At 37.1% G+C, this 267,546-nt stretch overlaps 14 protein-coding genes across 20 annotated transcripts; 6 read left to right on the top strand and 8 right to left on the bottom strand.

Moving 5' to 3' along the window:
• Nucleotides 1-31,112: 31,112 nt before the first annotated feature.
• On the bottom strand, nt 31,113-39,066 carry socs1b (suppressor of cytokine signaling 1b). Of its 4 annotated transcripts, none has more exons than XM_052126577.1 (6): nt 39,003-39,066; nt 38,825-38,902; nt 38,460-38,552; nt 36,324-38,195; nt 36,089-36,151; nt 31,113-32,614 (listed from the first exon to the last, which is right to left on the bottom strand). In XM_052126577.1, exons 4-6 carry the CDS (start codon nt 36,379-36,381, stop codon nt 31,977-31,979), a joined length of 759 nt encoding a protein of 252 aa, XP_051982537.1. In that variant the 5' UTR covers nt 36,382-38,195; nt 38,460-38,552; nt 38,825-38,902; nt 39,003-39,066; the 3' UTR covers nt 31,113-31,976. The 4 variants fall into 4 exon arrangements, with proteins under 4 accessions (XP_051982537.1, XP_051982536.1, XP_051982535.1 ...); XM_052126576.1 differs by having other exon boundaries at nt 36,324-36,390; nt 36,754-38,195; nt 38,825-39,062; XM_052126575.1 differs by having other exon boundaries at nt 38,825-39,062.
• A 7,122-nt stretch (nt 39,067-46,188) lies between these two features.
• tlr2 (toll-like receptor 2) lies at nt 46,189-47,200 on the top strand. Its single transcript, XM_052126343.1, is given in 8 exon segments — nt 46,189-46,337; nt 46,339-46,379; nt 46,382-46,497; nt 46,499-46,601; nt 46,604-46,922; nt 46,924-46,983; nt 46,985-47,130; nt 47,133-47,200. Coding segments are annotated over 8 exon segments (1,002 nt in total).
• A 7,194-nt stretch (nt 47,201-54,394) lies between these two features.
• prkcba (protein kinase C, beta a) lies at nt 54,395-97,894 on the top strand. Its single transcript, XM_052126574.1, has 17 exons — nt 54,395-54,759; nt 55,298-55,329; nt 69,065-69,147; nt 72,822-72,933; nt 78,004-78,132; nt 80,489-80,645; nt 80,770-80,904; nt 81,010-81,106; nt 81,196-81,342; nt 86,862-87,035; nt 87,134-87,225; nt 87,610-87,672; nt 89,523-89,661; nt 89,760-89,840; nt 90,154-90,261; nt 93,149-93,289; nt 96,266-97,894. Exons 1-17 carry the CDS (start codon nt 54,584-54,586, stop codon nt 96,419-96,421), a joined length of 2,022 nt encoding a protein of 673 aa, XP_051982534.1. The 5' UTR covers nt 54,395-54,583; the 3' UTR covers nt 96,422-97,894.
• Nucleotides 97,895-112,904: 15,010 nt separating this feature from the next.
• cacng3a (calcium channel, voltage-dependent, gamma subunit 3a) lies at nt 112,905-122,725 on the top strand. 2 transcript variants are annotated; one of them, XM_052127314.1, is made up of 4 exons: nt 112,905-113,534; nt 117,615-117,698; nt 119,370-119,510; nt 121,562-122,725. In XM_052127314.1, exons 1-4 carry the CDS (start codon nt 113,255-113,257, stop codon nt 122,299-122,301), a joined length of 1,245 nt encoding a protein of 414 aa, XP_051983274.1. In that variant the 5' UTR covers nt 112,905-113,254; the 3' UTR covers nt 122,302-122,725. The 2 variants fall into 2 exon arrangements, with proteins under 2 accessions (XP_051983274.1, XP_051983275.1); XM_052127315.1 differs by lacking the exon at nt 119,370-119,510.
• A 589-nt stretch (nt 122,726-123,314) lies between these two features.
• si:ch211-14k19.8 (uncharacterized) lies at nt 123,315-136,304 on the bottom strand. Its single transcript, XM_052126219.1, has 11 exons — nt 136,063-136,304; nt 135,168-135,542; nt 130,186-132,630; nt 127,784-127,854; nt 127,609-127,667; nt 126,658-126,815; nt 125,849-126,008; nt 125,571-125,762; nt 125,143-125,364; nt 124,369-124,525; nt 123,315-124,284 (listed from the first exon to the last, which is right to left on the bottom strand). The coding sequence occupies exons 1-11, from the start codon at nt 136,118-136,120 to the stop codon at nt 124,210-124,212; spliced, it is 3,972 nt and encodes a 1,323-aa protein (XP_051982179.1). The 5' UTR covers nt 136,121-136,304; the 3' UTR covers nt 123,315-124,209.
• A 1,925-nt stretch (nt 136,305-138,229) lies between these two features.
• On the bottom strand, nt 138,230-145,139 carry ndufab1a (NADH:ubiquinone oxidoreductase subunit AB1a). Its single transcript, XM_052127027.1, has 4 exons — nt 144,959-145,139; nt 144,393-144,521; nt 143,644-143,731; nt 138,230-142,729 (listed from the first exon to the last, which is right to left on the bottom strand). The coding sequence occupies exons 1-4, from the start codon at nt 145,115-145,117 to the stop codon at nt 142,638-142,640; spliced, it is 468 nt and encodes a 155-aa protein (XP_051982987.1). The 5' UTR covers nt 145,118-145,139; the 3' UTR covers nt 138,230-142,637.
• A 1,323-nt stretch (nt 145,140-146,462) lies between these two features.
• On the bottom strand, nt 146,463-158,377 carry palb2 (partner and localizer of BRCA2). The gene is made up of 12 exons (XM_052127279.1): nt 158,070-158,377; nt 156,915-156,974; nt 156,085-156,214; nt 154,273-155,874; nt 151,829-153,369; nt 151,556-151,711; nt 151,359-151,441; nt 148,093-148,254; nt 147,677-147,793; nt 147,218-147,305; nt 146,997-147,145; nt 146,463-146,888 (listed from the first exon to the last, which is right to left on the bottom strand). The coding sequence occupies exons 1-12, from the start codon at nt 158,106-158,108 to the stop codon at nt 146,678-146,680; spliced, it is 4,338 nt and encodes a 1,445-aa protein (XP_051983239.1). The 5' UTR covers nt 158,109-158,377; the 3' UTR covers nt 146,463-146,677.
• A 6,126-nt stretch (nt 158,378-164,503) lies between these two features.
• Nucleotides 164,504-165,454, top strand: rasd3 (RASD family member 3). Its single transcript, XM_052127531.1, has one exon. It carries the CDS (start codon nt 164,661-164,663, stop codon nt 165,294-165,296), a length of 636 nt encoding a protein of 211 aa, XP_051983491.1. The 5' UTR covers nt 164,504-164,660; the 3' UTR covers nt 165,297-165,454.
• A 4,627-nt stretch (nt 165,455-170,081) lies between these two features.
• On the top strand, nt 170,082-177,995 carry plk1 (polo-like kinase 1 (Drosophila)). Its single transcript, XM_052127244.1, has 11 exons — nt 170,082-170,741; nt 171,515-171,683; nt 171,787-171,931; nt 173,441-173,534; nt 173,643-173,865; nt 173,950-174,016; nt 174,280-174,380; nt 174,603-174,680; nt 175,640-175,794; nt 175,894-176,076; nt 177,454-177,995. Exons 1-11 carry the CDS (start codon nt 170,379-170,381, stop codon nt 177,658-177,660), a joined length of 1,785 nt encoding a protein of 594 aa, XP_051983204.1. The 5' UTR covers nt 170,082-170,378; the 3' UTR covers nt 177,661-177,995.
• Nucleotides 177,996-180,545: 2,550 nt separating this feature from the next.
• On the bottom strand, nt 180,546-202,591 carry ern2 (endoplasmic reticulum to nucleus signaling 2). Its single transcript, XM_052126962.1, has 22 exons — nt 202,249-202,591; nt 198,780-198,897; nt 198,214-198,247; nt 198,050-198,122; nt 197,728-197,800; nt 196,358-196,480; nt 195,806-195,910; nt 193,439-193,706; nt 192,852-192,930; nt 192,612-192,765; nt 191,928-192,055; nt 190,002-190,133; nt 188,167-188,386; nt 187,830-187,920; nt 187,143-187,332; nt 185,854-185,953; nt 185,422-185,621; nt 185,129-185,276; nt 183,825-183,952; nt 183,595-183,718; nt 182,312-182,379; nt 180,546-182,040 (listed from the first exon to the last, which is right to left on the bottom strand). Exons 1-22 carry the CDS (start codon nt 202,303-202,305, stop codon nt 181,870-181,872), a joined length of 2,784 nt encoding a protein of 927 aa, XP_051982922.1. The 5' UTR covers nt 202,306-202,591; the 3' UTR covers nt 180,546-181,869.
• A 3,602-nt stretch (nt 202,592-206,193) lies between these two features.
• chtf18 (CTF18, chromosome transmission fidelity factor 18 homolog (S. cerevisiae)) lies at nt 206,194-224,361 on the top strand. 2 transcript variants are annotated; one of them, XM_052127159.1, is made up of 22 exons: nt 206,194-206,368; nt 207,021-207,200; nt 208,777-208,897; nt 209,255-209,480; nt 209,562-209,654; nt 209,740-209,792; nt 211,183-211,321; nt 211,443-211,655; nt 212,172-212,269; nt 212,350-212,473; nt 212,565-212,704; nt 213,797-213,890; nt 213,978-214,076; nt 214,158-214,288; nt 214,720-214,843; nt 216,025-216,249; nt 216,766-216,915; nt 217,388-217,518; nt 221,185-221,329; nt 222,946-223,062; nt 223,647-223,710; nt 224,222-224,361. In XM_052127159.1, exons 1-22 carry the CDS (start codon nt 206,281-206,283, stop codon nt 224,350-224,352), a joined length of 2,886 nt encoding a protein of 961 aa, XP_051983119.1. In that variant the 5' UTR covers nt 206,194-206,280; the 3' UTR covers nt 224,353-224,361. The 2 variants fall into 2 exon arrangements, with proteins under 2 accessions (XP_051983119.1, XP_051983118.1); XM_052127158.1 differs by having other exon boundaries at nt 206,194-206,383.
• Nucleotides 224,362-224,372: 11 nt separating this feature from the next.
• On the bottom strand, nt 224,373-225,993 carry gng13a (guanine nucleotide binding protein (G protein), gamma 13a). Its single transcript, XM_052127160.1, has 3 exons — nt 225,844-225,993; nt 225,418-225,515; nt 224,373-224,860 (listed from the first exon to the last, which is right to left on the bottom strand). The coding sequence occupies exons 2-3, from the start codon at nt 225,513-225,515 to the stop codon at nt 224,755-224,757; spliced, it is 204 nt and encodes a 67-aa protein (XP_051983120.1). The 5' UTR covers nt 225,844-225,993; the 3' UTR covers nt 224,373-224,754.
• Nucleotides 225,994-232,178: 6,185 nt separating this feature from the next.
• zgc:136472 (uncharacterized protein LOC678514 homolog) lies at nt 232,179-241,349 on the bottom strand. Its single transcript, XM_052127626.1, has 11 exons — nt 241,184-241,349; nt 240,548-240,754; nt 240,290-240,423; nt 236,446-236,583; nt 236,127-236,234; nt 235,884-236,009; nt 235,592-235,789; nt 233,414-233,534; nt 232,980-233,161; nt 232,335-232,424; nt 232,179-232,241 (listed from the first exon to the last, which is right to left on the bottom strand). Exons 1-11 carry the CDS (start codon nt 241,347-241,349, stop codon nt 232,179-232,181), a joined length of 1,533 nt encoding a protein of 510 aa, XP_051983586.1.
• Nucleotides 241,350-241,933: 584 nt separating this feature from the next.
• On the bottom strand, nt 241,934-257,833 carry ubn1 (ubinuclein 1). Of its 2 annotated transcripts, XM_052127317.1 has the most exons (18): nt 257,402-257,833; nt 257,001-257,307; nt 256,803-256,904; nt 252,431-252,529; nt 252,196-252,339; nt 251,845-251,942; nt 250,769-251,201; nt 250,609-250,679; nt 250,374-250,503; nt 248,094-248,212; nt 247,765-247,887; nt 247,542-247,685; nt 247,207-247,257; nt 246,978-247,017; nt 244,970-245,407; nt 244,579-244,816; nt 243,789-243,887; nt 241,934-242,620 (listed from the first exon to the last, which is right to left on the bottom strand). In XM_052127317.1, the coding sequence occupies exons 2-18, from the start codon at nt 257,232-257,234 to the stop codon at nt 242,568-242,570; spliced, it is 2,616 nt and encodes an 871-aa protein (XP_051983277.1). In that variant the 5' UTR covers nt 257,235-257,307; nt 257,402-257,833; the 3' UTR covers nt 241,934-242,567. The 2 variants fall into 2 exon arrangements, with proteins under 2 accessions (XP_051983277.1, XP_051983278.1); XM_052127318.1 differs by lacking the exon at nt 243,789-243,887 and having other exon boundaries at nt 257,001-257,833.
• Nucleotides 257,834-267,546: the final 9,713 nt, after the last annotated feature.

Raw genomic sequence — 267,546 nt, 5'->3', positions numbered from 1 at the left:
CTCTGCACCAGAAAAGCAGAGAAACTTCTGGGTTGATTTATTTCAATCAGGATGGCAAGGACACTTCATTAGTATCACTATGGTAACTGCCTAGCAACCAGATGGGGTTACCCTAGCAACCGAGTAACAAATCACATATCTCTGCATCAGAAAGCGTAGAGACTTCGGGTTGACTTATTTCAATCAGGATGGCAAGGACACTTGATTACTATCACTATGATTACTGCCTAGCAACCAGATGGGGTTACCCTAGCAACCGGTAACAAATCACATATCTCTGCACCAGAAAATAGTACTGACTTCGGGTTGATTTATTTCACTCAGGATGGCAAGGACACTTCATTACTATCACTATGGTAACTGCCTAGCAACCAGATGGGGTTACCCTAGCAACCGAGTAACAAATCACATATCTCTGCATCAGAAAAGCGTAGAGACTTCGGGTTGACTTATTTCAATCAGGATGGCAAGGACACTTGATTACTATCACTATGATTACTGCCTAGCAACCAGATGGGGTTACCCTAGCAACCGAGTAACAAATCACATATCTCTGCACCAGAAAATAGTACTGACTTCGGGTTGATTTATTTCACTCAGGATGGCAAGGACACTTGATTACTATCACTATGGTAACTGCCTAGCAACCAGATGGGGTTACCCTAGCAACCGAGTAACACATCACATATCTCGGCACCAGAAAGAGTACAGACTTCCAGGTTGATTTATTTCAACCAGGATGGCAAGGACACTTCATTAGTATCAATATGGTAACTGCCTAGCAACCACATGGGGTTACCCTAGCAACCGAGTAACAAATCACATATCTCTGCATCAGAAAAGCGTAGATACTTCTGGGTTGACTTATTTCAATCAGGATGGCAAGGACACTTGATTACTATCACTATGGTAACTGCCTAGCAACCAGATGGGGTTACCCTAGCAACCAGATAACAAATCACATATCTCTGCATCAGAAAAGCGTAGAGACTTCGGGTTGACTTATTTCAATCAGGATGGCAAGGACACTTGATTACTATCACTATGATTACTGCCTAGCAACCAGATGGGGTTACCCTAGCAACCGAGTAACAAATCACATATCTCTGCACCACAAAATAGTACTGACTTCGGGTTGATTTATTTCACTCAGGATGGCAAGGACACTTGATTACTATCACTATGGTAACTGCCTAGCAACCAGATGGGGTTACCCTAGCAACCGAGAAACACATCACATATCTCGGCACCAGAAAGAGTACAGACTTCCAGGTTGATTTATTTCAACCAGGATGGCAAGAACACTTCATTAGTATCAATATGGTAACTGCCTAGCAACCACATGGGGTTACCCTAGCAACCGAGTAACAAATCACATATCTCTGCATCAGAAAAGCGTAGATACTTCTGGGTTGACTTATTTCAATCAGGATGGCAAGGACACTTGATTACTATCACTATGGTAACTGCCTAGCAACCAGATGGGGTTACCCTAGCAACCGAGTAACAAATCACATATCTCTGCACCAGAAAATAGTACTGACTTCGGGTTGATTTATTTCACTCAGGATCGCAAGGACACTTGATTACTATCACTATGGTAACTGCCTAGCAACCAGATGGGGTTACCCTAGCAACGAGAAACAAATCACATATCTCGGCACCAGAAAGAGTACAGACTTCGGGTTGATTTATTTCAACCAGGATGGCAAGGACACTTCATTAGTATCAATATGGTAACTGCCTAGCAACCAGATGGGGTTACCCTAGCAACCGAGTAACAAATCACATATCTCTGCATCAGAAAAGCGTAGAGACTTCTGGGTTGATTTATTTCACTCAGGATGGCAAGGACACTTCATAAGTATCACTATGGTAACTTCCTAGCAACAAGGAGGGGTTACCCTAGCAGCCAAATAACAAATCACATATCTCTGGATCAGAACATCGTAGAGACTTCCTGGTTGACTGATTTTACTCTGGATGGCAAGGAGACTTGATAAGTATCACTATGGTAACTGCCTAGCAACCAGATGGGGTTACCCTAGCAACCGAGTAACAAATCACATATCTCTGCACCAGAAAACAGTACAGACTTCGGGTTGACTTATTTCACTCAGGATGGCAAGGAGCCATGTCATTACTATCACCTATGGTAACTGCACTAGCAACCACATGGGCTTACCCTAGCAACCGAGTAACAAATCACATATTTCTGCACCAGAAAATCGTACAGACTTCTGGGTTGATTTATTTATGACCATAATTTTGTTCTTTTCAAGTTACAACATGCTGTTTCGCGAGTTTTGCCACGGCAAGCACCACTCACATTTTCTTCAGGAAATGTACCTATCTAGTTATACTTTTATTTTTATTTTTATTATTTTATATCTCTTAACAAAACTTGACACCTAACTTGCGTCCGCTACCGTTTGGCGTAGACCCACGAATGAGGTGTCAAATCGAGCGACCTATTGAGGACACATGTGCTATGACTTTTATAAGCGATCGAGTGCGGTATTTGCCCCAGGGGCAAAAAGCGGCGAAAAAATCCCATAGACTTAACATTGAGACAAACTTTGGCGTCCACAGCTCCAAGCGAGGATTTAGTAGAAGCGTGTGATTTGCCACATTTGAAGAGGCTGGCAGGCTCTGTAGAGCATACCTCAATATGGGGTAAAAGTTGCACCCCTGGGGGCAGGAGCTGCCTAAAAATGCCCCAATTGACTTATAATGGTGTAGGGCGGCCCATGAAATGAAAAGGCATAGGGATTTGTATTGAACATAGCTCTGGATCACAGTGTCATAGAGGCGAGGGGTGGGCTCATTTTACTCAGACAACCAATCAGTCTCTCTGGATCATTGTGAAGCTATCAAGCCACGCCCTAGCAACCATTAAGAGCACCTTAGCAACAAGTCCCATAGACTTCTATTGAAAAAGATCAAAGGGATATCTCGGATAGAAGTGTCATAGAAACACAAGGGTGGTCTCGTTTGACTCGGGACAGCAAACAGCCAATCATGCATCACTTCAACACTTCCTAGCCCCTCCCTAGCAACCATTGTCGAGCACCTTAACAACCAAAATCCATAGAGGGATATCTTCCATTCTGAATGTCACAGAGGCATGGGAGTTGGTTTATATCATTCATACTGACAAGCAGCCTTTGGAGATTCATGATTGGCAGCTGCCAAGCCACTCCTAGCAACTACACAGAGTACCCTAGCAACCGTTTAGCAGTAACTATATCTCTGCACCAGAAAATCAGAGAGACTTCTGGGTTGATTTATTTCAATCAGGATGGCAAGGAGACTTGATAAGTATCACTATGTTAACTGCCTAGCAACCAGATGGGGTTACCCTAGCAACGGTAACAAATCACATATCTCTGCATCAGAAAAGCGTAGAGACTTCGGGTTGACTTATTTCAATCAGGATGGCAAGGACACTTCATTAGTATCACTATGGTAACTGCCTAGCAACCAGATGGGCTTACCCTAGCAACCGAGTAACAAATCACATATCTCTGCATCACAAAAACATAGAGACTTCGGGTTGACTTATTTCAATCAGGATGGCAAGGAGACTTGATAAGTATCACTATGTTAACTGCCTAGCAACCAGATGGGGTTACCCTAGCAGCGAGTAACAAATCACATATCTCTGCATCAGAAAAGCGTAGAGACTTCGGGTTGACTTATTTCAATCAGGATGGCAAGGACACTTCATTAGTATCACTATGGTAACTGCCTAGCAACCACATGAGCTTACCCTAGCAACCGGTAACAAATCACATATCTCTGCATCAGAAAAGCGTAGAGACTTCGGGTTGACTTATTTCAATCAGGATGGCAAGGACACTTGATTAGTATCACTATGATTACTGCCTAGCAACCAGATGGGGTTACCCTAGCAACCGAGTAACAAATCACATATCTCTGCACCAGAAAATAGTACTGACTTCGGGTTGATTTATTTCACTCAGGATGGCAAGGACACTTCATTACTATCACTATGGTAACTGCCTAGCAACCAGATGGGGTTACCCTAGCAGCGAGAAACAAATCACATATCTCGGCACCAGAAAGAGTACAGACTTCCAGGTTGATTTATTTCAACCAGGATGGCAAGGACACTTCATTAGTATCAATATGGTAACTGCCTAGCAACCACATGGGGTTACCCTAGCAACCGAGTAACAAATCACATATCTCTGCATCAGAAAAGCGTAGATACTTCTGGGTTGACTTATTTCAATCAGGATGGCAAGGACACTTGATTACTATCACTATGGTAACTGCCTAGCAACCAGATGGGGTTACCCTAGCAACCGAGTAACAAATCACATATCTCTGCACCAGAAAATAGTACTGACTTCGGGTTGATTTATTTCACTCAGGATCGCAAGGACACTTGATTACTATCACTATGGTAACTGCCTAGCAACCAGATGGGGTTACCCTAGCAACCGAGAAACAAATCACATATCTCGGCACCAGAAAGAGTACAGACTTCGGGTTGATTTATTTCACTCAGGATCGCAAGGACACTTGATTACTATCACTATGGTAACTGCCTAGCAACCAGATGGGGTTACCCTAGCAACGAGAAACAAATCACATATCTCGGCACCAGAAAGAGTACAGACTTCGGGTTGATTTATTTCAACCAGGATGGCAAGAACACTTCATTAGTATCAATATGGTAACTGCCTAGCAACCAGATGGGGTTACCCTAGCAACCGAGTAACAAATCACATATCTCTGCACCAGAAAACACTACAGACTTCGGGTTGACTTATTTCACTCAGGATGGAAAGGAGCCATGTATTGTATTACCTTGGTAACTGCATAGCAACCACATGGGCTTACCCTAGCAACCAGTAAAAAATCACATATTTCTGCACCAGAAAATCGTACAGACTTCTGGGCTGATTTATTTATGACCATAATTTTTTTCTTTTCAAGTTACAACATGCTGTTTGGCGAGTTTTGCCACGGCAAGCACCACTCACATTTTCTTCAGGAAATGTACCTATCTAGTTATGTGCTTGCAAAGCATCCTATTGTAATCTCACATACTTATTATACTTTTATTTTTATTTTATATCTCTTAACAAAACTTGACACCTAACTTCGTCCGCACCGTTTGGCGTAGACCCACGAATGAGGTGTCAAATCGAGCGACCTATTGAGGACACGTGTGCTATGACTTTTATAAGCGATCGAGTGCGGTATTTGCCCCAGGGGCAAAAAGCGACGAAAAATCCCATAGACTTAACATTGAGACAAACTTTGTGGCGTCACAGCTCCAGCGAGGATTTACGTAAAGCGTGTGATTTGCCACATTTGAAGAGGCTGGCAGGCTCTGTAGAGCATACCTCAATATGGGGTAAAAGTTGCACCCCTGGGGGGCAGGAGCTGCTCAAAAATGCCCCAATTGACTTATAATGGTGTAGGGCTGGCCCATGAAATGAAAAGGCATAGGGATTTGTATTGAACATAGCTCTGGATCACAGTGTCATAGAGGCGAGGGGGTGGGCTCATTTTACTCAGACAACCAATCAGTCTCTCTGGATCATTGTGAAGCTATCAAGCCACGCCCTAGCAACCATTAAGAGCACCTTAGCAACAAGTCCCATAGACTTCTATTGAAAACAGATCAAAGGGATATCTCGGATAGAAGTGTCATAGAAACACAAGGGTGGTCTCGTTTGACTTCGGGACAGCAAACAGCCAATCATGCATCACTTCAACACTTCCTAGCCCCTCCTAGCAACCATTGTCGAGCACCTTAACAACCAAAATCCATAGAGGGATATCTTCCATTCTGAATGTCACAGAGGCATGGGAGTTGGTTTATATCATTCATACTGACAAGCAGCCTTTGGAGATTCATGATTGGCAGCTGCCAAGCCACTCCTAGCAACTACACAGAGTACCCTAGCAACCGTTTAGCAGTAACTATATCTCTGCACCAGAAAATCAGAGAGACTTCTGGGTTGATTTATTTCAATCAGGATGGCAAGGAGACTTGATAAGTATCACTATGTTAACTGCCTAGCAACCAGATGGGGTTACCCTAGCAACGAGTAACAAATCACATATCTCTGCATCAGAAAAGCGTAGAGACTTCGGGTTGACTTATTTCAATCAGGATGGCAAGGACACTTCATTAGTATCACTATGGTAACTGCCTAGCAACCAGATGGGCTTACCCTAGCAACCGGTAACAAATCACATATCTCTGCATCACAAAAACATAGAGACTTCGGGTTGACTTATTTCAATCAGGATGGCAAGGACACTTGATTAGTATCACTATGGTAACTGCCTAGCAACCAGATGGGGTTACCCTAGCAACCGAGTAACAAATCACATATCTCTGCATCAGAAAAGCGTAGAGACTTCGGGTTGACTTATTTCAATCAGGATGGCAAGGACACTTGATTAGTATCACTATGGTAACTGCCTAGCAACCAGATGGGGTTACCCTAGCAACCGAGTAACAAATCACATATCTCTGCATCAGAAAAGCATAGAGACTTCTGGGTTGACTTATTTCAATCAGGATGGCAAAGGACACTTGATTACGTATCACTATGGTAACTGCCTAGCAACCAGATGGGGTTACCCTAGCAACCGAGTAACAAATCACATATCTCTGCACCAGAAAATAGTACAGACTTCGGGTTGATTTATTTCACTCAGGATGGCAAGGACACTTGATTACTATCACTATGGTAACTGCCTAGCAACCAGATGGGGTTACCCTAGCAACGAGAAACAAATCACATATCTCGGCACCAGAAAGAGTACAGACTTCGGGTTGATTTATTTCACTCAGGATGGCAAGGACACTTGATTACTATCACTATGGTAACTGCCTAGCAACCAGATGGGGTTACCCTAGCAACCGAGTAACAAATCACATATCTCTGCATCAGAAAAGCATAGAGACTTCGGGTTGATTTATTTCAATCAGGATGGCAAGGACACTTGATTAGTATCACTATGGTAACTGCCTAGCAACCAGATGGGGTTACCCTAGCAACCGAGTAACAAATCACATATCTCTGCACCAGAAAACACTACAGACTTCGGGTTGACTTATTTCACTCAGGATGGAAAGGAGCCATGTATTGTATTACCTTGGTAACTGCATAGCAACCACATGGGCTTACCCTAGCAACCGAGTAACAAATCACATATTTCTGCACCAGAAAATCGTACAGACTTCTGGGTTGATTTATTTATGACCATAATTTTGTTCTTTTCAAGTTACAACATGCTGTTTGGCGAGTTTTGCCACGGCAAGCACCACTCACATTTTCTTCAGGAAATGTACCTATCTAGTTATACTTTTATATTTTTATTTTTATTTTATATCTCTTAACAAAACTTGACACCTAACTTCGTCCGCACCGTTTGGCGTAGACCCACGAATGAGGTATCAAATCGAGCGACCTATTGAGGACACGTGTGCTATGACTTTTATAAGCGTCGAGTGCGGTATTTGCCCCAGGGGCAAAAAGCGGCGAAAAATCCCATAGACTTAACATTGAGACAAACTTTGGCCGTCACAGCTCCAAGCGAGGATTTAGTAGAAGCGTGTGATTTGCCACATTTGAAGAGGCTGGCAGGCTCTGTAGAGCATACCTCAATATGGGGTAAAAGTTGCACCCCTGAGGGGCAGGAGCTGCCTAAAAATGCCCCAATTGACTTATAATGGTGTAGGGCGGCCCATGAAATGAAAAGGCATAGGGATTTGTATTGAACATAGCTCTGGATCACAGTGTCATAGAGGCGAGGGGGTGGGCTCATTTTACTCAGACAACCAATCAGTCTCTCTGGATCATTGTGAAGCTATCAAGCCACGCCCTAGCAACCATTAAGAGCACCTTAGCAACAAGTCCCATAGACTTCTATTGAAAAAGATCAAAGGGATATCTCGGATAGAAGTGTCATAGAAACACAAAGGGTGGTCTCGTTTGACTCGGGACAGCAAACAGCCAATCATGCATCACTTCAACACTTCCTAGCCCCTCCTAGCAACCATTGTCGAGCACCTTAACAACCAAAATCCATAGAGGGATATCTTCCATTCTGAATGTCACAGAGGCATGGGAGTTGGTTTATATCATTCATACTGACAAGCAGCCTTTGGAGATTCATGATTGGCAGCTGCCAAGCCACTCCTAGCAACTACACAGAGTACCCTAGCAACCGTTTAGCAGTAACTATATCTCTGCACCAGAAAATCAGAGAGACTTCTGGGTTGATTTATTTCAATCAGGATGGCAAGGAGACTTGATAAGTATCACTATGTTAACTGCCTAGCAACCAGATGGGGTTACCCTAGCAGCGAGTAACAAATCACATATCTCTGCATCAGAAAAGCGTAGAGACTTCGGGTTGACTTATTTCAATCAGGATGGCAAGGACACTTCATTAGTATCACTATGGTAACTGCCTAGCAACCAGATGGGCTTACCCTAGCAACCGAGTAACAAATCACATATCTCTGCATCACAAAAACATAGAGACTTCGGGTTGACTTATTTCAATCAGGATGGCAAGGACACTTGATTAGTATCACTATGGTAACTGCCTAGCAACCAGATGGGGTTACCCTAGCAACCGAGTAACAAATCACATATCTCTGCATCAGAAAAGCGTAGAGACTTCGGGTTGACTTATTTCAATCAGGATGGCAAGGACACTTCATTAGTATCACTATGGTAACTGCCTAGCAACCAGATGGGCTTACCCTAGCAACCGGTAACAAATCACATATCTCTGCATCAGAAAAGCGTAGAGACTTCGGGTTGACTTATTTCAATCAGGATGGCAAGGACACTTGATTAGTATCACTATGGTAACTGCCTAGCAACCAGATGGGGTTACCCTAGCAGCAGTAACAAATCACATATCTCTGCACCAGAAAATAGTACTGACTTCGGGTTGATTTATTTCACTCAGGATGGCAAGGACACTTCATTACTATCACTATGGTAACTGCCTAGCAACCAGATGGGGTTACCCTAGCAGCGAGAAACAAATCACATATCTCGGCACCAGAAAAGAGTACAGACTTCGGGTTGATTTATTTCAACCAGGATGGCAAGGACACTTGATTAGTATCACTATGGTAACTGCCTAGCAACCAGATGGGGTTACCCTAGCAGCAGTAACAAATCACATATCTCTGCATCAGAAAGCGTAGAGACTTCGGGTTGACTTATTTCAATCAGGATGGCAAGGACACTTGATTAGTATCACTATGGTAACTGCCTAGCAACCAGATGGGGTTACCCTAGCAGCCAGTAACAAATCACATATCTCTGCATCAGAAAAACGTAGAGACTTCGGGTTGATTTATTTCAATCAGGATGGCAAGGACACTTGATTAGTATCACTATGGTAACTGCCTAGCAACCAGATGGGGTTACCCTAGCAACCGAGTAACAAATCACATATCTCTGCACCAGAAAACACTACAGACTTCGGGTTGACTTATTTCACTCAGGATGGAAAGGAGCCATGTATTGTATTACCTTGGTAACTGCATAGCAACCACATGGGCTTACCCTAGCAACCGAGTAACAAATCACATATTTCTGCACCAGAAAATCGTACAGACTTCTGGGTTGATTTATTTATGACCATAATTTTTGTTCTTTTCAAGTTACAACATGCTGTTTGGCGAGTTTTGCCACGGCAAGCACCACTCACATTTTCTTCAGGAAATGTACCTATCTAGTTATGGTGCTTCAGCATCACTATGTATCTCATACTTATTTTTTATTTTATTTTATTATATCTCTTAACAAAACTTGACACCTAACTTCGTCCGCACCGTTTGGCGTAGACCCACGAATGAGGTATCAAATCGAGCGGCCTATTGAGGACCGTGTGCTATGACTTTTATAAGCGATCGAGTGCGGTATTTGCCCCAGGGGCAAAAAGCGACGAAAAATCCCATAGACTTAACATTGAGACAAACTTTTGGCGTCACAGCTCCAAGCGAGGATTTAGTAGAAGCGTGTGATTTGCCACATTTGAAGAGGCTGGCAGGCTCTGTAGAGCATACCTCAATATGGGGTAAAAGTTGCACCCCTGGGGGCAGGAGCTGCCAAAAATGCCCCAATTGACTTATAATGGTGTAGGGCGGCCCATGAAATGAAAAGGCATAGGGATTTGTATTGAACATAGCTCTGGATCACAGTGTCATAGAGGCGAGGGGTGGGCTCATTTTACTCAGACAACCAATCAGTCTCTCTGGATCATTGTGAAGCTATCAAGCCACGCCCTAGCAACCATTAAGAGCACCTTAGCAACAAGTCCCATAGACTTCTATTGAAAAAGATCAAAGGGATATCTCGGATAGAAGTGTCATAGAAACACAAGGGTGGTCTCGTTTGACTCGGGACAGCAAACAGCCAATCATGCATCACTTCAACACTTCCTAGCCCCTCCTAGCAACCATTGTCGAGCACCTTAACAACCAAAATCCATAGAGGGATATCTTCCATTCTGAATGTCACAGAGGCATGGGAGTTGGTTTATATCATTCATACTGACAAGCAGCCTTTGGAGATTCATGATTGGCAGCTGCCAAGCTACTCCTAGCAACTACACAGAGTACCCTAGCAACCGTTTAGCAGTAACTATATCTCTGCACCAGAAAATCAGAGAGACTTCTGGGTTGATTTATTTCAATCAGGATGGCAAGGAGACTTGATAAGTATCACTATGTTAACTGCCTAGCAACCAGATGGGGTTACCCTAGCAACCGAGTAACAAATCACATATCTCTGCATCAGAAAAGCGTAGAGACTTCGGGTTGACTTATTTCAATCAGGATGGCAAGGACACTTCATTAGTATCACTATGGTAACTGCCTAGCAACCAGATGGGCTTACCCTAGCAACCGAGTAACAAATCACATATCTCTGCATCACAAAAACATAGAGACTTCGGGTTGACTTACTTCAATCAGGATGGCAAGGAGACTTCATTAGTATCACTATGGTAACTGCCTAGCAACCAGATGGGCTTACCCTAGCAACGAGTAACAAATCACATATCTCTGCATCAGAAAAGCGTAGAGACTTCGGGTTGACTTATTTCAATAAGGATGGCAAGGACACTTGATTAGTATCACTATGGTATCTGCCTAGCAACCAGATGGGGTTACCCTAGCAGCCGAGTAAAAAATCACATATCTCTGCATCACAAAAACATAGAGACTTCGGGTTGACTTATTTCAATCAGGATGGCAAGGAGACTTCATTAGTATCACTATGGTAACTGCCTAGCAACCAGATGGGCTTACCCTAGCAACCGAGTAACAAATCACATATCTCTGCATCAGAAAAGCGTAGAGACTTCGGGTTGACTTATTTCAATAAGGATGGCAAGGACACTTGATTAGTATCACTATGGTATCTGCCTAGCAACCAGATGGGGTTACCCTAGCAACCGAGTAAAAAATCACATATCTCTGCATCACAAAAACATAGAGACTTCGGGTTGATTTATTTTAATCAGGATGGCCAGGAGACTTGATTAGTATCACTATGGTAACTGCCTAGCAACCAGATGGAGTTACCCTAGCAACCGAGCAACATATCACATATCTCTGCACCAGAACACACTACAGACTTCGGGTTGACTTATTTCACTCAGGATGGAAAGGAGCCATGTATTGTATTACCTTGGTAACTGCATAGCAACCACAGGGCTTACCCTAGCAACCGAGTAACAAATCACATATTTCTGCACCAGAAAATCGTACAGACTTCTGGGTTGATTTATTTATGACCATAATTTTTGTTCTTTTCAAGTTACAACATGCTGTTTGGCCGAGTTTTGCCACGGCAAGCACCACTCACATTTTCTTCAGGAAATGTACCTATCCCATTTCAACAGAATAGACAGTAACACACATTATTAAAAAAGGGATTTTTATTGTTGAGTATGATAGTTTGGCGCCCCAACCAGCTGTTATGTTACACTCCAAGTTCTTTAATAACAGTTATCAAGGTCATTGGAAGCCAATACCACATATTTTAGATGATTACATGCAACACAAAAGAGAGTTCGTTAAAGATTTAACCCACTCCCTCTCTGCGTTTGAATCATTGAGGTGTGTGACACTAACTTGAATGATTTACAATCCCACAAGCCCAGTGTCAGTGCTCTTTAGCCATTAGATGAGAGGAAGTGCAGTGGGAAATTCATAAAAGTCAGTGAGTCATTAAGATGGAGGAGACACATTGTTCTGTCTGATAATGATTTATTACTAAACATTTAGATGTAAGTGGGTGTTTGTGCAATGGTTTATGTAAGCACATTTAGCTGTAGTTTGGGGACCGATTTGTCCACAGTAGTTAGTTCAATATTACAAAACCTCTCTTTGGGAATGTCCTTATCTTGAAAAATTATTCATTAATAAAATATTGAATTTTAATAAATTTAAAATACAAAAACTTTTATTTTAGGGGTAAAGTTAGGGTTTAGGTTGGGGTTAGCCTATAGTTATTATAGTTAACTTTATATAAACACAAAAGAAGACTATGGTATGTCCACATTTAGGTAGTCTAGTCAGCATGTGTGTTTGCATATGTTTTCAAGTGTAATTCACTAGTTTGAGGTTGCATGGATAGCTTCATTAAGCTGAGTGGCTCACTGTAGCGAGCATGTGCTCTGCTCAACAGTTTCTGTACTGACAGTTTTACCCTGACACATTATCTGGAGCACGCGTGGGCCTAACACATACTCTGATGCAACACACACATGGTGTCCTGGATACGTCACAGCTCCGACAACAGCCAGAAACGACACAAACATACACAAATTCTGTTACACAGGCTATTATTCCACTATTTAACTTCATGTTTGTTAATACATGAACTCCACTTTGTATGTGTTTCAGTGAACAATACAAGGACTCTTCTTTTATTCTTTAATGATACATGTATCTTTGTGAGTGTGTACTGTATGTAGGAACTTTTCAGCCTTTGTGTGTGTGTGCATATATGTACATATAACAGTTTTTTTTGTGGTGGATCACAGCAGAGATTTGCTTTGGGCATCTTGGTTGTACTTTGTAACCTACTTTGGTTATCTGAGTAGGACAGATTTTTCCCCAAAGTGCTGGGTTCTGGACTTTTCTTGATCATACTTCTCCAAAAGAGTTTTTACAATATGCATAAATGCCATTCTAAAGTAACAGAATAGGGAGATCCAAGCCAGTCCCTTGAAGAGTCATAATAATAGTACGAGATGGCAAAATAGTATGAAATCATATGAGTTGGCTTGTACAAAAATATACAACTTTAACTTTCATAAAGAAAAATAAACGAAACAAAGAGCATTCTAAATCCCCAATTTGGAATGCTCAGTTGCCTCCGTGTCTGAGACTGTCACACATCTTATCACGTGGATTGTTGAGCGTGTTATCGCGGAGACATACTGCGTGTGTAGGCTCACGCTATTCTCCGCTGCCTCCACGCACAACTCTCCACGCACCCACCAAGAGGGAGAACCACATTATAGTGACCACAAGCAGATTAACCCATGTGACTCTACCCTCCCTAGCAAACGGGACAATTTGGTTTCTTAGGAGACCTGCCTGGAGGCACGCCCTGGATTCGAACTTGCGACTCCAGGGGTGGTAGTCAGCATCTTTACTTGCTGAGCTACCTAGCAGAGTCTGGGGCAAAATGAAAATTGTGTGTCCAACACATCACATATAAATGCTTGAATTTTAAACCAGAATTCCTGTATTTTAACACATCCCCAAAAAACATGGGTTGTGTACACTTTAAGACCAAGTCTATACAATCTAGAAGGGGTCCAAAACAATCGATTCAAAATCTTAAATTGCATCAGACGCACCCTTGAATCTCTAGATGTGGACTTGACATTTTTTTTTTTATCTTAGCCCACACCCCCTCCTCCGATACCAAGTCTAAATCTCTCTCCCATATCCTCTTGAGAGAAGTTGAATCCTGAAGAATCCTGAAATGTTGGACCAAATTTTCAAACGATCTCAACCCACCACTCTCATATAGGTCACAGAGTATATTAACAACCCTCACAATCCACTCCGACCAGCAGAAAGTGGCTCACCAATACGCAACTTTGGGTATAGCCATATGCTCGAGGCAACATTTAAATAAATGTCTGAATTAAACACTCTGGACACTTTTGTCCATAGTGCGTGCAGATGCGAGATAATGGGGTGCGACTTAAATTTAAAGTTAGTTTAATAGAAAGGCTTTGTAATAGTAAAATAGGGGCAAGAACATTCTGTTCCATTCCAAATCAGGGAGGGGCTCTATCAGGTGGAAGTGACCAATGAGCTAAATGTCTGAAAACAAATTCTTGGGTAGGCCTAGCCCACCTTTGTCAACCGGCCTATGTAACTTATTGAAATGTATCCTGAGACCGCTTTCATTACAATGAAGGACTTCGCTATGCTATCAAATTGCTTGAAATAAGAGAGGGGGACATCTACAGGGAGAGACTGTAGTAGATAGATTATTTTTGGAATACAATTCATTTTATTACCATTAACCTTTCCAATCATTGATAAATGTAATGAAGCCCACCTACCCACATCACTCAAAAAACATTTTATTAAAGGGTCAAAATAAAGTCTGACTAAATCACATAAATTTGCTGGGAATAAAATTCCCAAATTCTTAATGCCCTGTTTGGGCCATTGAAAGGTGCCCGGCTGAAAAGCCGTGACTGGACAGTACGTCAGAGCCAACACTTTGGATTTAGACCAATTAACTCTGTATCCCAAAAATGTTGAAAAGGAATTGATAATTCTGTGGAGACAAGGCATAGATTTAGTGGGGTCGGAGACGAATAACAAAATATCATACGCATAAAGTAAAAGCTTATGTGCCACATCATTCTTCTGCCTCTGCTTCTATCACCTGTGGCGTACCTCAAGGCTCGATTTTGGGAACACTTTAATTCTCGTTATATATATTACCATTACAGTCTATCTTTTAGAACTACAAAATAGATTGTCATTGTTATGCAGATGATTTTCAGTACTATCTGCCTTTGAAATCCACTGATAATTCTGCAATAGAATCTTTGTCTTAAAGATTAAAGAAAAAAATGGATGGTAGCTAATTTTCTCCAAGTAAATGATTCTAAGACAGATGTTTAAATTTTTTGGCAAAACTGATCCTTTTAAGAATTTGAGTAGACATTTAGGGCCTTTGGCCTCTAATCTTTATACAGAGGTGCGCAACTTGGTGTCATTTTTTACTCTCATTTAAAATTGTGGTTGGAGGTGTTTTTTTTTCCAAATCCGGCAAATATCAAAATTACTAAAAAAAAAATTATTTAAAGGATCTGGAGATTGTAATCCATGCTTTTATCTCAAGAGTCACTATCTCGTCTTCAGACTTTGCAAAATGCATCTGCAAGGCTCCTGACTGGAACATTAAATATGACAGTGTTTCTCCAGTCCTGGCTTCTCTGCACTGGTTACCTGTCTCATACACGATTCAGTTTAAGATTTTATTGTCGATATATAAGGGCCTCCATGGGCTGGCACCACTTTATATTTCTGGACTTCTCCATCAATATCAGACTCCAAGGACTTTAAGATCGTCTCAGAGTCTACTGTTGTGTGTTCCAAGGTCTCATCTTAAAACTATGGGTGATCTTTCTTTTTCTCTCATGGGCCCTCGCTTGTGGAATGCTTTGCCAATATTGATTAGGTCTTGTCCAACCTTAGATCTAAGAAGTCTAATCTAAAGACCCATTGGTTCTCCCTTGCACATGAGTCATTGTAACATATTTTGCAGTATCATCTTATGGTGTTATTTTATTTTATTTATACTATTTATTACATGTTGGTCAGTTTTGTACAGCACTTTGGTCAACATTTGTTGTTTTTAAGTGTGCTATATAAATAAACTTTGATTGATTGATTGAACACTAAATCATATTTCTTACGTTTAAGAAAATAAATAACCTTCATTCTTTTTTATGGGGTGCCCCAACCCATTCACATTCCATGTGGAGAGAGGAGAGATAACCCACTCATATTAACATCTGACATTTTGATATAATAGAAAAAAGAGATTGTGTGTCAAAAATACAATTATAAAGGCCACATGAGTGCAACAATCAAACCCCAAACAAAATAAACAGTAAAAAAAATGTGTGCATTAACCCCACACACGACAGTGGCAATCGCCGTCAATCCCTCTAAACTCATATGGTTCATGTACGCCTACGAGAGCCCCCATGACAACTTTGCCTCAGATTGCCTCACAAATTTGTAAGTCAAAATTACATTTTACAGAATTACAGAAATTACAGAAAATACAGAAATGTCTCGAAGGTGTGTTCCTCCACAAAACAAATTCCAGCCGATATAAAGCCATTCAGTTTCCCCGGACAGACAAACGAATGTTCAGTAAGCCGGCTGTTTATGAGTGCAGCAGATGACATAATCATTCCAATGTCCCACAAAAATACTCCACAAAACAAACTCCAGCCAACAGGAGGCATAAGCACAAGGAACAAACAGATTCATCCACAACTGTCCCAAAGCAGTGTTATTCCACAAAACAAATTCCAGCCACTAGGCGGAACCAGCACAAAAAGAAACAAAACATGCATCCTGGTTCCTTGGATGGTCAAGAGTCAAATAGGCCGCATAAAAATATACCATGACTTACTAAGTCCATAAACTTTTTAAAAGACATCCTTTGTGTAGGCATGCAGATATTTTGCAGTCACCCATAGTGTCCATTCTCAATCTAGCTGAAAATATCAGTGTAAAATTGACCTTCCTTCAATGCAAAAGTCCCTTGCAGTGTCATTCCACAAAACAAACTCCAGCCGCTAGGCAGAACCAACATAAAAATAAATAAAAACGACACCAAGCTTCCTCAAACAGTCGAGTCAATGTACAGCGAGTCTATTCACTCACATGGGAAACACCCAATGGTTACTCACCCATTGTGTTTATGAAATATAATGTTTGTTTTGGGCACAAAAATATCTTGCGGCCGTCCTTGGTGTCTATTCTCAGTTTGGCCGGAATCATCAGAGCAAAAGCGATCTTCCATTGATATAAGAGTTTCTTACATTCCTTGAATCGATCACGTTTCTCTCTTGTCGAATTAGCAAAGTCTGGGAACAAGAAAATATTGGGATTCTTCCAAGAAAGATTTCCTTTGCTCCTTGCCTGGCACAACACGAGATCTTTATCAGATGATCTCAGAAATTTGGCCAGAATTGATCGGGGCCTGTCTCCCTTAACGCATCTGCGAGCCGGGACTCTGTTAGCTCGCTCGATTTCCAGCTTATGGCCTGTTATGTCGAGCAGACTCAGGAAGAGATTGTCTAGGCATTTCACCATATCTCTGCCTTCCTCATGCTCAGGAATTCCAACAATTCTCCTATTCTCTAGATTGTCAAGCTTTTCAAGAACATGTTCCAAACTTAATGAAAAAGTGAAATGAAAACATTTAAGTTTAAGTGCAGTCTGTAAAGCAATGACTCCTCTCAAGTCTGAGTCAAGTAACAGTGCAGAAATTCTAAGTCAAATTTCAGGTATTCTAATATGTCAAGGTACTGCAGATATTTGCAGGTCTTCAAAAATGTTATTTGAGTTGAAGTCACGGATCTTGGGCCCACATCTCAATAACGAACTGTAAAGTACAGTGGATATTAAATTATTCTAGTCAGAATGTTATTAAATATGACTGAATAAACCTGACTACATTTGGTTACACCAATAACATTTTCACAAATGTATTACTCCAAAATCAAAAGAATTTAATAAGAAATTAATTTTTGCAAATATATAAAATAAAGCCCACTTTTATTGGCTTTAAGATTTTTTTACATTGTCCAATTATTTTCAGAACAGTTTCTTACATTTTACCTCCCAGGTTTCATTACCGCTACACAGAAAAAGATGTTCATTGGGATATTCTCATTACCACAATTTGAAAATCAAAATTTGAAAGCATACAGTGGCAAGAAAAATGTGTGAACCCTTTGGAATTAGCTGGTTTTCTGCATTAATTTTTTCATAAAATGTGATCTCATCTTTATTACAGTCACAAGTATAGACAAACACAATGTGCTTAAGCTATCAACACACAATCAATTATAATATTTCATTTATTTATTGAACACAACCCATTAAACATTCACAGTGCTGTGGAAATAGTAATTGAACCCCTAGGCTAAAGATGATAAAAGAAAGCTAATTAGAGACAGGAGTTGGCAAACATGGCATACAAATAATGAAACAAGATTGGAGGTGTGTGTTAGTGATACACTGACTTATAAAAAGCACTCAAACATATTGAGTTTGCTATTGATATGGTTCGCAATCTAGTCTAGGGGTTGGCGGAAAGCGAGTAACAAAGTAGTGGAGAGAACACAGGTGTTCTCCTGTCTAAGGTCCTAGAAATGCAATAAGCACAGGTCCACAAAATTTTAGCAAATGAAAAGTATTTTTATTATGTAACAAGGGGATTAACTTTCTCTGTCAACCAGAGGGGAACTGGCCCCCACAGTGAGTCTGGTTTCTCCCAATGAGATACGCTTATTTAGCCACTAAGTAATCAGCACAGCGACAATAAAACATTCACCACACTCATCCACGGGCAACTCTTAGTGTGGCAGCCAACACTCTGAGACCAGGGGACAGGACAGCCCTGTGTGGAGGAAATATCCTCAGTCTCTCCCCGTGTGAAGGAACTGTGAACTGCCTGTACGCCAGCACTCCTTAAAAGGGCCAATCATAGCAGTCACAGCTGATGAGCAGCAATTAACACCAGGTGACACACATGATCCTGTTAATGTGATAGGAGGAGTGGCCACATGGAATGGAGCACAGAGATAGAACATACAACAACAAAAGAAGACCTACACAAATGTAGCACCAACAATCATATTAAATATACATCCTCGGGACGTAACATTATTAACAAGAAGCATCTGCTGACATGGACCATGCTTAAAAAAAAAAGATTTCAGAAAACCTATGATCAATTGTTGCTTTGCATAAAGCTGGTAAGGGTTACAAAGTTATTTTGAAGAGCTTAAATATTAATTTGTCCACAGTTATACAAATTTTCTATAAATGGAGAAGATTTGAAGAAGTACTACTGTGGATACTGTCCCTAGAAGTGGCTGTCCAGCCAAGGTGACTCAAAGGGCACACTGCAGAATGCTCAAAGAGGTCAAAAAGAACCCTAGAGTTACAGCTGAAGACTTCATTGGAACTGGTTAACATCTTTGTTCATGAGTCTACTAAAAGGAAAACATTAAACAAGCATGGTGTCCATGGCAGGACACAACGAAGGAAGTAACTGCTTTCCAACAAAAGTATTGCTACGTGCCTAAAGCTTGTCGAAGACCACCTTGACACTTCACAGAGATACTGGGAAAATGTTTTGTGGACTGAATGTTATTAAACTAAGGTTGAATTGTTTGGGAAGAACACACTGCACTACGTATGGCATAAAAAGTGCACTACATAAGACAACTTGTGCGTTTTAATGGAAGCAAGGAAATATGACCTTTTGTACAAAGGAGTTAACATGATTGTCAATGCCACAAATTTGATTAGCTTTTTTGATTAGTGACCTAGACCTAGAATCTTGAATATCTCATATTTATTTTGTCATAATGTACCAAAGAGCCAAAACATTATGACTACCTTCATTATGAAAATACAGCACTAAGTATGGCGTAAAAAGGGCACTGCATACCAACATGAACATATCACCCCAATGGTGAATTATGGTGGAGGGAGCATCATGAATATCATGATATCCTACAGAATAATGTCAGGGTGGCTGTGCACCAGCTGAAGCTTTGTAGAAGTTGGGTAATGCAGCAGGACAATGACCCTAAATATTGAAGTAAATCCACTACAGAATGGCTTTTAAAAAAGGAATTACACAGGAAGTAGCCCAATCAGAGCACAGATCTTAATCCAATAGAGATGCTGTGGAATACCTCAATAGAGCCGTTCATTCTAAACATCCTGAGAATATGGCTAAACTGAAGCAGTTCTTTAAGAAAAAAATGGTCCAAAATTCCTTCTGAACATTGTGCAGGTCTAATCCGCAGTTACTGGAGGTGCTTGGTTGAGGTTATTGCTGCCAAAGGAGTAACGACCAGTTATTTAATCCATGAGTTCACATACTTTTTCCACAGCACTGTGAATGTTTAATGTTATGTAAGACATGAAAGATTATAACTGTGTGCTTAAGCACATTGTGTTTTACTTGTGATTTTGATCACATTTTATGACCAATTAATACAGAAAACCAGCTAATTTCAAAGGGTTCAAATACTTTTTCTTGCCACTATACATCAGAGTAATAAGCTTACTCCCTTAGTGCTGCCTTTCATTTAGCTGATTTTAATGTAAAAATTGTACATCATTGTACAACAGCATAATTTTTACTGGAATACAGTAATATATTGCAGTTATGAGGATTATCGCTAAAAATAACAGGAATAATCAAAGTACCGGTAAAATGTCCAGACGCGTTACGTAAATTACATTTGGGGGGGTACAATGGTATTAAGTGTGATGAAAATAATGTTTGTTTGTTTTTTGGTATTGATTGGGGGTTCAATACCTACCAAAATAGGTCCTTATGTTAACAACTGTATATAATTTTTTTTTACCAAGTACAGTTTAACAGATACAGTCATTTAAGTGTGACCAATAATTTCATTAAAAAAAAGGTGTCTAGAATATAATGACCACCTTCAACAACAATACCCCTACACGCACACCTTAGCAGGGTGTCATTTGTTGTTTGATAGATGTGGCTAATGAGTGTGCAGTGATTGACAGTGTCAAACCAGCATTTCCTACACTGCTGTCTTTAAGTTTACAGCATTTCTACTCGGTCTCTCTCTTTCTCTACATAAGAATGACTAAGATTATCATCCGCATAGGCTATACTCCTTGGTGACACCATTCCTTGGAGGGAAAACTGACATGGTAAAAAGAGATAAAGAGCTAAACATATAGATGGATAGAGAATACATTGGCTAAAATTTAAGAAGCAAATGTTCTGAATGTTAGAAGATGTACAGAGAATAAATAATACCTTGCAACCAAATAGACAGACATGTGGATGTACAAACAAAATTGCAGGAAAAAGCAGATAGAGCAAAATGAACAAAACAAAATATAACAGATGGACTGATCAGAGTAACACAAAGATAGAAGAGGAGGGAATATGTGCAATGATAAACGTAAGCCAACTGTTAGCCAGGGACCAAATAGGAAGATAAAATACAGTAGGGTCCAAAAGTCTGGGTCCACTTGTGAAAATGCTTGTTTTCCATTTGACTAATTAAATACAGTTTTTATTTTTAATTATAAATGACATTAACAGCAAAACAATTACAGTTTTTGGTATGTTCTCAAGTCATCATGGACTACACATGTTTGTGCAAAACCTGATGATCGATGTTACCCAGCATGCTTTGAGAATGTTCCAAAAAGCATCTTGTGCATTTTAATGGAAGCAAGGAAATCTGACCTTTTGTACAAAGGAGTTAACATTATTGTTAATGCCATAAATTTGATTAGCTTATTTGATTAGTGATGTTGAAATGGTGACCTAGTCTTAGAATCTTGAATATTTCATATTTATTTTGTCATAATGTACACCAATGAGCTAAAATATTATTACCACCTGTCTAATATGCTGTTGGTCCTCTGTGTACCACCAAAGCAGCACCGACCTGCCAAGGCATGGTCTCTACAAGACCCTTGAAGGTGTCCTGTGGTATCTGGCACAAAGACGTCTGCAGTAGATCCTTCAAGTTCTGTAAGTTGTGAGGTGGAGCCGCCATGGATCGGAGTTGTTGGTTCATCGCATCCCACAGATACTCAATCCGATGTAGATCTGGGGAATTTGGAGGCCAGGGCAACACCATGAACTCTTCAGCATGTCCCTCAAACCATTCCCGAACAATGTGTACAGTGTGGCAGAGTGCATGATTCTGCCGAAAGAGGCCACTGCCATCAGGGAATATCATTGCCATGAAGGGGTGTACTTGGTCTGGAACAATGTTTAGGTTGGTGGCACATGTCAAATTGACATGGTGGTGGTGTAGTGGTATAAGCACATAACTGGTAATCTGATAATCAGAAGGATGCTGGTTTGAGCCCCACAGCCACCACCATTGTGTCCTTGAGCAAGGCACTTAAATCCAGGTTGCTCCGGGGGGATTGTCTCTGTAATAAGGCTCTGTAAGTTGCTTTGGATAAAAGTGTCTGCCAAATGCTTCAATGTAAATGTGAATGACATCCACATGAATGGCCGGACCTTGGGTTTCCCAGCAGAACATTGCCCAGAGCATCACACTCCCTCCACCGGCTTGTCATCTTCCCAAAGTGCATCCTGGAGCCATCACTTCCCTGGGTAAATGGTGCACACATACATGGCTGTCTACGTAATGTAAAAGAAAACAGGACTCATTGGACCAAGTGTCCTTATTCCACTGCTTCAAGGACCAGTTCCGACGCTCGCATGCCCATTGTAGGTGCATTCGATGGTGGACAGGGGTCATCATGGGCACTCTGCGGCTAAGCAGGCCCATATGCAGCAGGGTGTGATGCACTGTGTGTTGTGACACATTCCTCCTGTAACCTTCGTTAAAATTTTCTATGACACAGTAGACCTTATGTCATTTCGGACCAGATGGCATAGCCTTTGTTGCCTTGTGCATCGATGATCCTTATGTGCTCAACACCCTGTCGCTGGCTTGTGATATGTCTCTCCTCAGACCACTGTCAAAAGGTACTCACCACTGCTGACTGGGAGCACCCCACAAGCCTTGTTGTTTCAGAGATGCTGTGACCCAGTCATCTGGCCATTACAATTTGGCCCTGGTCAAAGTCACTCAAGTCTTTACTCCTGCATTCGACACGTTGACTACGAGAACTGATTGTTCGCTTACCATGTGGTCTTGTTAAGAGATGATCATTGTATTCACTTCATCTGAGTGGTCATAATATTTTGGTTCATGTGTTATCTTTGTTCAAAATCCTAAACATTTTTAAGTTTTAAATTAGATTTTTAATCCCCAAATTTCAATGTGGAGTCAGACTTTTGAACCCCCCTGATATAATTACTACTGTATGTCTCACTCTCACAGCAATAATAATGACATTGTGTCCAGAGCCTTGAGCTGTCTGGAACTGGAGTTGTTTATGTTATTGATCAAGGAGGCTTTATACTTCATAATACACATGTTTGTTTTCCTTGACACTCACAGAAACATGTCAAGACACACACAATAATGCCATACCCATTCTTTAAAGTAAATACTGAGGAACAGTTAGAAAACCTTTTTGAAAATTCTTCACACAATGCACCCAGGTTTAGCCACATGGTGTTAATTTCAAGAATTACGAATGAGTCCATTATGGATTTAAGATTATCTTGTGAAGGAAAAAATATATATTTGCCTTGTCCAAAATCCAAATATATTTTCAACCTGTTCCCTTCTCACAAATACAGCACAATTACAGCCAAAAACTAGTATACACCAGAGGGCATCACTATTAAAGCTAACCTTACATGCCATCCCAGATGTGAATTACTTTTTCTTTCTTCTGCTGAACACAAACAAAGATTTTTAGAGGAAGATCTCAGCTTTGTAGGTCCTCAAAAAGTGAATGGTGGCCAGAACTTTGAAGCTTCAAAAAGCATATAAAGGCAGCATAAAAGTAATCCATACAAATCCAGTGGTTTAATAATTGTCTTCTGAAGCACTATGATAGGTGTGGGTGAGAAAAAGATCAGTATTTAAGTATTTTCTTTCCTATAAATTCTCCTCTCTGCCCAGTAGGTGCCAGTATATGCCCAAAGAATGTGAATTGCCAAAAAACAAAAGAAGATGAATGTGAAAGCGTTCACCCACACCTATCATATCACTTCTGAAGATAGGAATTATAGGAATGAAACCACTGGAGTTGGATGGAGAATTCCATACAAGGAATGCAAATAAGAGTATTTATGCTTGCAAATAACATGTTTAGCCCCTTTGTTTTGTTATATAAAGGTGAAAGACTTTGATCAGACATGTTTTGAATATTTGAGGTAATCACACTGTCTGTAAACACTTAGCTCAAAGTATTATTTATATAGACAAATTTAATGCGATATGTATGCAAATGACATGATGTGACAGTCTGCTCTGGGAAAGCCCTTAGGTGTCTTTTCAACCATTGACAAGATGTAATCACTGTAACAAAACCAGAAAGACAAACACACAATCACACTGCATACAGACAACCTAAAGAAATCCATCAGGATAAATGGGAATGTTAATAATGTAGCACTGAATATTTTCATATCAAATTACATCTGAGAGATTCAGACTTCACAAAGACCACAAAAAGAACCCAGCTCTTGTTTTTGTTGCTGTTGGCTTGCCTGCTAAAATGCCTTTACAATCAGGTAGCTCACAGAAATTAAAATAGCTGTCAATCAACAAGCAAGCCCCTTGTGGAAAACAGGATGGTGTGCTGATAGAAATGTTGCATGTAGGCCTAGTTGTTTTATGGTTTCAAGTAAATCACAATTCTTGTGGAGCCAGTCCTTCAAAGTAAATCTGACAAAGTGCCACATTTGGGTTTTTGCGAGGCATTGCCTAAAGCTCAAGGGAAAGATAGACTGGCTGCCAGTTATTTTGTTTGAAGAGCCTTCACAGGACACTTGTTTGAAGAAATTAATGTACACAACCTGTACAGACAAACACACAGTTGGTCAACAGCAGTTAATGTTACAGTGGTTTTGGAGGATTTATGCCATTATTTCTGACAATTCTTGGAAAATAATCTATATTTTATTTCCTGGTCACACAACTAAGACTTTAAATTGATTTTAGGGAATGGTGTTGCTTGTGTTCATGCCCTAAATGAAGTGTCTTAATCATCAGGCATGTGATTTCACATACACTCAAACTTCTATTAAAAACTCACTACACTTGTTTCTTTGTAAGACACTTGCAAACTCTTCCTGATAACAACTCTTTGTAATTTGAGGAATAGGAGGGAGGTGTGTGACGAGGAGAAATACAACTTTACAATATACATACAATTTAAACAGTGTTGAAGCATCTACGAGTTGTGGATGCACTGTTGTGATATTACATATGACACTGAAGCTTCAAATAGTGTATTGAGTATTGTTTTCAGAGAATCACGTGATCAACAAAAAAACCAAGCAAGTCACCAGTGCGCGCTTCACATAATTGGGAGAATTCCAAACGGAAGTGAACAGAGTATGCCCTACTCCCTCCAAAGGGCTGAGCCCTTGAAGTGGGAACTCTGAAGGGAGTAGGGCACTCGAGTCTCATGTATGCCATTTGGAACACCCTTGATGAAGGATGTAATAAAAGACAAACATCACTTCCACTTTATCTTTGCCAGAAACGTTACCATAACTACACAGCACAGCCGTTCTGAAAACAGCTCAAACATTGCCTTTTGTGTCTTATTTAAAATTGCTTACTGTTGCTGTTTTAATAATAATTATAATAGTATGTATGTCTGTATATAAATGTATATATAAAATACATGAATGAACATTCATTATTTGGTGCTCAAGAGGTCTTAATAATAAATAAATAAATAATATAAAACCTCAGGGTTTATACTCCCCTACAGGATAAAATGGCCACTGTTTTTGGAGTATCTCTGCTTATGGCTGTCTACTATCTTAAGTATGAGAACAAATATAAATAGCGTAGGAGAAGTATCTGTTATAAAAGGGCTATGGTGCTTGCCCGAGCATTTGAACATGTAATATGTTCTGATCAACAACCTTGCTTTAAAATATATCCTGTGGACACGTCACCCAAGGTCAAGTGATCATAAAAGGTGAATTTACTTCCTCGAAGTGACCATCGCATGTACCCTTCGCTAATGGCCTTGTGGTAGGGCCCTTCGCAGAGGGCTTGAGTTGCTCGCATTCGTTTGGAACACCCCTGAGTGTGGTATCCCCTTCCGCAGTGCCCTTCAAGGGCACAAAAACGCAGTTTGGAATTCGCCCTTTGTGTGTCGGAATTTTCGAATCCAGGCATCTACTCTATGGGTTTATGGAAGTTAAATTCCATTTAAACTTATTTAAAATGACATTACACTCTTAAAAATCTCTTAAGAAAAAGGTTATTTTTCATGCTGAATGACTCCAGCCAGGTCTCCTAAGCAACCAAAAATTGGCCTGGTTGCTAGGGAGGGTAGAGTCACATGGGGTAACCACCTCGTGGTCACTATAATGTGGTTAGCACTCGGTGGGGCGTGTGGTGAGTTGTGAGTGATGCGGTGGATAATAATGTGAATAGCTTCTCTGCTGTAATGCACTCAACAAGGCATGTGATAAAATGCACGGATTGACTGTCTCAGACACGGAGGCAACTGAGATTCGTCCTCCGCCACCCGGATTGAGGTAATTCACTATGCCATCACGAGGACTTAGAGCACATTAGGAATTGGGTATTCCAAACTGGGGAGAAAAGGGGATAAAAATAAAAAAGTTATTTATTGGCATCGAGGGTTCCAAGTAGAACCTTTAACATTCATGGAACCTCCCCACTGCACAAAAGGTTCTTTGTAGTGGAAAGGGTTTCTTTAGACTTCCTCAAAAGGTTCCTCAAAATGGTTCATTGTGGAACCAAAAAAGGTTCTTCTATGGTATCGATGCGAAACACCCTTTTTGGTTCTTCCTGACATCTTTATTTTTAAGAGTGATATATCCTGTAATACAAGTATTATTAAAAATAATTAGAGCACCAGATACTTGCCTAATACAACTCTGTTAGTCATTTATGTTCATTAATATTACACTGAATCATATCAGGCATATATTGCCACAAATTAATTAACGAATAACATTATCAGAATGTGAAAATTAACACACTTATCATTGTTAGGCTTTTATTTGTGCACACTAGATCAAAACTACATCAGGCGCTTCATATAACGGAGCTGCATACCCAGGATTATGGCTGACCACAATAAGTCACCATTTGACTAACCACCAGATGGCACTGTTTCCGACATTCCTGAGGCTTCTAATCTTTTCACGGAGCAATCGGGGAAAAGATTCAGAGCTTCATGAGGCTTCATTTGCCCATTCCTAATGTACTGTAAACTGTGTTGTTTACCTGTTTACCTTTCTCAGTCACTGCCTCGCAACGGACTGGAAAAAATCAACGTTATTAATTCTGGGTAAATTGAACATGACAGGTTAACAGTATAGGAGAAGCCTACCCTCTTGTGGCAAATTTGCAATCATGATTTTGCTGGCATAATATAAAATAAGAGCACTGATTAAGAGTCCTTCCCAAAAACAAACAATAATGGATATGAATATTTATTGGACCTGTCCTCACCTGTAGTTCCTGTCAATCAGACACGTAGTGTCAACCAATGAACCAAAGATCCGTGGGGTAGTGCGAAACCCATTCACTCACAGACACAGTCACACACTTAGCTGTCGAGGAGAGAGAGCAGCCGAGGAGAGAGCATAAGGACAGCTGTGAAAACAATAGCTGGAAAGTGGAAAACTAGTTTTTAAAGAGCCGTTTGGGAGTCAAAAGAGCCAGCTCTTTTTGATGAGCTGAGCCGGATCACTTCTCACCGGAGCTTACCCTACGCCTACATCATATGCCGGAACTCGACTCTGTTGTGATAGCGCGGACGGCCGTTACCGGAAGCCAGTAATTATAGTTTATAAAGTAATACATATGGATATTTTTCTTACAAGAATGCATCACTTCACTTCAGAAGGCCTTTATTAACTCCTTGGAGCCGTATGGATTACTTATTTGATGGATGGATTTGTTTTTTTGGGCTTCAAAATCTAAGATACCATTCACTCCCATTATAAAGCTTGGAATAGCCAGGATATTTCTTTAATATAACTACGATTGTGTTTGGCTGAAAGAACAAAGTCATATACACCTAGGATGGCTTGAATGTGAGTAAATTATGGGATTGTTTTCATTTTTGGGTGAACTAACCCATAAATTGTCCTCCCTGCCCAGTAGATGGTGATATCCAAAAAGAATGCATATCACTAAAAACAAAAGAAGAAAAATGCAAAAGTGAAAGTGAAATTGGAGATTGATCTGTTTCTCACCCACACTTCTGAAGACATTCACTTGGATTTTATGGACCTACAGAGCTCAGATATTCTTCTAAAAATCTTTGTTTGTGTCCAGCAGGAGAAAGAAAGAAAGTCAAACACATCTGGGATGACATGAGGGTGAGTAAATGATGAGATAATTATAATTAAATTCATGAACTTTACCTTTGAAGAGTTATTTATCTACTGAATTCTTTGGGAAAGATGTTTATTTAAATGTTTTGACAACAAAATGAACGTACAACAGTACAGCCTTTTGAAGAGACTGTAAGATTATCCCTCAAAGTCTTATTTACTTTCACATAAAAAAAATCAAGATGCTGCTACAGTGAATAAGGTAGCCATACTTGGTTGACAGGTACTGTACTTGGAGAAGATCAAGAATGTTCATTGAGCTTTAATGTACCATTAAAAACATTATACCAATTCCTTTGTAGAGCTTTTTGGGGTATAAAAAAGCATGGGTTTAGCAAGAGGGAAATTCTGCATCTTTACCCATTCAATAGCTGTTTATTTTGTTATCTTTTTGTCTTTAAAGTTTTTTCTTTTATAAGTTTAGCAACACAAAGCCTGTCTTGTTAAAGGACTTACTGGTTGAATGGAGGTGAACTAGAAAGGTGATGCAGAGGGATTCAGAAAGAATGTCATGCCATTGATAATTTACAGTAAGTCATAATAGTGAAAAAGCTATTGAATTGCCTGATTGGGCCCTGTATAACCTTACTGCTGTGGTTCATGCTGAATGAATCTGAACAGGCTTTGTTTGAGGAGGAGAGAGAATTTTGGTAAACCTGCCTGCAAACTTGTCTTGTCCAAATGTTCCTGATCCTTTTTGTGATGACAATATAATCAACTCTGCCAGTTAGCATGGATCCTGTAATGGGCTTAGGCGTCAATGGATATAAACCTGAGCTCAGTGAGGGAAGGTGTACCTAAAATGTGTGTGTGAGTGCTAGATAAGAAGAAAATGCAGTGATGGAGATGTTGTGGTGTGGAATACATGATAATCATAATAGATTCCTTCAAAACGGGAAACATTGTGCTGAGATTGTTTTTCTTTTCTTCTTTCTTTCATATCGAAGTTTTCATGTCTAAAGTTTTGTCGACGTGTGGTATTTTAGTTTGTTTAAAGGGGCTTTACCCGCAAGAATAATATACATTTTCATGTTTATTCTGTTATGAATGTCGTCTCATAGAGAAGTGTAAGACTTTCTTCGAGGAGTTAAAGTCCAAGCACCATTATGTACTGTAGATGTACACATTGTGCAATAGATAAGGAAACACATAAAAGTGTTTTTCCAGGATGAGGTTCAATTGTATGTGCATGTCTGAACTGGTTTGTTCATTCAATCTGTGCTTCCACATATGTTCCATGCTTAATGCTCACAGCTATTTTAAATGTTTACACTTGGCCTGACATGCACATATACAGTACATGACACATGATACAGAGTAGCTAATTGACAAGTGTACTGTGAACACAACAGCAAGAATGCTGTTCAAAATGTTCTCGTTCATACTTCAAACCATAAATTGCATTTAGGTTTATTTACGCTGAAACAACATTTTTAATTGCAAATTCATTCAACTAACTCAAATACTGGACACTGTTGGTCCACTGTGTTTTATCAAGGGCAGGGTCAATGCAGCTAGCTATCAGGAGATTTTGGAGCACTTCATGCTTCCATCTGCTGAAAAGCTTTATGGAGATGAAGATTTCATTTTTCAGCACGACCTGGCACCTGCTCACAGTGCCAAAACCACTGGTAAATGGTTTACTGACCATGATATTACTGTGCTCAATTGGCCTGCCAACTCTCCTGACCTGAACCCCATAGAGAATCTGTGGGATATTGTGAAGAGAAAGTTGAGAGACGCAAGACCCAACACTCTGGATGAGCTTAAGGCCGCTATCGAAGCATCCTGGGCCTCCATAACACCTCAGCAGTACCACAGGCTGATTGCCTCCAGGCCACACGGCATTGAAGCAGTCATTTCTGCAAAAGGATTCCCGACCAAGTATTGAGTGCATAACTGAACATAATTATTTGAAGGTTGACTTTTTTTGTATTAAAAACACTTCTTTTATTGGTCGGATGAAATATGCTAATGTTTTGAGATAGGAATTTTGGGTTTTCATGAGCTGTATGCCAAAATCATCAGCATTAAAACAATAAAAGACCTGAAATATTTCAGTTGGTGTGCAATGAATCTAAAATATATGAAAGTTTAATTTTTATCATTACATTATGGAAAATAATTAACTTTATCACAATATGCTAATTTTTTGAGAAGGACCTGTAGTAAGTTAATTTGACTTAACTTTTTGAAGCTGTTGTTTCCAGTATGCACCAGGCTTGAATAATTAATGAGCATGCGTGGTTTCACTGCTTGCAATTTTATTTAAACCATTTGTATTTTTGATCTTGATGTTACAGTCGGTAACTTCTTGTTTTGTGAACGATTAAGCTAATTTTCTGCTTAAAATGGTCCGTTCATGATCCCCAAAAAATTATCTGGTAATTGTTAACATCATCGTGTTTTGAGCACCAAGTGTTGAGGTTTGAGTGCGCAGCACCATGATGTGATCCCGTTGTCAGTAATGCAAGGTGATGTTGTCTAATAGATTACATAGCATGCATGAAGCTTTCCTATGGAACACTTTCATATGTCATGTGGTATATTGATGTGTTAATAATTAATGTTCAAAATGTAAAATGTTTTAGTAAAGTGTTCATTTTACTAAGCTAATTTAAATACCATGCACATTAGATTTGTAAGAAAATGTTATTGGAAAAGTTAAGTTAAATCCACTCTCTCACACAATATTATGTCATGAATTTAAGTAGAGTTTGCTTTATTTTATATAATAATAAAAAAATTACTTGAACTGTGTACAAAAACTTTAAAATAAGATAACAATTAAGTAAATCTTACTCGTCATTTTTTATTCAGTGCATAACTCTCATAGTTGCTGGAACATGAAGGGTTACAGCTGGTGGATACATAACTCGTATGTTCCCCTAGATGTGGCCCAAGACTTTCACACAATGTTGTTCTTGTGTATATGGTTGAGTGACAATAAAGGGATTTGATTTGAAGTGTGAACTTAGTATGTTTCTGGCAATTCCTGGTCGGGTCAGATTACAAGTAAACCATTAGTGCATAGAAAAAGCAAAAGAGAAACAGAGAGAGATAGATAACAGTAAATTAAATCAACTGATAGGCTAAATAGTTAAACAGATTACTTAAATTATGTTTATTGTAATAATAAAAATGCAATCCTAAACAAAACTCTTTTAACATCAAACTAGGTGAAATGCTTTGAATATCTGCATGGCAGAATGGCATAATGCATAAGTCTAAATATTGTACTGAATCACAAAATGTAAATTATTATACTGATATTGGTCAGTACCAGTTCTATGTGTCTTCACGGGTTTACATTCATATATAAAGACAATAATATTTAAAAGTAACAAAGTTGTCCTATTCAATAATACAGACTGTAACACTTTACCAGTACCAGTAATTGCTTAAAACAATCATTGTCATCAATCATGATGGAAAAGTAGGCTACCGATTATGCAGTATCTTTCATATAAAACTGTGTCGTAGTGCTTTTTTCTGTAAATAACCCAAACAATCACACACTTAAATACACTACAGTATGATCTAGTTAGCAACCCATGCTTCTGAATCCTCTGAAATGATAAAAAATTACACTTTCTTAAAGGAAAAATGTGAAAGTAAACAGGTCAAATCTGATCATATACTAAATGGGTACAACCACAGAAATTCTTTAAGCTTCTTGCTCACAGGGAGTTGTTGAATGCTATCCTTCCCAAAACTTTGCACCACTGCTCTCCTTGCCATTTCTTGTAGGCTTTGTGCTGCTTCTCCACGATAGGGCTTACTCAGACTCTTTTTGGGGGAGGATATATAGTACTCCAGCAGGGCAAATAGACAAGGAAAACTGTGTTTACTCCCAGCCAAATTAAAACCCCCATCTTTCAGGAGCACCCGTACACTTGTAGGTCCCTCGGGAGCCCGATAGCTTAGAGTGAAGAAAACATTCACCTGCATGCTATCCCGGATTAAGAATGTCCCAAGGGGGAGCTTGGCAAGTTGTGCGTGAGCTTCATCCACATCCAAGGGACCCCAATAAAATCCACTGTGGCTCAAGTGATGCACAGCCTGGGTGATGAGATTACAGTCCTGCTGGTGGCGAAAGGGGCGAAAGTGTGTTGGTGGGACAGAACAGGGCGTAGAGGGCTCTGCTGGCTTGGATGGGCCTTGTGGCACAACTGGAAGGTCAGTGTCATTGTGTTGGACCATTCTCGATTGGGGCCCAATCATGACATTCCTCCATGGTCCCAACACATAAACAAGTAATTCTGTACAGCCTGAGAGAGAAAGAGAAAGAGAAAGAGTTGTAGCAAGAAGAGGTAGGAAGAGCGCTTGCCTGAACACATTCAGGAAAGTCTGTGTGTTTGTGTATGTATGTGTGGGAAAGCCATTTTGATGTCAGTTGTGCCTTGTTTTACCATAGAAAACATTTAAATTTGACCATTTACAGGCAGATTATTCTCAAGACACAAAATGCATACAAACACACCAATAAAAAATATTTCTTCCTTTTAGTAGGGTAGAATGGGGATAAAGGACCTTAAGGAATTTGTGCTTTTTTCTGTTCAAAGTCTACGTGTATCAAAATTGGAAGAAAAAAAAATACATTTCTTTTTATTGAATGGTAATGGAGCAACACAATTTGTGTAAATTGGAAGGTTGTTTTGATTCAAATTAGTTTTTGAAAAAAGGTGGTAAGGGAGCCTTTTGCCCCACACTTGGGGAAAAAGGCCTTAGGGGGATTATAGGGCAAAACTGGTCAATTTAAGCAAATACTTTTAAGAGAGCAAGACACTTTTCTGAGTAACAAATTAAGATAAAACTTATTCAAAATAACTACATTTGGCATTTCATAACTTCTCAAGTATTCTATAAACAAATGAATCTCCATTGTGACAGGATCTGTCAATGTGAGCCCACTTCAAAAAAACATCATAGAAAAACTATTCGCCCCACTTAAACAGTGCTTTTTATGGTGGCCTTTTGCCCCTGCAACAGGAGAGCTTTTAAGCCCAAATACTATAATTTCACTTATTGGTCACTTATTACAAAACTTTTATTTAATTACCTTTCTGAAAATTACGAATATGTATTTTGCCCTCATATAAATAGGATTCTCATTATTAACATAAATTTGCAACATTTAAACATTATTAAATATAGATCAAATTAGCTCAAATTCATAGATCTTATGAATCTCTGAAATCTTATGGATCAGAATTTTAAAGTTCTTAGTGACAAACAGTTGTTTAGGAAAGTACTGTGGTGTTTTTTGTTGCCTATTTGTCTTTTGGAGAGAAAATATCTGGTTTTATTTAAAGTGCCTTTAAATCCTGTGGGGCTTTTAGTACCCTACTTGAAAATTTGCATTATTTGCTTGAGGCAGTCTGTTGTGTCACCATGAGAACAGTGTCTGTCTGAAGTGACAGTAAAGATTTAGATCAACCAAAATCTTGGTTAGAACTATTCAAATGTGATTCTCACTGTAATTGAAAATGAATACATTTCTGATTCTGTTCTCTGCAAAACTTTTTTTATTAGCTATTGTACGAACACGTTACTTGAATTATTGTACGTGCCAGGGAGTTTCCACAGCCTATAATAAATAATGCATGACTCTTTTGCGACGTTGTCAAAGAATGATTGGCCTAATATTCTTTAATTATTTTAGATTTTCAAAATAGTGCCAATGCATTTAAACAAATGCTGGAAAAAGTTGTACAACATGGGCGGATGTTAAAATTATTAGTAACATATGGTTCTATAATTTTGTAAAACGCACAGACACGGAAAGGCAACGAATCAAAACTCGCATAAAAAGTTTTTTTTTTTTTTTGTAATCGTTAACGACCCCACTAGTAAAAGTGGAAAAGGTTCTTAGAAGCACCATTAACGGTTTCAGCAACTTAAATTGTTCTCCTAGCATTATAGGAACGTGAAAATGTTCTCCTTTATGGCAACAGACTGCTAAACCACAGTTTATGAACGTGACAACGATTAACAATTTCATATTTCGGAATATCAATTGTGCGGTTTGCATGTTGACGAGGTTTTCATGCATTGATAACAGTTTTTCACACTGCAATGAATTGTGTGCGAAGCCTCTCAGTCCAGTTCTCAGATCAAAAAACACTTACCGCAATTGTAGTTTTGATGTTGACTAGTCTAAATTTTCCAGAATTGTGTCAAGATTTCCTGCGACACTGCTTTTTTGATGTAGGCTATCATGATTCTCTCAACTGGCTGAACCTTACAAAATAGCGAAACCGAAAGTTTTTTTGCACCAATATATACAGACACGCGGCAGTCTGCCAATCAATGAAAGATCTCCTCCAAGAACTCCAGATATTTGGATGTCGGATACGTTGCGATATATAGGCTACGCGTTTTATTTTACTTATGATACGAAAGATACATATACCGTATGTCAATGAAACGCATCCTAACGTACACTCCTGTATTTATAGGCTAATGGAATTAGATTTGGCAACTAGCGTACAGACTGACCCCCATTTATTCTCTTCAAATTGGCCAAGATCTCGGGTATAAAGGAGACACCAGATGTGTATGTACAGAAGCCTGTGTTAAGCAAACAATAGAGTTCATGTTCACAATATGCGCATACAAATGTATTTTTTATGTTAAGCCTCATAAAATACCAGTTTAATTTCACTTTCGCTTTGCGCCCCGGTTTACTTTAAATCACGTGATCTGTAGGTTACATAGCGATCTCCGTCTATAATAGATTAATGATTAGAAGTGTTAGGTTTTTAGCCCTTTTTATTTTGATTGTGTAGGACTGTAACCTAAACACTCTATATGGATTAAAAACTGAAAACAGATATGCATAACTACAGCTCATATATATATATATATATATATATTTAGGAAACCCAATCTTCTATACAGGCTATAGTCAGCTACTGTATATGTGAACAAAATAAGTATTTTACAGCAATTTATATATAGGCCCCTATATATATATATATATATATATATATATATATATATATATATATATATATATATATATATATATTACTTATTTACTCAAACTGCATATATAGCCTACTAATACACACACAAATGTGTCACATAAGTGTGCAATTTAAATTGTTTTATATGGACATGAATTCAATGCAACTTGTAAATGCAGTTTTGAAAATAAACTGTTAACAGATGCTGTATGGTTTTCAGTTCTTTCTGTAGAAGTCTTAAATTGATTTTCATCTTTGGTCTATGTAAACATCTGTATCTCTGACAGTCAAGACAGTCATGCAAGCCTGGAAATCATCAAAGACATAATTACAAATACATGATGTCCAGGTTAATATATGTGTTTTAAAATTAATAATACATAAATAAAAAATCCCAAATTAGTTTTCATTTTAAAATGTTTTTTTTTTCTAATGTGTGTTTGCTTATTATTTAAATGCATAAATCATTTAATTTAAGCAGTTTTTGATATGTTTTGCATAATCAAATGACAGTTTTGTCTGCAGATTTTTAAGAATTACCATGCAATGTACTTCGGATGAATCCAAACATTAATTTCCACCTTAAGTTAGTTTCCCTTTTGAGATGAGTCCCAAAAAATACGCAGTGGAAAAGATAAAACTCCCAAGAAGACCAACTATTATTACCAGTGTCATCAACTGCCGAACACATTAATAACACATTCACTCCAATGATTTTCTTAAGCAAGGTGTAGTCCCATATCAAAAAAAAAAAAAAAGCTCACCACAACCCACCATACAGCAGACCTGAATGCAGGTGCTTTTTCATTTCAGTTTCACTTTGGCTGACCCAGGTACCTACAATATATTATAGAGATATATCATATTCATAAAAAAGTAACTCAGTAAGAGTACTGTAAAAGTACAGTAAGACTGTTTTAAAGTCAGAAAGACTTGGACTAATCTATCTATCTATCTATATATATATATATATATATATCATATCTAAAAGAGGAAAATGATCTGATACCACAAGAAACTGGTCTCTTAAAAGAAAGAGGTAGTTTGCCAGCTGATTGTCTTAACATTAGAATCTACTGTGGAATGCAATAGGAAAACATCATCACTTTCAGAATGATGCCACATCATAATCAACAGAATTGATGATCCTGAAACAAAAAGCACAGAATCATTTTAAAACAGCACTGATATTTCTCTAGTCTAAAAATCTGACTGCAAACCCTCTGAGCATTGCATTCGACAGGATTTCAAGTGTGTGTTACAGTCTACATTGCTAGCATTGCTAGCAGGGCAATTTCTGAGCATATGGGGGCCCTTAAGCAAATTCCTACTTGGAGGCCCACCCTTTTATAAAATAATAATAACAATAAATAACTTTACAAAGATTGTAAATAAAACAAAATAAATATTTAAAAAATACAGCTGCAAATCAGACTCACTTTTAAAGCTCCAGGTGTACTTGGCTTGCCAGTTCCATACCGGCTCGTGCCTGGTCACGGCTGAAGCCCAAAAATGCAGGCATAGAAAAATTGGATATCATTCAACTTATGCACCAGGGACTCTAAAGAGACAAGTCTCATGATTTTAGGCCAAACTATTCAGACGTTATAAGCAACATTGGAGGTTTTTCATATTTCCTGACAACTAGGTGGCACTGTGCCAAAACTGTGCAGGTACACTCAGGTCATGCTTGTAATGACATATTGTAAATTTCATGTCAATACATAAATCGTTGCAAAGATATAGCTTTACGTGCATTTTGGTGTACTCGCTGTCATATTTGTTGAGTTATATAAGAACAGTTTGGTTTATCATCATGAATTCCATAACTTTTTGTCATGAGTGTCTCTAGATGATATGTACCAAATTTTGTGCAAATCAGACACACAGCCTAGGAGGAGTTTGAAAAAGTAGGTTTTAACCAAAAATTTGAAATGCCGAAAAGCCGAGTTGGCGGAGCCGAAACACAATGCAGCATCTGGGGCATGACCCAAGGAATCAGTAGGAAAATTATTTTGTTACTAGGACTTACGGTTCAAAAGTTAGGCAAAAAAGGTATGTGGCAATTTGAACTGTTGGTGGCGCTAGAGGGTTTGAGTGAGAGACCCCAAATTTGAGTCAGTTACATTTGAGAGGGAGATTTGTCAACATAGGCAAATACTTTTAAGACAGCAAGATGCTTTTTGGAGTAACAAATTAAAATAATACTTATTCAAAATAACCACTTCAGAAAAGGGTTAACCATTTCCAAAACGTAAGAGACATTTTGAAATGTTGGTCACACTAGAGGGTTGGAGTGAGAGACACCACATTTGGGTCAGTTACATTTGACAGTGTACTCTATCAGTGTGACAAATTCTTTCCTTGGTACGGTTCTATGGGCTGCCATAGACTTTCCACGGAAAAATAATAAGAACACTAACAGATCCCATAGGAGCTTCTCACCTTCGGTGCTTGGCCCCTAAATATAAAAAAACGACCTTGCTTTGTGGGGCACCCTGGTGGCTCAAGGGCCCAAAGCGGCTGCTTATACCTCTTATAGCTAGAAATGGCGCTAATTGCTAGTTTCTACAACCAACCATTGTAAAACAAAGCAACTGCCCCATTTGCTTCCAAAAGAAGCACGGACACTCAATATTTCTGCACTCTGTTGGCAAATCACGAAAAAGAGTCAAATGGACAACAATCTGTTAGCCACAGTCCATTCATGTGGTGATTATAAATAATTTATTATACATTTTAACCCTCAAAAACCCCAAACTGAAACATTTTTTTTTGTTTACGAGGACACAGATGCGGTTTCAAGTTCCTTCTTCCTGCTGCGCCTCAGCATGTAGGCAGCAGCTGTGAGTGCAAGAGCACCATATGTGGCAAGAACAAACTAGAAAAGGGAAGAGAATAAGAGGCAGAACAAAATGCAATTAAGACACAAACTAATGTGACAGTTTCTAGAACATTTTCACAAGCACGATAAATGCACGTGTTTGTTTGTTTTCTTTTTGGTATGTTGTCTGACCTTTTTTTAATCCATTAGTTGTATTCAGAAAGGTAAATTGGTAAATTATGTCTTTAACAAGGAGACATGCCCTTTATTAACAGCATATAATTGTTAAAAAAACGAGTAACTGTAAAACATTGATCTTACATTTCTGCGTCCTTGTAATGTGTAGCTGTTAAAATATTTCCTCCATCCTGTCAGTTGAGTTGGGTTTGGTGCATTAATCCCAAAGAGTTGTTTCTGTATTTCACGCGCGCACACACACACAATATCAAAATCAACATTAACACGGATGTAACTTTGGCATCAAGTGAAAACAATGTCCAAAATAATCGTATTGCCATGGTGTCATAGTATGTTTTTTTAGTTTTTTTGTAAGCATATCAGTCATACGAGTTCAAACATAATTCGTTTTCTGTCTTAGAAGGGAATAGATTTCATATAAATTGTACTTTATATTCATGACAGCATGTATGACAGCTATCCATTGTCAATAAGGCTTATTTGTGTACCTTGACCTCGGTTATGAGATGACCAAAGCTTGTCAGCGGAATGCGTGTCTTTACGGGAGAAGTCGGCATGTCTATAGCCTAAAAAGATGTTTAAAAATGTATGGAAAAACTTTTGCCTAAAAAATGTGTGTAAGCTTGAAAAATATTGTTCATATGGCTCAACGCTTACTCTATTTACCTACTAATCAAGTAGCTAGCTAGAAGCTACAAGGGCACGCTGCGGGTGTCTGCCGCTGTATGTGTTCCGTATTGTAATTTTTTTCATGGCAACACACCATCCAATTAAATAGCCCCAACAAAGATGTTGAGCCAATGCTTGCAGGTCTGGGGGCGGGGCTTGTTAAAGTTACACAAGCGAGTTAAAGCGCCCGCGTTTGAAATGGATTATGGTCCATTTTTGTAAAAAGTGGTAACCGAGGTAAGAGGAAGCTATAAAGAATATCAGGTAATAATATATGGATACATTTCAACCGCTTTTATTTAGCTTCCTCCAAAGAGAATTGAGTATGGTAATATAGTAAAATATTTGCTAAAGCCATAAACTCTGAAGTGCTGCTTACTCAGAGGTGAAATGTATATTTCTCAGATGGTGCTGTCTTATTGCTCAGGCGAGTTTTCAATTATGATTGGAAACTTTGGCTCAGATATTTACACTATAACTTCTTAGATTAAAGGGATAGTTCACCTAAAAATTACAATTATCTAATAATTTTGTCAACCTCATGCCATCCCTAATGTGTATGACTTTCTTTCATCTGTTTAACACAAACAAAGATTTTTTTTGAAGAATATCTCTCTAGTGGCCAGAACTTTGAAGGTCCAAAAAGCATTTAAATGCAGCATAAAAGTAATACATATGATTGCAGTGGTTAAATCCATGTCTTCAAACAGCTCAAGATTTACTGTATATATTTTGTACTGCCCAGTAGGTGGTTATATGCACAAAGAATGTGAATCGCCAGAAACAACAGAAGAAGAATGTGAAAGTGGAGATTAACCATTTTATGAGTTTCTTGTGTTCCCAGGGAATAAAACCCATGACCACCATGCTCTGCCTGTTAATCATTTTATGTGCTCTTTTTTTTAATTCATGTGGGTAAAATATTTAAAAAATATATATATATTTCTGCTTTTTTCTGAGTAAACTAAAGAAAGATTAATGAAGCTTAGCATCAGGGGTGAAACCTAAATGCTCCTAAAAATAGATGGAAGTCACATTGGCCTTCGTGCCAAGACAGACCATTTTATTGCTTAAAATTTACAGTGATTTCCACAAGCCAGATAGCACATGTACATTTCTAAAAGCTGGCTGGTTAAGAGCGTTTCATTTGGAAAGCATCACATTCTAATTTACATCTGCTAAACATCTTTAAAAGATCAGATTTACAAACATTCTAAATAATAAACTTTTCAAAAGACATCTTCTGAATATCGGAAAACGTCTTATAGACACATTGCAGATTAGCAAACAGCCTAAAAAAATACTTCTTCCAGATGTAAACACGCACACCAAATAGACATCTGGGTGATGTATGTGTGCTATCAGGGAAGCTTAGAAATAATGTGGCTTTAAATCTAAAATGAAACAATAGAGAAATGCTTTTCTGCTTTTTACAGTTACAATCAGCCAAAGTAAAAATAACAGCCTGTGTCACATGAGGATTTAGGAAGTTATGTCTGATTGCCTGATGACATTGCCTCTTTTCACCTGTCACTTACAGGTATATCACTTGGGGGAAGTCTTGCAATTGTTTTATCCTTCACCAGAAAAGTGGCTGAAAGAAGGTAGCTAACAATAAGCCAGTATATTCTACCTACTTATTAATTAACCTATAAACCCATTTCTGAAGTATGTATACTACACAATTATATCTAGAGGGAGGGTCCAAACAGTATATATATTGCAAATATATATCTAAAGTACATTAATAACTAAAGTGTTTGTTTTATAATATTATAAATATGAGCATTTGAATAAAACAGGTTTAATTGTACCAGATTGAAGATCCCTGCACTTCACCACAAGACTGTTTATAACATTCTTGTTATCAATATTGTATTTTTTTACATCATTATTTGTTTTGCTAATTTTGCTGTACTTGTAGAATATTTGCAACTGCCTGTCATGAATGAAACCTGCAGGACACAAGGTCTTACAACCACCACAGGAGAAGTAAAGTTATGTATTGTTGTGCAGGAGTTATTTCAAGGCCAATTTGGCAAGATGACTTCCTCTTTTCAAATCCTTAATTCTAAAGTGGTGCTCAGTGAAGCGTAAATAAAAACAGTTTTAAATAGTTTTACAAAAATTGATTTGCATAAAAGTGTGTTTAGCAATACCTCCAAACTACTAATATACAGCATGAGAAAAATATACTCTATGTACACAATTGCACTGAGATTGTCTTAAATAATTGTTCCCTAAAATCTATGCTAAAAAAAGGATATGATTTTGTTTCAATCAGGCTACTCAGTTTCACAGATTTTTGTGACTCACAATATGTTTGCGTTCTGTGTTTGAAATCTGTTTTCTACTATTGTTATGACTGCCAATCTGCAGGCAAACTTTGGGAGCAGAAATTCCAGCTAGGTAATCTTTCAACTTTTCTGTCTTGGAATATGCTGGTGTGGTAGAACTGTAACATTCATCATGTTTGAAGTCTAGCTATTAAGTTGCACATACTCATATTTAAACAGATTGTACACTGCCAAGATTTTGGCATTCAAATTGGGGAACTTCTGGTTTATGTTTTTGTTCAGCCCCTTGTGTTTGCAGAGTAGCTGCATTATGTAACTAAAACTGTAGGGCGGATTTAGTTAAAGGAATATTCTGTGTTCAATACAAGTTATGCTCAATCGACAGCATTTGTGGCATAATGTTGACTACCACAAAAAATCATTTTGACTTGCTCCTTTTCTTTAAAAAAAGCAAAAATCTAGGTTACAGTGAGACACCTACAATGGATGTGAATGGGGCCTGTACATGTTAAAATACTCATTGTTTTAAAAGTATAGCCTGTGTTAATAGTATATGTGTAACGCTTGAGCAGAGAGGCAGACGAGGAGATGCGGATACAAATGCAGTTAAGAATTTATTAAATAAACAAGTAAACACAAAGGAACAACCCTCAATGGGGAAATAAAACATAAAACTAAACTAAACTAAACACGATGAACACAAACAGATAACTCAGGCAGGGAACACATACCAGGCTAACAACATACCTCCATTAACAAACAACGACTGACAGAGACTGATCAAACAGACAGGGTTTAAATACATAAATGTGGGACAAAGGGGCCAATGAACAAACAGGACTCAAACAAGATAACAAGGAGATTAACAGAAACCAAAGGCAAATTAACAAGGGCAGGTGAAAACAATGAACAGTGAACACGAGGGAAAACAAGACTGTGGAGCTACAAAAGTGAAAACTAAGGAGTACAAAAGTGACAAAAATGGTAAACAAAAGGGCAACAGTGGAACAAGACAGGGTATACATAACAATATGTGTGTTAATATGATTTATATGTGATAAAATCACTTACATTTTCTGGGTAAAGTTACAGCCAATTTTAAAACCTCATTGGCATGACTATGTAACGTCAACAAAACCTAAAACCAAAGTCTTTCTCGCAAATCAGTCCACTGTCGGCCATCTTTGGAACGCTCTCAGGAGTCTATTTCCATTCATGACAGTACAGCTTCTATCTACTTGAATGGGGAAAGAATGAAATCTCAAAAATGTTTGGGCAAGATTATGATCAAAACACATTTTAAATCAACAATAAAATCTGACAATACTGGAATCATAAATTGTGCTTCTTTACCTCAGATAACACAAAAAAAATTCCCAGCTTGAATAGCTAATGTGCATGTGCATTTTAAAGTTGGGCATTCCAATTTCACCCATTCATTTTAATAGAAGTGGGCCATCTCTGCTAAATAATCTCTGTTAAAACCCTAAAACGACTTTACAAATTATGATTTTAACAACTTTACAGCTCAATTAAAACATGATTTTTAACAGAAGAATTAATTAAATGCTTTTATAAATTTAGAAATGTCACATTTCTTCATTTAAATCCTCCAAAAATTGCCCCAGTTAATTTCCATTGTAAATGCCTCACTGCAACTTCGATTTTTGCTTCTACTTTTTTTTTTAAAAAAGGAGGGACGAATTGAAATAATTTTTTGTGGTAATCAACATCATGCCAAAAATGCTCTCGATTGAGCTTAACATGTATAATTTTCCTTTAAATTGGGACATTTTTGACAAATCATCTATATTAGAATTAAAATGTTTATGGATATAATGCTCAATTTCCAAAAGTGCTATTTTTGTGTTTAGTTGGCTGTATGTATAAAACTTCTCAGAAAGAATAGTCTTAAGCTTTGAATTAGGTGTCAAAATTCTTAGCAATGAGGAGGACTTGTGTAAGAGTTTTTATAAAGGTGCTAAAACCAACTTTCAGCAAAGTCTAAGACTGATTCTTGTTTGCTGACTGAGGTGACACTTATGTGTTGTGAAATAAGAACTACAATGATGTTGACCCAAAATGGCTGCCTTAAAACACTGAATAAGCCAATAGTGAGCCTGCAAGTGTGTCCCAGCTGGTATGACATTCATTCATTCATGATTCAACACAAAACATTATATAAAAAAAGAATGTTTGATTATAGGTTATTATCTGTTGATTAATTATTTGATTAATTAAATGAGAAAGTCAAATTTAATTTCCTGTATTTTAAACATCATTCCACATATTGCCGAATGCTCAATCAACAGCATTCCAGTGTGGCTCTTACAATGGAAGTGAACAGAGCCTGTAAACATTAAAATACTCACTGTTTCAAAAGTATAGTCACAAGACATAAACAATATGTGTGTTAATATGATTTTAGTGTGATAAAATCACTAACTATTCTTTTCTGTGTAAAGAGATAGCCAATTTTAAAACCTACAGTAGTTGCCATGATGATGTCAACAAACCCTAAAATGACTGTAAAAATTATGATTTAAACAACTTTACAGCTCAAATAATACACAAGTTTTAAGAATTAATGCAAGTGCTTTTATAAACATATAAGCTTCACATTTTAAACCTTCCATTGTAAGTGCGTCAATGTAACCTTGATTTTTTTTATTTTTTAAAAGAAAAGGACAGATGAGTCTAAATTATTTCTGGTGGTTATTAACATTGCCACATATGCCACAAATGTTGTTGATTGAGCTTAACTTGTAAAGCTGAACATTCCTTTAAAGAACCATGACACTCCAGCCTTATCTGGCCCCTGACCTGATGGCCCAATTTACCTGAATTCACCCAATATACAGTAAATAGGCCTTCTGATTTATTGTAATCAGTTACTATTTGTAAAACAGTTAAAGGATGGGCAAGGAGGAGGCAAGAACCGGCTTGACAATATAAATCATAGTTTAATGGTAAACTTAAAAGACAACAAAAACACACATGACGGACATGTCCGCTAACGCTCTCTCTCTCCCGCACGATCCTCTGCAGTCAGCCTTTAAACCTCACGGAGGCATAATTAGCCTAATACGGGACCGGGTGTGTAGGATCACGACCCGGCCCCGCCCTCCGCCCTGCCACATTCCTCCCTCATTCTCTCAGGCTGGGGAGCCCCCGGCCTGACGTACACCCCTTTCCCTGGGGAGGGCGCCTTCAGCTGACTGCCGGCAGGTCATCCCCATCTACCTGGACGAGGGAGGGACGAGGGAGGGACGAGGGGAGGGAAACAGAAATGATTAAAATGGGAGGGTACTCCTGTAACAGTGTAGTACCCCCCCAAAAAACTGTAAAATGTAAAAGAGGATAAAGGCCAACGCAGAGCGACAGTGAGAGAGAGAGAGAGAGAGGAGAGAGAGATGAGAAAAAAAAAAAAAAAACTTACTCGCCAGTTCTCCGATACGCCGCAGCTTGTTCGTCGGCCACTCCTCCACCCTTTATCGGACGACAGCCGCTCCTCTCCGGGCGGATCCGAGGCTTAAACCCCGCCGCGTTTCAGCGGCCGGTAGGTGACTCCTCCGCCCCTGGCAGCGGCCCTGACCACTCCAGGCAGTCGGCTTGGAGCCCCTCCTCCCCTCGCGGTCGGCGGCCATCGTCCTCGTTCAGGTGGCTGGGCTCTGATAGGCGATCACGACCCGGCCCCGCCCTCCGCCCTGCCACACTATTCTATTACTGTTCCTCAAAACATCTGCAACAGGTTCCAAAAGTTCCAGTGAATGCTGTTTGCCTTGATCTGTCTTTCAATCAAATTGAGTTCATTGACAAGAATGATCTCAGCCTATATAGTGAGCTGAAAAACCTAAACAACCTCAAGTTCATTCATGAGGAAGCAATCAACTCTCAAGAAAAGCTGGAATTTCTTGATTTGTCTTTAAACAACCTGAAAAATCTATCTTAATTTTGGTTCCACAATCAAAAATCTTTAAAGCAGTTGAACCTTTTAGGAAATCCATATACCACCCTCGGGCCTGCACCTCTGTTTCAGTCTTTTGTAAATTTGAGTACACAGCAATTTTGCAGTCCTTCACTAAAGAAGGTATACAGGAATGGCTTAGATGGGCTTACTCATATGGACGAGATGACATTTGTTGGCAGTAACCTGAGGTCATATGAGAATAGGAGATTTAGAGCAGCCCAACCCATCGGTTTAGTTTCGTGAGCCTTCAAAATCTCATTCAGGATGATCCAAAACTTGTCTTTAAGATTCTTCAAGATGTTTCCCACCCTGACACTGTGCTGATTATCAAAGATGGTTTACTCAGAACAAACACTTCAGTAGAACCTTTCAAAGAGCTAAAAGAAGGGGGCACAACAAGTCTGACTTTACTGAAAAGCACCACAACATATGAAGCTGTCACCTCAGTCTTGTTGAGCATGAATGGTTCTGCATGGTCTTACATTGGTCTTGAAGATGTACATTTAGTTGTAAAGGGTGGTGGCAGAAAGCTAAACCCATTGAATATAAAAGCTTGCATACTGCCTTCATACGTAATCTTGACATACAAGGCTTCTTTATGTTTAGCAGCATGGCTCAATTGGGAATTATCCTATTGAATTTTCTCAAGGTGTCTGTGATAAACTGCACACTTTTTGTGATTCCTCGTTTAACTGCTATCTTTCTGAATAACACTAAAGACTTGGATCTTAGCCTAAATCTACTGTCAGACCTAACAATTCAGGAGACCTTGTATACTGATCAACGGGCATTTCAAAACCTCAACACACTCAACGTGAGCCAGAACTCCTTAAAATCTTTTGGGCTGTTGTCGAGTCTGGTAGCCAATCTTAAGAGACTTATATATTTGGACATAAGTCACAATAGCTTTGGTTCTATGCCAGAAAAGTGTATCTGGCCAGCAACTCTCAGGTTTCTGAACCTTTCAAGCATAAAGATACGTAAGTTGACCCCTTGCTTGCCTTCTAGCTTGACAGTCCTGGAACTCAGTGAAAATGATTTAACAGTGTTCCACCAAAGATTTCCTTAAGCTTAAGCTTATACTGACAGGCAACAGATTTATGAAACTGGCACGGGGGAATTATTTCCAAGCCTAAAGACACTTCTCATCCAAAGAAATGCCTTGCATATGTTCAACAGGAAAACTCTGATGCGGTACAGAAACCTGCAATACTTGGAGGCGGACTCAAAACAATTTTGTGTGCTCCAGCGAGTTTGTGGCTTTCTTCAAACAGGATGTTGAAAATGTCGTTATCCTACGGGATGGTCATCGTAATTATCTCTGTGACACTCTGTCTCAGTGTTGTGTTCAGTTATAGTCTTAGTGATTGGACTTGTTGTTACCTGTCACAAGCTCCACGTTTTATGGTACCTGCAGATGACTATAGCATGAATACAAGCCAAACAAAAACCAGCAGTTGGTCAATCAGCTAAAGAACTCTGTTTTGACACTTTTCTGTCATACAGTCAACAAGATGCTGAGTGGGTCGAGGAGGTCCTAGTTCCAGAGCTAGAAATTGCTCATCCTCCCTTTGCACTCTGTTTGAACAAACAAGACTGCAGGCCAGGTCGCTGGATCGTAGACAAAATTATTGACTCGATTGAGAAGAGCCACACTATTTGTTCTGTCTGAGCACTTTGTCACCAGCGAATGGTGCTGCTATGAACTGGAATTTCCGCATAGTCGATGAGCACAACGATTCTGCTGTCTTGATACTTCTTGAGCCAATCAAGGAGGAGACAATTCCCAAGCATTTCAGCAAACTGAGGAAGATTATGAACTCCAGAACATATCTGGAGTGGCCGGAGGATGAGGAAAAAGATCAGAGTTCTAGAGCAATCTTAGAGTCGCCCTAAGGAGAGACGAACGTTTAAGAGTAAAAACATGATCATGCATTTCCTAAATTTTAATGGGGAAAATGTTTTGATCAACTGTTTTGATTTTATTGTATTGATCTTATTTTAATAGTTTCCTTCTAATTGTTTGGATTAACCTTCTATCTGGAGTTTGACAATTATTTTTTCCCCTATCTGTTTTGGGTAATAAAACATATCAGAGTACCAGCACCACTGTGAGCATATAGTGGTTTGTAGTTAAATATTAATTGGAAGCACAACAATACCCTGAACAAATATAGTGGCCAGAGTGTTCCTGTAATGTGACCTGTTTCAATAGGTTATCTAATTGTAATTTAATGTACTGTTTCTTTCAAAGAAAGTTCTATGAATGTTTAACAAATGTAGCATTACTTCAAAATCAGTTCAGCCGTAATCTGTTAGTTAAGTAAATAACCAGTCACAAAAAAATTAATAAAAAATGTACAATTCTTGTTGCACTTAAATCTTTAATATTCTGATGATAGTGAAACTTTGTAATGTGGCACTTTTCATACCACTGTCTCCTTAAGATGGTTCGCTTATGTTTTCCTCTTTTGTAAGTCGCTTTGGATAAAAGTGTCTGCCAAATGAATAAATGTAAATAACATAATATTTTCTGTTGAAAGTTAATGTTTGTGACAATGTACCTTACAGTGCACCACTCCACATAATGAACTGTCATAAAACCAATCCAAAAATGTTAACTGTATGTCCTTGTGACTTTTTATTTTATTTATTTTTACAAAAAAACATCTTATTGTTTTTGATGTATCTAGAAGGTTTATAATTTTGAGCACATTGTCTTTATATATTGGCCTGCTCTGGCTTAACAGCTTGGGCACTTGCCATAAATATAATAATTTCAAATAAATGATTGAGTCAAATATATATATATATATACACACTCACCTAAAGGATTATTAGGAACACCTGTTCAATTTCTCATGCAATTATCTAATCAACCAATCACATGGCAGTTGTTTCAATGCATTTAGGGGTGTGGTCCTGGTGAAGACAATCTCCTGAACTCCAAACTGAATGTCAGAATGGGAAAGAAAGGTGATTTAAGCAATTTTGAGCATGGCATGGTTGTTGGTGCCAGACGGGCCGGTCTGAGTATTTCACAATCTGCTCAGTTACTGGGATTTTCACGCACAACCATTTCTAGGGTTTACAAAGAATGGTGTGAAAAGGGAAAAACATCCAGTATGCGGCAGTCCTGTGGGCGAAAATGCCTTGTTGATGCTAGAGGTCAGAGGAGAATGGGCCGACTGATTCAAGCTGATAGAAGAGCAACTTTGCCTGAAATAACCACTCGTTACAACCGAGGTATGCAGCAAAGCATTTGTGAAGCCACAACACGCACAACCTTGAGGCGGATGGGCTACAACAGCAGAAGACCCCACCGGGTACCACTCATCTCCGCTACAAATAGGAAAAAGAGGCTACAATTTGCAAGAGCTCACCAAAATTGGACAGTTGAAGACTGGAAAAATGTTGACTGGTCTGATGAGTCTCGATTTCTGTTGAGATATTCAGATGGTAGAGTCAGAATTTGGCGTAAACAGAATGAGAACATGGATCCATCATGCCTTGTTACCACTGTGCAGGCTGGTGGTGGTGGTGTAATGGTGTGGGGGATGTTTTCTTGGCACACTTTAGGCCCCTTAGTGCCAATTGGGCATAGTTTAAATGCCACAGCCTACCTGAGCATTGTTTCTGACCATGTCCATACCTTTATGGCCACCATGTACCCATCCTCTGATGGCTACTTCCAGCAGGATAATGCACCATGTCACAAAGCTCGAATCATTTCAAATTGGTTTCTTGAACATGACAATGAGTTCACTGTACTAAAATGGCCCCCACAGTCACCAGATCTCAACCCAATAGAGCATCTTTGGGATGTGGTGGAACGGGAGCTTCGTGCCCTGGATGTGCGTCCCACAAATCTCCATCAACTGCAAGATGCTATCCTATCAATATTGGCCAACATTTCTAAAGAATGCTTTCAGCACCTTGTTGAATCAATGCCACGTAGAATTAAGGCAGTTCTGAAGGCGAAAGGGGGTCAAACACAGTATTAGTATGGTGTTCCTAATAATCCTTTAGGTGAGTGTATATACATAGTTTAGTTTAAACTAGGAGTAGGAGTAGCTCTCTCCTGGTATTCTAGAACTCCTTTGGTTTTAATGTCTGAGAACTAGAATCATTTATAGTATAGTTATAGCAGGTTTTATAATGATATGGCACATTGGATTCACCTCAGTACTTCTTTATAGTGCACATAAGTCTGCACTTTTGTAAATTACAATTAAAGAAGAATGGCTTAAATTTAACAGGCTCCAAGTTCACTAGAGGTAACACTAATCCCCCTAATGGTGACTTCACACAAATCACAACTATTAACCAGCTACAACAAAACAACTAAGATAGTCATAAGAATTAAAACTATATACAAATGATTTACATGTTCCCGTGTTTTGACCAAACATGCATCATTTATTAAAGCGCAAGTGCATATTAGTATTTTACTAATAGTATTTTTGAGTTTGTTGTTCTTGAAGCTAAATTAAAACAAAACGTATATATTTGACTTATGATTCCAAAATGTGACATTTCAACTGTAATTTCTAATGTTTAATTTGGACCACTTAAATGCCTTTATTAATAACAACTTTAGGGTTTAGAGAGTAATGATAACTTAATTAAAACTATCAAGGATAGTAAAAATTTAGCTGAAGTATGAGTAAACTATTTCATTTATTTATCTTATTTATTTATTTATTTTTGCAATTTTAGATAGTATTTCCAGTGTTTTTAAGGATATATTTACTGTAATTAATGCATGTATATTGCAATAATACATTTGTTCAAATACTTTAGGAAAATAGCTTTTGTGGACCATGGAAGAAATAAAATATTTGAACGAGACTATGGGAAGCATATTCCAAGATACTGACATCAGTCAATGAATAAGTAACCTGATATTATTGAAATATTTTTTTTCTACAGTCATTGCTATTCAGGCTAAATTTGTACATTTATTTTGATATATTTACCATTTAAACGGTGTGATCTATTTTAAGGTTTTCAGAAATCACTATAACGACTTTTTAGTCACCTTGGCAACAGTGATGGAGAGCGGCTGAGATGAACAGTATCTCGTGGTTTTGGCGCCACCTGTTGGACATTCTATCATTTTACTCTTAGCTCTTGCAGAGGAACGTGGATAAAATCATAAAAGATGATTGATACAAGTGTACATTGGAGCGCAACAGTGCCTTGCCACTTAGTTTCAGCCGTCTTGGTTCTGGAAGTATGTTTCCCATTCATTTTTTTTTTCCATTGCATTTCATAAAATCCTTCATAAAAGAGTTCTAAGCCATGAACCAATCCAACCAGCGTAAATCACAATGTTAAAAACAATTTTAAACACAAAGACAAAGGTACAAGACTGTAGTTATCATCTTCAATGAGGAAATGAGCTACAATCAACATGATCACATGGAAAGTCGACATGTTGTTTCCAAATGTTCCAGTACTTTTTCAACGGCCCCATTATGCAGAGGTACTGGTAAGCACCAGCGCCCATCAGACATTTTTGCAACAGTTCAATTGTGTGTACCTTCTGGCTGTGATGAGTCTGATAGTACATTGCATCTGCTGCATGGGAGAGCTGGGTTCTTTTCCAACATTGAAACCAGGAAGTAGTCACGTTTGCATAATCAGAGGTTCCATATTCCCTCTAACATTACATTTTTACTCCACTGACAGTTACATTTAAGGTTTTGGTTTTGGAGTTACAGATAAAAAATTACATTCCTCTTCACTGGCGTCCCTCTGTGGGAATTTTTACCTGGAAACTGGAGCTCACACTTGCCCATATGTTTAACAACAATTCTTCGCTTCAGCCACTGTGGGCAGTGCTTTGAAATTCGGTAAGCACAGACCAACTTAAAGGGTTAGGATCACCCAAATTTGAAAATTCTCTCATCATTTACTCACCCTCATGCCATCCCAGATGTGTATGACTTTCTTTCTTCTGCTGAACACAAAGGAAGATTTTTAGAAGAATATCTTAGCTCTGTAGGTGAATGGTGATCAGTCCTTTTTGATAGATAAAGTCAGCATAAACACAATCTATCATACTCCAGTGGTATAATCAATATCTGCTGAAGCAAACCAAACAGTTTTGGGTGAGAACAGACCAAAATGTAACTCCCTTGTTACAAAATGTAACTGTCACCTTGCTATATTACACCTCCTACAGCGACATCTACAGTGCATGCATCAAGCACTAGGAACTGTAATCAAGCTTGAAATAGTGATCATGGCTAAAGACTGTGCTGGCAAGATATACAGTGAAAAAGGAGTTATATATTCTCACCCAAAACCAACTGGATCGCTTTAGATGACATTGATTAAACCAATGGAGTCATGTGAATTACTATTATGCAGCCTTCATTTCCTTTTTGGAGCTTCAAAGGCCTGATCACCATTCACTTGCATTGTATGGACCTACAGAGCTGAGATTTTCTTCTAGAAATCTTTGTTTGCATTCTGCTGAAGAGAGAAAGTTATACACATCTGGGATGGCATGAGGGACCACTTTGTTCACAGCGATTCTCTGATTAGTGGATTGTTTCCCTTCACGATCATGGTTAGTGTAATTCATCACCAGAAATTCCACTATTGAACATGATTTTTTTTTTAAATGAAGAAGAAATTACACAGACTGATAGCTTCAACAGAAGCGTATACCTTGATTAACAATCTTAGAGCTCACAGTAGGTCTGTCTTGAAAGGTTTGTAAATTATCATTAAAATTATATTCCTCTATAGAGAAAACGAATGTGATTTTTACTTCAGGAACCAGACTGTTGCACTCTATGGTGCATTTTGATTTCAGTAGTATTCTACTTCCTGGGTCACCACTACTTGGGTTTGAAATGGGTAGCATCTTTTCCCATTGAAGGCCATTATCCTAAAGTAGCTGTGTATTCTAAAGAAATAAAATGCACCAGCTGAGCAACCGCCATTGAAATGTTTGGTTTTCATGTCTGAGAACTAGAATAAAAATGTATAGAAAAACGTATATTATGATATAAAAATGTCCTTTTTCAAAGATCTACTTGAGTGAAAGTAAAAGTACTTATTCGGTTGAATAAATCTTCTTACATAGGTTGTAGATTAATCATCCATGGATATAATCTTCCATAGAAAGGAGCTTAACAATAAACACTCCTGCACACATTGAGCTGAAAACGTGCAGTGTCATTTGCATAAAAGCACACACACCTTTAGGCTATTCTGATATTTCAAACAGATATTACTGATTTCCGTGACAAAATTATAAAGATGTTCATCAACATAAAATGTCAAGATAATTGAGGCAATTTTTGGAGTTCCCCAGATTGCCACAATGTACAAGGTGTCTTGATGAGCTCTTTCATGATGACTCCAGAACATTAGCATTGATGCTGAGTGCAACCCATAAGTTCCTATGAAGTTTAAAGACAGCCAGTTCCTCCTGTAAAACATCACAAGGACGAATATTTTGAGGCACTTAAAATATGTAGCGAAGTTCCACAATTAAATTCCACAGTATTTTGTATCTAAACAATTGGAGACAAGGATATTAAAGAATATATTATATGAAATGCATTGATATACATTAATGTGAAAACAACATTTGAAATAAGCATTAGCAACACCAAAATATAGTACTATTAATTATGTAAATAATGAAGCAAGCAGGTTACCACAGTTAAATTGTAACAGCAATACTTTCAGCAATACTACTTGATGCAAAACATGTCCATTTTTTTCAACATCAAGATTTTAGGTTAAAATGTAGATGCATTTATAATGGGAAAGTGTATGTGTTGGTCCTGTGAATGGTCACCATTTTTATTTTCAACATATTGCCTTTACTATCTCATTTTAAAATGCTCCTGTTAAAAAATTGGGCTTTTGGCCTTATTTCAGAGAAAAGTGCAAAAAGAAAAGTGGGTGAGAGGAATCAGGATTAGATTTACACTCACCAACCATTACGAACACCTGTATACCTACTTATTAATCTAAACAGCCAATCACATGGTAGCAGTACAATGCATAAAAGCATGCAAATACGGGTCAGGAGCTTCAGTTAATGTTCATATAAACCATCAGAATGGAGAATTAAATGTGATCTCAGTATTTTGACCGTGGCATGGTTGTTGGTGCCAGACAAGCTAGTTTGAGTATTTCTGAAACTGCTGATCTCCTGGAATTTTCATGCACAACAGTCTCTAAAGTTTACTCAGAATGGTGCCCAAAACAAAAAACATCCAGTTAGCGGCAGTTCTGCGGACAGAAATACCTTGTTGATGAGAGAGGTCAACAGAGAATGGCCAGACTGGTTTGTGCTGACAGAAAGGCTATGGTCACTCAGATAACCACTCTGTACAATTGTAGTGAGCAGAATAACATCTTAAAATGCACAACACTTCGAACCTTGAGACGGATGGGCTACAACTGCAGAAAACCACATCAGGGACATTATTAGACCACAGTGTTCCTAATAAAGTGCTCAACCAGTGTAGGTCAGGCTCCAACCTTGGTCTCCAAGATGAGCATTTAGTTCTTAAAGGAATATTCCAGGTTCAATAAAAGTTATGCTCAATCAACAGCATTTATGGCATAATGTTGATTACCACAAAAAAAAAAGAAAGAAAAAAAGTGTGATTTTAGTGTGATAAAATAGCTTACTAACATTTTCTGTGTAAAGTTATATCAAATTTTACAATGTTGGTGCCATGATGACGTAACTGGTAAACCTCGTTATCCTGGTAATTTGGCAGTACAACTTTACAGTTCAAACAACACACGAGTATTAACAGATGAATTCATGTAGCCTAAGTACTTTTATAGAATTCTAAGCGTTCATGTATGTCTTTAAACCCTCCAAGAATTGGCCCCATTCACTTCCAATGTAAGTAAAAGTACTCAAAAGTAGGCTACTCTATGTCAACAAATGTCAAACCAATTTTGTCACTTTAATCACTCGCACCAATTGACGACACCGTTATTAATTTAAATATGGACTGGTCTCATCCAAGATATACAGCCAAAATATTTCTCTCATTTCGCAATACAGTTCAAAACGACTGTGCAAAAGGGGGCGTGGTTAGAGTGTCACTAGACGCACCGCTGTCCGCGCGCTCCGGCACAACAGTCAGCTGGGGAGAGGCAGGCGTGTGCGCGTTCGCGTGCCGACCAACCGGGAAGCGAAGCTCAAACCGAGCAAGACCCCGTGCATCGGCGCAGTCTACAAGTCGGAGTCGAATCGCAGAGATTTGTACCCACTGTATCTATTCGACGTGCGGATTTTTAACGCTACCGTCACCATCATGGCCGACCCAGCGGTGCCATCGAACAGCGCTGATGAGGGTGAGGTGGGCGCGCGAGGTTTCGCCAGACAGGGCGCTTTGAGGCAGAAGAACGTGCACGAAGTGAAGGACCACAAGTTCATCGCGCGCTTCTTCAAGCAGCCGACCTTCTGCAGCCACTGCACCGACTTCATCTGGTAAGTCGGTGATACTATATTGGGGGGATGCGAGAGGTGATTTAGGGGGCAGCTTTGACGGTTGCGAAGGGCACAGGTGACTCACTTGATGCTCGTGACAGGAAAACCCCTCCTGACACAAACACACCAAAAGCGTCTGAACGCACTCAAACATCCGCAGTAGTGTCAACACTGAACAAAGACCCCGAGCGCAGACGGGAAAAGACATTTGCGCAACCAGCGACTCGGTACAACGAGTCCAACGCAATGCTGCAGTTCTGCACATCCCTAGAAGATGTTTATATTTCTGTGCAGTTACCAACAAAACACATTGTATGCATTTGGGTAATCTGTTGCACATCAATCTAGGCTCTGCAGTAAAAATAAATGTCAGTAGTATCATAAGAAACAACTCGCGCTACTATTAAACCATCATCTTTCTAGCTATGCATGTGCTGGTTTGCGGAATATGGCGCGTGTCTTGGTGCTGAGCGCATAGGAATGCATCCAGATTTGTTGTCTATGCTGTTTTATAGCTGTAGTCTCTCCTCTTTTGCAGGGGTTTCGGCAAGCAAGGCTTCCAGTGTCAAGGTAAGAGATTTGAGCGCTGAATGTCTGCGCATTTTCACTGGGTGAAACTGTTTTTGTTCTGTTACATGGTATCTGTGTCTGTTTCCCTGATTTTTGATTGTAGACAGTGTTGCAACAATAAGTGCAAGGCTTTTATTCTCTAAGCCTTTGCTTTTGGTGGGTTGAAGAAATTGGCTTTGACATTTGGTTTTGTGCTTCAATGCACATGCACCTAAGGCCCCTTTCCCTTTATGCATGTACAGAGTGAACATTCAGGTATGAAATACAAATATTCAAGCATTGATGAGTGGAGTGAAATGTCAGAGTCTGAACTGTTATTATACTAGAGATATGACAACAGTTTCCTGAACACATCACCTCCTACTCGCATCATTAATGGGCAGTTAAAAAAGCATTATCATCATCCACAGATATTACATCACATTGATGATTGCTACACTACATACATTGGAGGGGATACTAGGGCTAGTTGGCATCCTTTTTAATTATGTATAGACCTTGACTGCAAAAAAAAAAGCTAGAGAATATTTATTGGCCAGTAAAATATAAAACAAAAATATATTCTATGGTGGGGCATGTTATCACTTTATATTTGGTTGTAAGTTGTCACGAGCCTGCTGTTTGACTCTGATTTGAGTCAACATATCATTGAGTTTTTCACAACATATCATTTTACAATGTATTAGAGGCTATTGAAATGATTTCCAGCTACATTAAAACAATTATGAAATGCAAAACTATTAATTAAAACATAAATAATGGAAAAGATGACATGCAAAAATATCAAAACATTGCCCTGGCCAACAAATATGGAAATCGCTGTCAATTGTAAAAAAATAAATAAATATCAGCATATAAAACAGATGTAACAACATGCTCTGACCCAACATTTACAGTAAGTAATCTTGTTCTAAGAACACAGTTCAAGTTTTCAGTTAAAAGCAACATTGAGGATGAAATATGCAGAATTGCAGCTGGATTTTACTAAAGAGATAGTTCAACCAAAACAGAAAATTCTCCTATCATTTACTCACCCCCATGCCAGCCCAGATGCGTATGACTTTCTTTCTTCTGCTGAACACAAACAAAGATTTTTAGGAGAATATCTCAGCTCTGTAGGTCCATACAATGCAATGAGATCCAAATGGGATATCGTTGAATGGGATCCAAAATGTTGAAGCTCCAAAAACCACATAAAGGCTACATAAAAGTAACCCAATAAGACTCCAGTGGTTTAATCAATGACTTCTGAAGCGAGCCAATCAGTTTTGGGTGAGAAAAGGCCAAAATCGAACTCCTATTTGACTATAAATTTTGACATCAGCAGTATCCTTGGCGAACATGATTTCAAGCTCAAGACATTAGCGGCATCTAGTGCCCTGCACATGCGTAAAGCTCTAGGAAGAGTAATTGAGCTTGAAATCATGATAGCGCCTAGAGACTGCAATGGCAAGGTGTACAGCGAAAACTGAGCTACATTTTGGTCTGTTCTCACCCAAAATCGATTGGATCACTTTAGAAGATGTATATTAAACCACTGGAGTCATATAGATTACTTTCATCCTGCTTTTATGTGGTTTTGGAGCTTCAAAGATCTGGTCACCATTAACTTGCATTGTATGGACCTATAGAGCTGAGATATTCTTCTAAAAATCTTTGTTAGAGTTCTGCAGAAGAAAGAAAGTCATACATATCTAGGATGGCATTATGGTGAGTAAATGATGAGAGCACTTTCGTTTTTGGGTGAACTATCCATTTAAGTAAGCCTGCTTGTAGTATATCATGCCCAGTCAAGCAGGTTTTCAGGCTGTGCTGTACACACTATTTCTGGACTTTTACAGAAAATTGTCCCACATATCCGGGTACAACTGACAGCTGCATATGCTTTAAACATTCAGCACAGTGATTGTGTCTGCATTTTTATTTGGTATATGGTATGGCTTTGGCATTCAAACTTCAAAAAAATGAAGATTTTAATCTTATTGGTGACATGCTATGCATAACACCACTACTGTGAGACTGAAACTGTCATCTGTGCGTTTTAACACAAATGGCCTGCTCAGAAATAACGCCTCGCTCCTGTATTTTCTTCCTCCACATGGTCTCCAACAAATTTATGGAATTAATTAGTATATTTTATCACGCATCGCAGAGCAACTCTCTTCAACTTTCTTCTCTTTTCACTCTCTAATGTGCATAACTTTTGCAAAATAATGCAAACCGGCTTTGATTGGCTTCCTAAATATTTCCCTACACTAGCCGTTCATTTTCTGATAACATTTTCCTCTGGCAACAATTTTATGAAAGCCTGTCATCATGAGTTCTTTGATTTGTCTAATTTGAATATATGTCTCTCTCTTCCTGATACAGTGCATATTTGGCATAGTACCAATTTTAACTCACTGACATATTGCATAATCAACAGTTTGAGGGCATTTATTTTTTCTTCTTGTGTATTAAAGTAATGGAGCAGAAGAACATATCCACTGTGTTTATACTGTATATTCACAGTACTCTGGGAGAGCCAGTTTAAGCAGCTGCTGATGCAGCAGCGATATGGTAGCATTCATTTATGATGTTGATCATTTACTATGTGGGCACACACACAAACATACTTACAAGAAATAAAGATCAACGAAACAGTGCATACAGACCTCTGTCTAGTTCATATTTTCATACACGCATACACACACAGTCTGCACTTTACATTATGCACTAATTACATTTCTTATTTGACAATAATAATTGTCATAATTTGTTTGTTTGTTCATGTGGGCATTTAAGGAGATTAGCTGAATTTGTAAGACTCCATGAATTCAAACTGGAGTTGTGTGGCTTTTAATCCATGTCTGTTATATTGGAGGTCATCTCTATTCGTTAGTGTACTCCTAGAAGTTGAAATAAATGAACTTTTAGATCATTTAAACATGATTTTTAAAAAAACTTTTTTTAAAATCCAAAAAAGCTCATTTTAATAGATTATATTTACACATCCATGAGTCCCATCTCTTATATATAATGATGTTTACATGCTCATGTTTCAACTCTTGTTTGTGTACGAGTTTGTAAGGGGAAGTGAGGGTAGAAGTGAAAAAGAAAAAGTTACATCAAGCATTAAGAGAGTAGGCCAGAGCTTTTTTCCCTGACCTATTTCAGGTAACAAAGGGATGTGTTCGATTACAAGCACAACAGCTATATTTACCATTTAATTTTACTGGCAAATACTTTTAGACTTAGACTGAGGTGAAGAGAGTGTGGTGGTGAAAAGGAAGAGGGAGATAATGCAAACAAGAGGCTTAACTGAAAGCTACCTTTGATGTTGAACCTAGCTAACAGAGAAAGACAATAGAAAATGCACAAAAAATACTTTTAATAATGGCATTTTTACCTATACACCCAGTCATAATGCTTTCTTTTTTTTCATTATGCCAGCATTTTAAAGTCATTGTAATGCTGCAAGTCATGTTCATGTAAATGTAAAAACCAAGCAGGTAGGTTTGTATTAAATGACTGCGGATTAAAACGTAATGGAACTGTACCAAAATGTGATGTTTGAATATACTGGTTTTTAGGACTGAAACGATTAGTCGACGTTATCTACAACGTCAACAATAAAAAAATTGTCTACAAAGATTTTTGTTGTCAGATAGTCGTTTGATCTCATTTAACATAGCATGAGATCACATTAAACTTTAACGATAATGCGCGAGAGCAGCACCGCAGTTCGCGTCTGACTGAGGAGAGGAAGAGAACAGCTCACTGTCCAGATGCACTCCAAACCTTCCAAACAGCTTCAGGTGATGTAGATCGCAACGTATGAGGGAATTATAATGCAAAAATATAAAATAAGTAAATACAGAAACACTCTCGTTGTGGAGTATTGGAGCTGGAACAAAACTTGCATTTTGAGCGTCTTTAAAGGAAACAGCCCAGCGTTACATCTTATATACAGTTATATTTAATGTGTTATAGCTTTATTAAAGTTCAAATAATATGGAAGCAGATCATGTAAATGACATCAAGCTCCAAAATGGGCATTTCTCTGTGCGGTCAGTGCCTCTTCTATGAGTTGCGCTTAATGCAGCTAGATTATAACGTGATGGCTCACGACTTACTGAATCATAATATATATGTCACTGTGTGTTTCTTATCATGAAGAACGATACGCAGCTTTATTAATGAGAGAGAATTAGTTTTTTTGTGAGTTAAAGTTGGATTGAACTAAACAGAGAGGTGAGAGAGGGTAGTCTTTGCCCCATTATACAAAATATATTTATTATTTGTTTTAGCTTGTTTTCCAATAAAAATATCTAAAACTCCTTTAAAACAATGTACATTTTCTTTAGCTGCTATACTGTAGAAGACATTTTCTCATCAACAAAATGTTTTTTGTTGAATATAATATAAAAAATACAAATATTTTAAAATATCTAAAAATCCTATAAAAAAGATGCATTCACCAGAGAAGCTGCATATAAGATATGTAGTCTTGCTTTTTAGAGAATAAATCTTGAATATAAGTATATTTTGTCTTTACTGCACTCGCAGAAGTGAAAAAATACACGTATACAAAATCCACTTATATTTAAGATACATTCTCTTAAAGCAAGTCTGGTTTTTGATACACCGTCTGGTGCACCTGGACATATCATCAGTGATGTAACCTAGGATCACGGGGGGTTTCGGGTCTTTCAACAATCAGACCCCCTCCCCTAGGCGACCCAGCCGGGGTGATCAAGTCCCAGCTTATGTCCAGGTGGCGCTACTACCCTACACGCCATGCCTCTCCTCTCCTGATCCACAGCCACCTTGATGCTACTTCTGCAGCATCAGTGGCCAACTTGATGGCCCTTCGCTGACTCGCCCCTGTGATGCCAAGCATTTTGTAGGCCCTGCAAAGGGAATGGCCCACAAAACCTCGACATCCCACTTCGACAGGTTGGCATATTGCCCGCCACCCATTGCTCCGGCAACCCTCCACAAGCTGGGAGTACTTTGCCCTCTTTCTTTCGTTGGCCTCCTCCATACGGTCCTCCCAAGGCACTGTTAACTCTAAGAGAATCACCTGCTTGGAGGCCTCTGAGGTGAGCACAATGTCAGGCCTTAATGTTGTTATGGCAACTGCTTCAGGGAACTTCAGCTGCTTGCCCAGATCAACTGCCAGCTCCCAGTCGCGCGCCGTTGCCAACAGGCCAGAAGAGGTCCCCGGGCAGCTGGTATTGACTTCTCCCCAGCTCTGACAAAGGCTGTGGTCTTCACTGGGCGAAGGCTCTTGCTGTGGCTAATTCCACTGCAGATAGAATCCGCTACGGCTTTTAGGACCTGGTCATGCCGCCAGCGGTAACGCCCTTCGCCCAGGGCTTTTGGACAGCAGCTCAGGATGTGTTCCAACGTTCCTCTCCTCTGGCATAGGAGGCATGCTGGTGTCTCCACCTTTCCCCAGGAGAAGAGGTTGGATGGACTTGGCAACACGTCATAGACCGCCTGGATCAGGAATTTTATCCTGTAGGGTTCAGCCTTCCAAAGCTCAGTCCATGTGACTTTGCGCTCCACTGTTCACTCCCATCTTGTCCAGGCGCCCTGTTGCCGCATCCCAGCCATCTGGCAAGCTCGTTTCTCCTCAACTCCTGCACGCACCTCCTCCAGGATCAGGGACCTCCTCTCTTTCCCTTCTACCTTGTCATAGCAAGGAGTTCTTCTGCTGCCCAGGCCAGCTCTCCCATGTGCCACTGAGCCCACCAACACCCTTTGCCGTAGCCTTGACTCTGCGTCGTCCACTGCCACGGCAGCCCTCCACTTCCGCCCTGTCCTGACCTCAATCCCAGCCTGGGCAACCTTTGGATCACTGGAATCCCGATACTGTAAGACCTCCCTGGACCGCGTCACCATGAACTCCTCGCTCAGGCTGCTCATGGGAAGCTTCAGCTTGTTGTTCTGCCCATATAGTGCAATGCTACTCAGGCTTCGAGGCAGTCCCAGCCACCTGCGCAAAAACCTGCTAATCCTCATCTCAAAGCCTTCCACCGTTGAAATGGGGACTTCATACACCAGGAGGGGCCAGAGGATCCGAGGGAGGATGCCATGCTGGTAAATCCAGGCCTTGAACTTGCCAGGAAGGCCAGACTTGTCCACCGCGGACAGCCAGGTCTCCAGGTCTTGGTTGGTCGCTTTTGTGGAAGCTACATCTCTCAGGCTACAATTGAACACCTTCCCCAGGCTCTTCACAGGTTCCTCTGTCAGTGATGGTATCTTGGTGGTGCCAAGTGAGAAGAGGAACTTGTCAGTGACCTTCCCTTTCTTCAGCACGAGGGACCTTGACTTAGCCGGCTTGAAGTTCATGCGAGCCCAGGACATCAGCTCCTAGAGGCCGTTCAGGATCCACCTGCAGCCTGGGACAGATGTTGTGGTCACTGTCAGGTCATCCATGAAGGCTCGGATGGGTGGCTGTGTAACTCCAGACTTCGAGAGGGGCCCCCTGCACTGCATCTCCGCAGATTTCACCAGCATGTTCATGGCGAGTGCAAAAAGGATGACTGAGATTGTACAGCCAGTGATGATTCCCTTCTCAAGCTTGTGCCAGTCTGAGGTTGTTGTTCCCGGAGGAGACTCTCATATGGAAGTTGGTATAGTAGTCCAGGATGAGGTCTCTGAACTTCTTCGGGGTATAATGCCGGTTCAGCGCCTCTTCGACCAGTTTATGGGGTATGGATCCATAGGCATTTGCGAGGTCCAGCCACAGCACAGCCAGGTCCCCCTTGTTCTCCCTGGCTTCCCTGATAAGCTGAGTGACCACACCTGTATGCTCCAGACATCCAGATACCTCTGGGATTCCTCCCTTCTGGACTGCTGTATCGATGTAGGAGTTCTTCAGGAGGTAGTCTGTCAGTCGCCTGGAAATTAGGCTGAAGAAAATCTTTCCTTCAACATTCAGCAGTGAGATGGTCCTGAACTGCTCGATCTTCTGAGACTTCTCCTCCTTCGGGATCCACACACCCTCTGCCTGTCTCCACTGGTCTACTACCTTTCCCCTCCTCCAAATCACCTTCAGGATCTTCCAGAGTCTGTGGAGTAGTCTTGGACAGTTCTTATAAACCTTATACGGTACTCCACTGGGCCCTGGAGCGGAGTTTGCCCTTGCCCTTCTAACCACCTCCTGGATCTCCTTCCAGCCTGGCTCTTTCCCGTCAAAGTCCATAGCCTAAATATATTATATGTTGCTTCAAGTAAATGTATCTTGTTTTAAGGATTTTTAGACTATTTTAAATGGAAAACAAGACAGAAAAACACTTTTCTTTATTTTTTTGCAGTGAATTGTTTTACTGAATTAAACTTAATAAAAATATTTATTTCCCTTTAATTCAGTGAATTTATTTTTAAAAGATGATTTGGTCCTCTTTATTGTTAGTAAACACGTTTAATACAACCTTTTAAGTTGAGGCACAAGCTGTATAATCGGTTAAGAGCTAATGATTAATCATTGCAATAATCACCGAATAGTCAAATAATAGTTCTTATAATTGTTCGATTAATCGATTATCAAAATAATTGTAAGTTGTAGCCCTACTGGTTCTACAATATGTAACACAATATCATTTTTATCATTTCAAAATTGCTACCCATTTTTGTTATCAATGCTGTTTTCATTTATTGCATGTACACTTATAGTTTAAAAATGTGCATATACTTTCAGTGGTGTCAAGAGAGTGCTGCATATCTGATTCTGCTTGGCTGATACTTAAAGGCACAGTTCATCCACAAATGAAAGTCTAATCATTTACTCACTCTTGTGTTGTTCCAAACCCATATTATTCTCTTTTTCTTCTTCTGCGGAACAGAAAAGTAGTATTTTTTTTAATTAGCTGTGATTTGGTCACATTGCATGATCGCATTTTTATGTTATTGATTGTAACATAAAAAATGTGTATGCATAAGATGCGCTTTGAAGTTGTGGGAATTGAAGCGGGATTGCTTCTCTGAAATTCCACCAAGGGGAGCTATGGCACGCAACAGTCTAGTTCCGAAATATAAAATCGCAATCATTTTCTTCATAGCTGAATTTAATTTTAACGATAACTTTTAAAGACAAACCTACCGTGAGCTCTGAGGTTGTTGATGGTATATGCTTCTGTTAAAGCCATCAGTTTGGATTAAATAACAACATTTAAAAATGTGTTTTAAAATGGAATTCCTGGTTAAGAACTACAGTATCCATTATCTTGCTGAGAAAGATCCACCAATCAGAGAATCAAAGCCAACAAAGAGCACTAAAAGACCTCTGCAGCGACTTCCATTAAGCACTGCGTATAATGTATTGTTTCTATAATTATAATGAATAGTTTTAATTGTTGTATTGTTTTAAATTCAGTTACGTCTTTTGTAATGCTTCAGGGGATTGTACTTGTAGTCATGTCATTTGTAATGTTGTGATTGCCCTCGGAGCTGGTTGGATTTGTTCATGGCTTAGAACTCTTTTAAGAAGAATTTTATTAAAAAACTTATGGTACAAATAAATGAGAAAAATACTTCTGGAGCTAAGGCAACTGAAAAAGAAGAGTTGCACTGTTGTGCTCTATAGACGGCATTATGTATAATATTGTCATTTTAGTCAACTACGGTTATTGCAGAGCATCACTTTAAAGAGAATCTTGCTGAGCATGTTTGTTAATGTTATTTAAACTGTTCTGTTTATAGCTACCTGAGTAATTGCGCACACATGAGTAATGAGGTTTGTCACAGTAACACAAGAATGCTTGTTAAGAATTTACAAAAGGAATGCACATTTGTAACGTGTTGGCCAAGCAAGACTTTCACTGTATGCTTTGCACTCAGGCACACAACTTAAGTTTTTCCTTCTAAAATTGGGCTATGTCAGAGCTGTGGCATAGTCGGTAGTCCTCCTGACATGCCATTGACTCACAGGGACAACCCCTCCCTAATTTTCCTGTCTTCTTTGCTGTCTAGTAAAAATAAAGGCTAAAAAGCAATGAACATTGCTTAGAAGGTTTTAAAGGGACAGAGACAAACTGATTGCAGCTACAGAGCCCCTTCATCACTAACTGCATGAACCCTCTGTAATCACACCTCTCTAATGACTGGAGGGCAATAATTGAACAGAATGATCTTATTTATAATGAACTTGACTCTAATTAAGATGCATGTAGCTGTGGGATTTCCATTTTGAGATTCCATAATGAATGAGTGTAAAGGCCTAATTTTGCCATTTGTGCACAGTTTGAATATGCTGCGATTATGAGTAGTGCTTGCTAGGACAAGCATCAAAATCACTATTACATAAAGGCACGGTCACATTTACCTTTGTATGCAAAATTCCGCGAATGTTGAGCGCATAGGAAACCAGCAAAAAAAGGAAATGCCAAGCAGCCTCGTTGTAATGCTACACTTAAAACTCTGTGAGAGTGATGTTAAAAATAAACTCGCAGCCAAAACGGTATCCTTGTCCACTGTGAATATTTAGAGTAGCTCTGTACGAAGCACCGCCCATGCAGAGGTCACTGCCAAACCAAGCAACATCCTATTGGTCAACATGGGTACTCCACACAAAATCTGTGAGGGCAAATTGTTCGCCACCGGAATTCCATAGAGCGACATTCATAATCGTGCGGATTCCCATTAAGATGGGAATTTCGCCCGTGGAATTTTGCAGAGTAAAGGTAAATGTGTCTGCGCCAGAAGTATAACATTTTTGTGGACTGACTTGTAAAAATGGAGTTCCCTTTTGTTTTGTTGTTTGTTGACGAGGGATAGGAATCTAAAGGAATTGAATGATTCCGATTCCTCTTAACGATTACAGTGCCTTAATGATTCCATTAACGATTCTTGTATTTATTTTGTGAAGAAAATGTTTGAAAATACGAAGTCTAATTTTGAATATTATTAATTAATTGAATTTATAAATAAGTTATTGGAACAAAACTCATGTTTATCTTACAGTCATCCAGTAATTACTCTGATTTAAGTCTCTCAAGCCTCAAAAACACATACAGTTAACAATTCTTGGTTCATTTTAAGTTGGAAATGAATCAATTGCAGTTGAGTACTTTTGTAATTTTTTTTATTATTCACTAAACGAACTGGCGGAAAAGAAACTATTCGTTTTGGGAGGTAGTACTGTATATATATATATTTTTTTTTTGTGTAGATTCAATAAAATCGACTTGAACTATATTGGCCACACTGTAGGTTTCACACTCTATATTCAAAAGAACTGGCTAATAAGAGTCATTAGTTTGGGAGTCGTACTACATTGGGTTGCTTTTCCCAAAAGTATTGCAAGCTTAAGTAGATCGTAGAAACTATTGGCGCCAATGTTCTCTACGATCAACTTAAGCTTGCAATGCTTTTGGGAAAGCAGCCCAGCTCACGCTGTAGGTTTCGCACTGTAGATTCAAAATAACCAGCTCAAACGAGTCATTTGTTTGGGAATCATACTACACTAGTCACACTATATGTTTTGCACTGTAGATTCAAAAGAGACGGATCGCAATTCGGGAATCATACTACACTGGTCACAATGTAGGTTTCGCACTATAGATTCAAAAGAATCCACTCATTCGGTCAGGAATTGGATTACACTGGTCACGTTGCATGTTTTGCGCTGTATTTTCAAAAGAACTAGCTCATACGAGTCATTTGTTCAGGAATCAGACTACACTGGTCAGGCTGTATGTTTCCATTGCAGATTCAAAAACACTGGCTCATAAGTGCAATTTTTTTGGTAATCAGTCTACACTGGTCGTGCTGTATGTTTCATGCTGTAGTACAAGAATGCACGTTTGAGAACTGTTAATGTAACCGAAAGCCATAAAAAACATCCAATTCCAGTATTTAAAAAAATGAAACCGGTTCTGAATAAGAAACCTATTGTTGACATTATCAGAATCATCAACATTATTCTAGGAAATCTAGGAACAATTAATCCATGGTTAAGTGGCAAGTTCCTGGGTAAAATAGGGTTTAGAAGTTTTTGATGCCCTAAGGAATCACACACATATCTGGGTAAGTGTTTGCCAAAGCAGCTTTTCCTTTGCTGCTGTACCATATTTAAGTGTTTGAGAAGAACAAAAGGTCAAACATTTAAGTACTGAACAGGTCTGAACTTGCTTAGCTACCAAAGAAAACATGTCTGTGACATCATGGATGAGAAGTGTGTCCTATCATAACAATACACAAATGTGTGCATGTTTATAATGGTTAGATTGTCAAGAGTTAATCCAAGACAGGCTATAAACTTGACATTTAACGGAGAGAACCGTTCCACCCTCTTTAACCCTTAAGTCTTGTTGCTAGGCAACAGCTGACAGATTATGGAGGGAATGTCCTGGAATGCTTCTCTGTAAAAGGGGCAGGGTTAGACAGAATAGAATAGACTGTTAGCACATTAAGGGGAGATCCTTTGGCCACAGTGTGGGCGGCTGTAACTCGACCATCCTACCTCCTCCTTCGTATAACCAACATTGAATTCCTGTGGTTGGAAAATCAATGTGGGCTAGATTAGAAAGATTTACCATGTGTGTGTGTGCATTTGGTTCTCTCCCTTTTACATCTGTCTTTGTATATATGTCTACCTGGTCTGTCAGGTCCGACAAGGTATTAAAAGAAAATGCACGTAAATACGTGTGTATCAGATGGATAGGTAGAGAGAGTTTGCAGAAAAATCACAGATCGCATCAGTTGCCATTTGAGTTGTCAACCTCATAAATAATTTCTGAAACAATGCATATTTAATAGTCTGGTTAATAATAAATGCAAGAGATCCCCTGTGGTTAATGATCATTAATTTCTAGTTTTGTGTTGTGTGTATGTACTGTATCTGATTGATGTTGATTCTTTATTGCTGTCAAGTCAGTTTTATTTACATTGCACTTTTCACAATATAGAAAATACTTCCTCTTAATAGGGTTCTTTGAAAAGACATCTTTACTACAAGTCTGAGGTCAGAAGGGTGAGGACACATTCAATAAAGGATTAGATTTCAGCCGAAGTCAGTTATAGACAGGATGTGTCACACTTGAGGGCTTCTGGTTTTTATGAATAATAAATAAAAAATAATATAATTATTACCATAGTAGTTGGTATGTTATTAAAATATACCAATCACTTTCCTGAAACAATAGGATACAGCTCTGAAAATTGCATTCTTTTTAGTTAACCAAGTGTGTGACATTTCGATCTTCTGTTGGTAACATACGAATTTGCTGGGTTCACCAAACTTTTAAGCGCAGTGGAATGCAAAATTTCTTCATATGAGCTAGCGTTTCCGTTCACCAGAGTTCAGATGCGCATGAGTGGAATTGACTGGAGCGCGAAGTGTAGTGTGACTGCGAGAGTAGAGATAGAGTTTGTGTTTGTTCTATTCTTTTAAGCAGACCCAGACAAACCCAGTACTTTTATTTATTCACATTTTTTCATCTAATTTTACTTTGGAGACAAAGTTGTGGCTTTTATATCTAGATATTAGTGTAATCTTAAAAGTTGATCAAATCAGCTTCTAACAGATATATGTATTTAAAGTAATTCTCTTCCTGAAAACAAAATGTGAAACACAACTTGAGTTGTCAGAGTGAAACACTCCATGCAGTGAATGGTGACTAGGGCTGCCTTTCTGATTTTGTGAATGATATCTCATTTTGTGTTCCGACCAAGAAAGAAATTAATACAAGTTTGGACCAACATGAGGGTCACCTTTAGTTTAGAAAAAGAGTTTTGAAGGCACATTGTGATTGTACATAACCTCAGAAGGTGTGGTCTATTGTTTAACTATTATACAGTAGTAAGTAATTGGGCAATTAGAGACATAAGGCAATTCAAATGGTTAGAACATGATGCTTGGCTCAGGTCCACATTGTTACAGATATACTTAGACTACATTAAAACATGTCATTTTTGTAATGATGTAAAGGTTATTTACACATCAATTCTTTTCATTTGTTGATTAACTGATAGTTTTGTCTTTGTATGCAAATTCATTATGAAATGTAGTCTAGAGGGTTAAAGGTCGTTGTGAAACAACATATCTAAACCAGACCGATACTATTGATGTCATGTTCTCTTTGAACTGAATAATTTTGGTTGCAACTTTATATATATATATATATATATTAGGGGCAAAATTGTGTAACAGTCGTAAATGTAAAAAAAAAAATGTATAGACATTATTTTGACACAATAAATATTTTAATTGTTTATGTTTCATGCACTTAATAATTTGTATTTTTATAGTCAAAATGTATTGTGTCATATTGAATGTATGGGTCCGGTACAAGGCTAAAACAATAAAATCTGTAGATAAAATGTATTTGAAAAATACAAAAAATAAATGATGATGACCTGGTAAATAGTTTCCAATTTAGTTTCAGTTGAGATGTTCATATAACAAAAAGAAAAACGTTTAAATCTGTTTGTTTTAGAAAATTCAATCCCTGTGACATGAACGTGCCAAGAGATGAAGAAACACCCATAAATTCAGTGATACCAAAAATATTTGAATGCTTAAGCCAAACTTAAATTAGGATATCTTTTGTTTTGTTATTAGGCTAAAACCTAAAACTTCAATATGCTTGTAAAATTTGCTTATGACATCTTTTCTTAAAAAAATAGTATCTAATGCAATTATACATATTTAAGTTGGTCTTTAAGTGTACAAATACTTTTGGGGGCCACATTGTCTTGTATTGCATGTGTCTTGTACCTCATAATTCTCTTTCTCTTTCCCCAGTGTGCTGTTTTGTGGTCCACAAACGCTGCCATGAGTTTGTTACTTTCTCCTGCCCGGGGGCCGACAAGGGCCCAGCATCAGAGGCAAGTATCGTGAAATTACCAGAAAAGAAACAACTATTTCAATGCACCCTCTAGTGTTGTGCGGTATACTGGTACTAACGAAATATCACGATACCTAAAAATGTAAAATGGTATGATATCATCTTGTTGTTCATTTCAGTAACCTATTAAAGTATGCTGCCATTAGCAAAATGTAGTGTAATGTGAAAGTTTTGAGATGAAATCAAAGACCATTTGAAAATAATAATAAGTGTGATCATTAAACCGCAGAAGGATGTCATTTAATTAAATAATATACAGTCACATGCACTGCGTGCCACAGTATGAATCAGAATCAGCTTTATTGCTAAGTATGCTTACACATTCAAGGAATTTGTCTTGGTGACAGGAGCTTCCAGTGTACAACAATACAAAACAGCAGCAAGACATAGATAATAATAATAAAAAATGATTATACACATACGTACATATTCACACAGACACACATACATAAATACATACATACACACATACATACGTAGTGCAAAAAAGAAGAGGTGCCTCTCTGTCCTGTCATCTCCTTCACACACATACACAAACGCAACACACAGGCACACACAAACGCAAAACACACTGCTGATGCTTGATTTTCATGCAGTGTGTCCAATAGTATCCATCTGCAGAGCCACAGATCAGTGTGTTGAGTGTATAAATGGCTGTGAACTCTCAAATAAACACTTTCTCCAATGCAGCTCGGAGATTTCAGTTCGCGAGTTGCGGAAAGCTTGATATAACGAACCCTTCACAAACAGGAAGAACTTCAAAGATCTTTCAAAATAAAAGTCACACTGAAATGAGAGCTTTATTTAACTGGATGCGTGAAATTGAAGACATTGCGACAGAAAAATATTACTACTGTTTAAAAGTGTAATATTCAAAGCTGTTGCAATAATACTCATAGTAACAATAATGTAGTATTAAATGGCTATTTTATTAGTATTATTATCTGTTAGCAGTATCACATAAGCAAGTGTACTGAATATCAACATGTTGTGTGATACAGCCATGGCAGCTTTTTGCCACAGGTAATCAGATTTATTTATTTTAATCTATTTCATTAATACTGTAAAGCTCTATTGTGCATCTTTTTTTTACAATTTCTTTTATATATATATATATAAAATTTTGTTTTTAAGGATTACATTTTCATTTGATTTATATTTTCAAATTAATTTGATCATAACATTTAAAACATTTAATATGGAGTCCAGAAAAATTAAAACAGAAAAGGCATAATTTGTATGTATAAGAATTTATGCCATTCTTTTAGACAAGTAATCTTCTGTGTACATTTTTGTTACACAAAAAAAAAATAAGTATCGAGTTAGTATCGATACCGAGGTACCAAAGCTGGTTTCATACCAAAGCCAAAATTTTGTATCAGAGTAACCCTTGCACCCACCCCCCTCTCAGTCAGCCAGCGTCTTGTTGCGCCACAATTTCTGAAAGTGAAATACACTTCCTTTTTGAAACATCTTCCTATGACTAAGCAGTACACACAGACACGCGCATACTCATGTATAAAGTCTGCTTGGTGAGCAGTTTAAATATTTATTCTGTGGTAACTGATTAAGTACTGTTTAATGAAGCCTAACACTAATCATATTCCTCATGTGGACGCTCTCAAAATGTATTCACATGGCAAGAGACATCAGTTTTCTCTTCTCTAATCTCTATTTATAACCACGCTTCCTCCTAATGTGTAAAAGCCGGCACACACACAGTCAAATGCACACAAGCTTCCTGTGTTGTGCATTATCTCTGCTTTGCAGCCAATTATATTTCTTTTTAGTGAATTTTACTTCACCAGGGCGTGAAGTGCCATTCTCATCATCTTTCTAGTAATCGTAATTGCATTCCTCTGAAGTGCTGCTGATGGGTAGGTTAGCTTTGCATGTTGACCCTTGTCAATTGACCCTTGACCCCGTTTTTGTTGGGTCACAAGAAAAATACCAGATAAGATGATTAAAGGTGTTGATTCATTTGTATTTGTTTATTATTTCATTTATTTATTGTACAAAATACAATATTCAAAACTGTGTAGTGTTTTGTGGTAATCTTTGCAGCTCAATATACATTTACTTTGGTTTGATTTCTACACTGGCGCCCTCTAGCTGTCAAAAATGTAAGACACTGTTAATGCCACATAGCAGCAGAGTGTACCTGCAGCATACTACTAAACTGAACATGCCATCTTTATCATGGGGGTTTTCAGTGGTTGATATATCTGGGTCCGAATGTATGGGGGCTTTGGGCAAAAATTTCACTATAAGTGACAAAAATGCCTCCTAATTCAAAATGTTGGGGCTAAAAATGCCCCGTAATGAATTCCGTCTTTTTATATTTTCTTTTTGATTTCCTAATATTTTATTATTATTTCCATTGAAGACTGAGGTACACTTACTCAAAATTCACTACATTACCTTTTTGTTTTTGTTATTGGCACTTGGCATTTTAGTCTCTACATTTATCTTGGATCTTGCAATGCAATTCTATTAAAAATGATTTTGCCACTGCATTAGTGTTCTGATTGCAACCTGTGTATTCAATTTCTGTGCTAAGAACAGCGTCAAACACACACACACATGCATATATATATACATATATATATATATATATATATACATTTCCCAAAAAAAAAATCAAACACTCCATGGACCCGTTTCACATAATTTCTGAGTGTGGACTGTGGAATTAAACTATAACAGAGTACATTTCTATAGCACTGAATGGAAAACCACAGCAAATAATTTTCTGCATTCCAATCTGCTTAAAAAAATAACCTAAAATGACCTAAAAAATAATCTATTACATTTCTATGACTTTCCAAAAATGGAAACAAATAGATAGAGATGGATAATTGCAGTTAGAAGAGAGAAAAACATAGATGCCAAATTTACTGTCACTCCCTCAGCAGCTGTATTTGAAATCCCACTGATGTGTTGACTTTTTATTATATATATATATGCCAGAGTAATTTAAGACAAAGTATAGTGATATAAATGTACATTAAAGGGATATTTCACCCAAAAATGACAATTATCTTATAATTTACTCACCCTTATGCCATCCCAGATGTGTAAGACTTTCATTCTTCTGCAGAACACAAATTAAGATTTTTAGAAGAATACCTCATCTCATGTGGTTTTTGGAGCTTCAAACTTCTGGCCACCATTCACTTCCATTGTATGGACCTACAGAGCTGAAATATTCTTCTAAAATACTTCCTTTATGTTCAGCAGAAGAATGAAATTCATACACATCTGGAATGCATGATGGTGAGAAAATTATGAGATTGAGATTTTTGGATGAACTATCACTTTAATTGAAATTATAATTCAAGATCTTCCCTGCCAAATTGAGCTGGAAACAAATAATCATAGTTTGTGAGAAGGTTTCATTGTTCAAACAAACAGGTAGCACCGCCCCAAACACACATCATTTGCAGAGAGCCGCTTCCAGGTTTTCTGATTGGCTGCGGTTAGATTCTTTATTTGCTAACAGCTGCGTTAAGTTACTTTGGTAAGATATTTTCTGCAAATATGCATTATATTATTATTAGTTTTCTTTTTGTTTTTATTATTTCATCTTATCTAGTGAGCTGTGGAATGTGGTGGTATAGATGAATACACTGACTCTTGTGTTTTGTGTCTCAGGACCCCCGCAGTAAACATAAGTTTAAGGTACACACATACTCCAGCCCTACATTCTGTGACCACTGTGGATCTCTACTGTATGGGCTCATACACCAAGGGATGAAATGCGACAGTGAGTACACACACACACACACATTCTGAGCCATAACTGTTTGATCTGCTCAGTTGGCAGAGATTAACTATGATCCCACATTGTTTCAGGTGAAGCATGAAACACACATCTTGTTTGATGGATTTATGAAATTGTAAAGCTTCTTTTTCTTTCTTCTATTAAAAAAGAATAGTTATGATGTAGATGTAACAAAAGTCATGATTTTAAAAAAGAAATGTCTTTGCATATTGTTTGATCGAACTTCCAAGAGTGCAGTAAGACATCTTTGCACAAAATTGTATTTAAAATGCAAAATAGATGTATTTATTTCCAATGTGATACTAGACATCATGTGCTGAATTAAACATGCAATATACAGAGGACATGTGTACTACTGTTTGAAACCTTTACCATTTCATAATACCAATTGTTTAAAATACTGTTTTAAAAACATGAGGCAGCAAACAGTGTAGCCCTTTTGACATTTAATCACGTGCTGGATGTGAATTATAGATTTTCACTAAATGGCAATGTTCATTTCAGATTTCATGAAACTTAAGAGTAATTAAAGATACAGCTTTCTTACTTGTTACAATCACATTACAAATATCTGAACACTGTGACATTGCCACTAGTGAAAACCACATTATCCATGATTAATTATCTTACTAGTTGAAATTCCATTTTCACATATCCGCAATGTACTGCATGCAAATGTGGCGGAACGACCCCACCACACAATTAAAAATTATCATTTTTAATAACAAAAATTTGATTGTTACTAGGGAAAATGTCCATTCCTGATATCACCAATTGAGTACAATGCTAATTTTTGATATCTGTAAATACATTTTAATATGTTAAATTCAGAATTTCAGATATCATTAAATGTAAGAGTAATCTAAAAGGATTCTAACTAGTTACAATCACATTATAGATATTTAAATTAATATTGCCACTTGTGAAAGATAAAAAAAAAAAATCTAGTTTTTAGGGCTGGGTATGGCCAACCACCTCATGATACGATATGTATTGCGATATGTCATGATTTAATGTATAATGATACATTGAACAAACAGCGGCAAATGCGTGAGAGAGATGCAGTGTGTCTGTGAGAGAAAGAGTGAATCATTACAACTAGTACGAAGTTCATTATAAAAATCTGTAATTGTGTTTTGAACAAGAGTAAATGACAGATCATTGTGAAATTGTACTAGTGAAAATGCAGATTTAAGATTTAAAAAAATATTTACTCGTTGAAATTTTATTTTTGATATTAAGGATGGTTAGTTCCGCAAGTTATGACGCCATAATTTATGTCAAGAATGAATGTTTTTACTAGTGCAAATTCCATTGCTGATCTCAAGAATTGGGATTTTAAACCTTAAGGCTCTGCGAGGGAAAACATTATTGTCAAAATACACACTGATCAAATAGCCATGTGTCATATGTTGATGGAAGGCTACCTATTTGTTTTACTTACAGATAAAAATATAGCGAGTAATAGCTAATGTCTTTGATATTTATGTTTCCTGTGAACCGGTGTTGATTATATGCCGCGTTTTCGCTTATAACTTGACGAAAAATAAAAATTTAAATTAAATATTTTCAAGTACCATTACTTAGAGGAGGCAAATATTTTTCAAATGAGTCCACAAACAAGGTAATCAGATGCATAGATCATTAGATAATCCACACGAAGCACAATGTTAAATGTGGCCACCAGCAGATGGTACAAAGTACATGACACAGACTCAATGATGACTCAGATGGCACAGAATGAAACTCATTCTGTGAAATCTTATTACAAAAAATCATGTCTGCATTAGACTTGCCACGGTATCATAATTTTCACACCGGTTCAGTGTTCACGTTCAAACCGACTAACACTGGTATTACTGCTGGTTGGACGCAGTGGCAGGGCGGAGGGTGGGGTCGGGTCGTGATTATACACACCCGGACCCTTATCAGGCTAATCAAGCCTCCGACAGGGATAAAGGCCGACTGCGGAGGATTGTGCGGGAGACAGAGATAGTTTACGGACATGTCCGTCATGTTTGTGTTTGTCTTCTGTTTAAGTTTTATATTAAAATATTATTTATATTGACAAGCCGGTTCTCGCCTCCTCCTTTCCATTGACGTCTTTATAGACGCTAAGTGGTACTATGGGGTAATTTTTGTTAAGTCTACACAATAATGCAAGGCAGCTTGATTTCAAACTTTGAACTTTTAGTTTTTATTTATTTTAACTAAAACTTCAAATGAAACTGGAACAAAAGTGCAATTAAAATGTGTTGTTCGACTTTTTGAAAGATGGCTTTTCAACAGTTGTGAAGGGCAACATCTCTTTGACAACGAATCCGTGCATTCTCTACCAGTTGGGTATTAAGTTGTCCGGGGTAATATATTATTTATTGTGGGTTGTTGCGAGTGTAATGTTGCTGTTTTATTACCTTTCCTCACAGCACACAGTTTGCTGATTTGGAAGGGTAATGAATTTGTTTTGTTCCCTTCTAGGGCTGTGTGATACGCAAGACATATGTTCACAATATTTGCATAAAAAATATATATATATATATATATATATATATATATATATATATATATATATTTTAATCTTATTAATTACATGGTGTCCTGATTAATTTATCGCAATTAATCACATTTAATCGCATATACAAATATATGCTGAAAAAGCCCCTCATATAACAATAATTTAATATATAATGGTGAAATAATTATACATAGTTATCTTTAAATATAATTATTTTTTTTTAAATAGATAATTAAAATGCATTACATTCTTGTGGCAGAAGAGTTAATACTTTATAAGACAATACAAAAGTGGCTTTAGAATACAATGTATTGTTTACTACCATATTATTGAACATTAGCCAATCATTGGCACACAGTTCACAGCAATCCATTACACAAGTGAATTTGTCAATCAGTTGGAGATTTATTATGAGGGCTTGTTTAAGGACCGTCAATGTACACCTGCATCAGACATGCTTGTGTAGCGTCTCGGGTGCGTTGTGTCATAAACATAAATGTTTTAGGTCACTGTGTCAAGTTAAATATAGTTTAATACTTAGAACACAGCTTGAGATCTCTTAGTTCGGATTTGAGCTCCATCAAGTGTTTTGAACGCGAGAACATAATGCATGTATGTGCTGCTGCTGGATGGTTGTTTTCGTCACTGTATAAACTGCGTGTTGCCCACACAGCTGAAGTGTCACTTACTGCCCTCTGGAGTATACAGGTGGTACTACAAGCTGCATTTCTCATGAATCTGTGGGGCATTGCGATTTAATTGCGTTCATTTTTTAACGCATTATTTTTTATAAAATTAATCACACTGAAGTAATGCATTAAATCGACAGCCCTAATATATATATATATATCTCACAATATCAAACATCGTCAACCCCCCGGCTGAGGGATCGTTTAATATTCTTGCTTTAATGATTTTGCATTGAAAATTTTATTCATTTATTTAAAAAACGGAAAAATTAAACCAAAGACATTTCTAAATTCAAATTGCATTTCATACGAAACGAAAAGGCAGTGGTAAAAAATACAAAAACATATATAACAACCTTTCCATTTACCATCATGCAACTACATTTACATTTATGCATTTGGCAGATGCTTTTATCCAAAGCGACTTACAGTGCAATTATTACAGGGACAATCCCCCCGGAGCAACCTGAAGTTAAGTGCCTTGCTCAAGGGCACAATGGTAGTGGCCGTGGGGTTAGAACCTGTGAACCTTCTGATTAACAGCCCTGTGCTTTAGCCACTACGCCACCACCACTCACACTATCTGTCTATGACAACTCACCACTCAGAACTATCTGTCTATGACAACAGGTGGAAAATTACTAATACAAATTAAGATCTAAAACCAATTATAAATGTAAACATAATAATTATAATGATGATAATAATCACTGAAATATAAATCATGGTTCAAGGTGAACATGTCTTTGTATTATTTTATGATTTAATCCAGACCTATAGGCTATATATAAAGTGACCCTGCAGAGTTGTGCTCACAGCGAACTGCTCTGTGGGGAAAAAAGCTAACTGAAACTCGAAGCAACACCTGAGCCAAGATGATCTGAGGTCATTTGCACCATTCTCAAAGATCTCACTTTTGCGGCCTGTGTAATTTGATACACTGGTAAAGAACATCTGGCTTTCAGTGTGTTATTTATGTTCATTTATCATGGGTTGCAAACTCTTCATTAAGCAACTATTGCTTATTTATGGCTAGTTTATTCGTTTGGTTATTGTACTGATATTGGAAGTTCCATTCATAATGTTTCCCCCTTTTACCTGGTATAAACATTCACACCAGTGTTGTCCGGTGGCCACCAGTGGTTTTACTGAGTAAAACTGGTAACACCGTACACCATGGCAACCCTAGTCTGCATGCTATGCAAACCTTTAGCCATTATTCTGTTTGCATGTGTAATTAATTCTTATTAATAATTCTTATGTTTTATTTGTTTGGAGATGATTTTGGATACTATAATAAATTAATTTTGTAATCCATCATATAGAGATATATAATGTCAACTCAAAAAAATTATTGCTATGGTATGCCTATATTCCATTCTGATCACAGCCGAATAAGGGATCATCTAATATCACGGTTAAGTGTGAAAGACTTGCTCCTATAGATATATTTCAATAAATACCACCTTGTTGTTTGTGAATGTGTAACAATATATATATATATATATATATATATATATATATATATATATATATATATATGTTTGAAATGTTTTTTTGTGTGTTATATTTATAAATGCATCTATTCATTGTTTCAAGTTTACTGTACATGTTGTGATAGTGTGGGTGTGATCTTTGTGTGTCTATATGTGAGTGTGGGTGTTTTGCATGGGTGTGTGAGTGTGTGTGTATATATATATATATATATATATATATATATATATATATATATATATATATATATCTGGTGTTTGTGGCATTTATGTGTGTCTTAGTAAGCTGCAGAGAGTGAGAAAGCAACGCTGCATGTGTGATGCTGTGAATCTAATTATGTGTGTTTCTATGCAGCTTGTATGATGAATATCCATAAACGATGTGTGGAAAATGTTCCCAGTCTGTGTGGAACAGACCACACCGAAAGGAGAGGACGACTATTCATCACAGCTGATATCTTAAATTATGTTCTCACAGTAACCAGTGAGTTAACACACCCATTTATTTTTATTAACCATGCAGACTTCCCATTGTCTTCTGTTGTTTTAAAATTAAACTAATTAGTAGTAAGAATAGAATATCATAGAGACTTGACAGTGTTAGACAACCACCTAGCAACTACACAAAACACCCTAGCAAGTGTATTGGCAAATAAAAAAAAAGGAAAATATGAATTATTATTTTTACTATAGACAATATTTAGATCAATTAATGAAGCAATTTTCCTTGAGAGGACCACACTGTACAAAAAATTACAATTGCTACCATAAAGAGACATTTTTACCTGATATGAACCTAAAAATGACTTTCATTAGTGTAACATATTCAGGTTGATTCAGACATAATTCTTTTTTGTATAGATTTCCAATGCATGTTTGGAGCATTCATGGTGTTTTAAATGGTCACTATCATTTAAAAAAAAAAAAATCATAATATTTGACCATTTTTTATGAACCAGAGCACCAGGCACAGATGAATGGCTGTTCTCAGACTGAAGAAACAGAAACTAGTGATCTGCTGTGCTGGTTTTGAATATATAATGTTATAAGCAAATGTGGTTAAATATGTTCACTGTGTGTCTGCAACGGTTTAGATTCTTCAGATCTATTGTGAGATATTTGATATCAGCAGGGCAGAAAGCAAACTGCTTTTACAGCTTAAACTGTTAGCCAAGCATGCAAATCAGTAGAATCATAGATTGAATATGACTGTTTTAATAAAGGTAAGGTTTGTTAAAAAAAATATTGGCTTAATCAAGGACGATTTCCAAGTCGATGAATGACCAATGTGTCAAACACTAAAGGTTGACAAACAAAGAGAATTATCTTTATTAGAGTGATTTTTGGCAACAACAAAAAATCCGGCTCTGCAACAAAATGTTCTAAATGATCCTATGTTTTTCTCTGCTCTTTTTGCCTCTGGCAGAAACATCCTCTGGAAACATGAGATCAATCCGCCAATGATCGCCCCACATCCCATTCACGCACCCCCACACTCACCCATTAATCAGCGCTCTAGAACTGCTGTTAAAACTGCTGATAGAGATAGAGAAAATGTTCAGAAATGTTAGAGAAATGTTCAGAAACGATGCAGTTAATTTATAACAACATTACAATTATTAAGTGGGAAATAGTTTGCTGCTGATAACATATATTTTTTTTAGTGGTGCTTGCTTTAGGAAACCTGGTGGAATTTTTTTTTTAAAAATCCTAACGGAGCAAACCAAGCCACATCTAGGGATCAGAAAGTCATACAAATGAGGGGGTGGGCTTATATTTACTTTGGGTATGCAACTATTACAGAAATGCACCCTTAGCAACTACATAGCAACCACCCATATCAACCTACGAACCACCCTGAACCCCCTACCATTCACCTGGCAACCTCCAAGAAACCCTAGCAATAACAAAGAATAACCTATGAACTCCCTAGAATCCACCCAGATCACCCTCTCTGGCAACCACCTATCAATGCCCAAGAAACCATCAGGAACCCCTTAGGAACAGCACATAGCAATGCCATAGAAACTACCCACTTTACCAACCACATAGTAGCACCTAGCATCCACCCAGATTACCCTGGCAAACACCTGCCAGTGCCTGACCAAACACACACAAGCAAATTTAGCAACTGCCTAGCAGCACCCTAGCAACCACCCAGAACACTCTAGTACCTATCTAGCAGTGCCCTATAAACAGAGAAGACACTCTAGAAACTGCCTAGCAAGGACCTATCATCTACCTATTACTTAATAATGACCTAGCAACCACTCAAAACACACTAACAACCACCCAGATCACTCCGGCTAATGCCAAGCAATGCCCAAACAAACACCAAATAAAAAAAAGAAAGTGTCACAACTGCCTAACAGCACCCTAGCAACCACCCAGAACACTCCGGCAAATGCCTAGCAATGCCTGACCAAACACCAAAAAAGAAAGAAAATGTAGCAACCGCCTAGCAGTACCTTAAAACCCTAGCAACTACCTAGCAGTACCCTAGAAACCAAGAAGAACAACCTAGCAACCACCCACATCACCCTAGCAACCACCTTGCAACACTTTTGTAAATATCAGGAACACCCAAGGAACTGCCTAGCAGTGCCCTACTTTACCAACCACTCAGAACACCCTAGCATTGTAGCCACAGATTTTGCGTGAGCAAGCACCACATCACGTGAACGGTGCAGATTTTCTTCAGAAAAAGTAAAAATCAAGTTTAAATGTTTTGTAATACAGATTCTTCAACAATTGAATGTTTAGAACAATACACAATTTCACAGAACCTTGAAGTTCTACATTCATGTTGCATTGATGGCTGTTTATATTTCAATTTCTAGTCAAGGATGCTCGGAACTTGGTGCCAATGGATCCTAATGGCCTGTCAGATCCATACGTGAAGCTAAAATTAATTCCAGACCCAAAGAGCGAGAGCAAGCAGAAGACCAAAACCATCAAGTGCTCCCTTAATCCTACCTGGAACGAAACCTTCACCTTGTAAGTTTGAAAATATACCTTCTCACAATCAAAAGTATTGGTGGATTTGTGTGGTGGATGCGTGTTGTACAAATGTGATGATTCCACACTTGTGATGTCTGTTTCCATATTTGTGTTGTTATAGTAACCTCAAAGCTACAGATAAGGACAGGCGTTTGTCAGTGGAGATTTGGGATTGGGATTTGACCAGCAGAAATGACTTCATGGGATCAATGTCTTTTGGTATCTCTGAGCTGCAGAAACAAAGCGTCAATGGATGGTAAGAGCTACCATGAAACTATACAAACCTTTCTAGACAAAATAAGGTTTATTATTGTCAAGGCCATCGTTTTTTGATGGTTTTGTGCTCATGGTTGAATTGTAGGTTTAAGTTGCTGGGTCAAGAGGAAGGGGAATATTTCAATGTTCCAGTCCCACCAGATGGAGAAGAGGGCAATGAAGAACTGAGGCAGAAATTTGAGGTGAAATCTATCACTCATTCGCCTCCCCTTCCCATTGTGTCCACTTTTTCTTTTGTATCCATTTCTGTTAATATAATTTCTGAATTTAGAGAGCCAAGATTGGCCCTGGAACTAAGAATACAGATGGCTCTTCAAAGAATGACATCACCAAATACGATGCCAATGGCAATCAAGACCGCATGAAGCTCACAGACTTCAACTTCATTATGGTGCTGGGCAAAGGCAGCTTTGGCAAGGTAGCACAAACCGTTTGTACACTTCCTCATTCACGCACACATTATTTTTTACACAGCACAAGCAATATTTTACACATCATCTCCAACTTTGAGATTAGAGATAAGTATGTTACGTCCATACAGTCTAGGGTCTCTCTTGGATGGAACAGAAAAATAATCTTGACTTGAAAATTTAACTTTCATTAAAATGTTTATTGTCTAAGAATGGAAGCACAAATCTCTTCGGGAGGAAGCTAGGCCAAAATAACAAACAAAAAGCTAATCTAACTAAACCCAACCCCAAAAGTTACATTAACTTATCTGTAAAGAAAGAATAACAGAAAACTATTTCTAATCTTACACCCTCTCTAACCAAAAACCGAGTAAAACTTGGTAAACAAAAAATGGCACTCCCTCCCTACAGCTAAAGATGTGAAAATTATTTACAAAAAGTACAAATAAAAGTTACAAAAGACTGAATGACAAAAAACACCAAGTATATCTGCAGACTTTCGTATCTTTTTAACAACTGATTTGCAACAGGTTTTTAGCAACTTTTAACACCGAAACATCTGAAAATGCTTAAATCTCCTTACTGCGCATGCGGAAAAAAGCATAAAGAATAGGCCCTGCATAATTTCCATGTACGGTCTGAAACACTGGCGGACAGCAATTCTGTGTAAACTTCCTGTTGCCTTTTGAAGGAGTGCAATGTGAAGGTTGTACAAAGTAACATGACTGCATCACATGACAACAAATATGTCACTGTTTTGAAATATCCAAATTTTTTCCCTGTCTACACTACAATACGAAGATGGCATTTTTAAATGTATCCAACTTGGGAGAGCGTTTTCGTAAAGCTCAGATTTCGTTGGAAAAAACACCCATCTCAGAAGGATAAAACGTAGCAAAATTAATGCGTTTTCAAACGAAAATGTATAAGTGTGTATGCGGCCTGATTTTACAACAACTCTGATTTAACTTAAACTCTAGGACAACTCTAGGACAAAAACAACTCACACTCCACCCCAAACAAAAATGTTCTTCCTTTTATCTCCCTCTGAATCAGGTTTCTGCATTGTTTAGCCAATCACAGGAGTCAAGTAATTATTAGGGGGAGGAGCTCCTGAACTGGGGGGAAGGAGAGTCAAAATAAAGACCATTTATCAAAAAGAACTCCCCTTTCATGGGACTCACATTTCTACATATGTAGGTTTGTTTGGTGGTTTTCAATATGGATCTGAATTTCTGCCAATAAGCCTCCATAGAACAGTGGTTTTAATGACTTCATAATCAAGACTTTGTTCAACAGGCAGTGAAGTACATACTGTACCTCCTGCACTTTCCCAACTAGCTTTCCCAAGCCCCTTTTCCATATGCAGTCCCGGTACTTCCCCCTTGAACTTTCAAGATGAAAACTATTAAGAGGAATGGCACATTCAAAGAGACTTTTCCCCCTTCTTGTGTTCGCACACACAAAAGAGCCCTCGTAGAGACGTCATCTAGTGTTGACCGTTTTTCTTCTGACTTTGTTTGCATGCGCGATTCACTAGCAACAACAACAATACCAATGGAGGATGCTAGGATCGGAGTTACACTTTTGTTAGGGCTGTTTTACACAAATTGTGTCTTCAGGTGACAATCTTTACACTGGGCACTTGAGCTACACTGAAAAAATGAAGATTTAAATTTGACGAGCCCCCAAATTATGTTACTTCCCTACTGTCTTGGAGGCAACATAAATAAAAATGTACCTTCAATCCAGGCTGAAAACTTAGGAAGAATGGAATCATAAACTTCTTCGAGAGGAAGCAAGGCCAAAATAACAAGCAAAAAGGTAAACTAACTAAACCCAACCCCAAAAGTTACTGTAAAGAACTAACCTGTATAGAAAGCATAATACAGGGCTCCAGACTGCGACTAAAATGGTCACAAATGTGACCAAAAATAATTGATTGCGACAGTAATTTAAAATCTATTCGCCATTGGGGGCCTAGGTAGCTTAGCAAGTATTGACGCTGACTACCACCCTTGGAGTTGCCAGGTTTTCTAAGCAACCAAACTGGCCCGGTTGCTAGGGAGGGTAGAGTCACATGGGGGTAACCTCCTTGTGGTCGCAATTAGTGGTTCTCCCTCTCAGTGGGGTTCAAGGTAAGTTGTGCGTGGATCGCGGAGTGTAGCATGAGCCTCCCCTGCTGTGAGTCTCCGCATTGTCATGAACAGCAAGCAGCAAACATGATAAGATGCGTGGATTGACTGTCTCAGAATCTGAGGCAACTGAGACTTGTCCACCGCCACCTGGATTAAGGTGAGTAACAGCGCCACCATGAGGACCTACCAAGTAGTGGGATTTGGGCATTCCAAATTGGGAGAAAAGGGGATAAAATGTAAAAACAAATCTACTTTCCTTTGGCGACATTCAGGTTGTGTGCGTTCATGTGCGGTTTTGTCAGATATCATTCATCTTGTGAGTTATTGAATACATCCTTAGAGTGCGCACCACCAGGGTGTCTCGTGCAACTTTTCACCAATTCTGTTGTGATGACGAGCTCACTGCTGCACTGCATGCAACAACAAACCAAGTGTGAGAGTGTTGTGAACAAATGTCTCTTTTGAAAAGGGTCTTTTTCATGAATCACTCAAAAAGAACTGAGGGTTTGAACTCAGAAGCTCGGGTTAGTTTGAATCAAATTCCTCACTTTCTCAGTGCATCACTGGTCAGTGAGCTCACAACGGGGAGGGCAGACATTTAAAAAAAAGAGTCCCAAGTGTCCCGTATTGTGTACCACTTTTATTTTCTTCTTCGAGTAATGATTGATTGGGATTGGAGTAGCACAATAAACTGCATCTGGTATTTCATTCAATTTGCAATCTTGTAGTCTCTGTGTCTGGGCCATCCAGCAAAAGTAAAGAAAGATTAAGGCAATATTTTAACTAAATATATATATATATATGAGATCGAGCTTTTAACACTTAGGACAATTGAGGGACTTGTACACAAATATTACACAAGGTGCAAACATTCATTGATGCTTAAGAAGACACCAAACTACTGTATGCATACTATACTTTATGTTAATATCTGTCTTGTAGATTCTGAAGAGCAGTACAGCCGTGGCCAGCAGTATTGGCAGTGGCATACATTTTGTGTTTTGCAAAGTTTGCTGCTTCAGTATTTGTATATAATTTTTTCACACATTTCTATGGTATACTGGAAAACAATAATAAGCATGAGTTTTAAAGGCTTTTATTGGCAAAAACATAAAATATATGCAAACAGTCTATATTTACAGTGTTGACCCTTGTTCTTTATAACCTCTGCAATTCACTCTGGCATGCTGGATATCAGCTTCTGGGCCAAATCTTGACTGATGGCGATCCATTCTTGCCTTATTAGTTGCTCTGAGTTGATCACAATTTGTGGGCTTCTGCTTGTCCACTTGCCTTTTGAGGATTGACCACAGGTTCTCTATGGGATTAAAATCCGGGGAGTTGCCTGGCCGCGGATCCAACATTTCACTGTAATGATCTCCGAGCCACTTCTTTATTACTCTTGTCTTGTGACATGGTGCTCCAACATGCTGGAAAATGCACGGATGATCACCAAATTGCTCCTGGATCACCTTGGATGAAAAGCAACTCCACACATGGATGGTCTCAGGATGCTTCACTGTTGGCATGACACAGGACTCATGGTAGTGTTCACCTTTTCTTCTCCAGACTATTGATTTTCCAGATGTCCCAAACAGTCGGAAGGGGGCTTCATCAGAAAAATAACTTTGCACCAGTCTTCTGCTGTCCAATCCTTGTACTTCCTGCAGAATTTCAGTCTGTCCTTGATGTTTTTCTTGGAGAGAAGTGGCTTCGTTGCTGCCCTTCTTGACACCATGCCATTGTCCAAATGTCTTCGCCTCACTGTGCATGCAGATGCACTCACACCAACCTGCAGCCAATATAGAGTAAGCTCAGCACTGGTGGTGACACGATTCCGTAGCTGACTCCACAGGAGGAGACGGTCCTGGCGCTTGCTGGACACTCTCGGACGTCCTGAAGCCTTCTTCACTGCAGTTGATTCTCTCTCCTTGAAGTTCTTGATGATCCGTTAAACGGTTCTTTCAGGTGCAATATTCTTTGCAGCAATTTCCTTGCATCTGAGGCCATTTTGATGCAAAGCGATGATGGCTACATGTCTTTCTTTAGAGGTAACCATTGCGAACAAGAACACAATGATTGGAAGCACTTCTTCCCTGCTTTTATAGCAATCAGTCTGCTCTTATAATCCAATCAGAATGATAGAGTGATTTCACCTGACTAGTACTCGTTCACCTTTTCCCAGGTGCTGCTGATATGAATAGTGAAATTATGTTAGCTGGTCATTTTGTGACAGGGCCAAAAAACTGTGAAATTTGGGTTTTTGTGCTAAAGTTCATCTTTTTGCAATTATTTAAAATGCATCTGATCACTCTGCACAATAATCTAGAAACGATGTGAATCAACATCACAATAACTGAAGCAGAAAACTTTGCGAAACACAAAATTTATGTCACTGCCAATACTTTTGGTACAATACTGTACTAAATAAAAAAAAAAATGTATCTCATATATTTGTATAAATTATGAAACGTGTGTGAACATTTGAGACTTCAAACTTATGTATCTTCTCAACTATATATTCTATTTATTAAACCTCAATGTAATGGGTTATCAACTGTCTTCCTTTTCTTCTGCTTTCTACCTTGTTTCTGAACAACAATCTAAATCGAGCAGTTATATGATTTAGTGACTAAAAACAGCCATTTTGCTCCTTAATGTTATCCTTAATGTTTCAGTTTAGGAGCCAATGGTTCCCAAGTCATTGATTTAGTCTGGAGCCTTGAATAGAAATTTATTTCTTACCTTACTCTCTAACTAAAAACAGAGTAATAGGTGGTAAACACAAAAATGGCACCCCTTCCCTACAGCTTTCCAAAGTAGTTTGCAAAGCATAACAATGTATAATGTTGTTAAATGTAACACAGTTAAGGCATTTACCTAATTTGATATTCCAACTATTTCAATCAGTTCTTTCTGATTTTTAAAAACTGGTCTAAATAGACTTAGCCTTTAAGAACCGGCACATATGTCTGTGTTCAAAACACACACACACACACACACACACACACACACACACACACACACAATAAACCCATTGCTTGACACTCCTTTATTAGTTAATGAAGGACAAATACCTTTTTAATGGCAAATTTATAAAAAAAAAAGGTTTTATTGAATTAAAGCAATGACATTGTAGTCTTTGTACGGTTGAATAATCATCACTGGAGGAATGCTGTGACAAAGAGCAGCCGAATGCATTGAAACTGAATGCACTACATTTATTAGAGTGTGATTAATAATTAATGACATTGTTATTACAAGGAAATTATAAAAGGCCTCTATTTCAAGGCAGATTTCAGCTAATTGTAAATTGAAGTTAAATCATGTAATCCACATAAAGAAATTATTCCCAGCTAGTATACAGTTTCCTCTTTCTCTTAACTCAGGTAATGCTTGCAGAGCGTAAAGGCTCAGATGAGCTCTACGCGGTGAAGATCTTGAAGAAGGATGTGGTCATTCAGGATGATGATGTTGAATGCACTATGGTGGAGAAAAGAGTTCTTGCTCTTTCTGGGAAACCGCCTTTCCTCACCCAACTCCACTCCTGCTTTCAGACCATGGTAAAGATTGCATATACACACTTTGCAGTGATGTACATGCACGCATAAAATGATAATCTCTTATACTCTGAATCAATTATGGTTGTTGTGTTTTGTAGGACCGTCTTTATTTTGTGATGGAGTTTATCAACGGTGGAGATCTGATGTACCAGATACAGCAAGTGGGAAAATTCAAGGAACCTCATGCTGTGTATGTATTCACTCACTTTCCCACACACACAAAACATACACAATTGATGAGGTGACAATATTGATACAAAGTCTTTGCAATCTACTAATTATATTTTACTGTACTAAACATAGTCATGTCATTTAGAGCTCTGCACAACATTAAGTTAAGCCCAAACCTATCCCGTATACAAGACCCTTAATTGTTTGTTTTGAAATAAAAACACAACATTTTTATAATTCTAATTTAGATTTTGAGGAATTACAAACATGAACTTGATGCAAAGTAGTGATCTGTCTCATATTGAATATTAATGTGAATTTAGCACATTTATCCATTAGTCAGCAAGTAAACCAATAGTACCATTTTTAATTCTAACATTTGTTCTACATTTTCCACCGTCAGGTTCTATGCTGCAGAAATTGCCATCGGCCTCTTCTTTCTCCATTCAAAGGGCATTATTTACAGGTGAAATTTTGGTTTGGATATGTGTGTAGTCTGTGTACCTTCTTTGGAATTCAGAATACATAACTAGATGTTTAAAAATACTGTACACCAATACATCACAAAGAAATCAAATTTCAATGCTCTTATTGTAAAGTTATTAATAATCTGTTATAATTACTAATCTAATAATAATTATATACTGTGCTCATTTCTTATCCAAAGCCTGGTGTATTGTTTTTGTCATTATTCCACATTGGTGTAAATTGTCCCTCCCAACACACTCATCGCGAAATCGTCAAGATTAGTACAGCTTTTAAAAATGTGTCTAATTCATATGATCGTGCGACAGCACTCCTTTGAATTCCTACGACATTCACTACAGCCAATGACGTCACATCTCATCGTTTCCATCTAATACATGACAAATACTTGCTTCTGTCACACACAACAGCTTCCTATCATGTTTACATACTCTACTGATCGGTTAAGTTTAGATAAGGGGTTTGGGTAAGGGCAAAATATCAGTAAGTATGTTCTTAACGCCTCATGCTCGGAACTCGCGCTTGCTTCCACATTAGACATCCGGGAATTTGCACGAGATGAAGTCGTATGAGTTTATGCGACCAACATCATGCGAGACCATACAAACTAGCCAACTCGTAAATTATGTACGGCTTTTCATGAGATCGGGTTGGTTCCCTCCAGTTACATTTTTGTCTTCGACATGTTTATTAAAATATTTATGAATCATACCATATAATTAAGTCGAATTTAATTGAATTGTGGGCATGTTTCAGGTTTCATGATGCATCTCATCATTTAGGGAGAATCAACATCAAATAGTTTATCAGAGCAAAACTTAACTCTGCTATACAAAAAATATTAAATATTGAAAGTTTATGAGTTTTCGTGCCACTTTCTATGTTTTGCTGCAGTTTCCTGGTGAAATGAACACTAGAAACACTACAACATCTGTGCGTTTTATTCACTTTCACACAAATCACTGGTTCTACAGCTGTTTATGACTTTATAAACATGTATTTTTCACACTGTAATTCGAACCCTGCTATGTTATGATATCGAAACACTTTTAGGGTATGTTTACACAACAACGATGTACTAAAAAGTGAAAGGTTTTTCCTTTGCGTTTTTTAAAAGTTTCACATACAGCTGACAACGTTGTGATGGCGAAATTGCTCCATGCTTTCGCCATCTTCATTGTTTGTATTCACCACTCTGTGGAAGAATGTTTGTGTGCATAGTGTTTCTTTACAAAATGACATCGCCAACTACTGGCCTGGCATGCATAATACAGCATTTTTTATCATTTTCGCGGATCCGTGTGAACGGGGGTCATTTTGACAACATTATCGACTGCACGTGAAACTTTTCAAAAGTGCAAAGGAAAAACGTTTCTGTTTTTAGTACATCGTTGTCGCGTAAACATGCCCTTAGTCTAACGCATCATTTGAAAAACAATACATTTTAACGCTTGTATTACAGATCCACCTACATTTACACACTAAATCCAGCGCGATGAACTTGTGTTCACCTGTGCTCACCTGAAAGGTGTTGGACTTTTGACTTGGATACCGAGCCTCAAGCCCAGCAACTTATTTGTCTTTTAGCACATTTTGGTTAGGTTTAGGCTTAAGTTTAAGGTTAAGGTTAGGGAGGTAACATTTACTCATTAAAACCTCAATATAATATTCACCTTAACACCTTGTCTGATTACAATATCATTTCACTCACTTTTGGACATTTCACTTATGAAATTGCAGCCAAACGTTAAATGAAGCATGTTATTTTGGTTTGCAAAAATGTTGCCATTGTCACGTAAATTATTGTGAACTTTTTCCCTGTTTGTACAGAGATCTGAAGCTGGATAATGTGATGTTGGATGCTGAAGGCCATATTAAGATTGCAGATTTTGGCATGTGCAAAGAGAACATGATTGATGGATCCACAACCAAAACCTTCTGTGGCACTCCAGACTACATTGCCCCAGAGGTGGGTTTGTGTGTGTGCGTGAAATGTGTAGGTGTGTTTTATGTGGATGTTAGGCTTTGTGAATGTGCACAAGGCATAATAACTGTCCTCTGTTGCAGATTATTGCTTATCAACCATATGGAAGGTCTGTTGACTGGTGGGCCTATGGAGTTCTCCTGTATGAAATGCTGGCAGGACAGGTAAGCTAATGATACGTGATGGAAGCGATATCACAAAAGGAATAGTTATGGTTCTAAAACCTAATTGGATGAGCCATTGTAAAATAGTGGATATACACACACTTAAACGTAACTGCGCATCAAATTAATTGAAGTGCCATGTTGCTACTGTATGTTGCTTGGCAGCCCACAGTTAAGCTGGGGAACTATATTACTTAGCCGAATGGTTGTTTATTGTGATGATGATTATTATTAATATGAAAATTATTTATGAATAATTAAACAGCTGTTACCACCATTTTATAAAAGCAATGTTTTTATCCACTTCCTTTAGCCCCCTTTTGATGGTGAGGATGAAGATGAGCTTTTCCAGTCCATCATGGAGCATCATGTGTCTTACCCCAAATCCATGTCCAAAGAAGCAGTGGCCATATGCAAGGGGGTAGGCAACACTCCAAAACACACACAGTTCACCAGAGTTGGGGAGTAACTATCCTAATGGATCTCATGACAAGTTGTATTAATTAGTACAAGATGTCAAAATCATACAAGTTGGTACTAAACTTTTACTCCCATAGAGAAAAATAAACGAACCAGCGAACAATGTTATTACGATTTTTCCAAAGTCTAACCCCTTACTCAACTTAACCATGATTTTAATTGGAAAATAACTGCTGTGGACCATGGAAGAAAGAAAACATTTGGGTTTGGACGAGGGATGCATATTACATTTTATTGAAATACATCAGTCATTTGTATTGCATTAATAAATATCAGGGTTTCCATGGGTTCAAGTTTACTTTTTAAAATGTAAGGCCATAAGAAGTCTTAAATTTCATTTGCTGAGGTCTTACATTTTGGGGCGTGAAATAGAGGAGTAGCTTAAAACAGCAGAATCTGCGTGAGTCAAAATGATCTCTCTCTCTCTCTCTCTGTCTCTCTCTCTCGTGCATCCGTCATTTAGCAGCTGATGCTTGAGTTTAGTATGAGCGTGCGCAGGGAAGCACATTTTTACCTAACTTAAGATGTTACACATGTATAAACCTTCATAAACCCATTAATCCAAAATGCAAATGTCATTATTTTGTGTCTCTGTAAGCGAGCGATGCGCTAAAACTATCGCTGCTGTTTATAATCAACAAAGCTGTCAATGTGACAATTTGCAAGCGCGCAAGGTTGGAGCGGTCTTTTGACGCCTTCCTTATTTTACATCAGCTTTGACATGAATTGTAAAGCTAACAGAACTACTCGGCTGCAGAGTTACACCTTTTTGTAATAATATAAAAAGCAATAATAATATAATTATATATAATAATAATATTAATAATATACAGAATATTAAAATATATTATCTATATTTAAGATTTAGTGTACAATCTGTTTTCAGTATGCATCACATGCATAAACTAATTATGCAGTGCAGTTCCCATTCATAATTTAATCTGGTAACATTTTCAATACATGTACGGCTGTGTCTCGTTTGGAAGGCTGCATGCTAGGTAGGACGCATCCTTTGAAGGCTGCAGTATACAGAGTGTCCTCCTTTAAACAGTCATTTTTAAGGTAACTGACGAGTTTTGAATTTACTTGAGATATTTCAAACAAAAATTAAAGTTGTCATCACTTATTTATCTTCATGCTGTTGCAAATATGTATGACTTTCTTTTTTCAGTGGATATCAAAAGGAGATATTAGGGAGTTTCAGTCACCATTCACTTACATTGAATGAAAAACAATGTGACAGTGAATGGTGACTGAGACTAAACGTTTTTCTTAACATCTTTTTTATTCCATGGCAGAGAAAAATTCATACAGACTCAAGGGTGAGCAGTGATGAACTGCCCTTTAACTACCTGTTAAAGTATTTGGTAAAGGTATCTGCCAAGAAAATATATATAAATGTCATTCAGCACATACTAGACCTTATTCACAGCAGAACCATATTAATGTTTTGGCGAGAATGACAACGAGGCTGTGAGGGATAGACGTACAGTCTCTTCAATGGGCTGTACTGCAGGTCTATTGCGTCACATCTTGCTGGAAAGCAAGTGACTAAAGAGAAGGATCACAATATAGGCTACATACTTTAGGCTATGTGCATTCTTAATTAATTCATATAGAGTTTTAATACTGCATTAACATATTTAAAAAATAAAACACAAATGCACAGTAAATTATAAAAAACATGTCCAGAGACATCCAACTTGTCTTATTTAATGTGTTTTATTATTATTATTGCGAAAATGGTCTTAAATTTTCTTTTATTCTTAAATTTCATTCCTTCGAACATACAGACACCCTGAATTTGGAATGCATAATCAAAGTTGTTCGGATGTTTCCTTTCTTAAATAAAGTGTTGTATGAGAGGCTAGTGAAAATGTGATGCCTGCATTGTATCGATTTGAAATTCTGTTTGTTAAATAGTTTGTCTATGGGGAAAAAAAAGTTGTACCTTTTCGTACGAGCCAAGTTTTACGATATATTACGATTTCTTCATCTTGTGCAAATGATTACGAGTTGTGATTAAACTATGCTGAACTAACTAAAAGTGCAATGCAACTAACCTAATAGAAGTTTTCAGATGCTTTTCTAATAACAAACTATTTCTTCTAACAAGTTGCAGAAAAGGAAAACTCTACATTGCTGTTGTTAATATAACATTGTTTGTGCACGCACTTGGAAATAATGAAAAAAGTTCTTCTAAATGTCCTCTCTATCATACAGCATTTAACATTGGTAAGTCCGATTCATTCAAATAATTCACTTTAGTTTGGACGGTTCATCTAAATGGACAGATCTGACAGCAGACAGCACAAGATAAGAATGTATTCTTGTGCTCAAACACAGCTTGACGGTATGCAAATCCAAACACAGGGATCTCAAGACATGTTTTTCTTAGTTTCAAACTACGTTTAACTTGACACAGTGAACTAAAAACCGTATGTGACACAACGCAACCAAAGTGAGACGCTCCATAAGCCCTTATAATAAGTCTACCTCGGACAGATTGACAAATTCAATTGGAAAATAGATCGCTGTGGACTGTAGGCCAATAATATGCTTATGTTCAATAATGGTTTCTGAAGACAGATTTTGTTTGGTCTTAACAATACTTTACTCATCTGCCACAATAATCTATTGCATTATAATTATCTGAATTATAGTTTTTATAGATATTTGTATATTTTGTACCCAGTAGCTTGGATTGTAGCCAACTAGTATTTAAAAAGAGTAGCTTGACTGCAGTTTAACTACTTTATGAGTAGCTTGGATAACTCTGATTCTCACCTATCTCACAAGCACTAACCGGCACTCTTTCGTGTTTGTAGCTGATGACCAAGCACCCAGGCAAGCGTCTGGGCTGTGGACCAGAGGGAGAACGAGACATTAAGGAACACGCTTTCTTCCGCTTCATGGACTGGGAGAAACTGCAGAACAAGGAAGTCCAACCACCCTTCAAACCCAAAGCGGTAAGTAATAGCCCAACAATGGGTGTGTGTTATATATCAGGTGGGTGGACTGCAGCACATATAGCAATGAAAGTGAACTGGAAATCTTTTTACACTCCGTACGCTGTGTTCTTATTTTGTAATGCAGAGAGCTGCAGTGATTGAGTACTGAATCAGCTGCTGTGGAATATATAGAGACTAAATCTCAATTTGTTTAAGGGCTCACCATTTATTTAAGTGAAAGTACAGTTTTCTGAGAGCGTAATTGATTTTGTGCATGTGGTCAAGATACTCTGGTCCTAACCTAGGAAGTAATGCATCATTGTGTTTCAATGTCAGCAGCACAGAACAGCTGTAGAAAATACTAATGTTGCATTTTATGGATTTAAAGGAATATTCGATTGACAGCATTTGTGGCATAATGTTGATTCCCACAAAATGTATTTTGTCTCGTCCCTCCTTTTCTTAAAAAAAATAAATAAATCACAAAACACAGTTTTTATAGTAATCATTTTTATGCCACAAATACTGTCGATTGAGCTTAACCTGGAATAATTCCTTTAAAGTAATTTTCACCCAACTGTTAAATGTTGTAAATATTTACTCACACTAACATCGTTCCAAACCCGTATGCTTTTTAAGTGGAACACAAAAGAAGGCATTTACGTACTCCTTTTTTCTGTACAGTCTCTAAGCTCTTGAATGTCAAATAACACCATAAAAGCATCTTGAAAGTATCATAAAAATGTCCATATGTGTTTTTTTTTTAAGATGTAATTCACTGATAATCTTGACCTTTTTACTTACTGTGAAGAATTTATGGCAGATTGGCCTTGTCCTTTGTTGTGGCCAGACTGGGATTGTAAAGTTTACAATATTGCTCTCATATCTCATGTAATTTGGTTTGCATTATTTGTGAAAAATTAACTGAATCCAATGGGGATTGCGTTATGAAGGACATTTTTTGTACAGGTTTAACTGTATTGAAAGTGTTGTTTTATTAGAGACAGAGATGATATGTGCAAAGTCTGCCTTGCACTGTGACAGGTTGACCATGCAAATCTGTTTGTAACATTTGTGACATTTGAATCCTTTGGAGGGATATGCAGAGCGGCAGGTGCTACACAGCCAGGAAAAGCCCAACGTTTGGACTTTTTTCACAGTTTGCTCTTATCATTAGTTGTTCTGGTGTTTTAGGAATAATGTCTCTTATTACCTTGACTGACTGGGGAGGCCAAGTTGCTGAACATCAAATAGGTGTTGTGTGAATGTGAGCTGTTTTCCAGTTTAGTTTAAATAGATAAGCTTTTTTTGGGCTGTGAGGTTTTGAGTTCTGAAAGGTCAGTTTTCATAGTACACCAATTTTTCATGATACCTTTAAAAGGAGATTAAACAAAATATAGTTATGGGATTGGTTCGTTTTAATTCTGTGTGATGTGGCTTTATATGTATATAGTGTCAGTGTTAAGGTTGTATTGTGTTACTTTGTAATTGGTGAAAAGTCTTAGTGTATTATATGACTAATAATGCAGTGAACTGTATCCTGATTGGCTGGTGTTATTAAGCTCCACCCTCCATAATGCTGCATTTGTGTGACATACAGCAGTAATACAGTAATAATTTTAGTGCAATGAATAAACTTTAAAAAAATATTTAATGATTATAATTTCACCTATTCACAGGTAAGTTGGTTGGAAGTATACAGAGCCCTCTTTTTTTCTCACAATCCCTTGTTCCACCACCACACTTCTTTTTTTAATACTTGGAATTGTGCATGATCCATGGATTACATTTTTCTGAATACTGCATATTTATTATCCAAAAAGCCAAAGGCTTTTGTTGATTAACATTTTAAGGTGCACTCAGGCAGTTTTTGTTCATGCAGTTTTTAGACCTACACTGATACCTAGGAGCCTGGATTCATCATCTGTTAAATGCAATAGTTTTCAGTTAAAGATGCCATTGTAGAAAACTACTATTCATAGTCAGCCATGATTAAATACATTCATGAGTGAAAGTGATTAAGAGAGTAGTATTTGGTTATGTCCCCCCATGAGGGGACTCTACTCATGTAAATTAAAACTTTATATAACGCTTTTATAAGGTTGCTTATATGACTCCTAAGTCTTCATCTCATGTGAATGGTCATGATTTTATAAGATCGTTTAAATATAAAATCAAATTCTTTAGAAGTTAAACTTTTTTAAAGAGATAAATGTTACTAAGTGCACCTTTTAATGTAATCTTAAATGAAGTGACATTTTATTTTTACTTAAATGTAAAATAATAACTATCGCAGAATCAGAAAAAACACGCAAAATGATGTGCATGAAATACATTGCTAAAACGTGAACAGAAAAGTGTTTGCTTATATAATATACCATCCATGTACACTCACTGGCCACTTTATTAGGAACACCTGTACATCTACTTATTCATGCGATTTATCTAATCAGCCAATCATGTGGCAGCAGTGCAGTGCATAAAATCAAGCAGATATGGGTCAGGAGCTTCAGTTAATTGCTCACATCAACCATCAGAATGGGGTAAAAATGTGATCTCAGTAAATATATCCACTGCATGATTGATTAGATAAGTGCATGAATAAATAGATGTACAGGTATTCCTAATAAAGTGCTCCGTGAGTGTATACAGTACTGTGCATCCATATATTTTTCTAGTTTATGCAATTTTCAGTCATTAATTTCTCCATAATAAAAATAACATATATGTAAAAAATAAAAAAATGTTTCAATTGAAGTTAAATATATATATATATATATATATATATATATATATATATATATATATATATATATATATATATATATATATATATATTAGTAATTAATTATAATGTTATCACTCTTTTGGATGCGTTTTAAATTTTTTCCACATTTTAGGAAAAAATATGACTGTCATGTATTTTCTCATTTGTTTGCTCATCTCGTACCACCATTTTCCCATCCCACATCTCTTCTCTCGTCTTCTTCACAGTGCGGTCGAGACGCAGAGAACTTTGATCGTTTTTTCACCCGCCATCCTCCCGTCCTGACCCCTCCCGACCAGGAAGTGATTCAAAACCTGGACCAAGAAGAATTCAGGGGCTTCTCGTTCATTAATCCTAACTTTCCATCTGTGACTTCCAAGTAGCTAGTTTAAGACCAATAAAACTAGCAAATTATAGGGACCAATCAGATTACAGATCTTAAAATGACATAGTTTGAATGGACCAATGAGAGCTGTCTACCAGATTGATGGAATGGAGGTAATTTCTATATACAATGTTCCTTCCTGCTTATTCTTTCAATACATGTTGCTTAACCCCCTTATTTAGGGAAGGATCAAGGTATATTGACAAACTTTGTTAATGATCTTACAACAGAGTGAGTGTGTAGAGGCTTTGATCGATTTTTACTATTCTGTAATGCTCGTGTATCATGTACTGTAATATTACGGGTCTTGAAATTCGAACTTATCAGGGTGAATCTCACAGAACCTTCTAAGAACATGTTCATGTCATATTTTACCCCAAAATCAAGAGAGCAAAAAATAAATGACTTATTGTCATTACTGTAATGTGAACAATACAATGATACATTATTAAATTTGAGTATTTATACGCCATGGTAGCATTTGTTGTACTGCCTTTACATTGTGCAAATTTAAATAAAAATGTATCTCAATCGGAATTTAAAAAAGTCAACTACTACTGTATTATAGTAGTATAGTATAATAGTAAGAATCACATTTGAGAATAATAGGACTCAAAACTTCAAAAGTGAGAATGTGGGGGGGAAGTGTGCTTAAATAATATTAAATGTACATTTAAAAAATAATAAAATAAATTTTTATATTGATACTAAAACAAAATATTATAATTAATTTGTAATTCTTTTTAAATGACAATAATTAAAAGATTTTTTTTTTTTGCAGTACAGTAAAAGGTATTGGTTGGGCCCTAACAATTAGGGAAATGTCCTGAATTGTCATCAAATATATATCTAATTTATTATTCTTTTATAATTATATTTGGGGGGGGGGGGGCATGAACTGGACATGTTCCTGACAGATTCACCCATTTGCCTATAATGAAACATATCTTTGGAATATCAAATATAACTGCCAAATCTACTGTCACCCCCTAACACACACATACACGAGCCATGCGGCTCAGATCAGCCATTTACCGCTTATTGATCAGGATGTTTACCTTGTTGTCACCCCATTTTTAGTGCTTTTTTTTTTTGGTTGGGTGTTGTGCTTGTGTGATTGTGCCAAGTCAGAGATTATATTTAGGAACTGGTCATGCCAACATGTAGTTTTTCAACCAGTGCTGCTTGGAAACTCATCACCACTTCCTTAAACAAACTTAAAGATCAATCAACTGGAAATGATAGTGATGTGACTAAAACTTTGCAACAGATTTTCAGACATTATATTGTTGTAACCTCTTACTTCTGAGAACATATCTTTTTGTAATTATTCTGCCAAATCTGTGATGTATGACTTTTTTGACTTGTTACCTGTGCCTGGCAGTGTTTGGATCAAATTACTGTGAAACTGTGGACAGACTGTTTCCATAGAGGTATATATATATAAAATATATGTATTTGGAATATAGTGATGATCTCTGTTTGTCTGTATATTTCCCTCCTTTGTTTATTCTTACTCAATGCAAATAGTGGCGAAAAGTAGTCTCTCCTCTTCTAAACAGTGCCGAAAAGTAGTCTATCCTCTTCTGAACATACGCTAGACGGATGTCTTAAACCATTGTGTGGCATCTCTGATTATTCTGCCTCTCACACAGGAGTGTCAAGTTTTTTAAATGCTGTGTCAAGTTAAAAAGATATTTACATTATATAATACGGTAAAGAGTATTTTGCATAATTTTAGATCAAAAATATCACATATTTGTTGTCCTACCACATTAGCTTCATATAAATAAGTGCATTTCTGAAAGAAATATTTCTATTCAAATTTAAGGTCATTTAAAAATGTCATTCTTGTGGTTTCATCTAAATTAACTTTTTAATCAAGTCAAAATATTACTTGATATGACTGAATCAACCTGACTAAATTAGGCTACACCAATAAAAGTAAAGTAAGGGTCAGGTAGGAAAATGTCAAGGTGCAAATATTCACTTTTACAGTGTATAATGTATTCAGTTGTGAATGCAAATTACACTGAACAAAGTGAGGTTTACTTTAAGTAAAATTTACTTATTTAATTTACCTTTGAAATGTACTCAAATTAGCAAATAAATATGACAAGACTTCTGATACATAAACAATCAAATCATATTTACTTGGAAGCTAGAGCATTCATTTTTTACATGTTTTAAATTAGTACAAATGTAGGATTACTATTTTCAAGTTCACACTTTAACTTATTCATTGTAGAAAGTGCTTTATCTTTTCAATCAGTTCAGTGTAGCTTTTGTTTAGAATATTATCCATTTGAACGTTTGAAAAACGTTGAAAACCTTGGGTAGCTCAGTGGGAAAGACGCTGGCTACCACCCCTGGAGTTCACGAGTTCGAATCCAAGGCGTGCTGAGTGAATCTCAATCTCCTAAGCAACCAAATTGGGCCGGTTGCTAGGGAGGGTAGAGTCACATGGGGTAACCTCCTCGTAGTCAGTATAATGTGGTCCATTCTCGGTGGGGCGCATGGTGAGTTCGGTGTAGATGCCGCGGTGGATGGCGTGAAGCCTCCACACGCGCTATGTCTCCGTGGCAATGCGCTCAACAAGCCACTTGGTAAGATGCTTGAGTTGACGGTCTCAGACACGGAGGCAGCTGGGATTTGTCCTCTGCCACCCGCGACTCCATCTGGCGAATCACTGTGTGACCACAGGACTTAAAAAAAAAAAAAGCGAATTGGGCATGCCAAATTGGGGGAAAACAACACTGCATAATGCAAAAACTTTATAATGTACAACTCTTAACAATCAACACATATGCTTAATTACCGTAGCATAGCCATTAGCATTGCAAAACTGTGACATTTAACATCTTCAAAGAGCAGACCCACCTGAAAAAAGGAGTGTTTTTACGTATGTATAAAATTGTGTATTTTGACTTCTGGGTCACGTGGGGACATGATGACACAGATGTAAAGTAGGTACAGGGACCACACACTCAAGAGGTACTGCTCTCCAATGGCCCTTATTCTTGAGCTGAGTTGGGCCTAAAGAAGAAGGTAGGAACTTGTCTTGATTGTCCTCTGTTGTGAATGAAAGAGCATCTGGTAGCCATTTGTCTCTATGTTCCTGGTTTTTGTTTATCAGAACTTTCCTGGGCTGTTTGTCTCTTCAATTGGAGGCTGGACGTTCATTTCATTCCCATGGATGTTTTCCAGATTTATATGGTCCAGTCTGCTCTTCTCTGTACTGTCCATTCATGTTATTTGTGGTTCTCTTCTGCCTATTCCAGAATGACTCTCTATACTTCAATAGCTGTAGCTGTGTTAGTCTCCTCTGTCTTGAGTTTTTGATTTTGGTGTAACTGGGTCTTCGTCCGTTTCCTCTTGATTCTTTGCTCTGTTTCTTACTTCCAGTATCTGTATTTGTTTGGAAGCTCTCTGATTATCTGCTGTGATGTACTTTTATGTTGTCTTACTGTTGATATGTGCTCACAATGACATAATAGGTTTACAGATTAAATCAAAACAGGCCCCTTTGTTTCTTTTTTTTAATTTTTTTATTAAACATATTCCTGGTCTTATTGTACATGATTTATATATGTTTGTCTTCATAATCTTTCATCAAAATGTAATAACGACTTTACTTTTGAGGTGAAATCACCTAGGCTGTTGAATAACTTTGCCATAACTATTTAGGCATAGTTTTTGCAAACTCACATTCAGATCTGGCTTAACATAGTTTCATGAAAACTCACAAGATTTGTTCAAGATGGTAAAATTGTAAGATATCGTACGACTTGGCTGGTATGAAAGGTACGACTTTTATTCCCATAGAGACAACGAAAAGAATTTCAAATTAATACAATAAAATTTTAGCTATAGATTCCTTTTTTACTTCTTTTTTTTAACCTCGTGCGACCTTGTGTCCACATAGGTGGACCTTGTATTTTGGCTTTGCTATACGCAACGCATAATTTTTATAATTTTAAACAGATTGAATACTGTTCACAAGATTCTAGACTGTCATTTAAGGGTAAAATTTCTGGTGCAAAAAATAACTTTGATTTCTGTGAAATCCTTTTGTAGGCGCAGAACCAACGTTTTTTTTTATTGAAACCTGTTTGTGTTTAAAGAGAAGCATCTATAGTTTCGTTTGATAGCCACTTAAAAAATTGCATCAGTTTTTCACGCCTCAGCTAGCAGATAAACATGATGTCCACATATGTGGATTTTTTGACATTATTACATCAAAAGTTAATACCTCACACAGATGAAAAATGTTAACACATCTGTGGGTCATTTAGCTTAATTTGAATATACACTGGTGGCCAACAGTTTGGAATAATGAGTAGATTTTGCTGTTTTGGAAGGAAATTGGTACTTTAATTCACCAAAGTGGCATTCAACTGATCACAAAGTTTTGTCAGGGCATTACTGATGTAAAAAACAGCTCCACTATTGAAAAAAGAAATTTTTGATCAAATCTAGACAGGCCCCATTTCCAGCAGCCATCACTCCAACACCTTATTCTTGAGTAATCATGCTAAATTGCTAATTTGGTACTAGAAAATCACTTACCATTATATCAAACACAGCTGAAAGCTATTTGGTTTGTTAAATGAAGCTTAACATTGTCTTTGTGTTTGTTTTTGAGTTGCCACAGTATGCAATAGACTAGCATGTCTTAAGGTCAATATTAGGTCAAAAATGGCAAAAAAGAAACAGCTTTTTCTAGAAACTCATCAATCAATCATTTTTTTTTTTGAGGTGTGAAGGCTATACAATGCTTGAAATTGCCAAAAACCTGAAGATTTCATACAAAGGTGTACACAACAGCCTTCAAAGACAAAGGACAACTGGCTCTAACAAGGACAGAAAGAGATGTGGAAGGCCAGATGTACAACTAAACAAGAGGATAAGTACATCAGAGTCTCCAGTTTGAGAAATAGACACCTCACATGTCCTCAGCTGACAACTTCATTGAATTCTACCCACTCGACACCAGTTTGATGTACAGCAGTAAAGAAAATAGGAAAACAGTGTTATGGATCTTAACCTCATTGGGCATTTGTGGGATCAGCTAGACTGTAAGGTGCATGAGAAGTGCCCGACAATACAGCCATGTCTATGGCAAGTCTGACAGGAAGTGTGGGGTGAAATGTCACCCGAGTATATGGACAAACTGACAGCTAGAATGCCAAGGATCTGCAAAGCTGTCATTGCTGTATGTGGAGGATTTTTTTATGAGAACTCGTAAGTAGTTTAAGTAGTTTTAAAAAAAACAATTTTATTGTGATAGTAATTTTTCATGTTATTAATGTCCTGACTATACCACTTTGAATGCCACTTTGGTGAATAAAAGTACCAATTTCTTTCCATAAGAGCAAAATCTGTACATTATTCCAAACTTTTTGCCGCCAGTATTTTACGTATATTTTATTTTGTTATTACTGTACAATACAGTTCTATCCATTAACATTAGTAACTGAAAATAAGGTGCACTTTGAATTTTTTCGAGACCAGTGCAAGATGGGGAGCATCCTACAGCTCTCTATCGGCTAAATGCGTTTACTACTAAAATATGACTAAAAGTTCAGTTTCAGGCTGCAGATAATGTTTGGACCACTCAATATATTTGGCAGACATTGTACAATGGTAATCAGTGCATAGATTCAGAATTTATAATGTATAATTATATTTTAACATGGTTAGCAGTGATTGGATGATACTGGCCATTACGTTAAATCAGAATTAATTATGCAAATGTTTTATGTAATGCCTGTAATGTCTCAAAAACATGAATAACCAACACTTCTGGAAACATAAACAATTTGATGAAAGAAATCTGACTTTCTATAGCATGGTATTATGTAAAATTTCCCAACTTAGTACTGCTAGAAACTTGTTAAATGAGCTTAAAGTCTTTTTTAAGTAAACTTTACTTTCTTAGTTCAATCTACTTCATTAAAATTCAATTAAAACTGAATATAGAAATTAAATTACTTATATTATCATTTAATATTACTGATAAGCAGAAGTACTTAAGGATATCCCATTATAAGGGGTAATATAAACTACTAGTAGAAGATAAATGCCCAGTTGACAATTAGAGATCAGTGTCTGATCTTTCTATCATATTCAGATTTAGGCTAGTCAAGGAGACATGCATGGGCATCAACACTATACACACAAATCACAATGATGGTGAAAATCATCTAACACATCAAGTAAAAAGATAAGCTTTGAATAATTGCTACATGACAAATAATTGAAAGTGAAAACAAACAACAGCATAAATACGTGAACATGATGAGTGTAATTCTCATAACTTATTTTAGCTGAGTAGTTATTCTAAGTTCAATATCTTAAAACAAGTTCAGCCAACAAAAACTTGGATAGTTAAGTTATCTCAACAAGATCAATCCAGGGCAGTTATGAGAGCTAAAAGGCTAAATTGTTTTTACAGTGTGCATAATAGTTATTTTCCAACAATAGTTATATTGTTGGTTCATTTGTATGAATGTCATTTGTGTGAACGAGCCAACTCACACAATTTTGCCATCTTGTACTATAACTATTTACCAGTGTACAACTTGTCATGAGACTAGGTTGTCTGGCTCCATTCTGGAATGGAACCATCCAATCAAATCTTGATGCATAAAATCTAGTCCCACCCTACATTTTATTCCTGGTTGAATATCCTGTTTCAATTAGAAATATAACACATATTGGAAGTAAAATTGGTTGTGAACGCCATTTCATGTTGACTTTAATAAAACTAAACTTAAATTGCATTTATGCTTGTTCATCGAACAATAGGAGAAATTGTTTCCATGTTTCCATTTACAACCTAAACAACATCAAGTATGTTAAAGTGTACACCCATGATATGTTTAACAGCCATAACTATTTTTCTCTTCATTTTTAGAAAAATCGACATGACACTGGGAATTTCGACAAGGAGTTCACCAAGATGGCAGTTGAGCTGACTCCGACAGATAAACTCTTCATTATGAATTTGGACCAAAATGAATTCCAAGGCTTCTCTTACACCAATCCTGAGTTCATCATTCAGGTTTAACCGCAAAAACGCATCAATTGCTCCTATGCCATACCATGCTGGTGTGAGAGGAGAAGGTCTTTTTCCCTAGAGCACAGTTTTATCCTTGTGCATCTTGATTGTCCTCTCTCTTCACTTCAAAAAGGCACAAACCCAGCCGACTTATTCCGAACTAAACCAGGACTACTATACAGTCTCAACCAAGTCTCAGAAACCATGAATCGAAGTCGAGAGAGAACAGTTATAAAAGTGTATTCATAGTCTCCATGAGAATGTCTTGTCTTTTCATATCCATAAGAATGATCCTACCTCTTTTTTATACATTTTCTCCATATACCCAGGCAGTCTTTTCCTGCAGCTAAAATGAGTTTAGCTGAAAAATGCAGCACCGCTAACCAATGAGTATTTTTAAAGCGAATGACATTAAGCCCCACACTAGCTTCAAACTTTTAAAGGAAGATTACAGGTTCAACACAAGTTAAGCTCAATCAACAGCATTTGTAGCAAAATGTTGATTACTACAAAAAAGAAAAAAGGTTTGACTCATCCATCTTTTTCTTTAAAAGAAGCAAAAATCAAGGTTAAAGTGAGGCACTTACAATGGAAGTGAATGAAGCCAATATTTGGAAGGATTCAACTTTAAAGGCAGAAATGTGAAGCTTATAATTTAATAAACATATCATTAATTCTTCTGTTAATTTTTATGGTTGTTTTATGGCATTACGTTATTATGGCAATGAAGTAATATAATTGGATATAACTTTACATAGAAAAGGTAAGCAAGTGATTTAATTACACTTAAAATCATGTAAACATGCACATTGTTTACATCTTGTGACTTTTTTTAATTTGAATGTTTACAGATTGGACCCATTCACATCCATTGTAAATGCCTCACTGTAACCTCAATTTTTGCTTTTTTTAAAGAAAAGGTGCGACAAGTCGAAATTCATTTTTGGGGTAATCAACATTATGCCACAAATGCTGTCGAATGACTTTAATTTGTATTGAATCCAGAATATTCCTTTAAGTTAAAGTTCAGTTTAAATTAGTAAAACATTTAATTATGAATTCAAAGCCAAGGTCCTGTGCTTTAGAAAATGATAGAAAAGAAAATATCTATTAACTTGAATCACCTGCATATATATTTAAGCTTTGTGGCTAGTTGTCAGTTTCTCAGTTTTAATGTTAACATTTTCAGATGCATGTTATGTTGAGAAAAGCAATACAGTCAAATAATGACATCCATATGGCATGTAGTTTGCCACAGCCCACAGGTGTAATGTTTTCTGTTCATGAGATACTCTTAAAGTTCAAATGTTTGTGTCATGATGTCTTGAGGAAATACTTTACAACTTTACATAACATTCAAAAGCACATGGAAAAAGCTTTGAAAATCAATATTATACTTAACTAAAAATGTATTAGTGGCAAAAGTCGATTGACATTTTCTAATCATTAAAGACCAGTGTTGGGTGTAATGAAAGTACACAGTAATTAGTTACTGTAATCAAATTACTTTTAAAACAAAAGTAGTGTAATGTGTTACATTTAAAAATGTTGTAATCAGATTACAGTTACTGACTTTACATTAATTTAATACATTTTAAGTACATTATAGGGTGCTTCTTTCTAATATATTATTTACAGTATGTAGAATACATGAATTATGGCCCTGTAATGAGTCAGAAAGGAGAAATGTGAGGTGCTGAGTGTGACTTGTGTTACAATGAACAAGGAAGAAATATTGACATTATTTTTAATTTGTTGAGCAGAAAAGTGTTTCAGAAAGTAACTTAAAAGTAAAATAATTAGTAATGTGATTACTTTTTCAATTTAATTAGTAAAGTAATCTGGAAAATAATTAGTTATTTGTAGTGGACTACAATTTTTTTGTAACTTACCCAACACTGTTTAAGACATCATCAATGGTAACATTTTACAATAAGGTTGTAATTGTTGACAGTTAATGCATTGGGTATCATGAACTAATAATGAACAATAGGTTTTTATAGCATCTCTTCATTTTGGTTAATGTTAATTTAAGTTAAATACAATTGTTCATTGTTAGTACATAGTGTATTAACTAATGCTAATGTATCCTCCTGAGCCCCCTGCATGGCTGCTGTATGCTTTTTCCATTCCCCTTTTTGATTTGTAACTACTAGCACCTAAGAAACGTGTGGAAAAAAAATATTATAATTTTTTTTAGACCAAGTAGATTTCCTAAAAATTAATGTCCTCAAAATAATTATTTTAAATGTCCCAACTTATTCCCACTGTCCACATGTGAACAGAGGGACTAAGTTGGGAAATTGTACATAATACAAAGCTATAGAACGTTACAGACATTAGATCAGAAATTAGCATAATTTATTCTGATACAAAGTAATGGCCAGCATCATCCAATCACTGCTAACCATGTTAAAATAAAATTATACGTTATAAATTCTGAATCTATGCACTGATTACCATTGTCTCATGTCTGCCAAACATGTTGAGTGGCCCAAACATAATCTGCAGCCTGAAACTAAATAGGAAGTTTGTATTGAATGCACTTATCTGCATAGAGAGATATAGAATGCTACCTTGCTCCCTATTTAGTGAATGATTTAACCTCCAGTGAGCTGTCTGTCTGCACTGGTCTCAGAATAGTTTGAAAATGCACCTTATTTTCATCATAACTCCATATAAAGCCTCTTTCAGCTTTTGAATGTACCCGTTGATTCTCAATGTGATTATGCACAGTGAATATAGGATATTTGAACTGAAACGGGGCACACAGTCCACGAATGGGGTCATTGTGTTTTTACAGCGTGCCATTTAGTGAAAACTCAATTTAAAAAGTGACATATTGGATTAAACTAAAGACTCTAATCGTTTGACTTAAATAGGTTTCAATGTAAAAACTTAATTAGGTTTCTTACCAGATGTAGTTCGTTTGGTGTTCCTTCCAAATATAAGCTCATGTGAACGACACCATATTGTTTGATCACATGACTCTGTGTGTCGAAAGTTGAGCCCTTTACTGTCAGCCAAGTGTCTCGTGAACTGAGATCAGTAAGTTTAATTAAGTTAATATATGAACTGCGTATAGCCAAGCCAAAACGCAATGGACGTGGGGTCTCAGGAGGGTGTCCAACTTTTTATTTATTAGTTTATGTTGAAATTAACATTATTAAGAAATGCTGTAAAATATATTCATTGTTAGTTCATGTTAACAAACATAGTTAAATAATGTTAAGGAATACAATCTTATTGTAAAGTGTTACCAAAACAACTTGTGCCAAGCTCTGGATTTTGTTGATCAAATCCAGATCTTTGAGTCTTAAATTTATTTAAACCCTAATTTGTGCCATCACTTTGAACTTTTGTCTTTTTGACTTTTTTTTTTTGCTTTGCTTTTTCCTACAGGAATTTTTTGTGTGTGTGTGTGTGTGTGTTTGTTTGTTTGTTTTCTTTTTAAATATATATATATATATATATATATATATATATATATATATATATATATATATTAGTATTTAGCAAAAACTTGACATTATATTTTAAATTACTGGACACACAAAACAAGATCAATGATACAAATACTGACAATATAAATTTCAGATTTTAAAGAGAATTTCTGCAAGCACATGGTACAGTATATTGCACACAAAAGCAAATAAAATTAAATAAATCCAAAACATGCCTACTATAAAATGCATTAGATAAGATATATTTTCAAACAATGATTGAGCCCCTTAATACTACACTTTCTACCTTTGGTGTGTTTTTAATTATTGTTTAAGAGTCTACATTTCTTTAAAATGAATTCATGTAACTTTAGTACACATAAAATATGCTAATATATCATGTGTTTGCAATCCTTGATTAAGTGCATTAGTGCTGATTATTGAAGTAGTAAAGATCCATGCATATGACTGGGTGCATAGAATGTGATTCATATGAGCTGAACAAAACCTACACCAACAGTCTTTACTCTAGCCCTAATGTGCCATATATTTTTGTGGGGTATATGCAGTGTTTTGGGGGCTCGTTATGTGCCATGTGTCTTTGTTAAGCAGATTCCATAAGGAGTTTTGGTGTACCCTATGCATGCCCGGTAGAGCCCTTGCTCTTTATCTCGGTGTTAACCTATTAACCAAGTGTGTCAGTAATGGTTGGATCTGTTGTAGCATAGATCCTTTATAAGGGTAATGGTGTGTGAACATTTCCATTCATTTGTGTTTCATTTTGTATTAAGAACAATAAGTATTCTAGTCTTCCAAATGAACACACATTGTGTGCTCATGTAAATAGTGATTATATAAGTATAGCCCACTTTTGGTGATAACCAGAAAAGTGGGGAACATTTATAAAGATATTGTATTATATTTATTGTATAGTGTATATGGAAGGATACATGTTTAGCCTGAACTAGAAAGATCTGATAGCTGAGGAGCAGGAGGGAAAAGCTGTTACTGGACTTTTCATAAGAAGAGCATTAAAAAGTATAAAGTAACAAGTGAATATACAATTAAGCTGATAGTCTTACTACCCTTTTTGTCCTAAACTCTTCAGCATGTGCATAACTGTATATTTGTGATGTAGCCTTTACTTGAGCAAGGTATTTGTCACAACTTAAACAGCATTTGGACATTTTAATAATTCCTGTTCCTGGTCCAGTGTTAGAAAGCAGTGGATATTTTAGTTTTCCTATCATGTTTTAATGATCGAGGCTTCAAAGGGCTTTCTAAATCAAGAATCAACCCCCCAAAACAAGATTTTATACTATGCAAGACAGAGGCATGTCAACAATAACACATTAACATCCAGACAACAGCAGTGTTTGGCTATGGGGCATGGCTATCGCTGGTGATTGCAGAGATATTTTGCATGTTATTTACTTATGCTATGTGGACCATTAAAGCTGATGTTTTCAAAAACGCTGATGTGGGTGTTCATAATTTTATAAATGTGTGGAGATGTCATTCCAATCATTATATGGGAGATATTTGGTGTTTGGGTTCTTAAACATTACTAACCATACCCTGAAGCAATGCTAAACGTAACCGTGGGGTCCCATTCATTTTCTCCATAGGAAAATACAATTTGAACAATAACTTCTAAACCTTTAAAGACAGACATACCATAAGCTCAGAGGTTGTTAATCAATGATATATGCTTCTGTTGAAGCCATCAGTCCATGTTATTTCAACGTCATTGTTTCAAAATGCTGTTTAATAATGTAATTCCTGGTAAAGAACTACACTACCCATGATTCCACAGAGAAAGATCCACCAGTCAGAGAATTGCGGGGAACAAAGCTTGCCAAACAAGCTCTGAAGTGACTGCCAACTCCCATGTTTATTTTGCACTAACATTTTAATGTATTGTTTCTATACTTATTATAAATAACGTTTAATCAATTGTTTTATATATTTACATAGTTTTTAGTTTAATTCGCAATGCTTCATGGGATTGTAGTTTGTGCCCTCATGAAAGACGGTAAGTACACAGCCTTTGTCTTTTTGTCTGATTTTCACAAACTTTTTTGCTTCAAATCAAAGTTTGTAATGTTGCGATTCACCTCAGGGCATAGATCAGAAGTTTATATATTTTTATTGTTAAAAGTTGATTTAGTTTTTTAATGTTTATTATATCAGTAGCAGTAAAGTTACTCAAAATAAATAATCAGCAACAAATTGCTAATTACTTATCTAAAAATGTAATCAGATTACATTGCTGATTATTTCATCTAAAAGTAATCACATTAATAATTATTTTACATTTAAGTTACTTTCTAAATCACTTTTCCTAGAAATATTGTTGGTTTTCTGCTCAAATTCAAGATATCTATATTTCCTCATTCACTGCGCCCTTCAACTGTCACAGAAATACTGACAGATATACATATGAATACATATTTTAACTGTATTATGCATTTTACTTTAGCTAAAGTAATGTAATATAAAGTAATAACTTTAATTATAAGTCAGTTAAACTAATCTGATTACAACAATTTACAATGTAATATATTACACTACTTTTTACATTACATTGATCAGCAGTGACTAGTGAGTCATGGGGTTGCAACAATAGATTGTGAAACATACGGTCAATACATTAGTGTCCATGTTACACTATAGTACATGAACTACAGTACTATTACAAAAGTAGCAAAAACAATCTGCTTGTAAATACACTAATAATATTGTATTAGTCTGTATAATAATATAATATATAGTATAGAGTAAGTTCACCCAAAAATTCTAATTTTCTCATCACCCTAATGCCATCCCAGATGCGTATGACTTTCTTTCTTCTGCAGAACACAAACGAAGATTTTTAGAATAATATCTCATCTCTGTAGGTCCATACAATGCACGTGAATGGTTATCAGCACTTCAAATTAATACATAATACTCCAGTGGTTTAATCCATGTCTTCTGAAGCAATCCAGTTGGATTTGGGTGAAAACAGACCAAAATATAACGTGGCATGAGGGTGATTTTTCTAGCAGTTTTGGGTGAACTATTCCTATAATGCCTTAGACTACACGAGCGCATTTGCACATATAGGCCTACTTTTACATGCATTAATGCAAGAGTGCTGATAAAGTGTTAACTCCTTTGTAAGACTTATTATGAGGAAATGAAAATGACAAATGTTCATTCAAAGTTCTTTTTGCTGTCTTGTGTGTGTGTTCTAGCCTATTTAAAGATTTTATGTAGATACTATGTTACACTGCGTAACCAATTAATTGTTTTTAGTCATGTGACTGGCGCGGAGACCTGGAGGGCCAGGATTAAAGCGTACAAAAGTACAGACAGTTGTATGTGTTTTTCGATCTGGATGGGTCAATAATGCTGCCATTTGGGACGTGAAGGAATTGTCAGAGCAACGTTGAGTGCTAATTAGCTAATGTTAGCTAGCTACCTAATGTTGACTTAACATTAGTTTCAGGTCACTGCAGCGTTCTAGGGCAATAGTGACAAGGCAGTAATATTTTGGTTAGGTTAACACAATACCTTATGACATAAATCCAATAAAAAAAGTTTTTTTTAATGTCCGGTAAATCATTCATACAGTTTAAATGGCCCACAATTGATTGGATTGGTGCGATTTGGCCACTGCACTTGTATGGCAGTGTTAGGAGAAGTGTGTTCGCATGTAGGTGCCATATTCTACGCTTTGCTATTAGCTGTGAACAAACTGAGTGCCACTGCATGCACTGATGAGGCCTGTATCTGGAACGAGCCTAGTATGGGAGCCATAAGGACTGCAGAAGGGAGCCAGATAGTTTTCACAAAGGCCCAGAGAAAGAGATCTGCTGATGGGTGTGGTGAACTCCCCCCTGCCAAGATTCCATCTCCAACACAAGATGAATGCACAGCATTCTACATTATGCTACATATATCAGAAAGCACTAAAAAGGAACCTGTCAAAAGATCAATTTTGTATTTTGTCCCTGGCCATGCAAAGAGGTACATACCTTTTCAGTTGTAGTGCCACATAGAAAGGAAGACAAGACTACAATCAAAATGTGCCATGTGGTTTGACCAGAAGGCAGGAAGGGTGACGGCATCAAACATTCAATCAGCCTGCCACACTGACCCAGACAAACCATCTGTCTCCCTGCTGAAGAAACTGTGCTATCCTGTGACCTACAAGGATCCAAACAACACACCACACTCTCTCAGGTATTCGCATCCACTTTACACTAGATGAAAGCAGCACACAAAAAAAGTGGAAATCAGGATTCCCAAATAGGCCAAAAGCGATGCCAAAAGTGACGAGGAGGGAAACCATGGCAATGTGCATATCATTTTTTTAATACATCATTAAAATACTCCTTTCACAGCACTGTATGTTTAAATCTACATGCAGACCACTTGCACGGAAACACGTCTTGAGTTGCACTCTTTTTCAGGCAGCAATGTATGCTACCTGAAAAAGAGTGCAATTTGAAACACATTGCTTACAAGTGGTCTGCTTGTCGATTCTCCTCCTCTCTGGGATTTCTTTATCAGATGGGATTCTGTAGAAGCACAACCCAGGCTAGTCTCCTCGTCGGTTAGTGTGTCCGATTGAATAACAACTATCCCGCATTTTGGCTTAAACAAACCTGGTAAAAAAAATAACTGGGGGCAGTGGAAGAAAGCCTTGTTTTGCCCTCCAGGTGGGCGATCCTATAAGGATGTAACATAATGTGAAAACTATGTCCAACTTTGTCCTGTCCACGGTACTATTGAGTGCAAAATGAGATGCGGCGCTTTGCAACCATTTTTATGGGGAGACCGGGGATGGTTGTAACATTTGTGACATTTCTGTCTGTATCTTGGAGTTCTTTTAAGCCAGTGCATTAAAAATTTGATAAAAACTAGTTACAAGTGTCTGCTACTAAATGAGGTAGTTGTTATCTTTGCAGCAAAAACAGAAAATGCATGGTTTAGTTTCAAACATGAGGAGTAAAATGTTACAATTCACCCCATAGTCCAGGTTAGTTGTAACATATCCTGGGGTGAGATGTAACATTATGATATATTTATTTTATATTTTATTCAATACTGACTTTTCAAAATAATTGGTGTGTGTGTGTGTGTGTGTGTGTGTGTGTGTGTGTGTGCTTGCATATATTTATCAATTTGTGGGGACCACATGTCCCCATAAGGATAGTAAAACCTGAAATGTTTGACGTTGTGGGGACAATTTGTCGGTCCCCATGAGGAAAACAGCTTATAAATCATACTAAATTATGTTTTTTGAAAATGTAAAAATGCAGAAACTTTTTTGTGAGGGTTAGGTTTAGGGGTAGCGTTAGGTTTAGGGGATTGAATATAAAGTTTGTACAGTATAAAAAACATTATGTCTATGGAAAATCCCCATAAAACATGGAAACCCATTGTGTCTGCAAGGTGTTAGTCAACATCAGAGTCATAGTGGTGACAGATTTATGGTACTCATGGGGTGCAGGATTCATTCAAGAAAACATATAAATAAAAAATAAAAAAATTGCTTGGGGTAGGTTGTAACACATTTATTTTATGTTACAACTAACCCAGGGCCTTGTAGCCATGAACTAGCTCACCTTACATCTAACAGCTAAAACATTAGCACTAACAACTTGCATGAAAAATATCTACACAGACACACGATAAACATAATTTTACTGTGATGAGTTTAACTACAAAGCAGGCATTGCCATCACAAAAATAAATGAAAAGTAAAGTAGTTTCTTTCTTACCTCAAAATTAGTTTTCCCCCTCTAAAATCTGCTGTCACTGCCACAGGGCTCTACTTCATCACATTTGAGCTAAACTGAGCACGTGTGAAGTGAATCAGGTGATTTGTAACTTGTTCCTGATTGGAGAAATTGGAAGTGTTACAACTGACCCATGTTACAACCATCCATCTCCCTCTAGAGTTTCAACAGACATTCAAGCAGGAACCACCTCATCATGTACAATGTGAATGCACGCTTATCAGTCGTGGGCATGACGGTTTTTTTCTAAAGGAATACCCAGAAGAGCTAACATCACCATGACATGAATGGAAAGTTATTCTTGCCAACTTTTAATTTGTAAGTGATTGCAGCGTGGAGACATTAAAAATGGGAATTTCTCTTAATGATGTTCTTATAAATGGACGTGAACCCCAGTTATCCTTTGGAAATCGTTGCATCTTTGCATAAAAGCGCGCAGCATGAGGGACCCGTGCCTAAACTTCACCCCAAAACTTCACTTTACGATCTTGTGATCGCTGTCCAGAGAGAGGTAACCTAATCGATGAATCTCCATGTGGATAAGGTGCTTCTGGCCGTTATATGTGTACTCTAATGACAGAGTGCCTGCTCGCGGGTGCAGGATGAAGGTGTGTAACCGCGGACCGCAGATGCTCGTCACCACGGCGGGGGCTTTCACGGCCTTCAGCCTGATGACCATCGCTGTGGGCACGGACTACTGGTTATACTCGCGTGGGGTCTGCCGGACCAAAAGTGTCAATGACAATGACACAAACAGAAAGAACGAAGAGGTGCTCACACATTCAGGTCTCTGGCGACAATGCTGCATGGAAGGTACATTTTTCCATTAAGTGGACATAATAATTATTATTATTATTTTTAATGGCTTTAGTGGTAACATTTTACAATAAGGTTGCATGTTCATGAACTATCAATGGGATATTTTTACAGCATTTATTAATATTTAGTCATGTTAGTTAATAAAAAATATAATTGTTCATTGTTAGTTCATAGTGCATTAACTAATGTTAACAAACACATTTCGATTTAAAAAATAATTATTAGTATTTGTTGAAATTAATATTACCCAAGGTTAATAAATGCTGTAAAAGTATTATTCATTGTTAGTTAATAATAACTAATGTTAACATTATAGACTGGATAACACTTTTCAGAGTTCATGTTACACATTACACGTTACCATAAAGTATTGCTATAGTAAAATAATAATAGGTTACTTTATCTTCTCAAATTTGTTACACAATAAGTAGGCTACATGAACTGTAGTTCACCAGTAAGTACTTTTTTGTAAGAGAACTATTACTTTCTACATGTTAAATTGAACAATGTAAACTGGGTTACTTTACTTGTCCTTGTTACAGTGTAATTATACAAGTAATGCAATTAAAAAAGTACAGAGTAATATTAATTAACAACTTGTACTTACTATAGGCTCAGGGTTAGGTTTAGGGTAAGTTGTTTGTAATAATGCATAATTTACTGTTATTACTACAGTCAATACATGTCATTTGTATAACAAGGACACTGTAATATACAATACCGATAAAAACATTTGAAACACTTGACTAAAAAAAACAAAAAAACGATTTTGAAATGGATGACTTGGACCAAATAATAAAGAAAAGCAGCCAATAAGTCCCCAACATAGATGGGATCTCCTTCAATACTGTTTAAAAAGCATCCCAGGGTGAAACCTCAAGAAGCTGGTTGAGAAAATGTCAAGAGTTCATGTCTGTAAATTCTAAGCAAGGGGTGACTACATTGAAGATGCTAAAATATAACACCGTTTTGATTTATTTTGGATTTTATTAGTCACAACATAATTCCCATAGTTCCATTTTTGTTATTCCATAGTTTTGATGACTTTACTATTATTCTAAATGTGAAGAATTTTTTTTTATTAAAGAATGAGTGTTTCAAAACTTTTGACCGGTAGTGTAAGTCTTACTGTAAAGTGCGATTGAAGATGCACTGACAAAAACAACCGCAAAACAGTACAATATTTAAAAATGTTATCATGCTAGTACCATGGTTTTTGGACATGTACCATGGTAATACCTTGGTGTTCGATCCCTAATAAAAAAGTACTGTAGCTGTACCATTATACTATGATTGTGTCAGATGGTAATATAATAGTATTGTCCAAAAAACATGGTAGTACCATGGTACTTTTTAGTAAATACTGTTATAAATTAATATTTTAACCATTCAGTACCATGGTATATATCTTAAAGTAACATGGTATTACAATCTAATGACATCACTCTACCATTGTACCAACACATTTCTTTTAGTAAGGGACTATACATGTACAGTATTATAAGTAATATTACTAATGCAATAAAAATAATAATGTAGTTCCACAAAATAATTAGTACACATGATAGACAAGTAGTTCACTGTATTAGTAGGCCTACTTAATATAAGATTCACAATAACACTGTACAGTAATGTTCTATTTGATAACATTGATAAAGGTGTCATTAACTAACAAAGAACAATACATTTTTACAGCATTTATTAATCTTTTAATGTAAACGTAAGATACAATTGTTCATTGTTTGTTAATAATCCATTAACTTTATACTGTATATATATATATATATATATATATATAGATATATATATATATATATATATGCATCACGTTTTCCAAATTTTGTTGTATTACAGCCTTATTCCAAAATGGATTAAATTCATTATTTTCCTCAAAATTCTACAAACAATACCCCATAATAACAACATGAATGAAGTTTGTTTGAAATCTTTCAAATTTATTAAAAATAAAAAACAACAAAGTATTTTCGAGTATGTTGCTACAAGCTTGGCACACCTATTCTTGGGCAGTTTCTCCTATTCTTCTTTGCAGGACCTCTCAAGCTCCATCAGGTCTCTCTAGAGATGTTCAAACGGGTTCAAGTCTGGGCTCTGGCTGGGCCACTCAAGGACATTCACAGAGTTGTCCCGTAGCCACTCCTTTGTTATCTTGGCTGTGTGCTTAGGGTCATTGTCCTGTTAGAATATGAACCTTCACCCCAGTCTGAGGTCCAGCGCGCTCTGGAGCAGGTTTTCATCAAGGATGTCTCTGTACATTACTGCATTCATCTTTTCCTCGATCCTGACAATTCTCCCAGTTCCTGCCGCTGAAAAACATCCCCACAGCAAAATGCTGCCACCACCATGCTTCACTGTATAGGGATGGTATTGGCCAGGTGATGAGGTTTCCTCCAGACATGATGCTTACCATTTAGGCCAAAGAGATCAATCTTTGTTTCATCAGACCAGAGAATTTTTTTCTCATGGTCTGAGAGTCCTTCAGGTGCCTTTTGGCAAACTCCATGAGGGCTGTCATGTGCCTTTTACTGAGGAGTGGCTTCCGTCTGGCCACTCTACCATATAGGCCTGATTGGTGGAGTGTTGCAGAGATGGTTGTTCTTCTGGAAGTTTCTCCTCTCTCCACAGAGAAATGCTGGAGCTCTGTCAGAGTGATCACCCTGACTAAGGCCCTTTTCCCACGATCGCTCAGTTTGGCCGGGCGGCCAGCCCTAGGAAGAGTCCTGGTCGTTCCAAACTTCTTCCATTTATGGATGATGGAGGCTCTTGGGGGACCTTCAATGCTGCAGAAATTGTTCTGTACCATTCCCCAGATCTGTGCCTCGATACAATCCTGTCTCGGATGTCTACAGACAATTCCTTGGACTTCATGTCTTGTTTTGTGCTCTGACATGCACTGTTAACTATGGGATTTTTTTTGTTTTTTCTTTTTAATAAATTTGCAAAGATTTAAAACAAACTTCTTTCACGTTGTCATTATGGGGTATTGTTTGTAGAATTTTGAGGAAAATAATTAATATAATCCATTTTGGAATAAGGCTGTAACATAACAAAATGTGGAAAAAGTGAAGCACTGTGAATACTTTCCAGATGCACTGTATATATAGTACTATCTGATTCCATCACTGATACCAACACAGTACTATTATGTAAGGAATGTGTGTGTCAGATGACCATAAATGTAGTACAAAAAAAAGAGAGAATTTGTATTTCAAGTTAGAGCCATGTGAAACCCATTCTGATCTGTTTTATATATTGATTTACTTATTTTTACTTTCTCTAACAATCTGTGCTCCTCTTGTTTCGACCCATGTATCTCACACCCTCTCCTACTCACTGACCTATATCAGTTCAATGTCAATTCTTTTAATGGAAAGTGTAATGAAGTGTTCAGACTGTTAAAAGGACACCAAAGTGGCAGCGTTCATGTAACATATGTGTGAATGTGAACGAGTGCAAGTATAAAAATAGATTTAAGGTATGATTAGACAAACTGCATCATTTAACACATTTTGTAGGTTTGTATTTCATGCAAATAATGTAAGCAACAACGTGTGCAGAAATTTGCAATGGAAGTCTATGGGGAAAATACTTGTCCCATAGACTTTCATTGTAGTTGTATAGCTGTTAACACGTTTTCTTATCTGGAAAAGTCCTCTAAAAGGAGTCTTTTCTTTTGCTATGTTCTACGGTTTGCTCATTCTTAGACTCATACCTGATTTATTATTTGTCTAATACTGTAATTATTTATTCCAACATTGTAAAAGACAAATAAATCAGCATGAACATGTAACTTGATATTGGTCTGACACTGAGAAAGAGAAAATGTGTGTATTGTTGTAGTTTACAACTTAATTACTCTTCCCATGTTGCCCAGTTCCAGTTAAAAAAGAAAGATTGTGAGTGCTTGTCTGTCTATGTGTGTTGAAATGTCTAATTAGATGGGGAGGATATTGATATTGTTAATGATTTGATAGCATTAGTTCAACCATGTGGAAAATGGTATTGGCCATTAATGGACAGAGTGTGTGCAATGTGCTATGTGTGTCTTTCTTACAGGCACATTTATAGGGGTTTGTAAGAACATTGATCATTTCCTAGAGGATGCAGATTATGAACAAGATGCTGCAGAATATCTACTGCGTGAGTATTTAAGACTTTCACACAATCAACCGCAGCTCAAAAATATGCAGTGCCCCCTAAATATTATTGGACACTTAAAATGTATGAATTTCATTGCACTCTTTAAAATAAATGCTATTTGCTTTAATATCTTGCGTATTACAGTTACATTCATACATGCAATAAGTGTGGCATTTTTCGTCAAAATATGTTTGGCACCACTGTACAATAAAATATATAGCACACACTATACAAATCTACACACATTATTGTGTAAAATGAAATGCCAAAATAAACTCAGCAAAAAAAGAAACGTCCTCTCACTTTCAACTGCTTTTATTTTCAGCAAATTTAACATGTGTAAATATTTGTATGAACATAAAAAGATTCAACATCTAAGACATAAACTGAACAAGTTTCACAGACATGTGACTAACAGAAATGGAATAATGTGTCCCTGAACAAAGGGGGGGTCAAAATCAAATGTTACAGTCAGTATATGGTGTGGCCACCAGATGCATTAAGTACTGCAGTGCATCTCCTCCTCATGGACTGCACCAGATTTGCCAGTTCTTGCTGTTAGATGATTCAAGTTCCTGGACATTTCTGGGGGAATGTCCTCCAATCCAACAGGTCCAAGACGTGCTCAATGGGATTGAGATCCAGGCTCTTCGCTGGCCTTGGCAGAACACTGACATTCCTGTCTTGCAGGAAATCACACACAGAACGAGCAGTATGGCTGGTTGCATTCCCTGCAGGAAGGGTACCACATGAAGGAGGAATGCAAAGCACTGATGATGCTGTGACACACCGCCCCAGACCATGACGGACACTCCACCTCCAAATCGATCCCGCTCCAGAGTACAGGCCTCGGTGTAATGGTCATTCCTTCGAAGATAAAGTCAAGTCTGACCATCACCCCTGGTGAGACAAAACTGCGACTTATCAGTGAAGAGCACTTTTTGCCAGTCCTGCCTGGTCCAGCGAAGGTGGGTTTGTGCCCATAGGCGACGTTGTTGGACCTGCCTTACAACAGGCCTACAAGCCCTCAGTCCAGCCTCTCTCAACCTATTGCAGACAGTCTGAGCACTGATGGAGGGATTGTTTGTTCCTGGTGTAACTTGGGCAGTTGTTTTTGCCATCCTGTACCTGTCCCACAGGTGTGATATTCAGATGTACCGATCCTGTGCAGGTGTTGTTACACATGGTCTGCCACTGCAAGGACGAGTCCTTCCTGTCTCCCTGTAGCGCTGTCTTGGGCAGCAGTACGGACATTGCAGTTTATTGCCCTGGTCACATCTGCAGTCCTCATGCTTCAATGCAGCATGCCTAAGGCACATTTACGCAGATGAACAGGGACCCTGGGCATCTTTATTTTGGTGTTTTTCAGAGTCAGTAGAAAGGTCTCTTTAGTGTTCTAAGATTTTATAACTGTGACCGTAATTGCCTACTGTCTGTGAGATGTTAGTGTCTTAATGACCGTTCCAGGTGCATGTTCATTAATTGTTTATGGTTCATTGAACAAGCAGTGAAAACATTGTTTAAAAACTTTAAAATTAAGATCTTTAAAGTTATTTGGATTTTTACAAAATTATCTTTAAAATGCAGTGCCTGAAAAATGGACGTTTCTTTTTTGGCTGAGTTTCTATCAACCGGTATCAGACGACACTCAGGTGTAAGTATGTGTTACAGGTGCGGTGCGTGCATCTAGTCTTTTCCCTATATTGAGTGTGGGACTACTGTTCATTGGTGGAGTTTGTGTAGCTGCCAGTGAGTTCTACAAGAGCCGACATAACATCATCCTGAGTGCAGGCATCTTTTTTGTCTCAGCTGGTATATCCACACACACCACACACACACATTTACAAAGTTATCATAATGTTGTAGCTGGTTACCAGAGCATTGCTATGAGGTTGCGAAGGTGTTTTGAGTGTTTTTTCAGACCTTGTTTTAAATTCGGCAAAAGTCGGTCAAAAGCTGGAAGTGTTTTTGAACGTTTTTGAACATGTGAGCTCCAGTTTCCAGGTGAAATGTACACAGAGTGGCGACAAACGCGAGTTCTAAATTAAGTTGTTTTTGTTGTAAATGAATGCATATTTTATTAAGCATACACCCTAACGGTGTTGGGTTTAATCCAATTACAAAGTAATTAGTTGAGTCCGGTGTAGAGGGTGTACATCCCAAAGTATACTTCGTTTTGACTTGAATGCTTTCAAAACTATTTTCAAAGTATTAGGTTTGGGATCATTGCCGTTTTCACGTATCAATAATCAGAAGATTTTCCAGATGATTATCGATATATATCGGGATTCCTTCATATATAAATAGGGCTGCTCATTGCACAATAGCTCATCTTGCATAGCTTTCGATTAAATTGGACCCAAATCATTTTGACATAGATTATTTACTCTAGTCATTACTGAATGATATATTGAGTATAAGCTTACGTAGAGCCTAATTCTCAATGTGCTCTAAGTCCTCTTGATGGCGTAGTGACCCGCCTCAATCCGGATGGTGGAGGACGAATTTCAGTTGCTTCCATGTCTGAGACCATCAATCCACGCATCTTATCATGTGGCTTGTTGACGGCATTACCACATTATAGTGACCACGAGGAGGTTACCCCATGTGACTCTACCATCCCTAGGAAGTGGGCCAATTTGGTTGCTAAGCAGACCTGGCTAGAGTCACTCAGCACACCTGTGGATATATTTTGATCATGCTCAGAGGCTCTCATGGCACAACACTGCTGACAAAACATGAGCGCAAAAAATACACTTTTCAGTTCTTATTCATGTTTGACATTTTACCCTTTAGACAGTAATCCATCCATACGATGGTCATAAAATGAACTTTGGTGTTGTTCTCCAACATATCAACTATACCATGAAAATTTTTTTTATTAATAGTGCAAACCAATCCAAAGATATTGCATTTGGAACCATGTTCCAAAAACACCAGCAAGCATGTTTTATTGAACACTAAAACATAATAAATGAAAATTATGAATTCAGATCACTTTGGCTTCCTATTTCATCACTTCATAAATTGTGCATTGAGCGCCCTCTTGTGCGCAGTCTATGTATGTGCGATCTGGGAATGTTTACATCACGTGGGACACGGGGTTGTCTAAATATGGAATCTAAAATTTTAGACATCCAATGAGGACGATCTGACACAAATTTGACGTGAAGGATGTTACAGTGAATCGATCGGAGAGAAACCGTCGCCATAGAGACCTCATTAGCAATTAGCCACAATAGCTTGTTATGACACTCTTTGAGGGATATTACAGGATCTAGTGGTGTAGTAATCTCTGAAAAGGTGGGCATATGGTGAATTTTTGAAATATGCACCCGGTCTATAAAATTTATAAATATATATTTACATTTATATATAGTACATATGTAAAATGTGTAAGAAATATATTTTTTCCATAAAAACAAATGTGGTTGTAATAATCATAGTCCCACAGGAATTTCCAAAATGTATATCAGGGTAAGTTTCTTGCTGGCATGGTGTACAGAACAACTAAGAACCATGGTATGGTAACTTGATGTTAAATATGTGTTTAAATGATTAATGTTGGTTTAATTTGGCTACTATGAAATTTGTTAATTAAATGAGATATATATAGGCTATATATATATATAGAGCATACATATATATATATATATATATATATATATATATATATATATATATATAATTCATCGTATCGTGGCACTCTGGCATAGGCCTATTGCGATTAAAATTCCTGGTTCTCCCGATGACCAATCCGCCTCTGGACACAAGCATATTGTGCATATTACAAAAGCAATACCTACTTATTACACTTGTTTACTTCACAGAACATGGTTAATATGTGTACATTTTTGTTTCAGGTCTCAGTAACATCATTGGCATTATCGTGTACATCTCGTCCAACGCTGGCGACCCCAACCAGAGCGAATCCAAGCGCAGTCACTGGTACGGCTGGAGCTTCTACTGCGGCGCTCTGTCCTTCATCATAGCAGAGACGGTTGGCGTCTTGACCGTTCACCTTTTCATCGACACGCACCGTGTGTTGAGAGCGCAATCCAATCGCTCGCTCCGGCCCAGCACACATTCATCCCTGCAGCATCGCCGTTCTACCAGCTACCGCTCCCGTTACCGCTGGAAACAGGGTCAAAATCGTTCGTCTGACACCCGATCGCGCGAGCCCTCCCCCACACGTTATGGGAACGACCTTGGGCTGTATACACTTGGCCGTGGACTTCCACCTAAAGCAACTCACACACTAGCGCACAACTCAGTCAACTCGGCCGGTGGCTTTGCGCATTTTCATAACTCTGTCATCGCTAATAACAGCTTTGCGAATCCTCGTGTTTGCTCAGTGAAATCCGAAAGAGGGCTTCCACACGTACAGAACTCTTTGTGCTCAGAGAAAGGGATTGCATTTGCAAATGCACACAGGGAAAATTCAGTCAAGCCAGAAAATGGAGTTGTGCTGTCACAGAACTTTAAGCAAAACTCAGTAAATCCTAGTAAATTTCCAGTGCATGCACAGAATTCTGTGAGTGACATTGCGCACACGCAAAGCGTCCTAAGCAGCACTGCAACAAGGAGAACTACTCCAGTGTGAAAATCTACAAGCTGTTATATGAATATGAAATGAAATATACTTAATGGAAGGTGTCACAAGCAACTATGTGAAGATCAGCTAGTTCGTTCACTTAATATGTGCATATGCACTAAATGAATGGAATGGCTGTAAAAAATTGTGCTGCTTTCTGCGCGGTCTCTAAGTATAATTAAAGGGCTTGCTCACACCAAGTGACAATGATTTTCCTGTGAACTATCCCTTTAAAAGAAGATATGCAGTCTTGTCCTTGGAACTATTAAGATGCAATATAAAGGCCACATAAGGACAAGCAAATTGCTATTTTGTGCTATTTGATCATCACGTCCTCCCCAAATTATTCAAAATACAATGTATGATATTCATGTCAGGTTTCCTTTTAGTCACACATCTGCAATCAAGCACAAAAGTTCTTAAAACTGTAATGTGATTTTAAAATGGAACAATACATCCTAGATTAATTGTGACACATTTCTTTGTAATAACAAAGTTATGGAGAAAGTTACAATAACACTAGTATTTTAGTTAATAATGTAATAATTGTTTAGAAACATCAGATTTTCAGCAGCCTGAAATTGGAAGTTTTTGGTGCTAATTTGTATCGTCTGGTTAAAATGTTCAGTTATATGAAGATATGTGCACTACACTGAAATTTCAGTCTGTTACTCACACCAAATTATTGTATGGATTTAGAACACTTGGATTATAACACATGAGTTGACTGGACTACTTTTATGATACTTTTTAACCATTTTGGTGATTGGCAACCCCAGTTACGACCTACTTTCATGGAAAAGAGCGGTTTGGTTATTAAATATTCGCTTTTGATTTCCACGGAAAAAGAAAAATTATATTGGTTTTGAGCTAAATTAATGTATGTAGATGATGACAGAATTTTCATCTTTGGGTGAACTATTACATTTAGTATTGATCTCTTTGCTACAGGGACAATATTTATTTTTGTTTGGCTAATAAGATATATTCCGTGTTCAATACAAGTTAAGCTCATTTGACAGTATTTGTAGCATAATGTTGACTACCACAAAATAATTTTGACTCGTCTGTCCTTTTCATTAAAAAAGTAAAAATCAAGGTTAAAATGGAAGGCCAATTTTTGGAGGGTTTAAAGGCAGAAATGTGAAGCTTATCATTTTATAAAAGCACTGCATTTAATTATTGTGTTAAAGCTCAAGTATTATTTGAGATATACAGTTGTTTAAATTGACATTTTTATGGCTGTTTTAGTGTTTACGGAATCACTTCATCATGACAACAAAGTTGTAAAATTGGATATAACTTATATATAAACTTATATATATAAAACAGTTAGTAAGCATTTTTGAAATACTGTCAATTGAGTTTAACTTGGAATATTCCTTTAAGATGTAATAGTCTGTGTTTACATCTTTGTTACAATGTATTTGTAATGCATTGTGGCTGACCATTTTGTCCACTTTTGAAAATTTGTTTTACAAACTGAGGGTATGAAGAAATGTAGTATTTCATACGCTGTTTTTGAAGCAAAATATTTTGTACAAAAGTTTTTAATCTCAATATTTATTTAAATTGCTTTAGAATGAGCTGTTGGCACATGTAATGAAAAAAAATTGAATCAATCACCAAACCAACAACAACAACAAAAAATTACATAATATTGACATAACACTGACAATTGGCCCAAAAGGTAATATTCTGATTTTACACAGAATATTACTGCATGAACAATATTGTCCATGTCAATTTTTTCAGTACACTGAAAGCATGTCCCAAACAAGTCTTTTTTTTCCCCCCAATTAAATGAGATTTTATCAAGGTTGTTCTGTATAAAACATCAGTTCTTCACAACAATAGTATTCCTATAACACCTTATTGGTGTTGCCAATAAATATTTTCTTTTTTTAAGTGTCTCCATTAAGCTGTCCAGCTCTTCTCTAAATCTACCAGCTCCATGCCTTCACAGTAAGAGCGAGGACGAGAGGCTTTCACCTGAACAGGAAATACATTTCTGTCTTTATTTTAGCCATTACAACAATATATATGAGATTGTGTGTAAGTATGACTAACACTTACCGTGTTAGTATTTCTGTTGAGCTGCTGCAATAAAGGGAAGGGTGTCCACTGAATTGGCTCAATCGGCCAGCTACTGACAGACAGATCACTGGCCTTCCCAGAGTCCACCACACAATCCGCTAAACTGCAGTTGCTGAGATCCAAACCATACTGAGAACTACGCCCAAACATACACAGAAAAGCATATCTAAACAAAAGAATTTTTGTGCATTTCTTTATCCCTTTGTTGATGATACACAAAATATACAGATACAACCAATCAAACCAATACCAATAATGGGATCAGACGGTTATGCCATAGCTGATCAAAATATTCATACCATGAAGTTTTGTACATTCAACCAAAAAGAAAATAAATAAATTATTTTTTTCTCTCTCTCTTTTAATTTTAAAACTGACTAAAATTATACAGATAACTGATACACATAACTACTAATTAATTTTATGTTCTGGCCAATAACAGGTATGATGGTCAATAATATAAATCAAAATTTTGCATATAAAAATTAATATAAATTTTATTTGTGTTAAAATAAATTATGTTCACTATAAAGCTCCAGGCCACAATTTTACTAGCTTCAAATGAAATTTGATGAAAATGTCATCAAAACACTATAATGTTTGTCTGAAAAACAGTTTCATCCTTTTGAAACCTGGGATCTAAAAAAGTTGACATTTTAAATCTGAAAAATAAGCCCAAATATTTTCTGGTTCCAATATCTGCAAATTCAGACTAAATTATACAATTAGTAATATGGAAATAATTGATGGTACCTGTGAGGATATATGGTGTTGATTTGTGTTCCACTACCATGGTATGTGGAGACAACAGAAAGGGTGTCGTCATGGTAACAGCAGGTATGATCAAGTGCTCTTAGGTGTAGTAATTCATCTGAGCGGGTGAAGGCAGGGTTATCCAAAGAATCCTCCGAGCCCGGCCACGACTTTCCCCAAAAACGAGCTGAAAGCTCATCGAAGTGATTGAATCGGCGGTAACTATACACACACACACACAAACATAGAAGACAACGGAATATTAATATAATTTACATATAAGTGTGTATTTGTGTTTCTCAGTTCAGTCCCTCCATATCTATTATAAAAAAATCTATGATTTCCAATAACAAAATCAGGCTACTACATCATAAATGACTGTATGGTGTGTGTTTAGACAGATTATTTTGATTGCTTGTGTGTAATACCTGCTGCGTGTTTGCTCCACCTTGGCTTGCAAAAGCATGCTTTTAAAACGACGCACTGCGAGATAAGACAGGAGGGCCATAACTGCGGCTACAGTGATTAGTACCCCAAAGCACACGCCCACCAAACGTGGCCGGGTCATGCGCAGGTCACAGCGCTGACCCATAAACCAGTAATCCTCCCCAACAGGACACCTTCAAAAAAGAACGAACGTACTGTGTAGCAAGAGCTTGGTAAAAGTTCAAAGCTACACTGCATGTAACTGTTTAAAGTAACTCACTGGCAGATAGGTTGTTGCCCGGGGCGATGGACACAGATACCCTGATGTTTACAATAGTCAGAGTGGCACACAGACCTACAGGTGGCATTACCCTTTGAAGAAACACACTGAAAGCCAGATGGGCATTCAAACAGCCATTCACAAACATCTGAATGCAAAACTGTGCGAGAGAGAGAAAGAAAGAAAGATGAGAGGTTGAGATGACAACTAAAGGAATATTTCAGGTTTAACACAAGTTAAGCTCAATTGACAGCATTTGAGACATAATGTTGATTACAACAAAAAATTATTTCGTCTCGTCCCTCCTTTTCTTAAAAAAAGCAAAAATAAAAAATACAGTGAGGTACTTACAATGGAAGTGATTTGGTCCCATTTTTGGGGTGTTTAAATGCAGAAATGTGAAGTTTATCAATTAAAATTGTTAAAACTTGTGTATTACTTATGTAGCCTATCATAAACAAAATGTCAGAAAATTATTATATGGTCATTTTAGTGTTTACGCTGTTATGTCATCATGGCAATGAAGTTGTAAAATTTGCTATAACTTTCCACAGAAAAGGTTAGTAAGTAATTATATCACACTAAAATCATGTTAACACACATACTGTTTACATCTTGTGGCTATACTTTTGAAATAGTGAATATTTTAACGTTTACAGATTGGCCCCATTCACAAGTGCCACGCTTTAACCTGGTTTTTGTTTTTTGGGCGAGTCAAACTTAATTTTTGTGCTAATGCCACAAATGATGTTGAATGATGATAACTGGGACAGATGTAACTGCTTAGAATATCCTTGTTTGTCACTTACCTCCTACTGTAATATTTTTTACTCTAACTCCGCCAACAAATATTCCTTTTTTCGGCAGTGGATTTAATCCTGCCTCCTGTAACAGAGACTTAACCCTCCCCAGCCAGGAAAGTGCCTCCACTGTCTCAAATGTAACTACTGTTTGCAGAGCTGGACCACTGATGACAAAAAAAACAAAAAGCACCACCAATAAATTTGACATGGGTCATCAACACTCTGATATACAGTGTATAAAAAACTATTTGGACACTTCAGCCCATTTCAAAATATAAAACCAAGTTACTGTAAAGGAACTTTCCTAAAAACTTTTCTTAAAATGTTCACTCAGTAACTTTTGTCTTTGTTTCAGCTTGGACTTACTGGACACTGACATATAGCGGCTTGGATGCAGCATAATTTTAATCAATAGTTTTCAGTTTCAGATGCCATTGTAGAAATGTTCACAGTTCACAGTCAGCCATGATTACTTTAATCAATGAGTGAAAGTGTCAAATAACAGGACGGTTACTGAGATTAAGAGAGAGTATTCGGCTGGTCATGTGATTCTAACATAGGAGCCTCCATGTGCGGACCCTCTCCATGTAGAAAAACAGCTTTAATAAGGTTTCTGTTATGACTAGATTCTTCCTTTTAATGTGAGTGAAAAATTACAATTTATGTATAACTTTTTTTAATGAGGAAAGAAATACTGAGTACACCTTTAAGATGAAAAATATTTGTAGACTTAATGTGAGAAACTACGCCAGGTTGGATTGTAAAGAATGTGACTGCAAAAATCCATAAAAATGACTTTAAAAGTAATTCCAAAATGGCTCAGAAACGTTAGATGTGAGAAAAGGTCTAGAGCTATTTGTTTGCATATGTAATTTGGGTTAATTATTTTGTTTTCTAATTCAATATCATTCATTTGTTTTGAACAACTTATTACACATATACAGGTTGGCATTTTACCTGTGCCAGGTCACATGTTGACTCTGGTACCCAGAAACGCTCTGAAAAAATGGCTCCATCTACAGGAGAGGATGATTTCCAGGACATCATTGCAATACCAATCAGATGACAACATAAATTATCAAAACAATGCAGTAGCTACAGTGCATAAGCAATAACATTCAAATGGTTTTACCTCAAGGAGCCTCGTACTAGGAGCAAAGTTTCCTTCCAGGATGACTTGTAAGAGAACTTGAAATGTTTTCTCTAAGAAACAGAAAAAAAAAAAAAATTTCAGGAAAACAAATAAATGGACCAACAATCTAAATGTACAAGAAAGATAGGTGCTCAATGTTTGGAAGAGTGCAAATCAGGATAAAATAGGAGTCTGACATCAATCAATCTTGTTAAAATGTTGCTAAATTGTGATATAATTATTTGTTTTTCCAGATTGTTTGTACTTATCCCAGCTGAAAAGACCAGTTTAGACCAGCATGCAATGAAATTGTTTTATCCAGTATTTTATAGTTTTGTTACTCTTATTGTCCAGTAAAAATAGCGAAACATCCTTAAAACAAGATGAATTTAGTCGTTTTAAGGGACATTTTTAGTTCTTACTCCGGGGTAGGTACTTATGGGGCATAGAGTGACTGTTGGAGATGTTGCAGCCTGTGAATGTTCAAAAACCTATGATGCACAAAAAGCTTTACAGGAGGCATTTGCAAACATATTTTTAGCTGCTAGCCTGCTACTCAGAGGACTGCACTAATTTTACATTTCTCTTAACAGATATAACATATACCAAAACAGTATCCAAAGAGGATAACCCATTTCTCATATGTGTGTGTGTGTGCGTGTGTGTGTGTGTGTGACTTCATCGAGAGAGGAGTGCTTTGAGTTTTCATCGCATCTGTACTGTTTGTACAATGTGATACAGAATCTAAAGTGATTTTTGGATAATTACATAATATTTTTCCTGGGATGACTGATATAAATAATCAGATATAAATCGAGATTGGGTAATTGAACTCTTTTATTCACTAAACCATCATAAAATCTAGTTTACATGAGGGTAGTGCGTGCCTGATACTGTGTGGTTAACTTGCATCAAGACGTCTTTTTTAAGTCGTTTTTCCACTATCGGGCCAGTGCGAGCCAGGGCTATCAACTGACCAGCCGGTTCATGGGGGTTCAGGGAGCAAAGCAGGGTCAAGAGGGTCAGACCTCAATCCATGAGACCAAAATCTGGTGGTGCGTTCCCACCATCGGGCAAACAGCACCACAGCATTGCCCTAAAATCCACCTTCATTGCCACCCTGGTGCCAACATCAAACCCCCGACCATTTCACAAGCAAGAGGGAAGCTCAAGCTGAGTTATCGTGTTATCTAGAATATCGAGTTTATATTGTTTTAAACTTTAGCTAGCTAGCAAGATAAGTTAGCGTTGACAACTTACCGACTGTATAAGCCCAAATGGTGTCCTGAGTGGCCCCTCCACTAACAGCAGGACAATGTCCCAGCACACCGTCCATGACCTCGAACCATGGAAAGTTGTTTCTTTGGGCACCGCTTTGTCCATTGTGCATTTTAACAGATTTATACTGAACCCGCAATTTTTCATTTTTCCATAATCTTTACCGTTGTGGACTGGATATACGACCTGGTAAGTTCGGTGAAACTCTGCCTTTGACATTGACCCCGCCTCACTCACCAGTTGGCCTTGTTTGGTCCAAGGGTAATCAGTGGGCCAAAGGCCATTGGCCTAAAGAAAGCCTAGAGGTGACACGATGAAGCCCCGGAAGTGACTGCGGGAATGCAACTGGCCCTGGCACACACTAGCATGCCTCATTTGGCCCGATAGTGGAAACGCGGCTATTGTGTGAGTATTTCAGTACAGTAATATATGTTGAGTCATAAAATCCTTTATTGTAAAAGATTGTGCTGATAAAAAGGTTTATAGTACATTTTCAACATGTTGTCTGCTGAGTTGCATGGAAGCCTGACTGCCACCCATCTCCTCTCAATGCGGCTTTGTGACGCAGCATCACTCACGCCGCTCACGCGGCCAGTCTAAAACCATAACCTGAAGACACAGGCTGCGTCTGAAAATGGGAAAATTCTGCCTTCGGAGGCTGTATAAGGAGATAGGGTGAAATAAGGGACTTTTTAAACTGTTCAAAAATACGTTTGATTAATAGTTCCATTCATCCAAAAGCACTGTTGCTTAAACCATTAACTGGTTAGGCAGCAAGGCAGCTGCCTACCTTTTCGGATGCAGACAAAGTTAATATAAAACAGCTCTAACAAAGGTGTAGCTCTGATCTTGCCATCCTCCGGTCCTCCGTTGATTTAGTTGTTGTTGTTGTTGTTGTTGTTGTTATTGAATCGCGCGTGTCAATGACGTCAGAAGAAAAATAGTTGAAAAAACATTAGATGACGTCACTACACTACTATTGTGAATGCGAATGCAAAAAGACAAAAAGTCTCTTCGGGTGTTCCGTAAAAGTTCTCATCTAGAAACGTACTAAGGGAAAAGTAATGGAACTGTAAATGGGAAAGGGCCTTTTGTTGAGAACAGTTGACAGAAAAGGTACTCACCCTTTATTATTGCTGGTTCATCCTCCACTATGAAAAAATGCCTCCTGTGTGGCCACTTCCTGTCAGAGCTGGATGTAGTAGAATGGATCCAAGACTGAGTCTGACTGATTGCTTTTGTAGATCCAAGAGTCTGAGTGGTTGTGTGTGTAAATCCTGTGTGTGATTTTGTTTGAGTAAGATAAGAGTTTGTGGTCGTATGTTTTGAAGGTCTGACGGTGCTGGGTTGTGGCACTGGAGTGTGTGTACGGAGGTGCACTAAAGGATGTTCTGTGGATGTAGATTGAGGAGTCATTTTGGGTTGTGGATTAGTTATAGAAGTCAGGCTGGTGTCCCAATGTGGAGTGGTCATGCTAACTGTTGAGGTGGTTGGAATAGCATGATCAGACATACTGACTGGAGAGCTGTGAGAGATGTAGGTAGATTTGATGTCAGCAGATGAAGGACTCAATGTCCCAACAGTCCCTGTATTGTGGTCAGTGATGCTATCAGTGTTCTCCATTGATCCCCTATGAATGTCATTAAATGGAGAAAAACCAAGAGTTGTCTTCAAACTACTGGAAGTAGTCACACTACTAGAAGTAGTACTGGAGATACTTACATCCACAGTTTGACTACTGCTTGCTTGGTAATTAATCACAGTAGAAAATCCATCATTGCTCTGTGGGTTTTCAGAAGGTGGAGGTGAAAACTGAGGGATAAGTGTGTGTATTGGTGGTTTGGCATGTGCACTTGATTTTATTAGTGGTGGAGAATTTGTTGTTCTATAGGCATGGAACTCTGAAGGGGACATATCAAGTTCCTTGGAATCTGTGTGTTTGTCAAATCTTACATTAGTTGTACCTTCAACCATGGGATTAGAGGTCACATTGAGATTAATCTGAGGATTGGTAGAACTGGATGAAGGGATTGATGAAGGCATTGTAATGGGGCTTTCCTGTCTTTCTTCATCTTGTCTCACTGTAGTCGGTAAATATGAGGTGCACGTAATTTTGAGGCAATCATTTTCATATGGAGATGGTTCTTTACCCCCTTCTGGTGTACTAGAACTCTTACTAGGGGTATTACTTGAGAAGGAGGTGAAGGCACTGATTTCATTATTGATGTGTGAGGTCAGGTCAGAGATTTCAGTAGAGATGGACGCAGATGCTGAGCTTGTTTGTTGGTTGATTGGACTATGCTGGGTTTGGATGCTGTGTGAGATGTGAGTGGTTGGTGCTACTGAAGAAGATTCCTGTGTGTGTTGAGCCTTTGTGATTTGTGATGTGTGAGCAAACTGGTTTGTTGAAAGCATGCGTTTTGTTTCACCTGAGGTTGTTGGTTCATTCTCAGTAGTAAAGAGGATGGAAACATTAACTGGGAGTTCAGTTATTCCACTTGTAAAATCCAGAGACTTGGAGTAACCTGAGTATTCAGTCGTATCGTTATCAGAAAACATTAATGGGTTGGTTTGATTAAAGTCTGGTAGCTCTGAAACCGCAGCAGGTGTGCTACTAACCATTACTGAATCACCATAGATCGTTGAGTGTGTTTGATTAATAATGTTTAGATTTGGATGAGTTGACCTTGGAGAGCGATTTGTTCTGTCCATTTGCGATCCTATAGGTCGGTTGTCATGAGTGATTCCTAGAGTATTCAGATGGAACTGACTCTTTTCAATACTCTTTGATATTGTAAACATGTCCCTGTTAGGAACCGTCACTGTGGTAACCTTGTGGTGATCCTTGTTAGGACTGTCACTGAGGAAGTCTGTCTGTTTAAAGGTTTCATTCAGTGGCTCTTGATTGGTGTCTCTATTACGTGGCCTGATAGGAAGGAAGCTGGCTGTCGAAAACATTGAAATTTGCGGATCACCTCTTTTACCCCTAAGTGTGCTAGAGTGAATTTTAGCAAATGTGTGAGTATTTGTGAGCTGTGAACTTCCTGTATGAAATTCATTGTGTGTTACATCGCTTGTGTCTAAAACTGTGTTTGTTTTTGCAGACACATCAGTTGCCTGACTGGGTGTAGTGCCTAAAGACAGCAATGGTGTCTGGAATTCAGTGGAAAACTGAGCCAATGAAGGTTCATGGGACAATGCTGCGAGTGTGTTTATGTGTGTTTTAGGGGCAGGATTTGTATCTGTCCCAGAGTGTATATTAGGATAAGAATGTGTGCCAGCATGTGTGAGGTTGGAGATCCAGGATCCAGCCTTTTCCTGTCTATTGTTTGTGTTTTCCTGCGGAAAGAGGGGTCTGCTCTTATCGGCCAGGTCAGATACACCTCCGCCCTGATATACACTTTCACCCCTGAGAGTATATGTTTTGGGGGCCACATTGCCTGGGCTGGGAATGTCTGGGGTGTATGTCACACTGTTTGAGCCACTCGGAGAGGGAGACACTGGGTCAGTGTCAGAGAGTGTGTAAGGACTCAAATCAAGAATATGACTGTCCTCTGACGTGTTCCATCCTGAGAAACACAGAGAGGAATGGAAACAGTAATATTATTCAAGACACAGAATTACAACACCAGAGGAAATACCCAACCACAAGCTGACCTTCAAATTAGATCATATTTTTAATACTTGAATATTATCTGAAATAGAAATGTCAGAAATGTGAGATTTCATTCAAACTAGTTTCTTCATGCATATATTATTATACAACCACAATTCCAAAAAATATTTAAAAGAAAAATTTTAATAAAAAAAAAAAAAAAAGGAGTGATTTGTAAATTATATTCACCCTTTTCTATATTGAAAGATCTACAACTACAAATCATATGTTTTCATAGTTTTTTTGAAAATGTTCAGTAATTTAAAATCAGTTGATTTCAACACGCTCCAAAAAATGTGAGATAGGGGCAATTTAAGAGTAACAGTTTGACAAGTTGAAATAACAAGGCAATGTGAAACAGGAGAGGCAATTGTGTCAAAGTACTGTATAATGTATAAGGAGCCTCCAAAAACATACAAGTCCTTCAAGAGCAAGGATCATTCAAGACTTGTCAATTTGCCAAGAGATGCTTCAGCAAATAATCCAGCACTTTGAGAACAATGTTCCCCAAAGACAAATTGGAAGGATTTTGTACAATTCACCCTCTACAGTGCACAATATAGTTAAAAGATTCAAGGAATCTGGTCAATTCTCGGTGTGTAAAAGGCAAGACGAAAACCATTTCTGAATGTGCATGATCTCTGATCCCTCAGATATCACTGTCTTAAAATCTGTAATGGATATCATGAACATTGGTTTGGGATTACTTTTGTAAACCTTTGTTAGTCAAAACCATTCACCGCTGCATCCACAGATGCAAGTTAAGACTTTACTATACAAAGCAGAAGCCATACATCAACACTGGCCAGAACTGCTGCCGACTTCTCTGGGCTCGGCCTCACCTTAGATGGAAAGTACAACAGTGGAACTGTGTTTTTTGGTCCCTTAAAGTTTTTGAAAAACACAGCCGTCGTATTATCCGGGCCAAAGAGGAAAAGGACCATCCAAGCTGTTATTAGCGTCAGGTCCAAAAGCCAGTGTATGTATGGACCAGGGGTGTGTCAGTGCCCATGGCATGGGTAACTCGCACATCTGTGAGGGCACCATTAAAGGGGACCTATTATGCAAAATTCTAATTTACATGGTGTTTGTACATAAATGTGAGTCAGCAGTGTGTGTACACAACCACCCTACAATGTTAAATGTCCACCCACTCCTCTTTCTTATATTTCTATTCATCAAAAACTGTGTCAAAATGAACAGTTTTTGTTTCTGCTCTAACATGACTTCACGTTAGATCAGGCCTTGCCCCACGACTAGTGACAGACTCCACCCTATTTTCATAGATCCCCCCCTGAGTGATCTACACACAGTCCACCATTTTTTCCCATGCTGGAGCAGATACAGTGAGAAGAATAATGTCTCAGCTTCATAACCATCATAAGTGTTCTGTTGTTGGCTGTAAAAGTGAACATAAGTGTCTTCATGTACTCCCGGCCTCAGAGCCACTGAAGATGCATTGGAAAGTTTTGTTTTTTGAATAAATGTGCCCCAAAACATACAAAAATGTGTGTATGTTTGTGCAAATCATTTTACACCAGAATGCTTTGTGAATGAGTGTCAATATAAAGCAGGATTTTCCAAAAAATTGATTCTCAAGCATGGATCAGTAACAACTGTTCGTGTTCCAGCTTTATATCCTGAAGATTTAAGTATCGCACTTTATATTTTGTGAATGTTTGCAAATCGCCTTTACAAATGTGCAGCAGCTTATTTGCATGTAAAGAGACACACGAAAACAGCGTGATTTTGATTACACCCAAAAAGAGCCATTTACAACACGGTATAATAAATGATCTGTGAGCTGAAACTTCACAGACACATTCTGGGGACACCTGAGACTTATATTACATCTTGTAAAAAAGGGGCATAATAGGTCTCCTTTAATGCAGACAGATATGTACAAATTTTGGAGCAACATATACTTCCATCCAGCACCGTCTTTTCCAGGGAAGTCCCAGAATTTTCAGCAAGACAACTTCAAACCACATACTTCCCAGATTTCAAGTGCATGACTGTGTAAGCAGAGATTGTGGGTGCTAGATTGGCCTGCCTGCAGTCCTGACCTGTCTCCAATTTACAATCTGTGGCACATTATGAAGCACACCATACGGCAATGAAGACCCTGTGCAATTGTGCAGCTAAAGACCTTCATAATAGATTAATGGGGGAAAATTCCACTTTCTAAACTTAAACTTGTGTCTTCAGTGCCCAAATGCTTAATAAGTGTTATTAGAACAAATGGTGTTTCACAGTGGAAAACAGTCAACTGTCCCAATTTTTTTGCAACGTGTTGCAATCATCTGATTTGAAATTACTGTACTTTAAAACAAATTATAAAAAATTCACAGGTTAAAACATCATATAATGTGTAGTTGTAGAGCTTTCAATAAAGCAAAGGGTGAATATAATTTACAATTTTGGATAACACTTTGCGGTCATTGAACTTACTCAGATGTAATGCACCTGAAGTTTTCACAGTCCTTCTCAAATTCCATTCAATGATTGTTCTCCCCTTTCCAGAAAATAGCATATGCTCCTCTTTTTCGTAGGTCAGTTTATCCTCATTCCCAAATGTAATCCCAAGACAAGCACCATTACCAACCGAAATAACATCTATCCAAACTGTCTGATTTTTATGCGCATAAATAATCCAAGTGCAAGTTACATTCAGTAGTTTATTTGTGCTCTTTTCTGTAATCTTGTTAAATGTAGGGCTGGTGGAGTGTAATACACCGGGCAAAGAGTACCGGATAGAGCCGCTCCTCTCTCGAAGAATGTTAATTTTACCTCCACATTCTGGACTCAAACTCAGCAGCGCATTACCTGTGCAAAGAAACACAATCATTATCATCAGATGCACTATATAGAGATTATTATTTATTCTGCTGTTTTGTCAAAAGTCCCATACGCAAGCGTATCATTAAAACATTTCTGCCAAAACACCATATTTACTACAGCAAAACTATGTTAACTTTGTATTAGCCACCACAATCATTAAAAAAAAAAGAACTGATATAAAGTAGTAGGCCTACAACACAGATGTAGGCTATACGGTGTTCTTTCAAGTACATAACCATGTAAATACCATGAAACTAAATCTGATACTATCACTGCACCATGGTACCGCCACAGAACTTTTCCCATATTACTGTTTTATGTTATTACATTAGTAACAATTACTGTAGAAACTTTTGTATCTTAACAGAATCTACCAATGTATTTTTTATTATTATTATAAATAATATAGTCTATAAAAATACAACATTATGTTTAGTTTTCATCTCTATATGTCTAGCACAAATATAATTTGTTCCCTTATGTGTAAATGAAATGATCGTCTTACCTGGAGCGAAGATAAAAAGTAAAATATACAAAACGACGCATTTTGTGAATTGAAACATTCCAGGCAGGGGTCCGTCCTCACAGTTAATTCCATAAAGAACATCTAACACACATATGGTGTAGATGTGGCTTACACATATGAAAATATGTGAAAATGTGTGTCACGGGGATTAATAGCCGTTTTCTTTCTCTTTTTATAGAAGAGTCAAGTTCATCCCTCAGTCCGCGCGCCGATACACTGTTGACGAGCAGACCGCAGCACGGTGAAATGAAACGCACATGCGTGTGCGCAGGCGCCTGCGGTGTGTAGAAAACAGGGTAAACATATGATTGCGATTAGGTATCTTTTTAAGAGAAAAAAATTGGACGGAAGCGGTTAAAAAGTTAACGAGACAGAGGGGTTTAAAGGCTGGGTTAATTACCTAGGTTGTTTGTTTGTGTGTGCGTGCTCTGAGTCATATTGTTTAGAACATTTATAAAGTAGCTAAACATTGCAAAACTTTTCTTCATAAAACACGTTTTTTTTTTTCAAGGGTTTGGACCAAAGTTACTTTATGGTAAGCCTAATTACAATTAGCTTTATATAACCCCAAAATTCTGTGGAATGTCCTCATTGGATAATTAAGTAATGTGGGTGGTTAAGAGGAAACAGAGAAAGTGTTTGTGCTTGCCTGGCAAACTTGTGCAATCAATTTAAACTACAAATTTGTTTAAAGGGGATAGTTCACCCAAAAATGAAAGTTCTCTCATCATTTACTCACCAAATGCCATCCTAGATCACTTGGTAGTCATTGTCAATATTAACTCATTTGCTGTGTCGATCAAGCCAGTGATGTCTACAAACACAAGAAAGTACCCAAGAATGTCATGGTGCTGCTATAAGAATATGGTACTACTTTCTAGGACTGGGCGATAAGACGATATTTATCGTGGCAATGATATAAAGTGTCAACCGATAGAGATTTTGCTATATCGTGTATATTTTGATATGTGTATGCCCATGCGCCCAGCGTGGGCTTCTCTACAGTGGGCAGGACTTCACATGAGACTGAGCTGAAGAAACATGGACAGGGTTTTTCCGGCATTGAACATTTTGTTGGAACAATGTTTCTTGTGGCCGCCCAAGCAAATTGAATGACCTTCTTCGTGCGTCTGGCGCTTTAAAAGAGTTAAATATCCTTCTCATCTGACATGCGCACTGATTCTGAATATTATGAAAGCCAAAAGATGAACACCGCATTAATTCGGTCACTTATTTATTTTGAAAGAAGTGATATTTATTTTCTTCGAGAAGTGTTTATTTTTATTGGATATTTTTTACTTATGTTTTATTTTCTTTGTCGCATTGCTTTGAGAAGATATTAAGTTTCTTGATTAAAGTTTATAATAATAATAATAATAATGGTAAACAACATTTTCAACTGAAATGTGGCATAATGTTATATTTAGCATTTTTGTTAAGGTTGATTTTTGAAAACAGTAGATTTTTATTTATTTACTTAAGTGTGTCCAAATAAAGAGCAAGTCGTTTTGATATATATATATATATATATATATATATATATATATATATATATATATATATATATATAGATAGATAGATAGATAGATAGATAGATAGATAGATAGATAGATATTTGTATTAAATTCACTGACTGGAGTTCCAAAAATAGGCATTACAATATGGTTATTTTACAAATAAACCAATTTATTATTTTTTTCCAGACGACTTTTACTATATCGTGAAATCGTTATCGTGATATAAAATCATTCATATCGTGATTTTGGTGATATCGCCCACCCCTACCTTCAATGTGTATTACCAACAGATCAGTGCGCAGGGTACACCCACTACAGTAGGCCTACTTTTTTTGCAAGTGCATAAGCAGCTCACTAGTTTTTGAGACTCTCCGCAAACATACATTTCTTACAGTCAAAGACTGAAACTGTGAATCTTTGTCTGAATCTGAGAAAAATTTTATGAGAGTATATTTAAATTATCCTATGCACAAAAATGTCTTCACACTCACACACACACACACACACACACACATAAGAGGAAATGCCTGGGGCTTCCATCGCTCGCCTCTCATCATCACAGTGAGAGGTATATGTTCACATATGCCCAGTGACATACTAAAACACACATTGACACAGAGGGAGGGAGAAGGATTTATTACACCTGAAAAGGAAACATAGGCTCACTAAAGACCAGAGGAGCAAGCTAAGAGGTTCTGTTAAATCTAACCTCTGTTGAACCCAACATCTACCACAGTTCTTTTAATTGATAGCTACATTTTATCAATCTAAAGTTATATGTAAACCTCAAAGCTAAATAAAAAAAAGTCTGATTTTACTGCAATGTCACATCATCACTCAATTAAAAAGTCTAGAATAAAGATAATCACATAAACACAGTTTAGCTGTGTATTTCTGAAACTGACTTGTTTATCCATGAACCACGAGATAGTATTATATGCAGGATATCTTATTGAAAGTTAATCCAAGCTAACGGTGAGGTTTAGTGTAGGCCTTAGGTGGGAAATGACGACTGTACAGTCTTTCTAGTCTTGAAAACACGTCTAAAAAGGCGTCTTTACACAGCCGAGTAAAAAGGGATAGTTCACCCAAAAATGACAATTCTCTCATCATTTACTCACTCTCATTGCTTTTATGTTGCCTTTATATGATTTTTGGAACTTGAAAGGTCTGGTCACCATTCACTTGCATTGTATGGACCAACAGAGCTGAGATATTCTTCTGAAAATCTTTGTTTGTGTTCTGCAGAAGAAAGAAAGTCATACACATCTAGGATGACATAAGGGTGAGTAAATTTAAGAGAACATTTTGAGAATATTTATTTTGGGGTGAACTTTCCCTTTATTGTGCAGAATCAACTAGAAGCCTTCATGGGTTAATTTTCTTGAAAACAGTAAACACTGTCTCTGTGGCGCTATAAAATTGTTTTGAGTGGCCCGCAGCATAGACCCACCCCAACAACATTCCACAACCAATGGAGTGAATTGGAGGAGGGACGGTCTCTTTGTTTGACCAACTGCTGGTGGAGGGTGTATTCAGAAAGCTATATCTAAATAATTCCATTCGGTGGCGCATGTGTTGCAGAATTTACATGTAGCCTACGTTTTATTTAAGGTGCACGCGGTAATTTTATTCCTCGTTAAAAAAAAAAAATAAATACTCCTGAAGACATGAATTGTAATTAAGCAATGTATGTAAGAAATCATGACCATTCACATTTAAACTCCAGTCATAACAGTAACCTTATAAAGCTGTTTTGTTCTACACGGAGAGTGGAAAGAATAATAAAAAAACGTCGAAATGTCGAAAACACAGAGCGCGGTCCATTAACGTTAGCCGTTATATGACTGGCCAGAGAAGACTAACAAAGAGTAAAAGCGCAGAGGTTGACATATCTGTACAGAATATCTCTGGCTGAAGTATGTTTTTGCGCTACTAGCGCCACCAATCTGAATTGCAGAAATAAACGTTGTTTTTCAAGACAGCTTTTTGAAAACGCCCCTCGTCTGCCGTTGGTCAAACAAAGACACAGTCCCGCCCCCAACTCACGCCATTGGTTTAGCCATGTTGTTGGGGCGGGTCTCTCAAAACAAACAGCCATTTTCATAGCAACAGAAACAGTGTTAACAGTTTTCGATAAAAATGTACCCATGAATGACTTACTAATAGTTGTCTCTGCAAATTAAGCTAGTATAGGATAAATATTTTTAACACAGAAAATGTTAGACATTTACGCCTTTAATTCTGTCATCAAAAATAACAGTTCAAATGGAAATTCTATGTTTGAGACTATGCTTTAATCCTATGAACTGTCACTACAGGAATCCATGAACAAATGTGGAATTGTATAATCCATTAGACAACAATGTGAAAGTAGCATTTTCTCCAGCATTGTTAACCGTTGTTAATATTATTTGTGGTGTGTTAATGATTGTAGTGGAACAATTTGACTAATTTGATTAGTGTTTAAAGTGCTGGAAAATGTCCTAATATAACTTTGTAGCACTCTCTAAAGCTCTGTTCGTGTGTGAATGTGACATCCAACGGTTATTTGGAGGGGACGGGGCGTGCATGTAAGTCTTGCAGTGCGTTGAAAGACTCTTCTTCTGGACTTGGCAAACATTTCCAATAGGTGGTGCTATAACACACCAAATAGTCTTTTGTAGTTACAGTTGAAGTCAGAAGTTTACGTACACCTTAGCCAAATACATTTAAACTCCTGACATTTAATCGTAGAAAACATTCCATGTCAAAGTCAGTTAGGATCACTACTTTATTTTAAGAATGTGAAATGTCAGAATAATAGTAGAGACAATGATATATTTTAGCTTTTATTTCTTTCTTCACATTTCCAGTGGGTCAGAAATGTATATACACTTTGTTAGTATTTGGTAGCATTGACTTTATATTGTTTAATTTGGGTCAAACATTTTGGGTATCTTTCCACAAGCTTCTCACAAGGCCTCCTTGCTTGCACATGCTTTTTCATTCTGCCCACAAATTTTCTATCAGATTGAGGTAAGGGCTTTGTGATGGCCACTCCAATACATTGACTTTGTTGTCCTTAAGCCATTTTGCCACAAATTTGGAGGTATGCTTGGAGTCATTGTCCATTTGGAAGACCCATTTGTGACCAAAATTTAACATCCTGGCTGATGTCTTGAAATGTTCTTTCAATATATCCACATAATTTCCTTCCTCATGCTGCCATCTATTTTGTGAAGTGCACCAGTGCCTCATGCAGCAAAGCACCCCCACAACATGATGCTGCCACCCCCATGCTTCACGGTTGGGATAGTGTTCTTCGGCTTGCAAGCCTCACCCATTTTCCTTCAAACATAACGATGGCCATTATGGCCAAACAGTTACATTTTGTTAAATCAGACCAGAGGACATTTCTCCAAAAAGTAAGATTTTTGTACTCATGTGCACTTGCAAACTGTAGTCTTTCTTTTTTATGGTGGATTTGAAGCAGTGGCTTCTTCCTTGCTGAGCAGCCTTTCAGGTTATGATGATATTGGACTCGTTTTACTGTGGATGTAGATACTTGTCTACCTGTTTCCTCCAGCATCTTCACAAGGTCCTTTCCTGTTGCTCTGGGATTGATTTTCACTTTTCACACCAAACTACACTCATCTCTAGGACACAGAATGGATTTCCTTCATGAGCGGTATGATGGCTGTGTGGTCCCATGTTGTTTATACTTGCGTACTCTTATTTGTACAGATGAACGTGGTACCTTCAGGCATTTGAAAATTGCTTCCAAGGATGAACCAGACTTGTGGAGGGCCACAATTTTTTTTTTCTGAGGTCTTGGCTGATTTCTTTGGATTTTCCCATGATGTCAAGCAAAGAGGCACTGAGTTTGAAGGTAGGCCTTAAAATACATCTATAGGTACACCTCTAATTCAGTACACCTCCAATCAGAAGCTAAGTGGCTAATTGTCTAAAGGCTTGACATAATTTTCAGGAATTTTCCATGCTGCTTAAAGGCACAGTTAACTTAGTGAATGTAAACTTCTGACCCACTGGAACTGTGATATAGTCAATTTACAAAATGAAAAATTACTTGTGTCACGCACAAAGTAGATGTCCTAAATTACTTGCCAAAACTATAGTTTGCTAATATGAAATCTGCGGAGTGGTTAAAAAATTTGTTTTTTTAACAGATTCTGTTAAAATAAGTGGATGCCTAAATGATGGTTATGGGATCCACTTATTTTAACAGAACCTATGAATTTGCAAGTGCCTATGTGCTTTATCATGGCCTACTGATCATAGCTAAAGCCACTACAACATTTAAATGTAAACTCTAGCAACTTCTGGTACTCTACCACACTCTTATTGATGCTGCATTCTTATTAACATTTTTAGGTTTTGACTTCTTTTTCGTGTGTGTGTGTGATTTACAAAGATTTATATGTCAAAAAGTAAAGAATTGTGTATATACATATGCATGAACACATTAACATCTATGCACTTACAATAGAAGCCTAGAATTCTATTGCAAGTGACTTTCCAATTTTTTTTACAAACTGAGGGATGTTGAATTTATATTCTGTGGTATTTTACAGCATGCCACAGATGCTGTAGATAGAGCTTAATTTGTATTTGACCCACAATATTTTTTTTAATAAAAGGACCAGTCCCACTGACAAAGATGGTATAGTTTAAATGGTCTTCATACATCTGAAGAGACACATACATGAGGTCCTTTTAAAGTGATTTACTGTCTTTAATACTGTGGTATTCATATGAATTATTCACATTATTTTCACACTCTTAAAGTTTAAATAAGAAGCTTGTGCATGCACCTAGCAGAGAATAATGTAGACCTGAAAATCACAAGCCACCAAAAATGTTATCAAAAAATTATGAACACAGATTTGTTCATGTGACAGAATTCTCTTTACCTGAATAAAAAGGAAAAACAAACACACCTGAAGTGGCACCAACAGGAACAGAATTACAGAATTTTCTGTTTACATTTGTCTTTAACATTTGAATAGTAATTAAACTCACAATAATTTGTCATTCTCATTCATAGACATCTTTCTTGTCTGCGATGTACTGAACAATCTCTTGTGGTGTCATCAACTTTTCTGCCTCAGCATCAGGAATTTCAAAACCTGCATACAAGAGCAAACATGGTTAGGTAAACACACGCACACACAGAGTCCCTTTTCAGTATATAACTATGCTGATACTGCCAAGTTAAAGGGATAGTTCACCCAAAAATGAAAATTCTCTCATTATTTACTCACCCTTATGCCATCCCAGATGTATATTACTTTCTTTCTTCTGAATAACACTAACAAAGATTATTATAAGAATATCTCAGCTCTGTAGGTCCTCACAATGTAAAACAATTGTTACCAAAATTTGGAAGCTCCAAAGGCACATAAAAGCAGCATAAAATTAATCAATAAGACTCCAGTGGTTAAATATTTGTCTCCTGTAGCAATTCAATCAGTTTTGGGTGAGAACAGACCAAAATGTAACTCATTTTCACTGCCATTGCAGTCTTTAGGCACGATCATGATTTCAAGCTCAATTACACTTCATTACATCGAGATTTAAATAATGACCCCCAAGGAGACTGCTGATGTCAAGATTTATAGTGAAACATTTTTTTATTTTGGTCTGTTCTCACCCCAAATCGACTGGATTGCCTTCAGTAGACATGGATTAAACCATCGGAGTCTTATGGATTACCTTTATGTGCTTTTTGGAGCTTGAAAGTTTGGTCACCATTCACTTGAATTGTATGGACAAAACACCTCATATCTTCATCAAAATATCTTTGTTTGTGTTACACGGAAGAAAGAATGTCATTCTAGTTTGAAACACCATAAGGTTGAACTATTTTTCTAATAACACTAGAACTACTATACTAGATGAGAATACTCTGAGGACTTCAATAAGTATGTTTGTGATCACTGCACAGATTTAACATCAGTAATGACATAACACTTCATACCGTAAGTTTCGGCTTCAATAATGTAAAAAAAAAAAATAATAAAAAAAGTACAAATGTACAAACCAAATTCATCTTCCATGGCCATGATGATCTCCACCTGGTCTAAACTGTCCAATCCCAAGTCCTTCATGAAGTGAGATGTAGCCTGAAGCTATAAAGAATGATCAATTTAATGATCATCACTGTCAAATCTGACACTAGAGAGTGGAATACAGTATATTTAAAGGGGTCATGACATGAGGAATCAAATTTTCATTGATCTTTTTCCATTTAAGAGGTTGGTCAAAACATACTACAAGTTTCAGAACTCAAAACTTCCTCCTCACAGCAAACAAAAGCATTTGTTGAAACCAAGCTGTCAAAACGACATGTTCTCTACTTCCTCCACATTGTGGAAGACATTTGGATCTGACTGCCTCCAAAAAACATCAAGGCCTATTTTACCTTATCACTTCTGTAGCCCACTCAGTAGTGGTGCAGAGCCAATCATAACAGTGAACATTTAGGGTCTTAAAGGAGAAGCAGCACCAAAACAGAGCATTTCTGACAGAGGGTCAGAATGAGGGTGAAAAATTATCATGTTTGTGCATGATAATTCTTGTTTTCTTGTCAAAGTTTGTTACACTTCACTAATATTATAAGTGCATCTTGAGGAACAATATATATATATATATATATATATATATATATATATATATATATATATATATATATATATACATACATATATATATATATATAAAAGGTGTGTCATGACTACTTTAAGCCAAATTTAAAATACATGATTTCCATCTGACCATCTGAGTATCTACCTTCTCAGGGTTGATCTTGTCATACAGCTTCAGCACATAGAGAACACGATCACGGATAGTCTCTAGCGACAATGGGGGCAAATCACCATAATGCCTCCACTGAGAGACGTGAAGCGAACTGGCAGAGATCTGCAATAGGAAGACAATACAGAAAAGAACATTTTAATACAACATTTAGCAACTGCCACAAGAGACAGCCAGGGTAAAACTACATATACATGATATAAAAATTATCTAAATGTATTTAAAAAAATAATTATTGTATACATGTAATCTTGCAACATTTTAGGCCTACTTACAAATTATAATTGTATACAGCAAAAAGTAAATGCCTGGACTTCAATAAGAGACAAATATACTGATTTGACACAATAACATAAGTTAAATTAGGGAAATATCATTATTACTAACTGTATGTGCAACTCATTTGGTTCCAACTTTGGATATATATATACTGTTGCAACTTAAATATGTTTAATATTGTTGTTAGTCTATCATGTATGTCATTGTGACTAAAGACACGGGTAGGTCATTGGACGTCATCAGTCATTCACACAAATACATACCTGCGTCAGCAAAGACTTGTGTCCATAAGTCAGCTGTGAGAATGTTCGGCAGTGAGTGAGCGGAGTTGCTGTTAATATAGCAGCATTATTGAAACGGTTAATAAATACTGAACGTTGGTTAAGTGACCGGACACACCGTGCAATGACGCGCGCCGCCATGTTTGACACTGCTCGCGTGATGCAAGAGACTGACACTGCGCATGCGCGTAATAATCCTCACGTTAAACCAAAATAAAGATCTCAGATTGTCACGTTTTGTATTTATAAATGTAGCATTTTATGTAAAACTCAACTTTTCACAATTTTTTGTCTGATTACTTTTACAATTTATATCTGTTTGTCACACACAAAAATGTAAATATTTTCAATGTACAAACGGTTTGTAACCCGGTTTCTCTCTGGCTTTTTTTTAAATTTATTTTTATTATTATTCTCTTTATTTTAGTACAGATACACATTTTTTTTTAAACAATTGTATTATAATAACGTGTATTACATTGAGGAAGCTGTTATTGCCATTAAAGGAATATTCTGGGTTCAAAACAACTTACGATCAATCAACAGAATCGGTGGAATAATACTGATTACCACAAAAAAAAAATATTTTCCTCCTTTTCTTACAAAAAAAATATGAAAATCTGTATTACAGTGAGGCATTTACAATGGAAGTGAATAGGGCCAATCTGTAAATATTAAAATACTAAATATTTTATAAGTATAGCCACAAGTAGGGTTGCCAACCGTCATGTAAAATATAAGATCAATGTGATCGCCCCGTATTTAAATATAAAATTATGCGTCCCTTATCGAATCAATACAGGACGCGATTTGTCCCATTTAAGATTTTCAGATGGCCTCACGTTGAAATCGTTCCAGATCGCTTTTTCAACATTGAAGTACATTCGAAAATTTGCCTGTGGTGGTTAAGGGACCGTCTGAAAAGTCCACACATTGTGCTGAAACTGCAGATTTAATATATATATATATATATATATATGTTCAATAAATTCAAACAATGTATGAATACAATCACTGAGTCATAAAGTGCAATTAAAGCAAAAAAAAATTAAATATGTATAAACCAATCAAAATGTATACATAAATATGTAACAAATATTGAAAAGATAAAAATAAATACATATTTTAACATAAAAGGACTACTTTTTTTAAGAAGTCATGGGTCAGGAACGTTATACATTTTTTATTAATAACGCATATTAACTAAAACTTTTTTGCTGAAACTGTGGAAACTTTAAAGAAGGAGAATTTAAAGGAGAGACGAGTAAAATTACTTTTTGTGGTAATCAACCTTATGCCACAAATGCTGTTGAATGAGCTTAACTTGTTTTAAATCTGGAATATTCCTTTAATATAATACTGTATAGTGCAATGTTAACAAGTGTTTTACTTTATGAAACACCACACGCCTCAGAGAATTACATTTCTTTTATAAAACATTTTTTTTTTTTAAATCACATCCAACATGTAATGTTACAATTGCATGAACAACATATAGTGCATTTTGCAAATCTTGTGTAATCTCGTTTAATTTCTTTGAATTTTACAAACAATTTTAACAACATTATAATTTTAAATAGTTTTTATTATTTAACAATATTATTATTGAACAAATAACACAATCTTGTTTAAAAAAACAAAAAACAAAAACATATTGACTGCCTTTAACTGGTGTAAAGTTTGATATTATGGCATATCAGTTTACAATATAGATTTGTAGTGATACACACTAACATCCCCATTCAGATATCCAGTGAGCAGTGTGTTTGACCCTGCCCATCGGGCTAGTCGACACAACTCATCCAGCACACCAACAACTTTAGCCACACTTCCTCTGAGATCCCAAACAACAAGATGACCAGACTGGAAAACACCAACAAGCCCAAGGCCAAAGACATCGGCATCTATTAACCTAGAGAGAAAACATTTATTGATAGACTGTAATGCTCTTAACATTGTGTATGGATATCAGAACATGAACCACATTTTTACAGATTTCTGTGAAATCTCTTTATCTTACTGTTCTATGTGTTGATCAGGGTTGCTGATGGATGCAAGTGTGATGTGTTTGCCTGTGAGTGGATTCATGGCCACCAGAGTAAAGAGAGATGTGTTACTCTCTTCATTACACACATTGCCTGTATTCTGAAGTAATATACACAGCACACCCTGGGGAAAGAAAATACAAGGTTATACACTACCATGCACACTCAATCACATAAGGGCAATAGACTCACTTACTCTGTAAGAATATCCTCTCATGCAGTTTGTCATGGTTAAAGTCTTTTCCAGGCATACAGTCTGAAGCAGGTGGCCTGATTTCATGCTCCTGAAATTTATAAGTGTAGCAAAATCGTAAAAAAAAGGAAACGATAGAAATTAGAAATACGTTTTTATAGCAATAAGAAGTATGCAAAAAAAATAAATAAAAAGCTTCAGATTCAGCAGAAATGGATTTGCCCTTTAGGATCACAATGTCATCAGAAAAAAAAGTATTAATCATGTACATAAAATAACACTTACATAACATTAACTATTGCATATTCTTAAAAGTACAGCATTAATTTACAGTCTCTATCAAAATAACTTCACTTCTTTGCAAAATAATAGCATAACAAAATGAAAACCCTCTATTTTTTGACTATTTTTGAAAATGCTTAACTAAAATACATTAAGAGCCAGTAATGCTAAATTCGTCACCATATAACGAATGTTTTACATTCCGTCCAACCAATCAGAGCATCTTTTTCTCCTTCCACAGCTGCTAGGGTTCGAATGTTCTGTTTAGCAGAAACCAGGGGAAGAGTGTCCACCACCCTGCAAATACAAGGTGAAAATGTGACTCCAACATTAATCAGTTTATTTAATTCCTACATCTAATTGCATGTACTGTAGATCAGTTGTGGTTTACATACAATGCTCATTTGTTTAGTCAGCTACAGTGCATACATTTGATAAGCTTTCATAAACTGGATTCCATTAGCAGACTTCAAGGAAAATAAGTCTGCGAATAATGTGTGAAAATGCATTAATATTACAAATGAATTATTATTTTAGATGGTTTATTTAGATTCTATCTCTTGAATACAATGTGTTTGTGTGTGATGGATTGTTACCTGCCCTCCTGATTGAATTTTAACACACTGACTTTCTGCTGATCTCCAGGAGTGGAGCAACACGCAAGTCGACAATCAGACACACACACCACCGCTTGCAACGCGTCCCTGCAAACCATAGTCTGAGAGAACGGCCCGTCCATACTTGGACAGCAGAGAACCCTATACAAATAGACAAAGAGGGAATTTGTTTTAACTGTATTTATGTGTCCAATAATAGTCAAACAGAGACCATGGTCTCTATTTTAAAACCACTATGTCTTAAGCACAGCGCAGGGTCATCACTCTTTTCAAGGCACAATTTTCCAAGACATTTTCTCTGCTCAATGGATGTAATATTGAAGCAAAATGATGTATAGAGTGGTTATTGGATGCTTATTTGTTTGGAATTCTTTATTCAACATCAAAATTTTGCCTAAAAATGTATATATTAATATACAGTGGTTATATATTATCTTTTTTCCACCATTTGACTCGTCCATTTAAATCACACATTTATTTTTCCCTTTGTGTTTTTGATAGTAGTTTCTCATCTCTGGATTAGCCGTTTGTTATATGGCCCAGTTTTGATTATTAAACCCCAAAAAGCTGAGTCATAGTCTGTATGTGCTGCGCACTTCAGAGTGCTCTGCTCTCTGTCATCTATTACACACAGAAAGCACACGATGACTCAGTGTGGCCAGCTTCCCAAATTAATTTTGAAGCGCACAGCACATGCACATTATATATATACATTTAATTAAATTGCAGCCTTTTGCAGTTTAAAAATCACAATAGGACATATCACAATTTTAATTTGATTAATTGTACATTCAAACATTCATTTTTGTACCAAATATGTCAAATTCTGTAACATTCTACATTATATAGCTGATTACGTTTTTATAACTGGATTCAGTGATTCCATCCACATTGCTGAAAACATAGCGCCCTAAATGTGGTGACTATAAGTGGACGCCAATCACTGAATTGTTGAAAATGTATTTACATCCCAAAGTGTAAAGGCCGCATCACCATGCTACCACCTCAGGGTGTGAATTTATTTTCAAAAACATCAGCGGCCCGACTGCCTCATCATTGTCTACGTGCAAGTTAGTGTGCATGACCATGGAGGTTTGGTATTTTTGTGCAGGTATGCGCTAAGTCTAGGAGTAAGTGGATTAGTGAAATCGAACACGCAAAGCGCAAATGATTAATGAAGACAACCCATTCATAAAACACTGGTAACTATTGTAAATGGGCTGTATGCATAGGCGCAGATTTATGTTCTTGCAGCTGAGTGCACTAAACAATCGAGAGGAACCAGGATGCGATACCTATTGACTAGAGAAGGATAATAATTAAATATAGCAAAGGTTTGAGTTTTTTGCGACTGGATTCAGACTGAAATAAAAAGATAACTTGCATCAGATTTGTTAAAAAGTAAGATTTAAACCCTACACAACTGCAGTTTTCTACAAACACGAAGAAAGGAGAGCATAAAGATGCAATTAATCAAGATACAGCATTTCAAGGCAACCGGAAATGAACAGCGACAGATCAATCACAAAGCACAGACATATACTGCATATATACTAAACTATGAAAAACAGGCTGACTGTCCCGCTGAAATAAAAAACTTAGTAACTATGTCCTTCTTGAATGACAGGTATACATCTATGAAACGCTCTTTATAAGTATGGAAAAGGTGGTGCCTGCCGGTGGAATCCTTAAACTGCAAATGCACGGACTGAGTTTCAAAACTTTGCACTGAGAATAGACATGGTTCTCAGACATCTTAAGCGTAATTACTTATTTTTAAAAAATTCAACATTTGCAAATTAGGCTTTGCGCCACTTCAATTACATGGACCTCCCCTATATATTTTTTTAGAACACGCCCATAGATAGCACAAACACTCCCAATCACGCCCAGATGCATGTTGTCCAGGCATAAAAATAAGACTTAGCGCATGCCTAACAAGTGTAAATATAGAGCCCCATATCTTTGATACATTAATTAGATGCTCCAAGAATCCCTTTAGTAGACACTCAATCAAGTAGGATATTCTCCAAGAACACAATTATGCCTGAAAACACGTTGTACCATGCAATGTAGCATAGGCATACATTTAGGTAGGGATGATAGAGAAATTACCCTATCAACTTTAAGAAAATTAAAAATGTCCTGACCAACATTTAGGCAATATTACCACTTAGAAACTACTTTAACTTTATAATATGTTTTTATTTTCATTTGAATGATTATTCAAAATTCTCAGCAACATTATTCAAGTGTAAATTATTTCCGACATCTTCTGAGGCAACGCTTAAAAGGCAGAATGCACCAAATCACAGTCATTTGTGAGTACTGTACTGTAACTTTTTTAATCATTCTCTGAAGATTACATGGGCAGATTTTCATTTGTATATTAGGTCCAATCCTTTAAACAAGCATACATGTCATGTACAAATGTTTCCTATCTAAGACCAAGTCAAAAAACTTCCTGAGTTTCATATGCTAACAAATGGAAGATTCTGCTTTTATGTGCAGTAAACACCCTCGAGGAAGACACTTTTGAATTTGGATTAGAGGTGCATGATTTTAAAATGCTAGTATAACTGCACAGACAACTGAGTGCATCCCAAATTAAGAAATTAGTAGTGGCAAGTGGGGTTATATATATATATAATAATTTTTAGGTATCAAATTAACTAGTGGTATGATTTTAATCCATTCATGCATAAACTGCATAAAGATACAGGGAACAGAAAATATTAGGCATGCGTCCAGTATGTGTGTTTCCATGACAGCATGGGCATGAGAGAGCCGAGCAAGCTGCTCGTCAAAATGAGTTGGTCTGGAGTTTGCGCTGACACGCGCAAAGGCGTTTGCATTTTTAACTAATATTTCACATTTTCTGCACAAAATGTATAAAATGTACATTTAGCAAATACAGTTTTTTTTTTGGCACATTGGAGAAGAACATCAGGGTAGATGGTAAAAGCATGTTTTCTCTATATAATATAGGAAATAAAATTAGATCTTCATTATCAAAATAGTGCTAGTAAAAAGCCGGCTATTAAAATGTTGGGGCATAGAAAATTACACTTGTTATATGAGGAAATATTGTCCCTATAGGCACCATACATTCTTGCATTCTTAATATCAACATTATGTCCTCCTCGCAATTATTCCCTACCCGCTTTCAAACCAAAACTATGCAATGTAGAGAGCCAGGCTTCATAAAATGAATTTTGAGTAGTAGTTGATGTATATTTTAATACCTCGCCTCTGTGATTTCCAAGTGACCCAAAGTCACACAGAGCAAGCCTAAAGAATCTGGAATCGCCTGCAAAGACATGACAGACTACAAATACAAACACACAGTGGTCAAATCAGAGGGCACGCAGATGATTTTTTCATTATATTATTTTTTTGCATACATGCTGTTAAGTGTGAGTGGTTTAGTAAATTAGTTTACCTGTGCAAATGTCCAGGTGTGTAAAAGACTCCACGGCTGAACTCCCTTCCTCTGAGCCCAAAGGCAAACACTCCATTCTCCTGCCACACATATGGAGCAATTCTCTGATGGCCACTGCACTGAACACAAGTCCAACACACATCCGCCCTCCAGAGCCTGAATGTTTGTAATTATGCATTAATTATGAGGGTATTATTAAGCACAGATAATGTATGTCAATAACCTCTTAAAAACAAATACTGTAAAATGGCATTTTTTTGCACAGGTACACACCTTAAAAGTGTGTATCTCCTGAAGGACTGCTGAACAATGGCTTGCATCTGACAAAGGTGTTGCAGGAAAGGTTTCCTCATTTAATTGTGCCAATTTGTTCAGAGACGAATTGGTAAGGCCCTTTGATTTATCCCCAATAGTGGTGCAATCAGTCTGTTTTTCTGTTCTCTGATTGGTGGAGGTGTCCAAAGAGGTTGTCTCAAGGAGAGTTTGACTTACATCATCAGATTCATCCCCACAATGAGGCAGTTTCACATTCACAATAGGATAACTTTGGTTTTTAGCCCTGAGCTCAGAGTCTTCAAAGGTTTGAGATTCTGTTTCAGGATGGTTCTGGGTTTGGAAATCAGGTTTAATTTGAGCAGCAGATTCAGAAACAATATTAAAACTCTCTGATTCAGAAATACTGTGGAGTTGGGCATCAATGTCCAGTGTGCAAATGGTTTGAATTTTACATTCAATATTGCTTTTAGTATTAAAGCTGCATGAATTTTCCCATTCATTCTCAGAGATGCATGTGGCCTGAGTCTCTGATTCTGGCTTGATTAAGAATTCAAAACCTGGTACAATGTTGTTTTGGGGTGTGGTTCCTGGTTTTACCATATTTTGAGCTCTTGTCATAATTTCTTGACTAATTTGAGTTGGACTTTGTGTGCCAAAATCTTCTTGGTCTTCAGCTGCATCTGCACTTTTCGTTGAGGTATTAGTTTTGACATTCCCAAATGTTTTAACTGGAGACACACACTTTAAGGAAAGAATCCTTTGGGGACCAGAAGGAGAAAGGAGATGTGGGTGGAAGTCTATGGGTGAACCTGGAGTCAAAAAGTGAGGGGTCATTCCCAAAGATGGCAGGGCAAGATCTTGCCCTCTCTGAGTGTGTGTGGTCAAAGAGGGGCTGAGATTTAATACTGTTGGGCAAAGAGAGCTGGTCTTGGATTCGTTTTGCATGTGTATTTGTGATTCTGCATGCGGACTAATGTTAAGCATGACCTTTTCCATTTCTGAGGTTTTAAAGTCTTTGTTGAAGACTGTTTGTGTGTGCATCTGGTCGATGCTTGTGGTCGGCACTTGGTCTTTATCTGTGGTCTCATCTATTGTCTCACTATTTGTGTTCTCAGTTTGTAGGTTGTTTACAATGTCAAAGTGCTTTTCCAGTTGGTCAGTGTTTTGTGTCTTAGTCTGGGATTGGTCAATGGGGTCTGACTGACAAAGAGATAAACTATCCTCAAGAGAAGAGGAGGCATCTAGGGGTTCTGGAGTAAACAGTTCATCATCTTTGCGGTGTACTTCACAATTACTCTTTCTCCCACCCTTTCTCTGGCACCTGCTGCTTTGCTGTGTCTTGTGTACTAGAGGACCTTGAGCGAAGGGTTCTACAACTGAAGGGGACAAGCGTAGTCTCTCTAGCTTCAGCTGGCCAAAATCCTCATCAGGCAAGTGGAAATCTTGGAGGTCAATAGATGCCAGAAGTCCACTTTTTGTATCCTTTTCCTGAAGAGCTTGAATGAGTGACGCTAATGATGGCAGAAGAGGTGATTGATCTAAAAACGCAAAACATTCACACACACATACTGTATTACCATGACTGTTACTAACACTCACTAGGAGTGTAAAAAAAATCCTGACAAAATTATTTACAAAAGGATGTGATGCATCATGAAATCTGAAAATATTTCAGAATTTGGCAGAGCTCAATTTGATTATTTCGGTACAATTCATAATTATTTTCAAAATTAATCCCAAAGTATATTACAGTCAGACACGGGCGCTCGTAGAGAACACGTGATGCAAATTTAGTCATCAACAGAGTGCTCGAGCACTGAACGTGCGCAGCTCTGCACATGTGCCTGGAATTATTTGCAACAATTAGTGGGTCCACAAGCTGGCAACACTCACATTTGAGCCGTTACGGTCACGAAGAAGCGCTAAAAGATATAATCACCGCTAAACAAAAGGAGTCTGAAGAAATATAAAGACATCTTTATGGGACTAAACTCTTGAAGGGAAAGTCCAGTGTCTCATAGCAGTCATAGTGTGCATGTGCCAACCACCCGTGTATGCGTGCACAGTCAAATTAAGTATAATTTGACAGGCTCGCATTCAAATGTACGCAAACGCTAAGCATACGCGTCAAAACCGAAGTATACTTTGGGTTTAGTACTGAAGACACAAATGTAACCGGTGGGACAATTTACAAAAAAGTGTGTTTTTACGACTGAAAATATGTAGAAAATCTTAAAGAAATTAATGTCAAATACATTAGGTATTCTTGTAGTTATTATAATTGAATATTCAATTCCACTTTGATCAAAGCATCTTGACACCCCATAATAATTACTATATACTGTAATATAGTTAATTAGATTTCTAAATTTTTAAATGAAAAACTTTGTACATGAATGGAAAAATTATCCCTAAAAGAAAAATTAAACTGTAAATCTCACCATCTTTATTTATGTGAGATGTTTGATTCTGAGATAATGGTCTTCCAGTTTGGCAACGCCTTCTGAAAATAGGGTATAAAATAGAATCAGAGAGGAGTTTTGAATCGAAGTAAAGCTGAGAATCAGGAAGGTGCTTAAAATCTTGGGTAACTCCTTCCTCTGGACTGGGCTTCAAATGTACTGCAGGTCCAGGTGATGGAATTGGCTGAGGCAATGCCTGTGGAAGTGATTTTCTTTTTAGGTCCAATTTTGATTGGCCGGTAGATTCAGCTGAAGAGTTGGACTTTGATTCTGTAAGGTGCGCCAAAAGTGGCAAACAATCCATTTGCGAATCACTAGATATTGTACCATCTGTAGGTGCTTTGAAACATGAGGTCTTATCTACAGTAGTTCTTCTATGACCTCTCCTTCCCCTTTTGCCTTCCTTGGGAGGGGGTTTCAGTTTCACTGAAGACGCAGGGGATGGGATTGGCTGAGATTCTGCTTGAGTGCTGGACTTTGATTCTGGTGAACAGCCTGCTTGAGAATCATTTGCAGGACAACCTAGAGCAGCTTTGGCACCTGATGCCCTACTTAAAGTGCTTCTTCTTGGACGCCCCCTCTTCCCTCTCCGACTACTTCCTGTATGTTCTGCCAGGTCAGTGGATCTGCAGACTGGTACAGAAAGCTCTGGGCTCATGTGACCTCTACCACGCATTTGTGATTGGCTGAACCTGCGTTTGCCCCGCCCTCCAGAGAGCTGGCTGTGAATGACAGCATCTATATCAAAAGAGCTGTGAGATGCAGCCATGCGCCGTGTCGTTCGGACGTAATACTCAACCGGAAATGGAAGACCCTCAACCAATGTGCAAGATTCCAGACCAGCAGACATACTTGATTGTTTAATGTCTTTGCTTTCACCATAACCTTTGTTTGAATCCTGGTTAATTTGTGCAAGCATCTCATTTGATTTGTTGAGAGGATGTACTGCCTCAGACATCTCCTTAGACACAGCTGAATTTGATTGTAAATTGTTCTCAACAGACCGATTCATAGGAGAGACGTTTACCTCTTCTTGGTTATTGTGAATGATTTGAACTGCTAAATGATTCTCTGGACCTGAAACCAATTCTTTGATTTCTGATTGATCCCAGTTCAAATAATATTTCCTAGCCTTCTCCAGTTTTTGTGATGCCTTAGTAATTTTATCATCTAAATTTTCTTCTGTTGTCATTCTCTGGTTCTTCTCCACCACTGCTGGCACCACCTCAATGTTTCTTTCTTTTGTCATTTCATCATTCCCATCTTTCTCCTTACCTACAAATCTCCCTTGTTTGAGGCTATTCTCCTTTTCAATAAAGTTACTGTCCTCTTTTATCAGAATGATCTCCCTTTCATAAATGTTGTCTCTTTCTTTTTCTTGAGTGTTGTCAGTTTCTGATTCTCGTTCTTGGTTTTGCAGCCGCAGTCGACTGCGCTTAGAACGCAGCCGGTGGGCAGGGCTGCGTCTGCATGCAGAAGAGGCCAATGGGGAAGTGGATGCTATCTCGGCAAGTTGGAATTGGATTGAATGGATTTTCTTTACTGCGGAAAAACCAGGGTTGTTTCTGTTTGCATCAATACCTGAAACAACAAAATATAGATATTTATTAGTATTCTTTGGATACACTTTATTACTAACTTCTATATAATTTTCTGGTTTAAATTCTCAGGGAACACATACATGTAGGCCTATGTAAATTTGTTTCTATTCATAATTATTTTATTCCTCAATAGATAAAATCTATATAGAAGAAAAATAATAATGGTCACAGATATGTAAATGTCACTCACTGGTTTGTAACTGCAGAGACTTTTGGTTATCATAAGATGTGTGTGATGATGATTCAATCTGCATGAGTCTGTTCTGGTCAGAGACTCTGCTCTGCACATGCCTGCGAATTGCATCACAGCGCTCTGCTCTCTAAAACACACACACACAAACATGCTGAAATCATTCACAGTTTTACAGTTTCAATATCAAGGCTATTAAAGGAATTTACCAGGTTCAGTACAAGTTAAGCTCAATGGACTGCATATGCGGCATAATATTGACTACCACAAAAATGTATTTTGACTTGCCTCACTTTTTCATAAAAAATTTATAAATAAAATCTGGGTAAGAGTGAGGTCCTTACAATGGAAGTGAATATGACCAATCCGTAAATGTTAAAATACTCACTATTTCAAAATATATCCACAAGACGTAAACAATATGTGTGTTAACATGATTTTAGTGTGATACATATTTATTAACTTATAAATCTTTATAAATCTTATTAACATTTCTGTGTAAAGTTATAGACAATTTACAACTTCGTTGTCATGACAATGTAATGTCAACAAACCCTAAAATGAGTGTAAAAAAAAAAATAGGATTTAAAGATCAAATAATACATGAGTTAAGCAAAAAAAATTTGTAAGTGCTTTTATAAAATTCTAAGACTTTAAACCCTCCATAATTGGCCCCATGCACTTCCATTGCAAGTGCCTCACTGTGACCTTGATGTTTGCTTTTTTTCTTTTTTTTTTTAGAAAAGGAGAGACAAAATAATTTTTCCTGTAATCAACATTGTGCCACACATGCTGTCGATAGAGCCTACACAAACACAACACATCTTTACCTGCAGTCTCTGTGCCGTTCTATCATATTCTCGCTTTAGAAGCTGCAGTCTTCTCCTCAACTGTAAAAACATTAAATGAATTGTTATAATATGAATTATTCAGACATTTTTGTATGAGTTCAGGGCTGGATTGGTAATCAGGCAACCGGGCATTTTCCCTGGTGGGCCGATGCACTTTGGGGCCGATCAGGGGCGGACTGGCCATCGGTAGAACCGGGACGAAGCTGAAATGAGCCAGCACTTTATGCAGAACAGGCCACAAAACGGTGCCGCGATATGCCGAAGGGGGCAGCGATATGCAGAAAAGGACAGCAACAGTTGGTCTCAGAATAACTTTCTGAGAAGATATACTTCTCACCACAATTGTACAGAGCGGTTATCTGAGTTACCGTAGACTTTGTCAGTTCAAACCATTCTGGCCATTCTCTGTTGATATCTCTCATCAACAAGGTGTTTCCATCCTCAGAACTGCCAGAAATACTTTACAAAAAAGTTACTCAAACCAGCCCATCTTGCACCAGCTGTAACTGCTGATCTCCTGAGATTTTCACACACAACAGTCTCTAGAATTTACTCAAAATGGTGCCAAAAAACATCCAGTGAGTGGCAGTTCTGAAGATGGAAACGCATTGTAGATGAGAGAGGTCAACAGAGAATGGACAGACTAGTTCGAACTGAAAAAGTCTAAGGTAACTCAGGTAACCACTCTGTACATTTGTGGTGAGAAGAATATAATCTCAGAAAGCTATTCTGGAATGCGGGTTGGTGCTGTATTGGGGTCACGAGGAGGACCTACACAATATTAAGCAGGTGGTTTAAATGTTGCGGCTGATCGTTGTGTGTGTGTGTGTGTGTGGTGTGTACACATTCAGGCAAAAGTACCTTCACAGAACAAATGTACAACAGTAATGACATCAGCTGCAAATATTATGGTACTTTGATTAAACCAGTCTACTGTGATTGACTTACATGTTTTTAAAGGCTAATTCAAAGAAAATAGAGCTATAGCTCTAATAAAACAAAATAAGCTATTAACATTGCACTTTTATGTTATTATATCTCATACTGGATAATTAAATCAAGCTTTTCTCTGAGGGGTCAAATAAATAATACACACAGTTTAGGAACTCACAGAAATGAAGAAAACGAACTTACTCTCTCTTTGTCTTCGTTAGGGAGAATCTCCTCCGTCATGTCGTACACTAAACTATAGATGCTGTGAATAATATTTAGCGATAGATTCAGGTATAATTTGCACGTCAATAAAAATATTTAAGCACGAGCAGCTGTAAACAACACAAGCATCTGACTGTGACCACAAATTATATAAAAAGTTAATACAGGCGTGTGTGTGGTTATCCAGACACAAGAAAACATTCAGCCAGTAAAGTTAACAAAAAAATGTCGAGGCTCAAACGTTGGTTTTGAGTTTTGTTCTGGAACAAGAACCAATACTCAATTATCCCGCGAGCTCTGTCTGCAGACAAAACCTGTCGATAACAGATCAAATTCTCTAAACTTTACAATCGCTAAATTCTGGTAATGGTGCTATTACAATGATAAGTTTGAGTGGAATATATGAACCATACATATCATATACAGTATGAATTCAATTTAAATATAAAAATTAAAGTTGTCTCTATTGCAACATGTTGTTTTAGACAAACGCCAATGAACTGTCTCTTAAGTAATGTCTGAAAGCAGCACTGATGCGCAGACATGCTCTTTTTTATTATTCTTGACTAGTTTTATTAAATAAAATTTAAGACACGTAGAACATATCCACGTTTGTGCACAGCGTCTGTATTTGGGTGCTTTAGATGCAAACCTTTAATGTAGGAAACTTAAAAAATATCAGTCGTATTCAGGATCACAGAAGTATAAACGCCATATGAATAAAATATAATAATCAGCTATGTGCGTTCACATATGGCTTTATTTAAATGTTTGAACGTGAAAACCATGACTCCTTTTTTTAATTGTATTATTAAATCCACTTTTTAAACAAACATATTAATTATTTTGACCTTTCTCTTCCCTTTTTCCAAAGCCCGTGATGACGCATTTCCGCCTTATTTATAAGCGTAAATCTAGCAACTTTTTTATCGCGATAATTTTTTAAAATATTGAGTGTAAGTTTATAACATTGTGCTTTGTTTATTTTAACCTGGAATTATTTTTAAAAAGTAATTTCCACAGCTGCTATATAATAGTGGATTTATTTTTCTTCTTATTTTGTATTTTTTTTTTTTTTTTTTGCTCTTGGAGCTAATGGGTAAGAGAAAATAAGATTTACTGAGATCTCCCATTTAGCGCTGTCGAAGTTTACCCTGCAATGATAAGTCATTTGTGGAATTCTGATTAAAGATGTAATTAATTATTTAGGAGTTAAAATAACCTTACATTCAAATTTGGCCCTTACAGATATCAACTTAAACCCCATGATGTGGTCTCTTAGTGGTCGAGTTTTGTTGTCCAAGGCTTAAGGTCTATCAAGAGCTTCATATATCTTCTCCGTTGTGGATTGTCCTAAACCATCATGTTCTCTACTAGATAAACTATTATACAATTTTATATGGAGAAAAATCAAACCACGTAAAAATTAAAAAATGTAAACAATTGAACATCTTTTTATTAATGTGTTTATAAATATTTTGGAGTACGTTATGTAGCTACTCGTCTCTCCGAGAAATAAATAAAAAAATATGAACATATATTAACGCATTCAATATGATCTTTTTCTATCATAACACAAACCCTCAGATTCAGTACATTATGAACTTATTTATTATACTTATTTATTATTTATACATAAATGCAAATCTTTCTGCAAGACACCCCTGCTTTCTTTTCTTTTTTTTGGGGGGTTATGATCCTTATATTACTTCTATGTTGGGCACAAATAACAAAACAATCCTTAAAATGACAACAACTACTAACATTATACAACCTCATGCAATTGTTTCTCTCTGGCTTATGTTTTGTTGGTGGTGTTGTTGTTTTTTCTGTTATGTGATTCTTGCCATCAGCTGTCATGTTAAATATTTTGAAATCAATAAAAACCCGGAGTGTGAATGAAGGGTCTATTGTAAGATTTTTTTTTTCCTCCCCTTTTCTCCCCAATTTGGAATGCCCAATTCCCAATGTGCTAAGTCTTCATGGTGGCATAGTAAATCACCTCAATCTGGGTGGCGAAGGACGAATCTCAGTTGCCTCCACGTCTGAGACCATCAATCCATGCATCTTATCACATGGCTTGTTGAGCGCGTTACCGCGGAGACCTAGTGCGTGTGGAGGCATCACGCTATTCTCCATGGCATCCACACACAACTCACCACGCACCCCACGAGAGCGAGAACCACATTATAGCGACTACGAGGAGGTTACCCCATGTGACTCTACCCTCCCTCGCAACCGGCCCAATTTGGTTGCTTAAGAGACCTGGCTGGAGTCACACAGCAGGCCCTGGATTCGAAGTTCCGAAATCCAGGGGTGGTAGTCAACGTCAATACTCGCTGAGCTACCCAGGCCCCCTGGTCTATTGAAAGATTAATTTGCAGTGTGTTACGGTAAATACTTATATTTATTTGCATCTTACATTTTTGGGGGAGGGGGCAGGAATGAAGAATCATATTTTTCGAACTTAAAAATGTACTCAAGTAGGCTACATGAAGACTATATGTATTAATACCACATGGATTTCAAGTTTCTGTACATTGACAGTTGTCATTCATTTAAAATGAAACAATTTAATATTGTTTATTTAAATTGTACACAAATTTGTGTAAATCAAGGCCAACCAAACTAACAGTGTTTCTCAATGCTAAGAACACATTCTCGTTCTTGTGAAAATCAGTCTTGTATAACTACTCTGAAAGAGCGAACTTGGAAGAAATGAGGACATAAAAAACATCTATGCGAGTTTTGAGATGTGCTCCAATATGTAGATTCAACAAGCTATTAACTATTTTCTTTTTTGGAGGTGGGTGATGACTTCAAACAAGTCCACAAGAACATAAGAACACAAAAAGAATGGACATCGAGAAACCATGTAAGAGTTTGAAAGGGTCATTGCTATGATGGAAAATGCTGCTATATTGACTCTTCATTTTTCTTACATTTTCTGAAGATGAGATGCTTGTTCTGGGTGATTGTGAGGTGGTTATTACAGGGTGAAGCCAAATGAGCCCTCTCCCTAGTGTCTATGATATTCTGGTCTCTTGTTCCCTTATTCAATTAGCTGACTTTAAAAAACAGACCGGTTTTTTGTTTGTAGTACAAAGGGTTACAGTAATGAACTGCAACTATTTAGTTTTAAGTTTACAATTTTCAACTTATGTTACTTGCTTTCACATAGACGGACAGACAGACAGTGCTGGGTAGTAATGGATTACATGTAATCTGGATAAAGTAATCAGATTACAAAAATCAAGTCATTATTATCAGATTAAAATACATTTGAAAATACTCATAATCTGACTAATTACTTTTTTATAGATTACATGATTACATATTAACAAGGCAATGGGATCAATTATTAATAATTTATTGATAATTTTCATATTAGTATCATCATATTCTTACCCTGAAACGCAATAGACTCATAGATTAACCTTTTGAGCATGTGCTTCTTTTACGTTACACCAGTAAGATATATCAGCTTTGGAGGTGATGGACAATCAGTAAGCATTAAGTGTTAATAGTGTTTCAGTGTTTTTAGATGAAAGCTTTGACCTAGGCAGCGTTGTTGCTGTTGATTTTATGGTCATTATTTTTAGTACATTTTATTATAATTTTATGTTGATTTTATGGTCATTAATGTTCATAATGCTGCTATTGTTTTATTCACTTAAAATGAACTTGATGTCTCGGTGTTTGAATTATAAACTTTGACCATGCACTGTCATTGCTCTTAGATTTAATGTTTATTTTATTCATTTGATGTTTAATGCGCTTTTTAAAAATGTCATAAGAAGGTCTTTATGTGAGACTATTTTTGTTAGTAATAAAGAATGGAATACATTTTCTTCATCTTTGAACTTTTATGTTACAACTATTATCCTACTCAAATGCATGTGACACATAATAAAATAAAATTAGGTTGAAAGTAATCCAAAAGTAATTGGAGTAGATTACCCAAAAAATGTAATGAGATTATGTTATTGATTGCATTTTTTCCCTGTCATTTGAAATCAGTGCCTGATTACAATTCACAAGTAATCCACCCAGCCCTGTAGACAGACAGACAGACAGACAGACAAAGATAGACAGACAGACAGACAGACAGATAGACAGATAGACAGATAGATAGATAGATAGATAGATAGATAGATAGATAGATAGATAGATAGATAGATAGATAGATAGATAGATAGATAGATAGATAGAAGCTTCTGTCATCATGACAAATGCCTTGTACCATACTTGGTAGTAAAGCTCATTCTGATTCTGAGATGATGGATGGATGGATGAATGGATAACAGATTAAAATGGAAATAGACAAATCGAGTCACATGTGATTGACTGCATTTAACATTCAGACTTACCTAAGCACAGTATGTTGTTTGTGTGGAAAATCTCTATCCTCTGAGGTTACTGTGTGTATTGCCATGACTACTGTCTGATACCATAATTTAATATTCATAACATGGAACTCCCTCATTCACCACTGACGTGATAAGATTATGAGACATATGTAGTGTGTATAATTGACCTCAGGATGAGGTTTCTTACCTGAAATGTCACCAAAAAAGAATATGGTCCTGCATTTCTGCTAATACAAAAGAGAGCTATACAACTGAACATCCTTGAGAATTTTTTTGGTATTTTGCTGGCCATATAAAGGGCTTATTTTGAATAATTTCTTCACATGTAAGAAGGCAATCAGCCTTTTAATGATTTTGCTTATTAATGTTACACATACATTGGTGCACTCTTTCTTTTTGGACTTACACTTACACCTAGGGGCACAGATGCATTATCATTCAAATGCAATAGTTTTCAATTACAAATGCCATTGTAGAAATGTACTATTCAATTTCAACCATGATTGATTTAATTTGTCAGTTTTATTAGAGACATATATTAAAACCACTGGAGTCGTATGGATTGCTTTTATGCTGCCTTTATGTGATTTTTGGAGCTTCAAACGTTTTGGAATTCATGCAATGAAGACTTATCATCGCTTGTTTTGTACTTTGTGCATGTAAATGTACTTTGGTGAGAGGTTAAATGTTTTGTCCTTTTGTTCCAGGTCAGTGCAGAAAGGTGCATTTAAAAATTATAAAGAAGTCTGAAAGGTCAGGCAATTATTATTGGTAACACTTTACAATAAGGTTTCGTTTGTCAACATTAGTTAACAACATTAGTTAACATGAACTAGTTCAACTAGTAATTAATAATTAACCCTGGTGTTACTTTAAAGAGACCTAACATGATCCGGGGCAAAGTGGAAAAATAAGCACTTTGCCATGTTTTGCAAAAGTGCAACTTGCTGTACAGTCGGGCTTTCCCATGTCAATATTGGCTAACATGAAAATATTGAAATACCATACTGCCATACTACTGTTACTATTTCTAAAGTGTATAGCATGTGTAATGTAGGGTTGCCAACTTTTTGGCACGCAAATACAGAAAGCTTGAGTTTTCAACGTATAAATGGGGGTTGGGGTGTCCCCCTGTATCGTCCACCTAAGGGACGTGTACGTACGAGACATCATCATTTTGGCCAAAATACGGTATGTCCAGCTAATACAGGACAGTTGGCAACTGTAGTCTACTGTGCAAACATATTAGATCATCTGGGAATTTTATGCATATGGAAAATGTACATACTATGCAAAATATAGCCTACAAATTATTTACTGTAGATAGATTAGTGTAATATGCTATTCCAAACATCAGGGATGGATTATGACTTGCAAAGGCCCTGGAGCCAATTATCTCCAAGAGCCCCCCTCCACCCAAATGTTGTTCATGCCCAAAAGTGTTTTTAATTGGGCAGTCAAGGGCCTAGTAGTCAAGGGCCCCTGGGCACTGGCCCCATTGGCCCTGTCGATAATCCGTCCCCTTCCAAACATAGCCACAATTAAACAAAAATATTAGCCAGTATACATTATTTACAGTGTTTAGGACATGGTCGTCATGGCTACAAAATTGTAAAATAGGATACACAGAAAAGGTTAGTAAGTGATTTTATCACACTAAAATCATGTTAACACACACATATTGTTTACACCTTGTAGTTATACTTTAAAAATAGTATTTTACAGATTGACCCCCATTCACTTCCATTGTATGCAAAGTGTCTCACCTTAACACAGATTTTTGTTTTTAAAGAAATATTGTGGTAATTAACACTATGCTTCAAATGGTGTCGATTGAGATTAACTTGTATTGAACCCAGAATATTCCGTTAAAAATGGTAAGCATTATACATTGTTTACAAGGCGGCACTGGCACTGAAACCCAACCTCACTCGCGTTTCCATTGGCTACAGCAGAGTAGTAGCCTACGTAGGGCGCACATTCAGGTAATATAAGGGCAGCATCCCTACACTCCTAGTGCCTGATCTCGTTGCTATAGGCACACTCGAAGACCAGAGTGTTGCTCTTCCTATTGAATCTTTGCTCATCTAAAAGTCTAAAGTTTTCATTTTAGATGCGTTGAATTGGAACACTCGTAACTAACTCACATCTTTAAACGAACAATAAACGAGTGTTTCAGAGTCATTTAACAAATCAAAGGATGTCTCTGAAGGTTCCGGAGGATCGGACAGTGCGCATTGTGTTTCTGGGAGCCGCAGGGGTCGGGAAAACCTCCCTGATCACCCGCTTCTTGCAGGATCGCTTCGATTCCAAATACACGCGCACCGTGGAGGAGCTTCACGCGCTCGAGTACGACACGGAAGGTGCGAGAGTGCGCATAGAGATCTTGGACACGAGCGGCAGTTACGCCTTTCCAGCGATGCGGGCTCTGTGCATCCGCACTGGGGACGCGTTTGCGCTGGTGTACGCGGCCGACGAACCGCACTCCCTGGAAGAGCTCCAGCGACTCCGTGAGGAGATTTTGGAGTTAAAAGGGGTTACATTTACAGGCATCACGGTGATAGAGAATAAATCAGACCTGGACAGCCGATGTCGCCAGGCCACTGCCGAAGTGATGCGCACGGTGGAGGAGGACTGGGGCGCGGGGTTCGTGGAGACGTCCGCGTGCACTGGCGAAAATGTAACTGGGGTGTTTCGGGACTTGCTTCAGCAGCTGAAGTTACCGAGCCGTGTCAGCCCGGCACTTAGCAGACGGAGGCAAACAATGACAAAAGAAAGTGCAGGGGCGGGGAAAAGGTCTCCTATGAAGAAAAACAATAGCTGCATATTGTCTTAATGGACATTGTCACATGAATTTATGTGCATCACAGTGATGCTTGACGAACTTGAATCAATATGGACATTAATTAAATGTTGGACCTTGACAAAGTATTGTCTCATTGGCTTTATTGATGCTTTATTATAATAATTGATTTGGCTCATTTGAATGTTTAATCTCTCTAAATTATATTTAGATGAATAATGCTGCAGAAATGGTGATTGTTTTTATGAGTGAATAAATGCAATTAATGTTTACCAATCAGTATGTGTTCGACTCTGTACACTGATTAGCTTTTTACATAAAAGAGAATATGAAAATCCACACAATGCAAATGAATGGGTACCAACATTTTGAATCTCCAAAAACACATAAATGCAGGATAAAAGTAACACATACGACTTAAATCCATATATTCAGACATGATATGATAGGTGCGTGTGAGAAACAGATCAATATTTAAGTCCTTTTTTACTATAAATTCTCTTCCCTGCCCAGTAGGTGGCAACATGCACAAAGAATACAAATTGTCAAAAACAAGAGGAAAGTGATAATGGAGATTTATTGCAAAACATTATTTACAAATATATCTGTTTGTCAATTCTCACCCAGACATATCATATAGTTTATGAAGACATTAATTTAGCCACTTGAGTCATGTGCATTACTTTTATGCTGCCTTTATGTGCTTTTGGGCCTTCAAAGTTCTGGTCACCATTCACTTACATTGTATGGACCTACAGAGCTTAAATAGTCTTCTAAAAATCTGTGTTTGAGTTCTGCAGAAGAAAGAAAGTCATACACATCTGGGATGAGATAATTTTATTTTTTGGTGAACTATCCCAGCGCTGTATTACTAATTGAAACTTATTTTTACACTTTTTTTAAACATTAGTAAAATGATTAGTAAAAGTATTTGTTTCTTTGTGATTCTTTGAAAGTCAAGACTCCATATGTATCACGCAATCCATAAAAATAACTGTAATCTGAATATGCAAATTTTAAAATGTAATGTTATCAGTTATATGTAGCCAATTTCTAACCAACACTGTTCATATACATATGAAACATTATCAAATCATGCAGGGATAGTGGTTTTGCACAAACTTGTGGAGTCCAGACCAGCTTGAGTGCATACAATTGCTGAAGCAAAAGGGGTACACAAAAATAAGAAACTCTGAAAGCACATTTTAATCCCCCGCTCTGGTACCAGAATCCTAACATATAGAAAATAACACTCTGTGCAGCAGACTGATAGCACATATTAAACGTGTTACCACACGTGCTGAATGATCTGACCTTCCTGATAATGTAAAGTTAACTCTGGGCCTTCCTATAGATAGCCTTGTGTTTTTTTTTAGTCCATAAATTTATGTGAATGGTCAGGTTTTTGTATGACCCCACTATCTGCATGTTACACCTTTCTTGGTATTAGGAGCAGGCTTGATGTTTTTAAGATCATGTGGACTCTCTCAAATACTAGAAAATACTCCATTAGTTCTTTGGATAAAAGTAAGTAATGAGTAATGGCAAACTTATTTTTTATGTGGGTTATCAACTTTCTGTTGTGGCCTATTTGGAACCGTCCCCAGTTTCCAAACATTTTAATTCAGATAACCATTCTTTTTGTCGGAAGTGCATTTTACCGACATTTTTAAAGCATTGCAACTGTTCTTAAATGTTGCTTTCATGTCAAAGTTATTATACAGTTTCATACGATATTCATCTTTAAACCTGCCGTATAGGACCATTTTGAAAAAAAAAGGATTGGCTCTGCATTATGATTTAAAATAATGTCCAAAATAATGTTGGTCATGTCCACAATAATAAAATAATATAATGATATAATAAAAACAAATAACTGTGATAGGGGTTATAATGGATTCCCTCATATATTTAGCAAGATAAGATGATTTCCTCACTAATTTGACAAAACTAAAAAATAACGTTATATTTATGTTGGCACTTTCATTTGCCTTACAAAAGGGATAGTTCACCCCAAAATTTAAATTCTTTCATTATTTACCCTCATACCATCCCAGATGTGTGACTTTCTTTCTTATGCAGAACACAAACAAAGATTTTTAGCAGAATATCTCAGCTCTGTAGGTCCATACAATGCAAGTGAATGGTGGCCAGAACTTTGAAGGTCCATAAAGCAAAACAGCATAAAAGTAATCCATAGAATTCCAGTGGTTTAAACCATGTCTTCTGAAGAGATATGATAGGTCTGGGTGAGAAACTGATCAACATTTTAGTCCTTTTTTTTAACCATAAATCTCTATTTTTACTTTCACATTTACTTTACACACCTCTTTTGTTTTTGCCTATTCATATTCTTCATGTATATTGACACCTACTGGGCAGGGAGGAGAATTTGTTATAAAAATAACTTAAATATTGACCCACATATCATATCACTTCAGAAGACATGAAATACACCACTGGAGTCATATGGATCACTTTTATGCTGCCTTTATGTTCTTTTTAGAGCTTCAAAGTTCTGGCCACCATTCACTTGCATTGTCTGGACCTACAGAGCAGATATATTCTTCTAATAGTGTGAAATGTGTCTGCAGAAGTCATGCACATCTGGGATGACATGAGGGTGAATAAAATAGCTGCATGATTTATTCAGCTTTTAAAGAGGCCTTTTACATGTTTTATGCAAAATGTAAGTACTTTCCTTCTCATTGAGGCCATGCAGTCCACCTTTTTATACATGCTAAAATTACCCAACTGCCATGACAACCTATTACAGAGACACTTGTAATGTTTTATTCAGGAAACGGTGGGTGCGTACATGCATTTGTGAATGGAAAGGAGAAAGTCATGAGCACACGAGTGAGAAATCTATCATGTAAAACAGTAAACAATTTTCTAAGGAAACACTTCACAAAAGCAAACAGACATACATTCTCAAAATTGCATGTTCATGCACAGCTGGGCAACAAAGTTATGTCTTCTCTGTAAATGGTTTGAGTATCTGATATATATATATATATCGACGCCACTATATATATTTGTGGCAGCGGCGGTGTGGTCAAGTGCCCGTCCGGAGAGCGGGAAGCGGTAAGGGCACTTAAACCTGAGCTAAATTATGTCTAACACCTGTCTCTGATTTCAGTGAGCACGGGGAGAGCGGATAAAAGACCCACGCCACCAGCAGTGAGGCAGAGAGAGTTACACGTCAGCCTAGTGTTCACGTATGCTGCATGAGAGAACTATATGTTATTAAGAAGTTTATGTTTGCTGAGCGATTCCTGTTGACTGTGAGCACTGCTGTGTGGCCTTTAAAGCCCTTACCTGAGAAGAGCAACTCGTCTTCGTGTCCTCCCTACATTCAAAACCGTTCACAATATTATAACTTAATTTCAAGGTAATTTATTCAGAAGAAAGTTATACGCATTCAGTGTTTTTTCCTTATTAAAAATGTTGTGTATGTAAAGAATTGAATAATACTTTTAATCTTTAATTAAGATAATGATATTGAATGAGAAGAATATACTAGAATAATTACATGCAAGAATATGTTTTGTTTGTTGCTGGCCTTGCACTGTTTTGATTTTGTATCACATGGGCAACCTTCTTGTTTATCTCTCTCTCACTCTTTTAAACTTACAGCCACACTTGTACAAACACAAAACGTGTTTAAAGATAGGCGACATGGAGCACACACACAAGCTCTTAAAAACACAAGGGATAACCGGTTAGAAAAAAGGATCAGCTGGAGCAAGATACTGAAATCCAAATTTACTTTCCAATATTAGACACTAAAGCACACATGCATGAATAAATGTGTATGCACTCAAAACTGCACATGTGGCCAACAAAATTAAACAAACACTGTAGACAATGTTCAGAAACAAAGGTGTAGCTGTGTATTATGAGGGCAAATAACAATTCAGAACCAGGTAGCATGTTCACAATGAATAAAGAAACACATTTACTGTGGTATCTAAGCTGTAATTCCCTAATAATTTTCTTGAAAACACTTTATCTCACTCATTTGACTAAAAATGTATATGCATGCATGCATTTGCTTATTTATTTCTCCTATTATTATACAGTAAATGATAGAGCTGATCTGAAATATAGGAATATAAACAACCTGATCCACATGTGTTAGCTGCTTTAAGTGTCAAATATGGTTAGTATTCAGGTAATGTGTAAAATGGTAAGTAATATTGTTAGTCATCTGCCTCTCGGACCATTTATTTTGGCCACTCACAAAAATTAAAAAATAAGACCTTATACAGGTCCTGTTTCGCTATACAGAATGTTATGCTCTCAAATGCTTGCTAATGTAAAAATATAATAATAATACAAACGAATAAATAATATGCGTTTTTAACATGACACCATCAGAAATGTTCCATTCAGTGTTTACAAGTGAACAGCAGGTTAACAACAACAATAAAATACAAAAGCAAAAAATATGAAAAATAGGTTCCAGAGCACAATACCATTTAGAACAAAGTAAAATGTGCTACATATCTATCAAACTCATACTTAGTAATAATATTAATGACTGGTAGTAGCTTTGTTTTGCATTTAAATTTCAACAAAACACTAAAATGTTACTTAACTCGTTAACAAAACAAAAGGAAAACCCATCTAGAGTCGAAAGATTTCATGAGTGTACTGTATAAATAAAGTTTTTCAGAGAGTGCACGTCCGAGTCCCATGATGCTTCATTCTGTTTGGTCAGAATTTAAATCGCGGCAGCCAATCAGCGGAGGCGACAACGAATCGAGCAGAATTCAAAAAGTAGCAGCGATTCATTACAATCACATCCGAGGAGCGGGCCGACACACTTCACATATGCCCGTTTAGCTTACGTTTTATCAACATAATCCGACAGATGCATGGTTCAGGCCGGTGAATATAACGCTTTTAGATCAGATATACACTATATTGTTTTTCATAGTTTGTTGGAGTTATCATTTGAATGTAGTTAGCAACGGATGTGGATGGTTGGCGAGTTGCATGCAGTTTCGGGATAAAGGAAAAACGGTGTCTTAATTTTGCGTGACCTATTTATTTTTCAACACTATTGTGTGCCTTTTTGTATTTTGATCGGCTGTAAATTTGGCAAGGATGAGCGCAGGAGTTGCAAAGGTGGCGAAGCCATCGACTCACGTCGATCCCAAATCGGCGCCGCTGAAGGAGATTCCTGATATTTTAGTTGATCCCAGAACCATGAAACGATACATACGAGGTCGCTTTCTCGGGAAAGGGGGATTTGCGAAATGCTACGAAATTACAGATATGGACACAAAGGAGGTTTTCGCAGGTAAAGTGGTGCCGAAATCGATGCTACTGAAGCCACACCAGAAAGAGAAAATGAGCACGGAAATTGCCATTCACAAAAGTCTCGATAACCAGCATGTTGTTGGGTTTCACGGGTTTTTCGAAGACGACGACTTCGTGTATGTGGTGTTGGAGATATGTCGGAGAAGGGTAAGAACAATGCTGATGTAAATGCCAACAAGGTTGAAAACTGACCTTCAACGGTCGGTATTCCTGTCACGGGATAATACTACACTGCAATATTTACTTATTCACTGGGTTTACTTAAGCTATTTAAAGTAAAATGTGTATATTTTTATACTCTGCTTTAAGAGATCTGTTAATTTGTTTAATATTATGAGATAAATTTAAACCGATAGGCTTTACTTTCTCCTCGACGCCACTAGTGGTTTTTAAACTGGAGGATGTGACGTCAGATGACTTTGTGTTTCTCGGAGATTTTGCGGATAAAAAAAAAGCCCCGTCATAAAAAGCTGAAGTGTTTTTTTTTTTTTTAAATTGGTTTATTCTGTCCAATGTTCTCATGTATTGGATGTGCATGACCTTTTCGGTTGCATTCCTTATTAAAAATTGCGTTTTGAATCAAGTGTTTTACACACAGGTCGTGTTTGAATTAGATTTTGATTTAGAATCAATCCTAATTTGATCAATTTAGAATCCTCCTATTTCCTAATAAATGTGGTACAATTGTGAAAAAATGAATGATAATAAAGTTTATCCCCTCAAGTTGATTTTTTTGTTTGTTTGTTTATAGAATTGGTTAATAATTCTGTCAGAAATTCCAAAAAGGGAGCTTGTGTATATATTCATTTTAGTAAATTTATGGTGGAATAAGACCCCCTTTTTTACGGTGCATTTTAAGTTGTTTCTAGTTTCCGTCTGCTTTAGAATTGATGTGTCAATGCATTTTTATTTCCTTTCAGTCTCTTCTTGAGTTGCACAAGCGAAGAAAGGCAGTGACCGAGCCTGAGGCCAGATACTTCATGCGCCACACTATCCAGGGTTGCCTGTACTTGCACAACAACAGGGTCATTCACCGTGATCTCAAACTTGGGAATCTGTTCCTCAGTGATGACATGGAGGTGAAGATTGGTAAGCAAACAATGACACTTCCTTACACATTATTATTCACATGCATCTACATCTGAAGTTTTTTACCTGATGGGCATCATTTCTTCTGTTTCCCTCACTTTAGGGGACTTTGGTTTGGCCACCAAGATTGAATTTGACGGCGAGAGAAAGAAAACCCTGTGTGGCACTCCAAACTATATCGCCCCAGAGGTGCTCTGCAAAAAAGGCCACAGTTTTGAGGTGGATGTATGGTCACTGGGATGCATTCTGTAAGTCCATAGTTCGAAAGCGTGAATTGATGAAAAGATTTTGTTAAATAGACTAGTTCTCTCAGAAATTAAAATGATAATTTACTCACTTGTGGTGTTCCGCACTTGTATGACTGACTCCTCTTGGAACACAAAAGGAGATCTTTAAAAAATGTTTATATATATATATATATATATATTTATTAGTGTGACCAGCACCTTCCAAGTAGTCCATATTAATTTTGTACTATAATTCCAAAGGGCGTTTTCCAAACAACATTTTTGCACCCTTGAAGGGCACTTTCGGGAAGTGGACGCAACTCGAAGGAACGTTCCAAAGAAAAGTTTGAAAGTAAACATTTTCACAAGACTTTTAGTGAAGGCTACATTCAAACCTTAATGGCATTCTCCCTTCAGAGTGCCCACCTCAAGAGCTCTGTCTTTCATAGTAAGGCATAGGGATGATCAATTTCAATTGGAATCCGGCCAAATTCTTAGCCATATTTTTTATTTTATTTTTTTTGTGAGGAACAGCCCTATGCATTCACCCAAAAATGAAAATTCTCCTATCATTTACTTGCCCTCATACCATCCCAGATTTGGGGTGACGACTTTCTGCTGAAGATGACTTACTTCTGCTGAACACAAATGAAGATTTTTAGAAGCATATCTCAGCTCTATAGGTTCATACAAGTCAAGTGAATGGTGACCAAATTTTGATGCTCCAAAAACCACAGAAAGGCAGCATGAAGGTAATCAATAAGACTCCAGTGGTTTAATCAAGGTCTTCTGAAAGAATCTAATCTGTTTTGGGTGAGAACAGATCAAAATATCAAAACTCCTTTTTCACTAAATCTTGACATCAGCAGTCTCCTTGTTGATCATGATGTCAAACTCGATTATAGGTCCTAGCTCCAACTAGTGCTCTTCATATGCATCAAGCACTAGGAAATGTAATCAAGCCTGAAATCATGATGGTGCCTAGAAACTGCAATGCCAGATTTATAGTAGAAAATTGAGTTTGGTCTGTTTTCACCCAAAATCAATTGGATTGTTTCAAAAGACATTGATTAAACCACTAAATATTATGGATTAAGTTTATGCTGTTTTTTTTTTTTTTTTTTTTTGGGAGGGGAGTTTCCATGGCCTGGCCTCCATTCACTGGAATTGACATGCATAGTAGCTGAAATATTCTTATTCCTTAAAATTCTTAAGCTTCTCCTTGGTCTTTGCTTTAAAATTAAGTAACGCTTGAGCAAATTCGAATTTAACATGGAAAGGCTCATTACGGCATGATACAGTTTGATACCAGATGGCATGAGTTGTCCAAAGTTTGAACATTAAGCACAATGTAAAAAAAAATGAAGCTGGAACAACAAGGGTGAGGAAAGGATTTGTCACCCAAAACTGAAGATTCTGAAAAATCTCAACGTTAATTTGCCATTTTTGTCATGAAATGCTTATGAACCTTACATTTTTATGTTTGGGTTAACTCAATGAATAATTGCTGACAGTTACATTGTCATTCAGATACACACTGCTGGTTGGAAAGCCTCCATTTGAGACATCCTGTCTGAAGGAAACCTACATCAGAATCAAAAAGAATGACTACTCTGTCCCTAGAGTAAGTATCTCTGCTACTAGTGTACTATGTGAATGTGCATGTTTATGTAATGCTGCTTAATGCAACTAATGCTAAATTTAAGTTACTTTTTTTTTGCCTTTTATGTAGCATATTAATCCAGTGGCTGCTGCTCTGATTCGTCGGATGCTGCACGCTGACCCCACACTTAGGCCTTCTGTGGCCGAGCTGTTGATCGATGAGTTTTTCACCTCTGGTTACGCTCCCATACGGTTGCCCACTTCCTGTCTCACTGTACCTCCCAGGTTCTCCATTGCTCCTTCCAGCCTGGATCCTACCCTCCTTCGCAAACCCCTCTCGTCCCTTAATAAAGGTATGTGTGGTCTTGAAATTTTATTAGGTATCATTTTGTTTTGCTTTTGGCAAAAACTCATCTGTGTGTGTGTGTGTGTTATAGGAACAAACAGTCCTATTGAGAAAATGGGAAAAATGGAGCAGCCACAAAAAGAAGATATGCAGCAAAGGTGAATGAAATAAAAATGGGGCCCTATTTACTTAACTGCACATTGCTAGTATTACAGTGAACAATTAGGTGCACATTATTAAAAAGAAAAAAAGCCAGTTTGTCCTTGTATTCTTGAATCAATACGTACTAACTTTCTTGCTTTTTATTTTTTTTAATCAACTTTTCTTTTGGGCTGCCATCATTCGCTTGAGCTTTTGAGCATATTTTGGTGTCTGACTCACTTGAATATGTTCGGTTGGACTTAATTTATTCTGTTCGCAGGGATGGATCTGAACAACCTGACAGCCACCTGAGTGATATGCTGCAGCAACTTACCCGCCTCAACAGTGCCAGGCCATCTGAAAGAGACTTTGTTAGACAAGGTAATGACCCAAGAATACAGTAATGCTCTGCTTGCGGGGCAAGAAGGTTGTGTGGTAATTCAGGATGACACCTAACCCATTCTGTATTGAAGTGTACGTTTATGGATAAAATTGTATTAACAACAACTTTATATTGATGACAGAAATAATTTTCTCAATGTATGCTTGGCCACACAAGTATCGACAGGCAAAATGTAATTGTTTCTTTTTTTCCCCACGAAGATGAGGCTGAAGACCCTGCTTGTATTCCTATCTTCTGGATTAGCAAATGGGTTGACTACTCTGACAAATATGGCCTTGGTAAGATTTTTTGATGACCTTGACATACTGAAAACATCAAGACAAAAGTTGGGAAGTTATATCTGCTGTTTTGGCTCAAATCCAGAGAGTTTAAAAATAAATGGTCATCAGCAACCGTGTTGAGCAGATTTGATTGGCCAACCTGTATTTGTTGGTAGTGATGCAGGGAAAACATTGGATAGAAATTGCTTCACTTTTGGAAGAACTAGTGCAGCAATAATTAATCAATAAAAGCAGTGACCGTGTGCAAGTATATGTATCCAACATAGAGCAAAACTCTATTTTTAACTGAACAGAATTATTAGTATTTATATTCTGGTGTCATCATTGCCCTGGGCTGATATTTTAGTCCTTTTAATGAACCATGCAAGTTAACATGTAAGACCCATGCAAAACGGTCCCTATCATTTACAAGTAATTAAACTAAGCCTGAATCAAGAAAGATTAAGTTTGAAAGAAGTATCATGAGTATTAAATTGTATATTCAGTATTGTGAGATGATCATTACGCTCGTTGTTGTTTTAATAAAATGCAGGAATTTATTTTACACTTCAATTTATCGAGTATCAAAATAATCATTACTTGCAGCCATTACTTGAAGAATGGTAGATTGCAGGATTATTAATGTGTGGTTGATAAAGAACTTCTAAATCTTCCCAACAATTGATTCACCAGCTTCCGATTTGCTTGTTTGTGTCATCCGTAAGGTGCAGGCATGCGTTTGTTTTCTCTTCTCGCAATTACGATCGCCCCATGTGAGCAGGTTGCCTTTCAAAGTGTACTCCTGTCAGAGCAAATCCATCACGGACAACCGAAATATACTCTGACCTTACTGCATTGACGGATCCAGCAAAGAGCTTTTAATTCACTTACTAGTGGTGTTCTGTATGTAATATTACAGAAATTGCAAATGCTGCCACTCGTGCACAAATATAACGTGTTGTATTCCCCCTTCATAGGTTATCAGTTGTGTGATAACAGCGTAGGAGTTTTGTTCAACGATTCCACACGTTTGATCATGTACGCTGATGGTGACAGTCTGCAGTACATTGACCGAAACACTGCAGAATCCTACCTCAGCGTGCGCTCCTACCCCCCTGTGCTCTCCAAAAAAGTTAGTTATTTCTGTTTGTGGAACAAATGCAATATAATACACTCATGGTCACAATTGTAGGTCTACCATATGTTTTTTACGTCTTTTTGTTTTGTTTAGATTACGCTCCTGAAGTATTTCAGGAATTACATGAGTGAGCACTTGCTGAAGGCTGGGGCAAACATAACACCTAGGGATGGAGATGAGCTGACCCGTTTGCCATACCTGCATCACTGGTTTCGCACAAAGAGCGCCATCGTGCTGCACCTCAGCAACGGAACTGTGCAGATCAACTTTTTCCAGGTGAGAAATCGTTAACAAGTTGTACTTGTAGGTTACATCTAAATGTGCCATTTGCCTCATCAGATGGCTATTTTTACTCTTTCTAGTAGCGCTTAATTGAGCTCCGCTAAGGACTAGGTCATCCTGTTTTAGTCAAGATCTGTCTTCTGATGGGAGGCTTGTTTATACGTGATTCATTCAAATACGGCAAAATACAATTCATTGGAATGGACCAATAATGCATTTGAGTAAGATATGAAGTTGGAGACACTGTATGTGCTGACAGGATATATTTCCTTTATTTTTTTCATGCCCTTGCTTCAATTTAGAAACCATAAATCAATTGATCAAAATAACAAAATTTGCATTGACATGAGGATAAAAATATTGATTAGTATTTATCAATCAGTGATAGTTTTTATTTTACTTCTAGAGGCCAATGTTGTGCTGTAGAGCCAAGTTATTCTAACTGTCTAACTTCCAGCTCCAGCCACCGAAGAACATGGAGTAAACAAAACAATTGGCTTGGATTTTTGCTGAGAACCAATAGCTCCAAAAAGCAACTATCGGCAATGATGTATCGGTATTACCAATAATCTGTCTACCTCTAGTATGAGACACATTATAAATGTAGGAATTTAACTTGACACTGCGTCTAAATGCAGCAACCCGTGAACATGTTTTTAATGGTCAATACAGAAAATGTTTTGAGTTTATTAAAAATTTATCTAACATTTTCAACATTGCTTTTTTTTTTTATTTAGTTTTTCATACATTTCCAAATTAAAATGTCAGCACTCATGGTGATTGTCTCCATAGAAATGCCACATAGAAAACATATTGTTTAGAATTGGTACATTCATGACCCCATGAAGAATTGTGGAATTTTTGTGAATTTGTTTGTCAGATTTTGAAAACAAAGGCTACAGTTGGCTTCATTTTAATTTCGGCGCACAGTTACATCTCATGGATGGTTGGTCTTTCTAGCCTTTCAGAGTATATACTTTATTGACCGCATGAGCACTATGCTTTGTTGTATTCTTTAGTTTAGTCAACACCAGGCCCATGTGCATACGACATGTACAAGTGTATGCAAGGATGCATGCAGACAGTCTACTTGGACTGTGTTGATGACAATCTGCCTCTTAAAGACATGGCGCACACAGAAAACTGAAACAATACATTAGTTGGCAGATATACACATTTTAAAATGTAGTCTCTTCTGGCCAAATATGTTGATTCTTGTTTCTAGATTCTCTAAAATGACAATGTCCCTCACCCTGTCATCTGACAAACAAGTAGCAATGGTTTTGTTGGACATTGTAAAATTAAGGCTGTTGGCCATTTATATAAAAAAAAAAATAAAGCTCTTACTTTTGTCCTTTTTGTGCCCTGCAGGATCACACTAAGCTTATTTTGTGTCCTCTGATGGGAGCAGTAACATACATCAACGAGAAGCGAGAGTTCTACACCTATAAAATCACCCTGATCGAGGAGTTTGGCTGCTGCAAAGAGCTGGCCAGCCGTTTGCGCTATGCTCGCAACATTGTGGAGAAGCTGATGGCCTGCAAAAGCCCTGCTGCAGCCACTACCTCTGGACGCTAACCCAAATCAAATGGCTTTATGATGTCACCATTGACTAATCTTCCTTGCTTGAGTCTGAGGGCCCTTAAAATATTCTATCAGCAAAACTTGTACAGTTTTCTGGGTTTTACACTAGGAATTCTTTGTCCTCTGGATCTATTGTTTACTCTTACCATCACTTGTTTTTCTAGGTTGGAAAGTTTGTGACAGTGCAAGCTATCTGTATCATGTGAACTCTCTTTGTACATGTTTTAATGTTTTAAATCTTTCCTGTTTAACTTTTGACTGTTCTTTGTATAGAAGCTTTTGGACATTAATCTTTTAATGAGCAAGAGTATATTTGAAATAAATTGGTTTTCCAGATTAATACTTTTTTTTTTTTTTTTAAGAGAATATTCAATTAGATATGCTTTTAATGATAAATACGATTATAATTAAAATATAAATGTTTTGAAACCCTGTTTTTATTTAATTGTTTTACCGAGGCCATCATTAAGATTTGTGAATAATTAACATCAGGTTAGAAGGAAATGTTATGGGTTAAATAGATCTACAAATTGGGCTTATTCTAATCTAAAACATGATTCCAATTACCACAGAAAAGTAATTTAGACTTGTCTGTCAGTTAGTACAAATAAAAGTCATGATCCCTTTCTGATATCTTCATAAGTGTGATGTGAAAGTGGCAGAATTTACTGCCTTTACAAGGTCATTACAGGAGTTAAAGAATAACCTTAATACTTTTTACTCAATTACTTTATAACTTTGCACTGACACGATAAGCAAAATTGGGTACACTATATTACTGAAATGGTATTTCAACGTTTATCTCTTCACAAATGACATTTTCTCCACACCGCTATTTTTTATTTTTCAGAGAGAATGAAAATGAGGATGTGAGAGACTGTCTCTGCAATTGTTTGAATGGTTGCTTTTAAGTATTTTTGGAAAAATTATCTTTGAAATGTTAGTAGACCAACTCAACTCTTTCATATAGCGTTTTAAGAGCTTTATACAGTGCATACCACTGAAGAGACAGTAAGTCTCTCTCACAGCCATGTTTTCGTTCCTGTCAAAGATGGCGCTACTGTGAATAAGGTCTATGCCCATAGACTTCCATTATTAGTGCATTATGGTAAATGTGATTATTATTTTTTTGGTTGCTTTTACGAACTGAGGGATTTCAGCGTTTTTCACTTTGAAAAAATGTTTAACTTCAATTTTTAAAAGAATTTGCCACTAATATGAATGTAAAGTTAATAGTTGACTCAAGTGGTTTTAGCAGTTCTGGAACTTCCACAAGACTGAGCTTTAAAAATAGACACGCCCCCTCTTTTCGAAACTGCTCTCTCCAAAGATAACTTTGACATCAAACTTGAATGTTCTGCTTGCAAACACTACACTACAAGAACGTACAAAATTATTTAAAGGCAGAGAGCACATCAAAGTCTTCTGAATGTGGAAAAAGTAAGTGAACCCTTGGATTTTAATAACAGGCTGGTCCACATTTTTGCAGCATTAACCTCAGTCAAGCATTTCTGGGAGCTGCTGATTAGTCCTGCACATGCACAATATTCAGAAGGAATTTTGCCATAAGCTCAGCCATATTCTCAGGATGTCTGGTGTGACCTGCTCTCTTGAGGTCATTACACAGCATCTCTCTTGTGTTAAGGTCTGGGCTCTGACTGGGCCACGTCAAAGGGTGGATTTTTGTTTTTGAAGCCATTCTGTAGTGTATTTACTTGATGTTTTGGGTCAATGTCCAACTTCTACTGAGCTTTATCTGGTGAACAGCCACCCTGACATTATCCTGTAGGATATCTTGATAAACTTAAGAATTAATTTTTCCCAAGCAGCACCAAATCATGATGCTCCCTCCACTGTATTTCACCATTGAGATGAAACATTCATGTTGGTATGCAGTGCCCTTTTTACACCATACATAGTACTGCGTGTTCTTCCCAAACCTCAACTTTCAAACTTAGTTTCATCAGTCTACAAAACATTTTCCCAGTAGCGTTGTGGAGTGTCTTTGGCAAACTTTAGGCACGCAACAATGTTTTTGTTGGGATGCAGCGGCTTCCTTTGTTGTGTCCTGCCATGGATACCACGCTTGTTTAATATTTTCCTTATTGTAGACTCATGAACAGAGATGTTAACCAGTTCCAATGATTCCTTCAAATCTTTAGCTGTCACTCTTGGGTTCTTTTACACCTCTTTGAGCATTCTGCAATGTGCCATTTGAGTCATCTCGGCTGGATGACCATTTCTAGGGAGAGTAGGCACAGTACTAAATCATCTCCATTTATAGACAATTTGTCTAACTGTGGACAGATATAAGCTCTTTGAGATAACTTTGTAACCTTTTCCAGCTATATTTAAAGAAACAATTCTTGATTGTAGGTCTTCTGAAATCTCTTTTTTGCGACACATTTTCCACGACAGCAAAACTCAAAAGCAAACTCAAAATGTTTGAGTGTTTTGTATAAGTCAGAGTATCACTAACTCACACCTCCAATCTAATTTCATTAATTGTATGCCAGGTTTGCCAACTCCTGACTCTAATTAGCTTTTGTTGATGACTTAAGCCTAGGGGGGTTCACATCATTTTCCCAACCTACACTGATTGTTTGACTGGTGTATTCAATGTGTATAAGAACAATACAATAATGTGTGTGTTATTAGTTAAAAGAGATTGTTGTCTGTTCATTATTGTATCTTAGATGAAAAACAAACCAGATTTTTAAGACAAATTTATAAATAAATTCCAAAGGGTTCACATACTATTTCTTCCCACTGTAAATGAAGCAGAGGTGATTTCTGAACTGGCTGAGAACCATATGAAATGATGAAAAACTTACTTAAAATGTATGAAGAGGTAAATAATGGACATTCTCTTTAAGGTCTCTCTTTAAGACAGAGTGAAAATATTTAATTAGTATATTTTTCAAAATTAAGTTACATGACGTTGACCAGTGTTACCCTGCTCAAGATATATCAGTGAAATAGGTATATACTAAAACATGTTGCCAACAGTATTGTGCCACTTGAACAAAAAGTTTAAATAGCACAGAAGTTTTGGTAAAACATCATCAGTATACCGTCACTCTTCATTGCGTATAAAAAGGTACTTACATTTCCTTGGTATTTTTCAGTGGCAAAAACCCCCAACACTTAATTTATAAAAAATGACTTTTTTTTTTTTTTTTAAACTTGCAGTATAAAAATACTGAGTGATTTTAAACGCTTTAAAACTGTAATATAAGCATACTTTAGGTAACAAGCATTTTTTTCTGAGCCTACAGCAGGCTCTAGGGAATACTTAAGGAACTGCAGTTGTAATTGCAATTTCATAAGAATGCATAACACCATATTTAGTTTTAAATCTATGACACTCAGGGAGAAGGATGACATTTCAATCTGTGATGGACTGTAATAAATTCATAAAAGTAGCATGAAGCTGAAATTAAAACCACACAAAGCAAAATATTTAAATATAAATGATGCACTACAGACTGGCATTTTTGCAGTTATTCAGTCACAGTTTATCTGATCAAAAACAAATACCAGTAACTCTTTACAATAAGCTAAATTTGTTAATGCATTAGGTATCATGAACTAACAATGTACAATATATTTTTACAGCATTTATTCATTTTTGTTAACGTTAATTAATACTTCATTTGTGTTAGTACATAGTGCATTAACTATATGTTGAAACTAACATGAACCAAGATTAATAAATGCTGTAAAAGTATTGTTCATTGTTAGTTCACGTATGTTGTTAGCTAACGTTAACAAATGCAACCTTATTGTAAAGTGCTACCCAAATACCTATTCTTGTACACTTAGTGTACAAAACAACCCAGAGAACAGAATACTCTGGGTTTTTAATCTATCACAATGTTGTGCTGACTTTTAAAGCTCTTGGAGGTGTAACAAAGCTTTTGAGTAAGCATATTCTGAATATAAATATAATCAAAATAATTTGGTAATCTGACCTATCATCTGTTCTTCAGACATTATCTGACTCTCTGTAAAAGCATAGGCATAAAATATCCTTTGTATCTTTTATAGTTAGAATTCACCAAAATGTGTTCAAAGTGTTCACAGCTCTGAAATACAGAATTACACATGTTAGATCTAGTCCTAAAAGGTTTTCATGACTCCCCTTTCCCAATCCAGTCCAGTGTAAGAACAAACAAGTGTCTATGGAGATTTTGGGGGTGCTTAGTGATGGTAGTAGGGATGAAAGAGTCTCTCTGGGGCACAGATGCTAAGTGCTGAATGTGTGTGTAGCAGTAACCGTGGGAAACGGGAGGTAAAATATGCCACAAAGCCATCAGGGACTTCACCAAGAGCTGTTTGAACCTCTGGAGGGAGTTCATGGTAATGATGTTTCTGTTAAAAACATATATGAGACAATGCATTTAGCTGTGATTTACTGACAGATTCCCAAACCAGATTGTTCCAAACCTGTATGACTTTCATTCCTCCTGAATAGACAAAAGGTGATGTTAGGCAGAATGTAAGAGACTGGCAGGCTCAGTCCCTAAAAGCCCCTTTGTGTTCAAAAGAAGAAAGAAACTCATACAGGTTTGGAACAAATTAAAAGGTGTGTAAATGACAGAATTTTCAGTTTTTAGCTCTGAGTTTATGTTAAAGCACTTACTTTATTTCTCATAGCTCTTAATAGGTCTCTCACAGAGTTTCCTTTATATGTGCGAAATTTTCTAAGATCTGCCAGATGGGAAACATAAAAACATTACGTCAGTCATGTAAATACAGTTGATATAAAAGGAATATATTTAACCCTTAAATGCATGGGTGTTATGCCAAACATTACTACATACTCGGGTCTTGAGCAAACAGGATTCAGTTACACAACACATAAGCTACACATAATCTATGCATTATTACATCATTTCCGTAGTACACCCATATGACAATCGCCAAATCACAATGTCTATGTGTTACACTTGCTATAGTTTTCTTCCACGTTGCTTCTTTATTAAATAGCAATGTCAAATGTAAATCAAGTCAATCACTGAAACAACAGCGCCACCTTGAGTAAGAAATAACATCTATAATATGTATTTTACACACATGGAATACCGAAAATTCACCACTATCACAAAGAAAATCAACATGATATAGTAGTCATTTGTTTGAATATAGTACTCATTCGTCTTGTAATAAACAAATGAATATATATCCTGTGATAGTAAACTTATATAGATATGACACAATCGTTAATTTTTTTTTATTTTTTATAATAATAATAATATATATATATATATATATACATATACATATACATATATATATATATATATATATATATATATATATATATATATATAAAAACAACACTATTACCTATCTCAACTCTTTAATGACCCTATACACTTTTGGTAATGAAGCAGTTCTAAAACATATTTTTTTGCAATTTTGCCATATTTCTTTTTTGTTACACTATTCAGAAGAGAAAGGTTTAGGAATACTAAAGGCATACTAGCTCCAAAAATTGGATGAAGTACAGGTCCCGGGTCACTAAAGACCCAAAGTATGCATTAAAGGGTTAAGATGAATATTCTGTGCCACTAGTGATACCAAACAGAATTGCAAAAATTATGATCATTTCTGGAACAGGGTTTCCACTTAAATGTGAAGTCTGCCATTGTCTGGAGCAAAAACAGGTAGTCCGCTCTCAAACTAATGCCATTGGTTGAGCCAGAAGTCAAACAGCTAAAACACACCATGCAATGTTTTGAAAATGCCACAGTGCCACAGTGTTTACACTCTTCAACTGACCATTAAACTGAGAGGAGAAAGTATTTTAACATCAAAAAATGCACACTTCACCTTTAAGAGGAAACACTATTTTAATCAGACATTTAATCAAATATCCTAATTTTATTTGTAGTGGTAAAGAACAGTGGTAGGAGTGCTTACCAGCCTGTAATGGTGCTGATATGTGCATCCTCCAGTTAGTTCTTACTACAAATCTGCCGGAGGTCTCCAGACGGGCCACTATAGTGCTGTCTGCTGGCTCCTTCTCTATTCTATCACTTACATCCTGAAGCCAAACAACACACATCACACCACAGTCAGATTCACTAAAACACTGCAAGCTGGCTCTCTTTTAGCAGTTTTTCTATCTGTGTCAATGAACACATACAGACCTGAAAGAACTGCAGCTGTTTCTCTGGGATCCAGAAGAATGGATGTTTGAGGATGGATGCTGCTGAGGGGCGATTCTCTGGTTCTGCACTTATCATCTGCTCAATCAGATCCCTGCCAATCACATCCTCTATAAACATTAAAACACCAATAAAACACATTAAGGCCTTTTTCACAAGCCTGATCCAAACCACCTCTGTGGATGCTTTCAATTGTTAATGTGTCAAAGTTGAAATGTTGAGATCAGATTTGATATGTTTTTTTTGGTCATTTGTTGCAACAAGCAGTGGCACACGAACAATAATTTAATTATCTTGGCTTATGCATATTAATTACGAGATATAACATTACAATAATGCTGTTTATCAGGGGTGCAAAAACATGATTTGCAATATATGTTACTCATAGAGTTGTCACAAATGGGGAGGGTTTCACCAAATCATCCTTTAGGGTCAGTCGCACAGCAAAAACATTAAACTGGTCGACCAATATAATGCGGTTATGGACATGATATTAGTAAGTATTAAGCTGTCAATTGAATACGTTAATTTCTGTGTGATTAATTATATGAAAAATAACACATAAAAAAATATACGTAATTAATCATGCTCTCGACCTGTACGTTAATTACGGTTTAGGAATATTCCTACTAGGAACTGGGAACTACTAGGAACTTTGTCCCCTTTTGTGTTCCACAGGGGAAAGTCATACAGGTTTGGAAAACAGGATGAGCAAAGGATGACAGAATTGTACTTTTTGGGTGAACTGGTCACTTTTTATTTAATTAAATATTATTTATATTGTTAAGCCGGTTCTCGACCTCCTCCTTTCCATTAACTCCCTTACAGACTTCTATTCCGAGTCCTGTTCATTACAATGTTTTTGTACATGCAACAAAAACATTGTTAGCATCACAGTCAAATAGCTCTATTATGCTGAAATATTTTCCAGGACAAATCAATATTTTCCAGGACATAATAATTCCAATACAAATGTAATCAATTGACAGTCCTAACAACAGTTCTTGTCCACTAATTTGATTGGACATCAGCGTTTCAAAGGCAGCACTGAATAATAGCAACTGTTTATATGCACTTGTCTGTGTTCATGTGCATCGTCCAGTGTTGTTAATTTCAAACGGCCAAATATCTACCAATTTGTTGGCCTGGCCGATATATCAATCTACATATCTTCATACTCGTCACATGCTCTCACACTTTGCAAACCCACTTGTAGTTTTTTGATCGTCATGTTAGTATATGAAAGTCTCTACACAAATCAGACATAGATGTGTACACACACACACCATGTATATCCTCCATAAAGTGGTTGAGGCTATAGACTCCAGAGAGAATATTAGCTTGACGCCGCAGATTGTCACCAAATGGATGCTGTCCTTTGGACGTCACATAATAAAACACACATCCTGCTGAGAAGATGTCCACTGCACTTGTCTAAAGAAACAAATAGACAAAGTCGACAAATTTAGTACAGAAAATGAATGTATTAGGCTAATATATACATATACACATACACATACACATACATACACACACATATATATATATATATTGTTATATAGTAAAGTGTTTTTCATACAGGGTTTCCTTTTGAAGGATTTATGAGTAATTCTGGGGCAATCCAGCCTTCAGTTCCAGGTATTCCAGAGCGTAGGCTGAAACTATGGTGACCATCTGGAAGCTTTTTACACAAGCCGAAATCTGAGATCACTGCCCGGACTCGACCCAGTGCCCCCGGGAGAGAGAGCAAAATATTCCGCGGCTTTAAATCCCTGTGGACTGTGTTAGAGATGGGGAAGTCACAAGGGGACATCATGTAAATGATGATTACAATCATCAATACAAGGTCTGCTTGCATGCATGTATGCCGTCACCATCCAATTACTCAATAATAATTAATAAACATACATGCAATGCAATACGGCCATGTGCAAACATAATGTGTTTTAATGCAGTTGCAACAGCAAGGAGGATACAACTGGAAACAGTTGCTATGGCAGCAGTGACTCACCGATGTTTAAGGAGTGTAGGTGACTGAGGCCACACATGGTCTGTTCAAGTAGGGACACTGGGTTCAGCCTTGAGTTAGGACAGCTTGGGTCCTCCACATACTACAACACAGAAGAACCTGTCTTTGTGATTTTAAAGTTGCAATTGGACATTTTTGATGGCATAGTTTTAATAAAATGATTATGCAGTCAAAATACAGAACATTTAGTACAAAAAATGTACATTATTTTGTCCTAGTAGCATATTGCAAAACTTTTTGTTTTGCGTAAAACTATCCAAACAATGAGGTTACAGTGAGGGACTTACAATGGAAGTGAATGGGGCCATATTTTGGAGGGTTGTAAGGCAGAAAAGTGAAGCTTATCATTTTATAAAAGCACTTACATTAATTCTGTTACAACTCATGTATTATTTGAGTTGTGAAATTGTTCAAATAATCATGTTTACAGTCATTTTAGAGGTTGTTGACATTACATTGTCATGGCAACGAAGTTGCAATTTTGGCTATAACTTTACATAAAATATTGGTAACTTATTTACTCACATTAAAATCATGATAACAAGTATATTGTTTATGTCTATACTTTTGAAACCTTGAATACTTTAATGTTTTCGGATTGACTCCATTCACTCCATTGTGTTCAAGTGTCTCACTTTATCCTCAATTTTTTGCTTTTTTTAAAGAAAAGGTAGGACAAGTGAAAATACATTTTTGTGGTAAACAATACAAAGCCAAAAAATGCTGTTGATAGAGCTTAACTTGTATTGAACCCGGAATGTTCCTTTAAACTACCTAAACATCCTTAAAGGGATAGTTTACCCAAACATTTGAGTAAAACATCTTTGCTGTTCGAAACCAGTTTGACTTCCTCAAATTTCCGTGGAACACAAAAGGAGATGTTAGGCAGAATGTTTACTTTGTCCCCTTTTGAGTTCCACAGGGGAAAATCATACAGGTTTGGAAAACAGATGACAGAATTGTACTTTTTGGGTGAACTATCCCTTTAATTCCTAAAAAGATATAGTTACCTTAAAAACAAAATTGATTAAGATAGTAAAACAAGTTGTCATTGCCAGTTTATTTTTTTTGTTTTCAAAATAAGCCTCACTACATAATGTTTTTTTCACACATTTAAAATTGTGGTTAAAATGTGTAATTTTTGTGCCAATTAAGTCACCTCACAGAAATGCAAAAATAATGGATGCTTTAAAATAGATTTCCTGAACACTCCTCCCATCTTCCATTGTTCAGAAAAAGAAAAACAGTCTTGACTCGAGCCACACACACACCTGTTGGAGAGTGGCGGCACACAGTTCAATGGCAATATAAGTGAACTGTCTGTCCCGCTCTGTACAGAAGTAACGGATGACATTGGGATGTTCGTCTGATTCACGGAGGAGCTGAACCTCACGCTCTGCAAATTCCACACACTCTGGCAGGATCCGCTTTACCGCCACACGCCGGCCGTCAAAATGACCCCTATAGTATATGGTAAATACGCATACACTTTTAAGACCAGTGAATTAAAAGAATGGGTCACCCAAAAATGTAATCAATTCTGTCATCATTTACTCATCCTCATGTTGTTTCAAATCTGTATAACTTAGAACACAAAAGCCAATGTTAGGCAGAATGGTAGCCTCAATCACCATTCACTTTAATTCTATAGATTAAAGATGCAAAGAAAGTGAATGGTGAGTGAGGCTGTCATTCTGCCTAACATCTTCTGTGTTCAACAGAAGAAAGAAAGTCATACGGGTTTGGAACAACACGAGAGTGAGGAAACGATGACAGAATTGTCACTTTGGGTTGAATTGTCCCTTTAAGGGTAAAGCACAACCAACCAGTGTTCAGATTTAACAACTTTCCACAGGAACTGCATGTATTGTACAAAAATGTAAACTCTTCACACAATGTTAGATGAAAAAATAAAAGTATGTAAGAGCAAACCAGTTTCCTAATCCATGATAACCCACCGGAAAACAAATGTTCCCTCCGTCCCATGCCCTAGCACCTCAGAAGGACTGAAAGAGATTTTCCCAACTTCAACCACTTCTGGCTGTCCATCTGAAAAACATTCACAAGCAAGTTACAAGAGAGACGATGTTATGTAATGGGTAAAACATTTCTAAGAGCTGACACTACAACTGACATTAGTATCTAAATATGCTGTATTTAAATAACTGAAACTTTTCAGACAATTGAAAACAATTGTTTTAGTGAACAATGTGCATGCTTATAAATGACATTTATTGCTTATAGTCAAAAAGGAAAAAATAATGGTGTACAGGTAGATACAGAATAGTTTTGTACTTTCTGACTGGCTAGCAGTTGTTAATGTGGTGGAGTCTTTGCTTGAGAAAGGCTGAGTTTGATTGGATGCAACAGAGCTAGTCTTCTCTGAATGGCTGTTGTTGTTGTAGGATGACGATGAGGGTGGTGTGTTGGGTTCGGTTGGAGAAATCTGATTGGTCTGAACAGGCAGAGGGTTGGATTCCATTGGCCCTTCAGATCTCTGAGACTTTTTGACAAGCTGATTAAAAAGAATAAAACACAGATCTGTAATCTGACAATTAAAGAAATATTCTGGGTTCAATTCAAGTTATGCTCAATCGACAAAATTTGTGGCATAATATTGATTACCACAAAAATTTATTTTGACTTGTCTCACCTTTTCTTTAAATAAAAAAAAATCTGGTTTCCAATGAGGCACTTACACTGGAAATGAATGGGGCTAATCTGTAAACATTAAAATACTCACTGTTTCAAAAGTATAGCCACAAGATATAAACGATATGTGTGTTAACATGTTTTTAGTGTGATATAATCGCTTACAACCCGTTTCAAAACTATATCTAATTTTACAACTACATTGCCACTACGATGCAATGTCAACAAACCCTAAAACCCTAAAATGACTGTAAAAATTACGACTTAAACAACTTTACAGCTCAAAGAATACACAAGTTTAACGTAAGTTATGTAAGTGCTTTTATAAAATTATAAGCTACATATTCCTGCCTTTAAACACTCCGAAAATTGGCCCCATTCACTGTTGCAAGTGCCTCACTGTAACCTACATTTTTTCACATTTTTCTTTTTTTCTCTCTCTTTTTTAATCCCCCTTTCCCCCAGTTTTGAATGCCCAATTCCCCCTTCTTAGTAGGTCCTCATGGTGGCACGGTTACTCACCTCAATCCGGGTTGCAGAGGACAAGTCTCAGTTGACTCTGCTTCTGAGACAGTCAGTCTGTGCATCTTATCATGTGGCTCGCTGTGCATGACACCGTGGTGACTCACAGTATGTGGAGGCTCATGCTACTTTCTGTGATCCACGCACAACTTACCACGCACCCCATTGAGAGTGAGAACCACTAACTGCGACCACGAGGAGGTTACCCCATGTGTCTCTACCCTCCCTAGCAACCGGGCCAATTTGGTTGCTTAAAAGACCTGGCTGGAGTCACTCAGCACACCCTGGATTCGAACTCGTGACTCCAGGGGTGGTAGTCAGCATCAATACTCGCTGACCTACCCAGGCCTCAATTTTTGCTTTTTTTTATTTTTTTTTTAAAGTTAACTAACTAACAATGAACTAACTATTAACAATACTTTACAGAACTTATTAATCATAGTTAATGTTAATTTCAACATTTATAAATACATTTTTAAAATGAAGTTGCATTTGTTAACATAGTTAATGCACTATGAACTAACATGTACAAACAATGAACCATTGAATTTCATAAATTAACCAAGATTAATAAATGCTGTTAAAAATATAGTTCCTTGTTAGTTCATGATACCTAATGCATTAACTAATATTAATAAGCACAACCTTATTGTAGAGTGTTATCAAAAAATATTTTTATAGAGAATTCACTAACTAAGAGTGATTTCTAGATGATGACATTTTTTGAGCTAAGCACAACTACAAAAAAAAGTATAGAACCTATAGAAATGTCCATGACGTTTTAAGATGTAATTAAACATTTTCTGGCCTGGAAATATCCATTTTAAAATTCACTGGTATTTCTGGGGTTTTCATGACTATGGAAACCCAGAAAAGAGCAGTGATAATCATTTTAAAGACACTAATGATAAATTAATTCAAAACAGATATATATACAAACACATTCTCTTATTCACCCTTTTGTGTGCAGAGAACAGAAAGGCAGTCAACACTCCCAACAGCAGTGTCACTACCAGCACAGTCATGGGGTCAGAGGTTAACGAGTCAGGCAACACGGGGGAAGAGCTGTGCTGTGTTACTGGCGGCAACTGTAAACAAAACATGACAAGTTTGTTCTTGGATGTTTTGTGGCAAGCTTGCAATTTTGTCATGCATGAAATACCCACTATGAAAAACCTACCTTCTTTGAAAATTCAAACATTATCAATTCATGATCAAAAACCATTGATGCCAAACATGGTGCTTCATGTATTAAGTTGGCAAATTTCAATGTAAACAAGCATGAGTAATACTGGGGAGCTACAACATCCTTTAATGGTGTTTTTTGGTCTCTTTTGGGGCTTGACTGTGTTAATCCATTTTCATTTGAAGGAAAAGAGCAGCTTGGCCATTCTTAAAAATTCCTCTTTTTGTGTTCCACAAAAGAAAATAAAGCCATCCAGATTTGTAACGGCATGAGGGTGACTGAATGATGACAGAAATTATATTTTTTGGGCGAGCTATTCCTTGCATGTGGACAGCGTTAATTTTTAAACAGTTTTTTTGTTTAAAGTCATAGTTTTAGTCTTTTGATGAAAATGTCCTTTAAAATGTGTCAATATTTCATCATGTTATATTCTTTCATTTTAATCAGTTTTACTCTGGCTAAAATGCCATTTAATTTTAGCAAGCGAAAATAATATAATTTAGTTGACAACAATGTGCAGAATGACAGAAACTGTAACAGGTCAAACATTAATCAAATATTAAAACATATACAAATTTTCTTAATTTAAACGTGTCAAACATATACAAGATACAAACAAAATGAATACTGTATAACTGTCCTTGTGAAAACCTGAGCTCCTGAAATAGCATATATAATGAATATACTGAACTATTGCACACTCTTTAGAAGTAAGTCTACTGTTTCCTGAAAGTTCATGCTTTAGAGACCGTTATTCATTTTCCATTATTAGCCAGTTTATGATTTTGCATTGCGTGTAGCATTGTATTTTTTTTTACTAAAACAGCTTCACTACGAAAGTTATGATAAGTTACACATAGTATGACTAGCTCAATGAACTTAGTTCAATTTAGCTGTTCATTCGCTTCATTGTCTTTGCAGATGTAAGTTGTAATATTATACTGTATGTGGTGGAAATAGTGATTAATCTCATGTATATATACAGTAGGATGCCCTTGAGTGAGGTAATTAACCCTTTTTAAAGCAGTTCATTTTGCCTGTTTTCAGAACGTTTAACTCATGCAGCTCAAACAGGTACATTTCCAACATATTTGTCTATAAACAGATGCTTCTTTAGATATTTTTTTCTTCTTTTTATATCATGCATTGCAGAATTATATTTTTCTCATCATATTTACGTCGACAGTATGCTTTCAATAAAATTGTTCATTTATCGTCATGATGCGTGTTTTTCTTGTTGTATTTGTAATATATTAATTTTGTTTTATTTTCTCCCCTTTTCTCCCCAATTTGGAATGGCCAATTCCGATTGCGCTCTAAGTCCTCGTGGTGGCGTAGTGACTCGCCTCTATCCAGGTGGCAGAAGATGAATCTCAGTTGTCTCCCTCATCTGAGACCGTCAATCCGCGCATCTTATAACGTGGCTTGTTGAGTACGTTACCGTGGAGACCTAGTGCGTGTGGAGGCTTCAAGCTATTCTCTGCGGCATCCACGCACCCCATCGAGAGTCAGAACCATATTATGGCGACCACGAGGAGGTTAACCCAATGTGACTCTACCCACCCTACCAACCGGGCCAATTGGTTGCTTAGGAGGTCTACTACTCAGAACACAAGTATTCATTATTGTTGACAAAGAGCATTTTCGTCAGTGATTTCGTTGATCAGATGCCTGTGGAATTGTGCATTTGACTCACTGGGTGAGATGCAGGACGGAAAGAAGAACTGGAACCTCTAGATGGGATGACATCACCAGAGCGCTGCAGGTTCTCTGGGAAATCTCTCAACATGGTGGTGTGAGCCAAAGGAGGGATTTCATGGTGACCTGCATATACCAACACAAACAGCAAGTTACATGCAGTATGCATTTATGTCATGTGTACTTTCTAAAAACAGAACTGACATTGGTTGATTGAACATTAAAGCTCATTGTAAAGCTAATTCGTTTTTCTGCCAGTATAATTTGGTGATAAAATCCATTAAAGAAAATCAGTAAATTAATTCAAACTAATAATTACAAAATTATTGATTTAAAATAATTGATTCCATTTGTTAACATTAGTCATGCATTAGGTATCATGAACAAACAATAAACAATATCTTTATTACAGCTTTTATTCATCTTTGTTAATGTTAGTTAATAAAAATACAATTGTTCATTGTTAGTTCATTTTAGTTCATAGTGCATTAACTAATAGTAACATATTCAACTTTTAATTTTAAAATTAGGGTACCTATTGTGACTGTCATGTCACATTTACAACGTTCCATTTTTAAACTGTTTACTCTGAACTAATGGAATGTGGCATTACAGATGAATTTATCTTAAAGTACTGTATGGTCATGCATACACACATGTTGTGTGTGTGAGTGGGCCGTACCAATCAGCAGCCAGTGATTCTGCAGTGAGCTGGTGCTTCCTGGTGGATACTTGACATCAGTGCTGGGTGTGATCTCACACTCAGCCCGCCCATTCCCCATTGTGAAGTCAGCTGTGACTGGCCCCTCAATACGAGCTAGAGTGAGACCTTTTGGCTGCCATAGCAACAGGATAAGTTTAATCGAATGGGAGTATTTTTGTTTCTTAAAAAATATTTAGAAAAATAAACAGCAGAATTTACCACTATTGCAACTCCTTTATGCACAAGGGAGGTAGAAGCATAGAGATGAGAGTCCGTCTTGCCAACATAGAGAGTGGGACTAACGAGATATGCACACAAAAACAAATGCATATAATTACAATAATAAAACCATCAGTAATATTTTGATTTAGCTTGTGGTTATTTGCTTTAAACAGTTATCCTTGAAATCAGGTGTTCTCAAATGTTTTTCTCAGTAGAACCCCCTAATCTGAATAATTTACTCAAGTTATTAAATTATTAGGTCATTTTTTTAATTAGTTACTTAAAGTAATAGTTCACCCAATAATGAAAATTCTCTCATCATTTATGCACCCTCATGCCATCCCAGATGTGTATGACTTTCTTTCCTCTGCTGAACACAAACAAAGATTTTTAGAAGAATATATCAGCTCTGTACATCCATACAATGCATCTGGGAGTAAATGATCAGATAATTTAAATTTTTGGCTTAACTATTCCTTTAAGTACCACATCCTGATATTTCAAGTAATTTTTACCATTTGTAAATTCATTTAAAACAACAAATGTATTAATTATAATCTCTTTTTTTTGTGTATGTTTCTCACACTAGCTGAGTCTTGGTGCTATGCTGCTCCTTTGTAAACTGGTAGGTCCACTTCATGGTGTGGGATTGTGTGTTTTCTGCAGTGAAGGTCAGGTAACGCAGGGTTTCTGTCGCGACTGTCAGGTGAGGAGCTCGCCGCAGACTGTCCTGACTCCAGAGGTAGAACCCTGCCACAGGAGACTCAAACTTCTGCATCCACAAAACCTCACCAGAGTCCCGATCCACCGTGACCACAAGACCATCCCCACTGGATGCAAAGTGGGACATCTCTGTGTGAAACACACACATACAAACAAACAAACAAACAAACAAACATCAGACACTTCCGATATATTTATTGGCGGTGTAAATATTTGCTCTGTCAGAAATTGCGAATCTATGCTAAATGATGTAATGCATCATGAAATCTTAAATTTTATTTGGGCATTATAATTCATAATTATTAAAAAATATATATATTGAAGACTAGGGCTGGGTATTGATACAAATTACCCTATCTGATTTTATTCGGATTAACAAGCTCTCCATTAAATTTGATTCCGATTTTGATACAATTTGATTCAGTTTTGATTCATTTGGGTATATTTCAGTTATAAAGTCCATTATGTTTACATATGATAGAAATTCCCTGTGAATGCTTTAAATGATACAGGCAACCTTCTAACTTGGTACATTATGATTTGTTTTTATAAAAAGAAATAACAATTAACAACAAGGCCCAAACTATAATCGACTAAAGTAAACTTTTTATTTTTATATTAAATTATTTATAAAAATGTTTCTCCCCAATTTCAAATGCCCAATTACCAATGTGCTCTAAGTCCTCATGGTAGCGTAGTGACTTGCCTCAATCCAGGCGGTGGAGGACGAATCTCAGTTGCCTCCTCGTCTGAGACCTCCAATCCACGCATCTTATCATGTGGCTTGTTGAGCGTGTTACTGCGGAGACGTAGTGCGTGTGGAGGCTTCACGCTATTCTCCACAGCATCCACGCACAACTCACCACACGCCCCACCGAGAGTGAGAACCACACATTAAAATGACCACGAGGAGGTTACCCCATGTGATTCTACTCTCTCTAGCAACCAGGCCAATTTGGTTGCTTAGGAGACCTGGCTGGAGTCACTCAGCACGCCCTGGATTCGAACTCGTGACTCCAGGGGTGGTAGTCACCATCAATACTCGCTGAGCTACCCAGGCCCCTGTAAACTTTAAAGTACAAGAAAAATATAGATCTTGGGATTTTAAGAATGAATATTGGGATCATTCAAAAGAAGATTGAGATTAACTGGAACATTTATATTTTTACCCAGACCTACTTAAGACACAAATGTTACTAGAAAAACTATGCACTTTACCCCATCGTGGATTTGGGAAACAGAACCCAGAACTAGAAAAATAGGCCAATTGTTACTTACGAAAATAGGCTTATTGTTATTATTAAAGGGGTCATGAAGTGCTATTTGTTTTTATCATTTTATTATCTTCCCTGAGGTCCAATGATAATGTTATAAAAGGTTTTTTGGCACCAAAACAGTCACAATTTAGTAATATTTTATAATTTTCCACTCTGTCTCAAATGCTCGGTTTTGGCCTAAGCGCCCACTGTTATGATTGGCTAACGTCATGCAGCCCCTCAAATTCAGCAAACTCAATCAGAAGATTCATTCTGCCAAATGCAGAAGAGAATGAAGAAGCCCCTCAATAATATAAAACTAAATTGCAGGGTTTACACATAACAAAACAACAAGAGGCAGCAGCTGAATGAGTTTCAGAGTTGTAACTTGACAAAGCATCTTTTAAAAGCGCGAGATACATGACAGCGGCCAAAGCGTCTGTATAGTTCATGTTTATATACAAAATAAGTAAAAATAGTCCAGATGGGTCCCCTTTGGTGTTCAGGAATGGGCCTGCTCTCTTGATTTGAACTATGTGCCAATGGGCAGGGCAAAGGGTGCGATTTGTAAATACAAATGAGCAATGTTTCGTGATGTCACAAACAGACATATTTCACAACAAGATGTTTCCGCAGGGTGGCACCTATAAATGCTCTTTTTAGACTGGGGAGGAAGCTATGAGTTCTGAAATTTACAGTACACTTTTATAGTACAGTTACCTCTTATATGTTTAAATATCAAGGAATATTGTATTCTCCATTTCATGACCCCTTTATGTACATTTGGATAAAAACATTAACACTTTCACATTTGGTATTATTATGGTCATTATTTTGATAATTCAATTCTGTAACTTTATATATTGAATTTTCTTTGTCAGATCACTGTATAGCAATGAATCAATGCATTTTCCCCCTTAAATACTGTATATACACATTCCCAAATATATGCATGAAATTTGCAAAACCTACTATATTCATATTTTTTGTCATCGTAGAGAGGAGCGGAGTAGTCGTTGTAGGTGGCATTCCAGCGGAGTTCCTGAGATTTTGTATCATACATAGTGATCACATATTCTGCACACAGACACAGGGATACAAATGAGAATTATGGAGCAGATAAATGTGAAGCCAATGGCTGGTAAAGCACATGGAATGGCATATATTGTACATACACATGCAGCTTAAAGGGCCTAGTGGTTAAAGCTAAGGGCTGGTAACTTGAAAGCTGCTGGCTGGATCCCTGTAAGGAACGAGAGATGTGCTATCTCCATCATGCCCTTGAGCAGGGCACTGAACATCCAAGTGAATTGCCCCTGTAATAACTGTAAGTCACTTTGGATAAATGTGTTTGCTAAATGACTACTTACTATAATGATGCAGAGGTACAGTATGCTGTGTGTTAAATGTGTATTTATTGTGTATACAGCCCTCGTTATAACGAATTTGGGTGTGTAAATGAACAGAAATGCAAAGGCATGAACGTGTTGGGTTGTAATAGAGACATGTTGTGTGTGTTCAGACCTGTGCGACCAATGTACAAGAGAGGCGCAGAGGGGCAGATTGAATCTGCAGAGGAAGTGCTCAGGCTTGTCTGCTTTTCACCTGTCTTAGGATCAACCACAAACCAAGTGTCCTGCTTTTTACCTAGAAATATAGACAATACTACGAATTAAAGGTATGCAGCATTTCAAACTTACTATAAGGGTTTCCATGACTTTCAAGTTGTTTGTGAGTCTTTAAGAAATATGATTGCTGGCCTCAAACAAATTGGTAGATTCAGTACATAGACAAACTTGTTCCCTTTAAGTACACAGTGTTCAGAGTCACCTCAGGATACAAAGAATTTCATAATTGGCCCCTAACTTTGGAAAAAAGTGGGGCCTTAGTTCACCCAAAAATAAAAATTCTCTCATGATCTCACCCTTATACCATCTAAGATGTGTATGACTTTCTTTTTTTTGCTGAACACAAATGAAGATATTTAGAAGAATATTTCAGCTCTGTAGGTCCATACAATGCAAGTGAATGGGGTCCAACACGTTCAAGCTCCAAAAAGCACATAAAGGCAGCATAAAAGTAGTCCATAAGACTCCAGGATTGAATCCATGTTTTCTGAAGCGTTACAGTTGTTTTTCGGTGAGAACAGACCAAAACTAGTTTTTTACTGTACATCTTGCCATTGCAGTGTCAAGGCATGATCATGATTTCAAGCTCGATTACGCTTCCTGGTTCTTGACGCATGCAAAGAATGCTAGATGGAGCTAGATTACACTTTAATTACATTAAAGTGTAATCAAGCATGAAATAAAGAACACTAAGGAGACTGCTGATGTCAAAATTTATGAAAAATTAGTTATATTTTGGTCTGTTCTCTCCCAAATCCAACTGGATGATTTCAGAAGACATGGATTAAACCACTGGAGTCATATGGATTAGTTTTGCAGCGCTAATGTGCTTTAAGTAGAAGACCAGTGTTACTAATAAATATTTTGATCTTTTTAAGGTGAAAGTCCCTATCATAATCCACATCGGGTATGGTACAATATTTAGCTCATTTTTAGGCACTCATTTGAGAATGAATCTGTGCAGTAACAGCTCATCTGATTTGACATGGACTGATGCTTAAGAAAGTATTATGGTTATTCTCAAAGGACAGACTCAAATTATCATGTTTTAATCTATACAAGAATTTACAAGTTCTTGTATAAAAAAGTATAAAAAGCAAAATAGCTCATTTCAGAGTGGAGCAAAACTAGAACATTTCTTTGATCTAAAAGATTTGATTAATTTCCATGACTTACATTTTTTTTAATGTTGTAAAATGTGCAACTCCGTTTAGTGGTGCAAAAATTACACAAATAAATCAAACAAACACACAAAAGTGTAATAACCTGTATAGAGCATGCCATCTGAACTTCTGCATGGAGATGACTGGACCAGTTCTGGAATTGTGAATGGAAGTTTCTGCAGAGTAAATGAGTACATAAGTACACAATGAGCACATAAAATACATGAGCTTACCCACTCTCTGATAAACACACACACACACACACACACACACAGACACAAACAGACACACACAGACACAGACACACCCGAACACAGATACACTCGCACACAGACACACACAGACACACACAGACACACACACAGACACAGACACAGACACACACAGACACACACAGACACACACACACACACACACACACTCACCATAAGACCCTCTTTGTGTTTGCCACCTAGTACATACAGACTGCCATCATTGGGATCTGGGAGAAAGCCTGGCCTACCAGAGAAAACATCCTTTTATATAAATAGTTTAATACACATTTATAATATATCTAGTTTCTGAAGTTTAGTTTCTTTTAAACACTTACTCTTGAAAATAGGCAGGAATCTGTATGATGGGATCTAGGAGAGAGTTTGAAATGGTTATAGAAGTTATGTGGCAGATACTTATCCTACAGTCGCATTACTCATACAAATATGTATGTTATCATGTAAATATGTAACAGATATCTCTGATCATCTTCTTTACATTTGTGTCATAATAAAGCAATAAGGTGCAAAAGGCTATGTTATATTCTGAATATAGTCGCAATATAAGATTATATATTCCATATATAAATATCGCACAGGCTTGCAGTTGCTACATGATAAAAATATTAAGGACAAACCTTTTCATTAAAACCTTATTTTATGAAGCAAATTCAATAACTCCACTAGATAGAAGATATAGACCCTGAAATGTAAATTAATAGTTGGCCTCCACTGGTCCAGTACAATGATACAAACTGCATCAGCTATTTTAACATGGCAGAAACTGTATTGACCAATCAGCATCAAGTATCTGAACAATCCATGGTATAATGAGAAAGATAACAGAGAATCTAAAAAAAATATAATGCACACCCCTAAGCACACAACACACACAAACACACACCTTCCTTTAGTGTCCATTTGATGTCTCCTGTCTGTTTACTGACAGCATGTAGTCTTCCATCCAGTGTAGAAACGAAGAGCAGAGACTCTGGAAGAGAAACTGAATTCCCTCCCTCACACTGAGAGAGTAACCAGAAAAACATAAAATTAGAGATAGACAGATTTATCCGTTTTACCGATTCATTGGTGCCGATATTTGCTTTTTGGAACTATTGATTATCGGCCAAAATGAATGCCGATTGTTGCAGATAGGTTGGAAATATGATTAGAAAATCAAGTGTTCTAAATTGAATTGTGGGCATGCAAAGAAAAGTGCAACTTTATGGAAATGTGCCCAATGTATGTACTTTATTGTGTCTCCAAATTCATATCTTGTGAATAATAATAAACCTTATTCCTCAATAAACCTAATCTGGTGAAATATCTATGCCATAAAAGCTTTATATATTTATTACTTACTATAGAGCACTGTAACAGGGCCTAGTGTCCATCATTTCAAAATAAGAGTCCCTGGTGTGTTTTAGACATGTTTATAGTTAAAAGTCCCATGTTATGCACCAAATCTTAATTTTTAACACACAAAATATATATTTTTTAAAAACAACAAAAAAAGAAAAAACACAATGTACACCTTTTGTTTACTTTTGAATTCAAATCCGCAGTGTGTGAGACTGGAAATGCCGGGCAGAAGATTTGTTAGATAAAGCGTAGATTGCTGTATATCATAATAATGCTTTAAAATTTGAATATTGTGCGCCATCTATGCTTCCACACCCACTGTGTCATTATCAACAGAGAGAGAGAGAGAGAGAGAGAGAGAGAGAGAGAGAGAGAGAGAGAGAGAGAGTGAGAAAGTATGTTTGTGTGTTAAGTTAACAGAAAACGGCTATTAACCAGGATATCCTGTTTCACAGTCATTAAGGCCACTCCTGTATTTACCAAAAACTGCCTGACTTTATATAGCTGAATGTGTGTGGATGTGCAAACGTTAAGTAAACTATACATGAGTCAATATCACACAACTGAACCACGCAACATTGCTTTTGCTTAAAATTGTATATTCCTTTTGGCCCTTGCTCTAAGTTACACAAGGAAAAAAATCTACTTTCACTTTTGGATTATTTGGTGATTACTTCCCTGTCTCTTTGTCTTTCCTCTCACTCTCACTCTCTATTTTTTGTTTTGCAAAAGGTGACCATTAAAAGGCTGCCATTCCTACTATTCCTATATATAATTACAAATTAATTATTTTCAGATTTTGTTATTATTATAATTACTGTATTATACTGTACTATTTTCAGATGTGCTATTTTATATTTTATTGCCTATTTCTGAAAAACTTAAATATTTTGTATTTATTACAAGGACACTAGGCCTATAATACATGCTAAATATACCTTTGTTATATATGAACATGTTTATGTATATATTCTGAACATATATTATACATATATTGCTGAACGTGTATTTTCAGCTCATCATATCTATCTAATCATGCTGCAGTCCACGTGATTAAGCTTTAATTTCCCTACACATATAAGGATCTTTTTGAAATTTGAAGATAGTTCACCCAAAAACGAAAATAATCTCATAATTTAGTCACCCTCATGCCATTCCAGATGTATACAACTTTCTTTAAAACAAAAGAAGATTTACATAAAAATGAAAAATATCTCAGCTTTGTATATCCATACAATTCAAGTGAATGGTGGCCAGAACTTTGAAGGTCCAAAAAAGCAGCATAAAAGGCTCAGTACAGTGGTTAAAACCATATCTTCAGAAGCGATATGATACTGAAGATGTGGGTGAGAAATAGATCAATATTTAAGTCCTTTTTTACTATAAATTTATGAGTATAATTCCATTTTTGGATGAACTATTCCTTTAACAAAATTTAGTACATGCATTTCAAAATAATTTATCCTGAGGAAACATTTGGTTATATGGACTGATCACAATGAAGATACTGAACCTAAAGCCTTTGCCGTTAACCTGTGTGATTGGGGCCACTCCCTTGATACACACTCAAACATTTTAACACATATTGACATCCCAAATAAAAAAGCCAGACTTTTTTCTCTCTCACATCCATTGCAACTCTGGTTTTAACACAATTGTGCCCACTCTCAATTCACTGCACAAGCTCTCACGGGTCTTGTTCTCAGGTCAGGCATGACAGTATTGTGCAAGTGTAACGTAGCCAGCTGGTACGTTAGCGATGTGCGGCATGTGTAAACCTCAAGAGGTGCACTAGCGACTGACGCTAGAGTCTGTAGCCTTTAGCCTCCTTGTTCGCATGCCCACCTCCCACACCGGAGATGCCGGTTCGAATCCCATTCAGAGCGGGTCGAACAGGACCGGTGGTGCCTTGACACGGATGGGAGTGAGGTTTGGGGGGGGTGAGTGTAACGGCAGCCAGCTGGTACGTGATAGCTGTGCAGAAGGTGTATCACTCCCCTGGCCTCAAGAGGCACACTAGCAACTGATGCTAGAGGCTGTAGCCTTTAGCCTCCTCGTTAGTGTGCCTGCCTCCCATGCCAGTGATGCTGGTTCAAATCCCGCTCGGAGCGGGTCGAGCAGGACCGGTTACAGTGGTGCCATGACCCGGACAGGAGTGAGGTTTAGGGGGGTGAGTGTAACGGCAGCCAGCTGATACATGATAGCTGTGCAGTATGTAAACCTCACTCCCCTGGCCTCAAGTGGCGCATTAGTGACTGACGCTAGAGGCTGAAGTCTTTAGCCTCCTTGTTAGCACACCCGCCACCCACAACGGAGACGTGGTACGAATCCCGTTCAGAGCGGGATGAGCAGGACCGGTTACACAAGCACAAATTTAATTGAGCAAAAATGACCCAGCTAATAGAGCTATCTTCCTATCTCCTTACAAACTTTATTGAAATGAAGTGCCTGGATCACTGACCATTGAGATGATATCCGATTCTATTGAAGTGATTCTTTTTATTGATTCGGACGCACTGCTTAACTATTATTAGAAGTAATACTAGCTGCGAGGTTGAAACAATACTGTTAAAAATATCGAAAATAATTAATAATATTACTAATTAACTTAATGCACATTATAATAAACACTGAGAACAACATTGTTAATAATATTAAACCATTTTTAAGCTAACAATAATGTTGGAAGAACAACACAATATTTGAACCAATCTACATAAACAAAGCTCAGCGATTAACATTTATATATAAAATGTATATATAAATACTGCGAGACTTCTAGGAACTTTCTTGGACAACTCTTTTGAACAGGTTCAGTGAAACAAACCGTTCGAATGACTCGATTCGCTAACGAATCGGACTTCCCAGTGCTATCATTCGGGCACCCCCAAACACGCCGCCTCTTAGGATGCCAAAAATAGATAATCACAAATCACTGTCCCATATGAATTCACAATGTTGACCAGCAACATGAAATGGTAAACACATAGGATCCAATGCCCTGATTTTACCTGTTGCACGATTCCCGCGAGGCAGAGCAACAACAGCAACATTTGTCTCCGGTCCATGATTCTCTCCCTGATTTTGACAGATCTGTCAGTGGTCAAAGTTGCGTGTTCCTGGTGCGTGTCAGTAAATACACTAAGGTCGAACGAGCTGTAAACTCCTCCAACAAAACGCCATTATCACACAGCGTCGGAAAAACTTGACAACAGCATGCTGTATCACTTACTGTACAACTACGATTCAGCATATGTCCGTTACAAGCCAGACAACTGATCCTATAATACAATAATATACATTACACATTTCCGCGTTGGAACGGAACTGATGATGTCACTCAAATCAATAAGCATACAGTGGAAACCGAGAAGGTAAAAAAAAAAAAAAAGAAACCGAGAAGGCACGGCCATGTCTGTTGGATTGACAGTGCGTCTGACCAATGGCGTTTCGCTGCGATGAATTGAAAGGCGGAGTTTCGAGAAAAGTGGACGTCACTTTAAAACACGTGGAACAATAACAGAATGGCCCTGACAGTTGATGACAACACAGACAGTTCTCTTTTTCTAAAACAGAGACTTTAGAATTTCAACATAGAATATTCTCTCTCTGAGCAGTAGTTCTGCATTTTAGTGGAAGCCAGTAGAAAGTAACTGTTTTATTGACCAATTAAGTAAAATGGAACATATGCCATCATTATGATATCATTTTTTAGTCATGTTTAGATATTTTGGTTTGGTCATTTAAAATGCATAAGAATAATGTAGCTACTGAGTAGATGTTTAAAACTCAATTGCAGATATAGGACAAAGAATTAACATATACAGCTGCACCAAATTGTAGTTGGAAGCTAAACTTACAAAATGTTTAAATGTCATTAATTCAGGTGACAATCTCAAAACAAGAAGCATTTGTAAACAAATGATGCTACAACTTTTCACAGAACTAACTGTTTATTTTTAAAATGGTTTGCAATTTTTGCATTTACTTTTGACAAGCTCATTTATAGTGGATGTATGAAGTCAGTTACCCTCAAGTTCATAAAGGTGTTCTAGCAAAGTCTTTCATGGACATGGACTTTCATGGACTCTTTACTAACAATGAACTTTGCTGCCCCATTGTGGGGAGAGTCTTCTATGGCTCGAGTAATCCAATTTTAAAACTTTCAGTAAATAATAATAATTAAAAAAAAAATTAAAAAATTAAAAAAGAGGACACACACATGCAAAAAAATCCAGCATTGCAAAAAAAATAAAAAAAAAATAAAAATTTTGTCAATGACCTACAAATATGTGAGTTCCCTTTAAATTAACATAAACTAAAGCTAACCCTGACCCCAAAACCTTCTAAGCTATAAAGTTTAACACATAGAGACCCATTTACATTGTGAAAAAGAGTAAGTGTGACATGTAAATACAAGTATCCCAAGCAAATGAATTGGCTTTTGGTAATCTTTGTTCTACAACCCCAATTCCGAAAAAGTTGGGACATTATGAAAATGCTAATTAAAACAAAAAGGAGTGATTTGTAAATTATATTCACCATTTGCTATATTGAAAGCACCACAACTAAACATTATATGATGTTTTTCCTTGTGAATTCCTAGTTTTTTGAAAATGTACAGTAATTTAAAATCAGATGATTGCAACACGCTCCAAAAAAGTTGGGACAGTCGAGTGTTTACCACTGTGAAACATCACTATTACTTCTAATAACACTTATTAAGCATTTGGGAACTGAAGACACAAGTTTGTGAAGATTAGAAAGAGTAATTTTCCCCCATTCGTCTATTATGAAGGTCTTTAGCTGCACAATTGTACAGGGTCTTCATTGCCGTATGGTGTGCTTCATAATGCCCCACACATTCTCATTTGGAGATGATCAGGACTGCAGGCAGGCCAATATAGCACCCACACTCTCTGCTCACCACTCTGAGTGGTGGTGGTGTAGTGGGCTAAAGCACATAACAGGTAATCAGAAGGTCACTGGTTTGATCCCCACAGCCACCACCATTGTGTCCTTGAGCAAGGCACTTAACTCCAGGTTGCTCTGGGGGGATTGTCCCTGTAAGTCGCTTTGGATAAAAGCGTCTGCCAAATGCATAAATGTAAATGTAAATGCTCACACAGCCATGCACTTGTAATCCGGGCAGTATGTGGTTTGAAGTTGTCCTGCTGAAAATGCAGGGACATCCCTGGAACAGACGGTGTTGAATGGCACCAAGCGGTTGCTCCAAAATGTATACATATCTGTCTGCATTCATGGTGTTCTCACAGATGTGTGAGTTACTCATGCCATGGGCACTGACACACCCCTGGCCCATACAGACACTGGCTTTTGTGTCTGATGCTATTAACAGCTTGAATGGCCCTTTTTCACTTTGGCCCGGATAACACGACAGCTTTGTTTGTAAATTTATTTTTTAATGTGAACTCTTTAGACCAAAAAAACACAGTTCCTGTTCTACTTTCCATCTAAGGTGAGGCCGAGCCCAGAGAAGTCGGCAGCATTTCTGGACATTGTTGATGTATGGCTTCTGCTTTGTATAGTAAAGTCTTAACTTGCATCTGTGGATGCAGCAGTGAATGGTGCTGACTAACAAAAGTTTACTAAAGTAATCCCAAACCCATGATATCCATTACAGATTTTAAGACAGTGATATCTGAGGGATCAGAGATCATGCACATTCAGAAATGGTTTTCGTCAGAGATGTGACCATATCCCTTGAATCCTTTAACTATATTGTGCAATGTAGAGGGTGAAATGCACAAAATCCTTCCAATTTGTATTTGGGGAACATTGTTCTCAAAGTGCTGGATTATTTGCTGAAGCATCTTTTGGCAAATTGACAAGTCTCAAATGATCCTTGCTCTTGAAGGTCTAGGCTGTTTTGGAGGCTCTCTATAAACTATACATGATTGCCTCTCCTGTTTAACATCTCCTGTTTCGCATCACCTTGTTATTTCAACTCATCAAATTGTTATTAATCTTAAATTGCCCCCGTCTCAACATTTTTGGAGAGTGTTACAATCATCTGATTAAAAAAAAACATCATTTAATGTGTAGCTGTAGTGCTTTCAATATAGCAAAGGGTGAATAGAATTTACAAATCACTTTTTTTTTTTTTTTTTTTTTTTATACTGTCCCAACTTTTTCTTTTTTTTTTTTTAAAGATTTTACCTGGAAAATAATCAAACTTCAATAATATTCCATCCAATATCAGAAAAATATTACTTTATATTTTCCATTCACATTTATTTCTTTATTTATAACACCAATACATAAATCACACACACACTAACATATATATAAATACTGATTTGATTTTTTAAATATTGTTAAAAATGAGAGCTGTATATTTATTGCAATAATTAATTGCATTAATCTCTTGGTTTATTTATTTATTTTGGTTGTTAATGCGTTCCAAATCATTCTATAGTGGAGATTAGAGAGTACATCTAAATCCTACAAACATTAAGGAACCAAGCTAATCTTCACTGTACGAATACAATTTTATTATTTGTGCTATTATATGTTTTTACAAAAGGTTAAATTGTAGTTTAGCTGAAATCTTAAGCAATTTTTTAAAATAAATAAACAAAACCTATATTGTGGGAGTATCGATCCGCACTTGTGTGGAGTCTTCTGCGGTGGATGTAAAGTATAAAATCATTCATTATGAAAGTTTACGATTCTTCACGCGTGTCTGCAAATCAGAAGCAAGTACGCTAAACAAACAGCAGTTTTATCATGGATTCGGCACATATGTTAACATCTGTAACACATTTACAAAGCAACATAATTTTATTTATAATTAGAATCATACAATTTATTGTGCTTTTTAAATTTAAAGCATCCTTCATCTCTAAATTCAGGACTTTTAGCGAACAGGGAGTTTAAAAGGAACCGGAAATACATTTACTCTCACAAATTTTTTGCGCGAAATTTCCTCTGCATGTATTTGTTCGCTCTGCCCCTACATATGTAAAAAAAATAGTTCTATTATTGACTGTTATCTGCCAAAACAGAAATCAACCACAATCATGGACGAATATGATGACATGTACGGGATCGAAGATGATTTTGAGCAACAGTTTGCGGATGAACTGGAAGTGATGGCGGAAATGGACCGTGAGTCAGACAGATGTGTGTGTTTATATCAATTCACTGTCTTTCGAATGTGTTTATTGTTAGTTTACAAAGCATTACATTTACTTTTTCTCTCCATTTTAATATTTAACTCTTTCCTAACTGTGATGGACACTTTGAATGTGGTGAACTTGCATTATCGGCTAGGTACAACACAAAATAATAATAAATAAAATATATGCTGTGGTTGGCCTATTTTTCCAAAATAATTTTTATCGGTGCCTCCTTATTCTTTTATGATCTTGCAATGACCTGTATGGCTATTGTTAATATTTAAATAGTTTAAAACCTAAACGTAACACCCAATATATATTATATTCCATGACCAACTTAAAACAAAACAAAAGTGGTCACAACCTCCCAACGACCTGCAAAGTTATGATTAGTAGTTTAATTTATAGATATCCAATATTCATTAAGTTCAGTATGGAAAAGCATATTAGTAACAAAACAGTTATTTCTTTCTAACAAACATTGGTTAATCTGTTTGTTAATGCTATTGAGAACAGGTGCATTGTATACTTTATTTTTTAAATCAAGTTCATCACATGCTAATTTTTGGATTGTGACAAGTTTTTAATTAACTTACTCCTTGCAAATTATTTTTAATGTGTGAATATTTTTATGCAAATAGTTGAGCCTCCACTATGTGCAAAAGTGTCTGAATTACGCAATAAGAAACAGATCTCACAGACGTTTGAGGAGGCCATCGGGTCAGGTGACCTGCCATCAAGTAAATCGGTGAATAACCAGCATCTTGTGAGCACCACAGCGAGCATCTCACCTCCAGCATGTGAGGACGAGGAGTCCTTGAGTAAGTACATTGTATTTTCTCTAGGGGTGGGTGATATGACCAAAATCTTATATCACGATATGGATAATTTTATAGCATGATAACGATATATATATCACAATATAGTAAAATTGTCTGGAAAAGCAATACAAATTGGTTTATATAATAACCATATTATAATGCCTATTTTTAAATAATTTATAAATTAAAACTACTCCCTCTTTATTTGGAAGAAGACATACAATGTCAAATTAAGTGAATAAGTAAAGAAATAAAAATCTGCTTGTTTTCAAAGGGGGGGGGGTTAGAATTCCCAATTCCCAATGTGCTCTAAGTCCTCGTGGTGGCGTAGTGACTCTCCTCAATCCGGGTGTCGGAGGATGAATCTCAGTTGCCTACACATCTGAGACCGTCAATCCACGCATCTTATCACGTGGCTTCTTGAGCACGTTACCACGGAGATGTAGCGCTTGTGGAGGCTTCACGCTATTCTCTGCGGCATCCACGCACAAATCACCACGCACACCACTGAGAGAGAGAGTACCACATTATAGCAACCACTAGGAGGTTACCCCATGTGACTCTACCCACCCTAGCAAATGGGCCAGTTGGTTGCTTAGGAAGCCTGACTAGAGTCACTCAGCATGCCCTGGATTTGAACTTGTGCAATATAGCAAAATTTCTATCGGTTGACACTTTATATCATCGCCACGATAAATATCATCTTATCGCTCTGCCCTACTATTCTGTCACACAGGGCAGTATGAATTTCAAAGCTTAAAAGGAATAATTTGCTAAAAAAATTTCAATTTCTAATAATTTACTCGCCCTCAGTTTTTTTCTTCATCAAAACAGAATTTAAGACTTTTAGGATTTCATATCAGGCCTCCTCCTCTAAACAATGCAAGTGAATGTACTCCATTTTTTGACGGTCCAAAATGTATATTTAGGGTGTAATAAAGTTCTTCTGAACCCAAACGATTGATTGTTTTTAGAAACAAAACAATACTTGTATACTTTTTGCCTACAAATGTTTGCTTCAGTACATCTGTGATGCGCGCTCATGAGAGGGATGCTGTAAACTCGTTGGTATTGTCACGTGGAGGAGGCAGGCAGGAAGTGCATCCTTGTTTACAATAGAAACTTGCACAGACCAAGTGCTGTTCACAATCCAAAGCAGTCCAAAACTATTTAAAAATAAAATACATTTCCAAATAATAATAATAAAAAACAATGTAAACAATGATGCGCTTCTTGACGACTCCTCCACATGACGCGTGTCCTTACCAATGAGTTTACATCATCCCTCTCATGAGCACGCATCACAGAGATGTACGGAAGTGAACATTTGTTGTTAAAAAGTTGTGTGGATTATTTTGATCTACCCTACATATGCATTTTGGACCATCAAAAAATGGAGTACTTTCACTTGCATTGTTTAGAGGAGGAGGCCTGAAATGAAATCCTAAAAGTCTTAAATTCTGTTTTGATGAAGACAAAAAATAATTTCTGCAAAACATAGTTAAAGCTTGAAAATGGGATGTTGAATGTTTAAATGTTATGCAATGTGTCTAATTTGGTTTGGGTTTCTTCACAGCCCCTAAACCCAAGAAACGGAGACAAGATGTGGTGAAAAAGCTTGAGTTTTGTGTTGAACATGGTGATGACATCACCCCTCCTTCTTCCCCAGAGATTTACGATAAGTCAGCGAGACATGGGTACAAGTTTATGCTGATCACATATTTTATTGCTGTAATGCTTACATCACATTTGATTTCATGACACCACCTTTTCTGTGATATTCAGCATCATTCTTAAAGCATAGTTTGCCAGCCTTTTTAACTATTGATATCATTGATTACAAATATTGGTTTATTTGTTTAAGGAATTTTTTTAAATCTAAAGTGTTATACTGGTAGAGCGTGGTGCAAGCAACAACAAGGTCATGGTTTTGATTTTGATTTCCAAGCAGTGCACATACTGATAAAATGTATATTTCAAATACACCAAGTTGCTTGTATAAAAGCATATGCCTAAATGTAATGTTTTTTTATTTTGTTTTTATCTTTCTACAGGCCTGGAGTTTCGCTGACTTTCAGTCCTGTCAGACCAGCAGCTACCAAGATATCAACCAATGTGTTGGATATTAGTGGACTGGCAGCTTTGCAGGAGTCACCAAAGAGGATCACTGCAGCAAGACGCCATTCCCAAAAACGAACGCCAGCAATCGGAGATTACATCACTGTCACAGACTCCATGGGGAACAGAGTCTATCTTAGTAAGAAAGAGGAAGAGGAGAAGGTTTGTGACCCCACAAAAAACCCTTTTAAACAAACAAATGCGGGGGTGAAATGTATAACGTTTTTTTTTCTAATTCCAAAGGCGCCAGACCCAAGAGCCTTCCGTAACTCATTGAATGGACTCGGACTGCTAGCTGTTCCCATTGAAGTGCTGAAAGAACAAATTGCAGAGCGAGTAAGAATTTAGGCATGCACACACAAACGAAGGTAAAATAACGACTATGTGGAAATCTGTCTTAATTGGTTGTGTTTTGTTCCAGCGCCATCGACAAATGGTTGAAGAATCTCAAAAACTGACAGAACTGATGAATAGGTACATTTTTATGTGTTACTTGTGTTTATTATACAATCATGGTTTTAGATTGTAATTGACATCAATGCAAGATCCACTTGTCACACTTTGCTTGTGAATTGCAGTTATAATACTGATTGGGGCAATATAGGAATATATCATTAAAAGTCATATAGTAATATATCATGGGATAATGACAATAATAGTGGTGTATTGTTTGAAATAATAGTACAGCTGTTGTAATACAATAGCATTAGGGTGGTATAGTAGTATTTTAAATAGGGATGCACCAATGTATCGGTCACCGATATTTCGGCAAATTGGAAGATTAAGCTTGAAAAGTGGTTCATTTATAATAAATTATCAAGAGACTTTGTTAAAACTCTTTGAATTCAAATGCATAGTCCAGAAATAATGATGGCCACAGAATATGGAAATGTTGGCACTCCTGAGAACATGTATTATTTAATTTATAATCATTCTCACATTACTGAGGAAAAACCATCATTACAGACATGATAGTTGTGAAAGTGGCACTTATCTATATATGATGTGGTAAAACCATCAAAAACCAGAAAAACCTCTGAGACATTGGTATGGTATCCATTAAGGCTGCATGATTGATTGAGTTAAGATTGAAATTGCAACATGGTTTTGCATGATTGCTAAAGGCTTTGTTTAAAAATAGACTGAAGTCATCGTTTCTGTCAGCATTGTGTATGCAAGCAGCGCCCTCTAGTGGTCTGGACAGCATTTTCCATTAACCATTACACCACAATAGAACTAAAACAGTTTTGTTCCTATGGCAACTTATTGTGGTTCACATTTCTGTGGATTTGCCCAACATATGCATAATATGAACTTGTGATGTTCTATTATATACATTAAAAACAGAAACACAATTTTTTTGGAAGTACAAAAATAACCTGTTTTTTAACAGTTATATTTCAATATTTTTTTAACCTTTTTATTTTCTATTTATCTTACATTATGGCTCTTTGTACATTAAATATATATATATATAATAATTCTATACAAAACAGTGATCTGTTGACAAAATAATGTAAGTGGCAAAATATCGGTATTGGCCAATCATTTTCATTTTCGGCAATTGCTTTTCACGTCAATTCTTTTTGCTATGTTTAGATACCATTGTTTTTTTTTCTCACTGATATCTGGAATACGTACTGGTTTCACCTTATTGGTCAGTGAGATTTTCACCAAAGAAATAAAATTGTTTCCAAAAAAGTCACTGTGAATCGATTCATAAGAATGTATAGTTTCGATTTAAAAGCTGAAATCGATACAAAATATTTGAATAGCCTTTTACTACTCTCATCTAATAGAGCCTGTAATGTAATTGTTGTTTACAAGTGTAGTCTATATGTAATTTTGCACTTATTAACTTAAGTGGTATAGATCCAGAGCTTCTAGCAGAAGAGCAGACAGACTCTGGTGTGGATGGTGAGAGTAGGGAAGAAGGCTCTTCCTCTCGGCTGTGGGTGGATCAGTTCTCGCCAAAGCACTACACAGAGCTACTGAGTGATGATGTGAGTTCTAAACACACTGTTTGTTCCAATACTCTAATCTGGATCAAGGTGTTCCATTTCCATTTCATTTTTTATTTTTATTTGAGCATATTTATTTATGTTGTTGTCTCTGCCTCCACAGTTCACTAACCGCTGTCTGCTGAAGTGGCTGAAGCTTTGGGACACTGTGGTCTTTGGGAGAGAGAGGAAAATCCGTCCAGCTCCTGCAGACGCAAGATCGAATTTTACAAACGCTCAAAACCAAAACCAATCTCAGCGTTTCAAAACCAAGAGTCAAATCACAGAAGAGATCCTGGAGGCTGAACTAGACCAGTACAAAAGACCGAAATTTAAGGTGACTAAGTAAATACAAAGAGGAATTCATTGAGATTTATATAAATTAAACATTTTATTTGAGCAGAGGAATAATGTGATAATGCATGTGATTAATTACAAAAGTTAAACACGTTAATTATTCTTACGGTAATCACAATTAATGCATTTACATGATGTTTCCATTGATCGTTATATATAAATATTTTGGGGGGGGAAGGGGGTTACCTCCCCCCATCCCCCCTGGAATCTACACCCTTGCTATCTACTTGTTTTATATTTGCTCAAAACCCTGCATGTTACTAATTAAAAGTGATGAAATTGAAACACTCCTAGAGTGCAAGCAATACGTCAATAAATCATTTTTATTTTTATAGCGATTTTCACAACACGCATCATTTTAAATCTTAAGGTAAATCTAGATAATTGAGCAGCTGTGTTTTTCATAATGCATTTTATTTTTAGCAGGTGATTTTGTCTGTAAAATGTGTTTTCAATCTGTTAAATGCTGTTTAACTGTGTGAATTGTTCTATACAGGTGGCACTTTTATCAGGTCCTCCTGGACTGGGGAAGACCACGCTTGCTCATATTATTGCAAAACATGCCGGATACAATGTGGTGGAAATCAATGCTAGGTAAGTGGTTGCAAGTCCTACTGACGTACCTTGAAATAGAACTACATGCACATAAACTAATTGAGCTAATCTCTCCTCAGTGATGACCGGAGTGCAGAGCTCTTCCAGAAACGTATTGATACAGCGACACAGATGAAGTCAGTCCTGGGAGCCAATGAGAAGCCCAACTGCCTTATTATAGATGAAATTGATGGAGCTCCTTCTGTAAGAGCAACACGGATCTTATCTTTTAATTGAGCAGCTGTTCTTGTCTAAATCTGCTGCTAACTTTTCTTTTGGTTTCTGATTGGCTTAGGCTGCCATCAATATCTTATTGGCCACCTTGAACAGGAAGGATAGCAAAGAGGTGGAGGAGTCAGGCGTTAATGCCTTGAAAAAGAAAAAGAAGAAACAAACTGTGCTGCTTAGACCAATTATTTGCATCTGCAATGACCTGTAAGCCTCAAGTCCTTGTTTCACTGTTCATATCTTGACGTATGTACAACAGACATATATTTTGGATGGATTCAAAATATTTTTTTTACAGTATTACTATAATATAACTACTAAACTTGCAATTAATATCCAACATCCATGAAATTAATACAAATTTTATATTTGTTTTGTATCAACTTCACAAGGTGCATTAGCATTGTTTGGCATCTTTCAACAGCCATGTTTTGTGATAAATAGAGACCCCATTTTTCAGATTTTTATTGTTAATTTAAAGAGGTATTTTTTAAGAATAACATTTCAATCGCATTCTGTGGGGCATTTTATCTTAAAGGGATAGTTCACCCCAAAAATAAAAATTTATTATTTACTCACTCTCATGCCATCCCAGATGTTTCTTTCTTTCTTTTGTTGAACAAAAACGAAGAATTTTAGGAGAATATCTTAGCTCTGTAGGACCATACAATGTATGTAAATGGTGACCAGAACTTTGAAGGTCCATATAGCTCATAAAGGCAGCAAAAAACTCCAGTGTATAAATCCATATCTTCAGAAGTGATATGTTAGGTGTGGGTGAGAAACAGATCAATATTTCAAAAAAAGTCCTTTTTTACTGTAAATCTCCACTTTTACCTTCACTTTCACATTTTTCTACTATTGTTTTGGTGATTCACAATCTTTGTACATATCGCCACCTACTGGCCAGGGAGTAGAATTTATAGTATGAAAGGACTTAAATATTGATCTGTTTCTCATCCAAACCAATCATACTGCTTCACAGGACATGGATTCAACCTCTGGTGTCATGTGGATTACTTTTATTCTGCCTTAATATGCTATTTTGACCTTTAAAGTTCTGGTCACTAATCACTTGCATTGTGTGGTTCATTAAATATTTTATTAAATCATTTTTGAGTTCACATTAAATGTTGACATTTTCTGTGGGTTCCATATAATTTTTTTTATCATATGCACATGAAATAATATAACAATTATATTGCATATGTGTTTTTTTTCATATGGCTGTGGTAGACTAAACTTTTTTGCCTTTTCACCTATTGTACCTTCTTTTTAATTGGCTGTCTTCCTTGTAAGTTATGTGCCAGCTCTGAGGCCCCTGAGACAGCAAGCGTTCCTATTGGCCTTTCCACAGACACTGCCCTCCCGCTTGGCTCAAAGACTGACTGAGGTAAAACATACCAATTATATACACATCTTAAAGCGATTTCATAATCATTCACTGCGTGTGTATCCATTCATGTGTGTTTTTGTGTAGATCACACGTCGTCAGGGTATGAAGGCAGATACTGGCACTCTGATGATCTTGTGTGAAAAGACCGAGAATGACATTCGTGCTTGCATCAACACATTACAGGTGAAATGTTTGTATGTCTTTATATTTCGAAGGGATGTCAGAATTAGAGTATGGGTTCACTTACCTTGAGTGTGTGTGTAGTTTTTACACAGCCGTGGACAGAAGCACTTGGATCAGCGCAGTGTTAGTTCCATGTGTGTTGGGTTGAAAGATCAAAACAAGGGACTCTTCTCAGTTTGGCAGGAAATCTTCCAGCTTCCTCGATTGAAAAGGTACAACTTACACATGCTGTTCTCAAGCAATAAGACATGAGAGGTTGTAGAGGGAGGTAACCCCCTTAACCATGGTAAAATAACTGTAATGAATGACCTAGAGTGGCTTATTACTTCTATTAAAGTGCGACAACAACAATATGAAATATATGTCAATGTTCAATAAATAGTTAAATGTCTTAGTTTAAAGGCAAAATGTATTAATTAGGATCACAATGAATGATTCTTCCAAGTAATATAGTTCATTAGGATAAATATAGATGGTTTACAATTACCTAGATACTTGCTGCATTAATTTTGAATCAAACATATGTGCAGACACAGGTTTGTTTATATCGTTTTTTATATTTCACTGGTTTGCGTCACTGATTGCTGCATATCTCCGTTTGAGGCTGAAGCTTCTGTGATTGGTTGCTTGTGTTTTGATTTAGGAAGCGGATTGGTGGAGATCCTTTTGGAGGTTTTGATGAGGCGGGGCCTAAAGATGGCGTACAAAGACTTCAGCACATCTTACACGTGGTCTCATCTAATGGAGAGCATGAGAAACTTACTCAGGTAACTCGCTACAAATGGCTCATTTTCAAAGGGTCCTATGAGATGATACAGTATATATTTATTTAGCACTTTATTTTTTCCCCTGAGGTACACCTAAAATGTAAAACAAATAGGGTTGTTAATTTACATTTTATTTTATTATTATTATTATTTTTACTAATCACAGTCTTCTGAGATTAATTGTGATTAATCATGGTACATGGTGCATTAAAACAAATATTAAAATATAATCATAAATATATTTACTTTATAGTTTGTCTCAAGGAACATGCAAGAAATTGATTAGTCTTCATTTATTTTAATTATTTAAATATGTATCTGTTAAAATGCACTGCTATTGCAGATAAATTAGACACATTTGTACAGATATCAATTTTGATACATGTTTACATGCCATAAAATCAGTGGACATGCTGTTATTAAAAGTTGGGCAAAATCATCTTCCATTTTACAGTGGACTTTTTTAATAATAGGATCAAATATAGCAGATTCAATTTATATCAAGCTTTATTGTAAAAAGAGAAACTTAAGTGTACATTGCCAATTCATTTTAAGACTAAATACATACATATAGGAAGTGTAGAAAAAAACTCAAGAAGTGAAAAAAAATGATACTGCATTAATTGCGTTAACTGTTCTTTTAACTTGTTAAACAGTCAACTATTAATCACGGAAATTGACACGTTAAATTGTCTCAGCCCTAAGAAAAAAAAATGCTCATAAAATTTTTTCCCATAAAAACATCCAGCCTTTCTATGACCAATAAAAATAAATATGCCATTGATTTTGTCACTGTATCTTTAAGATTCCTATGCAAACACTTGCTTGTTTGTTGTTGGTCCAAAATAGTTGGCGGTGTCCCATCATCCCAACAGCCTGTTTACAAAGCCTGCGCTACATTGTGATGATCCATAACACCGTATAGGAGAGACTGGCATAAAAATAAATAAAATATAAAAATGGTTGTGACATCACAACCATGAAAAGTTCAGGATGAGCCATTTGTGGCCTAGTTTAAATAGTTTTTCCCTCACTGAGTTCTAGAAGTTACAGTAGTTTACATCTTACATCAGACTCTCTTACCTTGACCCAAATAGACTCTAGAAAGAGTATGCAAAAAAGTGGTAATTCTAAGCAAAGATATGCAAATTCCTCTTTTCCTCTGTGTCTCTCTCTAACAGGGTTTGTATGATAACTTCCTCAGTATGAAGCTTAAGGACCCAGGGATGTTGGGTGTGTGTGCAGGGCTTGACTGGTTGTGTTTCACCGACCTGTTGAATGAGTGCGTGTTACATGGACAAAACTACACTCTCATGCGATACCTCCCTTTCCTGCCCGCTGCCTTCCACCACCTATACGCTGCAAACTCTGTCCCACGCATCAGTTACCCACACAGCCACTATGAGGTGAGGGAGAGCGAGCACACATGACCAGCCTAATCCTTAATACTCTAAAGTATTATCGTCATTCCCTTCAACCTTTCATCAAATGAAAGCACTCTGGCCCAGTTACACTCCACAGGCTAGAAAGTGCTCTTTCTGAGTGCAATCTCTATAAAATTATTTTTCTTTTAAATCCTTATGTAAATATAAAATCATTGAAAAGTCATGGACACTTATTGGTCAAAAAATGTTTAAACCCTAATCTGATTTGGCCATCATTCGAAGCAGATTGCCATTGCATATTTTTGTCATTTGATATTTCATTGCTTAAAACAAACCCACAACCCCAAGTATGGACTCTACTAATAGTGATATAAAAACAACCCCACATTGGTCCAGCATTAGACATGATGAATTAGTAGATTTCTCAAGTTATTTGGCATTGAACTTGCAGCCCTTAGTGTTAGTTGCTGAACTTCTGAACCATTAAATCTAAGTGTTATATTAAAGTGATTAAAAAACTTTAAAATTCACTTCTAGGCTTTAACTAAAACCCAACACACAAAGAATGCACTGATTGCCATGTTGAATGACATCCCACCTGCTGTACAGAGTCGTGTTTGCATGAACAATCTCTGTTTGGACATTCTCAGCCTTCTACTGGATCTCATCTCCCCCAAACTGCGGCCAGTGAGTGCTTTTTTGTGTCTTAATGTATTTAAGATGTTATTAATTGGTATAACAAAGATACATTTATGTGAACTTTGAAGCAAGATTTTAAAGTCTCTGTTCCAAACACAACTGAGCTGCCTACATAGACAGCATTGTTAGGCAACATTAGTTGACTCCTGATAGGAAGGTTTGAGGGCAGTATCGCATGTGTCTTTGACGAATAAGACAATCTCAGAATGAATTGCGACAAGATCAGTTAAAAGTTTAATTCAAGATAGCAGACAGTAGAGAAAAATGTCTACATGTTAATGTCAGAAGTGTGTATCCTCTGTGATCGCTGATCGAATCTCTAATAGTTATAGACCAATTTATTTACTTTTTGATATTATCTGCACTGGCCAACAGCTTTGCCATCATTGGGCCTTTCTGATAATCTTCACTGTTTTCCTCATTTTAGATTTTCAGTGTGTTTCATGCATGTATCTTTTAGGTGAACCCTCAGCTTTACAGCACCAGGGAAAAGCAGCAGCTCTATGATTTGATCGACACCATGATCAACTACAACCTGACCTACAGACAAGACCGCTCACCAGAGGGACAGTACGCTTATGTGCTGGAGCCGTGAGTACTTGCAAATACACAAACCTTAAAGAGGTCATGACATGCCTTTTTTTATATTATTTAAAAATGTTCCTTAAGTTTTACTTATAATAGTAGAAGGGATGTCAAAAAATATTGGTTATTGATCAATATTTTAATTTCTTCAACGCATCGATATATTAACATCAGCCTACATTTAAATTAGAAGCCTAATTTGTGTGCATTCAATTCACTGCGAGTTGCATTCCATTCAGTGTAGTCTGACGTAATAGTTTTGGGAGACTTCAAGGGGGCGACATAATATTTTCAGAAGCCGGTCACGGCATATCACACATTACGAGTGATATTTGGGAGTCCAAAGATATAAACGTTTTTGTACTTCAAGAATGAACAAAGTGAAGTTGATGAGTTTGCAGGTTAGTGTATGAAACGGGTGTAACTGTGCAAACTGAACGATTAGAAATGGTGACAATTATTATGCAATTTCCCTGTATGTAGCATTGACTAGGTCATTCATTCAAGCTGTCAAACCACAAAAGACACTGAAAATACATTGTGTACGCTCTATGTTAGATACTTATGCAAAGTATATCATCCAGTAATGACCAGAGTAAATAATCTATGTCCTTTGATAATGTAACGGGTTGAATTTAATGAAGTTGAGCTCTGTAGCTCTGCAGAATTTTTAACATCCCCCATATATAGCAGGCCCGTGGTGTGTGCGTAGGTACCATCATAGAAAATAATTGTTTCAAATTTTAGAACATGCCATGTTGTCCGCCAGACACATCTGGTGCATGACCCACTTAATTAACCCTGCCGCTCACAATTTACAAAAGTTGTTTAGAGAAATATAATTTCCACCCTCATTCTGACCCTCTGTTAGAAACACTAACAGAGGATCAGAACACTGGTGTTGGTGCTGTTTCTACTTTAAGACTTGACAGTAAATGCCCACTCTTCTGATTGGCTTTCTGCTCTTGACATCTCACCGCTCATCTCTGCTGGGTGGGCTACGGAAGTGATCAAAGATAAAGTAGGTGTTGATGTGGAGGCGGTCAGATGCACAGTATGAAATCGCAATGTAGAGGAAGGGTTGATTTGACAGCTTGGTTTAACAAATGCTCTTTTTACAGTGAGGTGGAAGTTTTGAGTTCTGAAACTTACAGGATGTTATTGTAGTACAATGAGCTCTTATTTGTCAAAAGTTCAAGAACAATTTGATTCCTCATGTCATGACCCCTTTACTAAATGTCAACCTTATATAGAGACTACATCACAAGATTACACAGTGACATTTGAGTGGTATTTGTTTACCTGTTCGTCATGATTTGTGAGAGATTAGGCTTTAGCTCCAGATTATTCTCTCTCTCTCTCTCCCCCCTTCTTTTTGTGTTTCTCTCCATCCTTTCTGTTTTAATTTGGCATTTCTGTCATGAGAACTTTTTGCTACTCTTTGAAATTGCAATATGCTGCACTCCGCATAAGAAGAGAACCACAATCCTCTCTGTGGTTTACAATTCTCTAACCACATATGAATTGATGGAACCGAAGCTGAAAACATTGAAACAAGCGTTTGTTAGTCTTTAAAGCTAAGCTCTTGCTGCTGAAACTTTGGACTTCTGCTTGACCTCTCTAGAGAAGGATAAAAACCAGGAATGAGAAGATGAAGAAAAGATTTGGACTGTTGGATTGATTTTCACAAGGGGAATTCAAGCTGAAACTGAAGAAGAGAACCTGTGTACATGTTTGCATTTTATCCATATTGCATTGTTCGTGTTGTGATTAGGCCTAGATTTAGATTTTTATTGTACAAAATGGTAACTGTGGTGTAATTGTCTAGTAATGCTCCACCAACATTTATTTTTATTTTCTTCAATGGCCGATGCTGATATCTAGTGGGACGGGTGGCCGAAGGCTGATATAATGCCAGTATATAAGATAGAATTAGATTAATAAAGCACAGATAAAGCGTACACAAAATTGCTGAAATTATAATTTATTTGTACATTTACAAAAAGTTTACAAAACTAAAATATTTGAGCAGACAATTAGCATTATCCATTGACATGATGTTGGTGTATATTTGACCTGACAAGATCAAGTTAAAGGAAAGTTCTGGGTTTAATACAAGTTGAGCTCAGTTGATGGCACGGAAAATAGTTTTTACTCTTTATTTTGTTTATTAACCCCCCCAAAAATACAGAAAGGTACTTACAATGGAAGTGATGGGGCCAGTCCATAAACAACATTAAAATACACACAGGTTCAAAACTATAGCCACAAGACATTAACATTATATATGCTAACATGATTTTGGTGTGACAAAATCGTTTACAGGGTTTACCAGCTTTGTGTCATCATGGCAACGAAGTTGTAATATTGGATATAACTTAACACAGAAAAGGTTAGTAAGTGATTTTATGACACTAAAATCATGTTAGCATGTGTAATGTTTATGTGTTGTGGCTATACTTTCGATTGTAACCTTAATGGAGTGGCTCCATTGACTTCCATTGTTAATGCCTTAAAATAACTGCAGTTGTTGCTTTTATTTAATAAATGAGGGATGAGTCAAAAAAGAAAATTCTCTCATCATTTACTTAGTTTCATGCAATCCCAGATGTGCAATGGTCACCTGAAGATCAATGTTTCGATCCTTTTTTACTATAAATCTCCACTTTCACTTTCAGAATATTCCATATATCGTCTCACTTAACTACAGTCTAGATGAGATGAGGAATCGTATGCTATAGGGTGTACATGTTTGTCTATATCACTGTTTTTGAGGTTGTTTTTTTTATATATGTATGCATGTATTCTCTTTGTGGTTGGTGTGGTAGTATCATGCAGCGGTCATTCCTGCAGGCCCGCTGTAAAGAGACGCTGGTCACCTCTGATTGGGGAATTCCGCTGCTGATTGCTCTGTTGCTGCTACTGCTTGTTTACGCCTTCCTGTATCTTCCCGCCATCTCTTATCGAGCTGTACTCCAACAAGCGCTGAGTAACCACACTCAAACCATGTCCCTGGCAAATAACAAGATAGGCTGAGGATCATACAATTCCCAGTGCAATGGTATTTTCATTAATATCATCCATTTATGATGAGAAAGACAACAGCAAAACAGACAATTCAACTTTGAATCATATGGCCTGGATGGCAGAAATGAGAAATATTTACAATAGCACAAGAAGCGATTCAATCCACATTGAAAGGCTTTTAAGGCACGTGTGCAGCATACTTGACCGGAGCACATGGAAATGGACACTTCTCTTAGCTACATCTTGATTTCCACATGGGAAATAAACTCATACCACCTTTCATCGCAATCCTATTTTCAGGAGAGGAAGAGACCTACTGAATGTGAAACCAAAACACAAACTTGTGCACCCTATTCTCTCATGTGGAACGTTTTCATGGCTGTGTTTACCCTGCACAACTAATCCTGTTTTTGGATTTTTTGGCAGCATTTCATCTGCTTGTGTGTTTGCATATATTTTTATCTAATTTCCTTTTATTCCTGGAAAACTGTTTTACCTTCTGAGTAAGCGGGATTACTTATTTTACCTTAAAGCCATCTAATCTAGTCTTCCTCTCTCCTCATTAGAATCCACATATATAATTACTGTACAACCTGTGTTTTCAATCACAGGTTGTACAGTAATTTTGTACATGTGTTTCCAAAGTAATGTGGAAGATGTGGTGCGGTTTCCTGGTTTGCCTCCGCGGAGGCAGTTAACCTATCAGGTGAAGCAGCTGATCGCCAGAGAGACGGAACTAGAGAAGATGAGGAGGTTGGAGAGGGCCCAACAGAAACGCAACCCACAAAAAGTAAGACCAGAGTAAACAGACCATTACAAGCAGTACTGGGGAATGCTAATGTAATCTTGTAGCATTTCTCTATAGATGAACATTACAGATGGCCCGTACATGGAAATATTCTACACTCTATATTTTAAATGACATATTACACAATCAAGAGCAGTTACATTGCTACATTGTAAGAAGCAATGAGAAAATGTCAGTTCATATATTGTCGATTATTTTAAACCATCCATCCACAATAGGCTACACAAGTTTGCAGCCGAAACACAAATAATTGTTGTTGCTGCATTTGGAGTTTGATGAGGTGAAAGATTAAGTCTTTGCAAATAATAAATGCATCTTATGTTAAAAAACAAAAACAGCAGTGATACCAAACTTTGTGCATCCATATTGCCCCAAAATGGATGCACAAACGAATGGCATCCATTTTGGGGCAATTTGGATGACATAGCCTGGAGCGTGACGTCACCGCTTTCAAATATAAGCTGTTCTATAGAAAGGAAAAAGATACAATGTTTATTTTAACAGCATAAACCAACACTGATAGAGCACAAACAAACAACAGCGGTTTGGAGTTATTGGGATGAGAGGGACGCCACTGCTGCTGAATAGTTTCTGGGTATACCTGAAGAATAGTGGTGGTGTTTCTTTTAACGGCACAAACGAATGGCACCGGTTTGGAGCAATTTGAGCCACATGAGGTGGAGAGTGATGCCAAACAGCCAAAATAAAAACATTTTACTATCTCAAAGACCAAACCAGTACAAACTTTTGTTTTGGAGCATAAATGCAGCACAGATATATAGTATAGTTTTGGTGATGGTTTAATTGTATAGGGTGCCAACTTCAAGGAGGCATTTGGTTCTGATTGGTTTTGTCTTGTTTGGATCTGTTTTGTTCTGCGTTTTATTTTATTTTTTGTGCGACTTTTGTTTTGTCTCGTTTAGATTTGTTTTGAGTTTTGTCTTGTTTGGTTTTGTTTTTGTGATTTGCTTTCTTTGGTTTTTGGCAAGTGTTATTTTCTCTATTCCAGCATTGCCTAGTGTTTTTCTAATTTTGTTTTGTTTTTAGTCTTGTTTGAGAAATTTTATTTGAGGGTTTTGTTTTGTTCTGCGCTTTTTGTTTAGTCTTGTTGGGTTTTAGGTGTGTTATTTTATCTCTCTTCCAGAATGGTAGTGCTACGCTTGGCTTGCTTTACATGTGTTTTGTTTTTTGTTTTGTTTTGCCTTGTTTGGTGTCGTTTTTTGTTGTGTTCTGTTTTTGCTTGGTTTTGTTCTTTTTGTTTATGTGTGTTTTGCCTTTTTTTTTTTTTTTTCCTCTCTCTCTTCTAGAATGTTAGTGGTATGCTTGGCTTTTGTTTTTGTCTTGTTTGTTTTTGGTTCTTTTTGTTGTCTTGTTTTGTGTTTTTTTTTTTTTTTTGCTTATTAGGTTTTGGGAAAGTATGTTGTTTTACTCACTGCTTAAAATAAGTAATTCATTTTGTAATGTGCATTTTGTTTAACACTAGTAATACTGACTACATACAACTACACGATATGCAAAACCATATTTATGCATGTTCAGTATTTGCAAGGTTCAAGTTACATCTCAAAGATGGTATAGAGTTTGTTCTTTGTCTTCAGACTGAGGTAGTTAAAAAAGATCCAGAGGAGAAGAAAGCGGACGTTAAGAAACCGACGAGCATGAACCATCAGCTGAGGCTGGAAAACATTGTTAAACAGACTGTGGTGGAAAGCAGGGTGAGGCATCTGTATTAAATTCTTTAATCTCTTTCACAAGCCTGTCCTTAAATCCACTTGTATAAATCCCAATGTACCACCATTGTTTCAACTACCTTAAGCCCAGTCCACTGTTGAAGCCTTAATATATTACATTTAATGCAGGGCTGGTGACTCACTGAATTTGCATCTTTACTCATTGTGGGAAACTGATCTTAAACTGATTGCAGATTAAGCGATATCTAGTTATCTGCACTAACATCATTACTTTTGACCTCTTAATTTATTTAGCGAGTTTACAAACAGAAACAGATTAAGGATTTATGTAAATCCCCATCAGTTATACCTTATTGCTTTATCAATATTTAGTGTCTAGATGAGCATAGACATTGAGTTTACACATTCATTTTGCATTGTTTTTTTGTTTTTATAATAATTCAATACCACCTTGTTTTATTATGATTTCAAATTCACACTGTCCCTCTCTGCATATGGTTGATTTATGTTGATAATAATCCTAGATCAATTGGGTTAATATGGGATCAGGATTAAAGGGGTCATACACGTGATTACTTCACTTGTTTATTTTTCCTCCCCAATTATAGCCTGAATTGGATTTCTTTGGACGAGCCATTGAACCCAAGGAAAAGCTTGTTGTCACCACTACAAGTATGTTTTATTTATTTATATAATTTATATGATTTACACAATGTATTTTAAACATACATGCCTAATTTTCATCGTTGTATGCATGGTGCATGGAATACAGGTTACAAAATTAACTGGAGACAGAGTCTCCTGAACTGATATCAGTCAGTTTAAAGGAAATTAAATAATGCATTGTGCATAGCGATGCCAAAATACAACGTCCATACATGTGAATGAGTGGTCGGATGAGGTAAAGAACAATAGTCTTATATATACATATATAGTATATTTTTCCTTTGTATCATTTGGCAAACAGAAAGTCTTATGTGAAACAGTGCCTCTCGCAAAACATTGTGACCCATCGTAATTAAGTTCCTCAAATAGTTTTAATGAAGGTTGACCTCAAAGAAATATTTAATTTACCTATTGACAGGTGTGCCAAAAAGTACATATTGGACCATGCATTAATAGCTGAATATATAAAGTTAAACATCGGAGAGTAGCTGATATTCCTCTTGGTTTCTTTCTCCAGGTGAAGATGGCAAAGAAGGTGCGGTTGTGCAGATCGGTAAAGCTGTGGGTAACAGTGATGTTTGGTTTCGCTTCAATGAGGGCGTCTCCAATGCAGTGCGTAGAAATGTTTACATTCGGGAGTTACTTTAAAGTGTTGTGAGAAGAGAGATGAGGCCTTTTATTCAATATACAACAACTTTAATAAATACACCAAAAATAAAAATGCTCTAAACGTTTTACTGTATGGTTACATGAAAACTTAAACCTAACATTTCCGGGGGAAGAAATGCTGCAGTTCCTCTTTTTTTTTTTTTTTATGTATTCTTGTATTGTTGTCTTACACTTTTATAAATACACATTTTCACTGATTGACAGCAGTTGTTTTCTTTCTTTTGATAATATCATGGCCTGATACAAGTAAACAGCAAAGCATATTAACTCAATCTATTCATTTACAATCTTATTCATCTTAGTCCTCTAAGTCTGCCAGTGCAACCATAACAATGGGTTGAGCCATGCCAGTTGTCATAGTGATGATTGACCGTTTTTGTGCTAGAGTACAACACATTTGCTTGACTCCACCCATGGGTTCAGCTTCAGGATTTCAGTGTTCAAAAAAGGATCCTCAGTCATTTTCTCCTCCATCCATTTAATCAACCTGAAAATAAACATCAAAATATTTTTTATATTGGCTTGCTGTCCCTTACCTCATTAGTCTACTTTCTAGTATTTTATTTATATATATATATTACACACAGCTCTGGAAAAAATTGAGACCAAGGCAAAATTATCCGTTTATCTGTATTTACTATTTATAGGTTTGTGTTTGAACATTTTTGTTATATTCTATAAAGTGCTGACAATATTTCTCCCAAATTCCAAATAAAAGTATTGTCATTTACAGCATTTATATGCAGAAAATGCCAACTGGTGAAAATAACAAAAAAGATGGTGTTTTCAGACCTCAAATAAGTTCATATTCAGTTTTAAACAACCCAAAACTAATGTTTTAACTCAGGAAGAGTTCAGAAATCAATATTTGGTTTTCAATCAGAGCTTTCATGTGTCACGGCATGCTCTACACCAGTCTTTCACACTGTTGGGTGAATATATGCCACTCCTGGTACAAACATTCAAGCATAATTTTGTAGAAATTGTTATAATTTTTACTTTATAAAATGCAGTGAAATGGATGCTTTCTTGTTTGATACTCACTCTGGAATGGAGTCTGATGTTTTCTCCCTGTTATACTGTAGCTGTTGCTTCAGACTGTCCACATGATTTTTCAGCTGAGTCTCATCCAACTCATCCATCTGAAATAGAATAAATCATATTTCATTCTTGTGCATTGTGAACATTATACTCAACCATCAAATGTAATGTATCAGCATCATCTTCTAGAAATGTGCTACCTACTAAGGTGTATATACTTTGTGTTTTTACTCAAATCGTCATCTGTTGAACAGTTCTCAAAACATTTTTGTAATAGCATAAGCACAGAAACCTTTAAATCTAAAAGCTGAAGTATCAAAATAATTCTGTTCACCCCCTCAGAATTCTGAACTTGTTAAAAATAGAAAATGGTATGATCTTGATATGAAAAACAGCTTTCAGAAAAAAACATGACAAATTTCAACCTACCGTGATGAAGTCGTAATTATCGTAGCTTAGAAGTGAAGCAGTGGGATTCCAGAGAGTGCACTGGCAAATTGCTTGAGTTGGTATACTTTGTTTCACCTAAGACGAGGGAGTTTTTTTCCATTTGAAAATCCTTGTGTGCGCACAACTGATTCATGCACACACCTTGAACTGAGGTTATGAAGCATTCAAACTAGTTTGTTACTCCTGAGTTCTAATGGCAGTAATGTTTAGCTCATTGGACTCTCTGTGGAATTTATGTAAAACACATGCAAATCTGCCCTGTATTGCCCTACTGGCTGTATTTAGTTTTTGACAGGAGAAATAAACATTATAATTAGAGTCAAGGAAAATTCATACATTACCTATAATTGTGTGCCAACTGAAAGATGGTCTACACCAGGCCTGACTGTCTCTAATGAGTTATTTCTGATGCTTCCTTTAGGTAAAGTGTTTCCTAAAGGAGTAAAGGTTTAGGCTACATGTTTCCTTTTTATGTCTAATATGGTATGGCATTAGGAATGAGAAAAAATGTCAACTTTATCTTTGTACACTAAACAACGTTTGCTCGTCACATGATGTGCCTTATTTAAGCAAATGTTTTCATCCAAAGCAACAGCTGGGGCAGTATTGGAGCAATGAGGAGATTACGTGGTCAAAGGTAAAATGCTGATATAGAAGGACAGTGATCTCTATAACTCCCCTTACCTGGGTCATTCCTACTGGTGGTTGATATAGCAGTATTTGACAGCCCACAAATATAACCATTGGTTGCTGCCTCCAGCAATCAACCACCATGTATTCTCTTTGGCTAAAGGCGGCACCTATCTGTTAACAAGATCAGGAAATACGAGTGAGCAATGTTGTCTGATGTTAAGCCTGTCTAAACTGTGTCCCTTAAGCTACTTAAGCTACAACTTAATATATCGGAGTCATGTGTTCTCTTAAAATGAAGATTTAGAGCTTTCATAAGTTGCTGTGTGTTTATGGAGACAACATAGAATAGTATGATAATGGTGATTCAGATGTTTTATTAAGAGGTAGATCAGTGCTCTCTTTATTATGCAGAATACATGCAATTGGAAAATGGGTGTGTACAAAGAGTTTTGTTGAGTCAAACATTATTTTTCATTTGGTCATATTCAAATAATTAAATTCATTCTGCCATTCATTAGAATTAATGTGCAAGATTTGAGATTGAGATGTATTATCCCTCACACTTTACAGCAGCATATGCATTGCATTTCAACACATACAGTACACTATTAAAAAGTAAAATCCTATATATATTATTCAACCATTGGCCTTATGAACACTAACAGATAATAACACCTTACCCACAAAAGACATCCAGTAATGCCTCAACTGTTGAGACCGTAGTGATATTTTCCTTCCATCATGAACCAATAGTCAAATGTGATAAATCTAATTTGATTGTCTGGTTTAATGGTTGTCCAGCGATGAACATATACCCCAAAATCTGTCTAGAGCGTAGATTTCTGAAACCTAGGATGGCAGGAGAGGAGTCATTCATATTTATGAGTCAAGCATTACCTGAATTGTTGAGGTTAGGTTTAGGTGTAGGGTTATAATTTCTCAAACCAATAAGGTAGCACTTTCCTGATGAGTATAAATGACTCTTCCCCTGCCGTCCTTTTGTTTTGTAAAATTGCATCCAAAGCTCCCACACAAGAGTAGTGAAAGATCAGTACATCAGCGATAAATCAACCAATATTTGGCCACTTGAGAGTATTTGCATATCAATGATAACAATGCTCAATTGTCAGGTCCAAAATCAACTAATAGCCTTGTTAATCGTTAATTTTATTAGTTACTTTTGAGGTAACAGTACATAAAAAAAGTGTTCACATTATTTCACCAAAATTGTGAACATCTTATTTGCTGTCATTAAATTGTATTGCCATTTATATCCGCCATTGATAGATACCAGGGACATTGAAGAACCCCGATTGGTCAACCACTACACCTCATATATCTCTGTGATTTCATAAAGCAGCACATGCTCCTGAATCAACATCCTTGTTGGTCCCTGAGCAATATTTCTATCAACCAATCAGATTTTAAGGGTTAGATTTAGAGTTAATGTTGGGTTCAGTAGTGTTGGATTCAAGTTCATCTTAGTTGAGTCCAAGTCAATACCATCTGCCAAGCTGCCAGGAACCCATCAAGTTAAGAAAACCCATAGTGACTGGTTTTCTTAACTAAAGGGGTTTCTTGCAACTGTGTTTTGGTCTTTACCCAATGAAGTCTGAGTCCAAAGGGGGCTCAGTTGGAATCAAGAGCTGTACCAAGTGGATACCGGAAAGTGAATCTATTTATGAATCTGAATTCAAATTACAATTGTAAACACGAAGACATTACATCAATAGTTTAGGCTTATTTTAACCTTTACAACTAAGAAAAACAATGTGTCAATATCGGGAGCCGCACCAATCTATTTATGGACATTGTTGGACTCGAGTCTGACCTTGAGTACCCCAATTCTAGGACTAAGTTTAGGGGCTTGTACACTATTCTTGTCAACTTACAATTTCCATCTAATTTTAGTGGGTAGGTTATGGTCAGGGATTAGGTTTATGGTTATGACTATCTTTATTTTAAAGAAATGTTGAACAGAAGATGTTGATCCAGGAACCCATCCTACTTGGAAAAATTACAGGGAGCATCAAATAGTCAACAGCACATATATCAAAACATGTAACATATTAATGCTAGATACTTTTCTGGCTGATCTTGTCCACTTTACCCAATGTTGTAGCTCCTGCAGCATTCTCCACCCCTCGCAACCACTCAGAACATTTCAGCAGAACACTCTGATCCACAACCCCTTCCTCGTCGTCCTCATATTCCACATCATCATATCGGTGATGGTCGTTCAGAAGAGAGATCTTCACTAGTGGGATGTTAGATCGATAACTGGATTTACCAGAGAGGTCTTTATGGTGCAGTGTCCTTCCAGTGTAGGTTCCACTACAGGTGGCATGAAGCTGTTTCTCACGGCTACGTTTCTGCAGAAGCAGTTTGGCCTCGGGGGTCAGATTGAGTGAGAAGTTCATATCTTCATTAATCTTCTCTTCAAGACCTGATCCTGAGGACCCTGGAATGATCCGTGGAATAGAAGAATCTGTGGAGATGTTCATGGAGATGTTGGTTGCTGACATACTGGCACGAGACATTCTTTTGCTTGAGGCGATCTCTGAGGCATTTGTCACTGAAGCATCTTTAGAGTTCGTTGCAAAGAGGCCAATGCCAGAACAATTTTTAGAGTAACTGGGGGTTGAGGGACTTGCAGAATGCCTTGGAGTCATGATCCAAGCGCTTTTACCATCCAATCTCAACCCAGCAGAGCTTCGACTGGTAGGCAGTTTGCTCTTGTGCAGCGTGGTTTTCTTGCTCAACTTCTTGAGCTGCTCCTTCACAGAACTCTTCTCCTCCAGAGTCTCGACCGGAAGGACAGGTGAGGGACCCGACAGTTTTTCCTTGCCAGAGCTGGGAAGGCTCCGTGGTCGGGTCACAGGGGGGAAAGGCATCTTCACCAGGTAGAGCAATACATAGGACAAGAATTCTGCCTTTGAGGTATAGTGCGAAAGAAATGGGATGGGATCTGTGGGGGCTTTCGCATGATCAGGACGATTTGTTTCTTCCAGATCTCCCAACATCCACTTCTCACATCAGAGACAGCCACTGTGGAAACAGCATACAGGAGTTTGGCTTTATATAGAGTGTTAGGAAAGGGGCTTGGCCAAGGTACAATGAGGGAATCCTCTGGAGTAGGTAAGCCTGACACGTGCATATCAGAGTGCATTAGTTACATAACAGACCAAGATGTAAACATTCAGCTTCTCGTTGACTGTGAAAGGGGAAAGAATTTGTGTACGAGAAGTGTAAGCATTGAGCAATTATAAATGTGGTATTGCTTAGTGTTTACATTCCCTAAAATAAATTATTGTAAGAAAGGTATGTGTGTGTGCGCCTACTGCCGTTTTTAAGATGAAAAGGCAGGCCTAGCCTAATTAAAGGATCTCAGAGTTTACTGAAGCTATGGTAATCACTTTAGGAGGTTACTTAATCCCTCTCTCACACACGCAGTCTGTAGCTAGATGCATAGTACCTTAAGATTCTTTTATGATGTGTATGTATGTGTATATATATATATATATATATATATATATATATATATATATATATATATATATATATATAACAAGTTGGGTGTACATTCACAAACTGACATCTTGGATAAATTTCATTTTTTAAAAGCTTGACAAATGTATTAATAGAATCTGGCATATGGCTCTCATTTTCTAAACTTATTAAAATTAAAGAAGTGTTTTTTCTTTTTGTAAATGTGTGGGTCCAGCACTTCCAAGATCCAAAAAGTACATAAAGGCAGCATAAAGGTAATCCATGCAACTCACTTTAATATACATCTATACACCTTTTTCCACTTTGCATACTTGGATACTGCCATCTGCAGTCTTCTGCAGGCATCATTATTTGAAGCTTGATTACATATACAGTGCCCTGGTCGGATGACAAAAACCTCAAGGGGTTATGTGTAGATATGTTTTTAACAGTTATGGAGCAGTTCACATGAACATTAAGTTGTGCAGGTTCAAACAATCACATAATTCCAAACATTTGAAGCCACTTAAAGTTATTATACAAATCAAATGTGACTGTATCAAAGAAATGGAGTAGGTGAGAGCGTTTCACCAGATTTGTGATGAGGAACATTGTAGGCTCTGAAAAACATAACGACTCTGCGGTGTTTTTTTCCGTCATTGTTCTGTCAAAATAAAAGTCCCAGGATAAGGTCAATATGAAAAAAAAAAATAATAATAATTACTATTGTATAAAATAAGCCTTCAAAATAATACTGATTCAGCATTAATGTTATAATAAACTTAAATAGACAAAAATAAATAATATTCAGCTATGTTTTTGCACACGGTTCATTTTCAAAAATGTTTTCTTAAAATATATGTAGGTAAACATTGCCTTTCTTTTACTGTATTATTTCATACACTTTTTTTTATATATTATAAATTAAATACCATTCTTCCTTGTGTAAAATATTTGTATTTTATTGAAAATTTTGAACCGCATTGGCAACAATGGATTTGGATGAGAAAAAATATATATATTAAATATGTGGTGTGGTTAAAAAATGCATTTTAAGACTTCAACCTAAGTGTATGTAAACTTCAACTGTATGTTTCTAATATCGTCAACAGCCTAAAAAAATATCGAGATGTAATATTTTTTAGCTATATGGCCCTGCCCTGGGGGGCGCTGGTTGGACAGTTGCTTTAGGCCTCGGAAATCGTAACCCTGCCTGTGTTTACTGCTAAAAACCGTGAAATAGACTTCGAATATGATGTTATTTTCCTTTTTTTGAGCTTTAAAGGGATAGTCCACCTAAAAATTATAATTCCCTCATCATTTACTCACCCTTATAATGTCGTTTACACTTTAAGTGTGAATAAGCTTTTCTCATGAATGTGCCAAGAAGACTAAGAATTATAGTGAATAAGGACTTAAATTTTGTTCTGTTTCTCACCCAAAAGTGATTGTATCCCTTCCAAAACATGGATTAAACCACTCATATAGATTACCTTTGCGCAGCCTTTATGTCCTTTTTAGAGCTTGACCCCATTGACTTGCATTGTCTGGGAAAAATGCAGATAAAAATATCTTTGTCTTATATGAGTTTGAAACAGCATAAAGGTGAGTAAATGATGAGAGAATGATAATTTTCTGGTGAATTACCCATTTAATGCAAGTCCCTATCAACTGCTATTGTAATGAATAGACCAGAATAATAATAAAAATCTGTACCTTTTGTGTTCTGTATAACACAGAAGTCATACAGGTTTATGACGGTCAGAATAGTTTGGGTGAACTGTTCTGACTGAGGACAATAAATACTAACATATAGTGTGGCGGTTTTGACAACAGTAATAAAACATCAAGTTGTGTTGCAGTGCGGTTTGGTTCTATCTAGTAACAGCATCTACTGTGTGAAAATTGTGCAATGAAAAAGCAGACTGACATACAGCATTGACAAGTGTACAAATAACATCTCATGAATTGTTTATTTGGATCAGGCTGTGCCCCAAACAGGTTTAATCCCATTTCAAGTGTGGTATCTCCCTAAAAAAAAGAGTGTTGTGGCTACTAATAGCTCTCTAGAAGAACTCTATTCAAAAAGTGGTTAAGCACCCATAAGTACATGGTAGATTATTATATTTCGAATTCAAATCAAATTGTTAAAATGAGAGCTGATTTGGGTCGATCACTTAGTGTTCATGTGATTAGAGATCCTCTTTTACTGCAGACTTCTGTTTATTAAGATATTGCTTCCTTGTTTCCTCTTCCTGTAGAATATACACAAGCACAACATGGTAAGATACTATGATTATAATGAATACAATACAGATCAGTGTGTCATGTGAGAAAGGGTATCATACCTTGGCTCTGTCCTTTTTGGCTTGTTCAATCTCCTTTTTCATAAATTGAATTATAGGCTTCAACTTCTTTTTATCAGAATATGGCACCACCTGCAACATATTCACAGTACAAGAATTATTATTTTATCATCAGTGTCATTGAATTAGCTACATTTGATTTAGTTAGAACAAAGGATAAAAGTAACTTTGCCATGCTGAGTATGCTTTTAAAACAATATAAGATGTAAAAAGGCATCATGTACGGGTGGGGCAGGTGGGACATGTCCCTACCACTTTTTGCCTTTGCCAATTTTGTCCCTACCACTTTTTGAAATATCTGTCATCATGTAAGTGTCTAATGCAGAAGAAACGTCTACTATTCTTGACCAGGAGTTTCCATTTAGTTTGTGTTTGTTATAATAAGTGTCGATCCAGCGCTGGAGTTTAGTCATTTTTGTTATAATGAGTGCTCATTGTGGCTTTTATCAGTGACTGCGAGTGGTGATGTTCTCTTGTGCATCCAGACATGTGTTATAGTTGCGCTGCACCTCGTGTTCCTATCCAGTTTAATTGCAAACAGATGCACTCATGATATCCATCCATAGTGTCACCTCTTGATGGATCTGGATGCAGCTAATTTATTTACTTGATCAAGAGATGTCTTACCCTTTCTGCATAAACTGCAGGAAATAATTTGATTGATTGATATCTTTCTCCAAGATGAATGTTTACATCATTGGCAGTGACATCAATCTTGGCAACTACAATATCTTCATTTTCACTAAAGTGTTTTGAGAGCTCCTCCCACAATGGAAACAAAGCACGGCTCTCGCTGCTCCAAGGCGCATCTATCAACAGAGGTGAATATTAGGCTACAACAGTTATAGATGTCATGTTTTAGCAAAGATTTTCATTTGTATAATGAAAATAGTATAACACTGATCTCATCTAGAAATTATTTATATTGCTTAAATACATTTCATTCACAAGTTTTTGATTATCTAGTTTTCAGGCACAAGAATACAAAACATTGCTGAGTTAAGATGAATCATGGATCTCGCATTTTGGAATATTGCAATTCTAGTATTTAAGGTACCTACAGAACAGTATAATGACATTTTTGTTATGATTGAAGGCCACTTGTTCAAAGTTCATCCCAACCAGCTCCTTCACTGGCTGTTTATCCCAGTTTTCAGGAATTGGCTCACTCTGCAGCTTCGGCTATAACACACAAATGAGAAAAAGGGTTTGAGCTTTGACTTTTTAACCATTTTATATTATAGTAATGCATATAATTAATTAATTAAAAGAATTATATACAGTGCACCCGGAAAGTATTCACAGCGCTTCACTTTATCCACATTTTGTTATGTTACAGCCTTATTCCAAAATTGATGACATTTATTATTTTCCTAATGACAATGTGAAAGAAGTTACATTTACATTTATGCATTTGGCAGACGCTTTTATTCAAAGCGACTTACAGAGCCCTTATTACAGAGACAATCCCCCCGGAGGAACCTGGAGTTAAGTGCCTTGCTCAAGGACTCTATGGTGGTGGCTGTGGGGCTCGAACCAACGTCCTTCTGATAACCAGATTACCAGTTATGTGCTTAGACCACTACACCACCACCACTCCAAGTTTGTTTGAAATCTTTGCAAATGTATTAAAAAACAAAAATGAAAAAAAAAAATCCCATTCACAGCCTTTGCCATGACACTCAAAATTGAGGTTGTGTGCATCCTGTTTCCACTGATCATCCTTGAGATGTTTCTACAACTTGATTGGAGTTAAGCCATGTGAAGTCCAAGGAATTGTCTGTAGACCTCCGAGACAGGATTGTATCGAGGCACAGATCTGGGTAAGGGTACAGAAAACTTTCTGCAGCATTGAAAGTCCCATTGAGCACAGTGGACTCCATCATCTGGAAGAAAGTAAATGGAAGAAGTTTGGAACCACCAGGACTCTTCCTAGAGCTGGCCGCCAACCAAACTGAGCGATCTGGGAGAAGGGCCTTAGTCAGGGAGATCACTCTGACAGAGCTCCAGTGTTTCTCTGTGGAGAGAGGAGAACCTTCCAGAAGAACAACCATCTCTGCAGCACTCCACCAATCAGGCCTATATGGTAGAGTGGCCAGACGGAAGCCACTCCTCAGTAAAAGGCACATGACAGCCCACATGGAGTTTGCCAAAAAGCACCTAAAGGACTCTCAGACCATGAGAAAAAAATTCTCTGGTCTGATGAAACAAAGATTGAACTTTGGCCTGAATGGCAAGCGTCATGTCTGGAGGTAACCAGGCACCGCTCATCACCTGGCGATACCATCCCTACAGTGAAGCATGGTGGTGGCAGCATCATGCTGTGGGGATGTTTTTCAGAGGCAGGAATTGGGAGACTTGTCAGGATGGAGGGTAAGATGAATGCAGCAATGTACAGAGACATCCTTGATGAAAACCTGCTCCAAAGCACTCGGGACCTCAGACTGGGGTGAAGGTTAATCCTCCAACTGGACAATGACCCTAAGCACACAGCCAAGATAACAAAGGAGTGGCTACGGGACAACTCTGTGAATGTCCTTGAGTGGCCCAGCCAGAGCCCAGACTTGAACCCGATTCAACATCTCTAGAGAGATCTGAAAATGGCCGTACACCAATGCTCCCCATCCAACCTGATAGAGCTTGAGAGGTCCTGCAAAGAATGATGGGAGAAACTGCCCAAAAATAGGTGTGCCAAGCTTGTAGCATCATACACAAAAATATTCGAGGCTGTAATTGGTGCCAAAGGTGCTTCAACAAAGTATTGAGCAAAGTCTGTGAATTCTTATGTACATGTGATTTTTAATACATTTGCAAAGATTTCAAACAAACTTCTTTCACATTTTCATTATGGGGTATTGTTTGTAGAATTGAGGAAAATAATGAATCCTTTATTTTGGAATAAGGCTGTAACATAACAAAATGTGGAAAAAGTGAAGCGCTGTGAATACTTTCCAGATGCAGTGTATTATAAAAAAATCTAATAAATATGTTATTGTTAAATAAGTATAATGAATTCTGCTACATATACATATTTAAAATTATTGGATTATTTTTTTTATATAAAAAATATAATAAATATTATTTAATAATTATAATCTAAAAGTAACTATAAAATTAATATATGAATAAAAGGCCAACATAAAATAAATATATAATAAGGAATATCTACAGTAAAATTGTGCTTTAATGAAATTATAGCAAGATTAAAAAATAAAACTGTATACTTATGTATTACTCACCTTAGCTTTCCCTTCCAGGTAGCTCAGACAGAACTCTAACAAAGTGTGTGTGTCAAACTGATCGGATGGTAGCTGGTATTGAACATTGTTTGATAAATTAACCATACGGACCACAGGTGCCTCCTCTGTCCTCACACGGAAATACTCCATAATGCGCCCATTTCGTGGCTCACTTACATCAACCATCACAAATAGAACCTATTGATAAAGTTCTTTTAATATCAGTGTAAAATTACTCCAAAGCTCAAGGACAGAACACTTTAGAAACATTTATGTTTACATGCATACTGACCTTCCCTGTGAGTTTTTCAGCAGTGGCCTCGAAAGCCTCATATATCTCTTTGAATCCTTCCTTTACCTTATTAATAAACAGAAGCAAATGGTTCAACACCACAGAGTTCAGGATCTTAGATGCTGTCTGGGAGGATGAAGGAAGAAGAAAGAGGTTTATGTATTTGTTTTCATCTATTATATGTCACAGACATATGTATATACTGAATATATAAGTGTATATGTTTAAAAGGTATACATTTACCATGCCATTGTACTCTGTCACAAGTTCCATCTCATGCTGTGTGATAAACTGAACGAGATCTTCCTTCACTGTGCCACTTCCCATCTCAAAATGCTTGTCAGGTTTAGACTAAAGAAAATTATTTATTTACATGTAAGTAAGTAAGATTGGAAGAATTGTAAAAGGCAGCACAACCACATCAATAATCTTCTGCTCACAATGTGATCCCCACTTACTTTTTTGGCATTTTTGTACCCGTGTATGGATAAAACAGTGATACTGATTTATGTTTCAAGCTAAATCCAACTTGATGCCTACATGAGCACCACCACTTTCTTACCTTTCTAATGAGGAGAACAGTGTCTCTGCTGATCTCATACTTGCTGAAGACCTCATTACTTTCTGTTACTCCAAATGGCAGGTCAACAATGTCAGCAGCTACTTCATAAAACACTTTCACCATGCCTTCCTCAAGATCCTGTAAAGCCCAAACACAGTTCAGTTACAATAAAAAGGGGCAAAATAAAGGCTAACCCAACAATGCTTAAAAACACATAAATGTCCATTTGTGAAAGAATCGTTCACAAACAAAATCACAGAGATAAACAGCAGTATTAAACTGAAAATTGTATTACTTCAAGAAAGAAACAAAGGCCCTGTTTCCACCTGATATTAAGATGCATTTCAGGTGATCTGAGCATTTGTGGTCAGCGCTAAATACAGATCTAAATGGGGTCTCAAATGTTTTGGGATCGGATCACAAAACCATGTACGAATGTGGTCAAAAACGCATGTGACCACATCACATTTGAGGTATAATTGCTAATCTGTACTGTATGCGTCCCATCAGTAGTGAAGCACCAGCTCTCACCTTTCAATCATCCGCTGCGCTAATACAAGAGTTTTAACATTGCCGGTTACAAGCAGCTTTAAAAGGAAATAACCTGCAACTGGGAGAAATAGTGTGCTGTTTTTTTCCCCCCTTTGCTCTTTCTTTGTCTTTTCTGAATTTGTTGCGCTTTAATATCATGCTGCAACACACTGACATAGTGACTGATGTATATCATAATGAAACAGAGATCCTCCCTACCAAATCCAGTGCAAGTGCTCACATGATTGCATTTAACTAACCAGATGTAAACAGCGAATGTGGTCAGGTGAGACACAGAGACGCATCTTAATACCAGGTGAAAATGTAGTCAAAGTGCCTCACAAGGACCTTTTGAATGATTACTCAAATTAATCTGTGAACCGGGGGGCCTGGGTAGCTGAGTATTGACGCTGACTACCACCCCTGGAGTCCCGAGTTCGAATCCAGGGCATGCTGAGTGACTCCAGCCAGGTCTCCTAAGCAACCAAATTGGCCCGGTTGCTAGGGTGGGTAGAGTCACATGGGGTAACCACCTTGTGGTTGCAATTAGTTGTTCTTGTTCTCAATTGGGCAGTGGTAAGTTGTATGTGGATTGCAGAGAGTAGCTTGAGCCTCCACGTGCTGGGAGTCTCTGTGGTATAATGCACAATGAGCCACATGATAAGATGTGTGGATTGACTGAGACTTGTCCTCCGCCACCCGGATTGAGGTGAGTAACCACACCACCATGAGGACCTACTAGGTAGTGGGATTTGGGCATTCCAAATTGGGGAGTAAATGGGATAAAAAAAATGTTTTTTATCTGCGAACCACTTTGAAGAAATTAATTGAAAAAATAATTGTTAAAACAATAGTGGTAATAGTGGACCAATATGGGGTTTTCGATAACCGATGCCGATTTCTAGAGCTGGATAGCCGATGGACAAATTAAATGCTGTTAATTTAACAACAGCAAATCAGTTGTACACAAAATTTCAGAAGTGAAACAAACACTTCTTTTATACAATTTTTGCTAATTTATTATAACTTGGTAAAGAAGAACCCTTGAAACATGTATTAATATATTGGTGTATTTTAGAATTGACAGAAGAGAAAGTGTAAGGTCCAAGCACTTCTGTTTGACCAATGAACATATTTATCGGCCAATGCCGATAATCGCAAAATCAGACTGGCCGATATATCGGTCTATCAATATTAAACAAACTGATTTACAAAGTCATTACCCTTAATTATTTATTGAATGCTTTTCATTCAGATTGTTTCATTGAGCCAACATAATTTAGTTGGATTATGTAAAATTAATATACTATAGTACTTTTAATTAAACTTCATTAGGTTCGACAAAAGGTGTTGATGTGAAGAAAGTATGGCGCATTTAAGCTACTATCTTTCACTAACAATCATTATTTTTGTAACATATTAACTCAGCAAAAAAAGAAACGTCCTATCACTTTCATCGGGTACCACATGAGGGAGAAGGATGTCTTCCCTGTAACACACAGCATTGAGATTGCCTGCAATCACAACAAGCTCAGTCCGATGATGCTGTGACACACCGCCCCAGACCATGACGGACCCTCCACCTCCAAATCGATCCCGCTCCAGAGTACAGGCCTCGGTGTAATGCTCATTCTTTCAATGTTAAACACGAGTCCGATCATCACCCCTGGTGAGACAAAACCACGACTCATCAGTGAAGAGCACTTTTTTCCAGTCCTGTATGGTCCAGCGAAGGTGGGTTTGTGCCCATAGGCGACATTGTTGGACCTGCCTTACAAAAGGCCTACAAGCCCTCAGTCCAGCCTCTCTCAAACTATTGCAGACAGTCTGAGCACTGATGGAGGGATTGTTTGTTCCTGGTGTAACTTGGGCAGTTGTTGTTGCCATCCTGTACCTGTACCACAGGTGTGATATTTGTATGTACCGATCCTGTGCAAGTGTTGTTATATGTGGTCTTCCACTGCAAGGATGATCATCTGTCCTACATGTCTCCCTGTAGTGCTGTCTTAGGCATCTTGCAGTACGGACATTGCAATTTATTGCCCTGGCCACATCTGCAGTCCTCATGCCTCCATGCAGCATGCCTAAGGCACGTTCACGCAGATAAGCAGGGACCCTGGGCATCTTTCTTTTGGTGTTTTTTTCAGAGTCAGTAGAAAGGTCTCTTTAGTGTCCTAAGTTCTTATTACTATGACCTTTATTGCCCACCGTCTGTGAGCTGTTAGTGTCTTAATGACCGTTCCAGAGGTGCATGTTCATTATGTTTATGGTTCATTGAACAAGAATGGAAAACATTGTTTAAACCCTTTACAATAAATATCTGTAAAGTTATTTGGATTTTTACAAAATTATCTTTAAAATACAGTGTCCTGAAAAAGGGATGTTTTTGCTCGAAAGCTCTTTTGATGAAAATTATATGATCTAATCCATAATATAAGTTGCTAATCTAAACTCAACAGAAAAAGTAAACAGCTATGATATAATAATTCTCTCCTATGTGTGCCACTCTCTCTTTCTGTATGTGTAGCACACCAAATGAGAGTTTAATAGCATTATTGCGATTTAGATCGCATTATTTAGACGAGAACTGAATGACAATCCAAACTTTTCTAAAGAAATGTTAAGTAAAGATATGAGAATCCATAAAATTGAAAATGTCTTTCTATTCTGCTAAGCATTGCCAATCATTGGTTTCAAGTGTCGTTGCAGAAAACAACTGTAATTGCTGCCCTCGGGGGGCCCCCTCCCAGCTAGGCTTGCCTGTCCCATAACTACACCTCTAAATATATGCCAAGATTAAGGACAGTAAATCTGTTACACTGTCAATTTAATAGCAAATGGCTTATTGAGCTAAGCAGCACTCAAATCAAGCATCACTTCAGAGTGAAAGTGCATCCTCAACCTAGCAAAGGCACCATTATTCACCACAAGGGTAACCCCCAAAATTCAAGCCTAACAGAGACTCTTTTTAAGCACCAACATAACAGAACATTAAACATTAACAAATCTCCTATTCTCATCTGGCTCAAAAGGCATAAAATAACACTTAATTTCAACATTTGTTCTCGCTATCCAGTCCCATGCAAAGCATGCTAGAGAATGGAAATCCCCTGCCCAGTTTCATCAATGCTACGTTACACTACAAAAAGTATTAATGTAGTTCCAACTCGTATGGATTAAGTAAAAGTTTTTTAAACCATTTAAAAAATGTGAACGGATAGAATGCAATGAAATCAAGTTCTAGATTTGCATTGCATTAGATTATTTTAATTAAGTAAACGGAAAATGTCAACAATCTAAAAACACTAGTCACCTTAAATAATCCAAGGACCACGAGCTCATCTTCAACTATGAACTTTTCCAACTTGGTGATAGTACCGATAATGTCAGCACTCGGTCCTTCTCTTCTTTTAAGCCATGTCAGGATGGAGTTGGAGCTCTTCAGAACTAGGGGTGGAGCCACAAATTAAACATTATGACATAATCTCCTGAAAAGTGTTTGAGTTCATGCCCATTTTCTACCTGCCTTACATTCCTGTCAGCATAAGCAAGAATGATATTTCAATATTACCAGGACAATACACTGCCTTGTTCTTGTCTCCAGACAGATACAGTCGTAGTGATGGTACTGTTGAAACATTTAGTGTTGCAGCAAGTTCTTTTTCTTTTTTCACATCCAATTTTCCCAGCCTCACAAGAGACCCTGCTTCCTTCAGTGCACTGGCGGCCTCTCTAAAATCCAGAATAGAGCCAAGAGACTGGCTTGAGAGAGGTGCAACTACAGCAGGTACAAGAAAAAGATATATAAAACAATTTGCAACGGTTCACCTGGTTGCAAATACATATCATAAAATGCTTCATAACAGCAAACAATAGCGCTTTTGTTATAGTTTCGATTCTGCCAAATACTCTGACAATAATTTGCCTTCTAGTTTGGTTCAAGTCTGTTTTCAATGCATGATTCTTTAGGATGTTATCACTACCAAAGTTTAATACAAAATTGTGTTCATAGCTAGTTCATGATACCTACTCCATTTACTAATGTTAACAAATATAGCCTTATTATAAAGTCTTACCCAAGCATTACATTAAAAGTACTGGTACTTTGCAATAGTTTTGAGTTTAAAATGCTTTAATAAGAAAGCTTAATTAACTGCACTTATGAAAGAACTGCAATAAAAACACCCACCCAAGAATTAATACTCACAGAAGTGAACCAATAGCTGTTCGTGTAGTTGAAGGGCTTGTTTGAAATTGCTTTTTGTCAGCATTAGAACATCATGGTCCTCTGGGATTGGGTCCAAATCCTTCTCCACCAGAGCTCCACTTAAATACACACACATGCTCAGCCACAGCCCAATGTACACTTTCATGTTGCTTTTAGAGCCTGCACGAGACCGACCCACTAACATTTGATTGTGTGAAAGCTCTACATTAAATGGTGAGTGTGTCTATGTTGAGTAATCTTAGAAGTGAGTGATATCAGTGTGCACTTTGGTAAAGGAGCTTATAGCCAATAGGAAAAGAGATAGATAGAAATCTTAATACGCTAGTTGTAACAAAGACAAAGTCTAAGGGCGAGTCTTCGAGAATAATAGATTTATATTCACTTGAGCAAGTTCTGATATTTTAAGTCAAGTGCACAAACCTCTGAACTCCTCAAGGCCGAGGCAACATGCTCTACCTTAAAATTACATTTAATAGCCACTGAACAATATAATTAATCGGAGACTAAACTTTTCCTCAGAAAGACTTCAAGAAAGCACAAATTTTAAAAACAGGGTTCATGAGATTGCATATTAACCCATGACAGTGCTACTACTAGGCTGCCCAAAATAACTAGTCTCAAGTTAGCAAAACTGTACCATTATGCATGTCAAACTGTCATAGTATCAACAAGAAAAATACTCAAAAGTACTGAATGTACTGTTAATGCGGTTAATAAATTTAAGGAAGCTTTATTTTTTCCACAAAAAAAAATAAATAAAAAAAATTTCACATTTTACTATATTCAAAAACAAAAGCAAGTGCATGTTCTGTACATATTTTGCAGCATTTCACTATAAGAACCCAGCCATTATACTTAAACAGCCCTGAGATCATTACATGGCATCATTTCATTCCCTAGTCCAGTAAAAAGAAAACAAACAAGAAAAAGTGGCATTAATCAGCACATACGATTCATTTAATGTTAATTTACATTACATATTTATATAAAATTAATACCGTAGGGTGGCGTTTCAGATTCATATCAGAAGTTACAAAGAGTGAAAGTTTCTAAGTAAGTGCATTACAGTAAGTGCAAAGGGATGGTCATACAATTCAAAACTTAACACTGTGAAAAACAAAAGGCTTCTATTATAGTTCATATACCAGCATTCAGCATATTTTTCCTTACTGCAAATAAATAACATTTATTTATAAGGAGTTTTAATTCTTTAATGTAGAAAAGAAAGGTATCCTTGAGCCATAATTTGCACATTACATTTTAATGTAAATGTTTTGACACCATGTTCAGTAATATCCATTCAATCTTCATGAGCTCAGGAAGTGCTGAGTTTTCACACTGATCTTTTTCACTCTAATGGCTATTAATGTAGTTTCCTCCTAACATTAACCCCATCTGCATGGATCTGGTTTCCATCTGTCAAAAAAACAAAAAAAGAAGGTTCATCTTTGAAAATAAATTTGTGATGGTTCTTTAAGTCAGTAATTCAAAAGTAACATCAGTTTTGTTGCAAGACACAAAGTTGGTTTTACGTTAAATATGGTCTAATTGTGAACCTTTTATTGTTTTGTCAAAAAGAAATAAACTTAGCTATTATTGCTACTTTTGCTGATTATGAAGAGACAGTCAACTAAACTAGGTCACGAACTATTGCTATTATGGCTACTTTTGCTGATTTTGAACAGATTAAGAAGATGCAGTTAGTTAATTAGTTTGTCAGTTAGATTAGTTGAACTAACCAACAGTCTCTTCATAATCCGTTCAAATGTAGCAGTGTTAGCAATGGCTAGCAAGTATGTCAGTTCGTTTAGTCGAACTAAATAACTAGCCATTGCTAATATGGCTACTTTCAAACAGATTATTAAGATACATTTAGTCAGTAAACTAAACAATCTTACAAACTAACTACTGACATTATAGCTACGTTGGCTGATTTTGAACAGAATATGAAGAGACAATCAGTTAGTTAACTGACAAACTAACTAGCCAGTGCTAATATGGCTAATTTGGCTGCTTTTGAACGGATTATGAAGATTTAGTTAGTTTAACTAAACTAACTGACAAACTAATTAGCCATTGCTAATATGGCTACTTGATTATGGAACAGATTATGAAGATATAGTTAGATAATGATTTCAAATAAAAAAAAAGCTAACTATATCTTCATAATCTGTTCCATAATCAAGTAGCCATATTAGCAATGGCTAATTAGTTTGTCAGTTAGTTTAGCTGAAATAACTATCTAGCTATTGCTAATAATGGCTAAATTGGCTGCTTTTGAACAGAAAACTACATGTCTGAAATAATTTGGCTCAAGATTTAAAGTTTAATAAAGCCTCACACTTTTACAGTAAACTAATTAAATGGGCTACACAGGCTTCACAGAGTAATATAAAAGGCTTTGCGTGTATTATTGTGATCCAGCTTAAATAAAAGTTACAAAGTTAAACCAGAAACTGTCAGCTTCAGAAAGGCCAGGCCAGAAAGATAGGTGTAATGCAAGCTAACATTAATGTGAACACAATGATTGATGTTAGCATGTTTTAACTATCCCTGAGGGGTTTTCAAAGGTGTGCAAAGTTACCTAAACCAAAGAGCCATGGTGTTAAAGAATGAAGAGGAGCAGGAGAGGAAACAGGGACAGACAGAAGATGAAGAGTGCTAGAGCACAGCATAGAGTTTCCTGAAATAGGAAGGAGGAGGAAGAAGATACAACACCAGATGACAAATGTTACATTACAATGGTGGAGCAAAGTGCTTGAAACATCACAGCATTCTTATTCTGTGCATTTGAAGACAAGAGTACAAAGTCTTTGGTCTCAACAAGGCAGAACATGTATATCAGGTGTCTGAAAGTAGGTAAAAATAGTAGTATGTATTTTCTTGTGTTAAAATACTTTTCCCCATTTCAGTTTAATGTGTATAGACAACTATAAGTAAGCCAAATTTAATGGCTGACTTCTAAGTGTAAATACTGTATTAATACTCTGTTTGAGGGGTCTGACATGTCAACTTCTGGCTCAACTAATAGCGTGAGGGAATTGGGTACGTTCGGAACTAAATACTGCACTGTATATCATTTATATTCCCTTCAATTTCTTTAAATGGTATTTGAAACAGAATGCATTATGCAATGATACACGTTTAAAACAGTAGTAAGCTATACTGTAACATGACCTTATGTTGCATATTTAATTCAGCAACCACATAGTTATCATCTTGGCAATAAAAAAAATGGCTCAACTATTGGCAGCCCAATCAAATAACAAATCAAGAATGAGATGTTCAAAATAATTCAATTATTGAAATTACCCACTTCACCTTTTAAACAAACTAAGCTTACATGTAAATTTTTAGGATCAATATCTGCTCACCGTGCGTGATACCATGCTGGAAAGTTCCAGGTGCTAGGCCAGGAAACACTGCACCTTTGCAGGCCTGAGGCTGTCCAGGGAGCTTAGTGCCAGGGCTTAGCCCAGTGAATGGGAGGGTATGCAGGGGGGCAAAGCTTGGAAAGGTGTCTGGCTGCGCTGTGGTGTGGTAGGAGGATGGAAGGAAAGACAGAGAAGGGGTGGGGAGTGCTGGGTTCCCACATGAGAATTCCCCAGCAGCCTGAAATACAAGCAAAGGACATTTTTAAGTACAGTTCAAAGATTCAGTTATATTCAATATAATACTCAAAACCATATGATCTGCTTTTAATAACTATGCATTGTACTTGCTTGCATGCATGCATGCATGTATATATTTGTTTAAACAACTCACAGCTGCCATTGAAACTGGTGCATCATCTATTGATGTCGTAGTGAGCAGTCTGGCCACACCCTGAACCATTGATGCACCGTTGGCCTGAGCACCATCTGGGGGTGCCACTAGGGTCAGTTTTGGAGTTGATTTCTCTTCAGCATTCTGTCGCTTTGAATCTGAATCCATACCAGACTTGGTCCACATTATCTGCACCGATTCAACCCCACCTGCGGTCACCGGACTTCTCTGAGTGCCGTTTTCCCCTTCCCTATGATTAACTGGAATGGTGGGTAAAGTGGCAGAAGTTTGTGTGTTTAATGGTGTTTTGGCAGTGGTACTTGGAGTGGCTGCAACTTCAGGCTGTGTACTCGCAGGTAGACTCAGACGCTTGCGTTTCCTTGCTTGAGGGCCTTGAACATCCAGGTTATTTGTACAGTCCTCAGAGACAGCACTGCCCTGTGTATTCAATATTGGAAAGAGCAAGGTTTAAAAGACATTGAGAGTTCTAACTAACTAGGATATAAAGGGATGGTTCACCTAAAAATTGTAATTCTCATAATTTACTCTTCTGCAGAACACAAACTAAGAGTTTTAGGTGAATCTCATCTCTGAAGGTCTATACAATGCAAGTGAATTGGAATCCAAAGAATCCAAAAAGCACATAAATGCAGCATAAAAGTAATCCATAAGACTCCAGTGATTTAATTAGTCTTCTGAAGCGATCTAATCGATTTTGGGTGAGAACAGACTAACAGACCCTTTTCACTATAAATCTTGACATCTGCAGTCTCCTTGGTGATCATGATTGCAAGCTGAATTACACTTCCTAGCGCTCTGCGCATATGAAGCAATTGGAAGTGTAATAGAGCATGAAATCATGATCGTGCCTAGAGACTGAAATGGCAAGATGTAAAGTAAAAAAAGGATGTACATTGTGGTCTGATCTCACCTAAAACCGATAAAATAGCTTCAGAAGACATGGATTAAATCCCTGCAGTTTTATGGATACATATTTTCTCTCCCATTTTCTCACCAATTTGGAATGCTTAATTCCCAATGTGCTCCAAGTCCTCATGGTGGCGTAGTGAATCGCCTAAATCTGGGTGGCGGATGATAAATCTCAGTTGCCTCTGCGTTGGAGTCAATCCACACATTTTATAACGTGGCTTATTGAGCGTTACCGCAGAGATAGCCACAACAATAAACCCACCTGCCTAATATTGTGTAGGTCCCCCTCGTGCTGCCAAAATGGCGCCAACCCGCATCTCAGAATAGCATTCTGAGATTATATTCTTCTCATCACAATTATATAGAACGGTTATGGGGCAGCTGTGGCTAAGGTGGTAGAGTGGGTCGGCCGCTAATCGCACGAATCCACAAGCTGAAGTGTCCCTGGGCAAGACACTGAACCCCAAGTTGCTCCCAATGACAGGCTAGCGCCTTGCATGACAGCTCTGCCGCCATTGGTGTATGAGTGAATGGGACAGTGTAAAGTACTTTGGTAACCACTAAGGTTAAAAAAGACCATTTACCATTTATACGGGTTACCGTAGACTTTGTCAATTCAAACCAGTCTGGCCATTCTCTGTTGACCTCTCTCATCAACAAGGCATTTCTGTCCACAGAACTGCCGCTCACAGGATGTTTTTAGCACCATTTTGATTAAATTCTAGAGACTGTTGTGTGTGAAAATCACAGGAGATCGGCAGTTACAGACCGTGGCATGATTGTTGGTGCCAGACGGGCTGGTTTGAGAATTTCTGTAACTGCTGATCTACAGATTACACATTTAATATTATTATTATTATTATTATTATTATTATTATATATATCACAATCTCACCAACCACTTGTGGTTGGTATGTGAACCCACTGGTTGGTAAGCCTTGCTCGAAGACAAAATGTATTATTTCCTGATTATTATGTTTATATGCAAGAGATGCATACCCTTTAAATTAACAGACAACAGCAAACTATATTGCGGCCACACATCCCAAACTTGTGTGTCTTAGTCTGTAAGCTGTACCTTTTTTTGTTTTGTTGTGCTCACTGGTTTCTTCCTTGCCCTGTAAAATAAAGAGAATGGCAATTTTTCAACATGATCTCAGTGGTGAAGTTTAATATTTGTTTGTTTTTGCTAATTAACACAATTTAAAAAACAAAACTCACCAATTTTTCCCAAACTAGCCATCCGCAGATATCTGACAATATTTAACTTTTTAAGTGAAATAGTGGAAGTGTGGAATCATACTTACACCACACCAGTGATGTGACCATGAGCTTTTCGAGTTTCTATAAGCAGAATCCTGTTGAGAACAAAGGAATTCAGCAGGAAATACTCACAATCTTGAACAAATGAATAGTAGTTATGTTTTTACAACCATTATATACAGTTCAGTCTACTTACATGGGTTCAGACTCAATAAGGTTGAACATTGAGATTTATACAGTATAATGCAATACAAATATTTAGAAGTTACAGTTGTCTACATTCAGAAATAAGGACTTACATTTTGAAACTGATGAACTGAACGGGACCCTATAGCTTGCTCTCCTAAATTTCTGAGTATTCATAATTTGCTTTGTATACCTGGCTTGCATCCATCCTCTAGGCCAAAGTGGTTTAACATCAGCCTCCAGGAATGTTTTCAGATACTCCTCCAAACTAGAGCATGCAGGTGACTCAAAGTCATAGCTAATCATCTTCAAATTAACTATCTCAAATAGCAACTCCCTGAAAAAAAAAAAAAAAAGTTTATTAACGTATTATTCAAGTAGTCTTAATAATCAACCATACATATAAGAGACCCAACCTGATCTCTTCATTCCATCTGAATCTCTTGCGAGGCCCAAAGACTCGTTTTCCACTCCTCTCCTCTTCTTCTTCATCAGACCCATCAATCACCCGTTGATCCCGCCCCTTCTCAGCTTCTAGCCTTAAAACCCACAAGTAATATTTTCTCATGATCTTTTCCATAAAGAATAAACGTAAGTCGCATACACTTAAAAGATGCATACTGTTAGAACAATCCGATTAAGACAGGATAATGTGTTGGGCTTTCTTGCCTTCAATAAAATATGGTGAACCTATGAAAGTGATTATTTACAGTGTTTGTGTCAAACAATAAAAATGACTGATTACTTGGCAGCTCTGGCTTCTGAGTGAGCTTGGCAGTGAATTTGGAAACGGGTGATCTGTTCGGGCATGGACCTGGCAACTGCATTCTTGAGCTTCTGTAGAAGCTCCCTCAAATTTTCATCCTGACAACACATGTGACAAGCACATTAAGCTTTTAGAGAAATGTAACTGTATTTAAAGTATTTTGTAATCCATAGCAGAAAGTAAACAAAAAGCCAGTGCCTTATTATTTTAAAGAGAGTGGAGGCCCTTTCACATAACTCATGTCAGGGCTTCAATGCATCTCTGAACAGAAGAAACATGCAACACTTTGATGTCCTTATGAAAAGCGTTGCAATCATGGAAGGGCGATTTTTTACGAGATTACTGGACAACAAGACAGCAGGAAGGGTTCATAGTGAAATAATGAGGAGTAAATACATATACAAGTAGATGTCTATGGGTTGATTTAAAATTACGTGACTGGGGCAATATCTTTGCAAAATGAGATTACATGGTTCCTTACATGTATCGCAGCAGTTTTTGAAGGTGAAATATCCTCTGCGTGGCACTAAAAGGGAGTAAAATTTTCACCCAAACAAATGCCACTATCAAGAAAAACAAATAGCTGAATCACATCAATTTGTGGTGTTTCTATGACACTTTAATCTCACGTGTCGTCTTGCATGCTCTTCAGGACTAGTACCTTGGTCCTTTAAATCGCAAGTGCAACAATCTACCAGTTAAGCTACCACACAATTTGTTCATGCTCGAAAAAGCTTGTAAATGTAGTTGGTTACAAGTCATGCACTATAGTAAAATTGTTCAGATGTCATAAGATAGCGCTGTATGAGAAACAGGGCAAATGTGTTTCTGAACTGATCATTTTGCTGTTTTACTCGTGATTTGTGTGAAAGGGAAAATACTCATTATTGAAAGCGCAACGAGATGTACAAGAGCCACGTAAAAATCATTTTACAAAAATGTAGGTATAGTACAGTGATTCTATGAGACCAAGTTGTATTTGATATTAGAACAGAATAGTTTTTTTGGGGTATGCTGGCACTGCCCACATAGTAACTGTAAAGTAATTACTGGGTGCACTTCTAAAAGGTCAGTGGAGTCATGTGAAAGGGCCTTAAAGGAACCGTTCACCCAAAAATGAAAATTCTATCATCATTTACTCACCTTAATGCCATCCCAGATGTGTATGACTTACTTTCTTCTGCTGAACTAAGATTTTTAGAAGAATATCTCAGCACTTACGGTTCATACAATGCAAGTCAACATGGTCCAAAACTTTGAAGCTCAATAAAGTGTAACCGGCCCTGCTCACCCCGCTCCAAACGGGACTCGAACCGGCATCTCCAGCGTGGGAGGCGGATGCGTTAACAAGGAGGCTAAAGGCTACAGCCTCTAGCGTAAGTTGCAAGTGCACCTCTTGAGTGAGGTTTACACACTGCACAGCTATCTACCAGCTGGCTCCAGTTACACTCACCCCCCTAAACCTCACTCCCATCCGGGTCACGGCACCATTGCAACCGGCCCTGCTCACCCCGCTCCGAACAGGTCTCGAACCGGCATCTCCGGCTTCGAGGCAGGTGTGCTAACAAGGAGGCTAAAGGCTAAAAGGTGCTAGTGCACCTCTTGAGGTCAGGGGAGTGAGGTTTACACACTGCACAGCTATCTACCAGCTGGCTCCAGTTACAAAAGCATGTAAAGGCAGCATAAAAGTAGTCCATGGGACTCCAGTGGTTAAATCAATTTTTTCAGAAGAAATATGATATAGTTGTGGGTGAGAAACAGATCAACATTTAAGTCCTTTTATTTATAAATTCTCCTTCTTGCCCAGTAGGTGGCGATATGCACAAAGAATGCGAATCGTCAAAAACAAAAGAATTTTGAAGCTAAAGCAAAAGTTGAGATTTATAGTAACAAAAGGACTTAAATATTGTTCTGTTTTTCCACCCACACCTATCCTATTTCTTCTGAAGACATGGATTTAACCACTTGAGCTATATGGATTTCCTTTATGCTGACTTTATACAGTATGTTTTTGGGGCATTCCAAGTTCAGATCTTGTTGACTTGCAATGCATGAACCTACAGAGCTGAAATATTCTTCTAAAAATCGTCATTTGTGTTCAGCAGAAAAAAAGTCAAAAACATCTGAGATGGCATGGGGGAGAGTAAATGATGAGAGAATTTAAAATTGTGGGTGAACAATCCCTTCAAGGAGAGATCTTAGCAGAACATTTTTAGGAACTTTTTATTCATTTATTTTAGTGAGTTGTTCAGTACAGACCTGCTGTAGATTGTGGAGCTTTTTGGCTCTTTTAACCAGAGTGCCTTTGCTGCAAGACAGCTGTGATGCCAGATAGGAGAAGATTCTGGAACGTACTTTGCCACCAAGCTGTTTCGAGCTCACCTCCACTCTGACCATACAAAGAGAAATATGTTGGTGTATGATTTAAGAAAAAACTTAACCAATCCATAATAATGCAGTATGCAAGATGTTAAAATCCTGCTAGGTAACTTACTCTAGTAAAACACTGCTGAGCTCTGAAGACAAAATCTCCATCTTATTTTGTCCTTCAATATTCTTGACAGCCTAAAGGACGAAATGAGGAAGGGAATAAAGCATGTATACCCACAAACAAACAGAGATCTTTTCTAATCCTCAGCAGCCACAAACGATACCTGAGCAAGTTCTTGAATGTGTTGCTCTAGTGTTGGAGGCAGACCATCTGGAATTGATGAGGGGGGCTTTGTGGTGACAGACACCATCTCTCCATTTTCCTCCAGGCTTGGAGAGCTGATGTTCTGCGGCTCCCCCAAGAGCCCATCTAAGTCAAAGTCTTGCTCCGTTGCCTTAACCGCTTGAAGGATGTCATCCGCAGTGGCCGAACCAATGAGTGTGAGAAGAGGGTCTGCGGATATGGCTGGTTCTTGAACATCAGCTTGCATGATGGAGCCACTGTCCTTGAGATCATCCGATTCCTTCTCTTTAGTATTAAACATCTGCAACTGCTGAAGCTTTTCCTTATGGAATTTCTTCAGCATCTTCTCAATGCTTAGCGGCTTCTTGCTTTTCTTTTTTATCTTCTCTGCTGATGGCTTGTCTGGCGGGGTGCTGAGAAGGAAGCAGGAAAATGAAAAAAGTTTAACCTCTTCAACTCTGCCGAGCCACCGGCTTGTGTGAATAATCCGATGTTATATCTTCGATATCCAGAACCAAATAGGCAGTACAGCAGGAAAAGCATGCTAGCCAAATCATCGGAAATAAATGTTATCATCATCATCATCATCTCAAAGGGAGGATATCAGCTTCCTAATGACTTTCTAATACATGAACTGAAAATTAGACCGAATGTCTATGGACGAGCACATCTGTCAGGGCTGAGATTCGTTAGAGTGCCACCTATATTTCAGATTGGCACTTTGTGATGAAAGGCGATAGAGGAAAAATATTTTTTTCTAGTACTTGCTGCCATCTAGTGGAATGGAGGGAGGAATTTGAGGGAGATGGCATGGACAGAACCAGAATTACATTCTTACAAATTTAGGAAAAAACAAAAACAATTCATAATAAGATAAAAATTATTTTTGGCAACTAGTCCAGAGTATGTGTAAATTGTGAGCTGTGTAAATGTGTGAAATTGCAGGCGGCAGCCCAAAAATGCCCCCGAGTAAGAGGTTAAGAAAGCATGAATCAATTTTCAGTAGACCAGAATACTGAAGGAGTAAACTTTCACAGGAAATAAAAACAGATTTACCTCTTCTGGACATCCTCCTCTTCATTCTTAGCCAGCATGTCATCATCTCTCTTTTTCTTGCTCATCATTCTCTCTTTTCCCTGCTTAAGCTTTCGTTTCTGTGCATATTCAAAAAAAATAATTAATTACATAATTTTTTGCATAAACCGGAGGACCATCACACAAACTGCAACTGGACTGTTTTTCTAAAGCGTACACCTTTAACAGCAGTGGGTACTAGAAAAGGAAGGGCCATATGAACAATTTTAATTTAAAATTTTTGCCATTACCAAAGTTGAACACTTAACCACTAAGCTACAGCTTGCACTGCACACTACACTGCTACCCAGGCCTTAAATGTAATTTACACACCTTGGGCTTTAAACCATCGTCCTCAAAATCATTCGTCTCGTTCTCCTCTCCCTCATCAAAGGCTGGCCGAAACTGCAGAGTTCCAGAGTTGATGTAGAACCCTCCATATTTGGTGGTAAGACAAGCTGGCACCAATTCATCATACTAGGTTATGTATATAAAAAAAGAAAACCAAAACATTCAAATGCTATATTGTTAAGGGGAATAATCTGTCACACATTGGCCTGAAACTCACAGCCTCAGAGTTATCGATAAATGAATCGGTTTCATCATAACCAAAGCCGATATCCACCAGGTCTTCTAATCTGTCCTTTTTCTTTTTGCCAGCTTTGCCCTAAAAAGAAAAAATGGTGGAATTTAGTAGAGAATATAACTGAACAATCAAAAGCAAGCAACATGACTATACTATGACAATTATCAAAATATACCTCTAGATTGTTCAGTATCTCTACAAATTTCAGTCTAGTGTCAGTATGTTTCAGTTTACTTTAAAGGTGGTTTAAGATCAAGACTGATTATACAGGATAAGGCTGGTTAATTCAAATCATAATTTAAATGAACCTTACCAGATCACATCAAATGGAAGAGAAGTGTAGGACACATACACTCTACATTTACAAATACAATTTAACCACTGACACAGTAGGGTAACTGGAGGGAAATTCTTTAATAATCTTTACAATTTTCTGAAATTGTAAATAGTGTTGAAAAAAAGCACTTTACCAATAAATAAATTACTTGACAGTGAATTAGGGTAATAAAAGGACACTGCCCTTGTAACCTTAACACTTTAGACATACAATTGAGACCTAAAGGGAGACATTTCACATTTTGTAATGCAACATTAATGATACAAGGGTTACTTCTGTATTGTTATTCAAATGTCAAATCAACCAAATTTCAGGAACTTCCCCAGCTTAACTTTTTTAGATTATGTTAATACTTTTAATGCATTCCAGAGCTTTGTAGATGTAAATTTACTAGATATAGGTATTGCACAAATGGACAAGAAATACTAACTTCATACCATGTTACTCACATTTGGTTTTTGACCATTGAAAATGGGTAACATTTAACAATTTATGCACGGAGCCACATTGAGAGACCCATATCTCTGGGATTTAACCAAATAGGTCTTTAATACTTCTGGAGTTATAGGCAAATATAAGATTTTTGTGCATGTGTGTGTGCAATTTCTTGACTCACGCCTTTGGACTATAAAAGCAACAAGGGGTGCTTAAGTCAACTGATTTTAGTAATAGACCTACAAAAATTAAATAATGACTCAGCCACTTTGGTTATTTTTTTTACTTGTAGTTTTGCTCCAAAATCATGGGCAAAAATCTTCATTTTGACACCCCGCAACAAAACAATGGATTCCTCCGCATATATTGATCAATGACATTTAATAATTTGGCTTTGAGGGGCCTGGGTAGCTCAGCGAGTATTGATGCTGACTACCACCTCTGGATTCGCGAGTTCGAATCCAGGGTATGCGGAGTGACTCCAGCCAGGTCTCCTAAGCATTGGCCTGGTGGCTAGGTAGAGTCAAATAGGGTAATCTCCTCATGGTCACGATTAGGGGTTCTCGCTCTCAATGGGGTGTGGGGCAAGTTGTGCATGGATAGCGGAGAATAGTGTGAGCCTACACATGTTGCCAGTCTTCGCGGTGTCATGCACAACGAGCCACATGATACGGTGCGTGGACTGATTGTCTCAGAAGCGGAGGCAATTTTTTTAACCTTATAAATTAATAAACTACAAAATTAATTTTCATATAAAATTAGAACATTTTATTTCACTTCAGTGAAAATCTACATTTCTCGAAATAATTCAGGAAGAAAAATATGAAAATGGCGTGAAATTATACAATTAGAACAAGAAGATTGCTGCAGAGGTGCACTCATTTGCCTGGTTGTAGCAAACAGATTTATTTATTTTTTATCTTATAAGTTCTGCATTTATAGAGAATATTTAGACATGATCAAAGACATAAAATATCACCATTTAATTTTTTTTATTAAAGCATTTGTTTGGTTTGATACTACATTAAGTCTTCTCTTTGTAACACCAAGGTTTGTAATAAGAGCAATATTTTTGTTACCTTTCATTAATTTCAAACAACCCAATTTAATAAATCAATAGAATAAATAAAAAAAAAGTCAATAAAACCATCAGCAATAAACAGAACTTAAAAAATACATAATTTTGCGTACAAACACAAGACTTAGATTAAATATTTTGCTCCCACCCTTAAGCCTAAGCTTTCTCAAAGTGAAAAAAAGAAACGGTCTAAAACTCAGCCTTTGATCTGTGTGTTGGTGTGCGTGCATGTGTGTAAGCATGCTTGGTATGTGCCAAGTATTACTGCCTCACCGTTTAATTTATGTGTTCGTGTGTATATATATATATATATATATATATATATATATATATATATATATATATATATATATATATATATATATATATATATGTGTGTGTTCTCCGTTCTGGATGCGTTATAGTCTCACCCCTTCATTTCGGGGTATGATTGTGTGTGGGTGTGTGTGTGCGAGCATGTGCGTTACACATTGTGGATATATTATAGTACCATCCCTTAATTTCTGTGTGTGTGTGTGTGTGTGTGTGTGTGTGTACTGCATTGTGGTTGATTTATGGATTTTATTTGGCAAAAAAAAAGCCCATTTTATCCTCTTCATTTAATTTCCTATGTTGGGTCAAATATGACACCTAACATCACACAACCTAAATCCAGCCCAATTTTTTTTTTTGTGTGTATAGATAGAAAATGTAGGAAAAGTCACCAAATCTCATACCACTGAGATGAAGGAACCCATGTGTTTTAAGGAAGCAAATTTCAAAAGGGGTCATTTTTTACCCAAAGCTACATAAGGGTTAAGGTCAGTCGACAGCATTTGTGGCATTAGATGTATTACCACAAATAATTATTTTGACATGTTCCTTGTTTTCTTAAAAAAAATTAAAAAAAACATAAATCAAGGATACAGTGAGGCACTTACAATGGAAGTGAATGGGGCTAGTTTTTGGAGGGTTTAAAAAAGGTAGAAATGTGAAGCTTATAATTTTATAAAAACACTTCTGTGAAATCTAATGTTAAAAGACATGCATTATTTGAGCTGTTGTTTAAATTGGCTCCATATAGCCTCAAAATGCAGCATTTTCCAGTTTTGGGAAGGAGCCATTGGGAATTTTTACGGTTGTTTTAGGGTTTACTTTATCATGTTGTCATAAAATTGTACTTTACACACAAAAAAAGTTTAGGAAGCAATTTTATCACACTACAATCATGTTAACATGTATTGTTTACATCTTGTGGCTTAACTTTTGAAACGGTGAGTATTTTAATGTTTACGGATTGGCCCCATTCACTTCTGTTGTAAGTGCAACACTGGAACCAAGAGTTTTGCTTTATTTTAAAACATTTTTGTAGTAATCAACATTATGCCACAAATGCTGTCAATTGAGCTTAACTTTTTTTTAAACCCAAAATATTCCTTTAATACCAGGTAAATAGAATTTAGTAATATAAATGAATATTAAATAATAAAATAAATACAAATAAAAAGTTTGCTAGATTTACTGAGCTACATTAAAGGGATAATTCTCTCACTTTCATACCATCCCAGATGTGCGTCTTTATTTCTTCTACTGAACACAAAGGTTTTTAGAAGAATATTTCAGCTCTGTCGGCCGTTAAAGCTCCAAGATCATAAAGGCAGCATAAAAGTAATCCATATGGCTGAAATCCTTTTTTACTATAAATCTCCACATTCACTTTAATGTGAAAGTGGAGATGTATGTCAAAAAGGACGTGATGTCAATTTGTAGGCAAACCCAGAAATCTAATTTGACATGGGATCCCTGGAATTTTCCTAGGAGTTTTTCATAATGGGGTTTTTGAACTTGTGTAAAATAAGGTCTGTGGTACACATTACCTGACGATACGTGGAGGTTTTGTTCTGCAACATAAATGACACACTTTCATACCTCAAAACTGAATTTTGAAGCTGCAGAGCATACATTTTTTCTTTTTTTTTTTTTTTTTTAAGTATTCTACTCAATACGGCTTCAAAATTTACGTTTAAGTTATGAAATGGTGTAAATTGCATCGTAGAACAAAACGTCCATGTCAAGTAATGTTTAACACAGACCCATTATAAAAAGCCCTAGGTAAATCCTGAAGGAACCCATGGCAAATTCTCTTCTGGGTTTTTGGACTACAAACTGAACAACTCTATTAAATAGCTTCCGAAGACATGGATTTAACCACAATCCTATGGATTACATTTATGCTCCCTTTAAATGCTTTTTGGAGCTTCAAAGTTCTGGTCACCATTCACTTACCTTGTATGGACCAACAGAGCTGAAATATTCTTCTAAAAACCTTTGTTTGTGTTCAGCAGAAGAAAGCCATACACATCTAGGAAGGTAAATGATGAGAGAATTATCATTTTTGGGTGAACTGTTCCTTTAAGGTGGAAATCACAGACTTGCTTGTGATAGAGCAATACATGTAAACGAATGTCCCAATGCCTGGTGCTCCAGACCCTAATTTAATGATGGATGGAGAGGCTCATACTCACATATTTCTCTTCAAACTTTCTTGCAAGTGCTTCTAATTCATCCTTCACCCTGTCCTCCAACACCTCCTCTAAAGTCAGTAATTTATTTTTCTTGGTCGTTTCCTTAAACATAAACATATGAAAACAAGAGATTTACCAGTGATTTTCATGACTGCACAATACTGGTTTACTACTGGCAATACTACACAATTGTTGTACCTCTGTCCGGATCAAATCCAGGAAGTTAAATTCCGGGCAGCTTTGATCGTCCGGCTCGAAGAGTTTTAATTCCACTCGCGTTGCAGCTGGCAGAGATGGTGGCGACCCACCCGCTGGATTCGGCGCAGGTAAACCTACTTTGACAGATAGGTCATTGGTATTGGGGGCATTGGGAAGAGGGAAGTGTGCATCGCTCGAGACTGCAGTCAGTTGAATTCTTCGAGGAGCGGCCATTGCTCAGACCGATGGCAACATTCCACGATTCTTTCCAAACAGGTGCACGCAATCTGGTCGAGTAATTATGGCCCTGTGAAGCCAATTGAAATCAGCGTCATTTTCCTTTCTTAAAGGGAGGTTGGCCTTAGCGAATTATGCGGTATGTATTAGATACAGGTTGTTACCTTTCGAAGAAACCGCTAGAAAGTCCACATACCGCGCTTGTTTATTCCATATTATGTAATTGGTGAATTGTTGATGCGCTGTTTTGTATGGCAAGTTCTCAGGTCTTCAACAGCCAATTCCTTCATGAGGAAAAGCGTCTTTGTTTTCTATCCACGTGGCCCTCGGTGAATCGCATTGCCGTCGTGACACCAATAGTTGAATAGTCCCCATAAATAATTCGGTTGATTTGTCATGGCAATACAGAATCAATATTTTTCAAACGCAGAACGGAAATGGTGGAAGGCCAGTTAAGTTCAAATGGATTGATCGGCAGTTCGCGATCGCTAGCCTACGTTAGACCGAACCCGTATCCCCTATTTATTAGCGATACAGTTTAATCAGTGGAATGGACACCCAGAACTATTTCTAAAAATCATAATGAAACGCTCCCATTGGACTGATCACTGACGAGTCCGTTTACTCGTCATCATTCTGCGTCTGGCATATTTTTGAAGCCGTGTCGATCTTCTCGGGGATTATCTGATGTATATTTACATTTAACCGGTAAGGTAGCATACTAATATCTTTTACTATGTGTATTATTTTAAATTGCACCCCTCTTCTCATTTGCTATGTCTCCAGTATATACTTTACGGTCTTATTCTGTCGTGTTTACCCTTTTTGTCAAGCGCTTTTATAACGCCTAATATTAGCTAAAAATAACTTTAAATGAAGGAAAATATTATTTATTACGTCTACAGTGCTACAAAAAGTAATGCCGGTGCTGTCCATGGTCCTGAATTTCACTTAACCTCCTGAGACCAGCGTGTGAATGCTGTGTGCATTTTTCATTTCCCTTTTAGATTTGTAACTAGTAGCACCTAATAAACAAGCAAATAGATTTCCTACAAAATGTCCACATACAGCTCTGGAAGAAATTAAGATGCCACTGTAAAATTACCAATTTCTCTGTATTCACTATTTATAGGTATGTGTGTGAGTAATACTGACATTTCTCCCAAATTCCAATAAAATATTTTCATTTAGAGCATTTATTTTTGAAGAAAATGACAACTGCTCAAAATAACAAAAAAGATGGAGTGTTTTCAGACCTTGAATAATGCCAAGAAAACTAGTTCACTTTTATACAACACAAATAATGTTTTAACTTGGGAATTGTTTAACTTTAAGCAGCTCTGCTTTGTTTGATGGCCTCTAACCATCCATCTGCCTCTTGAGCACATTCCAGAGGTTTTCAATGGGGTTCAGGTCTGGAGATTGGGCTGGCCATGACAGTGTTGATCCACACCTTGATTGACCTAGATGTGTGGCATGGAGCATTGTCCTGCTGGAAAAAAACATGCGTACTTCACAAAGATGAATCTGCCCCATTCCAGCCTGGCTGAAGGACCCCCAGATCATCACAGAGAAAATGAATATGAACTTGATTTCTTTGCCTTATTTGAGGTCTGAAAAAAAAAATCTTTTTTGGTTATTTTGACCAGTTGTCATTTTTTTTTTTTTTTTTTTCAAATAAATGCTCTAAATTACTTTTTCTTTGGGAGAAAAAAATGTTGTCAAAAATGTCCTTTTTACTCAAACATGCATATTAGCAAATCCAGAGAAACTGATAATTTTGCAGTGGTCTCTTAATATTTTCCAGAGCTGTATGTGGATAGTGAGACTATGTTGTGAAATTATAAATGACACCAAGCTATAGAAAGTCCTGTTTCCAGGAGGGTTGGCTATTCATGTTTTTGAGACGTAACAGCCATTACAGCTTATTTTCTGTAAAGCTGAATAAATGATTCTTATTCAGTGTCCAGCATCATCCGAACACTGCCAACCATGTTAAAATAAAATGTAGCGTTTCAAAATTGTTAATCTATGTACTGATTACCATTGTCCCATGTCTGTCAAACATGTTGAGTGGTCCAAACATCATCTGTGGCCTGAAACTGAACTTTTGAATGGATTTTAAGATTGAATGCTCTTAGCTGCATAGAAAGTTATAGGATACTCCCTTGCTCACTATTTAGTGAATGACTTAACCTCCAGTCTGCTGTCTATCAGAACTAGTCTCAGAACAGTTCAAAATGCACCTTATTTTTATCCTAACTCCATATAAAGCCTCTGAAAGCAAAATATTTCAACTTTTGGATGAACCTATGAAATTATTTATTTCAAAAACAATTTTTTTGAACAAAACGTTAAATGGATTAATACAACTGACTTCCTTACCTATTTATTTTAATTCCCTCACACTGACAATTGTTTCATACTCAACAGATTTCTAAAAATTAATCAGTTCACACAGAGACGTGGTCTTCTTTAGTATTCACTAGGTTTATCACAAGAGCAGGCAATAGCAAAGGAAACTATGCCACAATGTGCATGTTTTCTATGCCACTAGTTTCAAGTATATATTTAGAATAAATGACTGCACCAAGGAGAGGGACATAGTTTCACTAATAATTTGTTTATTTTGCACAAGGCAATAAATCATTTTAATTCTTTAGGTGTTATTGGAATACACCATATGCTTTATGGGTGATATGCTTTAGTTATTTTATTTTTTATCTTATTCACTTGCAGTGCCTTGTCAAATGTATGCAAATTAGCTCATTTTAATTTGTTAATGCCTAATTTGCATATCAATGTGGCGATTGTGATGATGTTATTAGACACATTTGACTATATTCACCTGTAGTGTCTCCATTAAGTACAGTACATTAGCCTGTATGGCCATGATATATTGCCTTAGCTAAACTTTAGATAACTTATTACATTAGCTAGTAGCTCATGAGTCATGCATGTTAGCAAGACACAAGTTTAACTATATTTGTCTTTTGGCTAATTAGCTGTAAAGTCGAGGCACTGGTAGCTTAGTCTTTTGTTCATTACCACTCACCTCCTCACAAGCCAAGAAAAACACAACTGGGATAGGAGCTGGGTGGGGCTGCTGCCTGCCTGGCTGTGTGTCTGATGTGCCGATGTGTGCTGCGCGGACATGCGGAGGGAGAGAGGGAGGGCATCGGAACACAACAAAGTCTCATCTCCCGACCTGATATTTTGATTTTTTATTCAATAAATATATTTGTTTGACTGGGAAGCTGTGTGTAAACAGGAATATATATATATATATATATATATATATATATTCAGGACAAGATATATAAAGGACCCAACACAGTTTTTTTCTGCCTAGTTTCATTATTTTCAGTAGTAATGGTGTACCGAAGCGCTTTACCCAAATAATATAAGCTGTTCTACAAGGGTTGTTCACAAACCATTATAGTAGTTTGTTTATAAAGTCATTGTTCTAGTCTAAAAATGAAGCTTTGAAGAAAACGATTAACCATGAGGAAAAATAATATACAAAATGTCCAGTTTGGAAATCAGTGATGTGGGAAATAGTCCAGTTTATTCAGAGTTTAATCTAGAAAAATCTGACATGAAATCTACTACTTTGGGCAACACGTCAGTAGTCTCTGCTGTTTGATGTATAAGTGACCAATAGATGGCAGCATAATTCTAAAACTCTAGGCAACAGACATTAAATTATTCATTTGGGGTGTCAGACTACATTTGGAAGTTTGTGCAAATGACAATAAAGGTGAAAGTTCTGCATTTTAGGCACTTCTGAATATTTAAAACATTGCTTATTAATCATTTGGATAAAACGTCTTGCATTTGACAGCAAAATAGTTTCATAAAACAATTTGGTAGTATCAAAATTCTGAGAATTCAAAAATGTCACAGACTGACTACTAAATATAAGCAATTTGATTGATTGACAGTTAAATTTTCTCTTCATCTCTTTGTCACATATCTATCTATTTTTCCAGTAGTAACTAGTATTTTTATAAGAAATTTCACTTTCTGTTTTTAGTAATTCATACTCTCAGAATAAACTTACCATTTAAGGTACAAGGGCTGTCACATGCTAACCATAAGTGAACCTGTTTTGTACCTCTAATTAAAATGTATAACCCATTTTGGGTACGTTATTGTACCCTAAGGGTACCTTTTGAAGGGGAACATTTTAAGAGGATCAAAAAAGTGTACAAATATGTACCTAAAACAAGGGAACTGCCCCAGTGATGGCTTTGTACTTAAACAGTAGTATGTAACGGAGACTTAACTGATGTGGTTTATGAGAGTTAAAAAGAGCATGCATGCTTTAATCACAAGATCATATATTGGTGTGTTTCTGGGGTAAAACTAATAGGTCTAACTTATGTTGAATTTAAGCCAAATAAGGGTTAACTAAATTAGAATATTTCAGATTTAAAATTAAAAAAGGTTGAGAACCACTGATATAAAGCTTTCATGTAGTGGCAATAAATTGTAAAATATGGTAGAAAATATGATCCTTATGGCTGACACTTAAGTCTTTTTACACCAAAATAAATATTGCGACATGGTAAAGGGATTGTTCACCCCAAAATGAAAATTCTCTCATCATTTATAATCCTCATGCCATCCAAGATATGTATGACTTTCTTTCTTTCACAGAACACAAACAAAGATATTTATTAAAATATCTCAGCTCTGTAGGTCCATACAATGCAAGTAAATGGTGGCCAGAACTTTGAGGCTCCAAAAAGCACATAAAGGCAGCATAAAAGTAATCCATACGACTCCAGTGGTAAAATCTATGGGTGCTTCTGATTTCTTAAATTGTGCATCCTCGTTTCCTCACTCCTCCATCCTCATGCCCGTGACCCAGAAACCGATCAAAGTCCGCCATCATAAAGGATCTATCAATTCTCTTAATGCACCATGAGGAGGCAAGAATAGAGTACAGAGGAAGCTTCCAGAGGACGCTTGAGCAAGGAAGCACTGGAGCATCCTATGCGGAAGACTTTCTGCCCAAAACACCTGAAGCATGCATAAATTCTCCTCCCCCTTCACCTCTAACACAACAGTTTTAATTCATATTTCACCATTGTGGTTTAAATAAGCCATAATTGTCACACTCCAACAGTGCATCTTGAATTATTAGGTTTTATTATGAAAATTATCAAGTTTTAACAACATAACGGCAATTGCTTCGAGGTAATGCAGCTGGGCTGAGACCATGCTTTGAAGATCTTGCTTCGATTCCTCATTTCCTTTCCTTGGACATTCCTCGCTTTCTAGATTAAAAAAAGGCTCTAAGAGAGTAGCTAGGAAGCAAGAAAAGGAAGCAATGAAAGGACCTTACATCTTACATATATGTAAGGTTGAGATATGGTTGAGAAACAGATCAATATTTAAGTTGTTTTTCACTATAAATTCTTCTCCCTGTCCTGTAGGTGGCGATATGCAAATCACCAAAATCTAAAAAGAGGAATGTCAAGATTGATAGTAAAAAATGACTTAAATATTGATTGGTTTCTCACCCACACCCATCATTTTGCTTCTGAATATATGGATTTAATCACTAGAGTCTTATGGATTACATTTATGCTTCCTTTCTGTGCTTTTTGGATATTCAAAGTTTTAGTCACCGTTCACTTTCATTGTGTGGACCTACAGAGCTGAGATATTCTACAAATATTTATTTATGTTCTGAAAAAGAAAGAAAGTCATACATATTTGGGATGGCTTGAGGGTGAATTAAAATTTTTAGGAACTTAAACATTTTTGGAGTGTAGAAAGGGAGAAAGTTGGGCTAAGCAAGAAACTTATGCTGTTAGAGAGTGTATCTGCCTGATGGTAGCACACCTGGTTCATTATTACCAGTTTCTGTCTCTCTAATATCTGATATAACTGACAAAAAAAGTGCACTTAAAAGAGTCTGGCTATTTAAGATTACATTGTGTCCTGGGTGCTTTATTGTTTAACAGAAAGTTGTACTGTGATGAGGGGGGCCTGGCCCACAAATATCCTCAATAAATTTTAGCGACGGCCTGCCCTTTTACCAAATCGTCTCCGAGTGAACCTTTCACTCCAATAGAAGTACTGTTTGGCAATTTAGGCAACACTATTATTGTTGGTTGGCCTGTGTTTTGTGTCTTCCAGCCTAAAAATCTAAGCTTTCTCTTTAGCTACATTAAGATTCACCTCACCTTCTACTCTAGGGGTGCTTACCGTGCATGGAACGAGCCTCTTATTAATCGAATTTGACAGTCACAAAGCATGTTAACATATCACAAACTTATTCAAACATAATTCGGGACGCATATGCTTGCGCTATCTCTCGCTCTCCCTCTCTAGCAATTATAAATGAATTTCACGGTGTAGGCTTTTAATGCTAATAAGATCCCCCTCCCTGCTGGCTTGCGAATGAACAGGCCAGTCTCACTGACAAACAGGGCGCGAAAACCCGTGGTGTGCGCGAGAGAGACGAGTATGGCCTGAGAGAGAGATTGTCAGAGGATCAGATTGCATCTCTTTTGTTTAACCAGACTCCTGTTTCAATGAGCTAATGGAGCGGAAGAGATTGGCGCCCCGCGGCTAGAGAAGGCAGACAGAAGCACCGAATTAAAAAAGGTGTCAATAAATGTGTGAAAGACAATGAGCTAAAGTACACACGCTTTATAAGGAGGACAAAGAGGGACAGATGGAAAGTGGGGAGGGGGTTCCGACCAGCGTTTCATCAGAGCGAGAGCGAGAGTTACTATTTTGTCCCGGGATAATTTAAAGCGCTCTGGGACCCAGGTCCCCAAAGTGAATAATTTAGTCCTTTATTAACTTGAGCAAACATGAGCTGTTTTTAATTAAGCAGTTAGATCTGAGCAAGATGGCCAAATGTATCCAGCTGTGTGAACAACTAAACTGAAAAGTCAAATGCAAGTTTGACTAATAGTAATTCGGCTGCAATGCTTTACGAAATGTTAGAAAATAACTTTACTCAAGTAAAGTTGCTAATACTTAAAAACAAATTATTACTCAAGTAGAAGAGGTATAATGTTAATCCCTTGAGTAAGAGTAAGAAAGTATCCAATTCAAATAATTATCAAGTAGCAAGAACTATTTACTTCTGAATCTTATTGTTATTATTTAGACCTTGAGTAAATGGATCATGTCATCCTCTATACCCTCTGTGACAGTGATAGTTCAAAGATTAAAATTCTGCTATTGTATATTAACCATCATGTCCTAAACCCATGTGAATTTCTTCAATGGGACACAATTAGAAGATGTTTGAAGGAATGTTAGCCTCAGTCACCATTCACTGTAATTGCATCTTTTTCTCATATTATGAAAGTGAATGGTGACTAAGGCTGTCAGTCCCTAACATCCTGCATAAAATCTTGTTTTGGGTTCCAGAGAAGAATGAGAATAAATTATGACTTAAGAATATTATTGGGTGAACTATAACTTTAAGGATGCTTGACAGATTTGGTCAGGTCTGACAATTAGAAGAAAAGTTTGGAAACATTCCTAGAAATTATTATTGTGAAATTACAGTGGAAAATGTAAACAATGTCTCACAAGCTCAATTATATATTATAAATACCGAAACCAGATATCATGCAATATTAAAACATACTGTCACAATTTCACTACATTTTAAAGTCCTGTATGGATTCTTAATTCAGTATATTTTGTGGCTTACAGTATACAAAATAATTTAATTAGATCAATAGTTTTGTGCACAGAAAAGTTCAGTTGCACCTTATCTCTGTGTTTAGAAGCATGTTTATGCTTATATCAGTTCATAGCATATTCTCTGTTGTTTTTAAGAAAGATGCACTGCACCCTTCAAATGCAGTGTTGCTGTGCTCGCGTAGAGCCACTGTATGCTTGTGCTGCATTACATAGATAGTTCACCCAAAAATGTACTCACCCTCATGCCATCGTAGATCTGTAAGACTTTCTTTCTGCTGAACACAAACAAAGACTTTAAGAAGAATATCTCAGCTCTGTAGGTCCTCACAATACAAGTGAATTGGTACCAACATTTTTAAGCGCCAAAAAAACATATAAAGGCTGCATAAAATTAATTAATAAGACTCCAGTGGTTAAATTAATATCTTCAGAAGTCCTCTGATGTCATATGGTTTACTTTTACGCTGACTTCTTATGCTTTTAAGACATTTAAAAGGTTGGTACCCATTCACTTGCATTGTGAGGACCTACAGAGCAGAGATATTCTTCTAAAAATCTTCATTTGTATTCAGCAGAAGAAAGTAATTATGAGAGATTTTTGGGTAAACTACCCCTTTATTCAAGCACGTGATCATCAGAGCTAAAGACATTTACACACAACCCTGATGTTTATGGATTTATATGCACAGATATACATTTTCAAAAAGTACCCAACAATAAGCCTACTTTTGAAAGTAGCTAAATTTTTCCTAAAAAGTTAATGTAGCACATTACTGCGACCTCTGGTTAAATCATAAAATTGTACCATAAGCCTAGTTTGCTCCAGCCTTTTGAATGAGGCGATTACTCGTATCACCACTGGGTAGTGCTGTGACATCTTCCATCAAACCTGTCCTAATAAAACCTCAAATTAAATATTAAATTAGGCTAGGGTTCCATAAACATAATATAACATAACATAACATAACATAACATAACATAACATAACATAACATAACATAACATAACATAACATAACATAACATAATGTATGTTGATAGGTTCATCTAATTATGCTGTCGCACAATTTTCATCTTCTCCTTAAAGGTGTACTCAGTACTTTTTTCATTATTAATAAGGTTTAACTCCTAAAGACAATTTTCCAATATACAGTATGTAGGGAATCATGAACACTCACATTAAAATAAAGACTCCAGTTAAATAAGTAACCTTATAAAAGCTGTTTTATTCTACATGGAGTGGGTCCGCACATTGGGGCAGCCATGTTAGAATCACATGACCAGCCGAATACTACTCGCTTAATCTCAGTAACTGTCCTGTTATCGGACACTTTCACTCAATAATTAAAGTAATCATGTCTGACTGTGAATACTACATTTCTACAATGGCATCTGAAACTGAAAAATATTGATTTTAAATGATTCTGCATCCAAGCCACTAGGTGTCACTGAAAGTCCAAGATGATATTAAGACAACAGTTACTGAGTGAATCTTTAATTTAGTTTATACTGTTAATAACTTCTCTACCACCTTTTGGTATGAGAAAATATGCTTAAAGAACAGATAAATAAAATTAACGTGTGTATATTTGAGTAAAGGAATAGTAAGCTTTTGAAGAGTATTTAACATTTATTTGGCAATCAGGGAAGTTGTCACCCCAAATTAGCAGTTGGATTGGTAAAGTTTAGAGTAGGCTATACATGTAGCTTAGGAAAGATTTAACTAAGATCTAAAATCTGAGACATGAGTGTCATGAATGAGCTAGAAGATTTATTTATTTTTCTTCAGTTTAGGAAGGAGCAAGACAAGAAGCTGTTTGGACAACCAGGGGAGGGTAACTAAGACAATTCATTAAGCAGCAGAGTTAACCTGCCTTGCCTTAATTAAAACATCTTCGCTGGTTTGCAGTGTGGATACTGGGCCGTCCCTGGGGTGTTGAGTTTCCTGCGCGCAGCAGATGGCCGCGCCGGCCGAAAAAAATAGTTGACGCCCCCCTTCCGTGCTTCATTGTACCAGATCCGAACAACGTGATCCCACGAGCCACTGGGGGATTAGAACAGCGTGGATAACAAAGAGATATTAACTATTCAAGGCCCACACGAACGACCGCGGTCAGTGCACATCAAGACCGTGATTGATATCTAGACGAATGACATGAGTCAAACGACATCTATGGGATTTATTTAAAGAGAGATGCGTGATCCTGAGTTGTGTCAGAAGAACTGTGTTTGGCATATAGCCTACATCTCTGCCAAGACTCCCAGCACGCCCTGCCACCATCAATAACCATTCACTGACAGCTGAAAACACTTTTTTTTATGAGAGGGGTAATTTCTAACTAATTAAAAACATGTTTTACAATGATCAGAAAAGCCTTGTTATAGCCTATTGCTCTGTTGATATTTACTTTAATGTCGTTGTGTTTGAGGTCCCAGATACCCCAGTGGTGTACATGTAAAAATAATAATAGGCTACTAATTTTGCAATTGACCTATTATTTTCACATTTGGACTGTTTTAATATGTACGTCTGACCTCAAGACCCAATAGGCAGAAATTAAGGAGTGTAAAAAAACAGCAACTGAAGTAGTGTAACCTTAGTCTTCTTCGTACAACACTTTAAG

The sequence above is a fragment of the Xyrauchen texanus genome, chromosome 5 (assembly GCF_025860055.1).
Source record: "Xyrauchen texanus isolate HMW12.3.18 chromosome 5, RBS_HiC_50CHRs, whole genome shotgun sequence".
Classification (NCBI taxonomy): Eukaryota; Metazoa; Chordata; class Actinopteri; order Cypriniformes; family Catostomidae; genus Xyrauchen; species Xyrauchen texanus.
The sequence above is the reverse complement of the archived record's forward strand: the minus strand, read 5'-3'. Positions and strand labels throughout refer to the sequence as shown.

Bases quoted from the DNA above. Each gene is read 5' to 3' on its own strand.
- socs1b (XM_052126577.1), bottom strand. From the start codon at position 36,381: ATGTTAAGACAATCAGCTGGCAAACTACCTCTTTCTTTTAAGAGACCA. The intron at 36,152-36,323 runs GTATCAGATCAT...AATATATTGTAG, and splicing joins TAAGAGACCAGTTTCTTGTG to GTACCTGGGTCAGCCAAAGT. The intron at 32,615-36,088 runs GTGGGTTGTGGT...TTTCTCTCTCAG, and splicing joins GCATTCAGGTCTGCTGTATG to GCTGTACAGAATTACTTGTT.
- prkcba (XM_052126574.1), top strand. From the start codon at position 54,584: ATGGCCGACCCAGCGGTGCCATCGAACAGCGCTGATGAGGGTGAGGTG. The intron at 55,330-69,064 runs GTAAGAGATTTG...CTCTTTCCCCAG, and splicing joins GCAAGGCTTCCAGTGTCAAG to TGTGCTGTTTTGTGGTCCAC. The intron at 80,905-81,009 runs GTAAGAGCTACC...GTTGAATTGTAG, and splicing joins AAACAAAGCGTCAATGGATG to GTTTAAGTTGCTGGGTCAAG.
- cacng3a (XM_052127314.1), top strand. From the start codon at position 113,255: ATGTGGATAAGGTGCTTCTGGCCGTTATATGTGTACTCTAATGACAGA. The intron at 113,535-117,614 runs GTACATTTTTCC...TCTTTCTTACAG, and splicing joins GCGACAATGCTGCATGGAAG to GCACATTTATAGGGGTTTGT. The intron at 119,511-121,561 runs GTATATCCACAC...TTTTTGTTTCAG, and splicing joins CATCTTTTTTGTCTCAGCTG to GTCTCAGTAACATCATTGGC.
- si:ch211-14k19.8 (XM_052126219.1), bottom strand. From the start codon at position 136,120: ATGTTTCAATTCACAAAATGCGTCGTTTTGTATATTTTACTTTTTATC. The intron at 135,543-136,062 runs GTAAGACGATCA...TTCTTTGCACAG, and splicing joins ACTTTTTATCTTCGCTCCAG to GTAATGCGCTGCTGAGTTTG. The intron at 126,816-127,608 runs GTAAAATGCCAA...TTTTGTCATCAG, and splicing joins CAACATGTGACCTGGCACAG to TGGTCCAGCTCTGCAAACAG.
- ndufab1a (XM_052127027.1), bottom strand. From the start codon at position 145,117: ATGGCGGCGCGCGTCATTGCACGGTGTGTCCGGTCACTTAACCAACGT. The intron at 144,522-144,958 runs GTATGTATTTGT...TTCCTATTGCAG, and splicing joins ACAAGTCTTTGCTGACGCAG to ATCTCTGCCAGTTCGCTTCA. The intron at 143,732-144,392 runs GTAGATACTCAG...CATTCTTTATAG, and splicing joins ACAAGATCAACCCTGAGAAG to CTTCAGGCTACATCTCACTT.
- palb2 (XM_052127279.1), bottom strand. From the start codon at position 158,108: ATGACGGAGGAGATTCTCCCTAACGAAGACAAAGAGAGA. The intron at 153,370-154,272 runs GTGAGATTTACA...TTGCGTTTTTAG, and splicing joins ATCTCACATAAATAAAGATG to ATCAATCACCTCTTCTGCCA. The intron at 147,146-147,217 runs GTAAGTGAGTCT...TTCTTTCCCCAG, and splicing joins TGAGAGGATATTCTTACAGA to GGTGTGCTGTGTATATTACT.
- rasd3 (XM_052127531.1), top strand. From the start codon at position 164,661: ATGTCTCTGAAGGTTCCGGAGGATCGGACAGTGCGCATTGTGTTTCTG.
- plk1 (XM_052127244.1), top strand. From the start codon at position 170,379: ATGAGCGCAGGAGTTGCAAAGGTGGCGAAGCCATCGACTCACGTCGAT. The intron at 171,684-171,786 runs GTAAGCAAACAA...CCCTCACTTTAG, and splicing joins TGACATGGAGGTGAAGATTG to GGGACTTTGGTTTGGCCACC. The intron at 171,932-173,440 runs GTAAGTCCATAG...ATTGTCATTCAG, and splicing joins TGGTCACTGGGATGCATTCT to ATACACACTGCTGGTTGGAA.
- ern2 (XM_052126962.1), bottom strand. From the start codon at position 202,305: ATGGACCGGAGACAAATGTTGCTGTTGTTGCTCTGCCTCGCGGGAATC. The intron at 192,931-193,438 runs GTGAGAAACATA...ATATCTCGTTAG, and splicing joins AGCACCAAGACTCAGCTAGT to TCCCACTCTCTATGTTGGCA. The intron at 187,921-188,166 runs GTACAAAACTAT...AATGTTTTTCAG, and splicing joins AACTGCTAGCCAGTCAGAAA to ATGGACAGCCAGAAGTGGTT.
- chtf18 (XM_052127158.1), top strand. From the start codon at position 206,281: ATGGACGAATATGATGACATGTACGGGATCGAAGATGATTTTGAGCAA. The intron at 211,656-212,171 runs GTGACTAAGTAA...TGTTCTATACAG, and splicing joins ACAAAAGACCGAAATTTAAG to GTGGCACTTTTATCAGGTCC. The intron at 214,844-216,024 runs GTAACTCGCTAC...TCTCTCTAACAG, and splicing joins AGCATGAGAAACTTACTCAG to GGTTTGTATGATAACTTCCT.
- gng13a (XM_052127160.1), bottom strand. From the start codon at position 225,515: ATGGATGAGTTGGATGAGACTCAGCTGAAAAATCATGTGGACAGTCTG. The intron at 224,861-225,417 runs GTGAGTATCAAA...GTTTATTTTCAG, and splicing joins ACATCAGACTCCATTCCAGA to GTTGATTAAATGGATGGAGG.
- zgc:136472 (XM_052127626.1), bottom strand. From the start codon at position 241,349: ATGAAAGTGTACATTGGGCTGTGGCTGAGCATGTGTGTGTATTTAAGT. The intron at 236,010-236,126 runs GTAAATGTATAC...TCATCCTCCCAG, and splicing joins TGACAGAGTACAATGGCATG to ACAGCATCTAAGATCCTGAA. The intron at 232,242-232,334 runs GTATGATACCCT...TATATTCTACAG, and splicing joins CCAAAAAGGACAGAGCCAAG to GAAGAGGAAACAAGGAAGCA.
- ubn1 (XM_052127317.1), bottom strand. From the start codon at position 257,234: ATGGCCGCTCCTCGAAGAATTCAACTGACTGCAGTCTCGAGCGATGCA. The intron at 251,202-251,844 runs GTAAATCTGTTT...CTTCCTTCTCAG, and splicing joins GAGGAGGATGTCCAGAAGAG to CACCCCGCCAGACAAGCCAT. The intron at 248,213-250,373 runs GTCTGTACTGAA...ATGTGTTGTCAG, and splicing joins AGCTCCACAATCTACAGCAG to GATGAAAATTTGAGGGAGCT.